Source organism: Ranitomeya variabilis, chromosome 4 (assembly GCF_051348905.1).
Source record: "Ranitomeya variabilis isolate aRanVar5 chromosome 4, aRanVar5.hap1, whole genome shotgun sequence".
NCBI lineage: Eukaryota > Metazoa > Chordata > Amphibia > Anura > Dendrobatidae > Ranitomeya > Ranitomeya variabilis.
Window position 1 is genome coordinate 624,186,089 of NC_135235.1, and position 214,990 is coordinate 624,401,078.

The following is a 214,990-nucleotide window of genomic DNA, read 5'->3' on the forward strand; positions in this document are numbered from 1 at the left end:
GTCTGGGAGTCTTTCAAAATGCCAGAATTACTTGTTTTGGTCGCCGCAACATTGCATTAAAATGTAATAACGGGTGATCAAAAGAGCATATCTGCACCAAAATGGTATCCTTAAAAATGTCAGCTCGGCACGCAAAAAATAAGCCCTCACCTGATCCGAGATCACAAAAAATGGTGACGCTACAGTTCTCGGAAAATTGCGCAAGTTATTTATTTTAGCAAGGTTTAGAATTTTTTTTACCACTTAGATAAAAAAGAACCTAGACATGTTTGGTGTCTATGAACTCATAATGACCAGGAGAATCACAGTGGCAGGTCAGTTTTAGCATTTAGCGGACTTAGCAAAAAAGCCAAACAAAAACATGTTGCGTTCGGCGGGCATGTCAAAACGACGCACGGGGACGCATCCACATACAACGCATGTCCCTGCATACACAATGTTAAATATAGGTATACAGTATATTTTGCATAACTCTCCGGTATGGATCCCTCTGTCCAGATTTCGTAAATTACGATCATTATTTGGGGAATTGGTGTGGGGTGGGAAGAACCCTAGAATTAGGCAGGAGATACTGCAGAGGCCTAAAGATGAGGGGGGACTTGCCCTGCCTAATCCCTGGTTATATTTTTTATCTGCGCAAAGCCAACATCTTAGGGGTTGGGGGGATGGACTTGAGAAAGGTCAGGGACATAGTAGTTTGGTACATATAATTGGCAGGTGGCCCTTGGGTCAGGGTTTAGAAGCTGGCATCTTTAAGAAGTTGGGAACTTGTTTTCACACCATAAATTTGATCCATAAGGTATGGCAGACGATTAAAGGTATAAGGGGGGTTGTGAAATTCACTGAGTTTTCGCCTATATGGGATAACCTCTTTTCAAGAATTTAATCATATGGAAGGAATGGGAGAGTGGAGGGAAAAAGGCATTGGGTTGATAGGTCAGTTGATTCACAACGGGAATCTTAAATCTTTTGGTATGCTGCAGCAGGAATTCCATTTCCCGGGGTTAAAGTTGTATCAATATAGAAGGGTTCAGCACGCATTTCAGGCACAAAAAAAGAGAGGGCCTATAGTGATTCAGAAGGATCTAATGTTGGATTTTATATTAAATAATAACGGAACAAAAGGGGCAATATCCGAAGTATATGGCGATTTGTTACATACCTTTCTAATGGATTACCCTATTAAGGCCAGAAGGAAATGGGAGGATGAACTGGGGCAAATAGACGATGATAGGTGGGAGTCCATACTGGAATACATACCTAAGTTGTCGATGAGTGAACCTGGGAGACTGTCGCAATTATATGTGATAAATAGGGCCTACAGGACACCTGACATGTTTAAAGCCGGGCTGAGAGACGATTCTGGGTGCCCCAGGTGCTCCCAGTCTCAGGCGGGTATACTGCACATGTTGTGGCTGTGTCCCAGATTGTTCGCATACTGGGTTGTAGTGCTGAACCAGATAGGGGTGATTTATGGGTGTACGATTCCTAGGAATCCGGTGGTGTGTGTACTTGGGTACCTGGAGGAAATCCTGACCGACGAAACTGCCAAAATGGCAATTGCTAGATTATTGTTCATTGCAAGAAAGGTGATCGCAAGATATTGGATTAGGGAGGAACCTCCTACTAGACGGGAGTTTATCGCACAAGCGAATCATATTGTCCAGCTCGAGAGAAGCATATATAATAAGAGGAATAGGATGGGATTTTTTCAAAAGCTGTGGCAGCCATGGCTGGATGGGAACAACTGAACGGCGGTGGTAAAATGATGCTAATAATAAATATGTATGTACTGCTTAATCTTTTCTTTCCAAGAGAATTGTATGTTTGGAGTTGGTCGTTAAGGGGGGAGGGAGGGAGGCGGGGGGGTTTGTTTCTTGTAAAAATCAAAATATTGATGTATATTGTTATCTGAATGGATATTGTTGTATATCTTTTGCATAATAAAAAATATTTGGTTTAAAAAAAAAAATATAGGTATACAGGACGGATGCAGATGTATGCGGATCTGAAGGAAAGAGGTACGCAGCCCCATGCTGCGGACACAAACGCTAGTGTGAAACCGGCCTTAGCACGGTCATAACTTTAAGTGATAAACATTTACAGATTGGCAGTCGTTCACCAGGTGAAATTATTTTTTTAACGCTTGTTTAAAAATCATTGTTCTCGGCACTACATCACCATACATAAACAGGACTTGTGCTGCCGAGTATAATGGCTACTGAATGATCTACTACATATCGCTCAGTGTGCATCGTTTAGCACAATCAGAAGATTAAGCTATAAACATTTACCGATCGTCAGTCGTTCGTCAGGTGAAATGATTTTTTTAAAGCTTGTTTAAAAATCATTGTTCTCGGCACCACATCGTCCTATGTAAACAGGACTCGTGCTGCCGAGTACAACACCCACTTACTAATCTACTACATATTGCTCAGTGCACATTGTTTAGCATGGTCAGAAGATTTATCAATAGACATTTACCGATTGGCAGTCGTTTAGTGCATCCGGTTGGCTCATGTAAACCAGGGGTAGGGAACCTTTTTCCAGCTGGGGGCCATTTGGAAATTTCTACCATCATCTGGGGGCCACATAAAAATGATCACCTTGAAAATGAACCCGGTATATTTAGTCAAACAATTAATTATGGTAACTAACCCTTAATGTGACGGCTGGAGCTGCTTCTCTTCGGTGCAGCTGTGATGTTAGGTGATACTGATCATGTTGCTCCTCACAGCTGCTTTTCCAGGGGTGGCACGAAGATCACAGGGGGGCACAAAAATCACAGGGGGGGGGGGGCACAAAGATCACAGGAGGGCACATAGCTGGGGGGCACAGAGATCACGGAGGGGCACATAGCTGGGGTGCACATGGCTGGAGGGGACAGAGATCATGGAGGGGCACATAGCTGGGTTGCAAATAGCTGGAGGGAACAGAGATCACAGGGGGCACAGATCACATGGGAACACAAATATCACAGAAGGTACATAGCAGGGGAGCACAGGGATCACAGGGGGGCACATAGGTCACAGGGGGGCATAAAGCTGGGAGCCACAGAGATCACAGGGATGCACATAGCTGGGGGCACAGAGATCACAGGGGGCATATAGCTGGAGGGCACAGAAATCACAGGGGGGCATATAGCTGGAGGGCACAAAAATCACAGGGGGCATATAGCTGGAGGGCACAGAAATCACAGGGGGGCATATAGCTAGAGGGCACAGAGATCACAGGGGGGCCAGGATCATATTCTTCATCAATCGTTATACCGATGCATCTACCTTGTGCCAGTCATGACACTGGTTGCCCATCCACTCCAGAATCCAGTACAAACTAAGTACCCTCATCCACAAAGCTCTCCATGGCTCAGCACCACCCTACATCTCCTCCTTAATGTCAGCCTACCACCCTACCCGTGCTCTCTGTTCTGTTGACCTGAGGTTAACATCCTCAATAATCAGAACCTCCCACTCCCATCTCCAAGACTTTCCATGTGCTGCGCCAATTCTTTGGAATGCACTACCTAGGTTAATACAACTAATCCCTAAACCCCACGGTTTTAAGTGTACCATAAAAATGCAGTTGTTCAGACTGGCCTACCGCCTCAACACATTAACCTAACTATCCCTGTGTTGCCCATTCAAAATGTTCACCATAATTAGTTTCCTCGTATCATGTTCTCACACGCTTTATGCAGTTAATAGCCCTCTGTATCTGTACTGCTACATACTTAGGCAGTTAACTGGTTCATGCAGCTTTGCATGAGCACCCGAGCCTTACACTATGGCTGGTCCGAACAACGAAAGCAATTTTTACCATCCACCTCTCGTGTCTCCCCTTTTTCCTCATAGTTTGTAAGCTTGCGAGCAGGGCCCTCATTCCTACTGGTATCTGTTTTGATCTGTGTTTATTGTTATGCTCTAATGTCTTTGTCTGTACAAGTCCCCTCTATAATGTTAAGTGCTGCGGAATATGTTGGCGCTATATAATTAAAAAGCTGGGAGCCACAGAGATCACAGGGATGCACATAGCTGGGGGCACAGAGATCACGGGGCATATAGCTGGAGGGCAAACAAATCACAGGGGGGCATATAGCTGCAGGGGCAGAGAGGTCACAGGGGGAACAGATCACTGGGGGCACAGAAATCACAGGGGACACATAGGTGGGGCGCACAGGGATCACAGGGGGACATAACCTATGGGCACAGAGATGACATGGGGCACATAGCTGAGGGGCACAGATCACCTGCAGACAAGCACAGAGCCGCCGGCACAGATATTGCTCTGGACTCTCTGGCAGCAGTTCCTCTCCTGGGACAGGAGGACGGGAGCGCATTGGCCGCTAACCCCGCCCACCCCGATTACGTCATCATTCATGTGCAGGGCAGGCAGCGTTCTGTAATGAACGCTGCGTACCGTGCACTGCATTAAAGGGCTGGCAGCTGGAAGGATACAGCTGCCGCCCGAGCATTGTGGACTCCGAGGACCTTCCCGTGGGCCGCATGACAAACCACTACAGGCCGCATGCAGCCAGTTCCCCACCCTTGATGTAAACAGGCCCTTATCTAATCTTTAAGTAGAACTATTTTATCTAACAGTTTTTAACCATATGCTGCTTGATACACCCAATGAAAACTTGGAAACTTGCAATCTAGAGATTATTTACACCCTACTTCAATATGGAAGAAGTAAAATCACAAGAGCAGCAGAGCCTCTACTGACTAAGGCGTTGTTCACACAGACCATTTTTGCAGCGTTTTTTTTTAATGCAAATTAAAACTACTATTTTACAGCACCAGCAAAAACTCTCACATTTCAGAAATGTCATGCCAACAATTGTGTTTTTTTCTCCTGACTGAATTTGAGAACTGCGGCGTTTTTTAAATTTGCAGGATGTCATTACTTTCAGCATTTTTTCAGCCACAGAAAGCAATAAAAATTGAAAAAACGCAGTAAAAAAATGCAAACATTTTTGTCTGCGTTTTTAAAGAGTTTTTGGTTACTAAAATATGCAAATTGCCTCTTCAGAGAGAAAGAGGACTAGAACTCTAGCTCTACCTATTGGAAGTAGCAATCCTAAGTGTCAATATCAACCCTTTAACGAGCTATGCCACGTGACAGAAGTTCAAAGCCAAACCAGAATCTCAATTTGCAGAAACGTGTTTCGGGGTGTTTGCTCCTCTTCAGTGCAAGGAAAAAAAACACTACTGATCATGTGTCAAACGCAACGAAATGCAGCAAAACGGGCATTTTGAGTGCACTGTTTTTACTGACAAGAGAGCAGGTTTCGGCTGCAGAAAAAAAACACTTCAAAAATGCTGCATGTGAACAATCTTATAGACTGTCTATAGGCGGACTGTCAGCGGCGAACCATCAAGAGGGAGATTTTGTTCAGTCTGATCCGATTGTTTTTTCCAAGACGAGTGGTGATGACAATTATGTTTTGTGCGTCGCGGGAAACTTGGTCATTTGTCTGGGGATAATGACTTGTTTATACCTACACAGTAGGATGTTTTGGGGGTTAACAGGCCCACACCCTGCACTGAGCGATGTCTGTGTGGTTAAAACAGGAACCAGTGGCTTCTTTCATCAACAGTTTACGGTAACAGCCCCTTATAGTGTGAGTGCTGCCATATGAGGAAGATGAGCAATTTGTATGATCGTATACCCCAAGCTTTGTCAGTAAACAGCATTTCAAAACTAAAGTAGGCACGAGGGTGACGGATGCTAAGTACTACTCATAAAGGTTGGCACTCACATTTCCATACAGCGTCGGACTGGGGTGTCTGGGGCCCTCAGGGGGAATTGCCTCTAGGGGCCCACCTTACAGCTATATGCAAATACCTGTCAGCCATTATCCCCATTATAGTGGAGTATCGAATGTAAAACACAGGCGGCTCCTGCACATCTACTGTGCGCCCCCATAACTGGGATGTACAGTTACGGTAGTTTGCATTAAAGGGGATCTTTGGATAAAACACACTGTTCCATGTGCTACACAGGATAGGTGATAACTTATTGATCGTTTGGGTCCGACCATTGGAAACCAAAGTGATCGGAAGAATTGCGTTTTATCCCTGACCTGGCACTTTTATTCCCATTTTAAAATGGAGCGGCAGGTGGGATGTCTGACCGCAGCTCCATTTATTGTCTTTGGGGTTTACAGAAAAAAAGGGAATGAATGGATCAGTGGTCAAGTCGCACATTCCACTCCAGTCTACTGGATATAAAAGCTCCATATTCTGCCGATTGGGTCCAAGCAGTCAGGCCCCAACGATCAATAACTTATCACTTACCCTATGGATAGGTGAATACATGTTTTCACTGTAGAACTCCTGTAAGTGCATCTTGTTCCAAGTATTTAACCACTAATGGAAATAAAGAATCTTCTCCTAATTAATATCAGAGAGAACAAATGACCGCCATACACAACACAATCCACTATGCCGAGACCAATAATACCACTTAGGCCGGGTGCATACCATCCGGAAGTAGCAGCACTTTGGACGCAGTGTATGTTCGCTGCCTCCAAAGCATTGCCGTCTATTGAACACAGGTGAATCTGATGTGTTCACTGAACAGTGCGGATTCACTGCATTCAATACATTCTATGGGTCAAATTTCTCTTGCTGAAGCTCGTGTCTCCGCAAGAGAGATTGACATGGTGCGGTCTGGAAAAACGTGTCAGTTTCCGTGGGAGATCCACGGGCATCTCTGAACACATAGTGGGCATGGAATTTCTTGATATCCCATCCACTATGCTGTAACATCTGGCTGCTACGGGTATGATGCTGCATAAGTACGCAGCGTCAAACCCGCAGCAACTCCAGATCGTGTACACAAACAATGGAGAAAATACCATCACACCATGACTGGACAACATATTACCACCACATAGTGACAGAATAACACATGGAAGGGAGAAATACTGCCACGCCATGACCAGACCACATATTACCACCAAATAGTGATTGAATAATACCACATACTGTATCAGGGAAAAATATCGCCACACTATGACCAGACGACATATTACCAGCATAAAGCTACCAAATAATTACACATACAAGGTAGAACTACCGCCACACCGTGACCATACCACATATTACCACCACATAGTGACTGAATAATATCAGATACAAGGACAAATATCAGCACACTATGACTGAACTACATATTACCATCACACGGTGACAGAATAATACCACACTCTGTACAAGGGAGAAATACCGCCACACCGTGACCAGACCAATATTACGAACATATAGCAACCAAATAATACCACATACAAGGGAGAAATACCGCTACGCTGTGACCAGACCACATAGTCACAAATAATACCACTTACAGGGATAAATACCGCCACACCTTAATAATACAATGTAATTCAGTGATCACCAGTGACACATTATACAGAGGAGCTCTGTATACAGTGTAAGTGTACAGGACTTACCAGTGACGTCTCTATTTGAAGTCCTCCATCTTCACTTTTCTTCATCTGGCACAGACCGCCATCACTTCTTTTATCCAGGACTCGTCTCTGCAGAAAATAACACATAGTTATCAGTAACTGATCACTTCTAGAGCATATTCCTCACTTTTTACCATGACTTCACTACACCAGATGAAGAAAGAAAGCGACATAGTGCCACCCTGCACAGTAACAGGACCCACCTTTTTTCAGAACTGTCTGTCATGTGCATGCATGAGGACTAACACTATTTCTGGGCATTATATGAATTGTATCCTGTATTTTTCCCCTCTGCGTGCTCCAGCTCTAATTTTCAGTTGTCTCTGGAGACTAGCGGCTATGATGTTTTTCATAGTTCACACAAGAGAGATTTTGATTCCCTACCTTAATTTAGCACACTCCCATAAACAACAGCAGAATTGAGAACATTATACAGCAGCACTGAGCAGTGTAGCTGTGAATCCATTGTGACGATGATATAAAACACTTACCATTAGATCACGTTCACACTTTCAACATTTGGTCAGTATTTGTAAGCCAAAATCAGGAGTGGGTGATAAATACAGAAGAGTTAACGTGTTTCTAATATACTTTTCCTCTGATTGTTCCACTCCTGGTTTTGACTTATAAATGCTGATGTAAAATACTGACCACATACTGAATGTGTGAACGTGGTCTTAAGCAGCAACATCTGATGTAACTCCCTTTGCCTGACCCCCTCCTCTCTTTCTCTCTCTGCAGACTAATATGGGCAGGATATGTAACCTGACCCCTCAGTGGTCTGAACCTCTGTCTCCACTTGTATAACTTTTTTCAGAATTTCAGCGTGAATGATTAGTTCAAAAGGTGGGGGGAAAGGGAGGAGAAGTGGCTGATAAGAGGAAGAAGAGGCATTTTTCTCTAAAAAGATGTATGATTAAATTCCCTATTTGGGGAGGACATATCATTGGCGCAGCCTTACAGGGGCTCACTCCCACCTACAAAGCAGCATGGAGCTTCTGTCATAGAAATTTTTTTTTAATTTTACCGCAAAGGACCTATATGCAGTTCTTGCACAAGGGCCCTCTTCTTTCTGGGTCCGCCACATTGCAATAGACCCATGTTAGGTGGAACCTGCATCCGAAAACTGAGTGCAAAAATGAGACTATGAAAGTGGCCATAAACTACATGAAATGCTGGGCAATACAGGTAATGAATGCATATGCCATAGAGTGCCTAAATAACACTACCATACTCTACGCAAATATGTGAGTAATACGGTGCACAAATAATTTAGCGCATAAATATTAATGCTATAAAGTACCCAAACTATACCACAATACACATAACTGTACAATATAGTGCACACATAAAAGTGCCACAAAATACTACCGTACACTGAAGAAATTCAAAATGTGCACTATAGTGCAAACATAACAGCCTCATAAAGTACCCAGACCTGCGGCCTCACACATAGGGCTGGGCGGTAATTACATAATTTCATTATTTCCCACTGGAGCGTGAAGTGAATAAATAGGTTGCTCCAGGGCTCCTTTCCTTTTCCTCTCTGAAGAGGCTATTTGCCTATTTAAACTCCCAGAGGAGCGTGGCACAGGCCTATAAGTCTCCTTACACAATTTTGGCACTCTCCACAAGGATAATTGTTCCTCATTAAAACCTCTTAAAATCAGAGGAGGGGGAAATGTGGTGCACAGATCACACACACTGTCATCCTCTTCCCCGCAGCACCCTGCGGTGCTGCGGCCTCTGTAGCAGGCCCATGCATGTTCCTTCAGCTTGGTATTCTCAGCTACCAGTGGACATTGATTTATGGCTGCCTTGATGTAACCTCTAGAGAATGTTATCCTGCTGAAATGTTTTCCACACAGAATAGAAAAAAAACATTTACCCAATGTGTATATTTCAAACTCTGCATGATGTAGACAGCAACCTGCAATAGTTTTAGGCAGGTTTGAAAAGAATGCTGCAAAGTGAAAAGCTTTCAGAAATAGAAGGGTTAATAGTATAATTTCATCAATTAACAAAATTATTAAAAAACTAAATCCCATCAGTATGTGGTGACCGCCCTTTGCCTCCATCTCTTCTTTTCGGTACTTGTCACTTGTACACAGGTTATGAAGGAGCTCGGCAGGAGGTTTTTCCAAACATCTTGGAGAACTGACCCCAGATCTTCTGTGGATGTCACTTGTGCAGATCCTTCTGTCTCTCATGTGATTCTAGACAGATTGGGCCATAATTGCCACTACGGTGCCTAGTACGGCTGGTTGCGGGGTCTGTGCCATCATAAAGGAGGGAGACTTTATTTTGACTTCTTCTTACATCTGCTGGACTAGTCATCAAAATGGCCATTTTTTTTAAGGGGGGGGAGAAGCACCAATCAGCTCCCTGCCCTGACAGAAGATAAATCCTAGAGGTGAAGGACTTGTGAAGACGTCATGCCCGTGTGACTCTTATGGGTGGAGCCATGCTGCATATTTCTGGAAGTGAAAGGTTTTCCAGGGCAGAAAGCAGCAAAAGAAGGGGCACTGGTGACAGGTAATTAGAGAACAGGGGTACATACAGGGTGCAGGCTATATGTGGGGTACATATGGTGAGTGCTTGTGGTTGTACATGCAGGGTTTATGTGGAGGTATATATTAGGGTGCAGGCTATATGGGGGTACATATAAGAGTGCAGGCTATATGGAGGTATATATTAGGGTGCAGGCTATATGGGGGTACATATAGGAGTGCAGGCTATATGGAGGTATATATTAGGGTGCAGGCTATATGGGGGTACATATGGGAGTGCAGGCTATATGGAGGTATATATTAGGGTGCAGGCTATATGGGGGTACATATGGGAGTGCAGGCTATATGAGGGTACATATGGGGGTGCAGGCTATATGGAGGTATATATTAGGGTGCAGGCTATATGAGGGTACATATGGGGGTGCAGGCTATATGGAGGTATATATTAGGGTGCAGGCTATATGGGGGTACATATGGGAGTGCAGGCTATATGGAGGTATATATTAGGGTGCAGGCTATATGGGGGTACATATGGGAGTGCAGGCTATATGAGGGTACATATGGGGGTGCAGGCTATATGGAGGTATATATTAGGGTGCAGGCTATATGAGGGTACATATGGGGGTGCAGGCTATATGGAGGTATATATTAGGGTGCAGGCTATATGGGGGTACATATGGGAGTGCAGGCTATATGGAGGTATATATTAGGGTGCAGGCTATATGGGGGTACATATAGGAGTGCAGGCTATATGGAGGTATATATTAGGGTGCAGGCTATATGGGGGTACATATAGGAGTGCAGGCTATATGGAGGTATATATTAGGGTGCAGGCTATATGGGGGTACATATAGGAGTGCAGGCTATATGGAGGTATATATTAGGGTGCAGGCTATATGGGGGTACATATAGGAGTGCAGGCTATATGGAGGTATATATTAGGGTGCAGGCTATATGGGGGTACATATGGGAGTGCAGGCTATATGGAGGTATATATTAGGGTGCAGGCTATATGGGGGTACATATGGGAGTGCAGGCTATATGAGGGTACATATGGGGGTGCAGGCTATATGGAGGTATATATTAGGGTGCAGGCTATATGGGGGTACATATGGGAGTGCAGGCTATATGGAGGTATATATTAGGGTGCAGGCTATATGGGGGTACATATAGGAGTGCAGGCTATATGGAGGTATATATTAGGGTGCAGGCTATATGGGGGTACATATAGGAGTGCAGGCTATATGGAGGTATATATTAGGGTGCAGGCTATATGGGGGTACATATAGGAGTGCAGGCTATATGGAGGTATATATTAGGGTGCAGGCTATATGGGGGTACATATAGGAGTGCAGGCTATATGGAGGTATATATTAGGGTGCAGGCTATATGGGGGTACATATGGGAGTGCAGGCTATATGGAGGTATATATTAGGGTGCAGGCTATATGGGGGTACATATGGGAGTGCAGGCTATATGAGGGTACATATGGGGGTGCAGGCTATATGGAGGTATATATTAGGGTGCAGGCTATATGGGGGTACATATGGGAGTGCAGGCTATATGGAGGTATATATTAGGGTGCAGGCTATATGGGGGTACATATAGGAGTGCAGGCTATATGGAGGTATATATTAGGGTGCAGGCTATATGGGGGTACATATAGGAGTGCAGGCTATATGGAGGTATATATTAGGGTGCAGGCTATATGGGGGTACATATAGGAGTGCAGGCTATATGGAGGTATATATTAGGGTGCAGGCTATATGGGGGTACATATAGGAGTGCAGGCTATATGGAGGTATATATTAGGGTGCAGGCTATATGGGGGTACATATGGGAGTGCAGGCTATATGGAGGTATATATTAGGGTGCAGGCTATATGGGGGTACATATGGGAGTGCAGGCTATATGAGGGTACATATGGGGGTGCAGGCTATATGGAGGTATATATTAGGGTGCAGGCTATATGGGGGTACATATGGGAGTGCAGGCTATATGGAGGTATATATTAGGGTGCAGGCTATATGGGGGTACATATAGGAGTGCAGGCTATATGGAGGTATATATTAGGGTGCAGGCTATATGGGGGTACATATAGGAGTGCAGGCTATATGGAGGTATATATTAGGGTGCAGGCTATATGGGGGTACATATAGGAGTGCAGGCTATATGGAGGTATATATTAGGGTGCAGGCTATATGGGGGTACATATAGGAGTGCAGGCTATATGGAGGTATATATTAGGGTGCAGGCTATATGGGGGTACATATGGGAGTGCAGGCTATATGGAGGTATATATTAGGGTGCAGGCTATATGGGGGTACATATGGGAGTGCAGGCTATATGAGGGTACATATGGGGGTGCAGGCTATATGGAGGTATATATTAGGGTGCAGGCTATATGGGGGTACATATAGGAGTGCAGGCTATATGGAGGTATATATTAGGGTGCAGGCTATATGGGGTACATATGGGAGTGCAGGCTATATGAGGGTATATATGGGGGTGCAGGCTATATGGAGGTATATATTAGGGTGCAGGCTATATGGGGGTACATATGGGAGTGCAGGCTATATGGAGGTATATATTAGGGTGCAGGCTATATGGGGGTACATATAGGAGTGCAGGCTATATGGAGGTATATATTAGTGTGCAGGCTATATGGGGGTACATATAGGAGTGCAGGCTATATGGAGGTATATATTAGGGTGCAGGCTATATGGGGGTACATATAGGAGTGCAGGCTATATGGAGGTATATATTAGGGTGCAGGCTATATGGGGGTACATATGGGAGTGCAGGCTATATGGAGGTATATATTAGGGTGCAGGCTATATGGGGGTACATATGGGAGTGCAGGCTATATGAGGGTACATATGGGGGTGCAGGCTATATGGAGGTATATATTAGGGTGCAGGCTATATGGGGGTACATATAGGAGTGCAGGCTATATGGAGGTATATATTAGGGTGCAGGCTATATGGGGGTACATATGGGAGTGCAGGCTATATGAGGGTATATATGGGGGTGCAGGCTATATGGAGGTATATATTAGGGTGCAGGCTATATGGGGGTACATATGGGAGTGCAGGCTATATGGAGGTATATATTAGGGTGCAGGCTATATGGGGGTACATATAGGAGTGCAGGCTATATGGAGGTATATATTAGGGTGCAGGCTATATGGGGGTACATATAGGAGTGCAGGCTATATGGAGGTATATATTAGGGTGCAGGCTATATGGGGGTACATATGGGAGTGCAGGCTATATGGAGGTATATATTAGGGTGCAGGCTATATGGGGGTACATATAGGAGTGCAGGCTATATGGAGGTATATATTAGGGTGCAGGCTATATGGGGGTACATATAGGAGTGCAGGCTATATGGAGGTATATATTAGGGTGCAGGCTATATGGGGTACATATGGGAGTGCAGGCTATATGAGGGTACATATGGGGGTGCAGGCTATATGGAGGTATATATTAGGGTGCAGGCTATATGGGGGTACATATGGGAGTGCAGGCTGTATGGGAGTACAGGCTGTATGTAAGGGGTACAGGCTCTATGGGGGTACATATGGGGGTGTAGGCTGTACATGTGGGGGTTGTATGTGGGGGTACAAGCTGTATGTCAGGTACATGGGGGAGAAGGCTGTATGTGGGGGTACATGGGGATTAAGGCTGTATGTGGGGGTACATGGGGATTAAGGCTGCATGTGGGGGTACATGGGGATTAAGGCTGTATGTGGGGGTACATGGGGATTAAGGCTGTATGTGGGGGTACATGGGGATGCAAGTGTGGCACCCCAGGAGTTCGGGTACCACAGTAGTGCTGTCTTCCTCATGGGGAGGATAGTGCTATGTCTGGAGACAAGTGAGGTTTCCTTTGGTAGGTTTACACACACACAACACCTTCCACTTCCAGGCCAGGAGGGGGAGCTCCAAGCCCTGTTTTAGGGCAGCTTCCCTCAATAAAGATCCTGGTTTGGAGGCGGAGACAGCTCAGTTTGTAGCAGAAGTCTGTGTGTGAGGACAGACAGGAGTGGAGCACAGAGGAAAGAGAGAGCTCCAGGAGGCCATGAGCAGGCCTCTGAAGAGTATCAGCGCAAGAATCTGGGTACCGGGAGCCTGAGGCTTTTGTGGATTATAAAACACAGAGCAGAACCGGAGGGTATTGTTCTACAAGGACTTTGCCCATAATTACCTGTGGCACAGCAGCACCTAGGAGCCTGGAGTCACTGAGAACAGACCCCAGTTCACACGGCCTGAGCTGCCTGCATACAGGTACCTGTCCTAGGACAGCAGAATGATTAAAGACCTTGTTGAGACACTTAGAGGCAGCAGGGACTTTAGAGACAGAAACCGCAGAGTGGTAGGCTCCCACCTGACTTACCCAGGGGAACTTGCTTGTCTCTGGACTGCCCGGACTTCTCTGCCTGCCCTGTGGTCTGGTACCCTGGACTGTGGATTTTGAGGTCTTCAGTAAAGGTAAAGAGACTGCAACCTTGTGTCCTCATTCTTCTCTGTGAATCTCACCATCCACCATCTACACACCGGGAGCCCTGGGGATATACTTCACCTGTGGGAAGATATACCATCTTGCTGCCATAACATCACCCCATTGGACCCCTTAAAGCAGCATCGGTCCCCACTGACCGAATACCACAGGTGGCGTCACGAACACAAACGTTATCCCTTTAAAGACTTTTCCCTTTTACATGGGTGCCCAGGGCCACAGACCGGGTCACAGCCACCGTGACATCCCCCTGTGAACACCGGACCCGGTACCGAGTGACCCCTAGCCCGCGGGGCGACTCACAAGCTGTATATGTGGGTTACATGAGGGGGTGCAGGCTGTATGTGTGGGTTATATGAGGGGGTGCAGGCTGTATGTGGAGGGTACATATGGGAGTGTAGACTATATGTAAGAGGTACATGGAGGTGCAGGATGTATGTGGGGGCACATGGGGGTACAAGCTGTATGTCAGGTACATGGGGGTGCAGGATGTATGTGGGGGACATTGGAGTTGGGGGTACAGGCTGTATGTGATAGAGCGCCACAAAGGAAGGAAAGGTAAGCATTCCTTAGTGGAGATAAAGATACAAGGAATTTTTACTGTAAACCCTGAGGAGGAATGGTGTATACTGAGGGGGAATTGTGGGGAGTGGCACTGAAGATGGGGGCAGTTTGGAGGCTATCTACTATATAATTGTCTAAGGGTCACTTCCGTCTTTCTGTCTGTCTGTCCTTCTGTCTGTCACGGATATTCATTGGTCGCGGCCTCTGTCTGTCATGGAATCCAAGTCGCTGATTGGTCGTGGCAAAACGCCCACGACCATTGCCACGACCAATCAGCGATGCGCACAATCCGGAAGAAAATGGCCCCTCCTTACTCCCCGCACTCAGTGCCCGGCGCCCGCATACACCCCTCCGGTCACCGCTCACACAGGGTTAATGCCGGCGGTAACAGACCACGTTATGCCGCGGGTAACGCACTCCGTTACCGCCGCTATTAACCCTGTGTGACCAAGTTTTTACTATTGACGCAGCCTATGCAGCATCAATAGTAAAAACATCTAATGTTAAAAATAATTAAAAAAAAAGATCTAATGTTAAAAATAATTAAAAAAATAAAAAATCATTAGATACTCACCTTCCTCCGCCTTTCCCGCTCCTCGCGATGCTCCGGCCGGTCCATGCAAGCGGCACGTTCCGGTGGCAACGATGGTCTGGGAGAAGGACCTGCCGTGACGTCATGGTCATGTGACCGCGACACGGTAATGTGACCGCGACATCATCACAGGTCCTGCGCGAAAAGGACCTGCCATGACGTCACGGTTACGTGACCGCGACGTCATCACACCCTGGGACCAGAAGCTGCCGCCTGCACCCTACACAGGCGACAGAACTACAACGCGCCTGCGAAAGGTGAGTATATGTTTATTTTTTATTGTTTTAACCTGTGACATACGTGGCTGGGCAATATACTACGTAGCTGGGCAATATACTACGTGACTGCCCAATATACTACGTGGCTGGGCAATATACTACGTGGCTGTATACTACGTCGCTGTGCAATATACTACGTGGCTCTGTGCTGTATACTACGTCACTTGGCAATATACTACGTCACTGGGCAATATACTACGTGGCTCTGTGCTGTATACTATGTCACTGGGCAATATACTACGTGGCTGTGCTATATACTACGTCACTGGGCAATATACTACGTCGCTGGGCAATATACTACGTGGCTGGGCAATATACTACGTCGCTGGGCAATATACTACGTCGCTGGGCAATATATTACGTTGCTGGGCAATATACTATGTGGCTGTGCTATATACTACGTCACTGGGCAATATACTACGTGGCTGTGCTATATACTACGTCGCTGGGCAATATACTACGTGGCTGGGCAATATACTATGTCGCTGAGCAATATACTACGTCGCTGGGCAATATACTACGTGGCTGGGCAATATACTACGTGGACATACATATTCTAGAATACCCGATGCGTTAGAATCGGGCCATCATCTAGTAGTTTATAACGCAGGTACTTTGTGTAGGGCGGACAGTGTATAGGCCATAGTTGTTAAGGGAGGAGGGTTTGACAATTACTGTTCATAAAAGACAGTGTGGTGGCCATAGTTCATGGGGAAGGGATGGGGTGTCATTATACTGTGATTTACAAGGGGGATGGTGTGGAGGCATTATTTTGTATAGAAACGGCCATGAATCATAAGACGGACAGTGTGGTTGTCACTATTTGGGCAGAACGCACAGTGAGTGTTTTTTATAGTACAGAAAAGCTTTGATTCTGTACTTAACCCCTTCATGACCCAGCCTATTTTGGCCTTTTACAACAAAATTTACAAAACCATTTTTTTTAGGGACCACCTCACATTTGAAGTCAGTTTGAGGGTTCTATATGGCTGAAAATACCCCAAAGTGACACCATTCTAAAAACTGCACCCCTCAAGGTGCTCAAAACCACATTCAAGAAGTTTATTAACCCTTCAGGTGTTTCACAGCAGCAGAAGCAACATGGAAGGAAAAAATGAACATTTAACTTTTTAGTCACAAAAATGATCTTTTAGCAACAATTTTTTTATTTTCCCAAGGGTAAAAGGAAAAACTGGACCACGAACGATGTTGTCCAATTTGTCCTGAGTACGCTGATACCTCATATGTGGCGGTAAACCACTGTTTGGGCACATGCCGGGGCTCGGAAGGGAAGTAGTGACGTTTTGGAATGCAGACTTTGATGGAATGCTCTGCGGGCGTCACGTTGCATTTGCAGAGCCCCTGATGTGCCTAAACAGTAGGAACTCCCCACAAGTGACTCCATTTTGGAAACTAGACCCCAAAGGAACTTATCTAGATGTGTGGTGAGCACTTTGAACCCCCAAGTGCTTCGCAGAAGTTTATAACGCAGAGCCGTGAAAATAATAAATGTGTTTCCTTTCCTCAAAAATATTTTTTTAGCCCAGAATTTTTTATTTTTGCAAGGGTAACAGGAGAAATTGGACCCCAAAAGTTGTTGTCCAGTTTCTCCTGAGTACGCTGATACCCCATATGTGGGGGTAAACCACTGTTTGGGCACATGCCGGGGCTCGGAAGGGAAGTAGTGACGTTTTGGAATGCAGACTTTGATGGAATGGTCTGCTGGCGTCACGTTGCATTTGCAGAGCCCCTGATGTGCCTAAACAGTAGAAACACCCCACAAGTGACCCCATTTTGGAAACTAGACCCCCCAAGGAACTTATCTAGATGTGTGATGAGCACATTCAACCCCCAAGTGCTTCACAGAAGTTTACAACGCAGAGCCGTGAAAATAAAAAATCATTTTTCTTTCCTCAAAAAAGATGTTTTAGCAAGCAATTTTTTATTTTCACAAGGGTAACAGGAGAAATTGGGCCCCAATGTTTGTTGCCCAGTTTGTTGTGAGTACAGTGATACCCCATATGTGGGGGTAAACCACTGTTTGGGCGCACGTCAGGGCTCGGAAGGGAAGTAGTGACATTTGAAATGCAGACTTTGATGGAATGGTCTGCGGGCGTCACGTTGCATTTGCAGAGCCCCTGATGTGCCTAAACAGTAGAAACACCCCACAAGTGACCCCATTTTGGAAACTAGACCCCCCAAGGAACTTATCTAGATGTGTGATGAGCACATTCAACCCCCAAGTGCTTCACAGAAGTTTACAAAGCAGAGCCGTGAAAATAAAAAATCATTTTTCTTTCCTCAAAAAAGATGTTTTAGCAAGCAATTTTTTATTTTCACAAGGGTAACAGGAGAAATTGGGCCCCAATGTTTGTTGCCCAGTTTGTTGTGAGTACAGTGATACCCCATATGTGGGGGTAAACCACTGTTTGGGCGCACGTCAGGGCTCGGAAGGGAAGTAGTGACATTTGAAATGCAGACTTTGATGGAATGGTCTGCGGGCGTCACGTTGCATTTGCAGAGCCCCTGATGTGCCTAAACAGTAGAAACACCCCACAAGTGACCCCATTTTGGAAACTAGACCCCCCAAGGAACTTATCTAGATGTGTGATGAGCACGTTCAACCCCCAAGTGCTTCACAGAAGTTTACAACGCAGAGCCGTGAAAATAAAAAATCATTCTTCTTTTCTAAAAAATTATGTCTTAGCAAGTAATTTTTTATTTTTGCAAGGGTAACAGGAGAAATTGGACCCCAACAGTTGTTGCCCAGTTTGTCCTGAGTACGCTGGTACCCCAAATGTGGGGGTAAACCACTGTTTGGGCACACGTCGGGGCTTGGAAGGGAGGGAGCACCATTTGACTTTTTGAATGCAAGATTGGCTGGAATCAATGGTGGCGCCATGTTGCGTTTGGAGACCCCTGATGTGCCTAAACAGTGGAAACCCCTCATTTCTAACTTCAACACTAACCCCAACACACCCCTAACCCTAATCCCAACTGTAGCCATAACCCTAATCCCAACCCTAACCCCAACACACCCCTAACCACAACCCTAACCCCAACACACCCGTAACCCTAATTCCAACCCTAGCCCTAATTCCAACCCTAACCCTAAGGGTATGTGCCCACGTAGCGGATTCGTGTGAGATTTTTCCGCACGACTTTTGAAAAATCTGCAAGTAAAAGGCACTGCGTTTTACCTGCGGATTTACAGCAGATTTCCAGTGTTTTTTTGTGCGGATTTCACCTGTGGATTCCTATTGAGGAACAGGTGTAAAACGCTGCGGAATCCGCACAAAGAATTGACATGCTGTGGAAAATACAACGCAGCGTTTCTGCACGGAATTTTCCGCATTATGGGCACAGCGGATTTGGTTTTCCATAGGTGTACACGGTACTGTAAACCTGATGGAAAACTGCTACGAATTCGCAGCGGCCAATCCGCTGCGGATCCGCGGCCAATCCGCGGCGGATCCGCGGCCGATCCGCGGCGGATCCGCGGCCGATCCGCTGCGGATCCGCGGCCGATCCGCTGCGGATCCGCTGCCAAATCCGCACATGCCATAACCCTAACCCTACCCGTAACCCTAACCCTAGATCTAACCCTAACCCTAGTTCTAACCCTAACCCTAGTGGAAAAAAAAAAAAAAAAAAAATATTTTCTTTATTTTATTATTGTCCCTATCTATGGGGGTGATAAAGGGGGGGGTTTATTTATTATTTTTTTTATTTTGATCGCTGTGGTAGAAACTACCACAGCGATCAAAATGTACCTGTAAGGAATCTGCCGGCCGGCGGGCGTACTGAGCATGCGCCCGCCATTTTGGAAGATGGCGGCGCCCAGCGAGGAGACGGCCGGACACCGGGAGGATCGGTAAGTATGAAGGGGTGGTGGGGGGGTGGATCTGAGCACAGGGGGGGTGATCGGAGGACGGGGGGAGCGGACAGCAGGACGGGGGAGCGGGCAGGAGCACGGGGCAGCGGAGCACAGGACGGAGGGGACCGGACCACGCACCGGAGCACTGGGGGGGCGATCGGTGGGGTGGGGGGTGGTCACTTCAGGTTTTCCAGCCATGGCCGATGATATTGCAGCATCGGCCATGGCTGGATTGTAATATTTCACCTGTTTTTTAGGTGAAATATTACAAATCGCTCTGATTGGCAGTTTCACTTTCAACAGCCAATCAGAGCGATCGTAGCCACGGGGGGGGTGAAGCCACCCCCCCTGGGCTGAAGCACCACTCCCCCTGTCTCTGCAGATCGGGTAAAATGGGAGTTAACCCCTTCACCCGATCTGCAGGGACGCGATCATTCCATGACGCCACATAGGCGTCATGGGTCGGATTGGCACAGGTTTTCATGACGCCTATGTGGCGTCATGGGTCGGGAAGGGGTTAAAAAAGTATCTGCAGTATTTTACATGTGTTTCTTTAGTCTCAATATAGAAGCCTCTAGAGAAAAAAAACAGCACCAAAACCACACAGTTCAGCAACATTCTTAGACGCACAGCGGGTGCAGTTTTCATTAAATCAAATCCAGTTTGCTTGAACAGTTAAACACAGCACAATTTCTGTGCAAAGTAAGCAACAGAAAAAAAGCAGCATTTACACTACATGTGAACACGGCTTACCTACCCAAGCAATGTGGATTGTAATTTCATGAAAACTCCACCCTCGGTACAAATAAAGACGCTCCTGAACTGTGCGGTTTTGGTGCTTTTTTTCACTATAAGCTCCTATGTAAAGCCTAGCCTGAAAAAAAACAAAACGCATGTTCGGTAAATAAAAAAAACCATTGCATTTTTAAAAGCAGAATCAAAGCTTTTCTGTGGTATTAAAGACATGGATTCACATCTGCACCAAAAATGCATAAAAGAAACACAGCAAACACTCAATAATCAGAGAGGACTGTTATTGCATCATGTGGTGCAGACATCTGCAGAAAATGTGCAGAAAAAAAGCAGTAGAAAAACCGCAGCATATACGCTACGTGTGAACATAGGCTCAGGATTACATTTTTATTACATTTTTATGGGTTTAATAGAGAAAAAAATCAATCACAACATTTTTTGACGCCACACCAAATATTTCCTTATTTTTTGCAGATTTGTGATTTTTATTATTTTAATAATATTTTAAGCACATTAAAAATGTCAATATTGTAATTGTTTTTCATTATTTTTAGTAATTTTATAGGAGAAAAAAGAATGCTTTCTTTTGTTTAATAAAATACAGGGACATAAAAATACTTGCTATGTACAGGTGTATCTCTATGTACCAGTATCATCTTCTTCTGGGGTTGCAGCTTGCAATACAGCTTAAGTATAGAAAATTCTCCCACTTATTTCACTGAAACCTGTGGATCATAGTTTTAGCTGTTGTCTGCAATTATAGAGGCTGTGGGTACAAGTCCCGGGGAGATTCACAAAAAAAAGAGAAAATGACGTTTGTGTAATTTTTTTCTTATTATTTTTTAGTAGCTTTATAGAAACAAAAAACCTGAGTTTTTCTTCACCTCTAGAATACAGGGACATATAGATACACTGCTATGTACACAGGTATCTCTATGTGCCTGTATCATCTGCTTCAGGTTTCCCTGGCAGAAGTACAGCTTAAGATTATGAAATTCTTCAATCTTCATCAATGTAGCTTGTGGTACATAGCTAGAGCTGCTGCCTGCGAACATGGAGGTCATGAGATTTGGTGGAGTCCAGAGAAAAGAACTGTTTGTTTAATTTAGGTACATGTGATCAGAGAGATGCCAGACCCATCCCCAAGGAGGAACTATGAAGACAGTGAGGCTATGTGCACACGTTGATGATTTGCCTATGGATTCGCAGCAGTTTTCCATTAGGTTTACAGTACCACATAAACTTATGGAAAACCAAATCCGCTGTGCCCATGGTGCGCAAAATACAGCGCGGAAACGCTGCGTTGTATTTTCCGCATCATGTCAATTCTTTGTGCAGATTCTGCAGCTTTTTACACCTGCTCCTCAATAGGAATCCGCAGGTGTAAAACCGCAGGTGAAATCGCACGAAAAAGCAGGAAATCTGCGGTGCGCAGTGCGTTTTACCTGCGGATTTTTCAAAAACAGTGTGGAAAAATCCGCACACGAATCCGCAAAGTGGGCACATAGCCTGAAGGGAAATCAGTACAACAGCCCAGACATGCTGGGATGTTGGGACTGAGCACTCAAATCTGGACCGTCCCTCTGAATCCGGGATAATTGCAAGCTACATATACAAGTGCTTCTCACTAAATTAGAATATCATCAAAAAGCTAATTTATTTCAGTTCTTCAGTACAAAAAGTGAAACTCATATATTACATAGAGTCATTACAGAGAGATCTATTTCAAGTGTTTATTTCTGTTAATGTTGATGATTATGGTTCACAGCCAATGAAAACCCAAAAGTCATTAGAATAATTATCAAAAAACACATGCAAAGGCTTCCAAAGCGTTTAAAAATGTCCCTTAGTCTGTTTCAGTAGGCTCCACAATCATGGGGAAGACTGCTGACTTGACAGGTGCCCACAAAGCAGTCATTGACACACTCCACAAGGAGGGTAAGCCATCAAAGATCATTGCTAAAGAAGCTGGCTGTTCACAGAGTGCTGTATCCAAGCATATTAATGGAAAATTAAGTGGAAGGAAAAAGTGTGGTAGAAAAAGGTGCACAAGCAACCGGGATAACCGCAGTCTTGAAAGGATTGTTAAGAAAAGGCCATTCAAAAATTTGGGGAAGATTCACAAGGAGTGGACTGCTGCTGGAGTCATTGCTTCAAGAGCCACTACACAACAGAGAGAGAGAAGATATGCAAACCAATGGGATCAACCTTAAATAATCAATTTTATTATACAAAAATCATTAACCAAAAACAGAGCCAGGCAAGACATACATTTAAAAACATTTAAAACAATGATATGGTAAAATAGACCATAACGAGAGCCACTACACACAGACGTATCCAGGACATGGGCTACAAATGTCACATTTCTTGTGTCAAGCCACTCATGAACAATCGACAACACCAGAAGCGTCTTACCTGGGCCAAGGAGAAAAAGAACTGGACTGTTACTCAATGGTTCAAGATGTTGTTTTCAGATGAAAGTAAATTTTGCATTTAATTTGGAAATCAAGGTCCCAGAGTCTGGAGGAAGAGTGGAGAGGCCACAATCCAAGCTGCTTGAGGTCAGTGTGAAGTTTCCATAATCAGTTTTGATGATATTCTAATTTAGTGAGAAGCACTTGTAGATTCTTTCTGCATAAAAAAGTGGATTTCACAAGAAAGGTGGTTTTTTTAATGTAGAAGTTGAGAGAAGTTTACATTTTTAGCAAATAGGAATCATTATACAGGTGGGCCATTTATATGGATACACCTAAATAAAATGGGAATGGTTGGTGATATCAACTTCCTGTTTGTGGCACATTAGTATATGGGAGGGGGAAAACTTTTCAAGATGGGTGGTGACCTGTTGTGAATTCTGCTCTTGGGTTCCCTCTGGTGGTTGTTGGCGGTAATACAGTTGTCCCTGGGTTGCAATCCTGAGCAGGTGTCCCTGCTGATTGCAGCTCTCTCTGGGTATTTAGGTTTGCAGGATCCATTAGCCCTTGCCAGTTGTCCATTGTTCTTGGAGGTCATACATCTCTGTCTGGTTCCTCCTGCCCTGCTGCCAAATCAGCCAAGATAAGTGTCTGGGTTTTGTTTCTGCAGCACACATGCTGTGTGCTTTACTATTCAGTACTATTCATTGTTTTTTCTTGTCCAGCTTAGACTGTGTTTGGATTTTTTCAGTCATGTTGGATTCTCAAGAGATGCAGATATATATTCCATGTCTTTAGTTAGATGTGGAATTTTTGTATTATCTGCTGTGGATATTTTTAGGGTTTTAATACTGACCGCTTAGTATTCTATCCTATCGTTTTCTATTTAGCTAGAGTGGCCTCCTTTGCTAAATCCTGTTTTCTGCCTGCGTGTGTCTTTCCTCTAATACTCACAGTCAATATTTGTGGGGGGCTACCTATCCTTTGGGGTTCTGCTCTGAGGCAAGATAGAATTCCCATTTGCCTGCGTGTGTCTTTCCTCTAATACTCACAGTCAATATTTGTGGGGGGCTACCTATCCTTTGGGGTTCTGCTCTGAGGCAAGATAGAATTCCCATTTCCATCTATAGGGGTATTTAGTTATCCGGCTGTGTCGAGGTGTCTAGGATGTGTTAGGTACACCCCACGGCTACTTCTAGTTGCGGTGTCAGTTTAGGGTTTGCGGTCAGTACAGGTTCCACCTACTCCAGAGAAAGTCTCATGCGGCTCCAAGGTCACCGGATCATAACAGTACAACTGGCCAATAATGAGTTAAATGCATCTCAGAAGAAGGGAAGAAAGGTGTTGAGCCATTTTTTTTCTGTAGCCTCTTTTGTCTTTCCTTCCCTCTTTTTCTCTGGGTGGCTGAGGAGTCTTGTGCTAGCATGGATGTTCAGGGATTAGCTTCTCGTGTAGACCAGCTTGCTGCTAGGGTACAGGATATTTCTGATTATATTGTTCAGACTCCAGTTTTAGAGCCTAAGATTCCTACTCCTGATTTGTTTTTTGGGGACAGGTCCAAATTTTTGAGTTTTAAAAACAACTGTAAACTGTTTTTTTTCTCTGAAACCTCGATCCTCTGGTGATTCCATTCAGCAGGTTAAAATTGTCATCTCCCTGCTGCGTGGCGATCCTCAGGATTGGGCATTTTCCCTGGAATCTGGGAATCCGGCCTTGCTTAATGTAGACGCCTTTTTTCAGGCTTTAGGATTATTATATGATGAACCAAATTCTGTGGATCAAGCGGAGAAGACCTTGTTGGCCCTGTCTCAGTGTCAAGAAGCGGCAGAATTGTATTGTCAGAAACTTAGAAAATGGTCTGTGTTGACTAAATGGAATGATGATGCTTTGGCGGCAATTTTCAGAAAGGGTCTTTCTGAATCCGTTAAAGATGGTATGGTGGGGTTTCCCACGCCTTCCGGTCTGAGTGATTCTATGTCTCTGGCCATTCAGATTGAACGGCGCTTGCGGGAGCGCAGAACTGTGCGCACTGTGGCGTTGTCCTCAGAGCAGATGCCTGAGCCAATGCAGTGTGATAGAATTCTGTCTAGAACGGAACAACAAGGATTCAGACGTCAGAATAGGTGTTGTGTTTTTATTGTGGCGATGCTTCTCATGTCATTTCAGTCTGCCCTAAGCGTACAAAGAGGATCGCTAGTTCATTTACCATCAGTACTGTACAACCTAAATTTCTGTTATCTGTGTCCTTGATTTGCTCATTGTCATCATTTTCTGTCATGGCGTTTGTGGATTCAGGCGCCGCCCTGAACTTAATGGACTTTGAGTTTGCCAGGCGTTGTGGTTTCCCCTTGCAGTCTTTGCAGAACCCTATTCCTTTAAGGGGCATTGATGCTACACCTTTGGATAAAAATAAGCCCCAGTTTTGGACACAGGTGACCATGTGCATGGCGCCAGCCCATCAGGAAGATTGTTGTTTTCTGGTGTTGCATAATTTGCATGATGCTATCGTGCTGGGTTTTCCGTGGTTGCAGGTACATAATCCTGTGTTGGATTGGAAGTCTATGTCTGTGACTAGCTGGGGTTGTCAGGGGGTTCATAATGACGTTCCTTTGATGTCAATCTCCTCTTCTTCCTCTTCTGAAGTTCCAGAGTTTTTGTCTGATTTTCAGGATGTATTCGATGAGCCCAAGTCCAGTTCCCTTCCACTGCATAGGGACTGTGATTGTGCGATTGACTTGATTCCAGGCTGTAAGTTTCCTAAGGGCCGACTTTTCAACCTGTCTGTGCCTGAACATACCGCCATGTGGAATTATGTTAAGGAGTCTTTGGAGAAAGGGCATATTCGGCCATCTTCTTCACCGTTGGTAGCGGGATTTTTTTTTTGTTGCTAAGAAGGATGGCTCCTTGAGACCCTGTATTGATTATCGCCTCTTGAATAAGATCACGGTCAAGTTTCAATACCCTTTACCTCTGCTTTCCGATTTGTTTGCTAGGATTAAGGGGGCTAGTTGGTTTACGAAGATTGACCTTCGGGGGGCATATAATCTTGTTCGTATTAAAACACCAAAAAAAGGAACAATTCAAGAAAAAACACCAAAAACAGGCAGAGATGCTTACCTGTCTGTATAGGCCTCAATACTAATGCACAAGCAGGGTGCAGCGGACCCAAACAAAATAACAGATGCACAGGTGCAATACCAAATGAGACAGCCAGCCTACAATCAGGGATTGGCCGTGTGGTACACCAATGCACTAAGATACTTAGTTTTTTTGTTCGTATTAAGCAGGGTGATGAATGGAAAACTGCGTTTAATACGCCCGAAGGCCATTTTGAATACCTTGTGATGCCATTCGGGCTCTCTAATGCTCCATCTGTTTTTCAGTCCTTCATGCACGATATCTTCCGGACTTATCTTGATAAATTCATGATTGTATATTTGGATGACATTTTAATTTTTTCCGATGATTGGGAGTCTCATGTGGAACAGGTCAGGATGGTATTTCAGATCCTTCGTGATAATGCTTTGTTTGTGAAGGGTCTAAGTGTCTCTTTGGAGTGCAGAAGGTTCCTTTTTTGGGCTTCATTTTTTCTCCCTCATCTATGGAGATGGATCTGGTTAAGGTTCAGGCCATTCATGATTGGATTCAACCCACATCCGTGAAGAGCCTTCAGAAATTTTTGGGCTTTGCTAATTTTTATCGCCGTTTCATTGCTAACTTCTCCAGTGTGGTTATACCCTTGACCGATTTGACGAAGAAAGGCGCTGATGTGACGAATTGGTCCTCTGCGGCTGTCTCTGCCTTTCAGGAGCTTAAACACCGATTTACTTCTGCCCCGGTGTTGCGTCAACCGGATGTTTCTCTTCCATTTCAGGTTGAGGTTGACGCTTCTGAGATTGGGGCAGGGGCCGTTTTGTCTCAGAGGGATCCTGTTGGTTCCTTGATGAAACCGTGTGCCTTCTTTTCCCGTAAGTTTTCGCCTGCTGAACGCAATTATGATGTCGGCAATCGGGAGTTGTTGGCTATGAAGTGGGCGTTTGAGGAGTGGCGACATTGGCTTGAGGGAGCTAAGCACCGTATTGTGGTCTTGACCGATCATAAAAATCTGATTTACCTCGAGTCTGCCAGACGGCTGAATCCTAGACAGGCTCGATGGTCCTTGTTTTTTTCCCGTTTTGATTTTGTGGTCTCGTATCTTCCGGGTTCTAAAAATATTAAGGCTGATGCCCTCTCTAGGAGTTTTTTGCCTGATTCTCCTGAGGTCCTTGAACCGGTCGCCATTCTGAAAGAAGGGGTGGTCCTTTCTGCCATTTCCCCTGATTTACGACGGGTTCTTCAGAAATTTCAGGCTGACAAACCTGACCGCTGTCCAGTGGGGAAACTGTTTGTTCCTGATAGATGGACTAGTAGAGTGATTTCTGAGGTTCATTGTTCTGTGTTGGCTGGCCATCCTGGTATTTTTGGTACCAGAGATTTGGTTGGTAGGTCCTTTTGGTGGCCTTCTTTGTCACGTGATGTGCGTTCTTTTAAGCAGTCCTGTGGGACTTGCGCGCGGGCCAAGCCCTGTTGTTCCCGTGCTAGTGGGTTGCTTTTGCCTTTGCCGGTCCCTCAGAGGCCCTGGACGCATATTTCTATGGATTTTATTTCTGATCTTCCGGTTTCCCAGAGGATGTCGGTTATCTGGGTTGTTTGTGACCGGTTCTCTAAGATGGTTCATTTGGTGCCTTTGCCTAAATTGCCTTCTTCTTCTGATTTGGTTCCGTTGTTTTTTCAGCATGTGGTTCGTTTGCATGGTATTCCGGAGAATATTGTGTCCGACAGAGGTTCCCAGTTTGTTTCTAGGTTTTGGCGGGTCTTCTGTGCTAGGCTGGGCATTGACTTGTCTTTTTCTTCCGCATTTCATCCTCAGACAAATGGCCAAACTGAGCGAACTAATCAGACTTTGGAAACTTATTTGAGATGCTTTGTGTCTGCTGATCAGGATGATTGGGTGGCTTTCTTGCCATTGGCCGAGTTTGCCCTTAATAATCGGGCTAGTTCGGCTACCTTGGTTTCGCCCTTCTTTTGTAATTTTGGTTTTCATCCTCGTTTTTCTTCGGGGCAGGTTGAGCCTTCTGACTGTCCTGGTGTGGATTCTGTGGTTGACAGGTTGCAGCAGATTTGGGCTCATGTGGTGGACAATTTGGTGTTGTCTCAGGAGGAGGCTCAACGTTTTGCTAACCGTCGTCGGTGTGTTGGTTCCCGGCTTCGGGTTGGGGATCTGGTCTGGTTGTCTTCCCGTCATGTTCCTATGAAGGTTTCTTCCCCTAAGTTTAAGCCTCGGTTTATTGGTCCTTATAGGATTCCTGAGATTATTAATCCGGTGTCTTTTCGATTGGCCCTTCCGGCCTCTTTTGCTATCCATAATGTCTTCCATAGATCTTTATTGCGGAAATATGTGGTGCCCGTGGTTCCCTCTGTTGATCCTCCGGCACCTGTGTTGGTTGATGGGGAGTTGGAGTATGTGGTTGAGAAGATTTTGGATTCTCGCTTTTCTAGGCAGAAGCTTCAGTACCTTGTCAAATGGAAGGGTTATGGCCAGGAGGATAATTCTTGGGTTTTTGCCTCTGATGTCCATGCTGCTGATCTCGTCCGTGCCTTTCATCTTGCTCATCCTGATCGGCCTGGGGGCTCTGGTGAGGGTTCGGTGACCCCTCCTCAAGGGGGGGTACTGTTGTGAATTCTGCTCTTGGGTTCCCTCCGGTGGTTGTTGGCGGTAATACAGTTGTCCCTGGGTTGCAATCCTGAGCAGGTGGCCCTGCTGATTGCAGCTCTCTCTGGGTATTTCGGTTTGCAGGATTCATTAGCCCTTGCCAGTTGTCCATTGTTCTTGGAGGTCTTACATCTCTGTCTGGTTCCTCCTGCCCTGCTGCCAGTAGTAGAGCATAGGGACCTTTCGTCAAACTCAATTTGACAGGTGGACACGCCCCTATCAGAGTGTATCAAAGTGTGTAACCCCTCCTCCACTCCCTGTCAGCCAGCTGTCCTCATTGTCTGGCTGTCCCCTTTTGATATAGTTTAATTTGTTAATACAGCGAATATTATCCCAGTAATTGTTTTATATTAGATGTTTATATGATATATTAAGATTAGTCTTGTTTGATAATCCACTGATAGGGAGAGTGAGGCTGTGTTTCTACAGTATTATTCTGCTGTGAGCTTGAAGGATTCTAGTACTATAATAGCTAACAGATGCTAAGAGTTTCTGTGATGCAGATACAAACATTCCACTAGCTAGCAGCTGTTAAAATGTATCTGTACTGATCACTAACTAGATGTCAGGTTGTGTGTGTTAAGAGGTGTTTACCAAATATGTGAAACTTCTTACAAAATAATATGTTGTTACAAGTCATTTATCCACTATAAGATGTGCTTCTGACATTTTCATAAACCTATAGTCCCAATAATATTTATTTGGCCAGCAGATAGTTAATTAAAAACGGATAAAATGTGTTAAATAGACATCATAGTGAGTATAAAATGTATTAAATTGATTACTGATACTCTTCCAACAAATTGATAATAATATCAAATGTGTACCAATAATATTTATTCTCTTTTTATTGACATTTTCATAAACCTATAGTCCCAATAATATTTATTTGACCAGCAGATAATTAATTAAAATCGCATAAAGCGTGTTAAATAGACATTACACCAAAATCATAGCGAATCAAAATGTATTAAATTGGTTACTGATACTCTTCCAACAAATTGATAATAATATCAAAAGTGTACCATTAATATTTATTCTCTTTTTATTGACATTTTCATAAGCCTATAGTCCCAATAATATTTATTTGACCAGCAGATAATTAATTAAAATCGCATAAAGCGTGTTAAATAGACATTACACCAAAATCATAGCGAATCAAAACGTATTAAATTGATTACTGATACGCTTCCAACAAGTTGATAATAATATCAAAAGTGTACCAATAATATTTATTCTCTTTTTATTGACATTTTCATAAGCCTATAGTCCCAATAATATTTATTTGACCAGCAGATAATTAATTAAAATCTGCAAAAACCCTAGTCCATGCCCTCATCATCTCTCGTCTTGACTACTGCAACCTCCTGCTTTGTGGCCTCCCCTCAAACACTCTCGCACCCCTCCAATCTATTCTAAACTCTGCTGCCCGACTAATCCACCTGTCCCCCCGCTATTCTCCGGCCTCTCCCCTCTGTCAATCCCTTCACTGGCTCCCCATTGCCCAGAGACTCCAGTACAAAACCCTAACCATGACGTACAAAGCCATCCACAACCTGTCTCCTCCTTACATCTGTGACCTCATCTCCCGGTACTTTCCTACACGCAACCTCCGATCCTCACAAGATCTCCTTCTCTACTCCCCTCTTATCTCCTCTTCCCACAATCGTATACAAGATTTCTCTCGCGTATCACCCCTACTCTGGAACCCTCTACCACAACACATCAGACTCTCGCCCACCATCGAAACCTTCAAAAAGAATCTGAAGACCCACCTCTTCCGACAAGCCTACAACCTGCAGTAACCACCGATCAACCAACCGCTGCACGATCAGCTCTATCCTCACCTACTGTATTCTCACCCATCCCTTGTAGATTGTGAGCCCTCGCGGGCAGGGTCCTCACTCCTCCTGTACCAGTTATGACTTGTATTGTTCAAGATTATTGTACTTGTTTTTATTATGTATACCCCTCCTCACTTGTAAAGCGCCATGGAATAAATGGCGCTATAACAATAAATAATAATAATAATAATAAAGCGTGTTAAATAGACATTACACCAAAATCATAGCGAATCAAAATGTATTAAATTGATTACTGATACGCTTCCAACAAGTTGATAATAATATCAAGTGTACCAATAATATTTATTCTCTTTTTATTGACATTTTCATAAGCCTATAGTCCCAATAATATTTATTTGACCAGCAGATAATTAATTAAAATCGCATAAAGCGTGTTAAATAGACATTACACCAAAATCATAGCGAATCAAAATGTATTAAATTGATTACTGATACGCTTTCAACAAGTTGATAATAATATCAAAAATGTACCAATAATATTTATTCTCTTTTTATTGACATTTTCATAAACCTATAGCCCCAATAATATTTATTTGACCAGCAGATAATTAATTAAAATCGCATAAAGCGTGTTAAATAGACATTACACCAAAATCATAGCGAATCAAAATGTATTAAATTGATTACTGATACGCTTCCAACAAGTTGATAATAATATCAAAAGTGTACCAATAATATTTATTCTCTTTTTATTGACATTTTCATAAGCCTATAGTCCCAATAATATTTATTTGACCAGCAGATAATTAATTAAAATCGCATAAAGCGTGTTAAATAGACATTACACCAAAATCATAGCGAATCAAAATGTATTAAATTGATTACTGATACGCTTTCAACAAGTTGATAATAATATCAAAAATGTACCAATAATATTTATTCTCTTTTTATTGACATTTTCATAAACCTATAGCCCCAATAATATTTATTTGACCAGCAGATAATTAATTAAAATCGCATAAAGTGTGTTAAATAGACATTACACCAAAATCATAGCGAATCAAAATGTATTAAATTGATTACTGATACGCTTCCAACAAGTTGATAATAATATCAAAAGTGTACCAATAATATTTATTCTCTTTTTATTGACATTTTCATAAACCTATAGCCCCAATAATATTTATTTGACCAGCAGATAATTAATTAAAATCGCATAAAGCGTGTTAAATAGACATTACACCAAAATCATAGCGAATCAAAATGTATTAAATTGATTACTGATACGCTTCCAACAAGTTGATAATAATATCAAAAATGTACCAATAATATTTATTCTCTTTTTATTGACATTTTCATAAACCTATAGCCCCAATAATATTTATTTGACCAGCAGATAATTAATTAAAATCGCATAAAGCGTGTTAAATAGACATTACACCAAAATCATAGCGAATCAAAATGTATTAAATTGATTACTGATACGCTTCCAACAAGTTGATAATAATATCAAAAGTGTACCAATAATATTTATTCTCTTTTTATTGACATTTTCATAAACCTATAGCCCCAATAATATTTATTTGACCAGCAGATAATTAATTAAAATCGCATAAAGCGTGTTAAATAGACATTACACCAAAATCATAGCGAATCAAAATGTATTAAATTGATTACTGATACGCTTCCAACAAGTTGATAATAATATCAAAAATGTACCAATAATATTTATTCTCTTTTTATTGACATTTTCATAAACCTATAGCCCCAATAATATTTATTTGACCAGCAGATAATTAATTAAAATCGCATAAAGCGTGTTAAATAGACATTTTTATTTCTCCTGATACCCTTGTGAAAATAAAAACTTGGGGGCTAAAAAATCTTTTTTTGTGGAAAAAAAAAATATTTTTTATTTTCACGACTCTGCATTATAAACTTCTGTGAAGCACTTGGGCATTCAAAGTTCTCACAACACATCTAGATAAGTTCCTTGGGGGTCTAGTTTCCAATATGAGGTCACTTGTGGGGGGTTTCTACTGTTTAGGTACATCGGTGGCTCTGCAAACGCAACATAATGCCTGCAGACCATTCTATCAAAGTCTGCATTCCAAAACGGCACTCCTTCCCTTCCGAGCTCAGCCATGCGCCCAAACAGTGGTCCCCCCCACACATGGGGTATCAGTGTACTCAGGACAAATCGGACAACAACTTTTGGGGTCCAATTTCTCTTGTTACCCTTGTGAAAATAAAAATTGGGGGGCTAAAAAAATCTTTTTTGTGAAAAAAATATTTTTTATTTTCACGACTCTGCATTATAAACTTCTGTGAAGCACTTGGGCATTCAAATTTCTCACAACACATCTAGATAAGTTCCTTGGGGGTCTAGTTTCCAAAATGAGGTCACTTGTGGGGGGTTTCTACTGTTTAGGTACATCGGTGGCTCTGCAAACGCAACATAATGCCTGCAGACCATTCTATCAAAGTCTGCATTCCAAAACGGCACTCCTTCCCTTCCGAGCTCTGCCATGCGCCCAAACAGTGGTTTATCCCCCACATATGGGGTATCAGCCTACTCAGCATAAATTGCACAATAAATTTTGGGGTCCAATTTCTCCTGTTACCCTTGTGAAAGTAAAAATTTGGGGGTGAAAAGATAATTTTTGTGGAAAAAATATGATTTTTTTTATTTTCATGGCTCTACATTATAAACTTCTGTGAAGCAGTTGGGGGTTCCTAGTGCTCACCACACATCTAGAAAAGCTCTTTGGGAGGTCTAGTTTCCAAAATGGAGTCACTTGTGGGGGGTTTCTACTGTTTAGGTACATCAGGATCTCTGCAAATGCAACATGACACCTGCAGACCATCCCATCAAAGTCTGCATTCCAAGCGGCGCTCCTTCCCTTCTGAGCCCTGATGGGTGCCCAAACAGTGCCCTCCCCCCACATATGGGGTATCAGCGTACTCAGGACAAACTGGTCAACAGATTTTGTGGTCCAATGTCTCCTGTTACCCTTGATAAAATAAAAAATTGCAGGCTAAAAAATCATTTTTGAGTGAAAAAAAAGGATTTTTTATTTTCACGGCTCTACGTTATAAACTTCCGTGAAGCACCTGGGGGTTTAAAGTGCTCACCACACATCTAGATAAGTTCCTTAAGGGGTCTAGTTTCCAAAATGGTGTCATTTGTGGGGGGTTTCCACTGTTTAGGCACATCAGGGGCTCTCCAAACGCGACATGGCATCCGATCTCAATTCCAGCCAATTCTACATTAAAAAAGTAAAACGGCACTCCTTCTCTTCCAAGCTCTGCAGTGCGCCCAAACAGTGGTTTACCCCCACATATGGGGTATCGACGTACTCAGGAGAGGTTGCACAACAGCATTTGTTGTCTAATTTCTCCTGTTACCCTTGTGAAAATAAAAATTTGGGGGCAAAAAGATCATTTTTGTAGAAAAAATGCGACTTTTTTATTTTCACGGCTCTACGTTATAAACTTCCGGGAAGCACCTGGGGGTTTAAAGTGCTCACCACACATCTAGATAAGTTCCTTAAGGGGTCTAGTTTCCAAAATGGTGTCATTTGTGGGGGGTTTAAACTGTTTAGGCACATCAGTGGCTCTCCAAACGCGACATGGCATCCGATCTCAATTCCAGCTAATTCTACATTGAAAAAGTAAAACGGCGCTCCTTCTCTTCCAAGCTCTGCAGTGAGCCCAAACAGTGGTTTACCCCCACATATGGGGTATCAACGTACTCAGGAGAAATTGCACAACAACTTTTGTGGTCTAATTTCTCCTGTTACCCTTGGGAAAATAAAAATTTTGGGGCAAAAAGATCATTTTTGTAGAAAAAAAATTTAATTTTTTTATTTTCACGGCTCTACGTTATAAACTTCCGTGAAGCACCTGGGGGATCAAAGTGCTCACCACACATCTAGTTAAGTTCCTTATGGGGTCTAGTTTCCAAAATGGTGTCATTTGTGGGGGGTTTCTGCTGTTTAGGCACATCAGGGGCTCTCCAAACGCGACATGGCGTCCGATCTCAATTCCAGCCAATTCTACATTGAAAAAGTAAAACGGCACTCCTTCTCTTCCAAGCTCTGCGGTGCGCCCAAACAGTGGTTTACCCCCACATATGGGGTATCGACGTACTCAGGAGAAATTGCACAACAACTTTTGTGGTCTAATTTCTCCTGTTACCCTTGTGAAAATAAGAATTTGTGGGTGAAAATATCATTTTTGTGTAAACAAATGCGATTTTTTATTTTCACGGCTCTACGTTATAAACTTCTGTGAAGCACTTGGGGGCTCAAAGTGCTCACCACACATCTAGTTAAGTTCCTTATGGGGTCTAGTTTCCAAAATGGTGTCACTTGTGGGTGGTTTGCACTGTTTAGGCACATCAGGGGCTCTCCAAACGCGACATGGCGTCCGATCTCAATTCCGGCCAATTCTACATTGAAAAAGTCAAACGGCGCTCCTTCTCTTCCAAGCTCTGCGGTGCGCCCAAACAGTGGTTTACCCCCACATATGGGGTATCAGCGTATTCACGAGAAATTGCACAACAAAATGTATGGTTAAATTTCTGTTTTTACACTTGTGAAAATAAAAAAATATGGTTCTGAATTAAAGTGTTTGCAAAAAAAGTTAAATGTTCATTTTTTCCTTCCACATTGTTTGAGTTCCTGTGAAGCACGTAAAGGGTTAATAAACTTCTTGAATGTGGTTTTAAGTACCTTGAGGGGTGCAGTTTTTAGAATGGTGTCACACTTGGTTATTTTCTATCATATAGACCCCTCAAAATGACTTCAAATGTGATGTGGTCCCTAAAAAAAAATGGTGTTGTAAAAATGAGAAATTGCTGGTCAAATTTTAACCCTTATAACTCCCTAACAAAAAAAAATTTTGTTTCCAAAATTGTGCTGATGTAAAGTAGACATGTCGGAAATGTTATTTATTAACTATTTTGTGTGACATATCTCTCTGATTTAAGGGCATAAAAATACAAAATGTGAAAATTGCAAAATTTTAAAAATTTTCACCATATTTCCATTTTTTTCATAAATAATCGCAAGTAATATCGAAGAAATGTTACCACTAGCATGAAGTACAACATGTCACGAAAAAACATTCTCAGAATCAGCAGGATCCGTTAAAGCGTTCCAGAGTTATAACCTCATAAAGTGACAGTGGTCAGAATTGTAAAAATTGGCTCGGTCATTAAGTACCAAATTGGCTCTGTCACTAAGGGGTTAAACTTAACTTACTCTACTGTTTTAAAGGAGAAAAATGCCCTGACAGTGTGTCAATCATCTGAACAGATTCTGCTATGTTGGTGGCTCTTTTACACCAAAAGGCCAAGTACGTTCAATCACCTATGGTGCCTGAAAGACACATAGATTGTCAGGTTTTCATTATGGTGACTTTCATTTTATCAGAAATAATAGTGCCACTGAGATATGGAGGCGTTTGTTACAGAGAGTCACAGTGGATTTTCCATTGCAGATGATAGATGGATGGATGGATAGATGGATAGATAGATAGATAGATAGATAGATAGATAGATAGATAGATAGATAGATAGATAGATAGATAGATAGATATGGGATAGATAGATATGGGATAGATAGATATGGGATAGATAGATATGGGATAGATAGATAGATAGATAGATAGATAGATAGATAGATAGATAGATAGATAGATAGATAGATATGAGATAGATAGATAGATATGAGAGAGATATTAGATAGATAGATAGATAGATAGATATGAGATAGATAGATAGATAGATAGATAGATAGATAGATAGATATGAGATAGATAGATAGATAGATAGATAGATAGATAGATAGATAGATAGATAGATATGAGATAGATAGATAGATATGAGAGAGATATTAGATAGATAGATAGATAGATATGAGATAGATAGATAGATAGATAGATAGATAGATAGATAGATAGATAGATAGATAGATAGATAGATATGAGAGATATGGGATAGATAGATAGATAGATAGATAGATAGATAGATAGATAGATAGATAGGTAGATGCAAAAAAGAAAAGCAGGCAGTGAACAGCCTTTCTGAAGGGAAGGGACCTCCGGGGTCATCACATCCATCCTCCCTGTTAAATATCAATGCAGGATTCACTAAAACAGCCTCTGTTTGAAGACTTCCACTGAAGGAGAACTCACCACCTCTCGTGGCAGCCTGTTCCACTCATTGATCACCCTCACTGTCAAAAATTTTTTTCTAATATCTAATCTGTGTCTTCTCCCTTTCAGTTTCATTCCTTTGCTTCACGTGTTTTCATGTGCACATAAGAATAATGATGATCCCTCTGTGACAGCCCTTCAGATATTTGTAGACAGCTATTAAGTCTCGACTTAGCCTTTTTTGCAAGCTGAACATTCCCAGATCCTTTAACTGTTCCTCACAGGACAGCAGGACATACTTTGTTTGCAGTCCGCTCACCATCCTGGTAGCTCTTACCTGAACTTGCTCTAGTTTTTCAAGGTCTTTTTTAAATTGTGGTGCCCAGAAGTGGACACAGTATTCCAGATGAGGCCTGACCAAGGAGGAGTAGAGGGGGATAATGACTTCACGTGATCTAGACTCAATGCTTCTCTTAATACATCCTAGAATTGTGTTTGCCTTTTTTGCTGCTGCATCACACTGTTGACTCAAGTGCAGTCTGTGATCTATTGGTCTTTTTCACACGTGTTGTTGCTTAGTTCTATTCCTCCCATTCTGTAGATGTAATTTTTGCTTTTCTTGCCCAGATGTTAAATCTTGCATTTCTCCTTGTTAAATACCATTCTGTTAGTGGCTGCCCATTGTTCCAGCTTATCTAGATCCCTCTGAATCCTTTCTCTGTCTTCTTTAGTGTTAAGCCCCCGTCTCACATAGCGAGATCGCTAGCGATATCGCTGCTGAGTCACAAGTTTTGTGACGCAACAGCGACCTCCATAGCGATCTCGCTATGTGTGACACGTACCAGCGATCAGGCCCCTGCTGCGAGATCGCTGGTCGTGTCGGAATGGCCTGGACCTTTTTTTGGTCGTTGAGGCCCCGCTGACATCGCTGAATCGGTGTGTGTGACACCGATCCAGCGATGTCTTCACTGGTAACCAGGGTAAACATCGGGTTACTAAGCGCAGGGCCGCGCTTAGTAACCCGATGTTTACCCTGGTTACCAGCGTAAATGTAAAAAAAAACAAACAGTACATACTCGCCTTCTGATGTCCGTCAGGTCCCTTGCCGTCTGCTTCCTGCTCTCACTGACTGCCGGCCGTACAGTGAGAAGTGAGAGCACAGCAGTGACGTCACCGCTGCGCTCTGCTCTCACTGTACGGCGGCTCAGTCAGAGCAGGAAGCAGACGGCAAGGGACCTGGACACCGAAAGGCGAGTATGTACTGTTTGTTTTTTTGGGTAACCAGGGTAAACATCGGGTTTCTAAGCGCGGCCCTGCGCTTAGTAACCCGATGTTTACCCTGGTTACCCGGGTGCTGCAGGGGGACTTCGGCATCGTTGAAGACAGTTTCAACGATGCCGAAGTCGTTCCCCTGATCGTTGGTCGCTGGAGAGAGCGGTCTGTGTGACAGCTCCCCAGCGACCACACAACGACTTACCAACGATCACGGCCAGGTCGTATCGCTGGTCGTGATCGTTGGTAAATCGCTTAGTGAGACGGGGCCTTTAGCTCTCCCTCCTAGCTTTGCATCATCTGCAAATTTGATTAGTTTACCGTCAGTTCTCTTGTCTATATCATTTATAAAAATGTTGAACAACACTGGGGTGCCCCACTTGAAATATCTATATGACAATGGGATAGTTGTCTGGGAGGCCTTGCACCCTGTTTTTGCATATATGTTTTTATCATAGATAGATAGGTTATAACTAGATAGATCAATATGATATAGATAGATAAATGATAGATAGATAGATAGAGGGAGGGAGGGAAAGATAAATGTTAGATAGGTGAGAAACACATAGTGTTTAGTGTCTAGAAAGTGACTGTTTTTAAGAAGAAAAAAAACAATGCAAAAAAAGATTACAAAATAGAAATCTCATTCATTTTGCTGTTCCTTTAAAATGCTGCATTTTATTCTCACAGAAAAAAAAATAAGCACTGAATGTGAACAAGCCCTAAGTGAGTAATAATGAATTAATGAAATATGAAAATCCTTTCAAGGCATCTTTTTATTTTTAAACCCACACTTTCCATGTCTGTGATGTGTAAGGGTATGTTTCCACGTTCAGGAAACGCTGCGTTTTTGACGCTGTGTTTTTCTGCAGCGTCAAAAATGCAGCGTCCAGATGTTACAGCATAGTGGAAGGGATTTTATGAAATCCAGACTCCACTATGCGTTAAAAAACGCATGCGTTTTTGCCGCGAAAACGCATGCGTGGTGCGTTTTTTCAAAACGCAGCATGTTGCTACAATGAGCAAAACACGCAGGAACACCGCAGGTGACCTGCCAGTGACCTCAGGTGCAGTTTCGGTCAGGATTTTACCTGCATAAAATCCTGACCAAAGCCTGAAGCAAAACTGACCGTGGAAACATACCCTAACACTTTTGTATCTTTTCTGCGAATGATGACATTAAGGGTATGGCTCCACGGTACGGCTTGCCGGCGGGTTCGCCGCAGCGGCGAAGCCGCTCGTCGCTAAGCCCCGCCCCCTTTCTGGGACGCGATGGTGCCAGATGTGTACAGTACACATCCGGGATCATCGCACCCCTCGCCATAGGGCCCTGTGATATGCCTTGCGGGGACGCTGCGTCCCCGCAAGGTGTACGGACATGCTGCGTTCTGAAAAGACGCGCAGCATGTCCGGAGTCGCAGGGCCGCCGCGTGCGGGTTTCCACGCATAGTGGAGACGGGATTTCATAAAATCCCCTCCACTATGCTGGAACATCTGGACGCTGCTTGTTTGACGCTGCAGCGCTAAACAAGCAGCGTTTACGTACCGTGGAAACATACCCTTATGTTTCCAGAGGGGAATCGGGTAAATGTGGGTGGAAAATAAACACGTCTTATTGTGCGGATTGTTCCTACTGTAAAAGCTTCTGTTTCTTTCTTTCGCCCCTGTGCACACAGGAGCAGCTGATCTTATTCCCTGGATTCAGACTCTTTGGGAACCACAGAACCATGAAATCCCCCCCAAACACCCCTCTCCGTCCGGGGCAGAGTACCACTTCAGGCCGCTGCCCCCCTTCGCTCTCCACACCCCTCCTAAAGCTTGGATACCCCTTACCAGCACTTAGGAATGTCACACCCAGACCCACAGCAGGTGGAAAACACAAGGGACGACGCTCCCCGCAACACGTGGCTGCAGATTTTAGAAGGAACTTCTTGATGTAGCATCACTTGGTATCTCGTGAGGGAAGAACCCCCCCAAAAAATCACAGAAGGTAAGAAAATAAGCAATTTGTCATCTTGTACCTCCGCGCCAATCCCGATACGTCCCAATCATTCCCATCGTGACTTCATAGGACAATATTATAGCAAAAAAAGGAGCGTACAACCAAAGATATTTTTTAATCTAAAAATAAAAAGGAAAAAAAGTTACTTTTTTTTATCGTTAAATAAAAGCTTCTTTTTTTCTTGCTTTTTATTTGCTTTTTTTGGAACTACTAAATGCTTTGAATTAGTCCCTGGTAATTATTTTGGCATTTCAGAATACCAAGTGGTTGGAATAATGCTCACCATTCATCCCCCACAGGCTAATCTTCAAGAAAAAAGCCCCAGAGAGACACACAAAATGCTATTTGCCGACAATTGAATAGAGCTGTCACTCTCCAAATGAAACAGCCCAAAACGGTCTCATACCAGGATTTCCACAAAACGTACATTTTTTTTTTTTTACTTGCTGGGCCAGGACAAAAAATAATAGCATTTTTACCATGATCTCCTGTTCTGTTGTGAGCAGGGTGGGGGGAACCCAAATGATATATCATTGTATCTCGTATTTAATTGTTGCTATCATGCAGGACTTATAAATATTGCGGAGTTAGGTTACGCTTTCCCTGCGCAAAAAATAATCAAAATGGATGTGAGTTGTGAACATGAAAAACAGAATTTTATTTATTTTTACTATTATTTTAAAGGACGTAATGTGTTTGTGTTTTTTATGCCTGACATTGATATAATGATAATACATTAAGGAATACTTAAACTTTACAGTATATATGGACATTTACATGTAATGAATAATATATATTTTTTTGATTGAAAAGCAAAAATTGCTAGGACAGGAAATAAAATTTCAGTCAGGACTAAATTTCATGGTACTTAATTTCTAAGTTGCTAACAAAATTATTATAATTTCCTGTTTTATATATGTAAATAAATATATTTTATTTTTTGTATTATTTTCAGCAATTTTTGCCCTAAACTGTTTAGTTCTTCCATTTTCGAATGAAAAGCAATTAAACCAATGCATGAAAGCCTTAAAAATATAGTAAAATCAAATATCGTATCATTTTTTTCTCGATTAATTAATACTTAAATATTTTAAGCAATGTTTTCCCTATTGGAATGAAGAAATATATATTATATATATATATATATATATATATATATATATATATAAATATATATATATATATATATTTTAGGTGGAGGGTTTGGGGGGGTATTAATATTTTTATGCAATTTGTGCCCTAAAAAGTCATGAAATCCTTTAAGAAAAATATTAAATAAATATATATATATCAGTCTATCTGTCAATCTATCTATATATTATGTTAGGTTTTTTTAAAAAATATTTTTAGCAATTTTTGCCCTATTGGAATGAAAACCAATGCATGAAATCCTTGAAAAATCTTCTCTCTCTTTATTTTATTTTTAGCAATGTTTTCAATTATATATATACGTGCATAATATAATACAAATAAAACGTATTTAGCAATGTAATGCAAATAAGAAAAAATATATACATTGAAATAAAAGACACAACTATAAATAAAAGATAATTAAATAAGAAAAACATGAAATACAAATTAAATATAATGAAAAAACGCACAAAAATATAACTATATTGTAATATAATAAAAATCTGAAACATTTAAATCAAATGTCATGAAATAATAAGATATGAAATAATGAACATTTGAAAAAATGTAAATAAAATGTAATAAATAATACAAACACGAAAAATATAAATAAGATATGAAGTAATGAAAATATGAATAATCTAAATAAAATTCAATGGTATAATAAAAACACAAAAAGAGAAATAAAATATAATTTTAAAAAAATTACAATAATAAAAAAAAACATTGAACTTGACATCGTACCAGTTTGAAATATTCCTAAAGAGCTCATTCAGACTTCAATTTCTTTCTGTAGGCAAAAAAAACAGTCATCAGTGTTTTTTGATCAGTTTCATCGGAGTGCGATAGGTGTTTCAATTTTTACCATCAGAGTGTCACCAATTTTTCTCTGAAAAAACACCCGAAAATGATGAACTTTTTTCAACCTTCTCATATCAAACAGCCCCAAAAAAACGGACAGCAGACGGTTGGCTTCCGAATGCTGTCCAATTTTTCATTTGACCCATTGACTTGCACTGGTGAGATCGATCCAAGAGTAGGATAAAAATTGGACAAAATCATTCTCCATTTATGGATATGTTCACACAGAGGGTTTTTAATCCATTTTTTTGGCTTATATTCTGCATCAAAATCCATATGAAAAAAGGCATCAAATTGAATGAGAAGATGCACCTATTGGTTGAACATGCTGCATTTTTCCGCTCGTTTTTAATACGTCATGTCAATTCTTTGGGGTTTTTTTTGTCTGTAAATTGCACTTTTTTACTGTTTATTTTAGCACCTCTTTTTGGCGAGGTTTAATAAAAACACATCTATATAATTGCATGAAAAAACAAGCTGAAAAAAAGGCTGAAAAAATGTTTTTATAAAATTGCCCCAAAAAACATCTTAGAAAGTGTTTTTTTTCAGGTGTGGCTTTTTCACTACATGTGAATATAGGCTATATATCTTCTCTTGAAACCCAGCCAGAGCCGAAAACTGTTCTGCGTACAAGTGCCTCTAGGGCGAGATGTGGTCTGGCCGAACATCTAGTTGGGCGACTTCTCTATCATGTAGGTCTCTTGACATTAACTTTTCAAATGGCACTTTGCTTCCATTCATGTGGATAGGGATTAAATTACACCATTCACTAAAAAAAAACAAAAAAAAACCTTAGTCCAGCATTAGTATTTAACAGCGATTACTTAATTACGGGCAAGTGACAATTGGAACCTCCCATTGAGAACGCATGTAAGTTTCTGATTTTAGCTGACAATATATTATTACCTGTGTAACTGGATTCCAGAAGAAGTCAGAGCTGCAGTCCCCTGCTCAATATGGCCGATCCCTGCCCAGTCCGAGCTGCAACGGGGAAGGGACACAGGTGAGTCACTGCTGTTTTGGCTAACTGTATTAGCAGTAGTGGCATTCGCATGGGATGGTGATCCCCAATATTAACCTTTCCAATTAATCAGGTTTCCACGATAATGCCTGAATTCCAAAGGACGTAAATCCTGCGTTTTTTCCTTTGTATATTTTTGTTCGTAAAATCAGCTGCATTTTAAGCAAACCTATGCTATTAACCTGTACATATAGGGTTAATTTGCGGGTTAATAGCGTTATGAAGGCGCCCAAATAAAGTCCTTTTTTTCTCGGGTACTGTATTTTCAGTAAGGAACCCGAGAGAAAAAGGACTTTATTTCTCCTGGGAGCCGCCGGCTTTCAGTCATATAGGCCTGTCGGTGTGGCTCCCGTCACCTGTGAGCAGTGGCTGTAAGCACACCCCAGCACTTTGACTGAGACTGACAGCCAGTTCTGCAGGGCCTGCTTACAGCCGCTGCTCTCAGTGTTATGAGTGGTGACTGCATGACTGAAAACCGGCTGCTCACAGGAGAAATAAGGTTCAATTTCTCCCAGGTGCTGCACTTTGAGTAAAGCGGTCGGGCAAGTTCATAACGCTATTAACATGGAGATTAACCCTATTATGCTAAACATGTAGTTAAACACACTCCTCAACATTGAAATTGTAGCACTGAGAAGGAAAAGTCATGAAATTATGGAAATCACAGGATGGATAGACATATAAGTGATCTGCAAAGTGTTGAAAAATGGAAACAAAATTTTCAAAACATCTGGAGTATGAGCATCACATGCAGAAATCCCGGCACTTACAGCCTCGGCTACTATCAGTGAGGTCATTAATGGTCGTCTGAGGAATGTTCTGCTGCGCTGAATGCACTTGGGCAAATCATCAGATTCACTGCTGGCAGCTCGTGTGTAATCACCGACCAATGGTGCCCCAGAGGTGCTCTATGGGACACAAGTCCGGAGACGCTGCAGGCCACAGTAGAACGTTCAGGCCATGTCTTGTTGGAAAACCTGGGACACTTTGGAGAAATGACCGCACCACTGGTTCCATGATCAAATCAATTTAACGTAGAGCTAATAGTGTACCTAGAATGAAAACTAGAGGGGTCTGGCTACCACACATTATGCCACCCCATAATCCTGGGAGTAGGATTGATGTGACGCTCCCTTGAGAAGGCCTCTTCACGGAGTTGCCCACATGGTTTTCAGATCAATCTACAGCGATCATTGTGTCCAAGACAAAAGTGTGTTTCATCACTGAAGAGGATAGACCTCCTTTCTAGCCTCCTGTCTCCATCTGGAGACTACATGGGCAATGCCAAGAAGAGACTATTTCTTCAAAGTCTCCCAGAAGCCGTTTTTCTATATGGTAATGCCAAGTTGCATGTTGCTGGTGCTACTGTGAGCAGCCTGCGTGGCCTAAGGCTGCCGTCACACTATCAGTATTCAGTCAGTATTTTACATCAGTATTTGTAAGCCAAAACCAGGAGTGGAACAAATAGAGGAAAAGTATAATAGAAACATATGCACCACTGCTGCATTTATCACCCACTCCTGGTTTTGGCTTACAAATTCTGATGTAAAATACTGACTGAATACTGATAGTGTGACAGCAGCCTCAATATGATGCCATGGCCTGCAGCATCTCCAGACTTGTCTCCCATCAAGTACATCTGGGATGTCATTGGTCAGCAATAAGCAAAGGGAGCTGCCAGCAGCAGATCCTGATGATTTGGTGCCCAAGTGCATTCAGCAAGAAATATGCTGCTGTTGATGATTAAGTACATTTGTTGGGCAGGTTCAGTCATGCCTCTTCGCAAAGAAACATTGTTTTCTTTTCAGAAATTTGGGGGGAGCTGACCTGAACTAGAGTAAAGAGTCAAAAAAGTAGTAAGTTGTGCAAAAATTCTGAAATATTTCAAATAGTTTTATGCCACAATTCTGGCAAAAAAAAACAACTGTTAATTGAATCTGCACCATGGTGTGAATTTTTTTTTTGTTATGTTTTATTAATGCTTTTATATGACCAGAAGTCACTTTGAAGCCCCCACTATTCAACTGAGCATTTTTTACAAGCAAAAAGAAGAAACTATGGTCTCAATTGTTGCATTTGTGTCTTCTTTGTCCAGTTTCGGTTAGTTTTTGCCTGTTTTTCACTTGTGTCTCATTTTTCTTTTCATTTGTGCCTTTTTCAAAGTCCTTATTGTAGGTGTTCTCCTTTTTTCTTGTTTTTTTGTCCGTTATGCTGGATAGGTTTTGTGGTTTAAACTACTTTCACTTGTATGTCTAAAATTTTTGTGATAAATTTTGGCAACATATCAGCGGAACATGCGACTTTTTGTTTTGTGTAAGAATTCATGATCCGTGGAATCTGGGCCAAAACCGTCAATGAATGCCACAAAGCAAAAAAACCTGCAACTGATCAATACGGCCCTACGTGTGAAGGAAGTCTTAGTACAAATGTGATTCTTGCATTACTCAGTGATTGCATAGCGCTTTTATAACAGGACCAGTGATTAAAATCTCAAGTTTAATTACAAACTTAATTAAAAGTCGAGTCCTTCTAAATTTACCTCTAGGCCTCAGCTAAAAGTCAAATTAAAAAGGGCTAAGAACAATTTTTTATGTTTTTCTATTTAGCCATAGTCGGAGGAGACTATCTTTTGTATTTTTTTTTGTTTATTCTGTATATCGTCTAGTAGTTTTCAAATATATTCTATAAAATAGCAATTGTACCCTTCAAGTCCAAAGAATCTTTCACTTAAGTCTTTCTCCCACTCCTCGGCATTATTCCTCCGCCAAAGAGGTCACATTGGTTCATTTTGGGCCCAAGAGGGAGCTCCGAGGGTCCGCACATGATGTGAAAATGACTCCCTTCCTACAGAAAGTCGAATAAAACAGGAAAACCATCAACCAGATCAACAGAAAGTGACATTTGCGCTTTCTACACCCCGGCCTTTCAGACAACATTGTTACCCCCAAGACAAAGTTGTCTGCTAGCTTTTGTCGAATCAATATTAAAATCATTAAAGGCCTATTCAGTCTGGAAATCGGGGCAGAACAAAGGTCAAATCGCTTGGTTTTCCATCTAATTCAGGTTGAATATTAAGGGACTGAGAGAGAGTGAGATGTAGGAGGATTCCCCCACACCGGCTAAACAAGGATTAACAGATTGAGGGACATAACAATAAAAAATAATTAAAATAATAATTAAAAAAATAGCAGACAAAATAAAAACTTTAAAAAAAATTGAAAATGAAAAAGAAAGACAAATAAGAAAGAAGAAATTAACTTTGCTATTGTCCATCATTTTTTTTTAAAAGAAATAACACCTCTCCCCCACCTTATTGTACATAAACCATGCAGGATATATATTATATTGGGGAGTATACATTTTATGTCTTTTTATTTAGTAATTTACAATTTATTTATTTTTAATACAGAAATTGGACCAAAAAAAATTGAAAAATGGACATTGTGTATGCAGGCATTTTGAGCCCAATTCACATTTGTCTATTTTTTGTCTTTTTTTTTTTTCTGGTTTTAAGTTCTGCCTATATTGAAGTAGATTTTCTACTTTTCTGGGGGGGTTTGGGAGGGGGGGTGTTTGCGCTGTTCACCATTTTGGGTGTGTTTACGACCAATTCATCATTTGCTACGTTTTAAAAAGTCACATTTTTGCACAAATGTACTCTACTTCCCCTCCGTTCAACCCTCTCATTTGTATATCCCACATTTTTGTACAAGTGTGAGAGTCGAGTGAGATATTTTAACAGATCTGGCTACTGCTCTAAAATTATGTAAAAAGATAAAAATAACGAGCATTTTTTATTTTGCAAAAAATTCATCATATTGTGTGCACCATTTTGAAAAATGTGCTGCTATAAATGGCAAAGACCATAAAACAACCCCGGCCCGACGTTGGGCATAAATTTACACCAACATCGGACATTCTCTCCCTCTGATGTGGGCTCCGGCGGTGTGCCCACATCTTTCCTGGGACATGTCAGCTGTTTTGAACAGCTGACATATGCCCGGAATAGCCGTGGGTGGAATCGCGATCCATCCGTGGCTATTAACCCCTTAAATGCCGCTGACAGCGGAATTTAACTCGCGCTTCCGGTCATCGGGCCTAAAATCCGCCCACCGGTTCACCGGTTCGTTGGCATAACAACCAGAGATCTCCTGGATACCTCTACGTTTGTCACTGCCGGATTGCTATGAGCGCGACCCGGTGGTCGGCGCTCATAGCAAGTGAGTAATTCTACTACATAGAGGCAATCTGATCATCGCCTCTATGTAGCAGATTCGATCGGTTGGGGCAGCTTCTAGTCTCCTATGGAGACTATTGAAGCATGCCAAAAGTAAAAAAAAAGTTTTTAAAAATATATATAAAAAAATATATGTGAAAGTTCAATAGACATTACAGCATAACAATAATCAGAGTTCAAAACAAATACCAAGAGGAATGAGGGCCCTGCTCGCAAGCTTACAATCTATAGGAAAAAGGGAGACACGAAAGATGGATGGTAACAATTGCTTTCGTTGTTCGGACGAGCCAAAGTGTAAGGCTCGGGTGTTCATGTAAAGCTGCATGATCCAGTTAACAGCTTAAATATGTAACAGTACAGACACAGAGGGCTATTTAACTGCATAAAGTGTGTGAGAACATGATGCAAGGAAGCTGATTATGGTTTAAGTTTTTTGAATGGGCCACACAGGGACTGTTAGGTTAATGCGTTGAGGCGGTAGGCCAGTCTGAACAAATGCGTTTTTAGGCTTGCTTAAAACTGTGGGGATTGGGGATTAATCGTATTAACCTGGGTAGTGCATTCCAAAGAATTGTCGAAGCAGGTGAAAAGTCTTGGAGATGGGAGTGGGAGGTTCTGATTATTGAGGATGTTAACCTCAGGTCATTAGCAGAACGGAGAGCACGGGTAGGGTGGTAGGCTGAGACCAGGGAGGAGATGTAGGGTGGTGCTGAGCCATGGAGTGCTTTGTGGATGAGGGTAATAGATTTGCACTGGATTCTGGAGTGGATGGGTAACCAGTGTAATGACTGGCACAAGGTAGTCATTACGGGGAGAGTTTGGTAAGAGGGAGGCTGATTAGTAGAGAGTTACAATAGTCCAGACGAGAATGAATGAGTGAAACAGTAAGAGTTTTTGCAGAGTCGAAGTAAGAAAAGGGCGAATTCTAGAAATGTTTTTGAGATGCAGATAAGAAGAGTGAGACAGTGATCGGATGTGGGGGGTGAATGAAAGCTCGGAATCAAGTATGACCCCAAAGCAGCGGGCATGTTGCTTGGGAGTAATGGTGGAGCCACACACGGAGATGGCAATGTCAGGCAAACGTAGGTTAGTAGAGGGAGAGAACACGAGGAGTTCAGTTTTTGACAGGTTCAGTTTCAGATAGAGGGATAGAGGAAGGACATGATGTTAGAGACTTATTCATTCCCGTCTGGACTATTGTAACTCTCTACTAATCGGCCTCCCTCTTACCAAACTCTCCCCGCTCCAATCTGTCCTGAATGCTGCTGCCAGGATCATATTCCTCACCAACCGTTACACCGATGCCTCTACCTTGTGCCAGTCATTACACTGGCTACCCATCCACTCCAGAATCCAGTACAAAACTACTACCCTCATCCACAAAGCACTCCATGGCTCAGCACCACCCTACATCTCCTCTCTGGTCTCAGTCTACCACCCTACCCGTGCCCTCCGCTCCGCTAATGACCTCAGGTTAGCATCCTCAATAATCAGAACCTCCCACTCCTGTCTCCAAGACTTTACACGTGCTGCTCCGATTCTTTGGAATGCACTACCTAGGTTAATATGATTAATCCCCAATCCCCACAGTTTTAAGCGTGCCTTAAAAACGCATTTGTTCAGACCGGCCTACCGCCTCAACGCATTAACCTAACTATCCCTGTGTGGCCTATTAAAAATAGAAAAAAACAAAACAAAACACATAATCAGGTTCCTTGCATCGTGTTCTCATACACTTTATGCAGTTAATAGCCCTCTGTGTCTGTACTGCTACATACTTAGGCTGTTAACTGGTTCATGCAGCTTTACATGAACACCCGAGCCTTACACTATGGCTGGTCCAAATAACTAAAGCAATTGTTACCATCCACCTCTCGTGTCTCCCCTTTTCCTCATAGTTTGTAAGCTTGCGAGCAGGGCCCTCATTCCTCCTGGTATCTATTTTGAACTGTGATTTCTGTTATGCTGTAATGTCTATTGTCTGTACAAGTCCCCTCTATAACTTGTAAAGCGCTGCGGAATATGTTGGCGCTATATAAATAAAAATTATTATTATTATTATGTACAAATCAGGTTTAAGGGCTCTGGGTGAGTCCAAGTACTTAACAATCTCTGGCCTCCTGTTGTGAATTCCGCTCTTGGGCTCCCTCCGGTGGTTATAAGTAGCATTTTTGTGAATTCTGCTCTTGGGCTCCCTCCTGTGGTTTTGAGTGGTATGGCTGCTTCTTGGATTTAGCATCAGCAGCTGTTCTCACTGATCGTCTTTCTGGCTCGGCTATATTAGTCTGGCCTTATCCCTAATTCAATGCCAGTTGTCAATTGTTGAGCTTGGAGTCATGGCTCTCTGAGGATTTCCCTGCCACTCTGACCATTTCAGCAAAGCTAAGTCCTTGCTTGTCTTTTTGCAGTTCACTTGTTGTGGACTTTGTTGTTTGGCATTTTCTATGTTTTGCTCATTTGTCCAGCTTATCAGTATGGATCTATTTAGCTAAGCTGGAAGCTCTGGGCAGCAGAGTTTGCCCTCCACACCTTTAGTCAGGTGTGGAGATTTTTGCATTTCTCTGCGGTGGACTTTTTCTAGTTTTTATTACTGACCGCACAGTTTTCTGTTCTGTACTAATTCTGTCTAGCTAGTAGTGGCCTCCTTTGCTAAACCTTGTTTCATACTACGTATGTCATTTCCTTCTCCTCTCACAGTCATTATTTGTGGGGGGCTGGCCTATCCTTTGGGGATTTTCTCTGAGGCAAGATAGCTTTCCTGTTTCTACCTTTAGGGGTAGCTAGTTCTCCGGCTGTGACGAGGTGTCCAGGGAGTGACAGGAACATCCCACGGCTACTGCTAGTGTCTGTGTTAAAATTAGGAACTGCGGTCGGTATAGTTACCACCTGCTCAGAGCTAGTCGCATGTCGCTCCTTAATCACCAGACCATAACAGTACAACTGGCCAAAAATGAGCTGAATGCATCTCAAAAGAAGGAAAAGAAAAAGAGTTCTGAGCCATTTTTTTTTCTCTAGTCTGTTTTGTCTTTTTCCTTCCTCTTAATCTCTGGGTGATTCAGGATTTGGATGCGGGCATGGATGTTCAGGGGTTGTTTTCTCGTGTGGATCAGCTTGCTGCAAGAGTACAGAGTATTCAAGATTATGTTGTTCAGACTCCGGCCTTAGAGCCTAGAATTCCTACTCTGGATTTGTTTTACGGGGATAGAACTAAGTTTTTGAACTTTAAAAATAACTGCAAATTGTTTTTTGCTCTGAAACCCCGTTCCTCTGGTGACCCCATTCAGCAAGTAAAAATAGTTATTGCTCTGCTGCGTGGTGACCCTCAGGACTGGGTATTCTCCCTTGAGTCAGGGGATCCGGCATTGCTTAATGTAGATGCATTTTTTCAATCGCTCGGATTATTGTATGACGAACCTAACTCTGTAGAGCATGCTGAGAAAACACTGTTGGCCCTGTGTCAGGGTCAGGAAGCGGCAGAATTATACTGCCAGAAATTTAGAAAATGGTCTGTGCTCACTAAATGGAATGAGGATGCTCTGGCAGCAATTTTCAGAAAGGGTCTTTCTGAAGCCCTTAACCCCTTCCCGACATGTGACGGTATAGTACGTCACATGTCGGGACCCCCGCTTTGATGTGCGCTCCGGCGGTGAGCGCACATCAAAGTCGCGACATGTCAGCTGTTTTCTACAGCTGACATGTGCGCGCAATAGCGGCGGGTGAAATCGCGATCACCCGCCGCTATTAACTAGTTAAATGCCGCTGTCAAGCGCAGACAGCGGCATTTAACTACCGCATCCGGCCGTGCGGCCGGATATGAGCGCATCGCCGACCCCTGTCACATGATCGGGGGTCGGCGATGCTCCTCCATTGTAACCATAGAGGTCCTTGAGACCTCTATGGTTACTGATTGCCGGTGGCTGTGAGCGCCCCCCTGTGGTCGGCGCTCATAGCACACCTGCATTTTAGCTACATTAGGCTACGTTCACATTAGCGTTAAGCTAATGTGCGTCGGGTTTGCGTCGGCGACGCAGCGGCGACGCATGCGTCATGCGCCCCCTATACTTAACATGGGGGACGCATGCGTTTTTTTTTGTTGCGTTGTGCCACACATGCGTCTTTTTTGCCGCAAGCGTCGGACCAAGAAAACGCAACAAGTTGCATTTTTCTTGCGTCCGATTTTCGGCAAAAACCGACGCATGCGTCGCAAAACGCAGCGTTTTTGCGTGCGTTTTGCCGCGTTTTTGCGTGCGTTGTGCGTTGCGTCGCCGACGCAGCGGCGCACAACGCTAGTGTGAACGTAGCCTAACAGCGATCTGATGATCGCTGTTATGTAGCAGAGCCGATCGGGCTGTGCCTGCTTCTAGCCTCCCATGGAGGCTATAGAAGCATGGCAAAAGTAAAAAAAAAAAGTTTTTAAAAATGTGAAAAAAATAAAAAAAACATAAAAGTTTAAATCACCCCCCTTTCGCCCCAATCAAAATAAATCAATAAAAAAAACCAAAAACCTACACATATTTGGTATCGCCGCGTTCAGAATCGCCCGATCTATCAATTAAAAAAAAGCATTAACCTGATCGCTAAATGGCGTAATGAGAAAAAAATTCGAAACGCCAGATTTACGTTTTTTTGGTCGCCACGACATTGCATTAAAATGCAATAACGGGCGATCAAAAGAACGTATCTACACCAAAATGCTATCATTAAAAACGCCAGCTCGGCACGCAAAAAATAAGCCCTCACCTGACCCCAGATCACGAAAAATGGAGACGCTACGAGTATCGGAAAATGGCGCAATTTTGTTTTGTTTTGTTTTTTGCAAAGTTTGGAATTTTTTTTCACCACTTAGGTGAAAAATAACCTAGTCATGTTAGGTGTCTATGAACTCGTAGTGACCTGGAGAATCATAATGGCAGGTCAGTTTTAGCATTTAGTGAACCTAGCAAAATAGGCAAGCAAAAAACAAGTGTGGGATTGCACTTTTTTTGCAATTTCACTGCACTTGGAATTTTTTTCCCGTTTTCTAGTACACGACATGCTAAAACCAATGATGTCGTTCAAAAGTACAACTCGTCCCGCAAAAAATAAGCCCTCACATGGCCAAATTGACGGAAAAATAAAAAAGTTATGGCTCTGGGAAGGAGGGTAGCGAAAAACGAAAACGGAAAAACGGAAAAAGCTCCGGGGGTGAAGGGGTTAAGGATGTTATGGTGGGGTTCCCCACGCCTGTTGGTTTGAGCGAGTCTATGTCTCTGGCCATTCAGATTGATCGGCGCCTGCGCGAACGCAAAGTGGTGCACCATATGGCAGCATCCTCTGAGCTGAGTCCTGAGCCTATGCAATGTGATAGGATTTTGACTAGAGCGGAACAGAGGGGATACAGACGTCAGAATGGGCTGTGTTTTTACTGTGGGGATTCTGCTCATGCTATTTCTGATTGCCCTAAGCATATTAAGAGGGTCGCTAGATCTGTTACCATTAGTACTGTGCAGCCTAAGTTTCTCCTGTCTGTGACCCTGATTTGCTCATTGTCATCTTTTTCTGTCATGGCATTTGTGGATTCGGGCGCTGCTCTGAACTTAATGGACTTAGAATTCGCTAGGCGCTGTGGTTTTTCTTTGCAGCCTTTGCAGAGTCCCATACCCTTAAGGGGTATTGATGCTACACCGTTGGCCAAGAATAAACCTCAGTATTGGACTCAGCTGACTATGTGCATGGCTCCAGCACATCAGGAAGATTGTCGTTTTCTGGTGTTGCATAATTTACATGATGTTGTTGTACTGGGTTTTCCATGGTTACAAGTACACAATCCAGTGCTGGATTGGAAATCAATGTCTGTGACTAGTTGGGGTTGTCAAGGAGTACATAGTGACGTTCCTTTAATGTCAATTTCCTCTTCCCCCTCTTCTGATGTTCCTGAATTTTTGTCAGATTTCCAGGACGTATTTGATGAGCCCAATTCCAGTTCCCTTCCTCCACATAGGGACTGTGATTGTGCTATTGACTTGATTCCTGGCTGTAAGTTCCCTAAGGGCCGACTTTTCAATCTGTCTGTGCCAGAGCATGCAGCTATGCGGAGCTATGTAAAGGAGTCTTTAGAGAAGGGGCATATTCGGCCGTCTTTATCACCATTGGGAGCGGGATTCTTTTTTGTTGCCAAGAAGGATGGCTCCTTGAGACCCTGTATTGATTATCGCCTTCCTAATAAGATCACGGTCAAATTCCAATACCCTTTACCTTTGCTCTCTGATTTGTTTGCTCGGATTAAGGGGGCTAGTTGGTTTACCAAGATTGACCTTCGAGGGGCATATAATCTTGTTCGTATTAAACAGGGTGACGAATGGAAAACTGCATTTAATATGCCCGAAGGCCATTTTGAATACCTGGTGATGCCTTTCGGGCTTTCTAATGCTCCTTCTGTATTTCAGTTCTTTATGCATGATATTTTCCGCAATTATCTTGACAAATTCTTGATTGTGTATTTGGATGATATTTTGATTTTTTCCAATGATTGGGAGTCTCATGTGAAGCAGGTCAGGATGGTATTCCAGATCCTTTGTGATAATGCTCTATTTGTGAAGGGGTCTAAGTGCCTATTTGGAGTTCAGAAGGTCTCTTTTTTGGGGTTTATTTTTTCTCCTTCGTCTATAGAAATGGATCCTGTTAAGGTCCAAGCCATTCATGACTGGATTCAACCCACATCTGTGAAGAGCCTTCAGAAATTTTTGGGCTTTGCTAATTTTTATCGCCGTTTCATTGCCAACTTCTCCAGTGTGGTTAAACCCCTGACCGATTTGACAAAGAAAGGCGCTGATGTGACTAATTGGTCCTCTGAGGCTGTTGAGGCCTTTCAGGAGCTTAAACGCCGATTTACTTCTGCCCCGTCTTGCGTCAGCCGGATGTTTCTCTTCCTTTTCAGGTTGAGGTTGACGCTTCTGAGATTGGGGCAGGGGCCATTTTGTCACAGAGTAATTCTGATGGTTCCTTGATGAAGCCATGTGCCTTCTTTTCCCGAAAGTTTTCGCCTGCGGAACGCAATTATGATGTCGGCAATCGGGAGTTGTTGGCTATGAAGTGGGCATTTGAGGAATGGCGACATTGGCTTGAGGGAGCCAAGCACCGCATTGTGGTCTTGACCGATCATAAGAATCTGATTTACCTCGAGTCGGCCAAGCGGCTGAACCCTAGACAGGCTCGGTGGTCCCTGTTTTTCTCCAGTTTTGATTTTGTGGTCTCTTATCTTCCAGGATCTAAGAATGTTAAGGCGGATGCCCTCTCTAGGAGTTTTTTGCCTGATTCTCCTGGAGTCCTTGAGCCGGTTGGCATTCTTAGGGAAGGGGTGATTCTGTCTGCCATCTCCCCTGATTTGCGGCGGGCGCTTCAGGAATTTCAGGCTGATAAACCTGACCGCTGTCCTGTGGGGAAGCTGTTTGTTCCTGATAGATGGACAAGTAAGGTAATTTCTGAGGTCCATTGTTCTGTGTTGGCCGGTCATCCAGAGATTTGGTTGCTAGGTCCTTTTGGTGGCCTTCCTTGTCGCGGGATGTGCGTTCTTTTGTGCAGTCCTGTGGGACTTGTGCCCGGGCTAAGCCTTGCTGTTCCCGCGCTAGTGGGTTGCTTTTGCCTTTGCCTGTCCCGGAGAGGCCTTGGACGCATATTTCCATGGATTTTATTTCGGATCTTCCTGTGTCCCAGAGGATGTCTGTTATCTGGGTGGTTTATGACCGGTTCTCTAAAATGGTCCATTTGGTACCTTTGCCTAAATTGCCTTCCTCCTCTGATTTGGTTCCATTATTTTTTTCAGCATGTGGTTCGTTTGCATGGCATTCCAGAGAATATTGTGTCTGACAGAGGTTCCCAGTTTGTTTCCAGGTTTTGGCGGGCCTTTTGTGCTAAGATGGGCATTAATTTGTCTTTTTCTTCGGCGTTCCATCCTCAGACAAATGGCCAAACTGAGCGAACTAATCAAACCTTGGAAACCTATTTGAGATGCTTTGTGTCTGCTGATCAGGATGATTGGGTGGCTTTCTTGCCGTTGGCCGAGTTTGCCCTTAATAATCGGGCCAGTTCGGCTACTTTGGTTTCGCCTTTCTTTTGTAATTTTGGTTTCCATCCTCGTTTTTCTTCAGGGCAGGTTGAGCCTTCTGATTGTCCTGGTGTGGATTCTGTGATGGACAGGTTGCAGCAGATTTGGACTCATGTGGTAGACAATTTGACATTGTCCCAGGAAAAGGCTCAGCGTTTTGCTAACCGCCGTCAGTGTGTTGGTCCTCGGCTTCGTGTGGGGGATTTGGTCTGGTTATCCTCTCGTCATGTTCCTATGAAGGTTTCTTCCCCTAAGTTCAAGCCTCGGTTTATTGGTCCTTATAAGATTTCTGAGATTATCAATCCAGTGTCTTTTCGTTTGGCCCTTCCAGCCTCTTTTGCCATCCACAATGTTTTCCATAGATCTTTGTTGCGGAGATATGTGGTACCCGTTGTTCCATCTGTTGATCCTCCTGCCCGGTGTTGGTTGAGGGGGAGTTGGAATATGTGGTTGAGAAAATTTTGGATTCTCGTTTTTCGAGGCGGAGGCTTCAGTATCTTGTCAAGTGGAAGGGTTATGGCCAGGAGGATAATTCTTGGGTGGTTGCCTCCGATGTCCATGCCGCCGATTTGGTTCGTGCTTTCCATTTGGCTCGTCCTGATCGGCCTGGGGGCTCTGGTGAGGGTTCGGTGACCCCTCCTCAAGGGGGGGGGGGGGGGGTACTGTTGTGAATTCCGCTCTTGGGCTCCCTCCGGTGGTTATAAGTAGCATTTTTGTGAATTCTGCTCTTGGGCTCCCTCCTGTGGTTTTGAGTGGTATGGCTGCTTCTTGGATTTAGCATCAGCAGCTGTTCTCACTGATCGTCTTTCTGGCTCGGCTATATTAGTCTGGCCTTATCCCTAATTCAATGCCAGTTGTCAATTGTTGAGCTTGGAGTCATGGCTCTCTGAGGATTTCCCTGTCACTCTGACCATTTCAGCAAAGCTAAGTCCTTGCTTGTCTTTTTGCAGTTCACTTGTTGTGGACTTTGTTGTTTGACATTTTCTATGTTTTGCTCATTTGTCCAGCTTATCAGTATGGATCTATTTAGCTAAGCTGGAAGCTCTGGGCAGCAGAGTTTGCCCTCCACACCTTTAGTCAGGTGTGGAGATTTTTGCATTTCTCTGCGGTGGACTTTTTCTAGTTTTTATTACTGACCGCACAGTTTTCTGTTCTGTACTAATTCTGTCTAGCTAGTAGTGGCCTCCTTTGCTAAATCTTGTTTCATACTACGTATGTCATTTCCTTCTCTCACAGTCATTATTTGTGGGGGGCTGTCCTATCCTTTGGGAATTTTCTCTGAGGCAAGATAGCTTTCCTGTTTCTACCTTTAGGGGTAGCTAGTTCTCCGGCTGTGACGAGGTGTCCAGGGAGTGACAGGAACATCCCACGGCTACTGCTAGTGTCTGTGTTAAGATTAGGAACTGCGGTCGGTATAGTTACCACCTGCTCAGAGCTAGTCGCATGTCGCTCCTTAATCACCAGACCATAACAGCCTCCCTGGCTTTATTTCCCTGACTGTGTTGTCAAGCCAGTGAACTGTCAGTCAAGCAGAAGAAGTTGGGGCTGGGTGGGGAATAGAGCAGAGCCAGTGGCTTGAAAAATGCTTTTGTTCTCTCAGAGCACTTAAGCCTCATTTGCATATAAAGTAAAACAGCTTGTATCAGTAATTGTATGAAATATATTATTTTCAGATATCAACATTGTTCTTACAGATAGCCTTTAAAAAGTACTTTTTACTTGATTTTTTTTTATTATTTAAACTGAGTACCTCCTCCAATGAGTGTTACTGATTCTGGAACAGTCTTTTTTTTCTGTGCCCTCCTGTTCAAAAGTTATGCCCCCATGTAATAATAATAAAGAGTGCCCAGTATACAAATTTTTCCTTCAACCAACTGGGTCTATGTCACATAACTTCTCTGCGAACGTTTCCTTTCTCTCCTCTGTTTTGCTAGCCAGACAAAACACATCCTCCTCATAGAGGGGAAAAGACAAATGTCCAAAGATAGTCACTAGTCACAGCTGCAGCCTGGATCAGGGTGTTTTCCTGAGATGAGATCTGTTTCACATGACCACTCTGAAAACTCCGTAGTCACCACATCCTTTCCTGCTATTGGAGCCCTGGAGAATAGCAGCACTGGAGTGTAAGACACAATTGTGTTGCGAGCCGTTAATTGTGTTGCTTTTTTCCTGTGTTCTGGCACTCCAGTTCTCCTGTGCTCCATCAGTGCTGCTTTCCTGTGCTTCGGTGCCCCAGCACCACTGCTTTCCTGTGCTTCGGTGCCCCAGCACCACTGCTCTCATGCGCTTCGGCGCTCCAGCACTGCTGCTCTTCCTTGCTCCAGCACTGCTACTCTCTTGTGCTCCAGTACTCCAACACGCAGGAAGGTGACTGCAGAGTTCTTAACTTGGTCATGTGAGACAAATCTTATATCAGGAGATCATGCTGAGCCAGGCTGTAGCTGTGACCTTCTTTGTGGGCATTTGCCTTTTCCCCTCTATGAAATGCCATATTTTGATGGACCATCGTTGTAGAGGGAGCAGAACCAATTGGAGGAGTGACTCAGTTTTAATTAAGAAATCCAATAAAAAGGTGGTCTTTAAAGGTCGCGGGCAAGGCAGCATAAAAACAAAAACAGTGGGGATCCGTGAGGTGAATGCAGCTTTTTGAAAAACTTTTGAAAAATAAAAAATATTCCAGACAACCAAAGGCAATGTATTATATAAAGAATATTTTTTAAATAATATGTATCAGTAACTTCCTTTAATTTGTAATATATTTTGTTTCACTAATGAAAGTCAGTTATTGATAAATTTTATTTTAGTTTTTTTTTTTTAAATGCTGTTAGATTTTTTATTTTCTATATTTATTTTTCACTTTTGTTTTCTGTACATGATTATGGGGACAACCATCTCTGTGCTTTCAGAGATATTCCCTACAGCTGCCTAATGGGACACTGCTACCTGTAAGACTATGGATGTTTGCTGACTTTTATCAAAGAGTATTGTGGGCATTCTCTGTGAGCTGTGCAGAGATCATTGTGCAGGAAGGCAGAGATTAGCTGTGACCATCAGTTACTGTGAATCCTGTGTTACCTGTAAAAAGGTGGTACCTTTTATTGTAATATTTCATGTGATGATAACAAGATGACTGCCTAGAACATATCTCTACAGCACAGACCTTTTCCAGGACACGACCCACCCACTCCTGTGTCCACACATCTCTCCTGCCCCTTTCCTTTCCCATAAAAGTGTATTTAGACAGAGCTCCAGCATCCAATGACAAAGCAACCCAACATCCTAAAGAAGAAATCTTTCAGACACTGCTTTCTGGGTGGTTTGGTCAATATCTTAAAGGTCTGCCAACTTTTCCTGGCATCCAGGAGGCCTCCCTTTTTTTCAGATGAGATTGCAAATATGACTAATGTGTAGAGCTGAGCGAATACCTGGATGTTCGGGTCCGGTGGGTTTGGCCGAACAGTTACAAAAAGTTTGGGTCTGGATACAAGAACAGTACCCGGACTCAAGCCCCATTCACTTGAATGGGGGGCCTGAACATCCAGTGTTTGCCACGCTGTCATGCGAAATCATCACCACCAGTCAGAGAGCGACCGCTGACTTGATAATTGTTAGAAGTCCAACCGCAGTGACCGTCACTGATCCCAAGAATGGGGATCTACGCATTCAAGCATGCACACTTCCGTTCCATTCATTGTCCATTCAGAGCCCTTGGTTATCAGCAAATTTCCACCAGTCCCATTGATGATAACTAGAGCGAAGGTGTGCCTGCTTGGCTGCTTCTCTATTCAGATATGACTCCAACGTGTCCCATTTTTTAGATCATTGGAACCACAAGTGATCAACAAAATTTCACCTATCCACAGGACAGGATAACTTTTCTTACTTAATACAACACCTTTACTAACTCTTTAAATATAGGGTGGAGATCTTAAACTAGTGAAACACCAACTATGACATTTTCTTTCATCATATACACCATGTTCCAAATTATTATGCAAATTGAATTCAAGTGTCATAAAGATTTAATTGTTTTGTTTTTCAAATAAACTCGTGGATGGTATTGTGTCTCAGAGCTCAATGGATCACTGAAATCAATCTTAAACACATGAGATAATTAGTTTTCCAGGTGATTCTAATTAAAGGAAAACTACTTAAAAATGATCTTCCACATTATTAAGCAGGCCTCAGGTTTCAAGCAATATGGGAAATAAAAAGGATCTCTCTGCTGCTGAAAAGCATTAAATAGTGCAATGCCTTGGACAAGGTATGAAAACATTAGATATTTCACAAAAACTTAGGAGTGATCATCATACTATGAAGAGATTTGTGACTGAAACAGAGCACAGACAGAGTTCATGCAGATAAAGGCATAATGAGGAAGGTTTCTGCCAGACAAATTCATTGGATTAAGAGAGCAGCTGCCAAAATACCATTACAAAGCAGGAAACAGTTATTTGAAACTGCTGGGGCCTCTGGAGTCCCTCGAATCTTAAGGTGTAGGATCCTTCAAAGGCTTGCTGTGGTGCATAAACCTACTATTCGGCCACCCCTAAACAGTGTTCACAAGCAGGAACGGTTGCAGTGGGCCCAGACATACATGAAGACTAATTTTCAAACAGTCTTGTTTACTGATGAGTGTCGAGCAACCCTGGATGGTCCAGATGGATGGAGTAGTGGATGGTTGGTGGATGGCCACCATGTCCCAACAAGGCTGCAATGTCAGCAAGGAGGTGGAGGAGTCATGTTTTGGGCAGGAATCATAGGGAAACAGCTGGTAGGGCCCTTTAAGGTTCCTGAAGGTGTGAAAATGACCTCTGCAAAGTATATAGAGTTTCTGACTGACAACTTTCTTCCATGGTATAAAAAGCAGAAACGTGCCTTCAGGAGCAAAATCATCTTCATGCATGACAATACACTATCTCATGCTGCAAAGAATACCTCTGAGTCATTGGCTGCTATGGGCATAAAAGGAGATAAACTCATGGTGTGGCCACCATCTTCCCCTGACCTCAACCCTATAGAGAACCTTTGGAGTATCATAAAGCAAAAGATCTATGAGGGTGGGAGGCAGCTTACATAAAAACAGCAGCTCTGGGAGTCTATTCTGACTTCATGCAAAGAAATACAAGCAGAAACTCTCCAAAAACTCACAAGTTCCATGGATGCAAGAATTGTGAAGGTGACATCAAAGAAGGGCTCCTATGTTAACATGTAACTTGGCCTGATATGATGTTTTGGAGTTAAATAGCTTTTTTGTTCAGTGAATGTGACCTCCTATTGCTGCAAATTCCACAAATGAGCATTTTCAGTTCTTTAAAACATATCAAATGTTTAGAAATTCTACTGTGCCTAATAATTTGGAACAGTGCATTTTGAGTTTTTATTCATTTTGGAGGTTATACTGTTATCATTGGGAGGTTTCTTCAATAAAATTCGATGTATACTCTAACGGGTGATTACTTTTATTAGACTGACTGTCATTTGCATCCACCTTTTAGGAAAATCTGAGTAAAATGTCATTTGCATAATAATTTGGAACAAGGTGTACAGGTGCTTCTCACAAAATTAGAATATCGTCAAAAAGTTAATTTATTTCACTTCTTCAATACAAAAAGTGAAACTCATATATTATGTAGAGTCATTACAATCTGAGTGATCTATTTTAAGTGTTTATTTCTGTTGATGATTATGGCTTACAGCCAATGAAAACCAAAAAGTCATTATCTCAGTAAATTAGAATAATTAACAAAAAACCACCTGCAAAGGCTTCCTAAGGCCATGTGCACACGTTCAGGATTTTTCGCGTTTTTTTCGCTACAAAAACGTGATAAAAACGCGAAAAAAACGCTTACATATGCCTCCTATTATTTACAGGGTATTCCGCATTTTTTGTGCAAATGTTGCATTTTTTTCCGCGAAAAAATCGCATCGCGGAAAAAAAAGCAACATGTTCATTAAAAATGCGGAATTGCGGGGATTCCGCACACCTAGGAGTGCATTGATCTGCTTACTTCCCGCACGGGGCTGTGCCCACCATGCGGGAAGTAAGCAGATTATGTGCGGTTGGTACCCAGGGTGGAGGAGAGGAGACTCTCCTCCACGGACTGGGCACCATATAATTGGTAAAAAAAAAAGAATTAAAATAAAAAATAGTGATATACTCACCCTCTGATGGTGCCCGAAGTGTTCCCGCCTCTCCCGTGCATGCTCTCTCTTCCGTTCCTATAGAATAGATGGTGTGGTTCAGGACCTGTGGTGACGTCGCTGTCTTGTGATTGGTCGCGTGACCGCTCATGTGACTCACGCGACCAATCACAAGCCGCGACGTCATCGAAGGTCCTGAACCACACCGGCATCTATAGGAACGGACGCCGCTGAGATCGGCTGTCTGCAGAGGGTGAGTATAACCATTTTTTTATTTTTTTTATAATTTTTAAACATTCTATCTTTTACTATAGATGCTGCATAAGCAGCATCTATAGTAAAAAGTTGGTCACACTTGTCAAACACTATGTTTGACAAGTGTGACCAACTTGTCAGTCAGTTTTCCAAGCGATGCTACAGATCGCTTGGAAAACTTTAGCATTCTGCAAGCTAATTACGCTTGCAGAATGCTAAAAAAAACGCGAAAAAAACGCAAAAAAAAATGCGGATTTCTTGCAGAAAATTTCCGGTTTTCTTCAGGAAATTTCTGCAAGAAATCCGGATGTGTGCACATACCCTCAGTGTTAAAAAAGGTCCTTTAGTCTGTTTCAGTAGGCTCCACAATCATGGGGAAGACTGCTGACTTGACAGATGTCCAGAGGGCAGTCATTGACACACACTCCACAAGGAGGGTAAGCCACAAAAGGTCATTGCTAAAGATGCTGGCTGTTCACAGAGTGCTGTATCCAAGCATATTAATGGAAAGTTGAGTGGAAGGAAAAAGTGTGGTAAAAAATGGTGCACAAGCAACCGGGATAACCGCAGCCTTAAAAGGATTGTTAAGTTAATGACATTCAAAAATTTGGGGGAGATTCACAAGGAGTGGACTGCTGCTGGAGTCATTGCTTCAAGAGCCACTACACACAGATGTATCCAGGACATGGGCTACAAGTGTCGCATTCCCTGTGTCAAGCCACTCATGACCAATAGACAACACCAGAAGCGTTTTACCTGGGCCAAGGAGAAAAAGAACTGGACTGTTGCTCAGTGGTCCAAGGTGTTGTTTTCAGATGAAAGTATTTTTTGCATTTCATTTGGAAATCAAAGTCCCAGAATCTGGAGGAAGAGTGGAGAGGAACAGAATCCAAGCTGCTTGAGGTCTAGTGTGAAGTTTCCACAATCAGTGATGGTTTGGGGAGCCATGTCATCTGCTGGTGTAGGTCCACTGTGTTTTATCAAGACCAAAGTCAGCACAGCCTTCTACCAGGAAATTTTAGAGCACTTCATGCTTCCCTCTGCTGAAAAGCTTTTTGGAGATGGAAATTGAATTCTCCTGCAGTACTTGGCACCTGTCCACACTGCCGAAAATACCAATACCTGGTTTAAAAACAACAGTATCACTGTGCTTGATTGGCCAGCAAACTCGCCTGACCTTAACCCCATAGAGAACCTATGCCTATGGGGTATTGTCAAGAGGAGATGAGATGAGAGACACCAGACCCAACAATGCAGACGAGCTGAAGGCTGCTATCAAAGCAACCTGGGCTTCCATAACACCTCAGCAGTGCCACAGGCTGATCGCCTCCATGCCATGCCGCATTGATGCAGTAATTGATGCAAAAGGAGCCTTGACCAAGTATTGAGTGCATTTACTGAACATACATTTCAGTAGGCCAACATTTCGGATTTAAAAATAATTTTTCAAGCTGGTGTTATAAAGTATTTTAATTTACTCAGATAATGACTTTGGGTTTTCATTGGCTGTAAGCCATAATCATCAACATTAACAGAAATAAACACTTGAAATAGATCACTCTGTTTGTAATGACTATCTAATATATGAGTTTCACTTTATGTATTGAAGAACTTAAATAAATTAACTTTTTGATGATATTCTAATTTTGTGAGAAGCACCTGTAATTGTACAGCCTCAAGTGTATTTCAGCTCTGAAGCCTGCAGAATTGTGAATGCAGCTCTGGGGTTTAATGTATGTTCAGGATTATATGTAATGTACTGTATGTACTAGACTTTTATCTTGCAAGTTACCATATATAAGGCCAGTCACAGAAGCCTACATGGGACTTCCAAACCGTATCGCAGCAAGACCAGCAGTCTAATCCCGACTACTTCTGGAGCACTCGCCAGGGCTGTGGGGATACTCAGTACCGGGCCGGTTCTTAAAGGGATGTGGTCACGGCAGCACTGACCCCATCTGTGGCCTTGGGAGTCGAATAAAAGAGTCAATGAATTGAAAGGGGAAATAAAGTTTATAAGGGTATTGTTCGTGACGCCACCTGTGGTACTCGGCCAGGCATGGACGATGCTGCTTAAAGGGGACCGCTGGGGCTGATGGTGATGCAGCAGAGTTGTTACAGCTCTCCACAGGTAGAGCTTAGTCCCAGGGCAATTACGGTGTTAAAGTCAATAGTGGTGGAAGTGAATGTTGTAGTGCAGGTGGCACAGCAATAATTCCAGGACACAGCAGGGTGCAGTTTCCACAGTTCACTCACAGTTTGAAGTGCAGGCCGGGGCACTAGTTACAGAAGAAAATGGAGGTCCAGGGAGCCTGGAAGCAACTTAGGATCCACTAGCCAGATGGGTTTTGAGGCCTCCTTACTGTGCTGTCCTTTGAGGTCCTTGCTGCCTAAAGCTATGCTCAGTTCTGTGTTCCTTATTGATGTGTATTACTTGCCTGTATGGCAGGCAGCTTGAGCCTATTACAGGTGTCAGTCCTTCGTGGTGGCTCCAGGCTCTCATCTGCTGCTGTGCCTTCAGTCAGGTTGTTGTGATGGGCCAGGAGACCTGCAATCCCCTGCCCAGCGGATTTAGTTGCGAGCCTGCAGTTCCCACACAACCACAGACTCCAGTGTCTTTGGGTGCTCAGTCCTGGGGTGAGCTCAGTCGCAGCTCAAATCCCTCAGGTTCTTCCTTGACTTCCTCTCTCCTCTGTCTTCCTTAGACTAACTCACTCCATCTCCAGGCCAGGAAGCGCCCCTGAAATCAGGTGTGGTAGAAAATGGTGCACAAGCAACCAGGATAACCGCAGCCTTAAAAGGATTGTTAAGAAAAGGACATTCAAAAATTTGGGGGAGATTCACAATGAGTCAAAATGCATTAGACTTGTTTAGATGTTTTTTGTTTTTTTTTGCATACTTCTGACTCAGAATTTTATGTGAGGATGCAGGAGAGGTTTTCTTCTGATGACTCTTCCATGAAGGCCATATTTGTGCAGGTGTCTCTGAACAGTAGAACAATGTACTACAACTCCAGAATCTGCTAAATCTTTCTCAAGGTCTTTTGCAGTCAAGTGGGTTTTTGATTTGCCTCTCTAGCAATCCTATAAGCAGCTCTCACTGAAATCTTGCTTGGTCTTCCAGACCTTATCTTGACCTCCATTGTTCCTGTTAACTGCAGGTTCTTAATTTCATTTCAAACTGAGGAAAGGGTAACTTAAAAATGCATTTCCATCTTCTTATAGCCTTCTCCTACTTTGTGGGCTACCACCATTTTCATTTTCAGAGTGCTAAGCAGCTGCTTAGAAGAACCCATGACTGCTGTTTTTGGGGCACAAGGTTAAAGGAGGCTGGGCTTTATAATGCTGGGAAATTTACATCACCTGGCCTTTCCTAACGATGATGTGAACAAGCCATAAATTGAGGTCTGAAACCTTTGTGACTGGGTTACTGTGACAGAGAGGAGCCAGAACACCGCAGCATCTGATTCCTCCTACTCCTGCGCTGATTAGATATTTTAACTGCTTGCTTAGCTTTTAGAAATAAAGAATGTTTTTTTTCTTTGCAATATGTATTTTTTGTAGCAATAAACAATGAATAAAGATTACAGGTATGTGCACACATTGAATATTCGCAGCAGATTTTTCTGAACCAAAAACTAGAGTGTTGGCAGGAAAAACGCTACTTAAAATATGTGCATTTTTTAACTCATTTTTACCACGTTTTCATGCATTTTTCTCTTTTTTCCCCATTCATTTGAAAAGGTGAAAAACACTGAAAAAATTGCCGCAGATGTGAAAAAAATAAGCAGCGTGTGCGTTAAATATCTGAAATCTCATTCACTTTGCTGGTACAGTAAAGTGCAGCTTTTTTTTAAACTTGAAAAGGGTGAGGGGAAAAACGCAGTGTGAACAAACTCTAACTCTGTATGAAAATTGTAAAGCTATGTGCACAAGTGCGGATTTGGCTGCAGCAGTTTTCCATGCATTATACAGTACCATGTAAACCTATGGAAAACCAAATCCGCAGTGCACATGCTATGGAAAAAAATGCGCGGTAACGCTGCGGTGTATTTTCCGCAGCATGTCAATTCTTTGTGCGGATTCCTCAGTGTTTTACACCTACTCCATAATTGGAATCCGCAGGTGTGAAAACGCATGTGAAATCCTCACAAAAACCACGGTAAATCCGCAGGTAAAACACAGGGCGTTTTACCTGTGGCTTTTTCAGAATCTGCGCGGAAAAATCCGCACACGAATCCGCAACGTGTGCACATACTCTAAAAGGATGAACAAACCCTCTAAAAAAGCCTTCAGGCTTCGGATATTGATGACCTATAAAGACCAGCACATTAGTGGGGGTCTGACACCTTGTACCCCTATAATTGGCTGTTATCAGCTGATGTAAACCGTAAATGGACCCATACATGGCGCTGCATAGTGGCCATTCTTAGGTACTGCAGCTCAGCTCCTGTTTGACTCCCTTCACAGTTTGCATCCAGCCGCTGCCTCCTGATGTCCCTTATCTGTATTAATGTGAATTGACATGTCATCTAAATCTAATGTGTGGAATATGCTTGATAAAATTTGTGCGAAACTGATGCATTTTATCAGTGTGTGTAATTACCATTAGTGACCAGCAGAGGTCGCCGTTGTCAGCTCTATTTATCCATCGTCACCGCGGAGTGTGAGGTGATGGCTGCACTGCATTAACACATGCCAAGATACTAATCTGTGTTTATATGTAAATCCGTCATCAGGTTATCCCCAGTGATACTCGATATACTTGTCAGCGGCAACAGCAGCCTGTGTGCGGTGACAAAAGAGCACAAATCATTGTGAAAAGGCCGTAAAGTGCAGTTATATGTATATTAGCAGGGATTCATAGGCCAAATTAGTAGTAGGTCCTTCCTATGGAATTCTACAGGGCCTCGTATGGCAGAGCACAGCAGGACGGCACTATTTTGGAACATGATGGAGCCCAAAGCCACGCTTTTTTAGTCGTCTGAATGGGGACCTAAAAATGGACCTGGGACTTTATCGGTGAATATGGAACACGCAGTGTGAAATGGGCCTTACCGATACTATTAGCCAAATCCGAAGAATAGGGAAGAGGGCATGTTATTGCGGCATGTGCCATGGCAGTTTTTTTTTTGCCCCTAAGCCCCACCTAATCCTTTACCAAGCAAAAATAATAACCTTAATAATGGACGCCACTCAGGTTGATGCCCCCATTGCTACCTTATCAATACATTATGAAGCCCCCACACTGTATGATACCTCTTCATAGTATTGTGCCCCCAAAGGGCCCTTTCTCTTTTCTCCACTGGCAAATAAATAAAAAATCTGACATTGCCATGAGCGGGTTAGATCTCCGCTCTGTGCTGTGTCTGCTCCTGACGCAGCAGGAGCGATGTAGTGACATTATTGCGCCTCCTGTGCAGAGCCTCAGGCAGCATCTATAAATGGTGGAGCAGGGAGCTATGTCTCCCTGCTCCACCATTGCATTCTCTTATAATTGTATCCTAAGCAGCTACAGGTAAAAGCGGGACGTGCTGCTGACCTCCCAGGACAGTGCTACAGCACCCCTAACCCACTGGATCCTCTACGGTTGGGATACCTGGATCACTTATAGTCTCCTTTTTCTCCCTGGTCAGTGAGCCGCACTCACTTTCTGCTGTTCTTGTGCTTCCATGCAGCAGCTAATACGAACAGGCCAAGCTGCGGCTCTGACACACGTGGAGGGGGCAGACGAACCTAATCCCCCAGGCATGTAAGTCATGCCATAGACTATGCAGTCATGACCATACTGCTTCCCAAATGTCGAAGCCTGGAAAAGATGGTGGAAACTATCATGACAGCCATATTGGTTGCCATCCTGTCGAATATTTTAGGAAAGAAATTTCACTTGATATTTACATTGTTACTTATTCTACATGCAATTTTTTATATGTTCCCTTAAAAGAAAGGCAGATAATTAACGAGACCGATTAATTAAGACCATTTAATGGCACATATGGCGGCGATCACCGCGCACGATGCATAAACTCTATGGCGGCCTCTGTTCCTTCTCAGGCATCGGAGCCAAATCCAGTTTCTTTTGTGGCCTTCTCGTTACAAGAAGGACTAATTAGGAAAAGAAAGTGTAAAATACAGATTAGAAGCCCCCCAATGAGGCATTTGTTTCAGTAACAGGCCTAGATGTAAATGGGGAGGTGGGCCCGGCTGAGCGCTCTCTGGATAATGCCGAGCCTCCTCCACCTCTCAGCGGTATAGTAATGGGCAGAACCGGAGGCTGCCCACTCTTCGTGCTGCTGATTCAGAGGCATGGCAATTAATTAAAATTGTAGTGCCTGACATCTAAAGAGACAAAGAGCGGGCTGTGGAGGTGACCCCATGTGGAGTAACCCTTTCACAGCCGCTCTTTTCTGACTAAGGGCTGCGCGACGCTGCGACCAATAAACCAGAGCTGCGATTAGAATATATTTAGATTCTTTTGTGTGGAGTCTGCGGGAATGTGCACCGGACACTCGTGACGACTGCTGCAGAACAGAACTGCTAGAATAGGATTCAGGCAAATAAGACTCAGATTATTATTACTGTATGATATGTGTCTGCCGAAGTGACATCATCAGGATTGTAGAATTTGTAGTCAAAATACAGGATAATGACGCTGACACTTGGGGTACAGCAAAATGACGCTGACACTTGGGGTACAGGATAATGATGCTGACACTTGGGGTACAGGATAATGAAGCTGACACTTGGGGTACAGGATAATGACACTGACACTTGGGGTACAGGATAATGGCGCTGACACTTGGGGTACAGGATAATGACACTGACACTTGGGGTACAGGATAATGACGCTAACACTTGGGGTACAGGATAATGACCCTGACACTTGGGGTACAGGATAATGACGCTAACACTTGGGGTACAGGATAATGGCGCTGACACTTGGGGTACAGGATAATGACACTGACACTTGGGGTACAGGATAATGACGCTGACACTTGGGGTACAGGATAATGACGCTAACACTTGGGGTACAGGATAATGACGCTGACACTTGGGGTACAGGATAATGACGCTAACACTTGGGGTACAGGATAATGACGCTGACACTTGGGGTACAGGATAATGACGCTGACACTTGGGGTACAGGATAATGACACTGACACTTGGGTACAGGATAATGACGCTGACACTGACACTCGGGGTACAGGATAATGGCGCTGACACTTGGGGTACAGGATAATGATGCTGACACTTGGGGTACAGGATAATGACGCCGACACTTGGGGTGCAGGATAATGACGCCGACACTTGGGGAACAGAACAAACACACTGACACTTGAGGTGCAGGATAATGACGCTGGCACTTGAGGTACAGGATAATGACGCTGACACTTGGGGAACAGGACAAAGACATTGACACTTGAGGTGCAGGATAATGACGCTGACACTTGGGGTACAGGATAATTACACTGACATTTGGGGTACAGGATAATGACGCTGATACTTGGGGTACAGGATAATGACGCTGACACTTGGGGTACAGGATAATGACGCTGATACTTGGGGTACAGGGTAATGACGCTGACACTTGGGGTGCAGGATAATGACGCTGACACTTGGGGTACAGGATAACGACGCTGACACTTGGGGTACAGGATAATGACGCTGACACTTAGGGTACAGGATAATGACGCTGACACTTGGGGTACAGGATAGTAACACTAACAGTTGGGGTGCAGGATAATGATGCTGACACTTGGGGTACAGGATAATGACACTGACACTTGGGGTACAGGATAATGACACTGACACTTGGGGTACAGGATAATGACACTGACACTTGTGGTACAGGATAATGACGCTGACACTTGGGGTACAGGATAATGACGCTGACACTTGGGGTACAGGATAATGACACTGACACTTGTGGTACAGGATAATGACGCTGACACTTGGGGTACAGGATAATGACGCTGACACTTGGGTACAGGATAATGACACTGACACTTGGGGTGCAGGATAATGACACTGACACTTGGGGTACCGGATAATGACACTGACACTTGGGGTACAGGATAATGACACTGACACTTGGGGTACAGGATAATGGCGCAGACACTTGGGGTGCAGGATAATCACGCTGACACTTGGGGTGCAGGATAAGGACGCTGACACTAGAGGTACAGGATAATGACGCTGACACTTGGGGAACAGGATAATGACGCTGATACTTGGGGTACAGGATAATGACGCTGACACTTGGGGTACAGGATAATGACGCTAATACTTGGGGTACAGGATAATGACGCTGACACTTGGGGTACAGGATAATGACGCTGACACTTGGGGTACAGGATAATGACGCTGACACTTGGGGTGCAGGATAATGACGCTGACACTTGGGTACAAGATAATGACGCTGACACTTGAGGTACAGGATAATGACGCTGATACTTGGGGTACAGGATAGTAACACTAACACTTGGGGTGCAGGATAATGACGCTGACACTTGGGGTACAGGATAATGACACTGACACTTGGGGTACAGGATAATGACGCTGACACTTGGGGTGCAGGATAATGACGCTGACACTTGGGGTACAGGATAACGACGCTGACACTTGGGGTGCAGGATAATGACACTGACACTTGGGGTACAGGATAATGATGCTGACACTTGGGGTACAGGATAGTAACACTAACACTTGGGGTGCAGGATAATGATGCTGACACTTGGGGTACAGGATAATGACACTGACACTTGGGGTACAGGATAACGACGCTGACACTTGGGGTGCAGGATAATGACGCTGACACTTGAGGTACAGGATAACGACGCTGACACTTGGGGTACAGGATAATGACGCTGACACTTAGGGTACAGGATAATGACGCTGACACTTGAGGTACAGGATAATGACGCTGACACTTGGGGTACAGGATAATGACACTGACACTTGGCGTACAGGATAATGACACTGACACTTGGGGTACAGGATAATGACACTGACACTTGGCGTACAGGATAATGACACTGACACTTGGGGTACAGGATAACGACGCTGACACTTGGGGTACAGGATAACGACGCTGACACTTGGGGTACAGGATAATGACACTGACACTTGGGGTACAGGATAATGACGCTGACACTTGGGGTATAGGATAATGACGCTGACACTTGGGGTACAGGATAACGACGCTGACACTTGGGGTACAGGATAATGACACTGACACTTGGGGTACAGGATAATGACGCTGACACTTGGGGTATAGGATAATGACGCTGACACTTAGGGTACAGGATAATGACGCTGTAGTGCAGGGTGAGGTCGGTGTAAGACATAACGCTTGTGTCCCCTCCGTCCTTCCAGCATTGTTGGGCCGCCGTTCCCTCTTGTACCTGTGTTGGGTGCTCCTTGATCTCTCCGCACTCGGCTGTGGTGCTTTCTCCCTCTCTGTAGATGTCACTGTTGCTTTGGCCGTTGCTGTCTATAAGATGAGGACGGTCTGGCGACCACAGGTGCGCGCACTTTTCTCTTCTCATTCATTTAATGGATAAAGTATCTGACTGCAGAATTACCTGTGCGCTCCGTCACCGGCTGGAGGTCACAGTTGTCCTGAATGCTGGAACAACAATTTTTTTCTGTCAATTGAAAAAATATCAACTGGTCCCATTACATCACAATAAATGTCATGAAACCTTGTTGAAATCTCTTCTAGTTTCATTTAAAAGGGTGTTTCAGTCTTAAAGGGGTTATTTGTTCAGATGTGTTACTATTTCAGATATATAATATTTATTAATATACATGTTGACCCACATCCCGAGGCCCAGAAGCTGCTGTCAGAAAGTGCTCTGTGCAACGGGGCTGGCTGAATTACGTCAATAAAAAAGCCAGCGGTCAGCCACCCCCATTCTTTATTACAGTTAATATGTAAGGGGTGTACCGTGACCGTGTATTTTTCCACTCCCTTCCTAAATGTATAACTGTATATATATATATATATATATATATATATATATATATATATATATATATATATATATATATATATATACTGTTAATTTATAATAGTAATAAAATGAAAGTGCAGTACCGGAGTCAGTCACTAGATGGGGAACATGACAACATTGTGTAATAGACAGTGTATGTAGTTAACTATAGGAGAAGCTAGCTGGGGTAAAGTAGTAATATTTTCCTAGTTAGAGTGAGTGGGGCCAGGGTGCCCAGGCAACTTGGTCGGGTGCCAGAGCCCAGGCTACCCAGCAGCTACGTAACATTAAAGTGCCGTACCCAGCCATCCAGGGCCCACTGGGTCAGAAATAAAGCTGTGCAGCACACTGACATTAGTGATGAAACGGAAGCTGAAAGCAGAGCCAGGACAGTATGGGGACACGGGTGGCTCCATAATGTGGCAACTCATCGCATGGGTTGATGCCCTCAGATCCGGAGCAAAATGGCTGAGGGAATTTCCTAGCGCCATGAGTTTGGACAGGGAGAATGCTGCGTTACCGCAAGATGCGGTACGACCCGGGCACGTACTCGAGGCCGAAAGAGGAGATGCAGGGAAAGTGAGAAATGTGGATTGTATAGAACCCGCTGCTATAAATGTAACTGAGAAGGATATGCTGCGAAACGTAACAAGTAAAAGTTTTGTGTTCAAAGTTACAGCTGGACTATGTCTCAGTTTGTGTGCATTCATGTGAACGGTGCCTACAACAGCTCGGAGGAGATCTGGAAAGCACGGATAACAGAGAGGCAAGTACCCTCATAGACATATGTCCCTTGCATGTGACGGGAGGCCAGGGTGCGCAAACACCATCAGTCTGAGCCACGACAACGGCCCGGGCCCTCCCTCATAGATACATAGCAGTATACAGAGTGGTCAGCCAGCCTCCTTCCTTGTCTCATTTGATGCATAGTGGTCTGCCCATTCCCTTCTATGTCACAGTTCATACATAACGGTCAGCAAGCCTCCAACTTTGTCACAGCTGATACACAGCGGTCGGCCATCCTCCTTCTTTGTCACCGTTAATGCATAGTGGTCTGCTAGCCCCCTTCTTTGTTACAATTGATGCATAGCAGTCTGCCATTCCCCTTCTTTGTCATCGGTCATACATAGCGGACAGCCATCCCCATTCTTTGTCACAGTTCATACATAGCTGTCTGCCAGTCTGCTTCTTGGTCACATTTCATACATAGCGGTCAGTGAGCCTCCTTCTTTGTCATAGTTGATACATAGCGGTCAGCCAGTCTCCTTCTTTGTCATAGTTGATACATAGTGGTCAGCCAGCCCCCTTCTTTGCCACAGTTGAAACATAGCTGTCAGCCAGTCTCCTTCTTTGCAACAGTTGATATGCAGCGCCCCAGTGTCCTGGTCGTCGCAGTGATGTCATTATCCTTTCAGGGGAGAAGTGATGTCATGTCTGAAGGCAATGAAAGACAACCACATTCAGGTATCACACACATACAACATGTTCACACTCCAGACCAAAAGGGGGAGCTCTAAGCCTGTTTAGGGTGAACTCCCCTATTTAACATCCTGATCTGGAGGGAAAAGGGGTTCAGAGTTCAGTTCCTGTCAGGCAGAGAAAAGGAGAGTTCTGCTGGCATGAAGTGCTTCAACTCCTGGGAAAAGACACTAAAAGGTGAACATACTGCAGAGAGTGTGCAGGAAAGCAGAGCACGGGAGAGGAATACCAGAGGGAGATCAGCCAGAAACAAGCTGCTCCTGAGGCGCAGAAGCCGGTAGCGAGAAACCCCCGAGGGAGTAACTGTCTCCAAGCCTTGCTCCAGAGACCGGCAGGACAGTCAATTCCAAGTTGGCTGCCCGACCTTAATAGCTAAGAAGACACAGTGGCAACTTGCGGGGGCCGGGGCATCTCTAGGGTCCCTATAAAAAGCCTCAGGCCATCAGTCATACGGGTTTGTCCTATCCATACCATCTGGGGGACAGAGAGGAAGAAATAACATCTAGAACATCTACAAGAGTTGTGAGGACCTTACCGGGAGGCTCAGCAGGGAGGTACTACAACACACAGGCGCTAGTAGGAAGGCTACTGATTTCCACCTGGATAAGGGGACTCTGGATTTGCCTTCAGACCGGCCGGACTCTGCCTGCCCTGTCATCTGGCGCTCCGGGCTGAGGATACCACCTGAAGTCTTCAGTAAACAAGGTAAAAGACTGCAAACCTGTCTCCTCGTTCTTTACTGCACCTTGCCCATATATAAACTTTTTTACTGGACACCCCTGAGGGCCACGGACCGGGTCAGCCACCGTGACATCCCCCGAACTGTAGGACCCAGTGCCGAGTACCCCATTGCCCTACTCTGGGGCGATCCATTTTGGCGTCACAAACAGGATCTACTTAAGCCTGAAAAATCGGGTCATGTGCGCCTAAGAACTGTGCCAGAACTGTATGTGAACTGCGATTTGCTTAAAGACTGTGTGTTGCAGATTGCCGCCAAAATCCGCCATTGCCGCGCGGTGTGGAGCGCGAGGGGAGGAGCCATAGCTTCGTTGGCGGAGCCAGATGAAAAGAGTGCGAAGCAAGAAGTCGGTTGCCGTGCTGCTGCCTGGAAAGCCGGAAGTGGAGACGCCATGCAGCAGAGCCGTCAGGAGAGATGCTGCAAAGTGCCGATTCCGGAGAGGAACCCCGACTTCCACCAGGTTAGCAGAGGGGAGGAGCGGCCATGTCTGATCCGGGAGGGGAAGTAGTGGCGGTCGCAGCCGCGGACTTGGAAATGCCTCCAGGCCCTGCAATAGGCGCAGCTGCAGACCTTGTACCGCCGCCGGGTCCTGCAGAGCTTGCTACTCCCATCAGCCAGCCGGACACTGCCACGGCTACAGTGGCCATAATGCCCTTCTCCATGCCATATATACCTGGAGCAGCCTGGCTCCCGCGATACTCTGGAGAATCGCATACATTAACTGACTTTAAAGAAGGGATCTGCAGCCTGCTTGAGTTTTATCCCCTGACAGAGACTCAGAAACTTCACATGGTAACAGGCCAACTGTTTGGAGCGGCTCTGTGAGAAGTGAAGTCCTGGCTCGCTGCGGATAAGAGAACTGCGCAGCAGGTCTTTGCAAAGCTTAAAACCACCTTTGACACCCGCACCACTACAGAAATTAAATTGACGTTCTATGGGTGCAAGCAGAGGCCGCAGGATAGCTTACGGGACTATGCCCTTAATTTCCAGGAGGCCCTGCGGGCAATCTAGCAGGATGATCCAAACAGCATGCAAGATGAGGATAAACTCTTAAAGGAGCGGTTCATCGAGGGGCTCCTGTGCAGTCACCAAAGGGTCCAACTGCACCTCTTGGCCATGCAGAATCCTGACCTGACTGTTGTGAATTCTGCTCTTGGGCTCCCTCCGGTGGTTGTAAGTGGTAGCGCTGCTGTCTCTGAATCGCAGCATTTATCAGGTGTGTTCACTTTTGGCAATTTTGAATGGGCTATTTAGTCTTGCTTCACCCTTTAGTCAGTGCCAGTTGTCCATTGTTCCTGGAGGATTCACATCTCTGCCTGGTCTCTCCTGCTTTGCAGTTCTTTTCAACAAAGATAAGTTCTGGCCTTGATTTTTTGCTGTCCACATGCTGTGGCCTTATTGTTCAGTTCTTTTCCATGTTTTTTTTATCTTGTCCAGCTTGGTCTGTATAAGGATTTGTTTAACCAAGCCGGTATCTCTGGAGATGCAGATATACCCTCCATATCTTTAGTTAGCTGTGGAGTTTTTGTATTTTCTGTGGTGGATATTTTCTAGTGTTTTAATACTGACCGCATAGTACTCTGTCCTATCCTTTCTATTTAGCTAGAAGTGGCCTCCTTTGCTAAATTCTGATTTCAGTCTGTGTATGTTTTTTCCCTCTCCTCTCACAGTCAATATTTGTGGGGGGCTGCCTATCCTTTGGGAATTTTCTCTGAGGCAAGATAGTTTTCCCTTTTCTATCTTTAGGGGTAATTAGTCCTCCGGCTGTGTCGAGATGTCCAGGGAGTGCTAGGTACATTCCACGGCTACTTCTAGTTGCGGTGTTAAGATCAGGGTCTGCGGTCAGTACAGCTACCACCTTCTCCAGAGTACGTCTCATGCTGCTCTTAGGCCACCAGATTATAACAGTACAACTGGCCAACAATGAGTTAACCGCATCTCAAAAGAAGGGAAGGAAAGTGCTGAGCCATTTTTTTTCTGTAGTCTGTTGTGGTTTTTTTTTCTCTTCCCTCTTTACCTCTGGGTGGCTCAGGTGTTCGGCGCTGGTATGGATGTTCAGGGATTGGCTTCTCGTGTGGATCAACTTGCTGCTAGAGTACAGGGTATTTCCGATTATATAGTTCAGACTCCAGTTTTAGAGCCTAGAATTCCAACTCCTGATTTGTTTTTTGAGGATAGGTCCAAATTTCTGAGCTTTAAAAATAACTGTAAACTGTTTTTTGCTCTGAAACCCTGTTCCTCTGGTGATCCCATCCAGCAGGTTAAAATTATTATATCTCTGCTGCGTGGTGACCCCCAGGATTGGGCATTTGCCCTGGAACCTGGGAATCCGGCATTGCTTAATGTAGACACCTTTTTTCAGGCGCTTGGGTTATTGTATGACGAACCTAATTCAGTGGATCATGCTGAGAAGGCCTTGTTGGCCCTGTCTCAGGGTCAAGAAGCGGCAGAATCATATTGCCAGAAGTTTAGAAAATGGTCTGTACTGACTAAATGGAATGAGGATGCCTTGGCGGCAATCTTCAGAAAGGGTCTTTCTGAATCCGTTAAAGATGTTATGGTGGGGTTCCCCACGCCTGCTGGTCTGAGTGATTCTATGTCTGTGGCCATTCAGATTGATCGGCGCTTGCGCGAGAGGAGAGTTGTGCACACTATGGCATTGTCTTCCGAGCGGAGTCCTGAGCCTATGCAGTGTGATAGGATTGTGTCTAGAGCTGAACGACAAGGATTCAGACGTCAGAATAGGTTGTGTTTTTACTGCGGCGATTCTGCTCATGTTATTTCTGATTCCCCTTAGCGTACCAAGAGAATCGCTAGTTCTGTTACCATCAGTACTGTACAACCTAAATTTCTGTTATCTGTGACCCTGATCTGCTCATTATCGTCATTTTCTGTCATGCATTTGTGGATTCAGGCGCCGCTCTAAACTTAATGGACTTAGAATTTGCCAGACGTTGTGGTTTCCCCTTGCAGCCTTTGCAGAGTCCTATTCCTTTGAGGGGCATTGATGCTACACCGTTGGCTAAAAATAAACCTCAGTTTTGGACACAGCTGACCATGTGCATGGCGCCAGCCCATCAGGAAGATTGTCGTTTTCTGGTGTTGCATAATTTGCATGATGCTATTGTGCTGGGTTTCCCATGGTTACAGGTGCATAATCCGGTATTAGATTGGAAATCTATGTCTGTGACTAGTTGGGGTTGTCAGGGGGTTCATGGTGACGTTCCTTTGATGTCAATTGCCTCCTACCCCTCTTCTGAAATTCCTGAGTTTTTGTCAGATTTCCAGGATGTATTCAAAGAGCCCAGGTCCAGTTCCCTTCCACCGCATAGGGACTGTGATTGTGCTATTGACTTGATTCCAGGCTGTAAGTTCCCTAAGGGACGACTTTTCAACCTGTCTGTGCCAGAACATACCGCCATGCGGAGCTATGTTAAGGAGTCCTTGGAGAAGGGGCATATTCGGCCATCTTCTTCACCATTGGGAGCAGGTTTTTTTTTTGCTGCCAAAAAAGATGGCTCCTTGAGACCCTGTATTGATTATCGCCTCTTGAATAAGATCACGGTCAAATTCCAATACCCTTTGCCTTTGCTTTCTGAACTGTTTGCTAGGATTAAGGGGGCTAGTTGGTTTACTAAGATTGACCTTCGAGGGGCATATAATCTTGTTCGTATTAAGCAGGGTGACGAATGGAAAACTGCGTTTAATACGCCCGAAGGCCATTTTGAATACCTTGTGATGCCATTCGGACTCTCTAATGCTCCATCTGTGTTTCAGTCCTTCATGCATGATATATTCCGGAATGATCTTGATAAATTCATGATTGTATATTTGGATGATATTTTGATTTTTTCAGATGATTGGGAGTCTCATGTGAAACAAGTCAGGATGGTATTTCAGATCCTTCGTGATAATGCCTTGTTTGTGAAGGGGTCTAAGTGCCTCTTTGGAGTACAGAAGATTTCTTTTTTGGGCTTAATTTTTTCTCCCTCATCTATAGAAATGGATCCGGTTAAGGTTCAGGCTATTCATGATTAGATCCAGCCCACATCCGTGAAGAGCCTTCAGAAATTTTTGGGCTTTGCTAATTTTTATCGCCGTTTCATTGCCAACTTCTCCAGTGTGGTTAAACCCCTGACCGATTTGACGAAGAAAGGCGCTGATGTGACGAATTGGTCCTCTGCGGCTATTTCTGCCTTTCAGGAGCTTAAACGCCGATTTACTTCTGCCCCTGTGTTGCGTCAGCCGGATGTTTCTCTTCCTTTTCAGGTTGAGGTTGACGCTTCTGAGATTGGGGCAGGGGCCGTTTTGTCTCAGAGGAATTCTGATGGTTCCTTGATGAAACCGTGTGCCTTCTTTTCTCGAAAGTTTTCGCCTGCGGAACGCAATTATGATGTCGGCAATCGTGAGTTGTTGGCTATGAAGTGGGCATTTGAGAAGTGGCGACATTGGCTCGAGGGGGCCAAGCACCGTATTGTGGTCTTGACTGATCATAAGAATCTGATTTATCTCGAGTCTGCCAAACGGCTGAATCCTAGACAGGCCCGATGGTCCCTGTTTTTCTCCCGTTTTGATTTTGTGGTCTCGTATCTTCTGGGTTCTAAGAATGTTAAGGCTGATGCCCTCTCTAGGAGCTTTTTGCCTGATTCTCCTGAGGTCCTTGAGCCGGTCGGTATTCTGAAGGAAGGGGTGATTCTTTCTGCCATCTCCCCTGATTTGCGACGGGTTCTTCAGAAATTTCAGGCTGATAAACCTGACCGCTGTGGGGAAATTGTTTGTTCCTGACAGATGGACTAGTAAAGTGATTTCGGAGGTTCATTGTTCTGTGTTAGCCGGTCATCCTGGGATTTTTGGTACCAGAGATTTGGTTGGTAGGTCCTTTTGGTGGCCTTCTTTGTCACGGGATGTGCGTTCTTTTGTGCAGTCCTGTGGGACTTGTGCGCGGGCCAAGCCTTGCTGTTCCCGCGCTAGTGGGTTGCCTTTGCCTTTGCCGGTCCCTGAGAGGCCTTGGACGCATATTTCTATGGATTTTATTTCGGATCTTCTGGTTTCCCAGAGGATGTCAGTTATCTGGGTGGTTTGTGACCGGTTTTCTAAGATGGTTCATTTGGTACCTTTGCCTAAATTGCCTTCCTCTTCTGATTTGGTTCCGTTGTTTTTTCAGCATGTGGTTCGTTTGCATGGCATTCCGGAGAACATTGTGTCCGATAGAGGTTCCCAGTTTGTTTCTAGGTTTTGGCGGGCCTTTTGTGCTAGGCTGGGCATTGATTTGTCTTTTTCTTCCGCGTTTCTTCCTCAGACAAATGGCCAAACTGAGCGAACTAATCAGACTTTGGAAACTTATTTGAGATGTTTTGTGTCTACTGATCAGGATGATTCCTGGTGGCTTTCTTGCCATTGGCCGAGTTTGCCCTTAATAATCGGGCTAGTTCTGCTACCTTGGTTTCACCCTTCTTTTGTAACTCTGGTTTTCACCCTCGTTTTTCTTCAGGGCAGGTTGAGCCTTCTGATTGTCCTGGGGAGGACTCTGTGGTTGACAGGTTGCAGCAAATTTGGGCTCATGTTGTTGACAATTTGGTGTTGTCTCAGGAGGGGGCTCAGCGTTTTGCTAAACGTCTTCGGTGTGTTGGTTCCCGGCTTCAGGTTGGGGATTTGGTCTGGTTGTCTTCCCGTCATGTCCCTATGAAGGTTTCTTCCCCTAAGTTTAAGCCTCGGTTTATTGGCCCTTATAGGATTTCTGAGATTATCAATCCAGTGTCTTTTCATTTGGCCCTTCCAGCCTGTTTTTCCATCCATAATGTTTTTCATAGATCTTTGTTGCGGAAATATGTGGTGCCCGTTGTTCCCTTTGTTGATCCTCCTGCCCCGGTGTTGATTGATGGGGAGTTGGAGTATGTGGTTGAGAAGATTTTGGATTCTCGTTTTTCGAGGCGGAGGCTTCAGTATCTTGTCAAATGGAAGGGTTATGGCCAGGAGTATAATTCTTGGGTTGTTGCCTCCGATGTTCATGCTGATGATTTGGTTCGTGCCTTTCATTTGGCTCGTCCGGATCGGCCTGGGGGCTCTGGTGAGGGTTCGGTGACCCCTCCTCAAGGGGGGGGTACTGTTGTGAATTCTGCTCTTGGGCTCCCTCCGGTGGTTGTAAGTGGTAGCGCTGCTGTCTCTGAATCGCAGCATTTATCAGGTGTGTTCACTTTTGGCAATTTTGACTGGGCTATTTAGTCTTGCTTCACCCTTTAGTCAGTGCCAGTTGTCCATTGTTCCTGGAGGATTCACATCTCTGCCTGGTCTCTCCTGCTTTGCAGTTCTTTTCAACAAAGATAAGTTCTGGCCTTGATTTTTTGCTGTCCACATGCTGTGGCCTTATTGTTCAGTTCTTTTCCATGTTTTTTTTGTCTTGTCCAGCTTGGTCTGTATAAGGATTTGTTTAGCCAAGCCGGTATCTCTGGAGATGCAGACATACCCTCCATATCTTTAGTTAGCTGTGGAGTTTTTGTATTTTCTGTGGTGGATATTTTCTAGTGTTTTAATACTGACCGCATAGTACTCTGTCCTATCCTTTCTATTTAGCTAGAAGTGGCCTCCTTTGCTAAATTCTGATTTCAGTCTGTGTATGTTTTTTCCCTCTCCTCTCACAGTCAATATTTGTGGGGGGCTGCCTATCCTTTGGGAATTTTCTCTGAGGCAAGGTAGTTTTCCCTTTTCTATCTTTAGGGGTAATTAGTCCTCCGGCTGTGTCGAGATGTCCAGGGAGTGCTGTTGTGAAATTGGATTTTGGGCTCCCCCGGTGGCCACTGGTGGAATTGAACTTGTGTGCATCATCCCCTCTGTTCACCTGTTCCCATCAGGATGTGGGAGTCGCTATTTAACCTTGCTCCTCTGTCACTTCCATGCCGGTCAACATTGTAATCAGAAGCCTTTCTGTGCATGTTCCTGCTACCAGACAACTTCCAGCTAAGTCGGACTTTTGTCCTTGTTTGTTTTTTGCATTTTGTTCCAGTTCACAGCTGCAGTTTCGTTTCTGTGTCTGGAAAGCTCTTGTGATCTGAAATTGCCACTCTGATGTTATGAGTTAATACTAGAGTCTTAAAGTAATTTCAGGATGGTGTATTGATAGGGTTTTCAGCTGACCATGAAAGTACCCTTTCTGTCTTCCGGCTATCTAGTAAGCGGACCTCGATTTTGCTAAACCTATTTTCATACTACGTTTGTCATTTTCATCTTAAATCACCGCCAATATATGTGGGGGCCTCTGTCTGCCTTTCGGGGAAATTTCTCTAGAGGTGAGCCAGGACTATATTTTCCTCTGCCAGGATTAGTTAGTCCTCCGGCCGGCGCTGGGCGTCTAGGGATAAAACGCAGGCTACGCTACCCGGCTACTGTTAGTTGTGCGGCAGGTTTAGTTCATGGTCAGTTTAAGTTTCCATCCTTCCAAGAGCTAGTTCCTATGTATGCTGGGCTATGTTCTCTTGCCATTGAGAACCATAACAGTTTGACCGGCCCACAAAGGGTTAAATTAATTGGCAGAGAAAGGAGAGAAAAAAGAAGTCTGCTGAAAATTTTTTTTTTTTTTTTTTTTCCTTCAGTTCTGAGTGTGCTTTCAATTGAATCACTTGCAAGTCTGCCTATATTGCAGCCTTCCTCTCTCTCTCTCCTTCTAATCCTGGAATGGCTCTGTGTTCACCTGTTTAAAATGGATATTCAGAGTTTAGCTGCAGGTTTGAATAATCTCACCACGAAAGTTCAAAATTTACAAGATTTTGTTGTTCATGTTCCTATATCTGAACCTAGAATTCCTTTGCCTGAATTTTTCTCGGGGAATAGATCTTGCTTTCAAAATTTCAAAAATAATTGCAAGTTGTTTTTGTCCCTGAAATCTCGCTCTGCTGGAGATCCTGCTCAGCAGGTCAGGATTGTGATTTCCTTGCTCCGGGGCGACCCTCAAGATTGGGCTTTTGCATTGGCTCCAGGGGATCCTGCGTTGCTCAATGTGGATGCGTTTTTTCTGGCCTTGGGGTTGCTTTATGAGGAACCTCATTTAGAGCTTCAGGCGGAAAAAGCCTTGATGTCCCTATCTCAGGGGCAAGATGAAGTTGAAATATACTGCCAAAAATTCCGTAAATGGTCTGTGCTTACTCAGTGGAATGAGTGCGCCCTGGCGGCGAATTTCAGAGAGGGTCTCTCTGATGCCGTTAAGGATGTTATGGTGGGGTTCCCTGTGCCTGCGGGTCTGAATGAGTCCATGACAATGGCTATCCAGATCGATAGACGTCTGCGGGAGCGCAAACCTGTGCACCATTTGGCGGTGTCTACTGAGAAGACGCCAGAGAATATGCAATGTGATAGAATTCTGTCCAGAAGCGAACGGCAGAATTTTAGACGAAAAAATGGGTTGTGCTTTTATTGTGGTGATTCAACTCATGTTATATCAGCATGCTCTAAGCGTACTAAGAAGCTTGATAAGTCAGTTTCAATTGGCACTTTTCAGTCTAAGTTTATTCTATCTGTGACCCTGATTTGTTCTTTATCATCTATTACCGCGGATGCCTATGTCGACTCTGGCGCCGCTTTGAGTCTTATGGATTGGTCCTTTGCCAAACGCTGTGGGTATGATTTAGAGCCTCTTGAAACTCCTATACCTCTGAAGGGGATTGACTCCACCCCATTGGCTAGTAATAAACCACAATACTGGACACAAGTAACTATGCGAATTAATCCGGATCATCAGGAGATTATTCGCTTTCTTGTGCTGTATAATCTACATGATGTGTTGGTGCTTGGATTGCCATGGCTGCAATCTCATAACCCAGTCCTCGACTGGAACGCTATGTCTGTGTTAAGCTGGGGATGTAAGGGGATGCATGGGGACGTACCTTTGGTTTCCATTTCGTCATCTATTCCCTCTGAGATTCCTGAATTCTTGTCTGACTATCGTGACGTTTTTGAAGAACCTAAGCTTGGTTCATTACCTCCGCACCGGGAGTGCGATTGTGCCATAGATTTGATTCCGGGTAGTAAATACCCTAAGGGTCGTTTATTTAATCTGTCTGTGCCTGAACATGCTGCTATGCGAGAATATATAAAGGAGTCCTTGGAAAAGGGACATATTCGTCCTTCGTCATCTCCCTTAGGAGCCGGTTTTTTCTTTGTGTCTAAGAAAGATGGCTCTTTGAGGCCGTGTATTGATTATCGGCTTTTGAATAAAATCACGGTTAAATATCAATATCCGTTGCCACTGCTGACTGATTTGTTTGCTCGCATAAAGGGGGCCAAGTGGTTCTCTAAGATAGATCTCCGTGGGGCGTATAATTTGGTGCGAATTAAGCAGGGGGATGAGTGGAAAACCGCATTTAATACGCCCGAGGGCCACTTTGAGTATTTGGTGATGCCTTTTGGCCTTTCAAATGCCCCTTCAGTCTTTCAGTCCTTTATGCATGACATTTTCCGTGATTATTTGGATAAATTTATGATCGTGTATCTGGATGATATTCTGATTTTTTCGGATGACTGGGACTCTCATGTCCAGCAGGTCAGGAGGGTTTTTCAGGTTTTGCGGTCTAATTCCTTGTGTGTGAAGGGTTCTAAGTGCGTTTTTGGGGTTCAAAAGATTTCCTTCTTGGGATACATTTTTTCCCCCTCTTCCATCGAGATGGATCCTGTCAAGGTTCGGGCTATTTGTGATTGGACGCAACCCTCTTCTCTTAAGAGTCTTCAGAAATTTTTGGGCTTTGCCAACTTTTATCGTCGATTTATTGCTGGTTTTTCTGATGTTGTTAAACCATTGACTGATTTGACTAAGAAGGGTGCTGATGTTGCTGATTGGTCCCCTGCTGCTGTGGAGGCCTTTCGGGAGCTTAAGCGCCGCTTTTCTTCCGCCCCTGTGTTGCGTCAGCCTGATGTTGCTCTTCCTTTTCAGGTTGAGGTCGACGCTTCTGAAATCGGAGCTGGGGCGGTTTTGTCGCAAAGAAGTTCCGACTGCTCCGTGATGAAACCTTGTGCTTTTTTTTCTCGTAAATTTTCGCCCGCCGAGCGGAATTATGATATTGGGAATCGGGAGCTTTTGGCCATGAAGTGGGCTTTTGAGGAGTGGCGTCATTGGCTTGAGGGGGCTAGACATCAGGTGGTGGTATTGACCGACCACAAAAATTTAATTTATCTTGAGTCCGCCAGACGCCTGAATCCTAGACAGGCGCGCTGGTCGTTGTTTTTCTCTCGGTTTAATTTTGTGGTGTCATACCTACCGGGTTCTAAGAATGTTAAGGCGGATGCCCTTTCTAGGAGTTTTGAGCCTGACTCCCCTGGTAATTCTGAACCTACAGGTATCCTTAAGGATGGAGTGATATTGTCTGCCGTTTCTCCAGACCTGCGGCGGGCCTTGCAGGATTTTCAGGCGGATAGACCTGATCGTTGCCCACCTGGTAGACTGTTTGTTCCTGATGATTGGACCAGTAAAGTCATTTCTGAGGTTCATTCTTCTGCGTTGGCAGGTCATCCTGGAATCTTTGGTACCAGGGATTTGGTGGCAAGGTCCTTCTGGTGGCCTTCCCTGTCACGAGATGTACGAGGCTTTGTGCAGTCTTGTGACGTTTGTGCTCGGGCCAAGCCTTGTTGTTCTCGGGCTAGTGGATTGTTGTTGCCCTTGCCTATCCCGAAGAGGCCTTGGACGCACATCTCGATGGATTTTATTTCGGATCTTCCTGTTTCTCAGAAGATGTCTGTCATCTGGGTGGTGTGTGACCGTTTCTCTAAGATGGTCCATTTGGTTCCCCTGCCTAAGTTGCCTTCTTCTTCCGAGTTGGTTCCTCTGTTTTTTCAAAATGTGGTTCGTTTGCATGGTATTCCGGAGAATATCGTTTCTGACAGAGGAACCCAATTCGTGTCTAGATTTTGGCGGGCATTCTGTGCTAGGATGGGCATAGAATTGTCTTTCTCGTCTGCTTTCCATCCTCAGACTAATGGCCAGACCGAGCGGACGAATCAGACTTTGGAGACATATTTGAGGTGTTTTGTGTCTGCAGATCAGGATGATTGGGTTGCTTTTTTGCCTTTAGCGGAGTTTGCCCTCAATAATCGGGCCAGCTCTGCCACCTTGGTGTCTCCTTTTTTCTGTAATTCAGGGTTTCATCCTCGATTTTCCTCCGGTCAGGTGGAATCTTCGGATTGTCCTGGAGTGGATGCTGTGGTGGAGAGGTTGCATCAGATTTGGGGGCAGGTGGTGGACAATTTGAAGTTGTCCCAGGAGAAGACTCAGCTTTTTGCCAACCGCCGGCGTCGGGTTGGTCCTCGGCTTTGTGTCGGGGACTTGGTGTGGTTGTCTTCTCGTTTTGTCCCTATGAGGGTTTCTTCTCCTAAGTTTAAGCCTCGGTTCATCGGCCCGTACAAGATATTGGAGATTCTTAACCCTGTGTCCTTCCGTTTGGACCTCCCTGCATCTTTTTCTATTCATAATGTTTTTCATCGGTCATTGTTGCGCAGGTATGAGGTACCGGTTGTGCCTTCCGTTGAGCCTCCTGCTCCGGTGTTGGTTGAGGGCGAGTTGGAGTACGTTGTGGAAAAAATCTTGGACTCCCGTGTTTCCAGACGGAAACTCCAGTATCTGGTCAAATGGAAGGGATACGGTCAGGAGGATAATTCTTGGGTGACTGCCTCTGATGTTCATGCCTCCGATCTGGTCCGTGCCTTTCATAGGGCTCATCCTGATCGCCCTGGTGGTTCTGGTGAGGGTTCGGTGCCCCCTCCTTGAGGGGGGGTACTGTTGTGAAATTGGATTTTGGGCTCCCCCGGTGGCCACTGGTGGAATTGAACTTGTGTGCATCATCCCCTCTGTTCACCTGTTCCCATCAGGATGTGGGAGTCGCTATTTAACCTTGCTCCTCTGTCACTTCCATGCCGGTCAACATTGTAATCAGAAGCCTTTCTGTGCATGTTCCTGCTACCAGACAACTTCCAGCTAAGTCGGACTTTTGTCCTTGTTTGTTTTTTGCATTTTGTTCCAGTTCACAGCTGCAGTTTCGTTTCTGTGTCTGGAAAGCTCTTGTGATCTGAAATTGCCACTCTGATGTTATGAGTTAATACTAGAGTCTTAAAGTAATTTCAGGATGGTGTATTGATAGGGTTTTCAGCTGACCATGAAAGTACCCTTTCTGTCTTCCGGCTATCTAGTAAGCGGACCTCGATTTTGCTAAACCTATTTTCATACTACGTTTGTCATTTTCATCTTAAATCACCGCCAATATATGTGGGGGCCTCTGTCTGCCTTTCGGGGAAATTTCTCTAGAGGTGAGCCAGGACTATATTTTCCTCTGCCAGGATTAGTTAGTCCTCCGGCCGGCGCTGGGCGTCTAGGGATAAAACGCAGGCTACGCTACCCGGCTACTGTTAGTTGTGCGGCAGGTTTAGTTCATGGTCAGTTTAAGTTTCCATCCTTCCAAGAGCTAGTTCCTATGTATGCTGGGCTATGTTCTCTTGCCATTGAGAACCATAACAGAGTGCTAGGTACATTCCACGGCTACTTCTAGTTGCGGTGTTAAGTTCAGGGTCTGCGGTCAGTACAGGCACCACCTTCTCCAGAGTACGTCTCATGCTGCTCTTAGGCCACCAGATCATAACACTTGACCTTTGCGCAATTTAAAGACAAGGCCATCCAAGTGCTACAGGAGCGACAGCCCAGCCGTACAGTACTTCCTAGGCGTCAAGCCCTCACGTACCACCAGGAGGTGGCGCCAGATCCTCAAGTTTCTGCCGAGGCCGATGCCCAGATGCTGGAAGACGATTCCCCTGCAGGACTACGCCTCCAGATGCAGGAGCTGACCAAGAGCATTGATGCCTTAGCGTGGACCGTGCAGTCCCTACAGGAGGCCCCCAAGGAGAAGATCAAGCTGGCTTCCAGACCGGAGGATGTTCCTTGGCGACGACAGAGGAGGATCCCGCTGACCAGAGGCAGAGACAACGATCGCTTTCATCAGGACGGACGACCCAACTGCCGCCGCTGCAACCAGGTGGGCCACATTGCAAGGTACTGTCATTTAAAAAAGCAACCCTGGGGCAGAGGGCCAACCCCCAGGAGTAGGATGACCAGGCCCACAAAACTGGAGAGGCAAGTACATTGGAGGACGACCTGTTCTCCCCATTGTGATCGACGGTATTCCCATGAACGCTCTGTTGGACACCGGTTCTCAGGTGACAACTATGCCTTACATCCTTTATAAACATTATTGGGAGGACACCGACATTACTCGTGGCCCTGATGATGATTTCACCATAATAGCCAGTAACGGTCAGCCATTGCCACAAGTGGGGTACAAAGAGGTCACCATTAAAGTGGGGCGGGTAGAATTGAAAGCCCAAGGAATTGTGATTGTTGATATTGACCGACGTGAATGTAACCCCATGATGACCATTGGTACTAATGTCATAGAAAATTGTCTTGCAGAGGTTATTGTCTTGTTACAGCAGGTGGCAGAAACAGCTGGTTACAGTGAACAGCCTGCCTTGCAGAAAGAAATCCGAGCTCTGATGCAGACACAGCAGGTAGAACTGACCGGTGGAGAAATTGGCCGTGTCACCGTGAGTGATTCAATCCCCATTGCAATACCCCCCAGGAGCGAAATGTTAATATGGTGTCGGGCAGCAATAGGCCTCAGGGGCAAAGACTATCAAGCCCTGGTAGAACCTGTGTATTCAGAAAATAGGCCCACCCTACTGACAGCCAGAGGGGTGGTTGAAGTCCTCAAGGGGAGGGTGCCAGTACGTGTCCTTAACTGTGGAGAGGAAGAGGTCCACCTAACCAAATATGCCACACTTGCCAAATTGTTTGCTGTTGATAATAATGTGATACAGGCGACAGAAGCCTTGGTGCTGTCCAACCAGGCGGAGGACAATGGCTCTGCAGGACAAATGGAAGATTGGTGTCAGAAATTGCACATAGGCACTGACTCTACCCCATCACACCAAAAACAAGGGGCTTACAGGGTGGTTCATGAGTATGAGCGGGTATTCAGCAAGCATCCCCTAGATTTTGGGCAGCTAAAAGGGATTCAACATCATATCCCCCACAGGAGATCATCCACCCATTAAAGAGAGATACCGTCCTGTACCCCCAGCTCATTATCAGTGTGCCAAAGACATGTTGCGAGAGATGAAGGAGGCTGGGGTAGTTAGAGACAGTTGTAGCCCCTGGGCAGCTCCATTAGTCCTCATCAGAAAGAAGGATGGCACGATGAGGATGTGTGTTGATTATAGGCAGATAAACCGCATTACACATAAAGATGCATACCCACTGCCCAGAATAGAAGAGTCCTTAGCTGCTTTAAAATCTGCTAACTACTTCTCTACCTTGGATCTCACCAGTGGGAACTGGCAGGTTCCCGTAGCAGAGGCGGACAAGGAAAAGACTGCCTTCACCACACCGATGGGTCTCTGTGAATTCAACTACATGCCATTCGGACTGTGCAACGCCCCAGGAACGTTCCAGAGGATGATGGAGTGCTGCCTTGGACACAAGAATTTTGAAGCCGTCCTGCTGTACTTGGATGATGTCATCGTCTTCTCCAAAACCTATGAGGACCACCTGAAGCACCTGGCAGAGGTGTTCGAAGCTCTGTCCAACTTTGGCCTAAAGGTAAAACCGTCCAAATGTCATCTATTAAAGCCTAAAGTGCAGTACCTGGGCCATGTGGTGTGTGCCGAAGGGGTGGCCCCGGACCCTGACAAGGTCACTGTGATCAGAAACTGGCCGAAGCCCAGCAACCTCCATGAAGTCCAGCAGTTCCTTGGGTTGGTAGGCTACTACAGGAGGTTCATCAAAGACTTCACCAAGAAAGCCGCGCCATTGCAAGACCTGTTGGTGGGCCAATCCAAAAAAAAACCAAGGGTAAGAATACCTCATTTGACTGGAATGATGGCCTGGAAGGATCCTTCACTTGTTTGAAGTTGGCACTGACGGGAGAAGAGGTGCTGGCCTACCCTGAATATGATTAACCGTTTGTGCTGTGTACGGATGCCAGCAACATGGGACTGGGAGCCGTATTGTCCCAGGTCCAGAAAGGCAAAGAGAGGGTAATTGCTTACGCCAGCAAGAAACTTCGGCCCACTGAAAGGAACCCTGACAACTACAGTTCCTTTAAGCTGGAGTTCCTCGCCATCGTTTGGGCAGTGACGGAGAGGTTCAAGCACTACCTAGCCTCAGCAAAATTCACCGTCTTCACGGACAACAATCCACTGACACACTTGGACACAGCGAAACTCGGTGCCTTGGAGCAGCGGTGGATGGCCCGGTTGTCCAATTATGATTTCACCATCAAGTACCGGGCAGGGCACAAGAATGCGAATGCCGATGCGTTATCCAAGATGCCCAACTTGCCAGAAATGGGGGAGGACTCGGAAGCACTCGAAGAAATAGAGTTGCCAGCTTTCCATCATCCCAAGGCTACTCAGTATTCCCATCATGTGAGGAACAGACGCAGGAACAAGCAGGACGCCACGCTGAATCCCCTGCCCCACCATGGATGGGCAGAGACTCAGGACAGTGACCCTGCAGTCCGTCGGGTGAAAAAGCTCCTGACGCAGGCAGGTTCGCACCCTGGCCCAGAGGATCCACAAGAGACGCAACAGCTGTGGAAGGGGAGAGGCAAGCTGTTTATCTATGATGGTAAGCTGTGCCAAAGAAGCATCGACCCACACACCCATGAGTTGGTATGGCAGATAGTAGTCCCAAAGCAAGAAGCGCCAATGGTTCTGGAAGCGTACCACGATGGAGCAGGACACTTCGGATGGAGGAAGTTGGAGAGTCTGCTTCGTGGAAGGTTCTACTGGATTGGCATGAAGAAAGCCATTGAAAAGTGGTGCCGAGAGTGTGGCCCATGTAGCCTACGCAGGAAGGACCGTGACAGCCAAAGGGCTCTACTACAGCCCATCATCACCAAACGACCGCTCGAACTGGTCGTGCTAGATCATGTGAAGCTAACACCCAGCTGGTCAGGCTATGTCTACGCCCTAACCATCGTAGATCACTACTCTAGATTCCTGGTAGTTGTGCCAGTCAAAGATCTGACAGCAAGGACAGCAGCCAAAGCCTTCCAGCAGTACTTCTGTAGACCACACGGGTACCCGGAGAAGGTACTGACTGATCAAGGACCAGCCTTTGAAGCGGCAGTGTTCCAGGAATTCTGCAACTTATACGGGTGTAAAAAGATCAGAACGACACCGTATCACCCCCAAACCAACGGGATGTGCGAAAAGATGAACCAAGTGGTAATCGACTTACTGAAGATCTTGCCTGTGGAGGAACGGAACTTATGGCCAGCAAAGTTGCCCGACTTGGTAGACATGTACAACCACATCCCAGTGAATTCCACCAACTGTACCCCAGCATACCTGATGAGGGGAAGATCCAGCAAGTTACCTCTTGATCTAGACATGGGGGTCCTAACCCCAGAAGACACCTCGCCAGATGCAGATTGGGATACAGAAAGGCAGCAAAGGTACCGCAAAGTACAGGAATGCGTGGAAAGAAGCCTAGCCCAAGCCAGACAAAAACAAGAAAGGGACTACAACCAGCATGCTCCTGCAGTTCCCTTGTCACCAGGTGAACAGGTACTCAAACGGAAAAGGAGACTTCACAAACTTGACGACCAATGGGAAGCAGAACCATATACTGTCCTGCCATCCGACTTTGACAATACAAAGGTCTGTCTCATCAGCAAAGATGGAGGAGAAACTTCGACAGCAATATCCAGGGACCACCTCAAAGTATGCCCTGACAAGTTGAGAGATAGAGGAACAGATCCAAGAACGTCTCCACCCGTGGAAGAGGAGAAGGTGATACACACTGTTCTTGGCGACTTTCCCCAGTCTTGGACTCAAATAAATCAGGCCATCGTGGTACCTGTTTTGACGTTTCGTCAGCCGAAACCGCCGGAACCAAATGTGATGCCAGATCATCTGGAGCCAAAAGAGAATCTGCACCAACAGATTCCAATAGCCGACGCGATCCCAGCCGTAACTCAGCCACAGCAGATTCCAACAAAGAATCAGCCAGGCCAACAGTTGAATTGGCAAGTCCTCCCTCTGCTGTCGGCGAATCTGCCATGCCCACAATTAGTAGCAGCAGTCCTGAGAGCTCCAGCATACCAGTGCTACCTAGACTCACTAGAAGTGTAGCCAGAAGACAGTGCACTACATCAGCGATAGCAAGAACAGCGGACCCTGTTAGGTCACTAGCAACCCCTGCACTGTGGAGGTCTACACGTAGCACCAAGAATCAAATCCCAATTCGCTACAAAACTTGGAAATATTAATGGCTGCTGCTGTTTATTTGAAAATGTTTGTATATATATCTTTGTTACAGGTTTAAAATGAACAATGGAGTAATGGACAGTGAATTACTCAAAAACTTTCATTATACTTTTAAAGGGATCCCTTTGTTTACCCGGGATTCTTACTGTTTCAAGTTTGCACTCACTGAACTGGGAGTCATGAACTGTGCATGACCGAGACTTTCGCAAAGTTCAAGTGTTCTCACCTCCCATAAAGGGAAGCATTGTTATATTAACTTGTTTTACAGCATTCCAAAATTGTATGTCTTTTGCTAATATGTATTATTGTTCTTCTTTTCCCAGTCCCGGAGTACTGGATTTAACAGGGGGGAGTGTGGTGCCCCAGTGTCGTGGTCGTCGCAGTGATGTCATAATCCTTTCAGGGGAGAAGTGATGTCATGTCTGAAGGCAATGAAAGACAACCACATTCAGGTATCACACACATACAACATGTTCACACTCCAAACCAGAAGGGGGAGCTCTAAGCCTGTTTAGGGTGAACTCCCCTATTTAACATCCTGATCTGGAGGGAAAAGGGGTTCAGAGTTCAGTTCCTGTCTGGCGGAGAGAAGGAGAGGAGCTCTGCTGGCATGAAATGCTGCAACTCCTGGGAAAAGACACTAAAAGGTGAACATACTGCAGAGAGTGTGCAGGAAAGCAGAGCACAGGAGAGGAATACCAGAGGGAGATCAGCCAGAAACAAGCTGCTCCTTTCTGAGGCGCAGAAGCCGGTAGCCAGAAACCCCCGAGGGAGTAACTGTCTCCAAGCCTTGCTCCAGAGACCGGCAGGATAGTCAATTCCAAGTTGGCTGCCCGACCTTAATAGCTAAGAAGACACAGTGGCAACTTGCGGGGGCCGGGGCATCTCTAGGGTCCCTACAAAAAGCCTCAGGCCATCAGTCATACGGGTTTGTCCTATCCATAACATCTTGGGGACAGAGAGGAAGAAATAACATCTAGAACATCTACAAGAGTTGTGAGGACCTTACCGGGAGGCTCAGCCGGGAGGTAATACAACACACAGGCGCTAGTAGGAAGGCTACTGATTTCCACCTGGATAAGTGGACTCTGGATTTGCCTTCAGACCGGCCGGACTCTGCCTGCCCTGTCATCTGGCGCTCCGGGCTGAGGATACCACCTGAAGTCTTCAGTAAACAAGGTAAAAGACTGCAAACCTGTCTCCTCGTTCTTTACTGCACCTTGCCCATATATAAACTCTTTTACTGGACACCCCTGAGGGCCACGGATCGGGTCAGCCACCGTGACATCCCCCGAACCGTAGGACCCGGTGCCGAGTACCCCATTGCCCTACTCTGGGGGCGATCCAGATACATAACTGCCAGTGAGCTTCCTTCTTTGTCACAGTTGATGCACAGCAGGCAGCCAACCACCTTCATTGTAACAGTTGATGCACAGCAGTCAGCCAGCCTCCTTTTTTGTCCTAGTTTATGCACAACAATCAGCCATCCCCATTCTTTGTCACAGTTGATAAATAGCAGTCAGCCAGCTTCCTTCTTTGTCATACTTGATGCATAGCAGTCAGCCAGCCTCCTTCTTTGCCACAGTTGATGCACAGCAGTCAGCCAGCCTCCTTCTTTGTCATATTTGATGCGCAGCAGTCAGCCAGCCACCTTCTTTGTCACAGTTAATTCATAGCGGTCTGCCTGTCCCCTTCTTTGTCACAGTTCAAACATAGCTGTCAACCAGTCTGCTTCTTGGTCACATCTCATACATAGCGGTCAGTGAGCCTCCTTCTTTATCACAGTTGCTACATAGCAGTTAGCCAGTCCCCTTCTTTGTCACAGTTCATACATGGCTGTCAGCTAGCCTTCTTCTTCGTCAGAGCTGTTACATAGTGGTAAGCCAGCCTCCTTCTTTGTCATAGTTGATACATAGCGGTCAGCCAGTCTCCTTCTTTGTCACAGTTGATACATACTGGTCAGCCAGCCCCCTTCTTTGCCACAGTTGAAACATAGCTGTCAGCCAGTCTCCTTCTTTGCAACAGTTGATACTTAACTGCCAGTGAGCTTCCTTCTTTGTCACAGTTGATGCACAGCAGTCAGCCAACCACCTTCATTGTCACAGTTGATGCACAGCAGTCAGCCAGCCTCCTTCTTTGTCCTAGTTTATGCACAACAATCAGCCATCCCCATTCTTTGTCACAGTTGATAAATAGCAGTCAGCCAGCTTCCTTCTTTGTCATACTTGATGCACAGCAGTCAGCTAGCCTCCTTCTTTGCCACAGTTGATGCACAGCAGTCAGCCAGCCTCCTTCTTTGTCATAGTTGATGTGCAGCAGTCAGCCAGCCTCCTTCTTTGTCACAGTTGATTCATAGCGGTCTGCCAGTCCCCTTCTTTGTCACAGTTCATACATGGCTGTCAGCCAGCCTTCTTCTTCGTCAGAGCTTTCTTTTTGCCACTCTTCCATAAAGGCCAGATTTGTGCAGTGTACGTCTGATTGTTGTCCTATGGACAGACTGTCCCACCTCATTTCAAAAAACTGACCGTCACATCCAAACATAGACTAAGTGTGAACAGGTGCTGAACCTAGAGTCACCAACTCATATACAGTCAAGTAAATAAGGCAGCACACTGCAGCGCTGAAACATGCAAACATGAAACATGAAAACTGAACTGCATTACTGCACTAGAAATATGAAAAATGAGAGCGTTTAGCGCATACAAAATGGCCAATTTTATGTGTACCTGGTAGTCCCACCTCAGCTGTAGATCTCTGCAGTTCATCCAGTGTGATCATGGCCCTCTTGGCTGCATCTCTGATCAGTCTTCTCCTTGTTTGAGATGAAAGTTTAGAGGGACGGCCGGGTCTTGGTAGATTTGCAGTGGTATGATACTCCTTCCATTTCAATATGATCGCTTGCACAGTGCTCCTTGGGATGTTTAAAGTTTTGGAAATCATTTTGTATCCAAATCCGGCTTTAAACTTTTCCACAACAGTATCACGGATCTGCCTGTTGTGTTCCTTGGTCTTCATGATGCTCTCTGTGCTTCAAACAGAACCCTGAGACTATCACAGAGCAGGTGCATTTATATGGAGACTTGATTACACACCGGTGGATTATATTTATCATCATTAGGCATTTAGGACAACATTGGATCATTCAGAGATCCACAATGAACTTCTGGAGTGAGTTTGTTGCACTGAAAGTAAAGGGGCCGAATAGTATTGCACGCCCCACTTTTCAGTTTTTGATTTTCCACAAAAATTTAAAATAACCAATAAATTTCGTTCAGCTTCACAATTGTGTTCCACTTGTTGTTCATTCTTCACCAAAAATGTACATTTGGTATCTTTATGTTTGAAGCATGATATGTGGGAAAAGGTGGAAAAGTTCCAGGGGGCCGAATACTTTTGCAAGGCACTGTAAATGTGGCTACCAAATAAATCTTGGACAAGGTACACCAGACAATTATGCAGGCCCCTTGAATGCGGTACAACAAGAGCTGACCGTGTAAACTGTAAATTGCTGACCCAGACTACTACGTGTCTAAAGAGTCATCTGCCAAACCATGCAAATAGCAATTATAATGACATAGACTAAGAGAAATAGTTACATGTGGAGGAGAGATGTGCTTCTGGAGTCCCCTCATGCTGACGCGCGTTTCGCCACCAGCTTCTTCCAGGGGTCATCGATACAGTTGATAAACAGAAGACAGGCAGCCCCCTTCTTTGTAACAGTTGATACATAGCAGTTAGCCAGCCTCCTTCTTCGTAACAGTTGATACACAACTGTCAGTGAGCCTCCTTCTTTGTCACAGTCGATGCACAGCAGTCAGCCAACCTCCTTCATTGTTACAGTTGATGCACAACAGTCATCCAGCCCCCTTCTTTGTAACAGTTGATGCACACCAGTCAGCCAGCCTCCTTCTTTGTCCTAATATATGCACAGCAGTCAGCCAGTCTCCCCTTTTGTCAAAGTTGATGCATATTGGATAGTCAGCCCTCTTCTTTGTCACATTTAATGCATAGCCGACAGCCAGCCTCCTGTTTTGTCATAGTTGATGCACACCTGTCAGCCAGCCTCCTTCTTTGTCACAGTTAATACATAATGGACAGTCAGCCTCCTGCTTTGTCACAGTTTATGCACAGCAGTCAGCCAGTGCCTTTCTTTGCCACAGTTGATGCACAGCAGTCAGCCAGTGCCTTTCTTTGCCACAGTTGATGCACAGCAGTCAGCCAGTGCCTTTCTTTGCCACAGTTGATGCACAGCAGTCAGCCAGCCCCCTTAGTTCTAGGCACAACATTCCATCCTTTGTGGATCAGAGAAGAAACAGTCAGGACCCAAGAACGAGGCCGTTATCTGGAGATAGTGGGACATTTAGAAATAAAAGTGTATTAGCAAGTTTTATAATGGATCTAATGATGACAGATAAAGCAAAAGCAGCACGAGCCCTGCAGCAGCAAGGAGTCAGCACTGGCTGTTCAGTCTTAAAAAATCTGAGTTGCTGCTGGGCTTGTGCTACCTCCGTCCTCATTGGATCCAATGCCCCATTCCATACTGACGACAGCGCCCTTCATCCGGTCTCTTTATCAAGCTCTGCTGGGAATTATTTATGGAGGAAATCCGCACAGTATTCCACGTTGGCTGCTCCCACTGGAAGCGGCCATTACATTGCACAGGTGACAAGATTCTTTACAATTGGTTTCAGATTTTTAACCTACTACGCTGAGAAAGCGCTCGTCACTTGCCTTCTTTCCACTAAGGAAATTCCATATATTGGTACAAGTTTTATATATGTATAGCACTAGGACGCCATTACTGACTGGATGGTGGGGTCCAAGCACTAAGAAATCAGTGAATGCGACACAACACCAGCCCACAAAACATACAGGCTCAATATTTGAGACTGCACCATACTTGTTACATGCCCCTAACAGCAGCGACTAGTGCTAGCTCCAATCGCTGCTGTTTAACATTCTAATGCCGATGTTCATCATTAACAGCGGCATTAAATGTCTAGATTGCTGGAGCAACGGCTCCCATCAGCCCTCACAATGCAATTGGGAGTTGCCGATGAGTTTTCATAACAACTGATAGCTTAGGAAGACCCCAATTTCTTCATAGGACAGCGTCATTTTCTATGATGGTATTGCAGTGTATAAAACAAGTAATCAAATGATTGCAATATAAAAAATACAAATACAAATTTAAAAAACGTTCAAAAGTATGAAAAATAATTATAAAAATATGAATCACCTTTATTAAAAATAAATAAAAATTAGCATATTTGGAACCACGATGGGGTTAAAACTAGTCAACCGATTTAATGTGTTTCTGCAACTCTTCCCAATGTACTTTTATCTTTAAATGAACAGAGTAGATTAAAGAGAATTTTTTTTTTTTAATTCTTTCCCATCTATGAATTTTGGAATAATTTTTCATTTGTAACCACTTTTTAGGCTCCGTTACGTCACACAGCAGTCAATATCGGAGCTGTCGGCATCTCCTTGTCTTATTTCATCCAAGTTTTTGACTTGATGATTCCACATCTGACGTTTCATCCTCTACTATATATGGCAGAGATAAGGCCGCGAGGAATCCAGAGTTCAGGGCACACAACGTGATTGAATAAATCCATGGAAAACAGGGGACACTTTGGGTAGAAGCTGCTAGGGAAAGTGATGGAAACATATTCACTCGGGAACCAGGTTGCCATTTGAAGATAAGAATTAATGTTCTGCCGGAAAGTGCAATTTTCTGTTCTCTCAGGAAAGGCCAAATTTATACAAAGTTCAATAAGTAATAGAAACTTGTGTGGATGGAGATAAAGTAATCCACTGCGCCCAGGAAGACCCCAAACCAACCTTTGTGCCCCCACTTATCCATTACTGTATCTTCCTGGTTCATGCGGATTCTAACTCAAATGTTAAAACTTCTTTCTACGGCTTCTTTTTCCTTTACCCTTTTGGAGACTCGGACATCATTCCTTTTTGCACTTTCGGGTTTTTTTTTCTCCTCGCCTTCAAAGAGCCATAACTTTATTTTTCTAACACAGTCTTACAGGAGCTTGTTTTCTTGCGTGAAAAGTTCTAGTTTTTGATGACACCATTCACTTCACCATGTAATTCTTCGTATTATTTACTATTATAGCGTCATTTATTCCATAGCGCTTTACATGTGAGGAGGGGTGTACATAATAAAAACAAGTACAATAATCTTGATCAATACAAGTCACAACTGGTACAGGAGGAGAGAGGACCCTGCCCGCGAGGGCTCACAATCTACAAGGCATCGGTGAGGATACAGTAGGTGAGGATAGAGCTGGTCGTGCAGCGGTTTGGTCGATCGGTGGTTACTGCAGGTTATAGGCTTGTTGGAAGAGGTAGGTCTTCAGGTTCTTTTTGAAGGTTTCCACGGTAGGCGAGAGTCTGATATGTTGGGGTAGAGAGTTCCAGAGTAGGGGTGATACGCAAGAGAAATCTTGTATGCGATTGTGGTAAGAGGAGATAAGAGGGGAGTATAGAATATCTTGTGAGGATCGGAGGTTGCGTGCAGGAAAGTACCTGGAGACGAGGTCACAGATGTGTGGAGGAGACAGGTTGTGGATGGCTTTGTATACCATGGTTAGGGATTTGAACTGGAATCTTTGGGTAATGGGGAGCCAGTGCAAGGATTGACAGAGGGGTGAGGCTGGGGAATAGCAGGGGGACAAGGTGGATTAGTCGGGCAGCAGAGTTTAGAATAGATTGGAGGGGTGCAAGAGTGTTAGAGGGGAGGCCACAGAGCAGGAGGTTCCAGTAGTCAAGGTGGGAGATGATGAGGGCATGGACTAGGGTTTTTGCAGATTCTTGGTTGAGGAATGTGCGGATCCGGGAAATATTTGTGAGTTGCAGTCGGCAGGAAGTGGAAAGGGCTTGGATATGTGGTTTGAAGGAGAGATCAGCGTCAAGGATTACTCTGAGGCAGCGAGCTTGTGGGACTGGTTAGAGCGAGCAGCCATTTACTTTAATGGATAAGTGTGGGGGGGGGGGAGTCAAGTGAGATGTGGGAAAGATGATGAATTCTGTTTTGTCTATATTATGTTTTAGAAATCTAACAGAGAAGAAGGATGAAATTGCGGACATACATTGAGGGATTCTGGTTAGTAGGGCGGTGATATCTGGTTCAGAGATGTAGATCTGTGTGTCGTCGGCATAGAGATGATCCTGAAAGCCGTGAGATTCTATGAGCTGTCCCAGGCTGAAGGTGTAAATGGAGAAGAGCAGTGGTCCTTAGGGCAGTTTCAGTAGAGTGGTGTGACCGGAAGCCCGATTGTAAGCGGTCGAAGAGGGAGCAAGAAGAGAGGTGAGAGGACAGTTCAAGATGGACGTGTTGTTCCAAAAGTTTTGAGGCATAGGGGAGAAGTGATATAGGGCTATAGCTAGATACAAAGGATGGGTCAGGAGAGGGCTTTTTGAGGATGGGTGTGATTGAGGCATGTTTAAAGCTTGTTATGTGCTGTAACATGGGACAAAAATATTCCTGAAGAGGTGAAATGGTGGAGGAGAAAAAAAAAAATTCTGCCATTATTTTTTAGGATTTAGTATTTAGGGCGTTCATTGTGTGGTAAAATTGAACAGAAGATGCTCTTGGGCACCAGCTGTATAACACAGCCAGCTCCCACGCATCATACTGCACAGAGGGATGACACATTTGTTTCGGCACAAGTTGCCAAACTATTAAAAAGAACATGTCACCATGAAAATGCTAGCCAGTCTAGGATGAGCTGAGCAGATTGATAGTTTTGTGGTGGCCACAGACAGAAAAGGGCCCTTTGCAGTCTAATAACTCATCAAAATGCACAATTCCTTCTGCATTGGAGGTAGAAGTGGCCCCCTTACCTCCTGGGCTGCCCCAATGATATGTCCGCCCCTGCTTTGGAACTTGTAACATACTACCTGTAATCTCTACTAATTCTCAGCTTTGGAATCCAGCGGGCAGGCTCCCTCAATAATTGGCTGCCTATGACTGATTTGGAGCACCCACTGGACTCCTAAGCCCCAAATGAGGAGGTAACTTCAGTCAATAAGATACAAGTTTTCTTGAAACAGTGCTGTATCGTAATTTATTTTGCACACCCTGCTCTAAAACACGCTGCTGGCATAGGTTCCCCTTTTGAGTTCAATTATTTTTTTGCACTTTTTTATTCCTAAAATGCAGTGACCCGTTACAAGTTGATAATATCTTGTGCTTAGGATCAAATCGTTGCCACCAACAAAGAAAGCTAAGTGGTTGGTAGGCACCTTATGGTGGAGCTGTTTGATGTAAAAAATATAAATATATGTCTTTGGTTTTGCAAAAATACTAGAGATGAACCAATCGATTGGCAGGACCCTGGTCCAGTAGTCCATGGGGCTCTGCAATCCACCTATCTGATAGAATCCCTGGCACTTCTTCTGTAGGCCTTTCGAGAAGTCACCAGAGTGACTAATGAAAAGAGGGGGCCATGGACTACTGACATGGCTGGTGGGCCAGGTATCTGGAAAATTGATTTGCTAATCTCATAAAAAATATAGCCTTGAGAATGGTTCTGTAACTCTCTTGACTTAGTTTACGACCAGCAATGGCACAAATTTTGGTTGCTGATTAAAGGGGTGTCATCCAGCGGTGCCAATGACGTTTCGGTTCCCATACCTGTCGAGAAGCGAGCACGCTTGGCAGGTATCATACATTTGTTCTCTTCTTTGGAATATGACCTGTGCACAATGCCCACTGGTCATGCGCTCTTCTCAGCACTTCGATGCGGGTTTGGACGTTATCGGGTGATTCATTTAAATTTGGTTTTGGCTCCATGTTCATGACTCTGGGGTTCCTAAAAAATGGGGATTTATATTCTGTCAGTGTGAACATGACTTGAAATTTGACCAACCTTTAGGGCTTGTTTCCACTTGCGAGATATACGTCCGTGTCTCGCATGTGGAAACCAAGCTCTGGCGCCGGCACTCCAGAGCGGAGCGTGCGGCCGCATAGAAACACATGGAGCTGCACGATTCGCTCCCAAGTGCCGGCGCCACAGCTTGGTTCCACATGCGAGACACGGACGTGTTTCTCGCAAGTGGAAACAAGCCCTTAGAGAGATGCTACTTCTTGAGTTGGGTGATCACCATTCTCACCACCCTTGGGCTCAGGATCCTTCCTCCATACAAACCCAAAATCATTCCTGATAAGGGTTGATCAGTGGAGGGTACTGTCAGTTAAGGATCTACACTAGGGTGCAGTACTATATCATGGCTATATTATGCGGTATTATATCATATCACTCCCATGAAGGTTACCCCTGGTTTGCATCTCTATACATAAACCATTGCAGAGCAGCACTCTGTCCAACATTGCATCATTCTGAAAAAATGCTTCATTTGGAAGCATAATGACCCCCTCACCCCTTCCCCCGACACACACATACATACACACAACACGACCACAGGCAAGAGGGTTTCCAGATCATTAAAGCGTTTTATAGGCTGTTTCGCAGCAGCGGTTTAACAAATTCATCCTGCAGTGAACTGTCTGTGTGAATGGGGCGTCCTGCTACGCTAAGAGGGGGCAAGAGGGGGAATTAGTGCTGCGCCGAGAGGAGGAGGAAGGCCGCTGCGCTTGCCAAAGACACCCCACTGGTTTACCAAAGCTGGGAGCAGATTAATCAGACACTAATTCGATTTGCAACAGCTAAAGGACTTTTTTTTTCCGCAGCTCAGTGTTTAGGAATTCGGCAGGAGCAGCCATACAGAAAGGAGAGGGGGCACATTAGCATAGACCTCCATTTCCAAATGATTCAGCTTGATCCAGCACTTGTTTGTTCTCCCGTCCCCCTTTAGTGCTGATTATAGTCTTTTTGCTTTGACTGACAGATTGGATGTAAAAAGGCAGGGCTGCTAAAGTGTGGAAATAGGACTGACCTATTAATGAGGGGCTATCAACCCCTTGCAGTTAAGTGAAAGGGAGAAGGGGTGAGAAAATGGATTCCAAAAAGGTGTTTGGGTGCTGAGTGCGACATAATTTTTCTTTTTTTTTTCTCCTTTCCCACTTGTCCCTGGGCGCTGTTTTCTTTGCCTGCATGTGTGCTAAGGATTTCAAAGTGTTCCCAGATCCGCTGATAAGACAGGGATTTGTAAAGGTGTTTTGAAAGGTCTCTGATCAATCTTCTCAGGGATAGGGGAGAGCACAAAGAAACTGACTTGGTGACAAAAATAAAAGGAGAACCCTAATCCGGCAACACTTTCTGTTTACGCTTGAGTTCAGTCGCGTTAACCCTTCCTGTGCTGACAATGATACCCGAAAAGTAAAAACATCATATAAATATAAATACAGCTGAATATTACTTTATGCCAAGTGATCTCAAGTGCTTTAATTTTCTGTACCCCAATAGTCAGTATCATAATCCTGCGCAAATGCCAGCATCAGTATCCTGCACCCCAAGTGTTGGTAATAGTATCCTGCGCCCCAAGTGTCGGCATCAGTATCCTGCGCTCCAAGTGTCGGCATCAGTATCCTGCACCCCAAGTGTTGGCAATAGTATCCTGCGCCCCCAGTGTCGGCATCAGTATCCTGTGCCACAAGTGTCGGCATCAGTATCCTGCGTTGTCATCAGTATCCTATGCCCCAAGTGTCATGGTGTCATTATGCTGCGCCCCAAATGTCGGCATGAGTATCCTGCACTCCAAGTATTGGTGTCAGTATCCTGTGCCCCAAGTGTCGGCATCAGTATCCTGCACCCCAAGTGTCGGAGTCATTATCCTGTACCCCAAGTGTCGGAGTCAGTATCCTGCACCCCAAGTGTCAGTGTCATTATCCTGCACCCCAAGTGTCAGTGTCATTATCCTGTACCCCAAGTGTCAGTGTCATTATCCTGCACCCCAAGTGTCGGCGTCATTATCCTGTACCCCAAGTGTCAGCGTCATTATCCTGTACCCCAAGTGTCAGCGTCATTATCCTCTACCCCAAGTGTCAGCGCCATTATCCTGTACCCCTAGTGTCAGTCATTATCCTGCACCCCAAGTGTCAGTGTCATTATCCTGTACCCCTAGTGTCAGTGTCATTATCCTGCACCCCAAGTGTCAGTGTCATTATCCTGCACCCCTAGTGTCAGTGTCATTATCCTGCACCCCAAGTGTCAGTGTCATCCTGTACCCCAAGTGTCAGTGCCATTATCCTGTACCCCAAGTGTCAGAGTCAGTATCCTGTACCCCAAGTGTCAGAGTCAGTATCCTGCACCCCAAGTGTCAGTGCCATTATCCTGTACCCCAAGTGTCAGAGTCATTATCCTGTACCCCAAGTGTCAGTGTCATTATCCTGTACCCCAAGTGTCGGAGTCAGTATCCTGTACCCCTAGTGTCAGTGTCATTATCCTGCACCCCAAGTGTCAGTGTCATTATCCTGTACCCCAAGTGTCAGTGTCATTATCCTGTACCCCTAGTGTCAGTGTCATTATCCTGCACCCCAAGTGTCAGTGTCATTATCCTGCACCCCTAGTGTCAGTGTCATTATCCTGCACCCCAAGTGTCAGTGTCATCCTGTACCCCAAGTGTCAGTGCCATTATCCTGTACCCCAAGTGTCAGAGTCAGTATCCTGCACCCCAAGTGTCAGTGCCATTATCCTGTACCCCAAGTGTCAGAGTCATTATCCTGTACCCCAAGTGTCAGCGCCATTATCCTGCACCCCAAGTGTCAGAGTCATTATCCTGTACCCCAAGTGTCGGAGTCAGTATCCTGCATTGCCGTCAGTATCCTGTGCCCCAAGTGTCATTGTGTTATTATGCTGGGCCCTAAGTGTCAGCATCAGTATCCTGAACCCCAAATGTCAGCATCCATATCCTGCGCCCCAAGTGTCGGCCTCCATATTTGCACCGCAAGTTTCAGTGTTTCACTAGTAAGATCTCTAAAAATATTGCATTATTAAAAAGACAAATAGAACACTATTAATATTTGCTTTTTTGTCAAGTTCTTGTAGCAGTAAAAGAACCAATAACAGACTGATTAGTGTTTGTCTTTATGTTGTCTTCTGATTTCTTACAAATTAGGGACTGACCAAATGATATCACTAGTAAACAGTTGCATTAGATGGTGTCTAACAGACCCCTCACATCCTAATAGCTGAGTAATCTGCGATCAGTAATTGTAGTTATTGTCATCTATTACATTGACTGTATCCCGATTCCTTTTGTTAACGTTCACATTTAATCAAGTCAGTCATTGACTGCCGGATACCTGGCACCACTTATCTCTCAAAGCGATAAAAAAGCCTTTTTGGGTCCCTCTTGCCCCAAGTGCCACACTGAGGAGCGGTGATGGAAAATCCTATATAAATAGTGTGGCAGTCATTTATATAGATAAGTTACAGTCATTTATACAATGGCAACAGCCCGTGACCTGGCAGTGAGTTTTAATTCCCAGTGGGTTTTAAAAACTTATTTTTCTTTTTAAATTTCATCCATTGCATTTTCACTCTTTTGGTTGAGTTGGGCTTGACCAGCAGGAATGACTGATAACTCCCTCTGGCTCATTACAACTGCAGACTATCATCATTTGCATAATCTGCTTCCTTCACATCCTTTGAATAGTTGGGATATAATTCCCTTTTTTTCCCCTTTCACCATGTTCATTCTGTTGTATCCACTGAAACGCCCAGATCCGAACTTGAAAAAACGTCATCAATGTATCTGTTATAAAATGCTTATGGAAATGGATTAGAAGGGGTAATCATGTCAGCGAGGCTTTTGCTTCTTACATTTTGACCAGTTTTGAGGTGATGAAAGCATGTTTTTATTGTTTTAGCTTTGAAAAGCCATTCAATTTTTGTAAGATCCTCGAGCCTACCGTCTCTCAATACAAAACATGTTCACTTCTAATTTATTTTATCACACATCCAGAAGTACAGAGTCCAGATTTTTTTTTTATGAAGAGCAGACACTTTTTTGTTAATAATTTACTATACTTTATATATCTATAAAATACTAAAAATCATGTATATTGATATTGAAATTTTTAAATATTGACACCTAAATTGTGATGCTATATTTTATTATTTATATCAAGCTTCTTAAGATTGCCTCGTGTGATAAATTAATGTTATTTGTTGTCCGTAGGCACCAGACTAAAGCCCTTTGAACCTCCTCTTACCTATCGGCATCCCCCTCTCCTTTGCAAGATTAGTAGATGTGATGTCATGCATGCTTCATACCGCAATAATGATGCCGAGGCTAGTAATCAGGAGAGGAACCAGGGATGCCATCAAGTAGGAAGATGTTCACAAGGCTCTGGTCGATATGGCTGCTGGACCAGGATCCTTTGACTCTTTCTGATCAACTCTAGATCTTAAATAATAAGTGATCACTTGTAAAAAAAAAAAAAAAAAGTAAGATTCTTAAAGGCATTTGTAGTGATAAAATTAAGTAAGGCCATATCTATATTGGGCAGATTTCACTGGGAAAAAGTATTCCTGTAGTTCCAAAATTTGTGGATTACTCATTGAGAACATAATCTAGAAACTAATACGCGAAAGAATTGCATGTGCACTATGGGCAGTCCAGAGCACCTTCCATCAGTAAATCTGGCCGCCCTGCTCCTCCCCCACTTCATTGCTTAATGGACCAGTATTGTCAAAAATAAAGAGCTGGTCGGCCAGATTTACTGACAGATGGTGACTCAGAGATGTGCCTTATCAGAACGTCATTTTGCTCTGACAGACTCCCTTTAGTCAGGCCGACTGTGACCATCGTCTGAAATTCTTGGGGAAAGATCTGCTGAACATAGAGAAGTTTAGAATGATCGATGGACTATCCTTTGCCACTTTTCACAAGTGCATTAGAGTTTATTCAGGGCTGTGGAGTCAGAGTAGTTTAGTCGGTGTCTTTTTTATATCGACTCCGACTCCAAAAATATCTAATAAATTGGGTACAGTAGTACAATGCAGGATGTGATGTAAATGCTTTCATAAGAATTTGGGAAAGTTATGAAATGTCCTATAAATGCCTGTTCTGTTCCTGATGTAAGGATCTCAGCTTGTAGTTGAGCTGAATCTGTGCTGCACTTTATGTATGTGATCAGTAATGACCAGAGATGTCGAGTCGGAAGTTAGGGAAATTGAGGAGTCGGAGGTTTGGCTTACAGACTCCACAGCCCTGTTTTTTTTATAATCTAGTCGGATATATTAGTGGTCAAAATTTTTGTAGGAAAGATCTTTTTTGTTGATTGATAAATGGCAATCTCTCTGGATCTATTCTTTTGCTATAGCCAACTGCTCCTGTATTCTCCATGAGAACCGCTACCTGACTCCTCTGGCGGCAACTTATCTGGCCGAGAACAAAAAAGAGCAGCAGTTCGAAATTGAACATGTAAGATCCTTATCTCCCCCTACATCATCTGTTGGGGGAGAGTCAGGAGGTCTTTAGACACTGTTGTCCGAGCCCTCCAATATCATCGGGCCCTCCTGACGTCAGTCTAATATGTATGGGGGCCTTTAGTATCTGAATGTGGAGATGCTCTTGTTCTCATGCAGTGTAGTAGGGTTGCTCAAAGGAAGGATATTAAAATCCAAAGCAACCAAAGAGAAACGTCCAGGGCACTCTGTCAGGTCAAATAGACATTAATTAAATTGTCGTATATAAATATTTGTCAATAATTAGTCAGATTGATGCAATACTCAACTTCAACTGTCGATGTTTTGATCCTTGCAACGTACATTCCCCGGCTGTGGTTAGCATCCCTACTTAAGAGGTCCGCTCTACGTGTGACCAAGGTCATGGAGGACGGAAGCATCTATTACTTCTAGGAGTCACCTCATTCTGATGAAAGATTGAGAAATATTTATATACAACACTAAACTTAATTTGCATTTGACCACACCAGGTGCCATGGACTTTTCAGTACATTGCGATGCTTCTCGTTCTGCCGCCATACTTTTACAACTTTTATTATACAAAAATCAAAACATGACAAAATTGAATTTAAGCATTTTTTTTTAACTTTATTGTACATTCGGTTATCTTTTTTTTAATAAAAGGGATAATCCAACATATGCATCTATTTGTCAGAAAAATTAAATTCCTTTAAAGAAAATTAAAAAAAAGAAATATACATTTGTTATAGGCCAGCATAGATTTTTTTTTGCACAGTAGACTTACCCTGATGAGACTTCAGAAATCTGGAAACATGTCAGTAGTGGTCACAATTATGTCAGGAATTTGCAAGTCTATTTTCCCCAGGTAGACAAGTCGAGTGAGTGCAAATATCTGTAAGACTCTCCCAGGACTGACACTTCTTACAGCCTCTGGTAGAACATACCATACACAAAGAGAACAGTTTATCCAACAAAGATAATCCACAGCCTATGGATACTCTCTGACAAACCCACACCTCGCTGAATACTTATCTAGTGGTAAACCCAGATATTAGCATATCTATAAAAAAAATGGGGCTAACTTTTGGTAAGGACATATGTATTTTTACAACCCCTTTAATAAATTACCTTTTTAACGAGATTATCCACTATTCAAATTTCCTGATTGCAGGGGGTCTGACTGCTGGGACACCCAGTCATCACAAGAAAAGGGCTCTATAGAGCTTTAAATTCTCTAAATGGCGTGAAAGTGCAGTTGCCTATTGGATTGATCGCGATAGCATGGTTATTTCTGGCAGTCCCAAGACAATGAATGAGGGCCCTGCACAGCCCTATAATTTGGATAGTTGGGGGTCCCATCCTTATAACTTCCATCCTATAGATAAGGGGTAACTTACAATTGTGGACATACTTCTCCCGTGATAGATGATCTCACCTAGAATGGGCAGAGGAACTTCCTATACTTTGTGTTTGCTATAGAGGGGCTTTCTATACTATGTCCTAAGGATAAAGTCTCCATACACTCGTTCCTAGGAATGGAGAGGTTCCCTATAATCTGTCCTAATAATAAACAGGTTCTCTACACTCCATCCTAAGGATAGTGAAGATCCCTACGCTTGGTCAATGGGCAGGCTCCCTACTCTATTTTTGAAGGATATTCTGGCAATACACTTTATATAGCCATGGGTTGAAAAGATTTTCCCTCTTACTCCATCCCTATAAAACTTCACGCTCAGCTTTGCCAAGTTTTCATGGATTCTCAGCGATGAGAGCTGCTGCCATACTTACATGGCAATAACTTAAGAATAAAAAGATAGAGCATGTTGGAATTTAACGTGCCTGACCCTTTTTTCCCCCTTGACTTCTCCAATTAAAGAAGAGTCAGAACATCATAAACATTGGATAGTTTGCAAGTGCGGCTACAATCTGCGAGTTTGGGCGACTTTCATCTCATGTGTTTGACTTTCTCCTCTGTCTTTTTTGTGGCTTCTCAAGAGATAGGATTCTTCTAAGAAGCTTTTTACCCTCTCATGGGAATAAGCAGGCTCCCTACTATCTCTCTTTTAAGGGTGGGCAATCTTCCTGCACATTCTTGTAACAGACCAGCTCCTTTCACTCTCCACTAGAAATGAACGTTCATCTTGTTGGAGTCTCTCATAGAGATAGGAAGGCCACCTTGTCTACTTCCTAGCGTTAGCTGGCTACCTGATTTCTCTCTTCTGGGGTCACGTAAGCTCCCTACATGCTCTCCTAGGAGTGACAAAGTCCCTACACTCTCTGCTAAGATCGACGTCCCTGTTTTTGCTTCTCCTCTTTAATAAGCGCCCTTGTTTCATTCTTTTCCGAACTCAAAGAACCATCTTTTACCTTCTCGAACTAGACACTTACCGTATAAGCAGACATGACGGTCTCTACTAAAGATGGAAAATAATACATTGTGAGAATACAGGCACCATTAATAACACGTACAGTATTTTTTCTGAAAAGAGTGAGGTGCCGTCATGATGTGCCAATGTAGTCAGGGAGATCAACTACGGGGAATTTAGTATCCCAGAGACTACTCTTCCCTGTTGCACAGGTAAAAGGATCTATATGATGTGTATAATTCTGTACATAGTGCTGTATTTCCGATTCACCATTGGTTGGGTACTTATGAAGCAATATAGTGTAATGACGCATAGGGGTTCAATTTCCAACGAAAAAAATGTTTTGATGGAAAATCTTTTGAGATTAGCTAGTGGTCTCCAAGTGCCCTGAATCATCAGAGAATTTCAATAGGTCTTACCCACTATCCCGAGAAAGATGGCCTACAAGATGTCTGTAGATGCACTTTACCACCCCTGAGTATCTCTAAAATTCAAACATTTTTTGCCGGAAGCCCAAATGTTCTCTTTGATATTGTGGTGATAGGTTGGCTCATCATTAAGCTGGCCAGATACATTAGTCGAGTATAGTCAGGTCTGGGGTAATCAATCAGTAGTAATTGAGATCATTAGTGTGGACGATTCAACCACCAGGTTTACGGAGTGGCAGATGATCATCTACATGCGGCCGGTCATTCACAAAGGACAGAGTTTCAGTTGATAACAGTGAAAGAATCCAACTTGAGAAATCACATTTTTGGCAGCCATCACAAAAGATCATTCACTTATTATTTTCATATGATGGTTAGATGAAATGGTCCAAGTTGCCCATTTCAGATGACTTTCATCTTGTATGTGGCCGGCATTATGGGCACTTGTGCCTTCATTAGTCAAGATGGGTCACCAATTTAATTTTTTTATTCTGGTACGTGAATCTTTTTTTGTTGTCCTTTGCTGGGGCAGGAGAAGGGGGTGTCACTATTAAGGCCACTGTAATACTGTAAGCTGAAGATCTTTACTCCACCAGCATTAGAAGCAATAGTGCTGCCCCCTACGGATGAGATTATGAACGGGTTGTGAAATTTTAGCGATTGCAGCTGCTGTATCAGTATCACATCCCCCACATTTTCATTTTTCCATACAGCACAGGTGAGATTTCCATACGTCTCGTAAAGAACAGTCGTTACTATAGCCCTGTAGTCTCCAACAGGATGGATACTCTCTTACACACCAGACACTCTCACTAGAGTCAACAGTCTCTTACAAGATAAACACTCACAAAGCAGAGGTGTAGCTTGGACTAATTTTTTACATGGGGCAAAGGTTTAGCTTACAGCCCTTGGACGAGTATCAGAAATATCCTGGCATGTCCACCCAGCATTTGGGGTACATGCTTCATTTGCCCTTGAAAAAATAAAAAGAATTCTATAGCTCCAAACATAGGAAGATTCATACATCAATCACCGTCACGACATTATGGGTCACCTCTCATGCCATGCAATCTTTTACCACTTACGACATCATCTCACTTAATTTGTTGTCAAGACAGACCTTGCTGACAGTCCCAGCCTCATTGCAAGAAGCAGCCCCCTTTGCCTCCAGCCTCCGTCATGATTGACACCTCCTCATATCCATGCAGGAAATAAATGCACAAGACAGTAAAGAGCAGGCAGAACCCTGCAGACACTATGAAGACCGGCAGCCCCAACCTTACAAGTAACTACTTCACCTCTCCCCATCCAGCCTCCACTAAGAGGGACAAATCCTTATTCCAAGCAGCCTCTACCAAGATAGACACTGCCTCTAATGCCTATGGCCTCTACTAAGATAGTCACAGCTCCTGGTAAGATGCATGCAGTCTTGTGTCCAAGTAGCCTCTCATACCTACAATCTCTTCTTAGACAGCCCCAGTCATTCTTCTCAACAGGTGACAGCGCCCGCAACCTCCACCAAATGATACAGGACTGCTGCTTCGCCAGCATTAACTCTTTCCTTTTCTATTGCCAAATCTTTGATGCCTTCTTTCTTTAAATCCTGTACTATTACTTCTTACTTGAGATGTTCTCATCCTTTTTCTGTCTGCAACATCACTTCTCACATTTTTTTCCTAGTTGCTTTGCAGTTGATCCTTTACTTTTGGTGCTCACCTTATCTGTAGGCTCTCCCTGTCCCCTTCTGTCTCACACTTTCCCTTGGCGAAAGCAAGCCTCCCTTTACTCACTCCCTGCCTCTATCCTTCACAGCCTCACCCCCCACCTCTTCTTTTTTTTCACCTCTTCTCCCCTCCTCTTCTTCTTCTGCATGTGAATCAGTTGCTTGCAGCCTTCCCTGCCCAATGTTCTTCTACCAGTGGGTGTCGTTGTAATTCCCCCTAATGCAATGTCATTCCTTGAGATGACCTCAAGCCAAACAGTCTGAGAGCTTCATTCACTTTCTATAGCAAGACAGGGAGAGACAGTCACCAAAAACTTCTCATCTGTGCAGAAGGATGTGAGGATTCACTCTGCAGATTGGCTGACTCTTCTCATCATCCTCAGTCTCCAAAGCTCAGCTGCCCCATGCTGCACATCCTGCCCCGAGCAGCCACCAAACTATCAGTCTCAACTTCTTTTTTTCTAACTAGTGCAATTTTTACTTTTTAAAACTTTTTTTTTACCCCCCCCCCATTTTCTCCATCTCATAATTTAATTCTAAGGTAGTGCATTTTTTTTCCTATAATTACTCTTTAATTGCAGAATGCTAGGTAAGAACCTTCCATTTAGCAAAAGAAGGTGTAACATATCCATTCCATTTTAAAGCCCTCATATATATATCCAGTTTGTGTTTTTATATATTTTTTATCTTTTTTTTTTTTTTAATTAGACAGGACTTCTACGTTGTCGTTTTAGCTTTGTTTTATATCACTAACTTTCGCAGATTAAAAAAACTTTTGCAGGATGTCTTTTGAAATTGTAACTTTTTTTTTTCTTCTTCTTTTGGATCCTTTCTGCTAAATGATGTCATCTCTGTTTGATTTTGGTTGCTAGTCTATTTCAGCTATTTTTACCATCTGTTTTTAGTAACTCCTAGGTGACTAAAATATTTTATATTATCATTTTTTTTCTTCCTTCTGTGTTTGCCTTCGTTTTTTTGCTAGGAGTACAGGCCAGTGGAAGGATCTGTGGTCAAGGCAGGGTTAAACTGACTCGAAGATGATGCTGAGAGGGCACTTTTTGCTGTTCCTGCTAGTTTCTTTGTCCTGTACCGCTCAAGAAAGTAGAGGAGGATATGGGATGAATATGTTTTCCATCCAAACAACACAGCCTGATCCATGCTACGATGAGAATGGCAACCCTAGGAGATGTATTCCGGACTTTGTAAACTCAGCTTTTGGGAAGGAAGTCAAAGTGTCAAGCACCTGCGGGAAGAACCCATCAAGGTATTGTGTGGTGACGGAGAAAGGGGAGGATAGATTCAGGAACTGCCATTTTTGCAATGCCACGGACCCTAAAAAAGCTCATCCACCATCTTTTTTAACTGATCTCAATAACCCCCACAACCTCACATGCTGGCAGTCGGAGAACTTTATTCAGTATCCTCACAATGTCACCCTAACGTTGTCCTTAGGAAAAAAATTTGAGGTTACCTATGTGAGTCTCCAGTTCTGTTCTCCTAGACCGGAATCCATGGCCATCTTCAAGTCTATGGACTATGGGAAATCTTGGGTACCATTTCAGTTCTACTCAACCCAATGTAGAAAAATGTACAACAAACCCAATAAAGCAGTCATTACTAAGCAAAACGAGCAAGAGGCCATCTGCACAGACTCTCATACAGATATGCACCCACTCTCTGGAGGCTTGATAGCCTTCAGCACCTTGGATGGTAGACCCTCTGCACATGACTTTGACAACTCTCCAGTCCTTCAAGACTGGGTGACTGCCACAGACATCAAGGTTGTATTCAGCCGTCTTCACACCTTTGGGGATGAGAATGAAGATGACTCAGAATTAGCCAGAGACTCTTACTTTTATGCCGTTTCCGACCTTCAAGTTGGGGGTCGGTGTAAGTGCAATGGACATGCCTCGAGATGCGTCAAGGACAGAGATGACAACCTGGTGTGCGACTGCAAGCACAACACTGCTGGACCGGAGTGCGACCGTTGCAAACCTTTCCACTATGACAGACCTTGGCAGCGAGCGACGGCAAGAGAAGCAAACGAGTGTGTGGGTGAGTAGACACAACTTTCTGTTCGATCGGTTGGGTTGTAGAAAGAGTTGAAAGTGGTAAAAGGACAAGTGCACAAAGTTATGTCACTTCTTTGTGACACTGTGGGTCGCTTTACATCTTTGTGTCCTGGAATTCCATAGGCTTGGATACAGAAAGGGATGTGATAGTCAGTGTTGACCTTTTTTTCTTGTCTTTGTTGGTTTGTTGGCCTTTGCAGCCTTTGTGACTTTAACAAAGTGCATATTAATGGTTATTGCTTGCTTACACATTGTGGCATAGATGAAATAGCCCTCGGCAACTTAAACATATGACAAAGATCTAATAATTGCCCTTGGTAATCTGCTGGCATAAAAAGAAACAAAAAACACAGAAGAAGTTACAGTCAAACTTCAGACTCTGATTTCGGTTATCGTGATCCTCTTCTGGCTCCTTATCTTGTGTTTTGCAGCTCAGGAGAAAATTAAATTTCATTGAATGTCTTCCTATTCAATTTCTCAGTGATGTCAGAGTGAATCTTTTTATCCCTGTCAACACGCGACCGATTCCAGAAATTTGGCCCAAACTCGCTTTTAAAACGCTGCCTGGACAGCTGCAATTTCTCCTGGAATTGCTCCATGGTTAGTTAATTAGTTAATGAGCCCATGGAGAAAATTGCAGTGCAAGTGATACCTTTTATTGCCTGACTGAGTTGGGTTTATATTGCAGTGAAGAGTTGGTAAAGGCAGACTCGACCATATAAAAGTATATTGTCCGGGACTGAACCATGAGAAAAACGAGGAATAAACTCCGATAGGATATCGCTTTAGAAAGACTAGCTGTACTTTGTGATATTTCGTCTCATCAGGTCTTAGAAAACGTATTCAATTTCTTGTCAATTTCCAGTCCAAAACTTTTTTACTTACATTACATTAAACAAGGGTGGCTGACGATAGATATGAGGATAGAAAATGGATGGATGGATGGATGGATAGAGATAAATACCGAATGGAACATAAAAGCATAAAATAGGTGCAAAGCCCTCACGGTTATCACCAAAACCTCTTTTATCCAAATCTAAAAAATGGGGGAAGCACACCAGTCAGAAGGTGAAAAAATTGATTTTAAGCGGCCCAGGTATGACTGATTAAAATCCATTTTCTCACCATCTGACCTTGGAGGGCTGCCCCTATTTTTTGGGACTTAGACAGGTAGAGAAATGCTTGATAAAGGATACATAACTGAGTAGATAGATGCAAGGACAGATCGATATGAGATAGATAGATAGGTAGGTAAAGAGGTAGGTAAATAGGTAGGTATATAGGTAGGTAGATATGTAGGTAAAGAGGTAGGTAGATAGGTAGGTAGATAGGTAGGTATATAGGTAGGTAGATAGGTAGGTAGATAGATAAAGAGGTAGGTAGGTAGATAGGTAGGTAAATAGGTAGGTAAAGAGGTAGGTAGATAGGTAGATAGATAGATAAAGAGGTAGGTAGATAGGTAGGTAGATAGGTAGGTAGATAGATAAAGAGGTAGGTAGATAGGTAGGTAAAGAGGTAGGTAAAGAGGTAGGTAGATAGGTAGGTAGGTAGATAAAGAGGTAGGTAGATAGGTAGGTAAAGAGGTAGGTAAATAGGTAGGTAGATAGATAAAGAGGTAGGTAGATAGGTAGATGGGTAGGTAAATAGGTAGGTAGATAGGTAGGTAAATAGATAGGTAAATAGATAGGTCAAGAGGTAGGTAGATAGATAGGTAGGTAGGTAGATAGGTAGGTAGGTAGATAGGTAAATAGATAGGTAAAGAGGTAGGTAGATAGGTAGGTAGATAGATGGGCAGATGAGTGGACAGATAGATATGAGAGATAGATGATTGATAGAGGATCGGTAGGACAGATGTATATGGATAGATATGAGATACATATATTTACGCATACAAGTAACATATGATATTTCAACACCGCAGATAATCAGTTTTATTTTGATGCCTGTTAAGATTTTTTCTTCGGGCAATGTTAATCCTTCTTACATTTCCTTCTCATTTCTCTGTTGGAGCAGTGCTTAAAAAAAAAAAAAAAAAAATATATATATATATATATATATATATATATATATATATATATATATATATATATATATATACATTTTCCACATCATAAATAGAGAAAGTGACTTTTTTTTAATCTTTTTTTTTAAATCTCATTGGAATTTAGAAGGTAGAATATTTCAACTCAAATTAGGAAAAAGGAAAACAAAATTCTTCCAGTCGCGTCGGATAATAAGTCACATACCTGCACTTTCCCAAATTCTGTTATTTCCGTAGCCAGAAAGCAAAGCAGGGAAACACTCAACCATTTATCATATAGATCAGATTTCAAAGTAATTCCCAGCAATAAAAACCGCCAAGAAATTATATTTAATATACTAACAAATTGAAAACTTTTAAAAATAAAAATAATAATAATTAATCAGAAATCACTGTTTTCATGAAAATATTGAATTCCTTATATTCATTTTTTTATGTCTTTGCAGCAAAGTGATAGTAAGAACAAAAACATTGGTGTCACAACTTTACATTTTTTTTATTTCTTGTTTTTTTTATTTTTTTTATTTAATTTTTAGTTATTTGAAACTTTATTTAAAGTAAAGAATACACCAGACACATTAATCAGGAGGCAGAATCGGCCCAGCCTTGCCGTTATAATCTTTGAATAGGAAATTCCCTGAGCCATGAACCGTGATTATGAGAAAGGAGAGGAAGCTATTAGTCAAGAGGCATCGGAAGTGACCTTTTTACTTTTTTTAGTATTATTAGCCAGCGAGTTTTGGCCACTTTGAGACTTTTTTTATGAATTGCGGTACATTTTTCCATTCTGAACCTACTTTTAGAAGAATTATTATTTTTTTTAATAATATTAGTATCATAGAGACTCCAATATGCTTTTTATGCAAGTTAATCACCCATGCCTCATCCTTTACGGCATTTTATATACGGGTTTATCTATTTTTATACTGTACAAATAGATCATTATATTACATTGCGGACCCCTGAGATTTGCATTGTGTTCAGTCTTGTGGTCAGTGAGGCAGCTTAATATCTCATTTACACTTTTTTATTTTTCTTTATGGGCACTTTTTCTTTATCTTTTATTTTACTTTATTTGAATGAATATATATATATATATATATATATATATATATATATATATATATATATATATATATATTCATTCTTTTTTTTTTCTAATCGTATATATATATTCTTTTTTTTTTTTTTTCTAATCGATCACCGATGTGAATCTTATATTCAGAATATACAGTCTAGCCTCTGTGGCGGATGCGATGTTGTTTTACGGTATTGTTACACAGGTCGTATTCATTATTGTCGTCCTGAAAATTACGGCTTGTAAAACCCACCTGCAAATCATTAAAATATCACTGTCGCTAATGACCTAATTGTTGTGTAAAATTGCCTCAAGATTTACAGTATTGCCTGAGAAAAAAAAAGTCCAATAATTATTACCGTATTCAGAGCTCTATGAAGCCCCTGACTAAAACGCGTGGTATGTGCCCATTGTGGATGACAGAACCATACTAATCAATGGTTGGAGGTTTGTGTGTCACATTCTGGAATATGTCAGATGACAAAGATGGGTCCTTAATTAATACTTCTGCGTATCCCCAAATGTGCGGCGCAAGATATTAAACAAAATTGGGAAAATAAACTTCTAGTGATGTGATATGGATGGAGACTGAGATATAAATTAACGCATTTCAAGAAGAAAAGTTAATGGTGGACACATCCATCTGGATGCACCTGAATTTTGTTTCCGAGCACCATTTTTTATATACGTGAAGCAATCGATCGTTCCTGTTTGATAAAGATCCAAAATGCGTTAGCGCAAATGTATGGAATGTTTTCAATTTGCTCCTATTAAAAATAAATAAATAACCAAGAATTGATGTTTGGCTCGGCTCACGTCTATTGCTCTAACACGAGAGAGGAAAAGACATGTACAGTACATAAAAGTTTATGGATGTATTTCGTTGCTGTCCCACAGGCCGTTTAGATCTTATAGTGTCCATAAAATATTTATAGCGAACGGAGGACGCGCGCTCACATTTACAACTTTGTCACTGCCACTTTTACTGTGCAACCATAAAAAAATTGACGTCTGCAAGAAGTGATATTTTTATTGTCTCTTTTGGTAGAGTTGATCGTCCGCGACCAGACAGGTCTACATCTGCCTTTATCATCTAATATAAGTGGCTTTCCACCTCTACTCTAGTTAGTGGGAAACCCAACATGGAAGACTTAGGATAGACCTAGCCCAAAGCTTCAGGATGGCATTGCAGCCTGATATGGCTCATAGCCTTCTCATAACTGGTCCAATACACTGTGACCTTGCTAGAGAAACGTTGCGGCTTGGCAGAGAAGAAACTCAGGCAGTGGTGGGTTTTACCATGCTTTGCACCCAATTTAAAGCAGTACTTGGAGTTGATTACTTATGAAGAACATCAGACTTTTAGCACTAGATCACATGCAACTTGATTTTTGTAGCATGTTTGAGTTTCATTAAAGGGGTTGTCAGGTTATAGCAAGTTATCACCTATCTGCAGTGATCGGTGGGAGTACGACCACTCCTGATAAGCAAAACAGGGAAGTTTTTCACTGTAAAAATACATATATGTTACCTGCTCTGCATTAATTTTTGATAAGGTCGCTGAGCTTTGCACTCCACTTTTTCCAGCAGCCCCATAGGAAATGAATGGAGGCGACCCCGGATTCCGCACCAGCATCTAGCACTGATGTAAACCAAGCCCTGTGAATTTGGTATTTTGTATTACGGATGTTTTTCAGCCACGTACTTGATAATCTCACATTGTGAATATTTTCTTTCCTGTCTTTCTGTTGTATAGGAATGCATTTTTTTATTTTTATTTTTTTCCCATTTTCCTTCAGTTTCATAATGATTCTTCATCTGGCAAATCGGCGTTGAGGGAGAAACAGATGGCCGCTGTCAGCTCCATTGAGAACAAGTGGTATAGAACAGCGGTGAATAAACACCGATGTCATCTGTCAGAGATGTAGCGGGGCTGACACTCACAGCTCAGTAGTGTAGCGGGAGGAGGTGCTGGGGAAGATTTTGTCCTCCATGAAGACATGTATAGAAGTGTCTTAAAGGGATAGAAGGATGCACTTTAAAAATATGTCATCAAAAAGTGGCTATTGGACTTGGATTAGAGAATCCCTGTATTGTCAGCCACAACACAGCACGCCGATCACTAGCAACGCAGTTGGGGCGACCGTCTGTTCATAGGTTCAAAATATTGGGGCTGGTTAAATATTAGGGTCAGGAGGAAGGAAAGACCATCTAAGGAGCAATTAGGCTTTGATATTTGGAGGATTGTACGCCATTCAGTGACTTAAGTTGCTCCTATGAGGCTCAAATATCAGCGCTCATTGTAGTTGGGCTTAGACATCTATTGGAGGACTGTATCGGGTTTTCAGTAATTGGCGTTATCACATAAAAGGGATTTTACTATTGCAGGCGTCCAGAGAAAGTTTTTCTGCAGCCATAACTATATAAAAAGACAAGACGTTCCCTGCCTGTAGAAGGTGTGGAAGGTGGAGCTCATCTGCCCTCCGAAGTTCAGAATTCCTCTGCATCGAAAAGTGTAGTCAACCAAGTTTCTCCAGTATCAGCTACGCATGTGCCAAAAAGACGACTTTCTTGGAGTTCAAACCCTATAAATGCAGCTGCCAGAGAATTTGGAACATCCAAAACTAACGTGGTGTAAACACAGTCTTAAAAAACGTTTAGTCCTGACCAGCAAGTGAACAAACAAGCAAAGCACACATTCGTCGACTGACTGGTTAATGCTAGCACTAAAATCATGGTTGGTGGCAGCACATCTTTCTGTGTACAAAGAGGACGTGCTGCTGACAATATGAAAACTGTATGGTGTGCGAACATTCCTATTACCCAGTGTTCAGACCCATACAGATTGCAATGGATAGTGTAAAAGGGTCTTGAACAAGTGCTGGTAAACTTGTTACATTGAACAGATGCGCTGCAGACTCGGCTTTCAGTCAAAGTGCCAGGGCGTGCTTACAGTGTAGTGAGAGATGACTGAAAGCCAGCGGCTCCCAAGAGGAAATAAGCTCATTTTCTCCCAGTAGCTACACTTTTATTAGGATGTTTGGAAGCATGGTAACGTACCTTCCTGCAGATTAAGCCGATATCTGAAGGTAAAGGACATTTTTCCGGGGTGACAGCTTCTCTTTAGGAATTACAATGCATCTGGATAAATCAGATCCTTTATGATATATGATTTGTATGAGATCCTTTTTTTTTTCTCCCACACCCATAGACTTGAATAGGTGAGTCTCATGTGAAATAGGGAGATTAATTCTGCAGCTTTTTTTTTTTACATGTGATCATCTGAGCCACCCAATTGAATAACTCAGTCTGAGTGCTGTCCGTGTGAATCAGTTTTTTCCATTAACCAAAAATACATTTGTGTGAACATAGCCTCAAAGAAAATGTTTCAATACAACAACAGAATATGTTGAACATCTTCTGCAACCTACAAAACAACTGCATCTTGGGAATCAATTTCTTTTTCCAGAAATTACCCAATATATAAAGCCCAAGCTGCACAGAAATGGCTTAAAGAAACGTTGTCCTTCTCTGGTGACAAACCAGGGTTCAAGCCTCGTTGTAACTGATGAATGTCTACAGAATGAGCAGAGGACACAGACGTATCAATATAGACGTCAGAACTCCCCATAATTGTTCTGAGGGTGAATAGTTCTTCTGTTACTCTTGCTTCTTTTTGTGCTGACCTGTATCATGGAGAAAGTCCAGGCGGGTGGATGCTTTTCTGTTCCCTGTATAATCTACGATTATTAAGCTCATGCATCATCAGTAATTTGTTGTAACAATTGCTCGGGAATGTCTACAAAGGGGTTAATTCAGCCCAAATCCTTTGAGGTAACACAGCGGTCGAACAGTTCTAAACATCTAGATATTTTCTGGCAGGAAGCCACCAAACTGGAGGAGCCAAGCATACCTCTGCCGAAATGAGGTCTAGATCCAGTGTCTTAATGTACCTGAAGCCGTAAATCACTGAGGAGTGTATGGCGGAGCTCACAGAGGGGTGACAGGACACCGGAGGAGGCTGACAAATCCCAGCTTATTGCCTATTGCTTTAGTCTGTTGCAAAGTGTATATCGATGAGAGTCTTATAGACATCTACTGCATCGAGCTAATCTGGATGTTCACAAAATCTTCACTTTTGTGTTTCAGAGGAGATTTTTTCTAGTTCTTATTGTAGTCCCTCTGGACTGTACAGGCGGCCATATTAGGCCGACTCTTCCATGCACAGGAGCGCTTGCTTGGGCGAGAGCTCTTGTGTTCTCTTTGAAAAAGCCTCTGACTGACACCTTAGCGGGTAGCTTATGTCCAGGAAAGCAATGTGATCAGAAATTCAAAATCAGTCAACTTTCTGCAAAACCTGTCGATATCAGTGGATTTGGCAGACATTTGTCTGATGTGTAAGGGGGCCTTAACTCTTTGTTGATGCTGGGGTACCAGCCTAGGTGGAAACTGGGAGCAGGACGCGTTCACCTGTCCCTAACGTGATGTGGCCTTCTTTTATGGAAAGATGGAGAAAGTCTTGTTTGTGTTCTCTTCCCTAAGAGAATAGTTTGCGATAACTGTGTACTAATTTTTTAAGTCTGGTGAAGAAAGCATGTCCTCACAGTTTCAAAGAATACATTGTCGCCCACAGCTAAGTAGTTTTTTTTTTTATATGAGCTACCTTGACGAGTTTGGAGATGGAGTGGCAGCAACTAAACTCCCAGCAGTCGGAATGGTCTATTTGCTACCTTGATAACCCAAAGGCGTATTTTATTTTTGGATTCTTAAATAACTCCCTGCAATGGCGGATATCCCCACATCATGGTACAGAAAGTCCTTTGGCTTTTTCACAATACTCAGCTGCTATTTATTCCATGTAGAGTGGCACAGCTTTTGGGTCAGGTTCTTGGCAACTTCTCAGATATTATTTCATTGCATGCCCTGCGGAGTGGTCAGGACAAGTGGGACTGCTGCCGTGGCCACCTCTGTGGTGCAAATACCTTTATGATTCTACAGGACTGGTGCATTATTGAGTCTAGAGCATCTGCTCATGGTATCAGCAGATGGATGGTGAAGTGACGATATCATGCAATGACTGCAATCTACCATTGTACCTGATAATGCTAATCATCAAGATTTACTTCATGGTAGGGTAGATGATCCCGGCTGTGAATTTGCTGCCAGCATCAGTGAGCGAAGACGGACAGGACAGGTGATGTGAGAGTAATGCCAATGAAAGGTTTTCTCTCCTCCTACACTGCTCGCGCACACAACGTTAGTGCGACATTTCACACATGGGCCCTGGGGGGGCATTTGTAAACTCTCGCCCCCACACATACACCACGGATCCACCGACCTGTCTATTCATAGATTCACTTACACACCGCACAGCTTAGTCATCCCAATGCCTCATCCATCTGCCCTTTTCTGTCATAAATGTTTTCTATGGGTCAAGGACTAGACAAAGCTGAAACTCATTGTGACGTCACAGATCTCGGACTTGTTTAATCGCAAACCTGAGAAGATAGAGATCAGTGCTGCCCTAATTTAGGAAAAACAAAATCTCTACTATTTATGATCCTAGTAAAAGCCATCAGACCTTGATGGAGCCCAGAAAGATTGTGCTTTAAGAGGTCTCCTGACATGTCTGCTCCAGTAGATAATTGTATTCTCCATGAAATGACAATTCTGGAGCATCTTAGAACGCTGTGTTGTGCTGTTCTACGGGTAATTCCTCCTGGATAAATTAACAAGTAGATATTAAAATTATTTTTGTCAAGGGTGTGTGTCCCTGTAGTATCTGACACTGGCAGCACTTATTGGCTGATTGTTGATTACCATTTACTGGTATGGTTGGCTTCACACATCCGAGAAGCATTGTCCGTACTCGGATGGGAATTCCCGGCATGGCCGCAGGGTCTCGAGACCTGAGCTAAGTTTTAGGCCGCTTTCATAAGTCAGGGCTCAGATGGGAATGTCCGGTCTCAACAGGTCTACTGACCTAAACTAAGTGATAGACCGGTTTAATAAGTTAGGGCTCATATGGGAATGCCCGGCCTCACCAAGTCTACTGACCTGAGCTAAGTGTTAGGCCGGTTTAATTCGTCAGGGCTCAGATGGGAATGCCTGACCTCACCAGGTCTACTGACCTGAGCTAAGTGTTAGACCAGTTTAATAAGTCTGGGCTCAGATGGGAATGCTCGGCTTGACCGTAGGGTCTCATAGGCATATATCAGGTAGCTAGCTCTGGTCAGGAGGCCTGGCGAACAGGCCAGGTATTCTGATCTAAACACAGACTGGCCTAACTCTTATTTGTAGTTATGTAAATTGTCTCTTCAGAGAGGAAGAGAACTAGAACTGTAGTGCCACCTATTGGAAGGTAGCAATCCTACAAGTCAATGTCAACCCTTTAACGAGCCTTGTCACATGACTTAGGATAATAGCCAAACCAGAATCTCAATTTGCAGACACTGTGTTTCGGGGTACTGCCCCTCGTCAGTGCAAAGTGGAGATCTGGTTTGGCTGCGTCCGACTGATATCCAAGAAGTATAATTTCTCCTTGCGGAGATTGACATGCTAAGCATGCCGAGATGAGGAGACTTAAAGCTGCAATGCTCCTCTGGGAAATATGCTAATTATGCAAATTGTTTCTTCAGAGAGGAAGAGAACTAGTACTCTAGTGCCACCTATTGGAAGATAGCAATCCTACAAGTCAATGTCGACCCTTTAACGAGCCTTGTCACATGACTTAGGATAATAGCCAAACCAGAAACTCAATTTGCAGACACTGTGTTTCGGGGTACTGCCCCTTGTATCCTAAGTCATGTGACAAGGCTCATTAAAGGGTCGACTTTGACTTGTAGAATTGCTACCTTTCAATAGGAGGCACTAGAGTTCTAATTCTCTTCCTCCCTAAAGAGACAATTTGCATAATTAGCATATTTCCCAGAGGAGCATTGCGGCTTTAAGTCTCCTCATCTCGGCATGCTTAGTATGTCAATCTCCCCAAGGAGAAACAATACTTCTCGGATATCGGTCGGACGCCTCTCACACAGCCAAACCAGATCTCCGCTTTGTACTCACGAAGGGCAGTACCCCGAAACACAGTGTCTGCAAATTGAGATTCTGGTTTGTCTATTATCCTAAGTCATGTGACAAGGCTCATTAAAGGGTCGACATTGACTTGTAGGATTGCTACCTTCCAATAGGGGGCAATAGAGTTCTAGTTCTCTTCTTCTCTGAAGAGACAATTTGCATAATTTGCATATTTCCCAGAGGAGCATTGCGGCTTTAAGTCTCCTCATCTCAGCATGCTTAGCATGTCAATCTCCGTAAGGAGAAACGATACTTCTTGGATAACATTTGTAGTTGTACATTATTTTTTTTTCCTTGAACGATTCAAGTTTTATCAGGAGAACAGATGGGTTTTCGTTAACCCCTTAGTATGCAATGACAAAAAAGCCCCTATAAGGAGTGAGATTTACTCTATGAATGATCCACACATCATACTGATTTTGTGAGTATTCTACTTTACCCACAAGATCTGTAGAAACTGCCTTGATTAAAGAGGACACTGATCCCAGCAATTTACCCGTTTAGATGGCACGGTCAAAAGTTCCTTTGGCATCTAAGTAGTTAGTGAGAGAACGGTGATTCCCTATATCGGCACATTACCCTCACCCCCACCAGGCAGAGTGCCAATGCATTCCCATGGCATTTGGGGGGGGGGGGCTAACAAATGATCCCAAGTCGCATGGTTCCTATTAACAAAAAACTATTATAACACTTTAAGAAATATAAAATATCTAACAAAAAATGATCCTTGAAGTCATATTTTCATTCATCTGTACAATCACCCAGTCGTTTAGATGGAAAAAAAAAAATCACTGCATTTCTACGGCTCTAACCTGAGAATTCTGGACATTTTCTTGCGCTCCAGCTGAGACCCCGGACGTTGGGGCAGCCGGTGCACACCTGAGCCGGGACCTGACCGAGCCACAAAGGGCCTTTATGTAACCACATGTCAGAGTACAACACAGGAGCTCCGGGAAAACCTTTTATGTGGAGTTCTCTCTGTTGACACGGCCCAGATGTTCATTTGATGATCTTATAATACAGTAATAATCTATAATCTCTCCATCTCTTCTGCAAGACGAACACTTCTCTTGTGCAAAATATTGGTCTGATGATAGGATTGGATTGGAACTTCGGGCTGCTGCATCCAATCCCCAGATTGTGGCAGAAAATCTTGTACTGTGTCATGGGGGGTCCAGACTAAGGGGAAATTCCCATGATGAGTTTTTGATGTTGCATATTTTCAATGCCCAAAAAAACGTTCCAGCAAAGTGGATGGGATTTATAGAAATCTGCAACATCAAAAATCCTATGCACGCTTGTTTGTTTGTTTTTCCTGGCAGAATTTGAGAACTTCAGCATTTTTTTTTTTTAAATCTGCAGCATGTCAATTCTTTGGGTATGTGCACACACTGCGCATTTTGCTGTGGATCCGCAGCGGATTGGCCGCCGCAGATTCGCAGCAGTTTTCCATGCGTTTACAGTACCACGTAAACCTATGGAAAACAAAATCCGCAGTGCACATGCTGCAGAAAAAATGCGCTGAAACGCTTTGTGCGCATTCCGCAGCGGTTTACACCTGCTCCATAATAGGAATCCGCAGGCGAAATCAGCACAAAAAACACGGAAAAACCGCAGTAAATCTGCGGTAAATCAGTGCGGTTTAACTGCGGATTTACCAAAATCAGTCCGGAAAAATCTGCAGAGTAATCCGCAGCGTGTGCACATAGCCTTTCAGTGTTTTTGCACCATTTTTTTCCACCCATAAAAAGCAATGAATAAGTGAAGAAACGCTGCAAAGAAGAAAAACACACAGCAGGCAGGTTTTGCTGCAGTTTTGTAGCATTTTGGTGAATAAAACTAACATTATTGAACATATACTGTAGACAAATCACACATAATCCGCACCTTAAAAAATGCTGCAAAACAAACACAGCAAAACTGTCAAGAGAGCAGTTTTTGGCTGTAGAAAAAACGCTGGTGTGAACATAGCCTTAGAAGAATCAGGCATATTATATTTCAATGCCCAATCCTTTTATTTTTTCTTCAAGAGGGACAAGCCACTGCCAGAGCTGCTGGGCAACAGCTTATTCCTCTTTTCCTATTGTAAACACATGCTACATGCAGTTGGATGGCTGATGTATATATACACGGTGGATGAATCCTTCGATCCAAAGCCAGGATGGGCGGCCCCTGTGTAGTGTGGTGCCGGAGTCAGCGCGTGCGCATACCACACTATGGTGACATTTTATTGAAGACACTGTGTATGCGAATTCATAGACACAGTGGCAATAAAATGGCGACAGAGATTGCGGTATGCACACGCGTTGCTCTGGCCCCATTTTATTGAAGAATTCTACTGCAACATCAACATAGCAGTGTACACGCACACTGCTATGTTGACGTTGTAGTACACTACTTCAATAATTTGGCATCGGAGTCAACGCGTGCGCATACCGCGATCTCTGGCGCCATTTTATTGAAGACACTGTATAAATGTACCAATAAAAATGCTCGCCACCCGAGCGTAAATCGAGCTCAGTAGCTAGTGGATATATATATATATATATATATATATATATATATATATATATATTTTCTTCTATATTCTTTAGTCCTCATATGTCTACAAGACCCTGCAAATGTGATCCAACTGCTGGCCAGACATTTTCATGTCCCGAGATTTCCTCACTATATCCATATTTTCCAATTAACCCTCGTGCAGTCTAGGGGGCATCATCGGCCTCTTGCAGGGGTCATATTTTGGCTTTCCACATAGGCTCAGGTACAATCTGTTTAGCGTATGAAAAGGAGTTGGGAATTTCTTTCAGAATTTCTTTGATGGCTAATGGAGGTAGTTGAGAGATTTCATTACAGGCTCTGGTAGGTCTTTTTTTTGTAATGGTCTTTTGCTGTATGCGCTTATGGGTGGGGCCGCACCTGCCAGTATTATATGTATTGTTAGCGATGCTGTGCGGAGTTCTGTTCTTTGCAGAAAATTATTATTTGTCCTGTGTCATGAAGCAATGAGGGCCCTCTTATTGCAGCAAACCCTCCACTTAAATAGTTAGCCATACACCTTAGATAGCAGTCGGCTGACCTACAACTGATCCTTCCAGCTCCAGCATACGCATGCACACTCTATTCGGATGAGTGAGCATGTGCTCTGAGTAGAGACGAGCTAATAATTTTGACGGGCAGTATTCCATGGTCTTCGGATGGTAGCCAAGCAAAGCGCCTCCTACCTGACGGCATCTGCGGCCACTCTTTTTTTTTTTTTTTTAAAGCTGCCTTGGTGTCACTTCATGTACCGTATGTGCCATGCCAGCCCCAGGCTGGCTAATCAAGAAGGGAGCCATCTGAACACTCACACAGCGCCTGGACCTGGGTCCTGCACATTGACTTGTTCATCTCTTCTTCTGAGTGGAAGCAGACACTTTCGGGAACAGGAGTGGGAATTAAGTACACCCTTATCTTCTTTCCTCCCACATCACCTGCGGGAGGAGAGTCAGGAGGCCCCAAAAGACATGAGATAGTCTTCTGGTTTCACTAAAATTGATTAATTCAGTTGTCTTTTCTCAAACACATAAGGAGTCTTAGGACATCCCCGCCCTCCCTTCACAGACCACATATGCACCAGGTCATAGGTACAGCCATCAGCAAGTACCTGCAGCTGACACCGAACCTTTGAGCCCATCCAACCTCACCTAACCAGCACTAATACTTCGGCATGGCCATAATGAAACTTTCCCTTCTCCAATTAGGGTAGTAAATATGTAGACCTAATGCTAAAATATCTTTTCTCCGTTATACAAATTAGGATTAGCAGGAGGAAAGAAACTTTAGGGTCAGCCCAACCTAACTGCCGCCATAGCAGGTATGCCCGTGTTTCCGTCTGAAGATCAGATCATACCATAGACTCCATATATGCTGATTGCAACCCACTGATGCCTTTTCATTGGGTGAAATCCTTGACGTCCTTCTCTAAAAATTGTCCGTGAGGATTTGGAAGGGCTTGTGTTCATTGCAGGGAACTGAAAGTGATGGATCTGACACCAGAAGCCTGTTGGACATATTCATCATTTTTGGTTCTCTTGCGTAGTAGTAAAATGAATGTACGTCGATAACCGCGACGCACGTTTTGCTCCTTTTTTACCGTTACGGATGGATGTGCAACCAGTGATGGAAGGGTTAACAGACCAGAGAGCTATCGAAAGCATCAATCTTTCCGCGCAACATTTCCTAGACACTTAGACGTCAAGTGGTTGATCTTCCGGATTTAAGTCCCGGCATCTTCAGTAAGAAGGATTTGAGGTGCCCCTCTTTTCTCGTTGCCTCTCCCCCCCACCACCATGTCCTTGTAAATATGTATTCTAACTTTGGTAGAGGCGGCAGACAAAAAGAAAGGAGAAACAAAAGACAAAAAAAGCTACCCGAGAAATATGTCAAATATGTCTTTAGAGACCAAGTCCAAGGCAATTAGTTTTCCCCTCAAATCAGATTAACCTGTACAAGGCAGCCGGCGAGTTGTGCCAAACCTCACTTCCTGCTTTCCCAAGAGTTTGGCATGTGGAGGAGAGAGACTTCGTGTTGTCAACAATTTTAAGAAAAAAACCTCTGAACCCTGTGAGTCGGGCAATGGGGAGGAGGGAAGAGTCCCTCCAGTGCTCCTCTGATGGGGTTAGCAGGGAGGTTACACAATCCCCTCCTTTTTTAAATGATCGCCCCTAAATTATCACTTCCTGTTCATTGCCCAGATGTATCAAGATTGTCTCCTTATGTCCTAAAACTGCCGGGTCTAGCACTTTCTCCGAGGAGATACCCATTGCAGGTCATTCTACCCATTATGGATAGAGCCAATCTGAGCTGAGATGGCCCATGGGAAGGGCAAAGCCTGCTAATGTGATACTCACATTGTGTCCATCCATATATAGAATCCTCTCCTCCTCCATGTTGATAACAGGGGCTGTCTGTCTGTCTCATTTTAATAGCCCCTTTCTTTTCCACTACATCTATGACAGAGAAGGGACCTGGTTTAGCTAAAAATTGGTCCAGACCAAATAGCTTCCTTAGCAGAGAGTTTGGCATAATTGCTTGACAATCCTCTGTAAGCCAACAGACCGGACTCGAGACTCATCAGTCTTCCGATTATTGCTACAGGGATTCCTATTACGTCTCTCTCTCCTCCATGTTGTACCCCATTATTTTCTTTACACTTTCGTCTCTCCCTTGCTACACGGGCTGACATTGTAGAGCTTATGGGACAGTCATCCTCATTCTTAAGATGTGTCTGTGCCATTATTATAGTGACTAACGTTCTGTAGAGTGCAACTTGGGGACATAAAGCCCCTTTCCAGAATGTCAATCCCACCCAAGAGTGAAAGGCCCAGCGTGTGGTGAGGTTTTACCAGTTGAACCAGCTGATGGCCCCATATGTCACTGTGACAATGAGCACTGGCCACTGATTGATTCCCCCATCATAAAGCTGTCACTGCCTTGTTAAGGGATGTGATTAGAGGCCAGAGGTTAGTGAGGCTTCCAGGGCAGAGCTGCAGGGAGTCTCCGACACAGAGTCCAGGCATTCCTCAGTCCCTGTTACCTGCCAGCCCTCTACCCCAGACCACCATGCCCTTCACATAGAGGATGTAAAGGGGCCTTTCACTCAGTGCGTCTACAAAAAACAGGAGACAAGTCTATTTTTGAGCCTCATCACGGACCAAACTTACCTACTCAAGTCTATGGGCCCTATTTATTATTGCCACTTTTTTGTCTAGTTTTTGGCAGTTTTAGCCCGTTCTAAATTCTTCTTTTAATTTGCGCCTTCTTGAACCCTGCTACATGTGTTCACCATTGTGGGCACGGTTTACGTTTTCTAGATGTTTACGGCCAACTCATCAATTGTGACTTTTTTGCTAAACTTTTTCTCCAGTCTTCCCCTCCATCAGAGTGATTTTATATACGCCTGAAATTTTTGCTAAACTTTTGCAACTTATTAGCAGAACGTGCAACTTTTTTTTTCTCTAAAAAGGTGCAGAAAAGGTACAAGCCAAAAAAAGAACCGTTTTACTTAAAAGCCCCACAAATAATGACGGTATGACTCCGTAAGTAACTTGAGCAGCTCAGTGATGGCATTTTAGTTGCATCCTAGTGCTTTCCAATCTTCATATTTGAGTGATAGGAGATGATTGAGAAATCACCATCAGGTTATTTTATTTTTTTAGCACATAAGGAAAACTAATAAAACTCTGATACGCAGAGCAAACAATCTGATTGTTATTTCCACAGAAAATCAATAGTGACCCACAGAAATAACAGACAACTCACTTTCATTCACTTCTGTGATTTTGTAAGATCTCATCCTTTTGTTTTGCACCATTAAACCTGCACAAGCAATACAGTCCTGTGTGAATTCATCCTAGCTCTTCCCCTAAAACATGGCTCCTGAATCCATATCCTGAGGTCCCATCGCTATCGGGGGAGGCAGAATTACTTTTTTATTATTATTACTATTTATTTATATAGCACCATTGATTCCATTGTGCTGTACATGAGAAAAGGGGTTACATACCAATTACAGATATCGCTTACAGTAAGCAAACTAACAATTACAGACTGATACAGAGGGGAGAGGACCCTGCCCTTGCCGCCTTACATTCTACTGTAGGCTTTCCAGAAGAGGTGGGTTTTCAGGTTCCGTCTGAAGGATCTGAATGTGGTTGATAGTCGGACGTGTTGGGGCAAAGAATTCTAGAGGATGGGGGATATTCTGGAGAAGTCCTGGAGGCGGTTGGGTGAGGAGCGGATAAGTATGGAGGAGAGAAGGAGGTCTTGGGAGGACCGGAGATTACGTGAGGGAAGATATCGGGAGATTAGTTCAGAGATATATGGAAGAGACAGGTTATGGATGGCTTTGTAGTAATTTGAACTGGATACGCTGAGGGAATGGGAGCCAGTGAAGAGATTTGCAGAGGGGGGAAGCAGAGGAGTAGCGAGGAGAGAGAGTCGGGCCGCAGAGTTAAGGATGGACTGGAGAGGTGCAAGGGTGTTAGCAGGGAGGCCACAGAAAAAGATGTTGCAGTAGTCAAGGCGGGAGATAATGAGGGCATGCACAAGCATTTTAGTAGATTGAGGGATGAGGAAAGGACGGATTATAGAGATATTTTTGAGCTGGAGGCAACAGGAGGTGGAAAGAGCTTGGATGTGTGGTTTGAAGGACAGGGCAGAGTCAAGGGTTACTCCGAGGCAGCGGACTTCCGGTACGGGGGAAAGCGTGACGTTGTTAACTGCGATAGATAGGTCAGGTAAGGAAGATCTAGGAGATGGAGGAAAGATTACTTTTTACAGATGTTTTCTCTATAGACAAGATAGGTGAGATTCATCCAAAGTGACATATGACAGCCTGCTGGGAGTTGTAGTTTTGTAAAAGGTTGGGCTGTGCAAAATAAACCTCCTCTAACTATAGCCATTATTGGGGCTGAGGCAGGAGCCCACGATCGCTTTCTCTCTCCATCTCGCTCTGGCTTCCTGCAGTGAGGAGGGACGCCAAGTCTTTCCAAAAAGTGGTTTTTCTATGAGATTTAGTGGTTTACCTCATGTTTGTGTAGCAAAGTCTTTGACATTAGTGCAGGATCAAGCTCTTAGTGGTCTTCCCAAAGTCTGCGTGTCACACATCAAAACACTCATTCATGGGGTTTCTCCTGGAAACTGGCCCCGTGCTTCCTGCTAACGGATCAGCCTCCGATATTTGCCTTCTACAGCGAGGTGTAGTTGTGAGGATCAGATCACCCGTCTACCTTCACTTAAGGATTTTTGCATAACTTTTAGGATTCACACACACTCCTGCTCCTCCTTCAAATGGGGGAGACCTTCCGGGAAATCTCCCGGGTGCCCTACATACCCAATTCCCCTGTTTCTGTTCTGCTTCTCCTGACCACACCTAGGACTAATAACGGAGAGAATCTAAACATCTGGTGTGAAATCTGTAAAGGGGGTAGCTTGGGGTACGGTCAGGGGTCTGTGAATTTATGGGTCAATTCTTGGGTCAGTAAAGTTAAATATTTAAACAGAAGAGTTCTGCAAACCTGCAGTGTCTGGTCTGGGTTGGTAATTTTTAGGCAGTCTGGTTGGCTCTGAGGCGTCTAAAGAGGTAGTTTGGGGTAGGTCTGGGGTCTGTGAACAATAGTCTGTTCAGCAGTATATTTAAATAGGGGTTTGTCAACTGGGGGTCTTGTCTGGGTTTGTAATTTTTAGGCAATCTGGACTGAAATCCAGATTACAATTTTTTTGGGCAGTCCGATTTGTTAATTTGGAGTATGGTATGGGGTCTGTGAACAATAGAGTCTGTAAATGTGGGGGTGTGGACTGGGTTGATAATTACGAGGGTGTCTGGACTAAAGTTTGTAATTTTTAGAGTTACAATGATAGAGAAGGGGAAGTAACAGGGAAGCATCAAAAGAGTGCGGGTAGCGTACCGAGCGCTCATCTCTATAGGACATACAGAGGTATACGACTAAGGTGGAGTGCCCCATAAAGATATTAAAGGGTTATATATCAGATCAATGTATCCCACACTGGGCCTAGTAGTTCTCCACGAGGTATATTCATCTGAAGAGTGTGCACCTTTCAAGCTTTGTCCATTCCTTTCCCCGTGTGTACATGAGGCACCCGGAATAGATGATAAGCTCTTGGGATCAGCGAGGTGTTGATTATGTCTCTGCTGCATACACTGGATGGAGGTAAAGCTCCTGTTTATTATGCAGATAGGGAGCGGGGAGCTTAGTGAGGGGTTAACATTGTGGGCCATGGGGGGAGGTGATGGCCGCTAGGGGGGTCCCTGGAGATATCTACACAGTTAATTAACTGGAGCTGCAAGATGGTGACCGGGGCCTGAACGTTTTGCTAAGCTCAGGCCATTTACACCTCTGCAGATCATGTATTTGTTTAACCAAGGTGACCTCCTTCCTCCTGATATTAGTTACAGCGGGTGAACAGAGAATGGAGTCAGGGGCTTGTGCCCCTCTTGGAAATTTGCATCACTCGCCATTATCTGACTGCCAGTAATAGAAGATGGGGCCGTATATTTGGTGCCACCATATAATATCATATTGTACCAGACGCCGGCAGCGCCACCCTGAACCAAATCGGCACCAGACACTGCGGCCATTATTAGTGGAGGTGAAGAAGAGTGCGACATAAGGTGTATCACATCTGGGATTAGATACACAGCTCGGCAGACAGTATCACACATTACAGAATTAGATACACAGCTCAGCAGACAGTATCACATATGATGGGATTAGACACACAGCTCCGCAGACAGTATCACATATGATGGGATTAGATACACAGCTCAGTAGACAGTATCACACAGGATAGGATTAGATACACAGCTCTGCAGACAGTATTCCACATAGATATGGATAAATAGAGTATTTGCTTAGGCAGCTGAGCGTATGTTATCACACTCCGCAGACCGTATCACACACGATAGGCTTAGATACACATCTCCGCAGACTGTATCATACATGATAGGATTAAATATGTGGCTCAGCAGACAGTATAACACATGAGAGGCTAGGTGCACAGCTCAACAGACAGCATCACACATCATAAGTTTAGATACACCAGCTAAGCAGACAGTATCACACATCATAGACTTAGATACAGCAGCTGACCATACTTTATCACACATTATAGGTTTTTATACATGGCTCAGCAGACAGTATCACACAGGATAGGATTAGATACACAGCTCAGCAGACAGTATCATACATGCTAGGTTTAGATACACAGCTCAGCAGACAGTATCACACATGATAGGATTAGATAAACAGCTCAGCAGTGTTATATGTAATAGGCATTTATACCGGGGCAGATCAGACAGAGCTGCACATTGTGGGGTTAAATACAGCAGCGTCACATATGATCACTATGTAGACAGTAACACACAGGAAAGGTTTAGATGCACTAGCTGATCATATAGGTATCACATAGAGGTGCATCTCACAAAATTAGAATATCATCAAAAAGTGAATTTATTTCAGTTCTTTAATACAAAAAGTTAAACTTGTATATTATATAGAGTGATTACACACAGAGTGATCTATTTCAAGTGTTTATTTCTGTTAATGTTGATGATTATGGCTTACAGACAATGAAAACCCAAAAGTGATTTTCTCAGTAAATTAGAATACTTTATAACACCAGCTTGAAAAATGATTTTAAAATCCGAAATGTTAGCCTACTGAAATGTACGTTCAGTATATGCACTCAATACTTGGTCGGGGCTCCTTTTGCATCAATTACTGCATTAATGTGGCGTGGCATGGAGGCAATCAGCCTGTGGCACTGCTGAGGTGTTATGGAAGCCCAGGTTGCTTTGATAGCAGCCTTCAGCTCATCTGTATTGTAGGGTCTGGTGTCTCTCGTCTTCCTCTTGACAATACCCTACAGGGTTAAGGTCAGGCGAGTTTGCTGGCCAATCACGCACAGTGATACTGTTGTTTTTAAACCAGGTATTGGTACTTTTGGCAGTGTGGACAGGGGCCAAGTCCTGCTGGAGAATGAAATTTCCTTATTCAGAAAGCTTGTCAGCAGAGGGAAGCATGAAGTGCTGTAAAATTTCCTGGTAGACGGCTGTGCTGACTTTGGTCTTGATTAGTAATGAGCGAGTATGTTTGTTACTCAGGTGGTCTCCGAGTATTTCGGTGTGCTCAGAAATTTAGTCTACGTCGGACGCAGCCAGCTGCATGATTTGCGGCTGCTAGACTGCTTGAATACATGTGGCGATTGCCTGTTTGTTAAGCAACCCCCACATGTATTCAAGCTCCGAAATACTCGGAGACCACCCGAGCATGCTTGGAGAAACCCAAGTAACGAGCACACTTGCTCATCACTAGTCTTGATAAAACACAGTGGATCTACCCAAGCAGATGACATGGCTCCCCAAACCATCACTGATTGTGGAAACTTCACACTAGACCTCAAGCAGCTTGGATTGTGGCCTCTCCACTCTTCCTCCAGACTCTGGGACCTTGATTTCCAAATGAAATGCAAAATGTACTTTAATCTGAAAACAACCCCTTGGACCACTGAGCAACAGTCCAGTTCTTTTTCTCCTTGGCCCAGGTAAGACGCTTCTGGCGTAGTCTTTTGGTCATGAGTGGCTTGACACAAGGAATGCAACACTTGTAGCCCATGTCCTGGACACGTCTGTGTGTGGTGGCTCTTGAAACAATTACTCCAGCAGCAGTCCACTTCTTGTGAATCTCCCCCAAATTTTTGAATGGCCTTTTTAGCAATGACCTTTTGTGGCTTACCCTCCTTGTGGACTGTGTCAGTGACTGCCTTATGGACATCTGTCAAGTCAGCAGTCTTCCCCATGATTGTGGAGCCTACTGAAACAGACTAAGGGACCTTTTTGAACGCTTAGGAAGCCTTTGCAGGTGTTTTTTGCTAATTATTCTAATTTACTGAGATAATGACTTTTGGGTTTTTGTTGGCTGTAAGCCATAATCATCAACATTAACATAAATAAACACTTGAAATAGATCACTCTCTTTGTAATGACTCTATATAATACATGAGTTTCACTTTTTTGTATTAAAGAACTGAAATAAATTAACTTTATGATAATATTCTAGTTGTGTGGGAAGCACCTGTATACGTGAGAGGCATACATACACAGCTCAGCAGACAGTATCACATATGATGGGATTAGATACACAGCTCAGCAGACAGTATCACATAATAGGATCAGATATACCTATTAGTATTAGATAGTGTTGCATATAATAGGCTTACATACACAGCTCAGCAGTGTTATATATAATAGGCTTTAATACTGGGGCTGAGCAGACAGCGCTGCACATGGTGGGGTTCGATACAGCAGAGTCACATATGATCGGCTATGTAGACAGTATTGCAGAGGAAACGCTTAGATACACTAGTTAATCATATAGTATCACAGATATGTGAGAAGTATACATACACAGCTCAACAGACAGTATCACACAGGGTAGGCTTAGATACTCAGGTTCAGCAATCTCAGCTTCTACTGCAGGTTAAGACCTGTGATCAATTTTTTCATAGCAAGGGAAACTAGGCTCTGGAAACCCCTTTGCATGTGGATGGTCTCCAGATTATCAGATTAAAAGGAGATTTTGGCACTGAATCTACATAGAAATCTGTGTCAAATTGGCACCTTGTTTCAATGTAGGATGCTAAATACATCTGCCATATAGTGCCAGAAACTGAGAAAAAAATTAGTTCTCACTGCTTGTACACTAAAGAACCCATAATCTCACTGCTCATACAGTAAATAATCCATAATCTCATTGCTCTTACAGTAAAGAATCTGTATCTGTGATTATGATTAAACCTTGTTTCCTCTAGATGTAGAGGAGACCACTTGTCCCCATCGCAGGCTTAGGTGTAAAAAGATCATTAGAAAGATCTCTGTACGGTGCCTTCATATACTTGTACATTGTAATAAGATCGCTCCTAAACCTTTATTTTTTCCAAACTGAATAACCCCAAGTTAGAAACCTCATGTTCTGCAGTCTACCCATTCCCTTAATAACTATTGTTGCTATTCTCTTCAGTTGCCATTTATAAGCCCAACTACAGGATAATTAATACGTATTTTAAAAAGAAGAGTGCCCAATACTGACCCCTTTGGTATTCTACTGTTATCTGTGACCCAATCATAGTATGTTCCATTAAAAACGACCCTCTTTTTTTCATCACTGTTAACTCTGTAACAAATATTTTGCTGTAGTCATTTATTTTAACTTTTTACACCAATCTTTTGTGTGGCACTGTATCAAACGCCTTTTAAAAGTCCACATAGATAACATCCACAGCGTTACCGTGCTCCAGTCTGGAACTACGTCCTCGTAGAAGCTGATCAGATTACCTGACTGATCCCTCATAAACCCATGTTGATATTGGATCACAAGATTATTCTTATTGAGATACTCCAGGATAGCGCCTCTTAGAAAACCCTCAAAAATGTTGCCCGCAATATTTGGTACCACATTTATGAGGAAGGTTAAAGGGAACCCGCTACTTGGCACTAGTCTGTGTTACGGACCCGGTTATGATGGAGTCCTTGAATATTGGGTATGTCGGTCTGTCTATCATGGTACTCGGGGGGGGGGGTGCGATCCGGGGCCGCAGATTTGTCTACTTTAGTGTTTTCGAGGCAGAGGGTACCTGCACTATTTATCAATCGATACCGCCAAGTAGCAGGTTCCGATTAATCCTCCCCATAAAACTGTATGTATTGTACAATTTCCAGGCTTCGCTCATCCATCTGACAGGCCTACGATGTTCGCTGACAGACGTTTCATAATGATAAATGGTGTCTGCTTCAAAAAGAAAAGGGAAAAACTCCCTTATTGTGACACACGGTAGTCAGGCTGCCATGAAGCGCTCCATTGTTATAAGCATCCCTACCACCCAAGGCTATGCATGCTCCGTCTTTCTCAAAAAGGGATTTTCCTGGTTTAAGCAAAAGTGAACATGGGTCGTCAATTAGCGCTGGCAGGGGCCTTAGTTGGTGGTGGGTGGGGGAGTCTCTGAGATAATGGGTAGGGTAGGGAGAATAGAAACTAGAGCCAACTCATTACAGGTCATCAATATGGAAGAGCAAATAAAAACTCATCAATATGGAAGAACAAATAAAACTATCTACTAAAAATGGTGCTAAATGCAGTCGTGCCAAACTATATGCTTTGCTCTGCAAGCTGCAAAGTGATAGAAAATAGAATCGAGTGTAAAGGGGTTATCCCAAAATCACCTTATACCCTATAGGGGACTTGTTGACCACTGGGACTCGGAGTGAGTCCAAGAACAGTAATTTGCAATATCAAGCATGTGCACCTAAGCTTCATTCTTTGGATGAGTTGGAAAGTCCAGACCCTTCAGCTATCAAAAAATTATCCCCGATCCATTGGATAAGGGTTCGTTTACAATTTGTTAAAAACCCCTTTAAATTTTTAGAGAGATGATGACTTAATCCCTTGAGATCAAAGAAGTTTTGGTGTCATACTTCTCCGTTGGCTATGTCTCCGTGCCGTCTACCCCTCCGTTTGATGCCCACAGCTGATTGGCCAGGATTGAGCTCATTTTTTCGTATCCAGAAGCTTGTGGTTTTGCCCACAGCTAAGTCTTTGCCATGTGGGGGCGATTATTCTGGCATCAGTTTCCACTTTCCAGGTGCACAAAACAAAGACAATCTCTAAAAGGTGTGTAATTCCGATACCCAACAAAGAGCCATAAAAAAGGTGTTCACTTCCAGCGACAACAATGTCATGATTGTCTGATCAAAATGGATTAGGCTCTGCTGAATGGGGCACTTTATGGCTTGCAAAATCCTGAAATTAAAGAGCAATGTGCACAGGGCACGCTGGGCATCTAGGGGCTCAGAGACCGGTCATTGCATAAGTACAGTGTGCGTAGTGAGAGGTGGGCAGTATTCATACTAGCCCAATTGGCCTGTCAGTCTAGTGCGGGGGACGGCGTCCACATGATGTGGCCCATGGCCAGTGTTGTCACCCTGTCAACTGTTTTCGTCTGTGGACTGGAAGGGAACAGCCAGGGGTCCGGATTGAGGCCCGCGGACCGCACTTTGCCCAGGTCTGGTTCAATCGGAAGTCTAGAGAGGAGCTGTGGAGGAGTCATGTTGACTGTGCATTTCTTTTAGGGTGAAATGCTCTTCACTGTTATGTTCCACTGTCCATGGTCCTGACATTGGAGACCAGAGATTGACCCCATTTCTCCCAAATTCCATCCTATAGAGAAATTTCACATATTTCTTAAAAAATAATCATATTAGCCTAATCTGCAGCAAGAGCATAAAAGAAGAGGCAATAATCTTGGGTTCTGTTCACATTATTGGAGCTCTAGATTTATTAAAATAACAAATTTAGCCAAAAATTAAAAAAGAAAGTGAGGACACCCTATTCTAGTAATTGTTAAAGCAATGCTCTCCACAATAAAGGGGAATCATCCATGTTAGGGGACGTTTATATTAGGTGCTGAGCAGCAGAGCAGCAGAGTCTAGACAGGCAGTGATGGGTTCTAGGTAGGAGGATTTTTCTATTTACAGTGGTGTTCAAAAGTCCTGCTTAGGATAAATTGATTTTTCAAGTTTTAAACATTTTCTGACGAATATCTTCGATGCTAATATGACATATTATATATGGTTTTGTTCAGAATACAATTTTGCATTCTCTCCCTGTAATATTTTTAGCTTTTGAAGCAGTTTTGCCTGAAATTATTGCAACAATATGGGAATTGAAAGCTCAACTAAATATTGTACAGCTTCTAATCCAAAATTAGCCAATCACAGATGAGGTTCTTGTGACCAATCATAACCTGGATATGGCAGCCAATCACATTGCATTACATTGCATCACATCTGCTGCTTTGTTTGTTTGTTTTATCTGTTGGTCTATCTAGTGAATCATACTGTAGAGTTTTATGATGGGAGCCTTCAGATTTTTGTCAGCGGAGGATTGTGTGCGAGTTGTGGTGCTACATGAAGAGGGTTATACTGGCCCCCAGATTGCAAGGAAGGTTGGCTGTAATCAGAGTACAGTCGTAAGAATTTTGCAGAAACATAAGCAGCTTGGAATTACCCAGGACAGGCCCAGATCTTGTCGGCCCAGAAAGTCAACTAAAAGGGAGTATAGAGTACTGATAAGAACATAATAAACCAATGAGAAAAGAAGCACCAGGAGAACCAAAAGTAAAATATAGTAACAACTTTATTGAAGACAAAAATATATATAGACATATAAAACACAGAGAGAACACAGGATAAAAGACAGGGAGCGCACCATGAAGGTGGCACCACGAAAACCAGCAGGTAGACCACAGTAAGGAGCATCAGTAAATCTAAAATCTGTGCACCCAATCAAGGTAAGCATTCAAATATACAAAAAAATGCCTGGACAAATGCCAATAGAGAGGGGCACCATTGAGGAGTGACTAAATACTAAAGAAGACAAATAAAGATGCAAAAAGTAACAATAACGTAACAATACCCCCGGAAGAAGGCACGTGGCCGAAACGCGGCGTTGGGGTGGGTGGCATCACGGTCCCACAGGTATTTTCCACGTTATTGTTACTTTTTGCATCTTTATTTGTCTTCTTTAGTATTTAGTCACTCCTCAATGGTGCCCCTCTCTATTGGCATTTGTCCAGGCATTTTTTTGTATATTTGAATGCTTACCTTGATTGGGTGCACAGATTTTAGGTTTACTGATGCTCCTTACTGTGGTCTACCTGCTGGTTTTCGTGGTGCCACCTTCATGGTGCGCTCCCTGTCTTTTATCCTGTGTTCTCTCTGTGTTTTATATGTCTATATATATTTTTGTCTTCAATAAAGTTGTTACTATATTTTACTTTTGGTTCTCCTGGTGCTTCTTTTCTCATTGGTTTATTATATTCTATTAGCACTGAACCTTATTAGATATACCCTGGCACCTCGTCTATATATTTTTTTGGTGTGGTGTGTATATTTCGCCTTTGGATTTATACTGATAAGAACATCCCTTGCCAATCGAAAACTCACCTCTCCTCAGCTTCTGCGAGAATGGCAAGAAAAGTGCAATATTAAGGTAGCAACATCACCTGTTAGGAAGAGATGTTTGGAAGCAGGATTGAGAGGGTGCAAGGCCCGAAAGAAGCCATTGATGACAGCCATACAAAGACAAAGGCGAAAACTGTGGGCATTGAAATATTTAAAATGGAGGAAGGAGGAGTGGGAAAAAGTGCTATTTAGTGATGAAGGAACTTTTTGCATTTTAGGAAATGATGGCAAGTGTTATGTGAGAAGGTTCCCACATGAAGAGTACAAGCCAGAGTGTTTGAGCTTCTCTGTGAAACATCCGATCAAAGTAATGGTCTGGGGCTGTATGGCAGCCAATGGTGTTGGAAGAACAAGGTGGCTACTATTGACTGGCCAGCTCAGTCCCCGGACCTCAATCCAATTGAAAATTGGCACAAGGTATCATTAGAGATATCTAGAAAACAGCCAAGGACCAAGAGTGAGTTGATTGAGGCTCTGATACAGGCCTGGAACCACATCATCACTCGGGAACATCTGCAGAAGCTTATTCACTCAATGCCACAGAGATGCAAGCTGGTGCTCAAGAGCAAAGGCTGGCCAATAAAGTATTAGAAGCTAAAGATGCACTCTAAAGGCCCTTTTCAGGACTCTGAATTAAATAAAAAATAATAAATCTTAAAAAGTAAAATTTAAGTCTGTGTGAACTTGCATTGGAAGTCAATGAACTTAGAAACCTGTTCACCATTCTACACACTGTACTGGTGTAGGTATGGTTATGCTGTAAAAAAAATTAATCAAAAATGTGCATACCATAACAATTTATACACTTGGGACATTAAAAAATGAGTATGGCATACAATGAGGGATTACAAAAACATATATGTTCCACCAGTTTCACTGTAGAGATGCAGAAGTATGAAACAAAGTTTTCTTCATGCCTATGCAGAACTTTTGAACACGATTAAAGGGGAATCATCCATGTTAGGGGACGTTTATATTAGGTGCTGAGCAGCAGAGTCTAGACAGGCAGTGATGGGTTCTCGGTAGGAGGATTTTTCTATTTAGATAAGAATAGTGAGTGCAGCTCTGGGGTATAATACAGGATGTAACTCAGGATCAGTACAGGATAAGTAATGTAATGTATGTACACAGTGACTGCACCAGCAGAATAGTGAGTGCAGCTCTGGGGTATAATACAGGAAGTAACTCAGGATCAGTACAGGAGAAGTAATGTAATGTATGTACACAGTGACTGCGCCAGCAGAATAGTGAGTGCAGCTCTGGAGTATAATACAGGATGTAACTCAGGATCAGTACAGGATAAGTAATGTAATGTATGTACACAGTGACTGCACCAGAATAGTGAGTGCAGCTCTGGGGTATAATACAAGATGTAACTCAGGATCAGTGCAGGATAAGTAATGTAATGTATGTACACAGTGACTGCACCAGCAGAATAGTGAGTGCAGCTCTGGGGTATAATACAAGATGTAACTCAGGATCAGTGCAGGATAAGTAATGTAAAGTATGTACACAGTGACTGCACCAGCAGAATAGTGACTGCCGCTCTGGAGTATAATATAGTATAGGATGTAACTCAGGATCAGTACAGGATAAGTAATGTAATGTATGTACACAGTGACTGCACCAGCAGAATGGTGAGTGCAGCTCTGGGGTATAATACAGGATGTAACTCAGGATCAGTACAGGGTAAGTAATGTAATGTATGTACACAGTGACTGTACCCGCAGAATAGTGAGTGCAGCTCTGGAGTATAATACAGGATGTAACTCAGGATCAGTACAGGATCAGTAATGTAATGTATGTACACAGTGACTGCACCAGCAGAATAGTGAGTGCAGCTCTGGAGTATAATACAGGATGTAACTAAGGATCAGTACAGGATAAGTAATGTAATGTATGTACACAGTGACTGCACCAGCAGAATAGTGAGTGCAGCTCTGGGGTATAGTACAGGATGTAACTCAGGATCAGTACAGGATAAGTAATGTAATGTATGTACACAGTGACTGCACCAGCAGAATAGTGAGTGCAGCTCTCGGGTATAGTACAGGATGTAACCCAGGATCAGTACAGGATAAGTAATGTAATGTATGTACACAGTGACTGCACCAGCAGAATAGTGAGTGCAGCTCTGGGGTATAATACAGGACGTAACTCAGGATCAGCACAGGATAAGTAATGTATGTACACAGTGACTGCAGCAGCAGAATAGTGAGTGCAGCTCAGGGGTATAATACAGGATGTAACTCAGGATCAGTAATGTATGTACACAGTGACTGCACCAAAAGAATAGTGAATGCAGCTCTGGGGTATAATACAGGATGTAACTCAGGATCAGTAATGTAAAGTATGTACACAGTGACTGCACCAGCAGAATAGTGAGTGCAGCTCTGGGGTATAATACAGGATGTAACTCAGGATCAGTAATGTAATGTATGTACACAGTGACTGCACCAGCAGAATAGTAAGTGCAGCTCTGGGGTATAATACAGGATGTAACTCTGGATCAGTACAGGATCAGTAATGTATGTACACAGTGACTGCACCAGCAGAATAGTGAGTGCAGCTCTGGGGTCTAATACAAGATGTAACTCATGATCAGTACAGGATAAGTAATGTAATGTATGTACACAGTGACTGCACCAGCAGAATAGTGAGTGCAGCTCTGGGGTATAATACAGGATGTAACTCAGGATCAGTACAGGATCAGTAATGTAATATATGTACACAGTGACTGCACCAGTAGAATAGTGAGTGCAGCTCTGGGGTCTAATACAAGATGTAACTCATGATCAGTACAGGATAAGTAATGTAATGTGTGTACACAGTGACTGCACCAGCAGAATAGTGAGTGCAGCTCTGGGGTATAATACAGGATGTAACTCAGGATCAGTACAGGATCAGTAATATAATGTATGTACACAGTGACTGCACCAGCAGAATAGTGAGTGCAGCTCTGGGGTATAATACAGGATGTAACTCAGGATCAGTACAGGATCAGTAATATAATGTATAATGTGCCTCAACTATATGTAGATTTGTATCTGTAAAATGAAGGGTGAATAAATGCATTAGGAAATATAACAAAATAAAAAATCAAGTATAACTAAAGACGTGGTGTGCATAGGATACAGACATATGTCCTGGGAGTTAGCAGGATTTCTATATGTTTTTAACATGATAAGTGTTGTCGCTGGGGGAACATTCTGAGATTTGCCAGGAAGGATTCATTGAAGCGATAAGATATAATTTGCCCTGCAGGGAGCAGACAGGGCCCTCAGGAGTGGATGTGTGATTGTTGTGGAGCTGAAGGACCTTGGGGATACATGTGCAGGAGGCAGGGACAGGTGGAGCCGGTGTCATTGCGCCCTGGTAAAGCTTCACAGTTGTCAGGGAATGTCTGCGATTGTCCTCTTCTATCTGCACCCTGCATGGTGGGCATTACATACCTGTGCAGTCCTGATCATTCTACCATTGTTTAAAATAGAAAATATTTATTCCACTTTATAAGGAATAAAAAAAAAAAAACAAGTCAGTGACTCATTCGTTGCCTACGGAAAAGACGGCAGCATAATCCAGTTACAATTGGGACAGCGAGGTGAATGGTGTTCATATGACAAAGCTGAACATGACATGGCCACGGGACAAGAGCCAGTAACTTCTCACATTATAACTTGGCAAGAAATTAGCAAGAAAAACTTTTTGTTTTCCACAATGACTTTTTAGACACATATTCTTATAGCGCTGAATGACGGGGTACATTAATCCTCTTGGTTCCTTTTCCATTTCTTTTCTCCCTTATGATAGTGGGGTTGTCAGACGAGCGGCACACTTGCCGAGGTGATTTATGGGATGTTATTTTGCACTGAGATTTGCGTTCTTTGGGGAGCCCTCGCCAGGGCTCAGGTTACATAGTGATTGAGTTTGAAATGAAGCCATTCAACTGGTCCGATACACAAACTAGTCAGCCTGACAACCTGGGAGCCTTCACCCCAGTACGGTTGTCACTGGTTTCCACTTTCACAGATTATTGTGAAATGCATCATGAGTAACTATTTCTTCTCCACTAAAAGTTTTAAGAGGGTAGAATTATCATAGTCCTGTTGTTGTGGGCCAAAACCATCCTTCCTGTCAACCTGATTTTTATTTTATTGCCATGTTGATGATCAAGCAGGACAGTAGATAAGATTTGGAACCAGGCGATGTACTTTGCTGGTACGAGGAGCTGCCAATGCAATGAGCAGGGCTAACGCTGACCAAAGACGTCCTCAAGAGATATGCCAGATCCAAAGGGAATCTGTTCCAGAGAGGCTTCCCAAGTAGTCGAATAACGGTCGAAGACAGTCAAATGTGCAGCGCCCCAGAGTCCTGGTCATTGCAGTACTGGTGCTCCGCCGCTAAGGGGGGCTATGGTACGTCTGATGGCACTGAAGGAGTTCATCTGACCAGGTATCACAGACACCAATACATTTTACAGTCTGGCCTCCAGGGGGAGCTAAGGGCACTATGCATTAGGCCACTCCTCACAGTCTGGTAAAACTGGGGGTTGGATAGGAAGTTAGATCAGAAAGCTGACTGGGTTGGAACCAGGCAACACCTTGTGGCAGAGGGTGTTGTAGGGGAAGATTCAGAGGGGTCCCTGTCAGGGGTGGGATCCTGACAGAGGCCTAGCGAACAGAGAGAACGTTACGGGACCGCGCCTGCACCTTATCGCGGCGGTACCCTAAGAAAGGACAAGAAGCGAGGTATATTGTGCTGAGTGAGAAACGAGATCAACGCAACAAGGAGAAATACCAGTGGGAGTCGTGCTGTAAGATCGAGGCAACATCCTACTGAGGCGCGTAGCCGGTGGCCGGAACGCCGAGGAAGTATCAGGCTCCAAGCAATACTTCAAACCTACGGCAGGACAGTCAGCTATAGGCGGGCTGTCTCACACCAATCACCTATGAAGACATGGGGGGCACACTAGGAGAAGGGCGACACTAGGGTCCAGGAAGAGCTCCGAGCCTACCCGTCATACGGGTGCGTCCTAGCCATATCATCTGGGGGACGAAGAAGAACATCAGAATCCAGTTGTGAGGGAACACGAGAAACAGACACAACAGTTGTGGGGACTATCCCGTAAGCACAGCAGGGGAGGACCACAACACACAAGCGCTAGAAGGTAGGCACAGATTTCCACCTGCAAAGGGAACTCTGGAGGTGCCATCGGACCGGCCGGACTTGCGCAGCCTGGTTAACCGTATTCCGGACTGAGGATCCTGAAGCCTTCAGTAAAGAGGTAAAGAGACTGCAACCTGGTGTCCTCGTTATTTACTGTGACCAGCACTGCACCGCACTACCACCACCATCCACACCTTTCATTGGGCGCCCCTCAGCAGGGTCACGGACCGGGTCTAGCCACCGTGACAACCCCAGAGCAGAGACTCAGAGGCCCGGTACCGGGTACCCCTCGGCCCTGCGGCAGTGGGGGCGCTGCAAACTTGGGTCACGAACAGGATTTGCTTAAGCCTGAAGAATCGGGTCATGTGTGCCTTGGAACTGTGATTTATTATACTTGGACTGTGACTTATTGCAAGAACTGTGTATTGCCACTTGCTGCCAAAAGTTCCCGCCAAAACCCGCCGCCATTGCAGCGCCACAGGGAGCGCAGAGGAAGAAGGAGGGCGTGCCATGGGAGGAGACTACCAAAGCGGCGCCAGAAGTAGCGACCGCCCCCTCCGACTTCTGCTGCGAGATGACGACCTGCCCAGCAGCAAAGGAGAACCGCCCCCTGATATGCAACGGCGGGAACGAGGTGAAGAGGGAGCTCGACCTCGGAGAAATGGCGGAGCCAGGTGCATGCGTTGCCGCCGAATGCCGGACAGCGACGATGAACAGCAAGTGCCCGAGTGACAGCGAAGCGATTCCGGCTTGCCCTCACCCGCCAGAGGCGGATCCACTTCCACCACAGCGGATGGGTCTTAACTCCTTGGAACCGCCGGCGGAGTAGCCGAGCCTACCTATCCCGACCACGGAGCCAGCAGGTGCGGAGCCATGGAGAGCGGAGCCACATCGAGAGGCCACCTTGGAGGAGCCGCGGTCCGGGCTGCAGCCGATTCCAGTGTCCTTGTCAATGGAACGGATCGACATCGGTGGAATCACATCAGGCGCAGGTATGGAGGGCGCCCCTACTCCCCCGGCCGATTCTGCTCCCCCGACCGATCCCGCTCCCCTGACCGATCCCGCTCCCGCGACTGCTCCTCACCCCAACAATAACTGTCTCCTCTCGGCGGGGTTGGCGGTGCTCACCCCCGATGTGATGGGAAGGCTGGTACCTCCATTACCGACCAAGATGGGGGAACCCATAGACGTGAGCGCAGACGGGGTAGTCCTCCGGTGGGACACCCCCTGGACCGGGCCGGATGGAATTCGGGAGGAAGGCCTCACCCTTGCTGTGCTCACCTGGGAACAATATAAACAGTATCTGATCCTACATTGGAAAAACCGAAAGGAGACCGAACAGACTGATCCGCTAACAGTACGACACCCAAAACCTGCGCACGGCAGGAGAGACGTGGTAAAGCGGGGAACTGTGCTGGCCTTTCACCCAAAGCGGGGTTGGGGCTCCATACAGGAACCGGGACTACCGACTGACGTCTTCGTTACCAGTTACAACGTGAAGACTCCCTGCCGCAACCAATATGGTGACCCACTATTGCAAAGGGGGGATCAGGTGACCTACACCCGCCACCGGAGTGCGCAAGGATGGTGCGCTCGAAACGTCCAACTATGTGGGCCTGAGGGGGTGTCACCTGTTGCCCCAGTCATGATTGAACCGGACTTGACAGATCTTGTTACTATCGCCACTGTGCGCCTTGTTGCGGCTACTGAGCTTGCAGCCAGGGTTAGCCTTCTAATCCAGACACCGGGTGACCTGTTTGCACCCGAGAGACCAACCCTTGATACTGCATCAGCTGCAGATCGGAGACCGCCTCCTGCACAGCCAGAAACTGAGTAAGCAAGAATGCTTCATCATTTGTATATAGTTAACTGTTTGTCCTTCTGATGTTTTTGCTGCTACAACCCGATCAGGGTTAACTCTTAAAGGGATCTCTTTGTTTACCCAGGATCCCTTCTTCTGCTTTTTGTTTTTGTTTCCTGTTTGCTCATCATTGAAAGAACTGCTGAATCATGAACAATGCATGATTACAAACTTTTTGTACATATTTTGCACCTTCTTAAAGGTGCTCTCTACTGGTTTTACACAAGGAAAGGACTCTTTGCAAAGACACTGGTCTTGGAACCAGCACCGGAGTCCTTACTGCGAACAGACTTGCAGCTTGAGAAGTTGCACTACCTCATAGAGACTTGGTCCCCTCTTAAAGGGAATGTTCACATATTGCACGTATGAACAGTGTTGCCTTAAGATGGTTAAATGGCAATAATATCTTGAAAGAAGAAGTTAAATGTAGCTAACTAGTTGATTGTGAGAAATGTTTAATGATGTTGATAGAAGAATGAGGACAGAAAGTGAACCCGTACGGGGTTAGTCAGTGAGTCCTCCTAGGAGCCATACAGAGATGGCTCAGTAATCCTGAACTGAAAGATGGATAAGTTCTATACCGTGTATAGTAGTAGAAAGGCAGTAGGCCTGGGCAGAAAGGGGCAGTCCTGTAACAGAAAGGAGAGGCAATAGGCCTGGAGCAGATAGGACAGGCGGTCCTGCAGATGTAAAGAAGGAGAATGCAGAAAAGTTGATTAGCCTTATAATGTTTTATAAGAAGGTCTTTAGTGGATTCAGCGAGTACGTCCTTAAAGGCAATGTTAAATTATTGTTCAAAAATTTTGCACTTAGTAGAATACCCGGTTGGGTAAGAAAAGTTATTTATAGTGTGTTACTTAAATATTTAACCATGTTTGTAACGTTCAAGTGTCCTCACCTCCCATAAAGGGAAGCTCTGTTAAAAAGTTTACTTGTACTTGCATTTCCAAAATTGTATGTCTTTTTGCTGACATGTATTGTTGTTTTCTTCCCAGTCCAGGAGTACTGGATTTAACCGGGGGGGAGTGCAGCGCCCCAGAGTCCTGGTCATTGCAGTACTGGTGCTCCGCCGCTAAGGGGGGCTATGGTACGTCTGATGGCACTGAAGGAGTTCATCTGACCAGGTATCACAGACACCAATACATTTCACAGTCTGGCCTCCAGGGGGAGCTAAGGGCACTATGCATTAGGCCACTCCTCACAGTCTGGTAAAACTGGGGGTTGGATAGGAAGTTAGATCAGAAAGCTGACTGGGTTGGAACCAGGCAACACCTTGTGGCAGAGGGTGTTGTAGGGGAAGATTCAGAGGGGTCCCTGTCAGGGGTGGGATCCTGACAGAGGCCTAGCGAACAGAGAGAACGTTACGGGACCGCGCCTGCACCTGATCGCGGCGGTACCCTAAGAAAGGACAAGAAGCGAGGTATATTGTGCTGAGTGAGAAACGAGATCAACGCAACAAGGAGAAATACCAGTGGGAGTCGTGCTGTAAGATCGAGGCAACATCCTACTGAGGCGCGTAGCCGGTGGCCGGAACGCCGAGGAAGTATCAGGCTCCAAGCAATACTTCAAACCTACGGCAGGACAGTCAGCTATAGGCGGGCTGTCTCACACCAATCACCTATGAAGACATGGGGGGCACACTAGGAGAAGGGCGACACTAGGGTCCAGGAAGAGCTCCGAGCCTACTCGTCATACGGGTGCGTCCTAGCCATATCATCTGGGGGGACGAAGAAGAACATCAGAATCTAGTTGTGAGGGAACACGAGAAACAGACAACAGTTGTGGGGACTATCCCATAAGCACAGCAGGGGAGGACCACAACACACAAGCGCTAGAAGGTAGGCACAGATTTCCACCTGCAAAGGGAGCTCTGGATGTGCCATCGGACCGGCCGGACTTGCGCAGCCTGGTTAACCGTATTCCGGACTGAGCACCCTGAAGCCTTCAGTAAAGAGGTAAAGAGACTGCAACCTGGTGTCCTCGTTATTTACTGTGACCGGCACTGCACCGCACTACCACCATCATCTACACCCTATTATTTGGGCGCCCCTCAGCAGGGTCACGGACCGGGCCTAGCCACCGTGACAACCCCAGAACAGAGACTCAGAGGCCAGGTACCGGGTACCCCTCGGCCCTGCGGCAGTGGGGGCGCTGCAAATGCAGGCAAGCAACCAGGGTCATCTAGAGAGCCAGGAGTGAGCAAAAGGCAGGTGCCGAATTTGGAAGTCCACTAGGGCACTGCAAGGTAGAGACAAGTGTGGCTGATGGGCGAGAGCCTGGAACACCAAGAGGGCCTCATATGTATAGTGGGGAAAAACAGTATTTAGTCAGCCACCAATTGTGCAAGTTTTCCCACTTAAAAAGATGAGAGAGGCCTGTAATTTACATCATAGGTAGGCCACAACTATGAGAGTCAAAATTGAGAAAACAAATCCAGAAAATCATCTTGCCTGATTTGGCAAGATTTATTTTTCAAATTATGGTGGAAAATAAGTATTGGGTCACCTAAAAACATGCAAGATTTCTGGCTCTCACAGACCTGTAACTTCTTCTTTAAGAGGCTCCTCTGTCCTCCACTCATTACCTGTAGTAATGGCTCCTGTTTGAACTTGTTATCAGTATAAAAAGACACCTGTCCGCAACCTCAAACAGTCACACTCCAAACTCCAGTATGGTGTCGAAGGAAACCACCAGAAACAAAATAGCAGCCTTGCACCAGGCTGGGAAGACTTAATCTGCAATAGGCAAGCAACCTGGTGTGATGAAATCAACTGTGGGAGGAATAATAAGAAAATGGAAGACATACAAGACCATTGATAATCTCCTTTGATCTGGGGCTCCACGCAAGATCTCACCCTGTGGGGTCAAAATGATCACAAGAACAGTGAGCTAAAATCCCAGAACCACACGGGGGACCTAGTGAATGACCTGCACAGAGCTGGGATTACTGTAACAAAGGCTACCATCAGTAACACACTACGCCGCCAGGGACTCATATCCTGCAATGCCAGACGTGTCCCCCTGCTTAAGCCAGAACATGTCCGGGCCTGTCTGAAGTTTGCTAGAGGGCATTTGAATTATCCAGAAGAGTATTGGGAGAATGTAATATGGTCTGCTGAAACCAAAGTAGAACTGTTTGGTAGAAACAAAACTTGTCGTGTTTGGAAGAGACAGAATGCTGAGTTGCATCCAAAGAACACCATACGTACTGTGAAGCATGTGGGTGGCAACATCATGCTTTGGGGCTGTTTCTCTGCAAAGTGACCAGGACGACTGATTCATGTACATGAAAGAATGAATGGGGCCATGTATCGTGAGATTTTCATTGCAAACGTCCTTCCATCAGCAAGGACATTGAAGATGGAACGTGGATTGGTCTTTCAGCATGATAATGATCCCAAGCACACTGCCAGGGCAACGAAGGAGTGGCTTCGTAAAAAGCATATGAAGGTCCTGGAGAGGTCTAGACAGTCTTTAGATCTCAACCCCATAGAAAGCCTTTGGAGGGAGTTGAAAGTCAGTGTTACCCAGCAACAGGCCCAAAACATCACTGCTCTAGAGGAGATCTGCATGGAGTAATGGGCCAACATACCACAAACAGTGTGTGCCAACCTTGTGAAGACTTACAGAAAACGTTTGACATCGGTCATTGCCAACAAAGGATATATAACAAAATATTGAGATGAACTTTTGTTAATGACCAAATATTTATTTTACACCATAATTTGAAAAATAAATCTTGCCAAATGAGACAAGGTGATTTTCTGGATTTGTTTTCTCATTTTGACTCTCATAGTTGTGGTCTACCTATGATGTCAATTACGGGCCTCTCTCATCTCTTTAAGTGGGAGAACTTGCACACTTGGTGGCTGACTAAATACTTTTTTCCCCACTGTAGTGCGAGCAGAAAACAAGGAAAACCAGGAGCGAGCAGACTGTCAGAGCAAGCGAAGTTCAACTCCATATTCCTGGTGATGTGTGCTCAAGTACACTTACACAGACCAAGGGGGAAGAGAGGCTGCACAAAGTGTAAAGTTTTATTCTGCATGTAATGTTACAAGGCCGGAGTCACACTACCGTTGAATACGGACGAATGCTATGCTATAAAATATCGCATAGCTCTCGGACCAATGTTAATCTATGAGGCAGCTCCCATCATCCGTTTTTTTCTCGGCCATATTATACGTGTGAGTAAAATTGCAACATGCTGTGATTTGCACCGTATATCGGCCGAGACTCTATGGGTGTCTGTGGGTGCGAGAAAAACTCGCACACCACACGGACCATCAGTGTGACTTGCGTGAAATACGCTCCGGTGTCCTTTAGAAAAGCCGACAATTCAGGGCGCCGTAATGTAAAATCACACTGAACTTACAATAGAATAGATAAAATAAATGTATACACATAGTATAGGTATATATATACACTGCTCAAAAAATAAAGGGAACACTAAAGTATCACATCCTAGATATCACTGAATTAAATAATCCAGTTGTACATTTTTATTCATTACATAGTGGAATGTGTTGAGAACAATAAAACCTAAAAATGATCAATGTAAATCACAACTAATATCCCACGGAGGTCTGGAGTTGGAATGATGCTCAAAATCAAAGTGGAAAATGAAGTTACAGGCTGATCCAACTTCAGTGGAAATGCCTCAAGACAAGGAAATGATGCTCAGTAGTGTGTGTGGCCTCCACGTGCCTGTATGATCTCTCTACAATGCCTGGGCATGCTCCTGATGAGGTAGTGGATGGTCTCCTGAGGGATCTCCTCCCAGACCTGGACTAAAGGATCCGCCAACTCCTGGACAGTGCGTGTTGCAACATGACATTGGTGGATGGTGCGAGACATGATGTCCCAGATGTGTTCAATCGGATTCAGGTCTGGGGAACAGGCAGGCCAGTCCATAGCTTCAATGCCTTCATCTTGCAGGAACTGCTGACACACTCCAGCCACATGAGGTCTGGCATTGTCTTGCATTAGGAGGAACCCAGGGCCAACCGCACCAGCATATGGTCTCACAAGGGGTCTGAGGATCTCATCTCGGTACCTAATGGCAGTCAGGCTACCTCTGCCGAACACATGGAGGGCTGTGCAGCCCTCCAAAGAAATGTCACCCCACACCATTACTGACCCACTGTCAACCTGTCATGCTGAAGGATGTTGCAGGCAGCAGATCGCTCTCCACGGTGTCTCCAGACTCTGTCACGTCTGTCACATGTGCTCAGTGTGAACCTGCTTTCATCTGTGAAGAACGCAGGGCGCCAGTGGCGAATTTGCCAATCCTGGTGTTCTGTGGCAAATGCCAAGCGTCCTGCACGGTGTTGGGCTGTGAGCACAAACCCCATCTGTGGACGTCAGGCACTCAGATCATCCTCATGGAGTCAGTTTCTAACCGTTTGTGCAGACACATGCACATTTGTTGACTGCTGGAGGTCATTTTAAAGGGCTCTGGCAGTGCTCCTCCTGTTCCTCCTTGCACAAAGGCTGAGGTAGCGGTCCTGCTGCTGGGTTGTTGCCCTCCTACGGCCCCCTCCACATCTCCTGGAGTACTGGCCTGTCTCCTGGTAGCGCCTCCAGGCTCTGGACACTATGCTGACAGACACAGCAAACCTTCTTGCCACAGCTCGCATTGATGTGCAATCCTGGATGAGCTGCACTACCTGAGCCACTTGTGTGGGTTGTAGAGTCCGTCTCATGCTACCACGTGTGTGAAAGCACAACCAACATTCAAAAGTGACCAAAACATCAGCCAGAAAGCATTGGTACTGAGATGTTGTCTGTGGTCCCCACCTGCAGAACCACTCCTTTATTGAGTGTGTCTAGATAATTGCCAATAATTTCTATCTGTTGTCTATTCCATTTGCACAACAGAATGTGAAATTGCTTCCTAAGTGGCCAGTTTGATTTCACAGAAGTTTGATTTACTTGGAGTTATATTCTGTTAAGTGTTCCCTTTATTTTTTTGAGCAGTGTATATATATATACTGTATATATATATATACTGTATATATATGTCATTGACACACACACATATACAGTATATATATATATATATATATATATATATATATATATATATATATATATATGTATTTATATTTCTTAGAGAGTTAGGTAGCAGAATAGCCAATAATTCATTTGTCGGGTTCTGTAAAATCATTGCAGAAGCCGACAGGATATGACACATGGTTTACACACAGTAAACCATTGCATATCAGTTAGATTGACACATGTCTCTGACTAATAATATTAGCACTATGTGTTTGTTAAATTTTGGAGATGTAGGTGTTAAATTAACGAATTTATTAATGGAAAAAAATTGCGTGGGCTCCAGCGCAATTTTCTTCGCCAGAGAGGAAAAGCCAGTGACTGAGGGCAGATATTAATAGCCTAGAAAGGGAACATTGTTATTGCCCCCCCAGCTAAAAACATCTGCCCCCAGCCACCCCAGAATAGGTGCATCTGTTACATGCACCAAATCTGGCACTTAGCTTCTCTCTTACCATGGCCCCGTAGCAGTGGCATATAGGGTAATAAGGGGTTAATGTCACCTTGCTATTGTAAAGTGACATTAAGCTCGGTTAATAATGGAGAGGTGTCAATGAGACACCTATCCATTATTAATCCAATAGTATAAAAGGGTTTAAAAAAATACACACGCATTAAGAATAAAGTCTTTTAATTAAATAACTAAACACATAGGTTTTCCATGTTTATTACACTCTCAATCCAAGCAAAACCCTAGTTCTTCTGTAAAAAATAAAAAATATCCCATACCTATCCGCCGTACAGTCAAGTCCCACGCTGCAATCCATCTCAAGGGGTTAAATAGTTTACAATGGGGAGCAGTGCTAATGCTGACTGTAAACCACAAACTTTCCCATGCTACAGAGTGGTTTACAGTCAGGGCGGTAGCATTAGCACCGCTCCCGGTTGAAAACTATTTAACCCCTTGAGATGGATTGCAGAGCGGGACTTGACTGTACGGCGGACAGGTATGGGATATTGCTGATTTTTAATTTTTTACAGAAGAACGAGTGCTTTGCTTGGATTGAGAGTGTAATAAAGATGGAAAACCTGTGTGTTTAATTGTAGTGTAGTTTGTAAAATGAGTTCACATATAGGCGGTTTCTGTTGTTCTGGCACCTCAGGGGCTCTGCCAATGTGACATAGCTCCCTCAATCCATTCCAGCAAAATTTGAAGTCCAATATGGCACCTCTTCCCTTCTGAGCTTTGCACCATGCCTCAAAAGTAGTATACCCCTACATATGGGGTATCGGTGTACTCAAGAGAAATTGCACAACTTTTACAGTCCAATTACTCCTGTTACCCTTGGTAAAATAAAAAATTGTGGTCGAAAAGATCATTTTTGTGGAAAAAATATGATTTTTTTATTTTTATGGCTGTATGTTATTAACTTCTGTGAAGTACTTGGGGGTTCAAAGTGCTCACCACACATTTAGATAAGTTCCTTAGGGGGTCTAGCTTACAAAATGGGGTCACTTGTGGGGGGTTTACACTGTTTAGGCACATCAGGGGCTCTCCAAATATGACATGGCGTCTGATCTCAATTCCAGCCAATTTGGCGTTGAAAAAGTAAAATGGTGCTCCTTCCCTTCCGAGCTCTGCCAGGCACCTAAAAAGTAGTTTACTTCCACATATGGGGTATCAGCGTACTCAAGACAAATTGCACAACAACTTTTGGGGTCCAATTTCTCCAGTTACCCTTAGTAAAATAAAAAAAATTGGATCTGAAGTATACATTTTTGTGAAAAAAAGTTAAATGTTCGTTTTATTTAAACATTCCAAATGTGTGGTTTTGAGCACTTTGAGGGGTGCAGTTTTTAGAATGGTGTCACTTTGGGTATTTCCTATCATATAGACCCATCAAAGTGACTTCAAATGAGATGTGGTCCCTAAGAAAAGGTATAAAAATGAGAAATTGCTGTTTAATTTTTAACCCTTTTAACTTGCTAACAAAAAAAAAAATTGTTTCCAAAATTGTGCTGATATAAAGTAGACATGTGGTAAATGTTACTTATTAGGTATTTTGTGTGACATACCTCTGTTATTTAAGGGCATGAAAATTCAAAGTTGGAAAATTGCTAAATTTTCCAAATTTTTGCCAATTTTTTTTTTTCACAAATTAAACGCAAGTCATATCAAAGAAATTTTACCACTATCATGAAGTCCACTATGTCTCGAGAAAACAATCTCTGAATCACCAGGATCCATTGAAGCTTTTCAGAGTTATTACCTCATAAAGGGACAGTGGTCAAAATTATAAAAATTGGCCTGGTCATTAACTACCCTCGAGGGTAAAAGGGTTAGGGCTCCTTCTCACTTGCGAAAAATACGTGCGAGTCTCGCATGTTAAAACCAAGCTCTGGCGCCGGCACTCCAGAGCGGAGCATACGGCTGCATAGCAATACATGGAGCTGCACGCTCCGCTCTGGAGTGCCGGTGCCAGAGATTTGTTTTAACATGCGAGACTCGCACGTATTTCTTGCAAGTGAGAAGGAGCCCTTAATCAAGAATCTGTAAAAATCCTAGTCCATGCACTCACTATCTCCCGCCTTGACCATTGAAACCTCCTGCTTTGGCCTCCCTTCTAACAGTCTCGCACCCCTCCAATCAATCCTAACGTTAATCCACCTATCCCCGCCCTATTCCCAGGCCTCTCCACTCTGACAATCCCTTCACTGGCTTCCCATTACCCAGAGACTCTAGTTCAAAACCCTAACCATGGCATACAAAGCCATCCACAACCTGTCTCCTCCATCTGCGAATTCGTCACCCGGTACTTACCTACAAGCAACCTTCGATTCTCCTTCTCTACTCCCCTCTTCCCACAATCGCATACAAGATTTCGCCTGCACATCCCCCCTACTCTGGAACTCCCTACCCCAGCATATTAGACTCTCGCCTACCATAGAAACCTTCAAAAGGAACCAGAAGAACCACCACTTCTGACAAGCAGACAAACTACAGTAACGATCGTTTCACCATACCGCTGTACGACCAGCTCAACCCTCAACTATTGTATGGCCATCCATCCCTTGTAGAATGTGAGCCCTCGCGCGCAGGGTATTTTCTCTTCCTGTACTAGTCTTGACTTTAAGGCTTATGTGCACATGTTGCAGATTTTGTTGCGGATCTGCGTTTTTGTATGCGCCGAATTGCACCAAATCCGCAATGTAGTGCACAAGCAATGTTATTCAATGGGAATTACAGAATTGGTGTGCACATGCGTTGGAAAAATCTGCACGGATTTGCAGCTTTTTATTTTTTGCAGCATGTCAATTCTTTTTGCAGGTCTGCAGCATTTCTGCACCCATTGACTACCATTCAGTCAGTCAAATTCGCAGCAAAATCGCAGGTGTAAAAAGGTTTGCAGTTTTGCTGCAAAGTTGCGTGCCAAAAAACGCTGCAGATAGGGAGGAGGAAGAGCGTGTGGGAGGAGACTATATGTGTGGGCAGAGACTATGAGTGTGCAGAGGTGTGTGTGTCTGTCTGCGGGTGTCTGTGTGTATCTGTGTGTGTCTGTGGGGGTCTGCGGGTATCTGTGTGTCTCTGTATGTGTGTGCGGGCCTGTGTTGGTAGGCATAGTCTGATGGGACTACTGCTCCCATCTGGCTATGTCTGCTGTCACATATAACAGTGACCGCATTAGCCGATGATGGGACAGTAGTCCCATCAGACAATGCCTGTGTTCAATTGTAAAAAAAAACCCATACAACATACAGTACATACTCACCAAACGCCTAGTCCCCGACAACCTCGATCTCCTGTAACAAAAATAAACTAATAAACCAACAGTATACTCCCTGATCCGATATAATCCATTTAATAATGAGTGTCCCACGACGATCTTCCTTGTAGAACAGTGACATCGGGTTGTACAGGGCCTCCGGCGATGTAGTGAAAGGAGGTAATCCTTCGCAGTGTATCCCTCCGCAGCTGGGAGGCAGGTCACCTGAGTTCATGCTGTCATCGACAATGCTGTGGGAGAAAATTCTCACGCAGCGGAGCCGTAAAGTGAGAGCAAGAACTCCGGAAACCTCTTCAGTGACGCACTGCAGGAGCGATTATCTCCTGTCAGTGCATCGCCAAAGGCCCTGTAGAACAGTGACATCTCCCGATGTCACTGTTCTACAGGGAAGATCGTCATTGGACACTCGTTATTAAATAGATTACATCAGAACAGGGAGTATTTGTGTTGGTTTATTTATTTATTTTTTTGCAGGAGAACGAGGGTGTCGCATTGATTACCTGTATAATAAATATGGGAAACTGTGTTGTGTTTTATTTTATTAACCCCTTCATGACCTTGCCGTTTTTTGCAATTCTGACCAGTGTCCCTTTATGAGGTAATAACTCAGGAACGCTTCAACAGATCCTAGCGATTCTGAGACTGTTTTTTCGAGACATATTGGGCTTCATGCTAGTGGTAAATTTAGGTCGATAATTTCTGAGTTTATTTGTGAAAAAAACGGAAATTTGGCAAAAATTTTGAAAATTTCGCAATTTTCACATTTTGAATTTTTATTCTGTTAAACCAGAGAGTTATGTGACACAAAGTAGTTAATAAATAACATTTCCCACATGTCTGCTTTACATCAGCACAATTTTGGAAACAAATTTTTTTTTTGCTAGGAAGTTATAAGGGTTAAAATTTGACCAGTGATTTCTCATTTTTACAACAAAATTTACAAAACCATTTTTTTTAGGGACCACCTCACATTTGAAGTCAGTTTGAGGGTTCTATATGGCTGAAAATACCCAAAAGTGACACCATTCTAAAAACTGCACCCCTCAAGGTGCTCAAAACCACATTCAAGAAGTTTATTAACCCTTCAGGTGTTTCACAGCAGCAGAAGAAACATGGAAGTAAAAAATGAACATTTAACTTTTTAGTCACAAAAATGATCTTTTAGCAACAATTTTTTTATTTTCCCAAGGGTAAAAGGAGAAACTGGACCACGGACGTTGTTGTCCAATTTGTCCTGAGTACGCTGATACCTCATATGTGGGGGTAAACCACTGTTTGGGCGCACGGCAGGGCTCGGAAGGGAAGGAGCGCCATTTGACTTTTTCAATGAAAAATTGGCTCCAATCTTTAGCGGACACCATGTCGCGTTTGGAGAGCCCCCGTGTGCCTAAACATTGGAGCTCCCCCACAAGTGACCCCATTTTGGAAACTAGACCCCCCAAGGAACTTATCTAGAAGCATAGTGAGCACTTTAAACCCCCAGGTGCTTCACAAATTGATCCGTAAAAATGAAAAAGTACTTTTTTTTCACAAAAAAATTATTTTAGCCTCAATTTTTTCATTTTCACATGGGCAACAGGATAAAATGGATCCTAAATTTTGTTGGGCAATTTCTCCTGAGTACACCAATACCTCACATGTGGGGGTAAACCACTGTTTGGGCACATGGTAAGGCTCGGAAAGGAAGGAGCGCCATTTGACTTTTTGAATGGAAAATTAGCTCCAATCGTTAGCGGACACCATGTCGCGTTTGGAGAGCCCCTGTGTGCCTAAACATTGGAGCTCCCCTACAAGTGACCCCATTTTGGAAACTAGACCCCCCAAGGAACTTATCTAGATGCATAGTGAGCACTTATAACCCCCAGGTGCTTCACAGAAGTTTATAACGCAGAGCCGTGAAAATAAAAAAATAATTTTTCTTTCCTCAAAAATGATTTTTAGCCCAGAATTTTTTATTTTCCCAAGGGTAATAGGAGAAATTGGACCGCAAATGTTGTTGTCCAGTTTGTCCTGAGTACGATGATACCCCATATGTGGGGGTAAACCACTGTTTGGGCGCACGGCAGGGCTCGGAAGGGAAGGCACGCCATTTGGCTTTTTGAATGGAAAATTAGCTCCAATCATTAGCGGACACCATGTCGCGTTTGGAGAGCCCCTGTGTGCCTAAACATTGGAGCTCCCGCACAAGTGACCCCATTTTGGAAACTAGACCTCCCAAGGAACTAATCTAGATGTGTGGTGAGCACTTTGAACCCCCAAGTGCTTCACAGAAGTTTATAACGCAGAGCCGTGAAAATAAAAAATGTTTCCTTTCCTCAAAAATATTTTTTTAGCCCAGAATTTTATTATTTTTGCAAGAGTAACAGGAGAAATTGGACCGCAAAAGTTGTTGTCCAGTTTCTCCTGAGTACGCTGATACCCCATATGTGGGGGTAAACCACTGTTTTGGCACACGTCGGGGTTCGGAAGGGAAGTAGTGACGTTTTGAAATGCAGAATTTGATGGAATGCTCTGCGGGCATCAGGTTGCGTTTGCAGAGCCCCTGATGTGCCTAAACAGTAGGAACTCCCCACAAGTGACTCCATTTTGGAAACTAGACCCCCAAGGGAACTTATCTAGATGTGTGGTGAGCACTTTGAACCCCCAAGTGCTTCACAGAAGTTTACAACGCAGAGCCGTGAAAATAAAAAATCATTTTTCTTTCCTCAAAAAAGATGTTTTAGCAAGCAATTTTTTATTTTCACAAGGGTAACAGGAGAATTTGGACCCCAATATTTGTTGCCCAGTTTGTTTTGAGTACGCTGATACCCCATATGTGGGGGTAAACCACTGTTTGGGCACACGTCAGGGCTCGGAAGGGAAGTAGTGACATTTGAAATGCAGACTTTGATGGAATGGTCTGCGGGCGTCACATTGCATTTGCAGAGCCCCTGATGTGCCTAAACAGTAGAAACACCCCACAAGTGACCCCATTTTGGAAACTAGACCCCCGAAGGAACTTATCTAGATGTGTGGTGAGCACTTTCAACCCCCAAGTGCTTCACAGAAGTTTATAACGCAGAGCCGTGAAGATAAAAAATTGTTCTTTCCTCAAAAATTATGTTTTAGCAAGTAATTTTTTATTTTTGCAAGGGTAACAGGAGAAATTGGACCCCAACAGTTGTTGCCCAGTTTGTCCTGAGTACGCTGGTACCCCAAATGTGGGGGTAAACCACTGTTTGGGCGCACGTCGGGGCTTGGAAGGGCGGGAGCACCATTTGACTTTTTGAACGCAAGATTGGCTGGAATCAATGGTGGCGCCATGTTGCGTTTGGAGACCCCTGATGTGCCTAAACAGTGGAAACCCCTCAATTCTAACTTCAACACTAACCCCAACACACCCCTAATCCTAATCCCAACTGTAGCCATAACCCTAATCACAACCCTAACCCCAACACACCCCTAACCACAACCCTAACCGCAACACAACCGTAACCCTAATTCCAACCCTAATCCTAACCCTAATCCCAACCGTAACCCTAATCCCAACCCTAACCACAACTGTAACCCCAACACACCCCTAACCCTATCCGTAACCCTAACCACAAGCCTAATCTTAACCCTATTTCAAACCCTAGCCCTAATTCCAACCCTAACTCTAATTCCAACCCTAACCCTAAGGCTATGTGCCCACGTTGCGGATTCGTGTGAGATTTTTCCGCACGATTTTTGAAAAATCTGCAGGTAAAAGGCACTGCGTTTTGCCTGCGAATTTACAGCAGATTTCCAGTGTTTTTTTGTGCGGATTTCACCTGTGGATTCCTATTGAGGAACAGGTGTAAAACGCTGCGGAATCCGCACAAAGAATTGACATGCTGCGGAAAATACAATGCAGCGTTTCTGCACGGAATTTTCCGCACCATGGGCACAGCGGATTTGGTTTTCCTTAGGTGTACATGGTACTGTAAACCTGATGGAAAACTGCTTCGAATTCGCAGCGGCCAATCCGCTGCGGATCCGCGGCCAATCCGCTGCCAATCCGCTGCAGATCCGCGGCCAATCCGCTGCCGATCCGCTGCGGATCCGCGGCCAATCCGCTGCCAATCCGCTGCGGATCCGCGGCCGATCCGCTGCCGATCCGCGGCCGATCCGCTGCCGATCCGCGGCCGATCCGCTGCCGATCCGCGGCCGATCCGCTCTGTGTGCACATGCCATAACCCTACCCCTAACCCTACCCGTAACCCTAACCCTAACCCTACCCCTAGTTCTAACCCTAGTTCTAACCCTAACCCTAGTGGAAAAAGAAAAAAAAATATTTTCTTTATTTTATTATTGTCTTTACCTATGGGGGTGATAAAGGGGGGGGTTTATTTATTATTTTTTTTATTTTGATCGCTGTGGTAGAACCTACCACAGCGATCAAAATGTACTTGTAACGAATCTGCCAGCTTGCAGATTCGGCGGGCGCACTGAGCATGCGCCCGCCATCTTGGAAGATGGCGGTGCCCAGGGAGAAGACGGACCGACTTCGGGAGGATCGGTAAGTATGAGGGGGTGGTGGGGGGGTGGATCGGAGCACAGGGGGGGGGATCGGAGGATGGGGGAGCGGACAGGAGCACGGGGGAGCGGACAGGAGCACGGGGGAGCGAACAGGGGGACGAAGGGGGGTACCGGACAGAACGGAGGACTGGGGAGCAGATCGGGGGCGGTGGGGGGGGCCAGAACATGATTTTCAGCCATGGCAGATGCTATTGCAGCATCGGCCATGGCTGGATTGCAATATTTCACCATTTTCATAGGTGAAATATTGCAAATTGCTCTGATTGGCTGTTGCACTTTCAACAGCCAATCAGAGCGATCGTAGCCACGTGGGGGCAAAGCCACCCCCCCTGGGCTGAAGTACAACTCCCCCTCTCCCTGCAGATCGGGTAAAATAGGAATTAACCCTTTCACCCGATCTGCAGGGATGCGATCATTCCATGACGCCGCATAGGCGTCATGGGTCGGGAAGGGGTTAAAATACTTTATTCTGGCTGTGTCTTTATTTACCATGCAACAGCTCTAGGATTAGTAATGGATAGGTGTCTTATTGACACCTCTCCATTACTAAGCCGGGCTTGATGTCACCTTACAATACAAAGGTGACATCAACCCCACAACTATTACCCCACGTGCCACCACTACAGGGCAAGTGGGAAGAGAGAGGCTAAGTGCTGGAATTGGCGCATCTTAGAGATGTGCCATTTCTGGGGCAGCTGAGAGCTGGTGTTTGTAGCTGGGGGGGCCCCTTCCTAGTCTATTACTATCAGCCCGCAGCTGTCTGCATAGCCTTTTCTGGTTATTAATTATAGGGGACCCCATATATTTTTTGGAGGGGCTTCCCTATTTTAATAGCCAGTAAAGGCTAAATATACAGCTGTGAGCTGATATTAGTAGCCTGGGAAGATCCATGGGTATTATCCCCTTCCCAGGCTATAAACATCAGCCCTCTGTCACTGGCTTTCCCTCTCTGGTTTGGAAAATTGTGTGTGAGCCCACGCCATTTTTTTAAAATTAAACAGATATTGCGTTTAAGGCCGGGGTCACACTTGCAAGAAACTCGCACGAGTCTCAGACCTTAATACAGGACCGGAGTGTGCGGCTGAATGTATTTCTATGCAGCTGAATGCTCCGGTCTGAGTGCCGGCGGGTATTGAGGTGCGAGACTAGTGCGAGTTTCTCGCAAGTGTGACCCCGGCCTAACGCAGATTTTGTGTGTGTGTGTCTTTATTTAACTGTTTATGTACCATTTTATTATGCTTATTACTAAACATCGGGCTTGGTATTATCTATCTATAGATATATCTATCTATCTATAGATATATCTAAGCAAAAAAAAACGATCAGCACCTCCTAATGTGAACATGTGCAAGCTGCGAAAACAGCATAATATAGACAAAAAAGAACACAGCAGCACATGTGCATGAATCTAGGCCATGTGGAAACACAGAAAAAAAACATAAAAAACATTTAATTTAGATTAAACTTCTCAAAATGTTCCAAAAAACATCAGGCTTGGTATTATCTATCCCATATCTATCTATCTATCTATCTATCTATCTATCTATCTATCTATCTATCTATCTATCTATCTATCCCATATCTATCTACTGTACATATCCCATATCTATCTATCTATCTATCTATCTATCTATCTATCTATCTATCTATCTATCTATCTATCTATCTATCCCATATCTGTTTATCTATCTATCCCATATCTATCTATCTATCTATGTATCCCATATCTATCTATCTATCTATCTATCTATCTATCCCATATCTATCTATCCCATATCTATCTATCTATCTATCTATCTATCTATCTATCTATCTATCTATCTATCTATCTATCTATCCCATATCTATCTATCTATCTATCTATCTATCCCATATCTATCTATCTATCTATCTATCTATCTATATATCTATCTGTCTATCTATCCCATATCTATCTATCTATCTATCCCATATCTATCTATCTACAGTATATATCCCATATCTATCCATCTATCTATCTATCTATCTCATATCTATCTATCCCATATCTATCTATCTATCTATCTATCTATCTATCTATCTATCTATCTATCCCATATCTATCTATCTATCTATCTATCTATCTATCTATCTATCCCATATCTATCTATCTATCTATCTATCTATCCCATATCTATCTATCTATCTATCTATCTATCTATCTATCTATCTATCTATCTATCTATCTATCCCATATCTATCTATCTATCTATCTTCTATCTATCCCATATCTATCTATCTACTGTATATATCCCATATCTATCTATCTATCTATCTATCTATCTATCTATCTATCTATCTATCCCATATCTGTCTATCTATCCCATATCTATCTATCTATCTATCTATCTATCTATCTATCTATCTATCTATCTATCTATCTATCTATCCCATATCTGTCTATCTATCTATCTATCTATCTATCTATCTATCTATCTATCTATCTATCTATCTATCTATCTATCTCTCATATCTATCTATCTATCTATCTATCTATCTATCTATCTATCTATCTATCTATCTATCCATTATCTATCTATCTATCTATCTATCTATCTATCTATCTATCTGTGTAAAAGAAGTGTGGAGTGTGTAAAAGAAGAGGTTGGACAAGAAATGACATCTTCTTTTTTTTGTTAAATAATATATATTTAGCTGAAAAAAAAAACGCATGAAAAAGCGCATCAAAAACGCATTAAAAATGCATCAAAAACGTGAGGATTTTCAACTGCGTTTTCTGCCAAGAGAGAAAGATTCCGTGCAGAAAATTGCACAGGCAAATCCGCAACATGTGCACATACCCTATTGTTTCAGATTACTGTACTCGAATTTATTATGTATGCCCCACTCACATGTAAAGCGCCATGGAATAAATGGAGCTATAAAAATAATAATAATACCGCTGTGCGGCTGCCAAAGAGTCGAGTTGCCTGTCCAGTAATAGAAGTTGTCAAAATGTTGTGCAATTATACTATTTCTACTCTGGGGAAATTGATGACACTTTAGTGGTGTGTGGCAATAATTTTTGGAAATTTTTGGCTCCAAGAATGTTGGGTCTCCATCATGTGTGTTGCCTGAATTTGGCAGGGCTCTCAGAGCACCAGGCCTACACCTGTCACTCATCCACCTGTTACTGGGCAATGTTTAGGCTAGAAGTGCTGGGCCAAGCCCTGTCCCATGCATCCATGCTAAGCAATGATACTATTTCTACTCTGGGTCAATTGATGACACATTTCCTGGTGTCTGCCCCTAATTTGAGCTGTTTTGACACCCTGAAGGTGTTGTTTAAGCGTTTGGTTTGCCTCCCATAGAATTCAATGTGGTTGGGATATGTTTGGCGAACATCGGGTTTTTCGGCAATCCGAATCGAACCTTGGAAGGTTCGTTCATCTCTACTCCAATGCATTAGTACTGCTACCTTCACTGAAGCTTTATGAGACTAGTGTAATACACACACAAAGGAGGTTGACGTATGCTCCTTCATGAGCATGCGCACAGGATGGTGTACTGGCAGTGCGGGTGCTTTTGCCGAAGCTGAGTAGTTCTAAGAGATCAGTGACAGAGACCCACACTAATCTGCAGGATATGAAAAGGGGCAGAACATATAGTAAAAAAATAATAATTTATTGTCACGATCTTATCTCATATACACAAAAAAGCTATTTGAGGACAGATTTTCTTCATATTAATTATGCTTTGCTTATACAGCACCATCATATTTCACAGCGCTTTACAGACATTATTATTGCTGTCCCTATAGGGGCTCACAATCTAAATTTCCTATCAGTATGTTTTTTTGAGTGTGGGAGGAAACCCATGCAAACACACTACAAGCTCCTTGCAGGTGTTGTACTTAGTGTCCTTTGAACCCAGGAACCTAGTGCTGCAAAGGAGTAGTGCTAACCACTGAGCCACCATGCTGCCAATATGACCCAAAATTCAGAAATACAGAGTGGAGCAAGCCGATGACAAGCTTAGAGAGGAGTCTATCTCCTGCGAGAACAAAGAATCAATGATGAATTCCAACATCTCCGATCCGTCTTTTCCCCCAGAATCTGGGTTCAGGGTCACCATCACTGCAGTACTTCTGAACGGGACATCGCCATTTCACAAAATAAAGAGGCTCCACCCTGAACGAGCTGTCATAAAGCGGCTCAGTGTGCAGTTTATCTGAGAGTTCTGACTAACCCCACTGCTGGTATATATTTATAGGAGCCGGTTATTCTCTGCTGGTATATATTTATAGCAGCCGGTTATTCACTGCTGGTATATATTTATAGGTGCAGGATATTCTCTGCTGGTATATATTTATAGGAGCCGGTTATTCAATGCTGGTATATATTTATAGGAGCCGGTTATTCTCGGCTGGTATATATTTATAGGAGCCGGTTATCCAATCTTGGTATATATTTATAGCAGCCGGTTATTCAATGCTGGTATATACTTATTAGGTGCCGGTTATTCTCGGCTCGTATATATTTATAGGTGCCGGATATTCTCTGCTGGTATATATTTATAGGAGCCGGTTATTCTCGGCTCGTATATATTTATAGGAGCCGGTTATTCTCGGCTGGTATATATTTATAGCAGCCGATTATTCTCTCCTTGTATATATTTATAGGTGCCGGTTATTCTCGGCTGGTATATATTTATAGGTGCCGGATATTCTCTGATGGTATATATTTATAGGTGCCGGTTATTCAATTCTGGTATATATTTATAGCAGCCGATTATTCTCTCCTTGTATATATTTATAGGAGTCGGTTATTCTCTGCTGGTGTATAAATTACAGGAGCCAGTTGTACACTGCTGGTATATATTTATAGCAGCCAGTTATTCAATGCTGTATATATTTATAGGAGCCGATTATTCTCGGCTGGTATATATTTAAAGGTGCCGGATATTCTCTGCTGGTATATATTTATAGGTGCCGGTTATTCTCGGCTGGTATATATTTATAGGTGCCGGATATTCTCTGCTGGTATATATTTATAGGAGCCGGTTATTCTCAGCTGGTATATATTTATAGGTGCCGGATATTCTCTGCTGGTATATATTTATAGGAGCCGGTTATTCTCTACTGGTATATATTTATAGGAGCTGGTTATTCTCTGCTGGTATATATTTTTAGGAGCCGGTTATTCTCTGCTGGTGTATAATTACAGGAGCCAGTTGTACGCTGCTGGTATATATTTATAGCAGCCGGTTATTCAATGCTGTATATATTTATAGGAGCCGGTTATTCACTACTGGTATATATTTTTAAGAGCCGGTTATTCTCTGCTGATATATATTTATAGCAGCCGGTTATTCAATTCTGGTATATATTTATAGGAGCCGGTTATTCTCGGCTGGTATATATTTATAGGTGCCGGATATTCTCTGCTGGTATATATTTATAGGAGCCGGCTATTCTTGGCTGGTATATATTTATAGGAGCCAGTTATTCACTGCTGGTATATATTTATAAGAGCCAGTTATTCTCTGCTGGTATATATTTATAGCAGCCGGTTATTCAATGCTGGTATATATTTATAGCAGCCGGTTATTCAATGCTGGTATATGTTTATTAGGAGCCGGTTATTCTCTGCTAGTATATACAGGTCCTTCTCAAAAAATTAGCATATAGTGTTAAATTTCATTATTTACCATAATGTAATGATTACAATTAAACTTTCATATATTATAGATTCATTATCCACCAACTGAAATTTGTCAAGTCTTTTATTGTTTTAATACTGATGATTTTGGCATACAACTCCTGATAACCCAAAAAACCTGTCTCAATAAATTAGCATATTTCACCCGACCAATCAAATAAAAGTGTTTTTTAATACCAAACAAAAAAACCATCAAATAATAATGTTCAGTTATGCACTCAATACTTGGTCGGGAATCCTTTGGCAGAAATGACTGCTTCAATGCGGCGTGGCATGGAGGCAATCAGCCTGTGACACTGCTGAGATGTTATGGAGGCCCAGGATGCTTCAATAGCGGCCTTAAGCTCATCCAGAGTGTTGGGTCTTGCGTCTCTCAACTTTCTCTTCACAATATCCCACAGATTCTCTATGGGGTTCAGGTCAGGAGAGTTGGCAGGCCAATTGAGCACAGTAATACCATGGTCAGTAAACCATTTACCAGTGGTTTTGGCACTGTGAGCAGGTGCCAGGTCGTGCTGAAAAATGAAATCTTCATCTCCATAAAGCATTTCAGCCGATGGAAGCATGAAGTGCTCCAAAATCTCCTGATAGCTAGCTGCATTGACCCTGCCCTTGATGAAACACAGTGGACCAACACCAGCAGCTGACATGGCACCCCACACCATCACTGACTGTGGGTACTTGACACTGGACTTCAGGCATTTTGGCATTTCCTTCTCCCCAGTCTTCCTCCAGACTCTGGCACCTTGATTTCCGAATGACATGCAAAATTTGCTTTCATCAGAAAAAAGTACTTGGGACCACTTAGCAACAGTCCAGTGCTGCTTCTCTGTAGCCCATTTCCTGCACACGCCTGTGCACGGTGGCTCTGGATGTTTCCACACCAGACTCAGTCCACTGCTTCCTCAGGTTCCCCAAGGTCTGGAATCGGTCCTTCTCCACAATCTTCCTCAGGGTCCGGTCACCTCTTCTCGTTGTACAGCGTTTTCTGCCACATTGTTTCCTTCCAACAGACTTACCATTGAGGTGCCTTGATACAGCACTCTGGGAACAGCCTATTTGTTGAGAAATTTCTTTCTGGGTCTTACCCTCTTGCTTGAGGGTGTCAATGATGGCCTTCTTGACATCTGTCAGGTCGCTAGTCTTACCCATGATGGGGGTTTTGAGTAATGAACCAGGCAGGGAGTTTTTAAAAGCCTCAGGTATCTTTTGCATGTGTTTAGAGTTAATTAGTTGATTCAGAAGATTAGGGTAATAGGTCATTTAGAGAACCTTTTCTTGATATGCTAATTTATTGAGACAGGTTTTTTGGGTTATCAGGAGTTGTATGCCAAAATCATCAGTATTAAAACAATAAAAGGCCTGACCAATTTCAGTTGGTGGATAATGAATCTATAATATATGAAAGTTTAAATGTAATCATTACATTATGGTAACTAATGAAATTTAACACTATATGCTAATTTTTTGAGAAGGACCTGTATTTATAGGAGACGATGATTCTCTGCTGGTATATATTTATAGGAGCCGGTTATTCTCTGCTAGTATATATTTATAGGAGACGATGATTCTCTGCTGGTATATATTTATAGGAGCCGGTTATTCTCTGCTAGTATATATTTATAGGAGACGATGATTCTCTGCTGGTATATATTTATAGGAGCTGGATATTCTCTGCTGGTATATATTTTTAGGAGCCGGTTACTCTCTGCTAGTATATATTTATAGCAACCAGTTATTCTCTGCTGGTATATATTTATAGGAGCCGGTTATTCAATGCTGGTATATATTTATAGGAGCCGGTTATTCTCGGCTGGTATATATTTATAGGAGCCGGTTATCCAATCTTGGTATATATTTATAGCAGCCGGTTATCCAATGTTGGTATATATTTATAGCAGCCGGTTATTCAATGCTGGTATATACTTATTAGGAGCCGGTTATTCTCGGCTGGTATATATTTATAGGAGCCGGTTATTCTCGGCTCGTATATATTTATAGGAGCCGGTTATTCTCGGCTGGTATATATTTATAGGTGCCGGTTATTCTCGGCTGGTATATATTTATAGGTGCCGGATATTCTCTGATGGTATATATTTATAGGTGCCGGTTATTCAATTCTGGTATATATTTATAGCAGCCGATTATTCTCTCCTTGTATATATTTATAGGAGTCGGTTATTCTCTGCTGGTGTATAATTACAGGAGCCAGTTGTACACTGCTGGTATATATTTATAGCAGCCAGTTATTCAATGCTCTATATATTTATAGGAGCCGGTTATTCTCGGCTGGTATATATTTAAAGGTGCCGGATATTCTCTGCTGGTATATATTTATAGGTGCCGGTTATTCTCGGCTGGTATATATTTATAGGTGCCGGATATTCTCTGCTGGTATATATTTATAGGAGCCGGTTATTCTCTACTGGTATATATTTATAGGAGCTGGTTATTCTCTGCTGGTATATATTTTTAGGAGCCGGTTATTCTCTGCTGGTGTATAATTACAGGAGCCAGTTGTACGCTGCTGGTATATATTTATAGCAGCCGGTTATTCAATGCTGTATATATTTATAGGAGCCGGTTATTCACTACTGGTATATATTTTTAAGAGCCGGTTATTCTCTGCTGATATATATTTATAAGAGCCGGTTATTCTCTGTTGGTATATATTTATAGCAGCCGGTTATTCAATTCTGGTATATATTTATAGGAGCCGGTTATTCTCGGCTGGTATATATTTATAGGTGCCGGATATTCTCTGCTGGTATATATTTATAGGAGCCGGCTATTCTTGGCTGGTATATATTTATAGGAGCCAGTTATTCACTGCTGGTATATATTTATAAGAGCCAGTTATTCTCTGCTGGTATATATTTATAGCAGCCGGTTATTCAATGCTGGTATATATTTATAGCAGCCGGTTATTCAATGCTGGTATATGTTTATTAGGAGCCGGTTATTCTCAGCTGGTATATATTTATAGGAGCCGGTTATTCTCTGCTAGTATATATTTATAGGAGCCGGTTATTCTCTGCTAGTATATATTTATAGGAGACGATGATTCTCTGCTGGTATATATTTATAGGAGCCGGTTATTCTCTGCTAGTATATATTTATAGGAGACGATGATTCTCTGCTGGTATATATTTATAGGAGCTGGATATTCTCTGCTGGTATATATTTTTAGGAGCCGGTTACTCTCTGCTAGTATATATTTATAGCAACCAGTTATTCTCTGCTGGTATATATTTATAGGAGCCAGTTATTCTCGGCTGGTATATATTTATAGGTGCCGGATATTCTCTGATGGTATATATTTATAGGAGTCGGTTATTCTCTGCTGGTGTATAATTACAGGAGCCAGTTGTACGCTGCTGGTATATATTTATAGCAGCCGGTTATTCAATGCTGTATATATTTATAGGAGCCGGTTATTCAATGCTGGTATATATTTATAGGAGCCAGTTATTCTCGGCTGGTATATATTTATAGGTGCCGGATATTTTCTGCTGGTATATAATTACAGGAGCCAGTTGTACGCTGCTGGTATATATTTATAGCAGCCGGTTATTCAATGCTGTATATATTTATAGGAGCCGGTTATTCTCGGCTGGTATATATTTATAGGTGCCGGATATTCTCTGCTGGTATATATTTATAGGAGCCGGTTATTCTCTGCTGGTATATATTTATAGGAGCTGGTTATTCTCTGCTGGTATATATTTATAAGAGCCGGTTATTCCTTGCTGGTATATATTTATAAGAGCCGGTTATTCTCGGCTGGTATATATTTATAGCAGCCGGTTATTCAATGCTGGTATATATTTATAGGAGCCAGTTATTCTCGGCTGGTATATATTTATAGGTGCCAGATATTTTCTGCTGGTATATATCTATAGCAACCAGCTATTCTCTGCTGGTATATATTTATAAGAGCCGGTTATTCTCTGCTGGTATAAATTCATAAGAGCCGGTTATTCTCGGCTGGTATATATTTATAGCAGCCGGTTATTCAATGCTGGTATATATTTATTAGGAGCCGGTTCTTCTCGGCTGGTATATATTTATAGGAGCCGGTTATTCTCTGCTGATATATATTTTTAGGAGCCGGTTATTCTCTGCTAGTATATATTTATAGCAACCAGTTATTCTCTGCTGGTATATATTTATAGGAGCCGGTTATTCTCGGCTGGTATATATTTATAGGTGCCGGATATTCTCTGCTGGTGTGTATTTATAGGAGCCGGTTATTCACTGCTGGTATATATTTATAGCAGCCGGTTATTCTCTGCTGGTATATATTTATAGCAGCCGATTATTCTCTCCTGGTATATATTTATAGGAGTCGGTTATTCTCTGCTGGTGTATAATTATAGGAGCCAGTTGTACGCTGCTGGTATACATTTATAGGAGCCGGTTATTCTCTGCCGGTATATATTTATACAAGATGGTTATTTTCTGCTGGTATATATCTATAGGTGCAGTTTATTCGCTGCTGGTATATACATGTGCTTCTCACAAAATTAGAATATCATAAAAAAAAAGTTAATTTATTTCAGTTCTTCCATACAAAAAGTGAAACTCATATTATACAGAGTCATTTCAAACAGAGTGATGTATTTCAAGTGTTTATTTATGTTAATGTTGATGATTATGGCTTACAGCTAATGAAAACCCAAAAGTCATTATCTCAGAAAATTAAAATAATTAACAAAAACCCCTGCAAAGGCTTCCTAAGTGTTTAAAAAGGTCCCTTAGTCTGTTTTGGTAGACTCCACAAACATGAGGAAGACTGCTGACTTGACAGATGTCCAGAAGGCAGTCACTGACACACTCCACAAGGAGGGTAAGCCACAAAAGGTCAATTTGGTTAAAAATGCTGGCTGTTCACAGAGTGCTGTATCCAAGCATATTAATGAAAAGTTGAGTGGAAGGAAAAAGGTGCACAAGTAACCGGGATAACCGCAGCCTTGAAAGGATTGTTAACAAAAGGACATTCAAAAATTTGGGGAAGATTCACAAGGAGTGGACTGCTGCTGGAGTCATTGCTTCAAGAGCCACCACACACAGACGTATCCAGGACATGGGCTGCAAGTGTCACATTCCTTGTGCCAAGCCAATCATGACCAATAGACAAGGCCAGAAGCGTCTTACCTGGGCCAAGGAGAAAAGGAACTGGACTGTTGCTCAGTGGTCCAAGGTGTTGTTTTCAGATGAAAGTAAATTTAGCATTTCATTTGGAAATCAAAGTCCCAGAGTCTGGAGGAAGAGTGGAGAGGCCACAGTCCAAGCTGCATGAGGTCTAGTGTGAAGTTTCCACAATCAGTGATGGTTTGGGGAGCCATGTCATCTGCTGGTGTTGGTCCACTGTGTTTAATCAAGACCAAAGTCAGCGCAGCCGTCTACCAGGAAATTTTATAGCACTTCATGCTTCCCTCTGCCGGCAAGCTTTTTGGAGATGGAAATTTAATTCTCCAGCAAGATTTGGCACCTGTCCAATACTGCAAAAAAATACCAATACCTGGTTTAAAAACAACAGTATCACGGTGTTTGATTGGCCAGCAAACTCGCCTGACCTTAACCACATAGAGGATCTATGGGGTATTGTCAAGAGGAAGATGAGAGACACCAGACTCAACAATGCAGATGAGCTGAAGGCTGCTATCAAAGCAACCTGGGCTTCCATAGCACCTCAGCAGTGCCACAGGCTGATCACATCCATGCCACACCGCATTGATGCAGTAATTGATGCAACATAAATTTCAGTATGCCAACATTTCGGATTTTAAAATCATTTTTCAAGCTGGTGTTATAAATTATTCTAATTTACTAAGATAATGACTTTTGGGTTTTCATTGGCTGTAAGCCATAATCATCAACATTAACAGATATAAACACATGAAATAGATTACTCTGTCTGTAATGACTCTATATGAGTTTCACTTTTTGTATTGAAGAACTGAAATAAGTTAACTTTTTGATATTCTAATTTTGTGAGAAGCACCTGTATATATAGGTGCCATTTAGGTGCTGCTGGTATATATTTATAGGTGCCGGTTATTCACTGCTGCTATATATTTATAAGAGTCAGTTATTTTGTGCTGGTATATACAGTATCTATAGGTGTCGGTTATTCACTGCTGCTATATATCTATAGGTGCAATTTATTTGCTGCTGGTATATATTTATAGGGGCCATTTATTCTCTGCTGGCATATATTTACAGGTGCCATTTATTCACTGATGGTATTAATCTATAGGTGCCGTTTATTCGCTCCTGGTTTATATCTATAGGTGCAGTTTATTAAGTGCTGGTATATATTTATACGTGTTTATTCGCTGCTGATATATATCTATAGGTGTTGTGGTATAGCGATCACTAGCGGGTTAGGGTATACTCGCTTGGCAGCGATAACACATACAGGAAGACTGTATTTCTTTAAAAGTTCACCTGGGTTTATTGCTCCCTTCACCCTCGGCCTAAAGCTGTGGGGCTTGGCACCTTCTCTTACCCAGAGACCCTTCTCGGTCGCCTTTGGAAATAAACCCATCTGTCAAAATCGGGCCCTGTCACTGAGCCCTTTTGAAACAGTACATTATCCGACTCGGTCACCTCCTCTGATAGGGTTGCCCCTTTGTCAGACCACCCCTATCCCCAGCGGTCAGTACAGTGTTGTGATTTCCTAGGCCCCATACCTTCGGTCTGGTCTGTCTCTCTGTCACCACGTCCGCTACAGGGTCTCCTGCCTAGGCCACTCAGCACTGAGCTAGCAGAAGAGTCACTACCTTTAACTCTTCCATCCTTAAGTGGACCCCTTCATCTCTCAAGACCTCGGGTTGAAAGTCGCCGCCCTCTTCTTTGCATTTCCTGTGGGATAGTGCCATTCTTCGTGGTCGGATCAAGGGAGAGCCAAAAAAATATTCAATTACTCCTGGAATATCATGTGGCTTACCTCAGGGAGGTAGAGCAGCTAAGACTTGAGAGGGTGCAGATCAATAAACAGCTGCAGAAAATGCGAAGAAGAGGGCCTAGGAAATCAGAACACCATACTGACCGCCGGGGATGGGGGTGGTCTGACAAAGGAGAAACCCTATCAGAGGTGACGGAGTCCGATAACGCACTGTTCCAAATGGGCTCAGTGACAGGGCCTGATTTTCACAGATGGGTTTATTTCCAAAGTCAACCAAGAAGGGTCTCTGGTTGGGTAAGAGAAGGTGCCAAGGGGAGGTATGTAAGGAGGCTAATGGCTGCGTAATCAATGGGAGGTCTGTGTCACAGAGATGGCTGCTCCCTGTGATGTAACCCGGAGTATTTTTCTTTAGTGTACTTAAGCACTAAGATATCATTTAGTGCATCTGGGTCTGGGTTGCGGGTAGCTATGAGAGATGGGCGGGTCTGGCTACCCACATACCTCACCTGTGAGTGTGGTTACAGCCTACATAATGGAGGTTGTTATTTGGCACAGGGCTGTGTCTTGGAAGGTGGAAGGCCTCCTGTGTGTGTGGCTCCAGACCGAGCCTGCGTGTTGGACATTGCGCCAGCCTGTGTGCCCATAGGCCTGAGGGAGCAGTGAGTCTCGGCTAAGGACATTGCGTGTTGTTTTGTCTTCTCTGAAGGCCGTTTACTTTTTGTTGTTGCTGCTGGGTTATAAAGCAAATAAACCCGCATGGACTTCCTTAAAGAAACACGCCTCCTGTCGTCCTCCTCCCGCACCTGAGTGAGTACAATCTCTACAGTATTTATTCGCTGCTGGTATATATCTATAGGTGTTGCTTATTTACTGCTGGTATATATTTATAGAGGCTGTTTATTCTCAGCTGATATATATCTATAGATGCCATTTATTCACTGCTGGTATATATCTATATGTTTTGTTTATTCGCTGCTGGTATATATCTTTAGGTGTTGTTTACTCTCTGCTGGTATATATCTAGAGGTGCCGTTTATTCCCTGCTGGTATATACAGTATTTTCACATATAGCCCGACGGAGAGTTCAATTTAAATTATACAAATACAATTTGATGATGTATTTATTGACAATGGTGGAAGGTCCTGGAAATTTGATTGTATGGGGCATAGAAATTGTATGGTGGCAGCCCTGTCTGAAGGGAAATTGACACAGAAAAATGCAATTCTAATCTATCACATGCAAAAAAAAAGGGTTTTGTAGGACAATGTACAAGATTTAGTGAAGCTACAAAGCTTGCATTGTTACATTTTGGGTAAAACAGGATGGCCTTATCCATTTAAATTTGGGAACAATAAAAGACATTTTTAATCTAAAAGTATTTGTGAAACAAATTTGGATCCCTTGAAAGTTTATTTTTTACCCCATGTCTAGACTAAATACATGTCCATGGGGTGGTTTAGTTCCAAAGTGGTGACAACAGACATTTATAAACTTAAGTGGGTTATAATAGGCACAGGAACAATGTGACATACAATGTTCTGGTCTGGAGTGCTCGCAGTTAACTTAAAAAACAGTAAAAATAGACTAAGTTAAAAAAAAAATGTAAGGAGAATAAGAAATTGTACGAGAGCTGGACTGCTCCCGTCCTTGATAATGAACAGTGACCAATCTCCCTCTCCCGAGAATCACTCTTGAAGTTCAGATTCCATAAGCCTGTGCTATAAAAAGGTCTAAGGTATTTTCCAAAAAAAGAATGTGTCCAAATCTGACACCTCTCCCCTCCCCTGACACCTTGAAGAACATCTATTGAGTAATGTCCTTTCTTCAGACACTCTTTCTGTGTCTCCAGACAAGTCCTCACTCATCAGACCATCAACACCAGGCAGCATCCCCCCCACCCTCCTATCGGCTCGTCATCGGACTTGTCAGGAGGCCATCATCAGGACTGGATTGTTGTGACAGTGGATCCTTGTCAGACACAAGAAATTCCTGTCTCTGGATGTTCACAAGCAGCGACCCCACTAAATATTTGTAGGACTTTAGGCATCAAAGCAGAACTTTACAAACACTCCTCTCAATGTCCCTTTCCTCATCATTCATCACAACGATTGCATCAGAGGTTGTATAGGTGAGGGCCTGACATTCCTCAAACAATCATACCGGTGGTCGAAAAAGTGTCATTTATCATTGAGAACCATTTGTCTCCAATTATTACTTGGAATGATGCATTCAGCACCATTGCATCCTCTACCACTGTCCCCAGGCTCTACATTCAGGAATATATTTCAAGGCTTTCCCTTGAGATTTTCCGATGGATGGGAGTGTTAATTTTTATGCTCCTGATAATCATATTTCATTCTGCACGCACTGGAGCCACCCCCATGATACTCACATCTTTAGCAGATCAATGACCTTTATGATTATCAAAGTTTTATTCATATGTTAGGAAGCAATCAATAAGTGACTAGCCATTATGGTGCAACCTTAGCCTTGGAGCTCATTCACACAAGGGCGGACATAACATTGGAGGCAGCACATTGGAGCCCCGGTGGGTTAGGAGGCCCACTTCCACCTCCAAAACATAGAGAAACTTCTATTATACACACAGAAAGGCGTACATTATGATGTGCTAATGGTTGCCAAGGGCCCAAATGGTGTTCTTCTGTCTATGTTTACACTTCTATATCGAAATATGGATTAATAGAGATCGGGATGTGTTTTTTTTTGCACGATTTGTTCAATTTTTGCTTCTGTATTGTATTAGTTTTGATTCCCACTTTGTGCTCAGTTCTCCATTTTTTTATTGCCATTTATTTTGGGGAGCATGTTTTGTATTATGCTGCAGAAATACAGTAGATAAAATTTAAAAAAAAGAAAATGCAAGTGCATATTTTATATTATTTCTATTTTTTTTATTGACCCCATTGAATTCAGTGGACTAAAAAGAGTATCCAGTGCCTGCATACTGAAATAGAAAAGTGTGTACATGTATTGGAAACATTTTTCAATTAATAAAAAATATAAAATGTATATGGATCAGTAATACACAAGTGTGATTGAGCCCTTAAGGCCTTAGTAAGATGGCCCTAATCTGGGCACAATAAAAGGGTTATTCTAAAAAGGCCCATGTCTGTAGAATTGGAATCTGTAGCCTGTCTGGAGTGGATTGGAAGTGCGCATGCTCGACCTCCGCTCCATTCATTGTCAATGAGAGTGCCGGAGAAAGCCGAGCCTAAGAATCAAGCATGCACACTTCAGCTTCATTCCAGACGCGACTGCAGGGCCCAATTCTCAGGATCATTGTAGGTCCCAGCAAATTGCTTTCAGCAAGTTATCCCCTATAACTTATTTTTTTGGGTAATGACTTTAAAATGTGCCAGATTAGGAAGTAATCGTTTGACGCATAAACCTTGATACAAGGCACCAAAGTTAGATCATCAAAAAATACTGCAGTGATTGGAAAATCGATTCACTTGAACCTCGGTGGCCGTGTCATGGACACCTGGATGAGGCTTCGATATAGGATATTTTTTGATGCATCACAGTTTTTTTTTCAAAATCATCCATTACTTATCCCTACAAGACTATACTTCCGTTTTGCTGCTTTAGAAGCATAAAGGCTATGTTAGTGCCTGTCCTCGCCATCTAACCATGTCCTGGGTTCCAGGTGACTCTTGCTTGTGGTTCATGGTGGTAACCAGTATAACATGCTTCTCTCTGCCTTTTTTTCCCTTTTTTTTTTCCAGCCTGCAACTGTAACCTGCATGCCCGCCGCTGCCGTTTCAACATGGAGCTCTTCAAGCTGTCAGGTCGCCGAAGTGGAGGGGTCTGCTTAAACTGCCGGCATAACACGGCCGGCCGTCACTGCCACTACTGCAAGGAGGGTTACTACCGAGACATGACCAAGCCCATCACCCACAGAAAGGCTTGTAAAGGTGAGGGAAACTGAGCTTAGTCTATAGAGAAAAATGTTCTATGCACGAGAAAGAATTTTGCGATGACCTCAGACTGCGGATGACGTCATTGTGTTTTTTTATGCATGGCCGCGCCTGAATACTCACATTCTTTGTAAGAAAACCTGTTTGTGAAATGGTTCTGTTACATTAATGACATTGTACATGTGTCGTAATAACTATATCTAGCGGGTGAGTGGGTGGTGGTCTCCCAAAAGTGGCAGTCAGGAACACTCTCAGCCATAACAGCTGGAAGGATGCCGCTGGTTACATTTCCCTTTTTAGGGTTCGTAGGCCCAGCGAAAATGATGTGTGAAAATAACTTCTGCTGGCATACAAAGTGGCAGTCTCAGGACAGTGCTGCCAATCCAGGCCATGCGGGAAGTATGCCCTAACCTGAGAGTGGTGATATGCAACTTCTTCATGCACAGAGGATGATTCTTGCTCCAAAGGAGTTGGGTGAGAGAATCTCGTCTTCTAGCTACAGTCCTACTAGATTTAATTTTACGGGGTCAGTAAGTTTCCACATGGTGGTCTTCCCTGTGGCCAGGCAAAATGCACTTATATTCTGAATCTTGAGTTGATTCATCATAATGGTTGAGTTGATGGTCAAAAGAATATTCAAGTCATCATGGTCTTCTTTGGACTTGTGTCCAGATCCCATGTTTCCTGCCACATAGAAAACCCATTTGATTGCCTCCGCCAGTTCATAGACTATAGACTCAAAGCAAAATCTGGAGGTTCTCTTGGTGTTAGGATTCAGATGGATACGGGTATCTTGATGGAGGATATCATGTAAAATACCAGAATATTTAGTAAAAGTTGATGAGCTGCAAAGCAAATGTTACATTTGTACAACTGCCCAGCAATCAGCCACCACACTTTACTCTGCACTGATGTTCTAAAATGTCAGTGCAGAGTAGTAAACAGCTTGCAGGACAGGGACCTGTCAGATAGAGAAGGCAAACATGGTTTATTACCATGTCTGCCTTCTTGATTGTTGTATATATAGTGCTGAACCAGCACTTGTGTATACAGGATAGAAAACACTCACAGTGACCCAGTAATCATGAGATTGCTGGGTGTGAAGCGAGAGTAGGAGCTTTTGGTTCCTGGGAGACTGTCAGTTCTGCTATATAAGAAGATAGGTGAATTTCCCTTGTAACTGGAGATAATTTATTAGCCCCAGTTACAGGGGAAATGAGCAATAAAAATAATGTATTGATATGTTAAAATGCCCACCCAAAAATGCCCTCAATGGAAAAAAAAAAATGGCCAATATATAAAAATAATTTATACAGAAAGGGGAACGCAATATATTGAAATCTGTTAGTGGTCATACAGGAAAACAGAAAAAAAAATTGGAAAAATAAGACATATATTTAATATATTTCTTAACATTTTTCAGCAAAAAAAAAAAAGTATTATAAAAATAAAGGCCTACATATTCCAAAAAGGAAACGCAAAAATTATTTTAATGAGTTTTATAGAGAAAATAAAAGCTCACCTATAAAATAAAACTCCAAAATTTGCCTGGTCAGGAAAAGAGGAAAAATGGCCCCATCTTGAACTAGTTAACGACCACCAATCAACCTGCTATTTTGATCAGCCCTAATTAGGAGCAATTTATCTGCCTTTGTAAAGGAACCCAACGATAAAGAGCACACGCATTACACAGATTTTGATATCCACAGGCTGACAGGTTATGCTTATAAAATCTGCAGCAGATTCTCCACCACGCGAGTCCACTGTGCACGTGCTATAAAAGTTTTTAAAAATGTTCTACATCCGAGAATTGGCTGGTTGAAATGTTATCATTCATTGACGTTACATCCGCAAGTCGTTCGATGTGGAGATAGGAGGAAAGACGCGCAAAGCGCAAAAGTGACGGATTTCCAAAAATGTCGTTATATAAATGAACGGCACATAATTGTGTCAGCTCGCTGTGCAGTTGATCGGCAGTCGTTTTTACCAATTTATTTTCACGGATCTGGACGTCCTCTCATTGTGATTTTAACCCTAGATGGAATCACAAGCTGGCAGCCAAATTGTTAAATTCCAGTGACAGAGAAAGAGGTTAATATGTAGTGTATAGGGCTGCGCCACCCCCTTCGGGAGCCCGGCACAGGTGTGCATACCAAGGGACAGTGGGACGCATTGAACAGGTTAAGCAGACCTGGAGAAAAGGGAAGGTGAGGGGGAGGGTGTCGATTTTGGTACAAAGGCTGGATGCTTTGACGAATGGTCCCAGACATATTTTTGGGGCAGATTGGAGGGAGGGTGGAGGGGAACAGGCAGGTTAAGCCACTTGCAAACACTTCAGAGAATGAAGGGAGGAGGGGGGCAGCTGGGTATGTGGATGCAGGTGTTGTCCGCCTGAGGTGAGGCTGTTCCCACAAGTGCAGGAGAGGGCTATGAAGTCACATCCAGCCTTTTGGCCGGCAGCTGCATCCGTCTGTGGTGCGAAACCTTCACTACTTCCGTCACTCATAGGGTGGCAGTGCCAGGCTATTATACTAATCGACTAGTGCTGCCGTGCTATTACTCATCCTACGGGTGACACTTATGTCCCTGCCTCAGTCCTAGAATCTGTCGCGTTCATCATCTTACGTATTAGTGCAGGGAAGGTGAGTTTATTATTATTCCTTCCTCGGATTAATCTCAACCATATTATGTTTCAGGCTCGGGGGAAAATACTGAAATGAAATCCAGCATGTAAACTCAAAAGGGATGACCCCTGCATGCCCAGCCTTTATATCAGCGGTCACCCCGGTCTGGCACGAAAAGCCTCTTAATAATGTACCCAGACGTCTCCTATTAATATCGGAAAGCCTTGTGATTCTCCAGTGCTGGGGCCGTGTGAGGAAACCAGTTTCCGGCCGTCCCTGTGCTCTTTCTTTGTCCCATCTCAATAGAAGGGTTTTGATAGCTTTAATCCACCTGGCCAAAACAAAGCCACCAGGTTTACCCGGGTAACCCCTCACTCTCCGGACAGTACAGGAGCACAGAGATACCCAACGTGTGCCTTCAGAATGACTACAAACTAACAGACAATTCTATCAAATTAAGACTGGTTTCACACTAGTGTTCGGCAGGGCTGCGGATGGCAGCCTTCTTCCTCCATTAAGTCCCACCCACTGCCGCACCTCTTCCTTCAGCTCCGCCTACGTCTGCATGCATCCTGCGTACCCTATCTTTAACATTGGGTACGCAGGCCATGCGGATGCCTCCACATGCGTCACTATGACGCTGCGCTGAACTGTGTCGAGCGCAACATGTTGCATTTTGTTGCAGTCGGCGCAGCGTCAAAACAATCCAATGTTAAAGATAGGGTACGCAAGACGCATGCAGACATAGGCGGAGCTGAAGGAAGAGGTGCAGCAGTGGGTGTGGCTTAACGGAGGAAGAAGGCTGCCGAACGCTAGTGTGAAACTAGCCTAAGAAGGATGCCATCTTGTCTCCGGTCACAAATCTGGATAACCACCTATTCATGGAATGGTTTTCCTTGTTCTAATTTGAATGTGCACATTATAGATACGGACTGAAGGCAGCAAAGGAGTAAAGAAACACATGCGAAACACACCAGAATATGTGTTACACCTTAGATTCCTCAGAGTACTCCCATTTTCCTTTTAATGGCAGCATTATACCCCTTGGCATTGTTTCTGGCAGATTCATCAGGTCATCACCTGAACTGTTCTATTGTTTATGGAATCGTCTGCTTTCAGACAGTGGTTGTGACCATCAGGCAAATTTTGCAGAGACCATGCTGGTACACAGCTCCATAAAAAACTGAGCCCTATTCCACAACTGTACTAATCTAGACCATGGCAAGAACCACTCAACTAAGTAAAGAAAAACAGCTTCCCATCATTACTTTTAAGTTATGAAAGTCTGGAACTTTCATAGAACTTGGAAGGTATCCTTCTCATCAATTGCTATGATGAAACTGGCTCTCTCGAGGACCGCCCCAAGAAAGGAAGACCAAGAATGACCTCGGCTGCAGAGGATAAGTTCATCAGTTACCAGCCTCATCAGAAAATGCAAATTCACAGCACCTCAGATAACAACCCCCATAAATGATGCAAAGACATCAAGTAGCAGACAAATCTCAGCATCCGCTGTCCAGAGGAGACTGTGAAAAGTGGCCATTATGGTTGAATTGCTGCAAAAACAAAGCCACAACTGAGGACCACAAACATCAAGAGACTTGTTTGGGCTAAACAACATAAGGACTGGCTATTGGATCAGTGAAAATATGTTCTGTGGTCCTGAGGACTCAAAATGTGAGATTTTTGGTACCAACTACCATGTCTTTGTGAGACACAGAAAAAGTGAGCGAATGGTTTCTACATATGTGGTGCCCTCTGAGAAGCATGGATAGAGAGATATGATGGTGTGGAGGGGCGCCTTGCTGATGAGTTATTACAAGTTCCCGGCACATTACCCAGCATGGCCACCACAGTGTTCTGCAGTGATGACATCCCATCTGGTCTGCATTTAGTGAGATCATCATTTGTGTTGCAGCAGGACAATATCCCAAAACACCTCCAGGCTATGTGAGGTCTATGTGACCAATGAGGAACGATGTTATGGCCTCCACAATCACCCAACATTAACCCAATGTAGATGGTTTGGAATGAGTTGAATGCAGAATGATGGCAAAGCAGCAACAAGTGCTCAGCACATCTGGGGACATCTTCAGGACTCGTTTCCCACATGTTTCCTTACTCCTTGCTTCCCTCATGGATTTGCTGCCTCCAGTCTGAATTTATAATGTGCACATCCCAATTAGAACAAAGAAAACCATTGCATGAACAGGTGTGTCCAGACATTTCACCAGTACTAAACAGACCTATACACATATGTGTGTGTATATTACATGTGCCTCCATACACAGAGGCTATTGTATGTAACACTGATAAAGACGCAGCAGTGGTTAAATAACTACCCTCATTCTCCATATCTCTGTCCTTTTATCCCATGTTTTTAAAGCCACTACTCTTTACTGGTTTTTTTCCTGCGCCCAGTGAGATTATATATATATATATATATATATATATATATATATATATATATATATATATATATATATATATATATATATATATATATATATATATATATATATATATATATATATACACACACACACACCCACACATATATAACGTGACCTTTCAGCATGCTCCTGTGTGAGAAATGTGTAGCGGGTGACATGCCAGGTGTTATATGTGAGCACAATTCACATTGCACCTGTGCTTTGAGGCAGGTGCTTTAACCTCTTTCCTCCCAAGGAGACATTCCAGAGGATCGAGAATACAAGGGACAGATGATGAATAATCATCGTATGATGAAATCTTTTTAGTGTACTTTGGATTTTAGCACTTCGCCCATTTTAAGACCTCTGCTTGCAGTCTTGCTCATACCCAAACACGATTAGGTTCACACGCTCCAGTATGAAGCCATACGTCTTTCATATAAATCACATATGTCAAACTCTGGCCAGGGGGCCAAATTCGTCCTGCAGGGTGATTATACTTGGCCTGCAACATAAGGCGGGTCCCATAAGTATACTTGACCCATATTGCATTTTTACCGGCATCCATTTTACCCCTCTGTGTTTGACATCTCAGGGCAGCGGGCACAATGACGTCATTAGAATACGCCCGCTGTACTGAGATGTGCAGACGATCTGAAGACAGCATGAAGAGACCAGAGCAGTGGGGGAACAAGCAGAGGTGAGTAGTTTTTTTTTTTTTTTTTAATATGCAGCCATTACACTGTATGGAGCACTATGTGGGGCCATTATACTGTATGGAGGACTATGTGGGGCCTATTATACTGTATGGAAGGCAATGCAGGGCCCCATTATACTGAATGGGGCCATTATGCTGTATGAAGGACTATGTAGGGCTATTATGTTGTATGGAGCACTATGTGGGGCCTTTATACTGTATGGAGCAGTATGTGGGGCCATTATACTGTATGGAGCACTATGTGGGGCCCTTTATACTGTATGGAGCATTATGTGGGGCCCTTTATACTGTATGGAACACTATGTAGGGCATTATACTGCAAAAAGAGCACTATGTGGGGCCTATTGTACTGAATGGCAGGCACTGCGGGGCCCTGACATGCTTTATGGAGCATTATACTGTATGGAGGACTATGTGGGACCTATTATACTGTATGGAAGGCAGTGCAGGTCCCCGATATACTGAATGGAGGACTATGTGGGGCCATTATGTTGCATGGAGGACTATGTAGGGCTTTTATGCTGAATGGAGCACTATGTGGTGACCATTATACTGTATGGAGCACTATGTGGGGCCCTTTTTACTGTATGGAGCATTATGTGGGGCCCTTTATACTGCATGGAGCACAATGTAGGGCCCATTATACTGCATGGAGCACCTTTTATAGCCATTATACTGTATGAGGGGCTGTGTGGGGATTACAGTTGGAGAATCAAACTGTAATGGAGTCACCATTCTTTGTTGGGACATTGAGGGAAGGGGGGTACAGTAGGGTCATCATACCATAGGAATGGAGGAATTCACTGTGGGGGCATCATACTGTGTTTGGGGGCACTTTTGTTTGCATCATACTTTATCTGTATTATTCAAGTTTTTTATCCTTTGTTATTACATATGGAAATTAGGCCATTGGGTCATATGCTTTTTTAGCCCTCTTACATAACATACATTATTCCAATATAATATTCTAAGATCCATTAATTAAAATGTACTTTGTTCGTGGGACAAGCCCTTTAAGTTCGTTTCCATCTGAAAATGTTCATCGTTAGATTTGATAAGGAAAAACGTCCTCAATTGTAGACATTTTTTTAAATAAATATGAAGGTTGGCCCCGACTTTATCCAAGCTTTTAGTTTGGGCCCTCTGGGTATTTGAGTTTGACATCCCTGATCTAGATGAAGATGTTCTCCACCTCAGTCTATTCGGCATCCGATGGAGCGTGCTACAATTTTGTCACACTCCGGAACCCATCGGAATTGTTATTTTCCATGTAAGATCCAAGGCGTACAAAAGTCCAGCAATGGTCCACACACTTCCACATTTCCCCCATGGATACAGCGCTGGTAGCAATGTATCATGAGATCTTGACCTCGGAATGGAAACAAGGATGTTTCCTTTCCCTAACAGCAAGCAGATATATTAAAAATGGTGATCAGTTCAAAGACCCTATATTAGAAAGCTGCGGAACTCTTCATTATACCATGAATCTTTTTTCGTGCACAAGCGGTGCTCGGTTAGGTAACAGGCGCCGTCATGGGTGACGCATGGAGCGGTGGCTTTCCTGACATTTTCATTTGGCATTTTACATGCTCATAAAACCTCGTTGAGCGCCTTTTGTGCGAGGAGAGCAGTGACGGGGATTAGGTTATGTACACTCGCTAGCTCCGCGCGCTGCCACTCCGGTTATAGTGAGGTAGCGCACTCTTATTAGTCACCCATTGAAATATTGCTCTGATTTTCGGCATTTCGCTTCCTCGTATGACTGGAGGTGAATGTGCCGACAATGGAGAAAAACTCTTTATGACGGAAGCTGCTCACTGTTAACCCTTACCTTCCCAATAGCATCATCTAGATCTAAAAGTATTCATCAGAGCAATTGGCTGTGCAAATCAATCAATAAGATTCCAGAAATCACTTTTCGAAAAGCTCTTGCGGTGTTACTAACACAACTTTAGGGGTTCAAGGAGCATCATTTCAAGAAGTTTCTTAAAATCAATTGTCCCTCCGCAGCCTCATGGGTGATCTATAGGAAAATCGTTCTGGTGGCAAGAGTGCAGCCCAAATTTAAGTAGTACATGGACTATAGTGCCTAAGGCAGGTTGTAGTAGTCCCTGGGCCATGAAGATAGGACAGGCAGTGGTAGCACCTGGGCCATGGAGATAGGACAGGTAGTGGTAGCACCTGGGCCATAGAGACAGGACAGGTAGTCGTAGCTCTTGGGCCATGGAGACAGGACAGGTAGTGGTAGTCCCTCGGCCATGGAGAAATTACAGGTTGTGATAATTCCTGCACCTTGGAGATAGGATGGGTAGTGGTAGCACCTGGGCCATGGAGACAGGACAGGTAATGGTAGCACTAGTGCCATGGAGACAGGACAGGTAGTGGTAGGACCTGGGCCATGGAGAAATGACAGGTTGTGATAATTTTTGGACTGTGGAGATAGGACAGGTAGTGGTAGCACCTGGGCCATGGAGACAGGAAAGGTAGTCGTAGCTCTTGGGCCATGGAGACAGGACAGGTAATGGTAGCACTAGTGCCATGGAGATAGGACAGGTAGTGGTAGCAACTGGGCCATGGAGAAATGACAGGTTGTGATAATTTCTGGACTGTGGAGATAGGAGGGGGAAGTGGTAGTCCCTGGGCCATACAAACTTGGACAGGTGACAAAAGTATTATACCAGGATACAAAAAGAAAAAAAGCCACATTGTGTGGCTTTCTCCACATGAGCATGTCACAAGGTCCTGCACCGTTCAAACCTATTAATAACAACTAGAAAAATATCAGCATTCTGAATTAAAAAGAAAAGTCATGTAACCCACCGCTCCTACCCAGCTGCACTTTTCTGCACATTTGGAGCGCTGCCATTTTTCTTCGAGTACCAGGACTGGGGTGCAGTTTTGCACATGGTCCCTCTCACCCCTACTCGCTTGCTGTATGCAGTTTTGCACATGGTACTCCTCACCCCTACTCGCTTGCTGTATGCGGTTTTGCACATGGTACGTCTCACCCCTACTTGCTTGCTGGAGGTCCTCATGTGGTAAGATTAATTTACAATGTATTAGTCAGCCATATTGGTGCAGACGGCTATTTTCTGTGCAGAATCACCAGTTATGAATGCAGGTTATTAATTAATTACCGGGACGGGTGCGTGGTGTGAAGAGATGGTACCACCTTAGCCGGACTAGTGAGCTGTACTACATACATGGGCTGAGCCCACAATGTGGCTGCCACAGTGGGTACCGGATGCATCTCGTTACTCTCCGAACTTATGCTTCAGTAGAAGGCTTGCATGGTAGATCTACCCTCTGCTGTGCCCCGGCTCCCACCCCGCGCCCTCCCCGCCAGATCTCAGTGTCGCTCTGTAATGTGGTTGTAGTTTTTGCTTTCTGACCTTGTGCTGTTTTCCAACCCCTTCTCCTCTGTTCCACCCCGCAGCCTGCGACTGCCATCCGGTTGGTGCGGCCGGCAAAACCTGTAATCAGACCACAGGGCAATGTCCTTGCAAAGATGGTGTGACTGGTATAACGTGCAACCGATGTGCCAAGGGTTACCAACAGAGCCGCTCTCCCATTGCCCCCTGCATAAGTATGTGTTGTCACTGTTACATGTTTTGTTATTTGGGGGCCGTGTACTCCGGGGTACAATGGCCATCCTATTACCGAATGCTATTAACCAGGTGCATGCTGGAAGTCTCAGCTCTTGTATTGCACTGCACTGAATACGAGTGGACCTGATCTGTACATATAACGGGGGCGGCCATGTCATGTGATAGCCAGAGCCAGCAAGGGCCGTCGTGCCTGGAAATATGCAACCAAAATCATAGGCTTAGATACAGAACCCCAACAGACTGTATCACATGATAAGCTTAGGTACAGCAGCTCAACAGAAAGCATCACATATGATAGGCGTAGATAAAGCAACTCATCAGCCATTATCACACGATTGGCTTAGATACAGCAGTTCAAAAGACTGTGTCAAACTATAGGCTTAGATACAGCAGCTCAGCAGACCGTATCATTCATGGACTTGGAATCCCATCACAGCAGATAGTACCAGACATAATAAAGTTAGATATGCCATTTGAGCAGACAGTATCACATGGATATAGATACATAGCTCAGCAGACAGTATCACACATGATAGGATTAGATACACAGCTCAGCAGACCGTATCACACGTGATAGGATTAGATACACAGCTCAGCAGACAGTATCACACAGCATAGGATTAGATACACAGCTCAGCAGACAGTATCACACAGCATAGGATTAGATACATGGCTCAGCAGTCAGTATCACACAGGATAGGATTAGATACACAGCTCAGCAGACGGTATCACACATGATAGGATTAGATACTGTATCTCTGAGGTTCTTTGAGGCTGGGAAAGCAAAAATTGAATGGCTGTTAGCTCAGCACACAATGGCCGCCTCCAGTTTGATCAGGGACAGGTCCAAGTGTGGCTGATTAGATGGTTCTGCTCCTTTACTACCAAACATTACTATTAGTGATGAGAGAACACGCTCGGGTGCTGACCGAGTGTCTTCGCCGTGCTCGAATAATATGTTCGAGTCTCCGCGGTTGCATGTCTCACGGCTGTTCAACATCTGCAACACATGGAGGGATTTCCTGTTTGTTAAGCAGCCGCGAGACATGCAGCCGCGGGGACTTGAACATATTATTCGAGCACACCGAAGACACTCGGTCAGCACCCGAGCATGCTCAGATAACACCTTATAGAGCACATTCGCTCCTCACTAGTTACTAACCATAAGGCCTCGTTCAGACGTCTGTTTCCGGCTACCCATTATAATCTGTGCCGCTGATCACACGTCCGGGTTTCGTTTTTTTGCAGAGACATGTCCGATTTTGATAGGCATCACACATACTTTGCGCCAGGACAGCACACATTGCCGCCAATGTGCCGTCTATATTTGGCAATCTAATGGGTAGAAGATTTGCAAATTAGTTATTTTTTGTCAAATGATAAAGTCACTAATGAATCATCGATGATACAATGACACACGGACCAAACTCTTTTTACACAAATCTCCGACGTCTGAACGAGGCCTAAGCAGGAGTTAGGAGCTGTAACCGCCTGAGGATTACACTACAGGGTATCCCCTTATTAGACTGAAATAGAAGACGTAAAATGTGGCCCAATTCTTAGACTCCTGACTTGTGTCCTCTTTCCTTCGACCCTGCCTGTCCCTTCTATGTCCCGTTTTAGAGCCATGCTGTAACCTCCCTGCGTCCTGGCGCCTTTCTGCACCCCCTGCTTCCATTAATGCTGCAGACACCGTCCCCCTCCCGGCTCACTGCTGTAGACGTGCTCGTACTCCTAGGGAAGACTAACCGCTGACATTTACCCAATGTGCCATAAGGAGATTGTAATAATGGTGTTTGTCTTCTTCTCTCCCCCGAACGCCCGTTCTTGCCTCCATAGAGATACCGGTGGCTCCTCCAACGACGGCAGCCAGCAGCACAGAGGAACCGGCCGGTAAGTTCTGCACATTACGGGGCGGGCGATCCGTTTTAGGCTACGTTCCCACTATGAGCTTTTGGTGTTGCAGATTTTCTGTTCCCATTAAGTAAAATACCTGCATTTTTTCAAGTATAAAAAAATCACCAAAATCTCCATTGTGTGAACCAGATGGATGATGGAATTTTTACAACTTTTATTGGAGGTGCCATATTGGATCCTGGACAGTTCTTAAAGGATATGGACATCATAGGGGGGGCATATATTTTGGGTTTGCCCCATTTGGCATTTTACAGACCCATTTATTCCCATTGCGGCTGAAGAACGAGTTAAAGGTTTTTTTCTCATCTTGTTAAATTGGTAAAAAAGCAAAGTGCTTGTAAGGACAAATAAGTTTGCAGTTTACTTCTTGTTAAAAATCCTCTTGGTTCTCAAGAAAAAAAGGGATTTTTAATTCTATAGTTTATTGCTCACTGCTTAGGTTACTGGCCACCTCTGCAGCCTTTCAGAAGTAGCCAGTTTCATAGGCAAAGTGCCTAGCTCTAGCTAGCCAAATCGCTGGATACAGCCACCTTTTGTGTCCGTGCGCTCCTCCGAGGCAAAGATAATTGTGCTCACAGCATCCAAGAGCACAGTTCGGACCATTGGCTCAAGAGGCAGGATGGAAGATGAGAAAACCCCTTTAACTGTGAATTTGTCAGTGAGCTTGTGCCCTGGAGTTTGTAACTCTTTTATTTGTCTTCTTCTGAACTCCTCAGTGTTGATTTATGACCACATCAAAGTTCAGCTTAACATTGATGTGGTCATAAATCAGCACAGAGGAGTTCATAAAGAGACAGATAAGAGTTACAAATTCCCCTTCAGAAGGAGCTCACTGACAGATTCTCAGTTAACTCACTGTGCAGCCAGAAATGTACAGAAAAACACAACATTTTTAATGAGACCCAATTGCAAAAAATATTTTAGCCCAAAATACATTCATTTAAGGAGAAAAAAATCCCTGAATTGTCTGTTGTAAATGTCTTTATTTTGTCTCTTGAGCTTTTCATCCCGTTTCCCGTCACACAGAGCCAGGTGATAACATTCACCCGGTCATATACAGACATATTTTTGGAAATCACATAGTCAGCCGGTTCTTTAATTGCCGTGAAATCATTTTCATGTGCAGAATAGAAGAAAAAAATGGATTTTTGAATCAATGTCAGGTAAATATTTTGTTAATCACATAAACCGAATCTCAGAAGAATCTGCACATAAACACGGGGCAGCGCGGCCTCCAGCCTGTCATCCAGCTGTGGTTAGCGCAGTTCACTGATTTTCCTCTTTGGTCTTGACCCAAACATTTAGGGGTTTTGATTACACACTAAAAAGGGTAAAAACATTTTTTTTTCTACATTACTATTTATATAGCCCTGAAATATTCCGCAGCGTTGTACACAATGGCGCTGATCTACTACACGCGCCAGAAATCTGCCTTCATTTCTGCCAAAAAATTGTCGTCTTGTTTACGCTTCGCACCACATTCGTTATGTGATTTACACAAGATATAGACACAGTTTAGACGGGCTGTACACGAGACCAGGAAAAACACAATCAGAAGGACTCACCCTGAGCCTAGGAGTATAGCGGAGACTTCTAGTTATCAGGGTTGATTGGTTAAGCTCCGTGAGACTGACAGGCCCCCATCCCATAGTAATGGTGTGCCCAAATAAAGTTCTTCAGATTTAAATGAGCCGTAGTGTAGTAATGGTTTACCGCCATACAGTGCATAGGTAACTCCATCACAAAGTACATAAATACTGCAATACAGTGCAAAAATAGTGCCGTCGTACAGAACATAAATTATACTGATACGTGGTGCATAATTTCGCCAGACAATATATTAATACTTCCATACAGTGCAGAAATGATACCACCATACAGTGCATAAGTACCGGTAACTCCACACAAAGTACATAAATACTGCCATACCGTGCAAAAATAATTCTGTCATACAGTACATAAATTATACCCAGATGCACAGCATAAATACTACTGATATGTGGTGCATAATTCCGGCAGACAATTTATTAATACTTCCATACAGTGCAGTAATGATACTACCATACAGTGCATAAGTAATTCCATCACAAAAGTACATAAATACTGCCATACAGTGCAAAAATAATGCTGTCAAACAGTACATATATTATACCCAGATGCACAGCATAAATACTACTGATACGTGGTGCATAATTCCGGCAGACAATATATAATAATACTTCCATACAGTGCAGTAATGATACTACCATACAGTGCATAAGTAATTCCATCACAATAGTACATAAATACTGCCATACAGTGCAAAAATAATTCTGTCATACAGTACCTTATTATTATACAATATATTAATAATACTTCCATACAGTGCAGAAATGATACAACCGTATAGTGCATAAGTAATTACATCATAAAAGTACAAAAATATTGCTATACAGTGCAAAAATAATGCTGTCATACAGTACATAAATTATACCCAGCTGCATAGCATAAATAATACTGATATGCGGTGTATAATTCCACCAGATAATATATTAATAATACTTCCATACAGTGCAGAAATGATACCACCATACAGTGCATAAATACAGACATATGATGAATAAACAATACTGTCATACAGTGCATAAATTATATCCAGATGAAGAGCATAAATAATACTGCCATGCAGTGCATAAATACTTCTGCCAGACAATATATAAATAATACTGCCATACACTGCACAAATGATAGCACAACATAGAGTATAAATAATACTGCCATATGGTGTATATATAATTCCTGTATAGCGTGCATAAATTAAAACACTATGCAGAGTATAAATGCTGCCATACAGTGCATAAAGGATACTGAAATACAGTGCATAAATTATAACTAGATGCAGAGCATAGATAATTCTGCCATGCCGTACATAAATAATTTCACCAAACAATACCGCCGCACAGTGCATAAATGATACTGCAATACAAAGCATAAATAGTACTGCTATATGGTATATATATAATACCTTCATAGAGTGCATAAATTTTACCGCCATGCAGAGCATAAATACTGACATACAGTGAAAAAAATAGTTTTACAATACAGTGCCCAAATTATACTGCTAAATAGAGCATAAATAATACTGCCTTACAGTGCATAAATATCGGCATATAGTGCAGACATAAAATGATTACTATGCACAATACTCAAATAATTTATCTAAATTGACCCACAAACTTGCAGAAGTCACACGGTATACTTAGCCCTGGACACAGGGGCCACACAGGGTGTGACGATTCTGTGGTTCATGAGCGGACAAGCTGCGTCTTCCATGTGTGGTATATATGTATACTGCTGCTTTGAATTGTTGCTCATGTTGGGACCTGCCCGCTATGGTTCAGCAGCCCCTCACACACCACAGCCTCCTGACACTGGGGAGAAAACACGTGGATTACCTGACAATGAAAGGAGCCATTAACCCACGTCTGTGGCTCAGTGACAGCCTGCAGCTGATAATGGACGGGATGGAGCATCAATAAACAATGGATCAATTCTGTGTGATCATGACACAATGGGGGAACATGTGCCCCCAATACCCGGGGTACAGCCACAACTGCCTCCCCATGTCACCAGGCCTGAGGCCTGTCTAGTATATAGCTCATCGCACCAGCATGTGGCTCCAATGTACCAGCCAGACATGGTACCACATGTGATCGGCTTAGATACACAGCTCTGCATTACAGTATCACACATATTAGGATTACCTACACAGCTCAGTAATCAGTATCACACATGATAGGATTAGGTACACAGCTCATCAGACAGTATCACACATGATAGGAATAGATACACAGCTCAGCAGACAGTATCACACAGGATAGGATTAGATACACAGCTCATCAGACAGTATCACACATAGTAGGATTAGATACACAGCTCAGCAGGCAGTATCACACAGGATAGGATTAGACACACAGCTCATCAGACAGTATCACACATGATAGGATTAGATACACAGCTCAGCAGTCAGTATCACACAGGAGAGGATTAGATACACAGCTCAGCAGACAGTATCACATATGGTAGGATTAGATACACAGCTCAGCAGACGGTATCACACATGGTAGGATTAGATACACAGCTTAGCAGATGGTATCACACCATAGGATTAGATACACAGCTCATCAGACCGTATCACACAGGATAGGATTAGATACCCGAGCTGACTGCATCTCACATGATAGGCTTAGATACCCGAACTGACTGCATCACACATGATTGGCTTAGATACACGAGCTGACTGCATCTCATGATAGGCTTAGTATTGCTATCTCTGAGGGCAGTATCACTACATAAGTCTCTTTCTATACCAGCCTGTAGGCAGTATCACACATTATAGGCTTAGATACAGCAGGAGCTGATTGTATCACACGCAAAGGAGAAAAGTGTGGACATGCGATGACCTGATGGTGGCGCTATCACATGCGCCTGCATGGAGGCAGTGACTCCTCTCCTGGAGAAAAGGTTTCTTGTTAATCCATGAAGTATCTCAGAGGATTAAAGAGACAATCTGGAGCTGAGCACTGAGTGACGCCTGCATGTGGAGGATGATGCCGCCTGAGGCGCTTGTTTGATCGGGGAATGCGCCTAACTATCTAAACGTACCGCCATTAATCCGCGACACTGTCAACAGCAGATCACCTGTCAATACCGTCACAGAATGAGCAGTCAGGGCCGCGTCACCCTAATTCTACACTATTGGTGTCAGGTGACGTATTGTGTGTCACACATAGTCCTCCCTGTGTAATGACACCTGGCATCAATGACGTGCCGTATTGTAGCTCTGCTCCATTAACGTGAATGGGCTGCAATTCCACCCATGGACAGGTGTAGCGCTATTTTTGGAAGAAAACCACCACATTTTTTCAGATCATGGACCTTTAATACCTGCCAACACACTGAAATGTTGCTCACAGAGGGCTCTGCTAGACAAAATCCATGTATATAACTTAAAGGGGTTGTCCACCTTTCTTATAAATGTCCTTTTTTTACTATGTATTTGGAGCTAAAAATAATTTTTAAAATTGGGTTTCATTAAAAACTTTGCACCGTTTGTCTTCTATATCTTCTGCCTGTTGCTGGCTGCAGAATAAGTTACCTGAGAATCCATCAGTGAGCTCACTGTGACGGTCTGACAGGGAGGGTATAGCTCTTAGCTACCTTTTCCCAGCTTCTCCAATTTATGACCACAGACCACATCAAAGTTGAAAGTGGCGAGAAACAAAAGGCCTATAAAAACCATACATAGCAACATTTTTAATGAAACCTAATAGGTCTAAAAATTATTTTTAAGTAAAAAATGATCCTCCAAAGGTGGACACTGGACAACCCTTTTAACCATCAGTCAGTTCTCCATGTTATTTAGCATGGACTGTCTGAGTTGCCTCTTCCCCCAGTCCGTCGTGGGCTCCTCAGTTTAGATGGAGGAAGATAACGTCCCATCCGTGCCGCAGGCTGCCTCCCCATCCAGGACGGAGTGCAGTGTTGGGTTCGCGAAGAGCTGTTTTCTTGGCAGAGGTTGATGGATTCCATTGAGTATTAGTAATTCTCTCTCCGCTTGCATTTCATTACATTCAATTACTTGGTCGGTGCAGAGCCGGAGCTCTGTGTAAGTGCCTGAGAATGCGTGCAGAATAAAGCTCTGTGTGCCTTCGCTCAGGGCTCCGCTGCTCTGGGGATCGATGTCACATGCAGTCGTGTGCTAGTGCAAGGCTGCTGCTCAGTGACTACGGTACTTGGTCATTATTGGGTGACACAAGTAGAATGCTAAGGATTAGTGATGATCGAGCACTGAAATGCTGGAGTGCTCGGTACTCGAATCAAGCTTGTCGGATACTCGGATGGGCTACACTTGAGTTCCGAGCATAATGGAAGTGAATGTGAAACTCTAGCATTTTTCCCAGAGGACCCTAGCTACTCCACTTCAGTGCGGCCCATGTCTCAAATGATTCAAATGAGCTTCTTATGGGGACTCGAGCACCACGCGACTCTCAATGCTCGCCCATCACTGCTAAGGATCACACTTTTTTCTTCTATTCCTCTCGACAAGCTGAGTTTATTTCAGTTACGACAAAGGTAGAAGACTCAACAATCAGGAGCGCTGAAATCCGACATCTGATGACCCATCCTTCTTTTGGCATTGCCCAAGAATCTAATCTTCATTCTGATCTTAATAAAACAACACTGGTCTGCCCTCTCTTGTCCATCACTGCTAAAGATCACACTTTTTTCTGCTATTCCTCTCAATCAACTGAGTTTATTTCAGTTACGACAAAGGTAGAAGACTCAACGATCAGGAGCGCTGAAATTCAACATCTGATGACCCATCCTTCTTTCGGCATTGCCCCAGAATCTAATCTTCATTCTGATCTTAATAAAACAACATTGGTCTGCCCTCTAAGGGGGTTACTAGTTTTGTGTTTGATGAAATGCTTTTCCAAACTCTATTCGTTACAGATCCTAAATTATTCAACAACTCCTCGTCATCTGCTGGCCCCTAATGATTCTCAAGGTGCTCCATTATCCGAAAGCAAGCCACCGACTTGTGACACTATGGACCTCACCTCTAAATTTTATGAGTAAATGGTGTTAATTCTATACATCCACTCTATCCATACACATCCCTATACAAAACGAACCAAAGGATTCATTGATTCTTCCTGTCTGACACAATCTGACCCTGAATGGCACAAATGAACAATGGGCCATTCCTGACAATAGGAAGAATCAGAGGTCTCATGGGGGTTTAGGCTGTAGGTGAAAGAGACCACCGGAGGTGGAGGACACAGCCCTGTCCTTCTATAAGGATGCTTTGTTCAGAGGCAGGGGGGTGCCCTTCACTAAAATTAACAATGGGTAACTTATTTGAATGGTGAAAACTCTCATTATTTTCTTCGAGCCATTGTTGAGGACATGTATCAATCAGAGTCGGCAGATTTTCGTCATTTTTTTTTACTAGTACCTTGTCCAGCACCTAATCATTCTTCAATTAGTTTTTATATAAGATGGAAATCCAACAGATCAAAACACAGAGAGACAACTATCGGTTAACCTCAACATTTGGGTCTAGTTTTATAGTTTTTAAGGTTGAAGGTAGACATAAGTCCATAGAGTTCCACCCATACCCCAACAGGTTGATCCAAACTAAGGCAAAAACCCGACGAGGAAGATTGTGCTATATTAGGGGAAAATTCCGTCCCAACTTCACATACAGCAATCAGACAAGTGGATTTAGAATATTTTTAAATATTTTCTACATGTGACAGTCATGGTGACCAAGCTGATCTTGTTGGTGTCTTCTGTTGGATCTTTAGGCTTTTTTCCATGTCATGTTGATACTTTTCCACTAACTATGCCCATACGCATGGGGTGAGAGTAGTTGGATGGCCGAAGAACCTTTGAATGAATGATCATTAGGGAAGAGTCAGATGGTTGTATAACTCGGAAGAGGATTGCAACGCTCAGACTGGCCGGTAGCTCTCCCAACCAGTGTGTAACAGCTGCATAGAAATACATGTGGTCACACTCTGGTCGGGAGAGCCATCAGCTGGTCTGAGCATTGTGTTGCGATCCTCATCTGAGTTATAGTTCCGTCTTACTCCGCCCTTATGCTGAGGCAGCCACATACGTACATTGCAGTCGTTAAACCAGGCCATACATGTTGACTGACACCAGGTGACAGTTGAAAATTAATATTGTTAAGGGAATATTCTTACAACTAAAGATTGTTCGTGGACTTAAGATCTGAAAAAATTAATCACGGCTGACTTCAGAGGATGATGACCTGTGGATTGGTCGGCTAAAAGTAGTAATTTGTTCTAACGTTTTCACCCAAAGAATAACCATTTTGGTTGACATTGTTCATTTTCTCAGCATAATTGTGTTTTTCACTAGATGGGTACCTCTAAGGAAAGATAAAGCTTGGTTATGGTCATCTGGTTGATTTGGCCACTGATGCTTTGGTTAAGGTTCCTTCATCTCAAGGTTTTTTGGGAATTCAGAAGAGTGAATATTTTCTTACTCTTTTTTCATGTGTCTGATTATTCTCCACCAAGAGTATTTTTCCGGTAAAGTCATAGGATATTAAGGACAAGAACCCAACACTAATAAAGGATTTTGGAAATTGGAGCTACTGAAGTATCCAGGTATCGACTTGATACCAAAACCATTATCGTCTGAAGACCATTACTGGACCATGTTGTGGAATGACCGATACATCTGAACACCGTAATTCTTTCTAACAGACACTTAAGATTCCCGACTCTCATGGGGCATCAGAATGACTACGAACGGCTACAGATTCAATTAGCAACATTTTTACAATACATTTTTTGTCCAATAACAAATCCTTTTATTTTTTTCCTCTTTTCATTAGTCATCATACAATAAAAAACTAAAAGACAATAATCCATCGATTTATTTTACTTTCCTGACAACACTTTCTATTATTTCAGCTCATAAATTTCCTGATTTCATCCCACACGTCAACAAGCTGAATTATGGGGTATAAAAATAGCCACTACATTGAAATGTTACACATTTTTTCCCTCTATATTGCAAATACCGGCCAAGAGTGTTTTGCTGCTTCTTTTTTTTTTCAATCTTTTTGGCCTTGACTTAAAGACACGTCGTTCTGTTAATTGCTTCCATCTCCCACCATTGTTTGATTGCCAAAATGAGAGTTTATCATCACTATACAGAGCACCATATCTGCACACTACAAAGATCTGACGAGGGGAGAAAAAGAAAAAGGAGCTTTGTGTACAATTTAAATGCTGGTACATACAGAAAAAAAATTCTTCATAGATTTTTGTGATAATTCTGGGAGTCCAGATTCTTATCAACCACCCAGACCTCCCAACTTTTAAACACCTTAATCCTGCATTTTTTCAATACAGCGCTCAGAAATGAGAAGACTATTTACCATCATGGAAGGGTTTGAGATGTCTATAAGCTTTGCTTGTGCCGTTCTTCTCATGGCCTGCAGCTCTTACCATCTCTCCTCTACATAACCCACTGCATATTGCAGGGGTGGACCCTGACAGAAAAAGACCCCTGAGCAGAACTTGTGCCTGGGGCTACCAAACAAGTATATTACATTTGTGCCTAATTTTTATTTTTGTAGGTTCAATAAAAAAGAAGGCAAAAGATATGACTACTGCCAGGTATGACCGAGACACATTTGAGATGGACGGCAACGAACTGGAAATTGTAAAGGACTTCAACCTACTCAGATCAATGATCACTCAAGATGAAGTGACGACACTGGAAGTCAATATAAGGGCAATAATGGGCAAAACAACAATTATGTCACTGGACAAGATCTTCAAATTGAGGAACATTTCACAGGTGATGAAGGCACGGCCTGTACATAGTCTGGACTTTTCCGTAGTAACATACGGATGTGAAACCTGGATGATAAAGAAACAAGACAGAAGAATCAATGCCTTCGAAATTTGGTGCTGGAGGAGGATGTTGTCAATACCATGGATGGCAAGAAGAGCAAAGAAATAAATTTTGGAACAAATCAAGCCAGACATGTCACTCAAAGCAAGCATCACCAAGCTTTGACTTGTCTACTTTGGACAGATCATACGAAGAGAGCAATCACTGGAGAAGGACATCATGGTCGGAATAATAAAAGGAACAAGGCAAAGAGGAAGATCAGCAACCTGATGGCTTGATACTATCAAGATAATTGTGAAAACCTTGTTGGACCTATCTAGGCCTACACAAAATCGATCTTCCTACAGATTGTTCATCAATCAAGTCGCCATGGCTTGCATACAAGCTGAAGGCTGTTAAATAATTAATAAAAGAAAAAAAATCACAACTTTTTGGTGCCATTTATTCATCATCTGTAATAAACTTTGTGTGTGGGTTGTTTCAATTACAAGGATACCAAATATGTTTACGGTATTTACGAATTTCTAAAACAATTACAATAATCACATTTTTTTTACAGTTTTTTTTGTAATTTCATAGACAGAAAATGCTGACTGTTATTTTACCACTGATACAGAGATACATAGAGGTGTGTCTCTATGCACCAGTACATAATGCCTGTAAATACCATTTCTCTCTTTAGGTAGAGAAAATCATCATATAGTATACTTAGGCTCACTGATAAGGTTTCTGCCTACCATTCTATTGGTTGTGAGTTTGAATCCACATGTTAAGAAATTCAATTAATTCACTATATGTGCAGGTATTTACTAAGCAGAAGAGATGTGGTGGGGCAACTCCTCCAACCAGTGTCGAACTAGGGTTCAAAGGACCAATCGGTAACATCAACTCAAGGGCTCCAGTTTTAAGCTACATGCAAATATGACTTTATCCTCATTCACAAATTTTGATAGCAATAAACTTGGTTGATTGGTAAATTAATAAAATGCTGTCTTTGTCTGTATATGGTTAATCAAGGTTATTGTGCTAAGTACTGCTCATATAAGAGGGTGGTGGCCCATTCCTGCACAGGGGCCCACCGGAGGAATCTCCTGTTATCCTGTGGGCCAGTCCGAGTTTGCCCTCAATGTTCAGAATCGTTCATTTAGATCTTTAGATAGAGAAAATCCTCACATACTATACTGTGGCTCACTGATAAAGTTTCTGCCTGCCAAACTACGAGTTGTGAGTTTGAATCCGCACGTCAAGAAAAGGAATTAATTAACTACTGTACACATGAAGGCATCTACTAAGAAGTGATGCTGTGGGGCAACTTCACCAATGTTCGGAGTCGGTGGAGGAAAAAAATAGAACAATTACAACAGCGTCCTGAGATAAATGCAGTACCATTGTACTCATGCGATATATCCACCTCCAATATATGGCTGCCGGACAAATTATATACATCCTGCCACTCATATTTTGCACAATTTTTATTTTTTCCATCTTGTTTATTTTTCATTACGAAAGCCGGTCAAAAATTCCAGCTAATAAAGTATGGGCATATCTAATTTTCTCCTCTCCTGCAGTCAAATTAGAACCTCCCAGCTAGGAGAAGACGTGAAGGTGGGGGATCTGAAAACAATAATGAGGCCTAATCTAATTACATGGTTTATTTGTGGTGATTTGTCCTCCAATCAATCTTGCTCAAGCAGAATAATAGGCAGATAATGTGCGCTGAGCTGAACTTCGCTTGTTTCTGAGCTGCGGGGTTAATGAGAGGCGTTGGCCCTGGTGGGAGCAGTCATCCATTATCAGGCACACAAGCTAATTGAGAAGCATCGGATGCTAGGCGACAGGCAAGATGCCATTCACAAAAACTTGGTATGGGACATAGAAACGGCCTCATTTATCCGGCCAGAAATCGAGAGTTTATTACAGAACTTTGTAGGAATATTGGCTAAATACTACTTGTGTAAGTTTGCCTCAATTATGACAGGCCCATGACGTCCGACCCCTGGAGAAAAGGTTATTATGAGATTATAGAGATTGACCTATACATATCTAGCGCTCGGTATTGATCGGGATTTCTCTCTCCCCACAGACTGCGACTCCTACTGCAAGGCATCAAAAGGAAAACTGAAGATCAACATGAAAAAGTACTGCAAGAAGGATTATGGTGAGTAATCCCAAATCTGTACAATCTGAAAGAGCTCCACGTTCGGCAGTCATCTTCCACCAATTGAAGAACATTATCATTTTTATCTGTAGATCACCAATATATAGTCCCAGATCTATAATCCTACTTCACATATACATGGTAATCCATGGGGAGAGCACAGAGATAGCAGAATTCATCTTCCAAGTGCAGCACACCCAGCACTGACTGACAGCGACTCAGCAGTAGGGCTGGCTGTCAGTCAGTGCCGGAGGGGCAGTTACAGCTGCCGTGCTCTATACACAGAGCAGTGACTGAGCCCGTGCCACCCACATAACTGAAACCCAAATGCTACCGGGAGGAATAAAGTTCCTGGAGGTCTAAGTGTCATCACCGAGCAATTCAGAACACTATTAATCTGAATATTAACCCCATAGCTGCAGGTTAGTAGACATTTTCCATGTAACAGGTTCCCTTTAATGCTTCCTAAAGCATTCGGCACATCTTACCCCAGCGCTCACCTTAATTAAAACTGGTGTAAAAAATGCCAATTTTACTGAATCAGGGCCTAAATATCCCTGCCGGTCCTTGGTTGCATCTCCCCGCCCAGATCCCTTTGACTGACAGGTCTCTCCCTATGCACACATATATTAGGAGAGACCCATCAGGCCAGAGGAACCGGGTGGGGAGAAGCTGTCGGCTCTCCAAAGTCTGTTTTCCTTGAAACGCTGCAGACTGGTCCAATTTGGATAATCCCTCATTGATAATAGATGCCATTTCTATGAGGATTACATGATGTTCTGCTGCTGGAACCACAATGATTGCCGTCCAGCCATGATGGCTCCTCCAGAGTAAGAGTTGGTCTTCTCAGCCACTCTGTTATGATTAATGGTTGACGCTGGTGTGAGGAGGACTCCACTTAGGACAATTTCTAGTTCTCAGAAATTCAATTTCCCTACAGCACCTCCACAGGCTAAATTGAGTATTACACTATACCTATATTCCTCACCTGGATGATACAGGACAGGTCCTCCTGAGACAGATGCTCTGTCCAACCACTTTACACTCTCGCCAACAGGAGAGGATCATGGACAGAGGAGCTGTGATTTCCATAATACAGTCTATGGAAATGGTTTATTTTTTTTTGTACACAGGAGCACCTGTCACATCCCTTTTTACACCAAAACCGTGCCTTTATGTACAGTCACTAAATAAAAGTGGTTGCCTATTATCGGTAGTGTCCTGTTCCGTTTGGTAATGATCACCGGCATTGGAGAAGTCCAGCGGATTCATGACTTTGGGCAGCAGTTCTGCCTACATCTAGATGATTGACACGCTGTTCACTTCTTGATCACACGATCGGGGTCACTGTGGCCTCCATTGCACAAGATCAGCCGCGCTGGTGGACGCCTCTGGAAGAAGGGGAGCAGCCCAAGAAGGATTATTGTGCAGGCACGGGAATTCAAAGGCAACTGCCACGACCCAGCATGCATGCCCGACATAGCAGTTTTGATGCATAAATGAAGGTGTCAGATTCACAGGAGTTTCCGAATAAAACTTTGAAAACCCAGTAACCAGGGTCAGTGCACATTGGGAGTACTTGATGCAGATTTTGATGCAGAAAGCTCTGAAACTTTCCCATTTATCTGGCACAGCCACATTCAGATGAACGGAAGCCATTTTCAGTTGCAGAATCTGTAGCGTTTGCACTGACCCGAAAGGGAATCTGTCACCAGTTTTAATCTTCCCAATCGGAGATCAACATAAAATAAACAGACCCTGATTCTAGTGCTGGGTCACTTACTGGGCTCCTCACTATAGTTTTGATAATATCACCATCCTCCCAGTGCTGAGCTCCATCTAACCCCACAGACACCAGAAACTTATACGCAGAAAGCTGCCAAACATTGGGGGATGCTCATGAATATTGAGTTCTTCATAGCAAGAGCTTGTCAATGAGAATACTAGCAGAGCTGCAGAAGCAGATCAAACAGTGCATAGTCAAAACTACAGCAAGAAGCCCAGTAAGTGCCACATTACTGGGATCAGGGTCACTGCTCTTACTTTACTGTCAGATGGGAGATCAATAAGTGAACCTGGCAGCTGGTTTGCGGTGAAGACGCTGGGGCCCCGGACGGTTATTAAATGCAGCAACATATCAGAGTAAAGCATTCCGGCCTGGAATGACGGAGCTGGTGTCTGATTCCTGCTGCTCGTGGTTCGGGCAGTATTAATCAGCTGTCAGGTTTCTTTTAAATGCATGAATTATAAAAATCCATGTTTTCTCTCTAGCCTTTGTGTTGCCTATTGCTGGCTGCAGAGCGAGTTAACTGGGGAATCGGTCAGTGAGCTCCTGGTTGACAAAAAAAAAACGCAGAGGTCCAACAAATACAACTTTTCCCAACCAATTATACATTATCAGCTGAAGTTTGTTGTGGTCATAAATCAGCTGAGAGGAGCTCAGGAAAAGACATAGAAGAGTTACAAACTCTCCGTCCGAGGGAGCTCTCTGACAGATTCTCAGTTAACTCAAATTCAGCAGCCAGCAATGGGCAGCGAATAAAAAAAAATATACACAATCCAATTGTAAAAATTATTTTTAATCCAAAACACACTCATTTAGGCAAGTAAAAGCCCTGACGGTGTCTACAGCCTTTGATTTCTTCTGGAGCAGAGTTCCCCCACAGACCTGGGAGAAGCCATGCACTTGTGGTCTCCTCACAAATGAGATGTATGGCCGAATATCGAGGGCTGTGAAGTTTAAGTAGCTTTCCAGAAACAAGTCCATTTTAGGATTTGCATACTAATTGGTGCCCGGTGGGATAATGGAGCATTATTTGGGGGGGGGAACAAAACCGCAGTGATTGAATGAATGCCCCACTTTGCATGGCACAGCCCACATTCTCACGGCGTGGCGGGATCTGCTGTGGTGACAACTTATGTCTCATGTGAGATCCCTCAGAGATCTTTAAACTAAAGATGGTGCAACGAAAATGGAGCTGTAATCCGCTGCTGCCCCCTTTGCTCGGAGCGAGGGGTTCGGAAAGCGCAGTGGGCACCGGAGACGACTATTTAGTTTCTCCCGCTGTGTGCTCTGCCCTTACGCTGCCTCCTCGGGTGCAGATGAGAAGACAAGCTTTTCTGTACAAGGCCTTGGCCCGCCGCCACCGTGTACTGACAAGAAAAACCGCCTGCGCCCTGCGCGGCTGCAGAAAGAGGAGAGTGAAAAATCCTGACGTGCCGCATTCTGCCGCCCGGCGGGGGGTGCCTGACAATCCTCAAATGGGCATCTAAGGGGGACGCCTGCTGCTCCATTTAATACGTCCGCTCACTTACAAACCGCAGCTATTTCACCTCAGCGTGAGGGCTCCTTTTCCTGAACGGACGGTTAATCCGCTGGTGTCTGATCTCCGTGGCTTGGAAGGGCACGGCTTTGTATGGAGGGGAAGCGGGAGCTGCCAACTTTCCCAGAGAGACTGGAAGGGCGGAGGGGGGAATCTAGAAGGATAGGCCATGCAGCTACGCCCCGCTTACAAATAGTATCGCGGCCTGGAAGTGGCAGGGGGGCCGAGGTACTGCCAAGCAGCAGAGGGACGCGGGGAAGGGTCCTATCCAAGGGGAATGGAGATGAAAGGAAAGCCACAAAAAGAAGCAAAAGCTCGGCCTCCATCGCCTGTCCTGTCCCTGTAGGGGGGGACTTTATGCCATGGTGCCTGACTGATATTATACCTGTAGAAAGGGTTAAAATGTCCGGTTGCATCTTCATTGTAGCAATTCCTTACAGTTCTCGTAATGTCCGCTTGCTGTCATTGAATGGAAAACTTCACCTTCGTAGTCCGAGGCTGAAAAACGGTTTGACCATAAAACAAGTTACCAAAGAGCGCTCAGAGTCTCATGGTGCTATTCACTGACAGAGAGCGGCGATCTGGAAATTGGTCTACATGCACCGTTAAAAAAAGCGGAACATGGATCCTCTGCCCAAAAGGTTTCCTGATCTGGTGGACGTTAATATGTAGCAAACTGTATAACATTGCCCTGCTCGCTCACCGTTACCCCAGCCTGAGGTTTTACCTTCCGCACCCAGAAACAGCACCACTGTTGGCCACTGGCTGTGGCTGGTATTACAGCTCGTTCACTTGGTGTGCTTTCGAGGTTTACTCTAAACCGTAGGTTAAAAGGTGGAAGTCAGACCCAATGCAGACTATGGTGGGCATAAATCTTAGAAAACTGGGCTCGGCTGAGCGTGCAGGAGTTCTTCTTGGGGAGAGGCGGGTAAGCAGCTTACGCGCTCCCCTGGTGATAACATCCTAGAGAACAGAGGATCGGGCATGTTTAAATCCAACATGTCCAATCCTTCTTTTCTGCCACATCTGCTTTTAGGCCAGAGTTAGGACACCCCTCATACAAATTACACGGTCCCACTAAAATCGACAGGTGTGGTCGACATTCATCCAATGCGTATGGCCACCTTTCACACGTGGCACGGCTCGTACGTGGCATAGTTGGTGACTATTTTCTGTGCAGGACCATACATGTGGGCGAGGTTTTACAGATCCACTTCATGACTTATAGGAGAATAAAAAACAGGAATCCCAATAGCAATGGAAACCTGGCTACAAATATCCAGTTGGGGTAAGTTCACACATTGTGGATGAGCTGCGGACACTTTGATCAGTAAATCCGCAAAGATCTGCACAGACACATAAAAAAAAACAAAAAAACGTGAAATTGAAAAATCCAAAAAACGGGTCAGTTAAAAAGATAAAACCAACATGTGGATGAGATTACAGAAATCTCATCCACTTTGCTGGTGCTGTATTCAGCTGCGGATTTTCAGGCTGAAAATCCAGGTGGAAAATCCTGAAAATATCTATATGGTGTGAGCATCCCCTAAGGTTGTGTGTGGCGGAGCTGGTACCATCGGCGTTTCGGGAGCACGTGTAGCCCCCTCCCCAGCCGGTGACACATCCACAGCCTGCTCTCATGTTTTCACAGCTGGAAGGTGAAATAAGAAATTCTGGAAGACTTTAGGATTGAGAATGTTGATTTTTCCAAAGGTGTCTTGCTCCCTCCCCCCAGCAGGAAGCTACAAGGTTCTTGCGTTCCTGTGCAGACTGGTCACTAAAGCCTCCTGTTACAGATCCAGTTGTGGTGGTGGCTGGATCTTCTCACCGGGACAAGTCAGGGACCCATTTCTAAGACAATCCCTGACTATTGGCGGGATGGGTGCATCCTAATCCTAGGCCAGATATCCCTGCTCAGGTTCCTACCACATACATGAATGACCACCTGCTCACACAATGGGGGGATTATTATCACATGATTAATTAATTAAAAGTGTGCTGCACTGACATGCACCTTAATGACTAAGACCCTCACTGCACCACACTGAGACCCTCGCATCACTTTTCATGCAATAACCATAAAATCAAGTCTCTGCCAGTCATGGGCTGGTGTAAGGTTGCACTATAATTTTTGACCATTTTTGTAGAAGAGTAAAATAAACTAGTAAGATACAAAATATTCCACAAAAATGGCGTGCAGCGTAATTTGTGACCCCTACTGGTGCTGGAGAATGATAAATCCCCCCAATGTGTTTTTGGTTGATGCGATTCGGCTGAAGGTTTGATGTTTTTATTATTTTTTTTAAATCACAATTTACCCCTTGGAGTACGTTCTGTAGGTCCAGATGTATGGGAGACTTTCTAAAAGGTTGTATATGGCAACAAGTGACCATTATTTATTAATCCAGTATTATCATGTATAGTGGGTAAGGTCGAAAACACACAAGGCAGATTTACAGTATAAAGGAGGTGTCTTAAAAAATAGTAACAAATTACTGTAAAGATGTATTACTCTAGTAGACGTTTGCGCTAATTGAGCATGAAATGTCCTAATTATCTGGAGCCCTCTAGGAGAACTGCTACTGACACCGGCGGCATTCACTGCTTCTGATCTCACCCAACCCTAAACCTATACCCCTTACTACCTGTTACTGTCATTTGAGAACTTCTATAGCAGTCCATATTTTAGTATATTGTAGTTCTGGAAATTGTGGGGATGAGGGACTCTGGTTTTAGAGACCTAAATGTACATACAGGAGATACACCATGGGGAAAACATATGCAGGTTAGCTCCCCAACAGAAAGAAGAAAACTCTTGCATCAACCAAACCAGAGAACAATCTGTATAATGCTGTTTGGGGGGTTTTGATCCTCATCAGAACAGGGCAGAGTACTGGTTGGCTGATGAGATGCATTTTATGCACTTCTGTGGGATCAACCCTTGAAAAAAAAAAATCTACAAAAAATTGGCAGATATAATTGTGAAATGTACTGACAAATCCAGAATAAATCATAGACAGTATAGAGTATTATTATCCCCCCTAAAACATATGATAAAAGAGTGGGCGTATACAATTGTGTTCAAAAGTTTACATACCCCGGCAGAATTTTTGCTCTCCTGGCCTTTTTTTCAGAGAATATGAATGATAACACCAAGTCTTTTTCTCCACTCATGGTTAGTGGTTGGGTGAAGCCATTTATTGTCAAACTACTGTGTTTCTCTTTATAAATCATAATGACAACCCAAAACATCCAAATGACCCTGATCAAACATTTACATACCCATTTCTTTATACCATGTATTGCCCCCTCTAATATCAATGACAGCTTAAAGTCTTTTGTGGTAGTTGTGGATGAGGTTCTTTATTTTCTCAGATGGTAAAACTGCCCTCTCTTCTTGGCAAAAAGCCTCCAGTTCCTGTAAATTCCTGGGCTGTCTAGCATGAGCTGTGTGCTTGAGATCTCCCCAGAGTGGCTCAATGATAATGAGGTCAGGAGACTGAGATGGCCACTCCAGACCCTTCACCTTGTTCTGCTGTAGCGAATGACAGGTCGCCTTGGCCTTGTGTTTTGGATCGTTGTCATGTTGGAACGTCCAATTATGTCCGATGTGCAGCTTCTGGGCTGATAAGTGCAAATTTGCCTCCAGTATTTGCTGATAATGTGCTGCATTCATCTTTACTTCAACATTGACCAAGTTTCATGTGCCTTTGTGGTTCGCACACACCCTAACATCAGCAATCCACCTCCGTGCTTTACAGTCAAAATGGTGTTCCTTTCATCATAGGTCTTGTTGACCTCTCTCCAAATGTAGCGTTTATGGTTGTGGCCAATAGTTCAATTTTGGTCTCATCACTCCAAATTACCTTGTTCCAGAAGTTTTGAGGCTTGTCTCTGTGCTGTTTTGTGTATTATAGGCAAGATACTTTGCGGCATTTGCGCAGTAATGGCTTTCTTCTGGCAACTCGACCATGAAGCCCATTTTTCTTCAAATGTCTCCTTATTGTACATCTTGAAACAGCCACACCGCTAGTTTTCAGAGAGTCCAGTATTTCAGCTGATGTTATCTGTGGGTTTTTATTTGCATCTCAAACTATTTTCCTGGCAGTTGTGGACAACATTTGTGTTGGTCTACCTGACCGTGGTTCTGTTTTTACAGAGTCCCTGATTTTCCATTTGTTAATCACAGTTTGAACGCTGCTGACAGGCATTATCAATTCCTTGGATATCTTTTTGTATACCTTTCCTGTTTTATACAGTTCAGTTACATTTTCCCTTAGATCCGTTGACAATTCTTTTGCTTTCCCAATGACTCACAATTCAGAAACGTCAGTGGCTGGATGAATGATGCAACAGCCTGTCTCCATTCAAACCCATTTATGTCAACTTCTGTGCATGTTATCAGGCCAAAATCACCAGGGTATGTGAACTTTTGATCAGGGTCATTTGGATGTTTTGGGTTGTCAATATGATTTAAAAAGAGAATTATGCAAAGTGGAGATCTGGTTTGGCTGTGTGAGGAGCATTGTGGCTTTAAGTCTCCTCATCTTGGCATGCTTAGCATGTCAATCTCCACAAGGAGAAACGATACTTCTTGGATATCAGTCGGACGCCTCTCACACAGCCAAACCAGATCTCCACTTTGCACTGATGAGGGGCAGTACCCCAAAACACAGTGTCTGCAAATTGAGATTCTGGTTTGGCTATTATACTAAATCATGTGACAAGGCTTGTTAAAGGGTCGACATTGCGACATTGACTTGTAGGATTGCTACCTTCCAACATGTGGCACTAGAGTTCTAGTTCTCTTCCTCTCTGAAGAGAGGATTTGCATAATTAGCATATTTCCCAGAGGAGCATTGCGGCTTTAAGTCTCCTCATCTCGGCATGCTTAGCACGTCAATCTCCGCAAGGAGAAACAATACCTTTTAAAAAGAGAAAACTCAGTAGTTTGACCATAAATTGCTTCACCCAACCACTAACCATGAGTGGAGAAAAAGTTTTGGTGTTATCATTCATAATCTCTGAAAAAAGGCCAAGAAAGGAAAAATTCTGCCAGGGTATGTAAACTTTTGAGCACAACTGTATGAGGCCAATATGCATCAAAATATCTTTTAGTTACTGCACAGGAAAGCATAATCTATACTACTTGAAAATGGGGTCTTGTAGTTTTTAACTACTATAATACTGTCCCTATGTACAAGAATATAACTACTATAATACTGTCCCTATGTACAAGAATATAACTTCTATAATACTGCTCCCTATGTCAGAGGTGTAGCTAAGGTTTTGGTTCAGGGGAGCAAAGCTTCTGAGTGGGTCCCTAACCAGGTAACCATAATTACAACTGGGTGACGCACTCTAATAGTGGATGTAGGAGAATCTCAGCAGATGACCGCGTTGTTACTGAAAATAAAGACCAACATGGATATTACCGCCATATGGTCGGTGGTAGATACCAGTCCTGCAGAACATATAATATATGTAATATATGTGTATAATATAATGTACATATAGTACAATGCACTCCCCATATGCCTGTATAGTATAATACTCTCCCCATAGGCCTGTATAGTATAATGCACTCCCTATAGGCCTGTATAGTATAATGCTCTCCCCATAGTCCTGTATAGCAGAGGTGTCAAACTGCATTCCTCGAGGGCCGCCAACAGGTCATGTTTTCAGGATTTCCTTAGCATTCCACAAGGTGCTGGAATCATTCTGTGCAGGTGATTAAATTATCACCTGTGCAATACAAGGAAATCCTGAAAACATGACCTGTTGGCGGACCTCGAGGAATGCAGTTTGACACCTCTGCTGTATAGTGTAATAGAAAAAAAAAGAAGCCAGCACTGCTTATGGTCCGAACGCAATACAAATGATGCACATGCACCTACTGAATTCTAACTGTAGTTCAAATATGAGACATTTAGCAAATAATTGATAAATTTTTTTGAGCTACCCCGCCACTTCACGGCAATCTCATAATGGGGCAGTCCTACGCTACGTATTTTATTAACATTGTGCCATTACGGCCTCCTAGATGTATAAAAAAAGCATAAAAAGAAAGACACCATTACTTTACTATGACATGCAAGCTGTACCTGGAGCATTTTCAGAATCACTCCCTTGGTGCCAGGAAGGAAAAGCGTAGGTGAAGGCCGATCAGGTCCTGTACGGACATATCAGATCTGGCTTCCACACCTCCAAACCAGCACCAAGGTTAAAGGGTGAGACAGGCTCAGACACAGCTGCAAAATTAACTAGAGCCTGAGGCAGGGCAGGGCTGCTGTGTGTGTGTATAGTGTAATGCACTCCCCATAGGCCTGTATAGTATAATGCACTCCCCATAGGCCTCTATAGTATAATGCACTCCCTATAGGCCTGTATAGTATAATGCTCTCCCCATAGTCCTGTATAGTGTAATTCACTCTCCATAGGCCTGTATAGTATAATGCTCTCCCCATAGGCCTGTATAGTGTAATGCACTCTCCATAGGCCTGTATATTGTAATGCAGTCTCCATAGGCCTGTATATTGTAATGCAGTCTCCATAGGCCTGTATAGTATAATGCACTCTCCATAGGCCTGTATAGTATAATGCACCCTCATAGTCAGCCAGTACAGTATAATGCACCCCCATAGGCAGCCAGTACAGTATAGTGCACCCCATTAGGCAACCTGTATAGTATAATGCACTCCCCATAGGCCTGTATAGTGTAATGCACTCTCCATAGGCCTGTATAGTGTAATGCACTCTCCATAGGCCTGCATAGTATAATGCTCTCCCCATAGGCCTGTATAGTGTAATGCACTCTCCATAGGCCTGTATAGTATAATGCACTCCCCATAGGCCTGTATAGTATAATGCTCTCCCCATAGGCCTGTATAGTGTAATGCACTCTCCATAGGCCTGTATAGTGTAATGCACTCTCCTTAGGCCTGTATAGTGTAATGCACTCACCATAGGCCTGTATAGTATAATGCACTCTCCATAGGCCTGTATAGTATAATGCTCTCCCCATAGGCCTGTATAGTATAATGCACCCCCATAGTCAGCCAGTACAGTATAATACACCCCCATAGGCAGCCAGTACAGTATAGTGCACCCCATTAGGCAACCTGTATAGTATAATGCACTCACCATAGGCCTGTATAGTGTAATGCACTCTCCATAGGCCTGTATAGTATAATGCTCTCCCCATAGGCCTGTATAGTATAATGCTCTCCCCATAGGCCTGTATAGTGTAATTCACTCTCCATAGGCCTGTATAGTTTAATGCACTCCCCATAGGCCTGTATAGTATAATGCTCTCCCCATAGGCCTGTATAGTGTAATGCACTCTCCATAGGCCTGTATAGTATAATGCACTCCCCATAGGCCTTTATAGTATAATGCTCTCCCCATAGGCCTATATAGTGTAATGCACTCTCCATAGGCCTGTATAGTATAATGCACTCCCCATAGGCCTGTATAGTATAATGCTCTCCCCATAGGCCTGTATAGTGCAATGTACTCTCCATAGGCCTGAATAGTATAATGCACATTCCCATAGGCCTGTATAGTATAATGCACTCCCCATTGGCCTCTATACTGTAATGCATCCAATAAAAAGAAATAAATCCAATACTCACCTCTCCTCTTCCCTTGTTCCCGCGGTGTTCTGAGCGCCTGCACATCTCCAGACAGCAGACGCCAAGTAATGACATCATCGTGACCCCTGTCAGTGTCGGCATCGGTGATTTCAGACGCTAACAGGGGAGATGATGGGAGAGGGAGTGTAATGATCCTTCTCTCATCAATGCGGTCAGCTGTATCGGAATCTAGCCGATACAGGTGACCCTGCGATGACGGGTGGGGGTACCACTGCTGGCACTGGGCCCCCCACCATCTGCTCAGGGGCCCCATAGTGGCAGAGTGGCAGTGCAGGGAGATCGATTCTCCCTGCTCTGCCGCAGAATGTATCTGTATCGGTGCGATGTGCAGGCCGATTCAGTTACATAACGTAGCTCCGGTTCACCGCCCCCTCTGCCCCCCCGGTAGCTTTGCTACTGCCCCATGTACAAGAATATAACTACTGTAATACTGCCCCCTATGTACAAAAATATAACTACTATAATAATGTCCCCTATGTACAAGAATATAACTACTATAATACTGTCCCCTACGTACATGAATATACCTACTATAATACTGTCCCTATGTACAAGAATAAAACTATTATAATACTGCCCCTATGTACAAGAATATAACTACTATAATACTGCTCCTATGTACAAGAATATAACTACTATAATACTGCTCCTATGTACAAGAATAGAACTACTATAATACTGCCCCTATGTACAAGAATAAAACTACTATAATACTGCCCCTATGTACAAGAATATAACTACTATAATAATGCCCCTATGCACAAGAATACAACTACTATAGTACTGCCCCTATGTACAAGCATATAACTACTATAATACTGCCCCTATGTACAAGAATAAAACTACAATAATACTGCCCCTATGTACAAGAATATAACTTCTATAATACTGCTCCCTATGTACAAGAATATAACTACTATAATACTGCCCCTATGTACAAGAATATAACTTCTATAATACTGCTCCCTATGTACAAGAATATAACTACTATAATACTGCTCCAATGTACAAGAATATAACTACTATAATACTGCCCCCTATGTACAAGAATATAACTTCTATAATACTGCTCCCTATGTACAAGAATATAACTACTATAATACTGCTCCCTATGTACAAGAATATAACTGCTATAATACTGCTCCCTATGTACAAGAATATAACTACTATAATACTGCCCCTATGTACAAGAATATAACTACTATAATACTGATTCCACGTGCAATAACAAAGCTCCGAAGTTTAAGAGCATCCATTATTAAATAGGATTCCTGATATTCGTGGTTATGAAGGCAGGATAGGGGAGATGTCATTGCTATGAACACAAAAAAATACATGGTCCTTTGGCACTCGGTTCAGTATTAATACTGTTCTGAACACAAGGTCATCTGTCATGGGTGGAGTACAGGAGATGACATTTGTAGTGCAATCAAAGAAGCTGGGAGTGTTGTCATGTAGGAAAAATGTTCATAATATATTTAGAGGTGAACGGAGATGTGAAGAACCCTTGTGCCCTAAATTGTATCTTCCAAAAATGTCCAAATCTGTAATTTCAGCCATTACTATACTGCAATTTATCTAACCCGGGCTCTGTGACTAATGTACTTGTCTCTCTTGTCTTACAGCGATTCAGATCCATATCTTGAAGGCAGACAAAGTAGGAGATTGGTGGAAATTCACAGTCAACGTCATCTCGGTTTATAAACAAGGAATCAATCGAATCCGTCGAGGCGACCAAAACCTTTGGATTCGTTCCAAAGACATCGCCTGCAAGTGTCCAAAACTCAAGCCTATGAAGAAGTATCTGCTCCTGGGCAATGACGAGGACTTACCTGACCAAAATGGGGTGGTGGCAGACAAGACCAGCTTGGTCATACAGTGGAGGGACACATGGGCAAGAAGGCTGAGAAAATTCCAACAGCGAGAAAAAAAAGGAAAGTGCAAGAAAGCCTAGAGGCTTAGAAGACTGATGGCCCTCGAAGGAGAATCCAGAGTTATGTAGAAGAGTGAGGGAGGACCGTAATTGCTGCTTGCTGTAGAGTCTGGAGCAGATAGGTTTTATCGAGTAGAATTATTTTTTACTTTTTTTTCATTATTTTCCCAGAAAGGAGGCTAAAAACTCGCTTATCGAAGCTGGTCGTTGATAAAAAAAAAAAAAAAAAGAGGACAAGGGAGGGTCACTTTTAATTATGGAACTGATGCGTTTGCACCTAATATGTAGAGTTGATTCACAGACACCAGATCACAGGACTGAGAGAAGGAACGAGAGAGATGGGAAGGGAGGGATGGGGCTGGGACTGGGTTTGGGAGGGGGGAGATGGGGGCGAAACAGTTTTTGCGGAGAGATTTATGGCCATGCAAGCTGTGAAATTTGCACCTGTTCAGTATCTTCTACGTTGTGAGTCATTAATTGTAAAAACATTTCTCACGTTCCGCAAAGACAAAGCCCTCTGGCTTCTTTTCCATTGAGATGGAATGGGGATAGACAACCCCTCCTAGCAGTTTAGTAACCTGTAAAAACACCCCCGAGGGCGGGGAATATTTTTGTTGATAGCCACACATGCAACCAGGCAACAACAAAAGGGTTAAAAGCAGCACTATTCTTCAGTTTTGGGATTGTCATTCCTGCACCTCCGCACCCCCCTACCCCAACATTTTTTTATTTTAAATCTTTTCCAATAGGTGCTGACTGCTAGGTATACAAAAAAACCTAGGAAAAAAATAATTTGTAAAAAAAGATACAAATCCTAACATTTTAAGTATGTAAATCATTGAAATAACTTTTTTCTTTATGTTGTGTTTTTGTATATGTTTATTAACTTTCCCCCCCATTACCCTTTCACCCTGTACATAGCATTGCATACAGGAATGACAGTATTAGCCGGTCAGGACTGGGGGTGGGAGGGGGATAAAGTAAACTTGTCAGCAGAGATTATTATATATATACTGATTTAAGAAAAAAATATATATATGGAGTTGATGTAGCTTGTGTTTAGACCCAGATGTCCAGGACACATGTATTTTTTATTTTTCTTTTGTGTTTTTAATATGCTCCTTTTTAGAGGGGTTTCATTATCAATTTTAAGCCCCTGTGACACATGATTAACTGAAAGTTAGATTTAGTGATGTATAGCTGGAAACATCCATTTCACTAGTGAACCTGTCGACGCCACTATTTTGCTTCTGAATATGCAAGGAACTGAGGAAATAGCTAAGGGCCTCTTATTCGTGTCCCCAATAAAGGGAAAGCAAAACAAAATTTGGTTCCACTCCAGTTTCGGAATAAAAACATACGCAGAAGGGACACAGTCAAAAACACAACCATGTAAAAAAAGCCTAGGTGCTGTCGAGAAGAGGCGTAAGTTATCATGTACAGGTTGGATTGTCTGTTGGTGGTTGTGAATGGTGAGAAGATGCAGATGGTGGAAATTTATTAATGGAAACGTCCCACAGTGATCCGACAACTAAGAACAGTCATGGTTATGTATACGGCACACATGTCTTCCATAGTCATGGTCTATAAAATGGAAATCTGGAAATAATCTCCTGCGGATTTGTTGGGAAAATTTCATGACATGTCTCGCTCTTCAAAAACCACTTTGTTCTTAATTGGTAGCACGATTCCCACCAGGTTACATTAGGGGATTAAAACAAGTCAAAGTCATTGACCACGAACACTGACATTCTCGGTGGAACAACCAGAGTTCAGATCGAAGAGTGCCACCAAAAATAAAACATGGATGATTATTTTTTGTTGGCAACATGGACATTTTTGTTTTTTTTCAAATATTTCGTAATCCAGTGTGCACCAGAATGTTCTCTCTGGAATCTGGGTTGTAGATTTATCTTCAGTAACTACAGGTCCAAACCTTTTTTCCCCCCATCCGTAATATTTATTGAGGTCCCTATTAACCCCATACAGCATTTGTTCATTCGTCTGACAAGAGTTCCCTCCCAACATGCACGCTCGGTGGTCACTTACCTTTCAGGAGAACAAAACGTTCAGGCAGTACATTTTTGTTGCTCCCGCCCCAGACATCATTTGTCAGAGGAAAGTCATTGGTCACCACTAAGATAAGATGGACATCCATTTTGGCCAAAATCTCCAAGTTTGGACAAGTTTCTCTAATGTGTATGGGGGCTTTAAACTGTCTAATAGGTGCCAACTACCACCACCATTGGCTAAAGAAAGTTGGTTATGACACTCTTCTTCTGTTTTTCTCCATAAACTACAGGCTAATGCATAGACTTAAGAGGGGTATCTCTTTATTTATTCACCAGTGAGGTCAGACCGCTA

The 214,990-nt window shown here is 43.5% G+C and overlaps 1 protein-coding gene across 4 annotated transcripts; it reads left to right on the forward strand.

Annotated features, from left to right (window-relative positions):
* The first annotated feature begins 39,833 nt into the window (after positions 1-39,833).
* NTN1 (netrin 1) lies at positions 39,834-212,838 on the forward strand. 4 transcript variants are annotated; one of them, XM_077253548.1, is made up of 7 exons: positions 39,834-39,964; positions 111,072-112,144; positions 176,623-176,811; positions 186,025-186,174; positions 188,036-188,089; positions 199,641-199,715; positions 212,319-212,838. In XM_077253548.1, the coding sequence occupies exons 2-7, from the start codon at positions 111,127-111,129 to the stop codon at positions 212,645-212,647; spliced, it is 1,815 nt and encodes a 604-aa protein (XP_077109663.1). In that variant the 5' UTR covers positions 39,834-39,964; positions 111,072-111,126; the 3' UTR covers positions 212,648-212,838. The 4 variants fall into 4 exon arrangements, with proteins under 4 accessions (XP_077109663.1, XP_077109660.1, XP_077109662.1 ...); XM_077253545.1 differs by lacking the exon at positions 39,834-39,964 and adding an exon at positions 109,638-109,778; XM_077253547.1 differs by lacking the exon at positions 39,834-39,964 and adding an exon at positions 110,320-110,630.
* Positions 212,839-214,990: the final 2,152 nt, after the last annotated feature.

Excerpts from the sequence above, each read along its gene's own strand:
- NTN1 (XM_077253548.1), top strand. The coding sequence starts at position 111,127 with ATGATGCTGAGAGGGCACTTTTTGCTGTTCCTGCTAGTTTCTTTGTCC. Across the intron at positions 186,175-188,035 it reads TCCCATTGCCCCCTGCATAA|AGATACCGGTGGCTCCTCCA; the intron begins GTATGTGTTGTC and ends TTGCCTCCATAG. Across the intron at positions 199,716-212,318 it reads GTACTGCAAGAAGGATTATG|CGATTCAGATCCATATCTTG; the intron begins GTGAGTAATCCC and ends CTTGTCTTACAG.